This window comes from Coffea eugenioides, chromosome 5 (assembly GCF_003713205.1).
Source record: "Coffea eugenioides isolate CCC68of chromosome 5, Ceug_1.0, whole genome shotgun sequence".
Classification (NCBI taxonomy): domain Eukaryota; kingdom Viridiplantae; phylum Streptophyta; class Magnoliopsida; order Gentianales; family Rubiaceae; genus Coffea; species Coffea eugenioides.
The window spans coordinates 51910488-52193373 of record NC_040039.1 but is presented as its reverse complement, the minus strand read 5'-3'; the positions used below and the strand labels follow the sequence as shown (position 1 = coordinate 52193373).

Here is a 282886-nt window from a genome sequence, read left to right as displayed (position 1 = left end):
GTACGTACATGAAACTACTGACCTAGCATTGGCTGACGAGATTACAATGGATTGAATAATTAGTACTATGGTATTTCATGTTTGGCTGACATTTACTTACCTATAAATGATAGAACCCAGTAATTTGTTTGTTTCAAAAAACTTTATCTCATGAATACTATTTAGGTAGGAAGAATTGTGATAGTCATTGAATATGATGAATTTATGAAGTCATTATCGTCCTCAAAAGAGACAAAATTTTATCTAGTCTTACTGGTCCTTTCAAACACATGCACATGTAATAAGGCCAATTTCAAACGAAGTTTGAAGTATTGGATCATCTAATTTTAGCAAATTTGGCTATGTATCCCTTTTTTTGGCCCAAAAGAATTTCAAAAAATACTGTTACCATGGTTTCAGTCTCTGCTTGGATTGATGGACATAGGAAACGGGGAAAAAAACAGAAGAAGAATAGGAGGAATTATGCTTTCCACAACTATAGATTTTAGCCATAAGAATGTAATTCATAAAAATATATATATATAATGCTGTTAAAACCAATACAAAAATTGATAAACTTAAGCCACATTTTTGTGACTTTTCTCTTTGCAACAAAATTCCATGTCATTGGTTTTAGACGATATGTTTAGAGGAGACTAAACTATCACCAACTAGATAGATGCATACTGCATGCGCCGGATCTAAGAAAAAAGCACATGAGTGACAATTATTAGAGACAAGAAATGAATATTTGACCACCTATTCACAAAGATACTTGAGTGTCTTGTGGTGATTGAGTCGCCTAGGTGATGTGGAATGATACTTCTACGTAGTGTCTTTCAAAATGTGATGTGTTCTTGAATGTGAAAATAGGATAGTTAAGGAATTTGGATTTATTTGCAATCGCAAACAATCTTTAATGGTCGAGATTGGCCTTGCTGAATTTAAACCGATCTCGACCGTTGATTTGAAATTCATTTTCGAGATCAGTCCAAGCTCAACTACGGTTGTACCTGCAATCACAAAAAATTTGAATCCATAGTTGAGACCCCTATTCTACTTCCACCCATTATTTGGTCTCCCAAATTAGTATTAGCTTAAAAATAGCCCATTTGTACGAACGTTGCTGATACTAATCAATGTTGATAACGGGAGAGGATGAAAATGAGTGAAAAGGACTCAACCTAATTTGTGTATCACTATTTCTATACAAGTTTATTACTACTTTTTTTAATTTCATTTTCTTTTATGGTCCCGCTTAATTTCTTTTGGGATTATAGTTAAGCAGGCAAAGGAATTGATTAGAATTTGCTAAAGTGGTAAAACAACTAGATATTAAAGTTCATGTTTCACGCCTCACTGTTGTAGTTGTTGTACATTCAGTTTAGCAATATATTAATGTTGATTCTACCATATGGGTTATTGTTCGATGTAAACTGTTAGTATAGATTCAACAATTGTGAGTTTATTGTAATCTTATTCTAAAATGTCTTTAATTATTGTAAAATGGAGTAATAGATTAGTTCAGGTATTGGTTTTCTAGTTAAAAGGATTTATTGTATTAGTACTACAAAAAGAAAAGACTTTCTACCACACTTATTTGTCACGCATCCAAAACTGTTGGCAAAAATTGCTTTTTACCATGGTTTTAGAGGCTGCTATTAAAAAATATTATTTAGCACACATCCTTATATCACAGTTCCAAATATGTGATAAAAAGTGAGTTTTTGCCATGGGTGGTTTAGCACTGTGGTTATTGATTACTTTTTATTACAGTATGAAGTCCGTGGTAAATGATTTCTTATAATATACAATATTTACATTAATTTTTTTCATTCTTAACATACCTCTCTCTCTCTCTCTCTATATATATATATATATAACATATATACACATACTAATAAAAGAATTTAAAAATTGCGCTTTTGTGGTCATTCATTGGATGATCCATCATTTTTTAATTTGGATGTTCCATTTGGTTTATTTGGACAATCCATAATGACTTATATAGTTTGTTAATTCAAATTGGGTTAATTACATGAATTGGTGTGGTGAATAGTTCATTGCTAAGTTTTAATTAGTTATAGTCATTGTGCTCAATTCAAGTTGGATACGAATTATATTTTGACTTGTATATTATATATAATAGCGTAAAATCTAAGATAAAGCTGATAACTTATACATCATCTGTAGTGAAAAGATTTCTAAATGCGCAATAATGTATCCAAATATATAGACATTGTTATTTGAGCTAATCTGCATTGTGTTCTTAGATAATGCATTTCAAAGTGATAAAAATTAACAAATCATATATATATATATATATATTATATGTATAATAAAGTTGCACAACAACAAAAATGACCTTTAATGGCATTTAAAAAATGTTAGTATAGATAATCTAAACTGACAGTTTACATTTTCTCATACCTCGAATGAGTGTCGTCCCTTCTAATGTGGGGATAGGCTCGTATCATTCAAATGTGTCAGAAATATTATGCTGTGATAGCGTCCCATCTGCCAAACAAAATCCTTTTTTTGATAATCGAAAATGTCAAGATAGCTGTAGTACCACATTAGGATATTGCTTTAGAAGCTGAGCTATGCTAACACCTTTAATTGCCAGGAGTTTTTTTTTTTTTTGATATAGAAGCAATCTGCAGGTAGTGCTCCCTGCTGTACATTCCGTCAATCAGAAACCCAAAGGACTTGTAAAATTATCCCAAAGAGCAGAATGCATATAGTAATTTAAAAGTAAAAGTCAATGCTCAAATATAATTTATTGAACTAAAAGTCGGTAACAAGTACTAACATAGCAAGTACTAAAATCCCAACCAAGTACTAAAAGATTCTCATGTGCACAAACTTGAAAGACTCTCTTGTGCACAAACTAAAAGATTCTCATCCCTAACAAGTTGAAAGAACTTGCAGTAGCTTCGAAACTTTCCAATGAAATGAGAGCCTTCAGTCATAACCACAAAGTCCCCATTAATCTTCAGCTGGTTCCACCTGTGCACAAAGTTTGTGGGGATCATTAGATCATCATGGCTAGCAATAAAATTCTAGAAAAGCCACAATGTAAGACCAACACATGGTTTGGTAACTAGAGAAGAAAGCAAGCATTTTAGGACATGGTAAGGAGATACTACCTAATTTCCTAGGGAATTGAACATGGAGGACTTGCATAGACCCTTTCACAATTCAAAAGTGCATTTTCAATTTGAGAGGCATACTAAGTTGCACCCAACCAATTATGAAATATCCAAATTTTTGTCAGATCACGCAACCAAGCCCATCAATATTGTGAACAAGAACACAGATAAAAGGATCACTATCCTCCAGGTGATGTTGATCCAAAAATGCTATTAAATCATCCATTGTTCGAGTATAAATGGTTGTTGGTGCTTATGCAAACTCTTGGATGTAAACTTCTGTTGGACTTTCAATTGATAGCATAGAAGCTCAGCTAAGGTTATAACAACCTACCATGTGAAATAACAATGCTTGTATCATAAACAAAGACCATTCTACTTTCTATTTGCAGAGAAGACATTTATTATAGTAAAAGAGAAGAATTGGATCCTGCCTTTTATGGGTGAAAACCAATCTATAAAATGATCAATCCCAATATCAAAAAGAATCATATGCTAGCAAAATTTAATCTCATTTCACACAAACATAACCATAGAAGTTGTCCAAGTTCAAAGTTACAAACTCGTACATCAGATCAAGCATTTCTTCGAAATCAGATTAAGGGATCATGTAAAATCAGGTCAGAACCTCATCAAAGGCAACCACGACAAGGAGACAAATTAAAGTTTTGGCATTTCGTCTATATACTCTCTCACACGAAAAGATAACTTTTAACTGCTATCCAAACAACAAGATAAACTAGTGCTAATTGTATCACCAATTCAACATCACAGATGCATCAGAAGCTACAATCCCCATGACTCAAGCCTCTCAAATATTCATGTAAGACTTATTATTAATACACCCCTATGCAGCCAAAGCCTACCAGTACTTCTTATAACACTCAACAAACTGAATCAGTTCCCAGTGATTACCAAGCACTAAGGTAAATTATACAAGTCTACATTCGGGTAGCGAATAAAGCAAGCTATGATTTATAAAGCCTAATCATTCTACGGCTTTATCAGCAATCATCAACTTAAAACTCTGAAAATTAGCTGAAACTTCAACAAAAATCCTGCACTGAAATAGAATACAAAGCATATAGGGGTGGTGAAGTTGATGTACCTACTTGAGATTTATGGACTGAAGATAACCATTGATTACAACAACAGAATACTCAGTCAATGTAGTCGAAGCAAAATCTTCAGGCAATGTTCTTTTTGACCCAAACCCATACATCAAAAGCCTAAATCCATACTTGTTAATTATCCAGCATAATCTAAAATTAGTACCCAACATTTCTACAATGACAGTCTAAATCAATACATTCACAAAAATAATTAAAAAACACTACATATATATTTATATCCCGCAGCACCTTAACTCACAAACCCACTCTTGATATGAGCTCTTGTAACTTTTGATTAATTCATCAATTTCTTTCTCATGTTTCTGCTCAATATTGGCCAGGGCTTCCCATAGCCTATGCATTATTTAGTAAGGAAAAGGCCCAAAAAGGTAACTCCTTTTGCAGAAAACCACCAACCAAAATTTACATATAGAAAAATTGCAGAGTATAACCTGTTCATCGATGACATCGATATCTGCGAGCTTATGGCTGGATTTCTTACCGGAATTGCCTAATTCTTTTGCTAAGAAATAATTTATGGAGAATCCGAACTCGTCCTCTTCGATGTCATGTTGTTCCATTTTCTAGTTTTGACAAACCTAAACCTGATCATGAGAGGGAAGGAGTAGGGGCGACGGGACGACGGAGGTAGGGAGCAGAAGAGAGGAGAGAGAGTGGCCAAGAGAGGCGGAGGGTAAAAATTGGTAAGATCCTGCACAAAACATTATATCAGATTCAAGTAGACAACCGAGAGAAATCAATTTAGGGCAAAATTTTATCATGCAATTACATACCTTTGATGGGAAAGCAAGGGTAGTTTGATTGCAGAGAGATTCAACAGAAAAAACTCTACGGGGGAAGCAAAATTTTGGCCAAGAGTTTTGAGAGATAGTTTGCCGAGAGAGAGAGAGAGTTTGTGAGAGAGATAAGAAGAAGCAAAATTTCACTGGCAGGCAAAATGAAGTTTTGAGATTTCACTAAGTGTTTTGGCAAAGGAATCTTCCGCCAAAATCAAACGACGTCGTTTTGTGTTTTAATTTTTTTTTTTTGGTGTATCTCACATTTTCTCAAGTGTCATGATAGGGAGTCTACAGGTACATTATTATTTTTATATCAGATAAAATAAAAAAATTATAGTATATATTATTGAGTTGATAACAAGTGTCATGATAGAAGTGCTATAATGACACAAACCAACAAGTGTCCTTATAGGTATGTCAGAAAAGACCATGTGAAGACTCGTAAAAATTCTTATTTTTAAACCTCTATTTTTTTTGGCTCAATTAATTATTTATTTGGATATTTGCTCCGAATATTATTTTCTACCCATATTAGACCTAAATACATGGAATTATAGCTTCATTATATTTTTAAAGTGACTTGTTTCAAAAATTAATTTTTGGGAGCTCGTTTAATGAAAATAGTGAAAACGTGTTTGGAAATCTTAACCGATTGAGACTACAATAAGCTTGGAACTCGGGGACATGTACATTATTTCTAAAATAGGTATTTTTATGTTTAAGAGTCCAAATGTTATTTAGTTATATTATCGTTATAAGAATTTCTTGAAAGTTTCACTTTATCGCGCTTAAATTGGAAGTACGCGTTTTTACGCGCGCGATTAATTGGGAGACTTTAGACCTTCATTTTATACCTTTAAGAGTGAATAATAATATTATGAATATAAGTGCATTGGAGGTTTAGTGCACTGGTGAAATAAACTCGAGAGCAATCTAGCATGAAACGCGCGCGTATGCGCACTATTGAAGAGTTGACTTTAGAGTGAATTATAGCCACACATTAAAGCTTCTTTTGGAAGCCTCATTTAGATCAAAATTCCCTCTCTCTTCCTCCCTAAGACAGCCGGCCATTGAGCTTGCAAAACAACACCAAAGTTCTCCAAATATCTTCACAAAATCTTCATCAATCTTCATCCAATTCACATCAAATTTCATCCACACTTGGCTCATCACTTGAAGACCTCATTAAGCTACAAAAGGGGGTTGTTGTCCATGGTTTTCTTAGGCTAAGGAGGGGCCGAAAATTTCTGTCTTGTTCATCTAGCGAAGTAAGTCACGCTCAACCTCGATAATCTTGAATTATGGAAGTTCTATTGCACATCTAAACTTATGCATGCATGTGGGTAGCTTGTTTATGTTGGAGAAATGGTTGTGTAGGCTCTATGAACTCCCACATTTGATGGATGGACTGATTTGGTGAATTATGATGTTATTAATGTTAGTATGGTGCTTAAATTAGTGAAATAATGTTGGGTTGTTGATAGAAACTTAAGGATGGTGCAATAACCAAAGTGACCATTTTGCCCCTGTTATGTTCATGCACTTTGATGCAAAATTTTGAGGTTCCAATGGCTTGTTTATGTTGTTTACATGTTATAGTGAGTGTGTAAAAAGCTTCATTGAAAAATAACTTGATTTGGTCACTCAAATGTTGGAATTACGAAAGCTTAGAAAACTGGAAAATGTTCCCATCACTGCTCTGGCAGTCGTCTTGTTTCGGCTATAACTCATCGCTCCGATGTCAGAATCGAGTGCCGTTTGTGGAACTGGAAACTAGAAATTCCCAGATTTCCGTTGGTATAAAATGTACGTCCTGGTTCCACTTGAGCAAGCCAAACCATTCATTTGAAAATCACTGTCCTGTTTCGTTGTTTCCCGGAAGGCAGCACATGAGCTATAACTTGATGCTCATGAATGAGCTGGTTATGGACAGATTTTGAAAATGGTTTCTTCTGAGAAAATATAGCCTTTTGAATCTAATTTCCAATACCATTAACCATACTCAATTCCGAGTTGAATTGAGTGAGTTGTGGCTGAAATCCCAAACTGACTCGGAGATTTCAAACCCTCTTATGGCTAGTTCAAGTCTTAATCGTTATTGGGACTTCTTGTTTCGAAATTTTTGGTGTAAATCACCTACCAAACACATCTTGATTATTATTAGACCTTTTCTACACCAATGAACCATGTTAGAGGAATTTTCCTTGGCCAAATGCTTGAAAACGGAAAAACAAAAGTCCAAGGCAGATTTGCCTTGGAACTCCTTGGAACTTTAGTGGTTTTGTTAACCATCTTTCCGTGCGTATTTTTCTACGAAATTTTACAGAGAAATATCCCCTATATGATAGTATTATACTGCTAATTTTGGTACCATTTTGAGTTTGTTTCACTGCTCAACTAAACTTCCAAAGTTCATGATTTGAGTTTGGAAAACCCTTGATTAACAAGGAAATCTAAGTAACTTTGAGCTACCATGTCTTGGTGGTCAAAACTCCGAATCTTGTTCTGTTTGTTTTGTTTTAAACTTGGATTGCAACCCTAATAAAGTTCCAAATTTCAGAGGTTAGTTCGGATCAAGTGAATTTTTCCGGATTTTCAAAATTGGCCAAAAACCAACCTAAACTTGTCTTTAATGCCCCAGAACAGCAACTTTGAGCTAATTTTTGGATATCTTCTGTTTGGAATCATGGAAAATTGTCCTCTAAGAACTTTTATCACTTTCTAAGAGGTTTCCAACAGTACCAAGTTTTCCAATTTTGGACTTGTAAATAGTGAGATACGATTTTTCTAAGATCTCGTATTAAAACTGAAATTTTCAGAAATTAAGGAAATGGAGTTTTTTTCGAATTCTCCTTTTTTCCTCAATATTACTTGAACGTTTTATACTTGATTTCTCTTGTACTTTAAAACCCCACTTTTGAGTCTTAATTCGCGAGTAATTTAGGCTTATTTTAGTGAAATTTCTTACGATTGTACAAGCGTGTAATCTTTCTCGATAATTGGGGTTTATAAGTGATTGCTCACTATTAATTGCTCAGGCTCGCACAAGAACCTTCAAGAGGATCTTACGATAGACGCTTGAACTTCAAGTAACATTTCTCCTTGGTTGACTTGGTGAGTGTCAAGTGCATGATTACTTGAACTCCTGTGAATTGATACATGCATACTTGATATCTATGACTTCAGATTTTGAAAATGGAGTCGAGTGTGTACTTTATCGGATTCGTTGTCACTTGAAACAAATAACTTGCTTGATAAGAAATGAATGACCTGCTAGACATGACATGAATGCTTGAATGTATCAAATGCTTGCTTAACTTGAAATAGTATGCTATGGCTGCATACGTCGATGGAGTGAATCTTCTTGACACACATATGTACATCGGGGACGCCCAAATCTCATCAGCCGACCTCGGACTCGAGCCGGCATGGGTTTGGTCGGGAACCTTGGCGAGCCATGAGAGTCACATGATAAGCTTGATCTATTGGAAAGATCTTGCTTGGCATACTCGTTGAAGTATCACCTTATAAATGACGTTCGGGCCCGGTGGGGGTATGTACGGTGGATGGATGGAAGTAAGTGGTGATCTACGGATTGGAAATACCAACCCGGTTGGCGGAGTGTCATCACGGGAAGGTATACGAATGACCTTGGCAAAGCAAGTGGAACTTAGCTCCTGAGAGCTATCATATCCTTGAATTGTTTCTGTTTACATTTTACTGGAATTGTCAATTACTTGTACTTTATCAATTGACCTTTTATTTGGGCTTGTTACTTGGACTATGTGTTTGCATGTGTGTTCTTGGCCTCACGGGCGTTTTGCTCACCCTGTATATTTGTTTTCCTTAACAGGATGGGACATGGACTGAACTTGGAGAAACCTCTTTTGATGTACTTTTAGCTTAGGGTTTCTAATGTAATTTGGGCTAGACCTCTTATTGGTTGTACTTTTGGGAATCTAATGTATGATTTGGGTATTTGATGTACCTGGATGTTGTATATTTTGGGTATTGATGTAACTTTTGGGAACTTGATGAAAGGGTTGGATAATCGTTATATAAATTGTTAAGTTGAAAGCTTCTGCATTATTTGACTTGTTTTATCTAGTTATGATGTCTAGTGTTGTTGCATAGTATTGAATTAAGCTTGAACGAAAATTGCTTGAGTCCTGGCGAGAGTTGGGCAGGCGTTCCCCGGATACCCTTTGGTTCGCCTTAGGGAGAAGTGGGGGCGTCACAGTTGGTATCAGAGCACTAGGTTAGAGATCTATATGGGAGACATACTAGATACTCTACCCTTAAGATCTGAGGCCGGATAACTAAGTTATGCCTTAAGTAGTACTTAGGGTGAAGTAGTGACTAAGTTAGGCATGTCGTAAGTGACATCCATGCGAATGCATGATTAAGTTCCTAACTCGAAAGGTGTGATTGTTTTGCAGGGATGGATAATGGGAATGGGATTCCGACAGCTAGTGGGAATGGCCATGCTAATGGTCATATAGAGCCTCCTAGGCCTATTTACTACCGAGCTTTAGGTGGGGAGGCTCGTGTACGCTATTCACCTGCTAATAGGTACCCCCGATGTTCGTGTAGGGTGACTTTTACCTACCCGAATCACGTTGTATTAGCCTTGGACGATGAGCGTCATCAGTTAGTGGATCTTAACCGGAATTTACAGGCAGAGGTGGACGAGCTTCGACAGATGGTAGATGCTCAGGGCGAGAGGATCACTGAGCTCGAGGAGGTATTAGAGGACGAGGTGGCTACCTCTGCCGTAATTCGTGAGGAGCTCCAGAGTACTAGGGCTCGACTTACTAGCTTGAGGGAGGAGGTCTATGATAGGGCTTCCGGGATCTTGGTTGATGCTACTAGGCTAGTGGATGAGGTGATGGATGTAGTCCAAAGCCCAGAGGAGGAGGAGGATCTTGAGGAGAAGATTCCTCCTGATAGTCCTACTGCGGACTAGGTCTAGACTGATTGACTTCTCTTTTGACCCTTTTGACTGGTGTAGCTAGTATTAGCAGGGGTGACGCTAAGTGCTGAGACCATTGTATTTTGCATGACTGTGTGGCCAACTTTTGAGGCACTTGTTTGACTTTAGTCTTCTGTGACTAAAAGTATTTTTGTGGCACCTGTATGCTATATTTTTGTGATTTTTCCCTGACTTGCTAATTGTATGGATCTTGACATGTTAATGAATGTAAATTATTGTTATTTTCAATGTTTTCGTGATTGGTCCTTGTTTTAAGTATTTTCTCGCGTAATTGATTCATTTCTTGCATTAGGCATACCTAGGATAATGGAAGGACGAAGGAGTGGTCGAGGCCGTGGGCGAAGGACTGGACGAGCCCAACCTCATAGTGATGACCAGGGATCGGCAATCGAACCGATTCAGGGACAGGAAAATATTGAGGGTAATCAAGTGGTTACTGCCATTAATAGAATGACTGATATCCTAGAATGCCTAACTGAAAGGCAAGGTCCTGGACCGTTTAACCAAGTTGGGGGACAGGATAGGGGTGAGGATAGAGCCTTAGAGAGGTTCTTGAAATTTAACCCGCCTAAGTTCCTTGGTGAGCCTGATCCTGAGATAGCGGAGAATTGGTTGGAAAGGATGACCAACATACTTGCCGCTCTAGACTATACTGAGGATAGGCGAGTGAATTTTGCTGCTTTCCAATTTGAGGGAGTGGCTCGTGTTTGGTGGGACACGATAAAAGGAAAATGGGAGAGAGCTCAAACCCCTTGGACTTGGGAGAACTTCACGAGAGAATTTAATGAAAAGTTTCTTCCACCCTTGATCCAAGAAAAGAGAGAGGATGAGTTTATTAAGTTGAAACAAGGAACCCTTACTATAGCAGAGTATGAAGGAAAATTCACTAACCTTTCTAAGTATGCCCCTGAGCTGGTGGTTAATGAACGGAGGAGGATAAGACGATTTGTACAGGGGTTGAATGTGGAAATTCAGGAGGGCCTGACCGCTGCCCAAATTTCTACATTTACTGAGCCTCTAGAGAAGGCACAGAGGATTGAGAGTGCAAGTCTACAAGTGAGAGACTTTCATAATAGGAAGAGGAACTTTTCTAGTCGTACTTCTGGACAGACTAGTAAGAGTTCACAGTCTTCTAAAGTTGGAAGAGGAATGGGAGGAATAAAGACTACTGGACCTTCTAGGGGAGTTTTATCCAGAGGAGGTCGTAGTGGACCAGTTCAGGTTAGGGAAGCGCCTTCTAGTGGTTCGGCCGTGACACCTCAAGTTACTTATGGATACTGTGGTAAGTCCAACCACTCTGAGAATGATTGTTGGAGAAAGTCTGGGAAGTGTTTGGCATGTGGTAGTACCGAGCACCAACTCGCAACTTGTCCAAGTAAGATGAAGGTGGGAGGTAGCACGCAAAGACCAGAACGGTCAACCTCTAAACAGACCAGTGCTGGAGGAAGTCGACCTAAGGTGCCGGCTAGGGTTTATGCGCTGGATCATCAGCAGATACCTGATACAACTGAGGTGGTTGAAGGTACGGTTCCTGTTTTCCACCGTTTAGTTAAGATTTTAATCGATCCGGGTGCAACTCATTCTTATGACTGGAATAGACTTGAAACCAATTAAGTTACCTTATGACTTGGAAGTTAAAACGCCTACTGGGAACCAAAATCTAATTGCCAACTTGGTGTTCAAAGATTGTGAAATATGGGTTGGAGAATGGAAGTTACTGGCCGATTTGATAGGTCTAGCAATAAAAGGGTATGGGAATGGATAGGTTGGCCCGTTACAATGCCCAAATGAACTGTAAGACGAAAATAGTGGAATTGTGTATTTCGAGAGAGGCAACCTTGAAATTGGATGTAAAAGGCAGATTAGCTTTATCTGCACTTATCTCAGGAATCCGAGTTAGAAAAATGTTAAGTAAAGGAGTTCAGGGATATTTGGCCTTTCTAATCAACACTCCTAGTGATAAGGTGAAATTAGAGGACATGCCGGTAGTAAAAGAGTACCCAGATGTTTTTCCTGAAGAATTAGAGTCTTTACCCCCTGAAAAGGAGATAACTTTTAAGATTGATGTGACTCCTGGAGTAGCACCTACCTCTAAGACGCCATATAGAATGGCTCCAGTTGAACTAAAAGAGTTGAAGTTGCAATTACAGGACTTGTTGGAACGGGGCTTTATAAAAGAGAGTGATTCACCATGGGGAGCCCGGTTTTATTTGTTAAGAAGAAAGATAGAAGTTTAAAGTTGTTCATAGATTATCGAGGCTTGAATGAGGTCACTATTAAGAATAATTACCTATTGCCCCACATTGATGAATTGTTTGACCAATTGCAAGGGGCAGTAGTATTCTCCAAGTTGGATTTGAGACAGGGTTATTATCAATTGAGAATTTTGGAGAAGGATATACCCAAGACTGCTTTTAATTCAAGATATGGGCACTTTGAGTTTGCAATAATGCCATTTGGATTGATCAATGCACCTGTTGCATTCATGGATTTAATACATAGGGTTTTTAAGCCTTATCTGGACCAATTTGTGGTGGTATTTATTGACGATATTTTGGTGTATTCTAAGAATGTGGAGGACCATGAGAAGCACTTGAGGATTATTTTGCAAACTCTAAGGGAGCATCAATTGTATGCTATGTGACAGCCCCACCTCAACCTAAGGCGAACCAAAGGGTTCAGCGGACCGCCTGCCCAACTCTCGCCAGGACTACGGAGTCGAATCACACAAATCCGATATTACGCGAGATAGGACCCAAAAGAAATGAACAATTGAAGACCGCCAAGCTTAAACATGGGGAAAACGCTTTCATATATACTTGTCGCTAGGTTTACAATTCAAATGGAACCAGTGAAACGAAATACATTTAGAGATTGCTCATTCTTGAGAAGCTATACAAAAGAACAAAAGATTTTCTAACTAGTTCAACTCGCTTCTCAAAATCATGATTTCCAAAAGAGGTTCCTGTAAGGAAAACAAAGATAACGAGGAGGGGGTGAGCTTGCGCTCAATGAGGTACCAAACATATAGCAGAAAAATCATGGCATTTCACACTTAACAAATCAGATACACATGCCAGATAAAGTAAAGTAACTAATGATTCACATAGGAAGGATACAGGTGGCTCTCAGGAGCCAGCTTTCCAGCGCAGTACTTGATCCAAGCCGGTTGACTCTCCGTCAACGTATATAGAACCAACGTCCGTAGACCCCACTTTACACCGAATCCCGTTCACCAAACACCCCTTTACCGGGCCCGCTCACCGCAAACGAACAGAAATGGTAATACTCGAGTATACCGGAATCAAGGGTCTCAATACCCAAAGATCCCAAAACAGACTACCGTGGTTCGTTATCTAATCGTCCAGGCCCTTGTCGGCCCGACTCGAATAACTTAGCCACAGGATTTGAGCTCATAGGTCACAGAAATCCGAACAGATGCAGACATAGATAACAGATTCAAATTTTGCATAGTAAATTGGCATATGAACAGACAAGAGAACGAGTGTGATAAAGTACACCCTCGTCTCAAACAAATTAAACAGATTGCAGAGCAGAAATCAAGTTAAACAGCAATGGAGGGAAGTGGTACACTCACCGATTCAAGTACAGATACCTCAAAAGTTTTCACTTCGGATTGGCTTTAATCGCCAAGAAAGCCTAAAATAATCAAAATAAACCAATTGAAGGTTTCATATCCAAAATCGAGTGAACGGAATGCACAAGTGAGACTCGACTACACGTCGTACGCCTTGCCAAATAAATAGTAATGCAAGGGTGGAAAACATGATTTTCTTGGAAACGAAAAGGTAACATGAAGACCTAAGCGCAAACAACCCAAAAGCCCTTCACTCAAATCACAAGTAAATCCAACTAGCCTTTAAGTAAAATTTCGGCAGCATATCCCTTATGTTTACCTATTTTCCAGCCATCATGGCTTCATTAATTCCTCAAATCAGTCTCAACATCTCACACAAAATTCATCTCGTTTCCCAAAAGCCGTTCACTAGGCTCAAAGTAGTACAAGTACAAAAGTTAGCCAGGAAATGACCGGAATGAAAACAATCCCTAAAACATGCAAACAAATACAAGGAGACTCGATAACGAGTCATAAACCAATGCCAAATATGACCCCAATAGGGTTCCATAAACATATACAAACATTAAAGAAACCAGAAAATTCGAACATGCAATTAACTTTGGCCCTGAAAAAAAAATAGGTTTTGACTTTACTTTGCGGTAATAGCACCAAATGCACTACGATTATCGGATGAGGGTGAAAGACCCACCATTTCGAAGCTAAAAGACAGGGCTACAACTTCACAGAAGGTCACTCAACCCAGTTTTGAGTGCAAACAGGTCAAAAATGCAAGATACTTCATCAACAACGTAAAACAGATTCACCAAAACGCATTCTAGCGGAAACATCATAACTCAGGCTCTACAAGTCCAAATCCAGAAATTCCAAAACCAGCTGAAATCTAAGAAACAGGGCTAACTTTAATCAGAAGGCCTCAACAACCAATTCGGAAGCAATTCCAGCCAAAACAACCAATTACAGTCGCAAATCCCAATTTCGGGTAAAACCAGAACAGCAATAGTAATTTCGACTTTTCTCACTCTACGCTACTCCGATTGACCTGAAATTTTGTAGGCACCTCTAAAATATCATTCCTTACAACTTTCATGTTTTAAGCCAAGGCCAATTCGGCCTCTATCTAGGACCAAAAATTTCGGACAGAATGAAGAACCAAGAACCCTAATTTCCAGAATTTCTTCCAAAACAGAAATTGATTGCAATTGTCCACTTTTTCCACCTTCTAGATGCCTTATAAACCATTTCCAATCATCATATATAGCCACACAATCATGTTCATATTAAAATAGAAAAATCCCCAAAAATAATAAAAGTTCATCAATTCAACCACAACTCAAGATATAACCCATAAATTTGCATCTTATGCAACCACTAAGCATGATTTAAGCATCAAATAAGGGAGGAGGGTGGTTCTTCATGACTTACCTTTAAAACAAGAGAGAGAGAGAGCTATGGGTCACCTCAACCTTCCAAATAACTTCACCAATCACCTCAAAATCACTAAGTGAAGAGGTTTTATGGAACCAAAGTAAGACTAAGTAGTTGTTTTGATGATTTGGAACAAGATGAAATCAAGAACTTGGAGAGTTTTTTTTTCTTCTTCTTGTCAAGAGAGGTTCGGCCACAAGCTTGGAAGAAATGGAAGATTTTTAGTCAATTTTTGGGTTTATGTAATAAATGGTAAAAGGATAAATAGTAAGTCAAATTGAAGATGGAATCTCTAAGTGACACATGTCACTTTCATTAATTACTTGCCTAACTTTTGTCTCTCTCACACCAACCACTTGGTAACCTCTAAATATCTCATAACACCCGATAAAATAATTCCAGTATCCAAAACTTAACCTAGCTGGCCGAAATTTTCCGAACTTTTCGCACTAGTGGGTCCCACGTCCGGTATACGTTCTTAATTTCTCAAAATCTATTCGATACTAGAAAAATCATCTAAAAACTATATCTGCTCCTTAAAATTATATTAAAAAAAATTTTCTAATCACGAAAATGCAGAAAACAAGCCATGAAAAATTCTAAAACCTAGAAAATGAAAATTACGGGTTCTCACATGCTAAGTTTAGCAAGTGTGAGTTTTGGTTGAAAGAAGTGACATTTTTGGGGCACATAATTTCTAAGGAAGGGATTAAAGTAGACCCGGCTAAAGTTGAAGCTGTTTCAAAATGAAAACGACCGGAAAATCCTACTGAGGTCCGAAGCTTTATTGGATTAGTAGGGTATTATCGGAGATTTATCCAGGATTTTTCTAGAATTGCTGGACCCATGACCGAGTTGACCAAGAAAAGTGGAAAGTTTATATGGAGTCCTAAGTGTGAAGAAAGTTTCCAAGAGTTAAAAAGACGTTTGACAAGAGCACCTGTATTAGCTCTATCGAATGGAAAACATAGTTTTCTGGTCTACACGGATGCTTCCAAGGAAGGATTAGGATGTGTTTTAATGTAAAATGACAAAGTGGTAGCATATGCCTTTAGGAAGTTGAAACCGCATGAAGGAAATTACCCGACGCATGACTTGGAGTTAGCGACTGTGATATTTTCTTTAAAGAAATAGAGACATTACCTATACGGAATGACATTCAAGGTTTTCACTGATTACAAAAGTCTTAAGTACTTATTTTCTCAAAAGGAGCTGAATTTAAGGAAACGTAGATGGATAGAATTTCTAAAAGACTATGATTGCACGATAAAAGTATCATCCAGGAAAAGCCAATGTAGTGGCTGATACTCTGAGTCGTCAAGTACAAGTGGCCGAATTGATGATTAAGGAGTTTCACTTGTTAGAAGAAGTTAGTTATTGGAATCCTCGATTGGAGCCGAGGAAAGTAATCCTTGGGAACATTGTAGTAAATTCCACTTTGATGGGACGTATTAAAGAGTCTCAGGAAAAGGACTCTAAAATACAAAAGTGGCTGGAAAATGTCAAAAAGGGAGAGAAGTCGGATTTTAACTTTGGATCAAATGGTATTTTGAAATTTCGGAATTGGATAGTGGTTTCAAAGGATGAAGGGCTTAAGAAGGAAATTTTAGAGGAGGCACACCGATCGAAGTTTACAGTACACCCTGGAGGGAATAAAATGTACCAAGATTTGAGGAGTTTATACTGGTGGGAGAGTATGAAGAAGGAAATTTCCCAATTTGTCCAAACCTGTTTAATTTGTTAACAGGTTAAGGCCGAACATCAGAAATCATTAAGACTTTTGCAACCTTTAGAAATACCTGAGTGGAAATGGGAGAACATCACTATGGATTTTGTATCGGGATTACCAAGGACACAAAGAAGCCATGATGCTATTTGGGTAATAGTGGATAGATTGACCAAATCGACTCAGTTTCTGCCGATTAATATGAAATACCCATTGGAAAAGGTAGCTAAGTTGTACTTGGATGAGATCATCAGGTTACATGGGATACCTGTGAGCATTGTATTTGATAGGGATCTAAGATTTGTTTCGAGATTCTGGCAAAAGATGCAAGAGGTATTGGGGACTAAATTGAACTTTAATACCACTTATCATCCTCAAACCGATGGACAGTGTGAGAGGACAATTCAAACCCTTGAGGATATGTTGAGGACTTGTGTCTTGGATTTTGGAAAAAATTGGAGTAATTTTTAACACTAGTGGAATTTGCCTATAACAATAGCTTCCACTCTTCTATTCAAATGGCTCCGTATGAAGCACTTTATGGTCGGAAGTGTAGGTCTCCAATTTGTTGGGATGAAATAGGTGAAAGGAAGATCTTAGACCCGACTACAGCATCTTGGAATGAGGAAGTTAATGAAAAAGTAAAGTTAGTACGTCAGAGAATTCAAACTGCACAAAGTCGTCAAAAGAGTTATGCAGCTAACCGGAGAAAGGACTTGGAATTTGAAGTTGAAAATCTAGTATTTCTCAAAATTACACCTCTGAAAGCAAGTTTAATGTCTGGGAAGGGAAAGAAGTTACAACCAATGTTTGTAGGACCTTATAAGGTTATCCAACGTGTAGGAAAGATAGCATACAAGTTGGAATTGCCACCGAGTCTATCTCGAATCCATAATGTGTTCCATGTATCTATGCTTAAGAAGTATCATCCAGACCCTTCTCACATTTTTACAACCGAAAAGTATTGAAATTGATGAAACCTTGACCTATGAGGAGAAACCGGTGAAACTTCTGGATAGAAAGGTGAAAAAATTAAAAAATAAGCAGATACCTTTAGTAAAAGTTCTCTGGATGATTCAAGAGCTAGAGGAAGTGACCTGGGAAGTTGAAGAAGCAATTCGAGGAAAGTATCCAGACCTGTTCGCAGATCAAGGTAAATTTCGAGGACGAAATTTTCTTAAAGGGAGAGGATGTGAAGACTCATAAAAATTCTTATTTTAAACCTCTATTTTTTTTGGCTCAATTAATTATTTATTTGGATATTTGCCCCGAATATTATTTTCTACCCATATTAGACCTAAATACATGGAATTATAGTTTCATTATATTTTTAAAGTGACTTGTTTCAAAAATTAATTTTTGGGAGCTCGTTTAATGAAAATAGTGAAAACGTGTTTGGAAATCTTAACCGATTGAGAGTACAATAAGCTTGGAACTCGGGACATGTACATTATTTCTAAAATAGGTATTTTATGTTTAAGAGTCCAAATGTTATTTAGTTATATTATCGTTATAAGAATTTCTTGGAAGTTTCACTTTTTCACGCTTAAATTGGAAGTACGCGTTTTTACGCGCGCGATTAACTGGGAGACTTTAGACCATCATTTTATACCTTTAAGAGTGAATAATAATAGTATGAATATAAGTGCATTGGAGGTTTAGTGCACTGGTGAAATAAACTCAAGAGGAATCTAGCACGAAACGCGCACGTATGCGCACTATTGAAGAGTTGACTTTAGAGTGAATTATAGCCACACATTAAAGCTTCTTTTGGAAGCCTCATTTAGATCAAAATTCCCTCTCTCTTCCTTCCTAAGACAGCTGGCCATTGAGCTTGTAACACAACACCAAAGTTCTCCAAATATCTTCACAAAATCTTCATCAATCTTCATCCAATTCACATCAAATTTCATCCACACTTGGCTCATCACTTGGAGACCTCATTAAGCTACAAAAGGGGGTTGTTGTCCATGGTTTTCTTAGGCTAAGGAGGGGCCAAAAATTTCTGTCTTGTTCCTTAAGCGAAGTAAGTCACGATCAACCTCGATAATCTTGAATTATGGAAGTTCTATTGCACATCTAAGCTTATGCATGCATGTGGGTAGCTTGTTTATGTTGGAGAAATGGTTGTGTAGGCTCTATGAACTCCCACATTTGATGGATGGACTGATTTGGTGAATGATGATGTTATTAATGTTAGTTTGGTGCTTAAATTAGTGAAATAATGTTGGGTGTTGATAGAAACTTAAGGATGGTGCAATGACCAAAAGTGACCATTTTTCCCCTGTTATGTTCATGCACTTTGATGCAAAATTTTGAGGTTCCAATGGCTTGTTTATGTTGTTTACATGTTATAGTGAGTGTGTAAAAAATTTCATTAAAAATAACTTGATTTGGTCACTCAAATGTTGGAATTACGAAAGCTTAGAAAACTGGAAAATGTTCCCGTCACTGCTCTGGCAGTCGTCTTGTTTCGGCTATAACTCATCGGTCTGAGGTCAGAATCAAGTGCCGTTTGTGGAACTAGAAACTAGACATTCCCAGCTTTCCGTTGGTATAAAATGTACGTCCTGGTTCCACTTGAGCAAGCCAAACCATTCATTTGAATATCGCTGTCCTGTTTCGTTGTTTCCTGGAAGGCAGCACATGAGCTATATAACTTGATGCTCATGAATGCTCTGGTTATTGACAGATTTTGGAAACAGTTTATTCTGAGAAAATATAGCCTTATGAATCTACTTTCCAACGCCATCAACCATGCTCAATTCTGAGTTGAATTGAGTGAGTTGTGGCCGAAATCCCAAACAGACTCGGAGATTTCAAACCCTCTTATGGCTAGTTCAAGTCTTAATCGTTATTGGGACATCTTGTTTCGAAATTTTTGGTGTAAATCACTACCAAACACATCTTGGATGATTATTAGACCTTGTCTACACCAATGAACCATGTTAGAGGAATTTTCCTTGGCCAAATGCTTGAAAACGGAAAAACAGAAGTCCAAGGCAGATTTGCCTTGGAACTCCTTGGAACTTTAGTGGTTTTGTTAACCATCTTTCCGTGCGTATTTTTCTACAAAATTTTTGTAGAGAAATAGTCCCTATATGGAAGTATTATAATGCTAAATTTGGTATCATTTCGAGTCTGTTTCGCTGCTCAACTAAACTTCCAAAGTTCATAATTTGAGTTTGGAAAACCCTTGATTAACAAGGAAATCTTAGTAACTTTGAGCTACCATGTCTTGGTGTTCAAAATTCCGAATCTTGTTCCATTTATTTTGTTTTAAACTTGGATTACAACCCTAATAGAGTTCCAAATTTCAGAGGTTAGTTAGGATCAAGTGAATTTTTCCGGATTTTCAAAGTTGGCCAAAAACCAACCTGAACCTGTCTTCAATGCCCCAGAACAGCAACTTTGAGCTAATTTTTGGATATCTTCCGTTTGGAATCATGGAAAATTATCTTCTAAAAACTTTTTGTACTTTCTAATAGTTTTCCAACGGTACCAAGTTTTCCAATTTTAGACTTATAAAGAGTGAGATACGATTTTTCAAAGATCTCGTATCAAAACTAAAATTTTCATAACTTAAGGAAATGGAGTTTTTTTTGAATTCTCCTTTTTCCCTCAATATCACTTGAACGTTTTATATTTGATTTCGAAGATGAAAACCCGATTTCTCTTCTACTTTAAAACCCCACTTTTGAGCCTTAATTCGCGAATAATTTAGGCTTATTTTAGTGAAATTTCTTAGGATTGTACAAGCGTGCAATCTTTCTCAATAATTGGGGTTTATAAGTGATTGCTCACTATTAATTGCTCAGGCTCGCACAAGAACCTTCAAGAGGATCTTACAGTAGACGCTTGAACTTCAAGTAACATTTCTCCTTGGTTGACTTGGTGAGTGTCAAGTGCATGATTACTTGAACTCCTCTGAATTGATACATGCTTACTTGATATCCATGACTTGGGATTTTAAAAATGGAGCCGAGTGTGTACTTTGTCGCACTCGTTCTCACTTGAAACAAATAACTTGTTTGATAAGAAATGAATGACCTGCTAGACATGACATGAATGCTTGAATGTATCAAATGCTTGCTTGACATGAAATAGTATGCTATGGCTGCATACGTCGCTGGAGTGAATCTCCTCGACACACACATGTACATGAGGGACGCCCAAATCTCATCGGCTGATCTTGGACTCGAGCCGGCATGGGTTTGGTTGAGAACCTTAGCGAGCCATGAGAATCACATGATAAACTTGATCTATTGGAGAGATCTTGCTTGGCATACTCGTTGAAGTATCGCCTTATAAATGACGTTCGGGCCCGGTGGGGGTATGTACGGTGGATGGATGGAAGTAAGTGGTGATCTACGGATTGGAAATACCAACCCGGTTGCCGGAGTATCATCGCGGGAAGGTATACGAATGACCTTAGCAAAGCAAGTGGAACTTAGCTCCTGAAAGCTATCATATCCTTGAATTGTTTCTGTTTACATTTTACTGGAATTGTCAATTACTTGTACTTTATCAATTGACCTATTATTTGGGCTTGCTACTTGGACTATGTGCTTGCATGTGTGTTCTTGGTCTCATGGGCGTTTTGCTCACCCTGTAGATTTGTTTTCCTTAACAGGATGGGACATGAACTGAACTTGGAGAAACCCCTTTTGATGTACTTTTGGCTTAGGGTTTCTAATGTAATTTGGGCTAGACCTCTTATTGGTTGTACTTTTGGGAATCTAATATATGATTTGGGTATTTGATGTACCTGGATGTTGTATATTTTGGGTATTGATGTAACTTTTGGGAACTTGATGAAAGGGTTGGATAATCGTTATATAAATTGTTAAGTTGAAAGCTTCCGCATTATTTGACTTGTTTTATCTAGTTATGATGTCTAGTGTTGTTGTATAGTATTGCATTAAACTTGAACGAAAATTGCTTGAGTCCTAGCGAGAGCTAGGCAGGCGTTTCACGGATACCCTTTGGTTCACCTTAGGGAGAAGTGGGGGCGTCACAGACCATTTTTGTTGTATTGTTGTATTCTCATCCTTATCTCTTTATTTTGTTTCTTTCATACATGGCTTAATGACATAGCAACTAAATGCAATGTGTTCTATGAAATAACCTAATAACTTACACTCTTCCATATCTCTTTTTTCTGTTGCCTTTGTTTGTTTTTTAGATGTAATTCTAGATAATCCTTCCATAATTATCCCTTCCATTCTCTTGATTTTTCCCTCTCAATCCTAATCCTAATCTAATCTTCAAGCCAAAATTTCTTGGAATTACTATAATTTTGAATTATGTTTTTATCTCTTTCTCATCTTCAACTCAAAAGTTCGAAATATTAATTCAAATATTAGCTTAAAGGTGGAAATTAGTTTTGGCTACCTGGTGTCAAAAGACCATGATAAAAGACCATGATACATACTTTAAATATATATATAACAGTTCTTATTTATATATATATATATATCACAGTTCTTTTGTGACAAATTTGTAACTGTGGTAAATCCATGGTGACTTTTTACTACGAAGCCGAAGCCGTTGCAAAGCTTTTGTGACTGCCATTTACAAGATGCCTCTAAAACTGTAGTAAATCCGTGATAAATACTTTTTAGAACAGTTAGGAGGCATTTTATCACAAATTTAGAACATGGCAAAAAGTGATTTTTTTTTGTACTTTTCCCAAGCAACTGGACAGCATTTTGTAACCTTCTGTTCATGAGATTTCACTTAGCATTGCAGAAATGTCACTTGCATAGTGTTAGATGCTTTGTCGACCACAGTTCACTGAGTGAGGTAATTGCCAGCTCTACTGATTTGAGGAGACCGATAAATGCTTTCTCTGGTTCGCCATCATGGGTCGCGTCGTGATTGTTCCACATCTGTCACGGCATATCGATTAAATATCAGGTGATACGCAAGTCAAAGAATATAAAACTTTTAAAAATTCTAAAAATAAAAAATACTATAAGCAATACAACTATCAAATTCGGTTTGATAAAAATCTAAGTTAACATAGATACTATGTAAGTCTTTAAAAAAATGAGGCAACTCTAATTAATAAACAAAAGATGTTGAAAAAAATCCAGTTCATTTGTTGTTAACTAATCCAATTTAATATTTGTTGGACTATTCTAATGTTGTTGCTTTGGTGTTAGGGGGGTTGAAATGTTAAATGAATGGAAACGCGAATGCATTCAAAAAATAGAGGAATCGAGTTTTAGGTATCCCCCCTTTGGTCAAGAAATGTTTGTTCAGGGTGCGAAGAGAGAGAAAGTTGGAAAGGAAGTGAGATAGAATCTGGTGGGCTTTGAGCTATGATTTAGCTGTAATTTTTTCTTTTTCTTTTTTTTTGTTGGGTCTCTCTCTCTCTCTCTCTATTCTATCCCCTCACATTCTCAAATACACAACCCACAGTGCCTCCCATAATCCCTAGAAAACGTCATTCCATTCCACCGCCTCCCCCTTTTATTTCTCTCTGTCTCTCTCTCTTCTCAAGCGCCACCACCATTACTAGTTTGCCACCACCCACAAAAATCTCCAAAGCCCCGAATCCCACAAAATTTTTATAGGGGGCACTTTGTAATTAAGTGATAAGTGAATATTTAACGTATATTTTGTACAAGTTTGGCATGAACTTTTGGTATGTTTTGAGAAGATTAAAGCTATATTTGAACTATTTTGGTGATAATTGATTAAATATTGTTTAAGTGTTCAAAATTTGATAAGTAAGTGGATTAATGTGTTAATTTTGTGAAATTATGAAGGATATTGATATATGGAATTCATGCACGAGATGAAGGAATTGTAAGAATTGTCCTGAGGATAAAGTACAAGAGAAACTAGGAGCAAACATGAAGAGAAAAGAGAAGAAGTAAAAAAATTGGAAATACATCAGCACGGATCTGAGCTCGGATCCGTGTGAGTAAAGGGTGATCCGAGCCCTCGGCTGTACTTCTGGAGCAGTGTATCCGAGGTCATACAATCTGAGCTCGGATCCATCAGAGAAAGTCCTCGGATCGGTAAGATCCGAGCTCGGATCGATCTTCACTCCTCGGATTTGAGGCTCGGATCTGCCTCTCTCTTCAGCAAGTGGCACAGCCATTTTTTTCTCACTTTTCACACGACTTTCCAGCTATCTTGAGAGAGAAAATTCGGTGGCACATGCTTCTGCAACAAAAGAGAAGACTAAATGAGTTATTGACTAGTCAAAATAACATAACTTTTGACTTCCTTTACAAAATCTAAGTGGTTGGAATCATGGAGGAGAAAAAAAATGCCTTTCTACCATCTTTTATACAGAAACACAAGGGAGAAGCCAGTCATCACCATACGTAGCTAGTTTTTCTTCCTGTAACAAGTTTCTCTCTAGTGAGGAGTTCTTGGGGAAGCATTTGGAGTTTTACTTGTTATCATCTTGTCCAATAACATAGCAGAAATTGGAGGGCTTCACCATCAATTGGTTAAACTTTCTTTTATCTTTCTTGTACTTGTACTTTATGATATTTTGTATTAATAAACTTGTGAGTTTGATTGTTAAATCATTCATGAGTAGCTAAACTTCTTAATCTAAAGAGTAGATAAAACTTATGGCTAAATGAGATAAATCGAATGTGATTTACAGTTGTTATATCTTGTATTAACTTGTCTATTTGTGCATGTAGTAATTACTTGTTATTGCTTGATCACTAATAGCATGTTTATAGTTGTTATTGTTCAATGAGAATTGGTAGTAACAATGGAAACACATGAGTAGAGCTTAAGTTGTATGTTCATAAAAATAGAGATACATTTAAGTGGATTACTTAGCATTTCATGAAAGAAAATAGAGTAGTAGTAGTATTTCACCATGAAAATAGGGAAAACTGGACTATTCTAAACCATTTTATCATGAGAATGAAGTTTGGTAATATTGGAAATGAATCCCTGGTTAAACAAGAATAATAACAAGAGGTAAATCCATTTATTTGTGTTGTTTATGGCATAAGTGGAATCTACATCCCTAGATTTATCCTAGAGTGAAAATTCTCCATTTGCATTTAGCATTTGCTAAACTAGATTTGTAGATCAGATTTGTAGAAAATAGCAATATGATTTCTCTGCTCAAATTCATTCATAAGTCTAAATAATAGAGAAAATAAGGACCTAGTAATTGGTTAATTTGCTCCTTGTAGGATCGACCCGATACATACCCTACATTACAATTTTGACCTGTATACTTGCAGTTAAATGGGTATAAGATCGGATTTAAACTTGTATTGATATAAAAATCCCATCAAGTTTTTGGCGCCGTTGTCGGGGAGCGGCAATATTAGGGCCTAATCATCTCTATTAATTTAGATATTTTCATTTTTTTTATTCAAGTTGTTTATAATTGATTTTAATAATTAAAACTGTAAAATTTCTCTTGTTTTTATTTGTAGTGTATGCACCGATCAAATCGACAAGTTGCACTTTTCGATCCTGAAATTGAAAGGACACTACGGAGACAAAGGAGAAATACACCGCATCAAGAGGAACAAGAGGTTTGGCAACTAATAGAGGAAATCTTGATAGAATTACCATTTCAGGAAGAAATAGCGGAAAATGAACCAAATAGGCGAATTCTACGAGATTTTGTTTTACCGGGAACACAAGGTTCTCAAACTAGCATTGCAAGTGTGACAGCCCCAGTTTCCCTAAGGCGAACCAAAGGGGTTAGCGGACTGCCTGCCCAACTCTCGCCAGGACTAACGGTGCAGCTTAGAGCGGTCTATCGCGTTCCGGCACTTACAAACGCTCGTAAACGAGTCAAAATGGCAAAATAACCCAAAATAAAAAAAAAATGAAATTCGGAGTCGGCCATGAATAGTAACCGACCCGTCGGAACGCAACCAAATATCAAACAAACATTCACATCTTGAACATTAGCAATTACAATCCAAAGTGACATACAAAAGTTTTCAAAAGTTAATATATACACGGTTTGCCAAATTGAAAGTGAAAACGGCCCTAAAGATACATTTAGGGTTTCTCTTCATATACAATACAAAAGAGATGTACATCTAGTTCATTCGGCAACCATCTATCAAGATTCATTCCAAAAAGAGTCATATTCCTGTAAGGAAAACAAAAGGAACGGTGTGAGCTAATTGCCCAGTGAGATACTATCACTTACGCAACCAAGTGCATATAAGCATCAAGCTTTCATTCAATATGGTAAAATAAGCAAAGGTACACGTCAAATATGGTGATAAAAGGATACAGATGGCTCTCAAGACCCCTTTCCTCGTTTGCATTTCTTGATCGGACGTCATTGACTCTCCGTCAATGTTCAAAAGTAACCAACCGTAGACTCCACTTTACTCCCACTCCTTCCACCTAACATACCCCTACCGGGCCCGAAATCCAAACACTTGCACTTTGGTATTACTCGAGTATACCGGAATCGAGAGTCTCGCATACTACAAGATTCCATATAACTTTACCCAAGGTTCATTAATTGGCACGACCAAGCCCTCGCCGGCTCGATTCAATCAACTACCAATGGGGTTGAGCTCAATGATAACATTTGTAGTCGTTGGATACTCGTCCAATCAATTCACTTTCATTTCATTTCATGTAACATTTCATGTAACATTCCAATAACATGACAACAATGATATAAGGCATATAAGTGAGAGTGATAAAGTACACTTTCACTTCAATCAAGTCACATTCAATTCACTTCAAGCAATTTACATTCAAAGCCATATAGTAACATACAAGTGAGTAGTACTCACCAAGCTAGCAAATGTGGTTTCATGCACTTCCGTCAAAAGAACGTTGTGCACCACCGTCACGTCCTAAAACATGCAAACAATTACAATGAGACTCGATAACGAGTCATAAACCAAGGCCAAACATGACCCCAATAGGGTTCCATAAGCATATACAAACATTAAAGGAAACCAGAAAATTCGGAAATGCAATTAGCTTTGGCCCTGAAAAAAACAGTTTTTATCCTCATTTTGCGGTAATGGCACCAATTTCACTACGATTATCGGATGAGGGTGCAAGACCCACCATTTCGAAGCTAAAAGACAGGGCTACAACATCACAGAAGGTCACTCAACCCATTTTTGAGTGCAAACAGGTCAAAAATGCAAGATACTACATCAAAAACGTAAAACAGATTCACCAAAATGCATTCTAGCGGAAACATCATAACTCAGGCTCTCCAAGTCCAAATCCAGAAATTCCAAAACCAGCTGAAATCTAAGAAACAGGGATAAATTTCATCAGAAGGCCTCAATGACCAATTCGGAAGCAATTCCAGCAAAAACAATCAATTACAGGCGCAGTTATTACATTCGGGTAAAACCAGAACAGCAATAGTAATTTCGACTTATCTCATTCTACACTACTCCGATTGACATGAAATTTTGTAGGCACCTCTAAAATGTCATTCCATACAACTTTCATGTTTTAAGACAAGGACAATTCGGCCTCTAACTAGGACCTAAAAATTCGGGCAGAATGCTCCCTCAAGAACCCTAATTTTCTGAAATTTCTTCCAAACCAGAAATTGGTTTTCCACCTCCTAGAGTCATTATATACCATTTATAATCATCATAGATAGCCACACAATCATGCTTATATTAAAACAGAAAAATCCCCAAAAATAATAAAACTTCATCATTTCAACCACAAATCAAGAAATAATCCATAAACTTGCATCTCATACTACCACTAAGCATGATTTAAGCATCAATTAAAGGAGGAGGGTGGTTCTTCACAACTTACCTTAGAAACAAGAGAGAGAGAGCTATTGGTCACCTTAACTTTCCAAAAAACTTCACACAACAACTCACCAACACTTCCTTAAGTGGTTTTATGGAGCAAAATCAAGGTTGGATGGTTGGTTTTGGTGATTTGGAACAAGATTGAAGTGTTTTCTTCCTTGTGCTTGGAGTAAGAGAGAGAGAAAGAGAGCAAGAGAGGGCCGGCCACCTTTGAGGATTTTTTGATGATTTTTGGGTCATTTTTGGTTTATGTAAGTCAAATGGTAAGACCATGAATAGTGGTCTTAAGGTTGGACCACTCAAATGGTGACACTTGTCACCTTTTATTAAATGCTCACCTACCTTGTCTCTCTTATATCAATCCACTTAGCACCCTCTACTTATCTCTTAACACCCGGTAAATTAATTCCAGTATTCAAAACTTAACCTAGTTGACCGAATTTTTCCGAACTTTTCGCACTAGTGGGTCCCACGTCCGGTATACGCTCTTAATTTCTCAAAATCCATTTGATACTAGAAAAATCATCTAAAAACTATATCTGCTCATAAAAATTATCTAGAAAATTTTCCGGATACAAAAAGTGTAGAAAACAAGCCATTGAATATAATAAAACCCTAAAATGAAATTACGGGCTCTCACAGCAAGGCCAACGGTAAATGCTAATAATTTTGTGATTAAATCATCACTGATTCAAATGGTACAACAATTTCAATATGGAGGTAATGCTACCGAAGATCCAAATTCTCACTTGTCAATATTTCTTGAAATTTGTGATACAATTAAGTTCAATGGTGTTAGTGATGATGCAATTAAATTTTGATTGTTTCCATTTTTATTAAGGGACAAGGCCAAGGTTTGGTTACAATCTCATCCTCCAAATACTTTTACTACTTGGGCTGAATTAGTTAAGGCGTTTCTCAATAAATTCTTTCCACCTGGAAAAACTGCTAAATTCAGAATGGATATAACTAGTTTCACTCAACAGGAAGGAGAGACATTGTATGAAACTTGGGAGCGCTATCGGGAATTGCAACGAAGATGTCCTCATCATGATTTACTGGATTGGCTAGTAGTCTGAACATTTTACAATGGTCTCACCTATCCAACAAAGACGCATGTAGATGCGGCAGCGGGAGGAGTATTGATGGGAAAGACAGCCGAGGAAGCTCAACAATTGATTGAAAAAATGGCTGCTAACAACTACCAATGGGCAAACGAACGAGGTAATACAAGGAGAACAGCAGGTATGCTTGAAGTACATACCTTGAATATGTTAAGTGCAAAAATGGATAATGTGGTTAAGATGCTTAATAAGCACGTTGGTTCTAACTCGAATCAAGGAGTAGTTTTGCATGATGTACTACTTACGGCGGAGATCATGATGATTCTATGTGTTCTAGTAGCGAACAGGTTGAATATCTTAACAATTACAACCGTCCACCCCAAAACAATCCATACTCTAATACCTATAATCCAGGATGGCATAATCACCCGAATTTTGGATGGAAGGATCAAGGGAACCAACAAAGACCAGTTAATCCACCAGGTTTTCAACCGAAGCAATCACTTCCGGAGTCCAAACCAACTTGGAAATTGGCAATTGAGAAGCTAGCAAATGTATCAAATGATAAAATTAAAAAGTTAGCCAGTGCTACTGCTCAACGGTTTGAAAGAATTGAATGAAGGATGGACCAACTCACCAATATGTACAGGAATGTTGAGGTCCAATTAGGACAAATAGCAAATGCGGTTAATAATCGCAATCAAGGGGATTTACCTAACAAGACTGAGGTGAACCCAAGGGAGCATGTGAAGGTTATAACTCTCCGTAGTGGTAAGGAAGTAGGTGAGCTGCCTATAATTGAATGTGAGAGAAAATGTGAAAGAAGAGAGAACAAGCAGTTGAGTGAGTTAAGAGAGGACGACAAGAAAATCAAAGGGAAAGAAAAGTTGGAGGAAAATGCACAACAAATGGGAGATAAAACACCAATTCCTCCACCGGTGCCATTCCCTCAAAGATTGAAGCTTTCGAGAAATGACAAAGAATTGGAGAAGTTTGTCAACATTTTCAAACAATTACATATTAATATTCCTTTTGTTGATGCTATTTTGCAGATTCTTTCATATGCAAAGTTTCTCAAGAAGATAATGACTAAGAAAAGGAAGTTAGTAGATAGCGAGACAATTGCATTAACAGAAGAATGTAGTGTCATCCTACAAAATAAATTGCCACCAAAGTTGAAAGATGCGGAGAGTTTCATAGTTCCTTGCACTATTGGTAATGTAGAATTCTCTAAAGCACTTTGTGACCTTGGTGCAAGTGTTTCATTGATTCCTTTAACTGTGGCTAGGCAATTGGGGTTGAAAAAGTTAAAGCGTACTAACATTTCCTTGCAATTGGCTGACAGGTCTATTAGACATCCAATGGGCATATTGAAGAATGTGCTCATTAAAGTGCAGAAATTCATTATTCCTATTGATTTTGTTGTTTTAGACATGGAGAAAGATGTAAATATACTTATTATACTTGGTAGACCATTTCTGGCCACTGCAGGTACAATAATAGATGTCAAACGAGGTAAGTTCAAGTTTTAAATCGGTGAAGAGGAAGTGAAATTTGATTTGAGTAAAGTGGAGAAATATCCCTCTTTTATCGATCATGTTTATTCTATTGACATATGTGATAAATTGGCAATAGAAATAAGTCAAGTTAATCTTGATAATGATTCTCTTGGACTTTGTCTTAATGGTGTACGCTTACAAGAGGAACAAGTTGAAGAAATGACTGAATTTTTGCAGGCACAGGTTCCCTACAAAAGGAAAAATGCATATGAGGAGTTAGGACTGAGCAAAGGGTTCCCTCCACTATCATGTGAGCAAGCACCACAGCTTGAGTTTAAGCCACTGCCTAAATACCTCAAATATGCATTTCTTGGAGAAAAAGAGACATTTTCAGTAATTGTCAATGCAGCACTAAATGAGAAACAACTAGACAAGCTCTTATGTGTTTTGAGGAAGCATTTAAAGGCTATAGGATGGACAATTTCTGATATCAAGGGAATTAGTCCAACTATTTGTATGCACCGAATTTTATTAGAAGAAAATTCTAAGCCGGTGGTTGAAACTCAAAGAAGGTTAAATCCAAACATGAAAGAAGTGGTAAGAGTAGAGATTCTTAAATGGTTGGATGCAGGTATAATTTTTTCAATTTTTGATAATGTTTAGATTTCTCCTATTCATGTAATGCCAAAGAAAGGGGGGATAACCATAGTACGTGGTAACAATGATGAAATGATTCCATCTAGAGTTGTAGTTGGGTGGCGAGTCTGTATTGATTATAGAAAACTGAATGCAGCTATTAGAAAGGATCACTTTCCTCTACCTTTTCTTGATCAAATGATAGAAAGATTGGCCGGATATGAATTTTATTATTTTTTGGATGATTTTTCAGCATACAATTAAATAATCATTGCACCGGAAGATCAAGAGAAAACCACATTCACTTGTCCTTACTACACTTTTGCATTTCGAAGAATGCCTTTTGGACTGTGCAATGCACCGGCCACCTTCCAACGATGCATGATGGCAATTTTCTCTGAGTTTAATGAGAAAATTATGAAAATCTTCATGGATGATTTTTCTGTATTTGGATCTACTTATGATGATTGTCTTAACAATTTGGATCTAATTTTGCAGAGATGTGAAGAAACAAACCTTGTACTCAATTGGGAAAAATGTGACTTCATGGTTTATGAGGGTATTGTGCTAGGCCATAAATTTTCTTCAGAAGGTATTGAGGTAGATCAAGCCAAGATAGAGGTTATTGAGAGAGTGCCTCCACCTATCAATGTGAAAGGCATTCGTAACTTTCTTGGACACGTGGAATTTTATCGGCGGTTTATTAAGGATTTCTCCAAGATTGCTAAACCTTTATGTGAATTACTTGCAAAAGATGTTCCTTTTCACTTTAATGATGAGTGTTTACTTGCTTTTAATAGGTTGAAAAAGGAACTTGTCTCCGCACCTATAATAGCATCACCGGACTGGAGCTTACCATTCGAATTGATGTGTGATACAAGTGATTTTATAGTTGGAGCTATTCTTGGGCAAAACATGATAAACGACTTCATGTCATTTATTATGCAAGTAAAATGTTAAATGAATCCCAAGTTAACTATGCAACAACAGAGAAGGAGTTGCTAGCAGTGATATTTGCATTGGATAAGTTTAGATCGTATTTAGTAGGATCTAAAGTTATCATTTATACCGACCAAGCAGCATTCAAATATCTTTTAAATAAGAAAGATGCAAAACCTCGACTAATTCGATGGATTTTATTATTGCAAAAATTTGATTTGGAGATCAAAGATAAAAAAGGATCCGACAACTTAGTCGCTGATTATCTTTCTAGACTGGAGAACATGCCTCAAGAAAACCACTCAACCATTAAAGAAGAATTTCCAGATGAGTTTTTAATGGCAATTCATAAGTCACCATGGTATGCTGATTTAGTTAATTTTGTAGTTAGTGGAGTGATACCAAGTGATTTGAATTCTCATTAAAGGAAAAAGTTCTTAAATGATGCTAAATATTACTTTTGGGAGGAACCATTCTTTTACAAACACTGTGCAAATGGAATAATTAGAAGATGTGTTCCGGAAGATGAGGTACATAGTATTTTAATGCATTGTCATACTCTTGAAAGGGGAGGTCATTTTAGCACAACTAAAACCGTAGCAAAAATATGGCAATCAGGATTTTATTAGCCTACTATGTACCGAGATACTAGAAATTGGGTTAAAAGTTGTGATCAATGCCAAAGAACCGGTAATATCTCAAGAAAGAATGAAATGCCTCTAACTACATATTTGGAAGTTGAGTTATTTGATGTTTGGGACATTGATTTTATGGGACCATTTCCTAACTCATATAAAAATAAGTATATCCTTTTCGCAGTTGATTATGTCTCTAAATGGGTGGAGGTCATTCCTTCACAAACTAATGATGCTAAAGTTGTGCTTAAGTTCCTTAAACGGAACATATTTTGTAGGTTTGGAGTTCCAAAGGCAATAATAAGCGACGAAGGTAAGCATTTTTGTAATAAAATTATTGACACTTTGTTGCTTAAATATGGTTGTAGGCATAAAAAGTCACTCCCCTATCATCCTCAAGCCAATGATCAAGCGGAGTTGGCCAACCGGGAAATTAAAATCATTTTGGAGAAAATGGTCAACCGATCGAGAAAGGATTGGACAAACAAGCTTGAAGATGCTTTGTGGGTGTATAGAACGACATTTAAAATGGCGTTGGGAATGTCTCCATATAGTCTTGTCTATAGGAAAGCGTGTCATTTACCTGTAGAAATAGAACATAAAGCTTATTGGGCCATTAAAGCTATTATTTTGATTTTAAATCCACAGGTGAAAAGAGAATGCTCGAACTAAGCGAATTGGAGGAATCGCGGTTAACCTCGTATGAGAATGCCAAGATTTACAAAGAAAAAGTGAAATTTTGGCATGATAAACACATTCTCCCTAAGCATTTTGAAGAAGGGCAAAAGGTGTTATTATTTAACTCAAGGCTTAAATTATTCCCTGGAAAGCTTAAGTCTCGATGGTCCAGGCCATTTGAAGTGGTTCGCATGTTTCCTTATGGAGCAGTGGAAATGAAAGGAGAAAATGGTTCCCCCATTCAAAGTAAATGGTCAAAGATTGAAACCCTATTTGGCCGGAGAAAAGGTTCCTAAAGGAGTAATTTACTCCTTAGGAAACGCAATGGAGAGTTAAAGAAGCTATAGGAGAGTCGAGCTTAATGACTCTAAACAAAGCGCTTATTGGGAGGCAACCCAATAATAATATTATAGTTGTGTGTTTTTATGTGTTTCTTACATTTTGGTGTGATTTAATTGACTAATTAGATGTATTTCACTTGTTTGTAAGAGGTACCGGAGTTTCATCATCCATTTTGAAGGTACAATTGAAGAACAAGTGTAAAAAGAGAGGTTTTCTTACCGAATTGTGCTTTAAGTGTTTAGAATTACCAGTCATATATATATTGTGCATTTCAAGTATATTCAAGTGAGTTTTGATGATAACATGTTTATAAATACTCATGGACTCATTTGATGTGCATTTAATGCCCAAGAGTACCATTTTGGTGTAAAAGTGCAAAAATGATCAAAGAACCTCACCCCTCGATTTGCAATATAGATGTGTTTGATGTGCTTTGAGAGTTTGGATATTGTGTTTTTGGTATATTACACTTGCGTGGGGGGTTGGATTTGATAAAAAATTTGTCCTATGTGTAATTCTGAATTGGCCGAAAAAGGGAGAAAAAGTTTGCAAAATTGCAGTTTCTGCAATTAGTGCAGAATTATGCTGATCCGAGCTCGGATCCGAAAAACTCAAACGGATCCGACCTCGGATCCTTTGAAGATAAAAAATAAAAAATAGGGATCCGAGCTCAGATCCAACAAATTCTAGTAAGATCCGAGGACTCATCTGTGCTTCTGGCGATGCGGATCCGAGTCCCTGTCGGATCCGAGGGCGTTAAGAACCGATCCGACCTCGGATCGGTTTGCGATAAGAAAGAAACCGAGGCCTCGGTTCCTCATTTTTCCAGCTCTTCTATTCCTATTTCACCGAAACCCTAGCCCTTCTTCACCATTCTTCTATTTCATCCAATAATTATTCAACCCTTCACCATAAAAACATCTCCCAACCTGTTGTGATCATAAACCCTCAACAATTTCATTTTAAAAACATCAATTTGGGTGGTTTTGATCTTCAAAACGGGAATTTGGGCATCACTGAAATCTCGCAATTTGAGGTCGAATTTGGGATTGTTTCTTCATCACTTTTGCATCATTATCATCCTCCATCATCAATCTACACATTTGAGGTAACAATTTATAATTTTCTTTGAGATTTTATAATTCCCAATTTTACATTTTTTTTAGTTTTGGGCATATTTTGGTAATTGCTTATAAGTTGAAATTTCTTGATACAATTGTGCTACATTGTGCTTAAATAGATTGTCACAACTATTTTCATTCTTAGTTTTAAGAGAATTGTGGATTTGGTGATATTTTTGAGATTGTTTCTCAATTCTTTTTCGGGCTTTAGCATTTTGGTGATTTAGACTTATGAATTTTTGCTTTCATTGATTATATGAACTTGTTCTAAGGAGTATAGATCACTATTGTACCAATTGAAAATGATATGCGATCATTAGAGCACATTCTATTTGGTAAAAAAGTGTGTTTATTATTAAGTTAAGCATAGTGAACCTTTTTGCTTGAAATTTCTTATCTTTTTGAGATAATTTGCATTTGTTTGAAAGAATTGGAACTCATGTGTGTGCAAACTGAGTGATATATATTTCTTTGGGAAAGCTGCTAGACGTTGACTATTGTGTAAATTAAGGATGTTTTAGCAAGGCATATGAAAATGTGGCTTTACTAGAATTGGATTTGAGATGTTCTCAAGTGTTTGCAAGAATTATAGCACATTGTCGTTAATACTTCAAATTTCTTTGATATGTTCATTCTTGCAAATGGCTAAATTCTCAAGTGTTTGGACTTATTATGCATGTCATGATATCCTTATTGGTAATAGTCATTCTAAATGTGGGAATTGGATTTTAGGAAGATTACTTGCTTAAAATTGTTGATTGTTGGCAGGGAGTTTCTTCCTTTCATAAGGGGAAACTCTACCGAAATTTTCTTAAATTCCTATTTAACATATGTGAGCAAGTTTATATTGTTTCTAATGAATATTCCTCTTGTTTGTGTATAGGTACTATGGCTCGCACAAGGAGGGCTCGTATTCGTACTCCTACACCATCGTCAAGTGAGGAACACACACCCTCTTTGCATGAGGAGTCGCCTGATGAGGAATCTCCCTCTCCTGAACAGCCACCTTGCTCCAGGCGAAAGACAGCATCTACTAGCCACGAGGAGCCGCCTCCAGACTATGATACCACGCGATTCACCTCGCTAGAAAATCAACAGTGGTATGAGGCAGGCTTGGCCAAGGAGATTATTATTGAGAAGCACTTGGCACCAGAGGTGGATGATCACTATAAGGTGTCCACCGCCTATGGTCGACTGGGATGGGCCAATATTCTGAAGTTGCCTAGGCATTATTATCGCAATTTGGTCCGGGAGTTTTACACGAATGTCGAGAACAAGCAGAGCTATAGTGGAAATCTCATTGTCTCTTGGGTTTAAGGCAAGAGAGTGGCCATCCACCGGGAGAAAATAGCCCAATTTGTCAAACTCAAGGACGACAGAGAAGATGTGAAATTGACCAAGGAGTTCAAGGCATGTGATCCATGGCAAGTGGGCAAAGCCGTATCACGTCTTAAGGGTCAATACCGGGAACGAGGAAGTTCAAAGAAACTCCTCGTTTATGCCGATTCATTTGAGCCTAGGTACCACCTTATCATCTATCTCTTTGCTTTTAATGTGGTACCTAAGAGGAGTGGAAAAAGGGAAGTTCGAAATAGCGACCTTTACTTTCTGGATAAGATGATGAATGGATTAGGTCGGCAGTTGACAGGAATCCCTCTTGGCAGCAGCATTGTTAGCTATATGCGCATTACAGCCCGCATGCGAGCTGGTGAGACTTGTTTTGGGTTTCCTCGTGTCCTCACTCTTCTGTTTGAAAAGTTCAAGGTACCATTGGGTGAGGAGAGAGCCATTACTACCAAGGCAGTTGATGAGGTCAATGTTTCAGTATTACGGTCCTTAGGTATCCCTACAGATTTTGGAGCTTCTCTGGTTCGCGATGGGGGAGCAGCTTCGACCTCAGCTCAGCCTCCACCTCACACTGAACCACAAGAAGAAACTCAAGAGACGGAGGCACAATAGACTCTTCCTCCTCCCGTTCCGCGACCACCTCATCCGCCGCGCTCCAAGTGACAAGAAGTCCTTAATGCCATCTGTTGCATGGAGACGAGGGTAATGGAGCGAATCGACTAGATGGAGCGGCTGATGACGGAGCGATTGGACAGACATGATTGCCGTCTTCGGGCGATTGAGGATCATTTCAGCATCCATCGATCACCCACTCCAACGCCTCACCATGAGGAGAGGCATATTGGTACATCACATGGTCCTCATAGAGCTGAGGAGGCAGTAGAGCCTCGTTCCAAGCAGTCATGAAGATCTTTAGCTGATTACATCTTTTGTTGCTTTATTTTTCTTTTATTGTGTTCGGTTTAAACTTTGTAGTTTTCATATTGGATTATCTTGTGCTACTTATGTTTCTTCGTACCCTTTGTTTCATTTTTGGACAAAATTTGGATGTTCGTGAGGATAAGTGACTTCAAATTGCATCACCACTTCTTTTGAGGGGAGTATTAGTTTCTTTTATCTTCCTCTCAATGAGGACATTGAGAATTTTAAGTGTGGGGGAGGGATTACTTTATCTTATGGATGATTGTGTCTTGAAATGCATGATTTTAGTTGTGTATGGCTTAAAAATGATGGAATTATATTTGAAAATATTGTCATGAGGTTAATTTTCTTGAAATTGAGGTTGTTGGCAGGGAGTTTTGTCCATTTTTATGGGAAAACTCTGTCAAAATTTTTCTAAAATATTTTTCAATATTTCAAATTAATGGCCAAAATGTTCAATTTTAAATACGTAATTTTTCCACTGGATAAAATGTTATATGTATATTGGGAAAGTTTAGTCCTCATTTTTCTTGGAATGAATTATTATGCAATTAGGATTTTTACATTTTAGAAAGTATATTCGGTTAAATAAGAAAAATTATGCTTAGAATTTTGCATGTTTAATGATATTTCTCATTTTTTACTTAATTTTATAAGTAAGTGATTGATATAGTCAAGACAAGGCCAGATTCTTCCTTTAATTATGCTTAGAGGGAAAAGAAAAATTGTTAAAAAAAATGGGTATATTGATTTTATTTTTCTATTCCAATGATTCACATACTGAGTAACCAGGGGTTGGCAATTACAAATGTCGACATTCGCGTAAAAAGGTATTGGAATTAAGAGTATGCTTAGCAATTTGAATAAGTGAAATGTTGAATAACCAGGAAACTTCACCTAAAAGTGTTGATTTTCGCGTAAAAAGGCGTTTTCACTATTTAAGTAAAATGAAGTGTAAATAAGTCCCTCTCAACTGCTAAGTTTTGATGGTCATGGGATGAGGAAGGCCATAGAATTGACTATGTAATTTACTTATTTGTAGAATTATGATAGAATGAGGGATTGAGTTGAATTTGTTGAAATTAAGGCATAATTATTTTTCTCTAATTGAATATTATGAGTATTTAGTGTAAACTGAGAAATGGCACAATGATTGGTTTCTAGGCTTTGAGGAATTAAATTTGACAAAAGTATATATATGTATTGTTCATCTCTTGAATCATTGTGGTAAGTTATGTGTGAAATTGCTTGAGGACAAGCAATAATTCAAGTGTGAGAGAATTTGATAAGTGAATATTTAACGTATATTTTGTACAAGTTTGGCATGAACTTTTGGTATGTTTTGAGAAGATTAAATCTATATTTGAACTCTTTTGGTGATAATTGATTAAATATTGTTTAAGTGTTCAAAATTTGATAAGTAAGTGGATTAATGTGTTAATTTTGTGAAATTATGAAGGTTATTGATATATGGAATTCATGCACGAGATGAAGGAATTGTAAGAATTGTCCTGAGGATAAAGTACAAGAGAAACTAGGAGCAAACATGAAGAGAAAAGAGAAGAAGTAAAAAAATTGGAAATTCATCAGCACGGATCCAAGCTCGGATCCGTGTGAGTAAGAGGCGATCCGAGCCCTCATCTGTACTTCTGGAGCAGTGTATCCGAGGTCATACGATCCGAGCTCGGATCCATCAGAGAAAGTCCTCGGATCGATCTTCATCCCTCGGATCCAAGGCTCGGATCTGCCTCTCTCTTCAGCAAGTGGCACAGCCATTTTTTTCTCACTTTTCACACAACTTTCCAGCTATCTTGGGAGAGAAAATTCGGTGGCACATGGTTCTGCAACAAAAGAGAAGACCAAATGAGTTATTGACTAGTCAAAACAACATAACTTTTGACTTCTTTTATAAAATCTAAATGGTTGACATCATGGAGGAGAAAAAAAAAATGTCTTTCGACCATCTTTTTTGCAGAAACACAAGAGAGAAGCCAGTCATCACCATACGTAGCTAGTTTTTCTTCTTGCAACAAGTTTCTCTCTAGTGAGGAGTTCTTGGGGAAGCTGTCACGCCCCGGGCCCGCACGTGCCCGTCACATGATACCCACCGTACTCCCAAGTCCCACTCAGGAATACAAGGCTACATTAGCTGATTTAACTTTGACTGTATTAAATAATTTAACTAAATAAGGTGCGGTACGAATTACATATAAAAGGAAGTCTGCGAATAATCAAGACGTTCGTACATTTATTCTCCAATTAAAACAGCGGAAACAAAGGTAAATAAGACCAACAACTGGACGTAGCCAGCCTGTCAACTTCTATCCATCTAAAACTAATAAAAGTCGTCCTCAGGGTCTTCTACCAAAACCAATTCATATTCTTCAGAATCTGCAAAAATGGTAAGAAGTGGGTTGAGCAACACATCGCTCTGTAGGTAATATTTACCCCTCTATTGGACCATGCACTCTTAATTTTATAGATACATATATAAATATAAGTACAACTCAAATCGTTTGCATATCATTCACATCCGTAACTTTGAAAGTAACGTCATTTATAAAGCAATCAGCAGTAAAAAAAAAATGTCACAAATCTTTTCATATCCATCTGTAAATCAACTCATATCAGTGCATAAGTCTCATTTCAAATCAGTTCATAAATCATTCCATCAGATCAGCTCATAACAAGTACATGCAATGACCGGCTACTGAGTTTGTTTTAGGATGTTTGTTTTTTGTTTTGGTGGTTTGTATAAGGACCCTCCATAGGGTCTACCTTCTGCTGGTTGTTATTCTAATGTATTAGAGTGGTTTGACTCGATACTTTTGAAGATGTAAATAGAACTCTTTTGGCGTTAGATATATAGTGAATAGTACGCTTGTGGGTTTATCTAGTTTTATTGTTTTGAAATTTTGAGTCCTGGCGCGAGTTAGGCAGGCGTCCCGCCGATACCCTAGGGTTCGCCCTTGGGAGAAGCGGGGGCGTCACAGGTGGTATCAGAGTTTAGGATTCAGATCTCTGTAGTGTATCCAAGGCTTGAAGTTTAGGATGCCGGACTGTGGGAATTCGATTTGATTTTAAAGTTAAGCAATTGAGGGATAAAACCTAGAGCCTGCTTCGCGTGGTCTCTGTGCGGAGTGAGCATAAGCTATGAATTGTGAATGGTATAGGTCTTAAATTTTCTTGTGGTATTTGAGGACCATAGATAGGTATGTCGGGTAGGAATTTCGATTTGTAGATGGTTTACTCTTGGGACTGGCCAGCTCGAGATGTGAACTATCTTATTTCGGATTCTCGTGCCCGAGTACTCCAGAATTGAGGCGATGCAAGCTACTAGGTACTTGAGACTTGTATTTTGGAAACATGAACAGGCTTTGTCTGGCTAGAATGAGCACAAGAGGTCAATGGGTATCTAGTTTGGATAGTAAGTGACGTGAGAGACCGGACGGGGTTATTCTAACTGGGTATGGGACGATATATCCCTTTTCTTTTGATTCGCCCGTATATTGTCGCTACATGCCGTCAGTTGTGTATCTGTGTATATGAATATCTGCCTGACTTGAGACGTATTTGTATATTTGATTATTTGTTTCCTTGATATGTTTATGTGGGGTGTTATGTGTGTATATGTTTATTTAGGTATTTGACGCTCTAAATTTTAGTTACTTTAGTCACCTTATTGCGTTTAACTAAGTTTTGGCTATAATGAGACCTGAGAGCTGGAAACGAATAAATAAGGAAAATACCCTACGTTATTTGAAGTGCATGTATGAATTTCGAGGACGAAATTCTTTTAAGGAGGGGAGATTGTGACACCCCGAATATTAGGAGGTTGTTTGTAAAGAAAATACTATTTCTTTGGATTTGATTTAAAACCTTATTTTGTTTTAAAAGATTAGAAACCCTAATATTTTAATCAAAAACCCTAGTTTACTTGTGACTAACCGGATTTCTTAAATCCCTCATATTTTAATTGAAACCCTAATTTTAATCACTGGAATTGTAAAATTCCTCACGTTTTTCTTAACAATGCCCTTTATTTGGAAATTATTTATTTATTATAGCCCTACTACCCAGTCATTCCACAATAAGTGTAAATGAACCTAAAAAGTAGGGTTTCACTTTTCGATTTCAAGATTGGAGCAAATTAGGGTTTTCACATTTTTCCGTAGTGTGCCTATTCGGTACCGAGTAAGGATCAAATTTGGTAGCTAAGAGTGACTTTTGGATGAGGAAATATTATATGATTAGAAGTAATAATAATAAGTTAGTGATTAGAAGTTAAAAACTCAAGTATATGCGATTTTAGGACAAACGGCTTGGACCGACGGGTGTCGCGCGCTACCAATTGAACACACCACTTGATCCCTACTTTATTACCTTAATCTTCTTATTTTATTACAGCTAATTAACCCTCAAAATATCTCATACATCAGCCACAATTGTTGACTTTAAATACCAAGAGAGAGAAGGGAAAAAATGAATGGAATTGGTGGCGACAAGTGGCGGTATTTCATTGGATGGTTGACTAACTACTTTACACCATATTTATCACCAAAAACCAACCTATTTCCTCCATTATTTCTGCATATCAGCCGTGAGTTGAGGGAGGAAAAACAAAGAAAAGGAAACTTCAATCAATCTTGGTTTGAGCTTGAATGAGTGAAAACAAGAAAAACTAAACCGATTAAAGTGTGAGTTGTGATCTTGGGAAGCTAGGGGAAACAAAAATTCCAAGAGAAGGTGAAGTATTACTCTTGCAAGCTTCTTTTGTTGAGGTACAAGGTCTAACCCATAGCTTTGGTTCTTTTATTTTTGATTAAGATGTTATATAATTCATGTTTTGGTTAGATTAGTTGTGATACAAGTTGTTGGGATGATTTTAAGGTGATATATGTAAGTTAGGGTTTGATGATTTCTGCCTATATTTGCTATATGGATGATATATGTTGTATCTAAGCTTATATAGGAGGTTGTGGTGGTGGATTGAGGCAAGAAATGAAGAAAGTTTCATTGAATCCCAAAATTCCCAGATTTCTGGAAAATTTCAGCCTTGTTCTGTCCGGTTTTATTCCACCATCATAGAGGCCGAATTAGGCTTGGCATAAAACATGAAAGTTGTATAGAATGGTATTTTATAGGTGCCTACAAAATTTCAGCTCAATCGGAGCAACGTAGCCAGTGAAAAGACTGAAATACCCCTGCTGCCCTGTTTCTATCCGAACTTGATAATTGCTTCTGTAATTGGTTAATTTGGTTGGGAATACTTCTGATTTGGTTGTTGACGTCTTCTTAATAAATGTAACCTGGTGTCTTAGCTTTCGGTTGGCTTTGGAATCACTTGATTTGGACTGAGGTAGCCCGAGTTATAGCCAAAACACTCGCACCTGTTTTGTACCCTGGAATTGCGTACGTTCTGAATTTTGCTTCTGACCTTGCTTTATCCGTTTTGATAACGTACGAACTGGGTGTTGACCCCTTCATAAGAAATATAGATCTTGGTTTCAGCTTCGAAACGGTATAAAGTTCATCCAAATCCGAGTCCCGTAGCTCCAGTTATGACCAAAACAAGATCGGTTGTCAGAACTGCCTTCGAATTTGGACAGTTCTGACAGGAATGTTTGGACCTATTTTTCTCCATGCTCTGTATTGATTCAGCTTTTGGTCCAAACATGAAAGTTATAGCCTTATGTCCTAGCTTTCCAACGCCTTTGGAATTTCTTGATTTGGATTTGTGAGCTGTGAGTTATGGTCCAGCAAACAAACCCTGTTCGTCACCCGAACACGTAAATTTCTGGTACTGTTTTCCATAATTTCGACCTGCTTCCATTCAGATCTAGATTAAGGTGTCTTCATGAGAATTATAGCCCTTCCTCATAGCTTCGAAATGGTGTCTCGCTCACCTTGATCCGACATTCCTAGCCTAACTTTTGATCAAAACGGTTTGAGATGGCAGATTTGGCCATTTCCGTTTGCCGTTCCGCGCGCGCGCGTGCGCCCATTTTGCCGTTTCCGCACTTGCATGTGCCGATTTTGCCGTTTTGCTTGTTTTGGGAATGTTAGTGGCCGTTTGTGATAATATGTGATGCAATCTTCTATTTCAGACAGTGGTGAGTTAGGCGGAGCCGGTGGGGCCCACTACTAGCGAACACGCACGAAGTGATTTTGTTCTTGTACTACTTTTGTATTTTGAGTAAGTATTCAGGCCGTTTATGTGTATAAACTGCTTATGTGTTTTGATGTGAATAAAAGGGGAACTTAGGCGAGGGTGTACTTTATCACACTCGACCTAAACCCTAGTTTGTACCTATGTTTCTTTATGAGATGTGTATACATGAATTATTTTGGGTTTGAACCCCTTGAGCTTGTAGCTCGGGGTGACGTTTGTGAGTTTTGGGTTTGAACCCCTTGAGCTTGTAGCTCGGGGTGACGTTTGTAAGTTGGGGTTGATCTTCCGACCTAGATGGACTATTCGAGCCGGTCAGGGCTTGGTCGAAGCCAGTCCAACTTAGTCTGAGGTCACCAAGTTTGTGAATCCGGTTCACCGAGAATGTGGACCAAGTTTGTGACCCGAGCTTGTGACTCAAGCTCAAGTTTGTGATTTCGTTCGCCCGGGCAAGTTTGTGAGGTGACTGGCCAGTGAGGGTGATAAGGTGTTCGGTGGGTGTACAAGTGGAGTTCTACGGACCTTATTTATGGTCGACGGAGTGTCGACAGGAGATCACGCATGGCAAATGACTTGGCTTTGGAGCCAACCTGTATCCTTCCTTTGTATTGTTACTTTTGCACTCGACTTGACATTTTGTGGAATAGCTGTTTCTTTAAATGTGAAATTTTACACTTTTACCCTGTTTACTTACTAAGCTTCTAGCTTACCCCGTTTCCTTTGTTTTCCTTAGCAGGGGACGACGCGGGGAACTTCTTGGCACCTTCACTAGTATAGTTAGGTTTGATTGTAATAGTCGGACAGTTAGGATGTTTGTTTTTTGTTTTGGTGGTTTGTATAAGGACCCTCCATAGGGTCTACCTTCTGCTGGTTGTTATTCTAATGTATTAGAGTGGTTTGACTCGATACTTTTGAAGATGTAAATAGAACTCTTTTGGCGTTAGATATATAGTGAATAGTATGCTTGTGGGTTTATCTAGTTTTATTGTTTTGAAATTTTGAGTCCTGGCGCGAGTTAGGCAGGCGTCCCGTCGATACCCTAGGGTTCGCCCTTGGGAGAAGCGGGGGCGTCACAACCTTGTCAATCGGCTGGGCTTTATACCAGGCTACCATGACTTTGTCCATCGGTCAATCGGCTGGGTTTTATACCAGGCTACCATGACCTCGCCAATCGGCCGGACTTTATATCAGGCTACCATGGCGGTTAGACAAGACTATAGCCCCTACCGTCTATTCCATGACTGCTCTGAGCTTTACTTGTCAAAACTCATTTCATAAATCATATACATAAATCTTTGCTTCCATAAAAGATTCAGCTCATTTTGTATATAAGAACATATCAAAACATTTCAAATGAGTCACATGGTCCATTTTGTATAGTAAAATATAGCTTTCATAAATATCCAAGTAAAGCATTTAATCAAACACCTTTCGAGTCAGCACAACAAACTAGGATTGAAAACAAGAATTTCATTTTACACATTTGAAATCTCAGAAGGATAAGCACCACCAACCTTCGTTTGGCTGCTCAAGTGGAGTTACCTTAGATCTTCTAAACTGATACCGTACCTATCAAATGCATAGGTTTCCTAATTAGTCGTTATTTCCCATAAATACATAAACATACAAACTCTGAGTAGGTCGAAGGTTCATGTCTAGACCATTATATGAACCCTAACAGTATTCTCCCTATATTAGATGATTTCTATTTTCGAAAAGTTTCCTAATTTGGAATGTTTCTATTTTTAGAAAGTTTCTTAATCGGAACGGCTCTCCTTTTAGTAAAGTTTCCTAATTTAAAAGAGAATAATTACTCATAAGCATGCTTATTATCTTGACTACTATCTTACTATATCAATTTATAATTTATACTTATTCATTATTATTATTATCGCCCTTGTTGTCGCTACTTTATTTTATTATCACTTATATATATTTATTAATTAGTTATTATTACCTTTCGCTTTATTTTCACTTTTGTGCATGTGTAGGTGTTATTTATATATATATATATATATTGGTTTATTATTATAATTATTGACATAGTTTACTCCACTTGTATTTATATTTTCATTTTATTTTCGCTTTTATCTTTAATTTACTTTATCTATATCTATATTGTTATTATAATTGCGATTATTTTAAGCATTTAAAAGAAATTTAAAACCTATCTTATATTGTATAATTCAATCTAATGGTAATAGATTAAAATGTTTTAGCTTTCTACTTAAATATCTTAGTCTTAATTAAACAAATTTAACTGACGAAATCTTTTAAAATATTCCCTTCTTTTAGGTTGAGTTTTGAAATTTAGTTCCTATGTTAGTCCATGAAAAGTGGACTGTTTATACTTAAAATTTAATTATTGGAAATTCATTAAACCCACACTATATTTTGGCCCAAATATACTTGCCATTTTTTTCCCAAATTCTATTACTGTTATTATTATTATTATTCACAATCCCCCATTTTTTTTCCTTCTTCTTCTTCTTTTGGCCGACCTTTTTGGCTAGTGAAAGATGAGGGTCTGAGCTTTGTTTTTTTTTTTTTCCCTTTCCTTAGGTTGGCCTTTCGGCCAACCTTTCCTATTAGGACCATGTCGCCAGCAAATTGCTGGTGACTCCATGTTTTCTTTGGTTGGCCTTTCGGCCCACCTTTCTCCTTGGCCAAGGTCGCCAACTGGCAGCCTTTGCCTCAATTTTTTTTTTTGTTGTATTGCTGAAGCTTTGGCTTCGGCAACAAACCACAATAGCAGCGGCGGTCCTTTTTTTTTTCTTTTAAACTTTCAACAGAAAGAAGATTAAACTTTATTCTACCCCATAACTAAGATTTAACATCCTATTCCTATCAATCCAAATACAATTTTTTCTAAATTTGTCATACAAACATAATACATATCTGTAAAATCTTTAGAATAATTAATGCAATTAATAGAATTTAAACGAGGAGTTTTCACATGAATCTGGGACTTACGAGTTTAGGTGCCTAGTTGCCTGACTGATTGACAGCGATGCCTTCTTCTCATTCTCTACTCTCTGACGGCTCTCGCTCTAAGGGGAGGCAGACAATGAAAGGGAGGAATGATATTTTTTTTTGATAAGTGTGCTAACCCTAATAACCACCCACTAGTAGATGGGTTAGATAAGAGTTTTAACTGCTATGAACTTTTACCCTATCTTATCTCATTTCTATCCCTCAATAATCCTTTAACCTATCCTACAATTATTTTTTACTTTTACTCATGGTAAATATCCATTTAGTTAATTGGCAGAAATAAAATTGAGCCAAAAATCGTGGGTTTTACAGAAGCATTTGGAGTTTTACTTGTAATCATCTTGTACAATAACATAGCATAAATTGGAGGGCTTCACCATCAATTGGCTAAGCTTTCTTTTATCTTTCTTGTACTTGTACTTTATGATGTTTTGTATTAATAAACTTGTGAGTTTGATTGTTAAATCATTCATGAGTAGCTAAACTTCTTAATCTAGTGAGTAGATAAAACTTATGGCTAAATGAGATAAATTGAATGTGATTTACACTTGTTAGATCTTGTATTAACTTGTCTATTTGTGCATGTAGTAATTACTTGTTATTGCTTGATCACCAATAGCATGTTTATAGTTGTTATTGTTCAATGAGAATTGGTAGTGACAATGGAAACACATGAGTAGAGCTTAAGTTGTATGTTCATGAAAATAGAGATACACTTAAGTGGATTACTTAGCATTTCATGAAAAAAACAGAGTAGTAGTAGTAGTATTTCACCATGAAAATAGGGAAAACTGGACTACTCTAAGCCATTTTATCATGAGAATGAAGTTTGGTAATATTGAAAATGAATCCCTGGTTAAACAAGAATAATAACAAGAGGTAAATCCATTTGTTTGTATTGTTTATGCCATAAGTGGAATCTACATCCCTAGATTTATCCTAGAGTGAAAATTCTCCATTTGCATTTAGCATTTACTAAACTAGATTTGTAGATCAGATTTGTAGAAAATAGCAATATGATTTCTCTGCTCAAATTTATTCATAAGTCGAAATAATAGAGAAAACAAGGACCTAGTAATTGGTTAATTTGCTCCTTGTGGAATCGACCCGAAACATACCCTACATTACAATTTTGACCTATATATTTGCAGTTAAACGGGTATAAGATCGGATTTAAACTTGTATTGATATAAAAATCCCGTCATTAAGTCTAAAACTATCCCAGCATAAACATATCGTGTCTTCCTTTCCAATTTGCTATCGAAAAACAGTTCTCATCTTCTCTAGTCTATCGCATCTCTTCCTGCACGTCCATTGGCAATGGATTTCACTAACTCTATATTTCTATCCATCTATTATCCTCCTCCTCGAAACCCACTCTCTCCTCAATACTCCTCCAATCCATACTACTCCTATACCCCAGATTCATCTTACGTCCAAATTTGCTCCAATTTTTCTTGTTCATACTCCCAATCTGAAGATTAGGATCAATCCCAACGAAATTACGAGTCTTACAATCACAATCCTCAAGAAACCTCAACTAATTATAATGGGTTGCACTAGCAGAAGTGATGGAATGAGGATGGCAACCGGTGGGAGAAAGAAGAAATCATGTGGGTGATTTTGTTGTTTGACTCGCGAGTTGACTCGGCCAAACTCGGTGAGTTCTACTGATTTCTTATCGATTTGAGTTGACTTGGTAAATATCGGCCGAGTCAATTCGAGTCAACTCAGATTCCGGTCAAACGGCTATGGGGATGTCGGTATTGTACCGGTGGGTCCTGTTCCGGTTATGACTCGAGCGAGTCAACTCGGAATCGTCCGATTTGGCGAACCATGCACCTAAGAGGCTAGGACAATTCTACTATTATAAATATTGGCTTCCTGGCTCCTATTGTTTAAACACTAATCATTTGCAACTAGTAATTAACTAGTTAGACGTCTCAAAGAAAGGCTATGAAAGTTTCAGTAGAACAACAATCTCGGCTTCTTCCAAATGGAGCAGCAAACATTGTCATTCCGGATAAGCTTTGCAGATCAAGGGAAAACCAAAATCTTGGACGCCATATGCAAAAAGTCCCACCACGTTTACGACTGGACAAGAACTACCACCAAGACTATGATCCCTTAGTTGTTTCTTTGGGGCCTTATCACCATGGCAAAGAGGAGCTTCAATCAGGTGAGGACTTCAAACTCATAGCCCTGGAGATATTCCTTACTGACAGCGGCCATGATGCACTCTTTTTCTATTCCAAGGTACTTCAACTTGTGAATGATGCTAGAAATTGTTATTTTGAAGATTCAACTAAAAAGTACAACGATGAAATGTTTGCACAAATGATGCTTCTTGATGCCTGTTTCATTATCAACGCCATAATTTCTAGATGCAAAAGTGCCGCAAGCTTTTACACCACACGCTATTGTCTTGGTGACTTGGCATCGGCAATTGTACTTCGTGACATGTTTTTACTTGAAAATCAAATTCCCTTCTGGCTTCTTAAGCTCCTGATTTGTTTGAGATACGGGGAAGAACAAGGTGAAGAGATGCTGAACGAGTTCTTGAATGGAATTATGTTTGGGGAATATACGGAGATCAGTGGAATAGCCAGCAGACCAGCTAAGGACCTGTCCCTTCATCTTCTTGACGCTTTCTGGCAATTTCTCGTTCTGAATCACCTCAGGACGAACCAATCACTCCAAAATCAAGCGCCAGCAATGAATATGGCTGCTTCAGTCACTTCAGAAATGTTGGTAAATGCAGAAAGCTTTACAAGTATGTTTCTAATTTGCCGTGTTTTCCAGGGGGGAGAAGAAAGATCGACAATGAGCGTAGCACGACAGAGTACATTCATTGCTTTCGTCCAGCCACGGAATTGAAGGTCAAGGGAATTCACTTTAGGCCCAGCAGTGCTAATTCTTTGATGGGAATCAAGTTCATACCAGGTCACTTCTATGCAATACTTGAACTTCCAGTTTGGTTTGTTTCGATTTACACCAAAGTTTTCTTCTTGAACATGAACGCCTATGGATTGTACCCAAGAACCAATACTAACCGATCAGTGACAACAAATGTTGAGTTCATGAAGTCACTGATCGATGACCCTAAGGACGAAAAAGAACTAAGAGAAAAAAGGATATTGCTGACAACCTTGGGCAGTGATGAAGAGGTGGTGAAGGTTTACAAAGAGATGAACACTTATGGAGTTAAGAATATCACCATTTTCCATGGTGAGAAGGAGAAAATTCAGGCACAATATAACAAGAAGGCAAAAAATGGCTAGCTGAACTCTTCTACACTTATTTCAGGAGTCCCTGGACTGCGGTTGCTTTATTTGCTGCTACTTTCCTTCTTGTCTTGACTCGTCTTCAGACCTATTATACTGTAAGGCCTTCTTTATTCCTTAAAGAAAATTGGAAATGATATAGTAACGGCATTTAGAAATGAATATAGTAGAAAAAAACTTCTATGATATGATGATGCTGTACAATAAACTTGTATTGTATCGTACGTTCTTATTCGGCATTTAGTTATGTATGTTAAGTTTTTAATTTTTTAGTTTGCGGCATGTGAATCAAATTCGTATTGGGGTTGGGGCAAGTGAAGTTTTTTGAGTGGCGAAAGTCCAGTTTCACTCGGTTGATTTGACTTTCACAAAATGTGGTGTATCAATGTACACGGAAATTTAAAAAAATATATTTGGTTTAAAACTTTGTTATTGGAACATTAGGTTTTAATATGAAAGAAAGAGACGAAAAAGCAAAAGAAATTTTTTTTCAAAAAATCTCTAAAAGCACTTGTATTGGTATCTATTTTCACTAGTTATTGTAATTGCAATTTTTAATTACAACTATTTGAAACTTATGTCTACAAGTATTGAAACTCATATGTCAAAAAGAATTATATTATTCTAGATTGTCAACTCCTATTGAAGTTTTTAAAAATTGTATACAAACGGAGCATAATGTGATGATATTGATCAACCGCTGCAATATAATAAAAACGTATTCCTTGAGGTAGTCATAAAACTTTTAGCATTATAATACACCTGAAACTATGTATTTGTTTTCAAGTAAACACAAATGAGGCAGCAAACCATTTTAGCCAAGTTAAATAAAATTGCAAATGTAACAATTTAAAGCACCCTAAGAAAAGTTATTCTATATGTTTAAGAAAATAGTTTATATTTATTAGAAGGATTAATTTTTCCTACACTATTAGCGTTGGATGAATAACAACTATGCAAAATTTGAATTTGAAATTCAATTTTTGTACACATGTCATGAATCAAATGGTGATAGTGTATACACTGTCAGTATATATAAGATATACTCTTATTAGAATGGAGAAAAGTTGCTAGAAGAAAAAAAATCATAAGAAAAATAGATTAGATAGAACTGCAAAAATCATACCTGCCGTCAGAGAGAAAAATGATAGATTACATTTAGGGCGTGTGTACAGATACACACACATATACATATGTGTAGGTATATACACATGCATGCATACATATATATGTGTACATACAAAGACATATAGATATATGTGTATGTACATACATGCATACGGGACGTGAGGTTGTTCCTTTGAGGAGTAGCATCTCCTGCAATAGTTCAAATTCTAAGACACTGGCAGAAATAGAAAACTACCAGAGGCTGCACTGAAATCTACTAAAACACAAGCTTGAAATTTAGATAGAAATCAAAATACATAAAACATTCACAGCTGAAAGTAGAAAGAGTCTTTGAATCGTCGTATTATTCAGATTCAAGTGAAAGATGAGGCACGCGATATAATACAGCAGCCAAATAGAGATGGTAACTTGAGCTCTTGGACTCTTATTGCAAGAATGGCGAAGCCCTAGATTGGAACCAATACAAAGCTTTGCCGGAGAACATGGCAAACAGGGGAGGTCCCCGGTTCAACTCCAAGTACATGGAAGGCAACGCGATCATGGTTCCAGCGAGAGATATCCATATGACAGACAGCAATAGCTTCACTCTTTTCACCATCCTCTCTGCGTAGCGAAATCTTGCACACCCGATTGTCAGCCTCTTGAGAATGGCAATAAAAGATTTGAGGTTAAGCCATGGTATGACAGGATATCATCTTTGGAGTTAAAATCATTTGAGAGACTTGTAAGATTGTGATAGAATGCGTTTTTGTCATTAATTTTATGATTATTTCTCTCTTTTATTCTACTAAATATTGCATTAATTGGTGAATTCTACTTATTTTTGGTAATTATCAATGGTTGTAGGGATTCGGAGTGAAAAGACTAGACTTTTATGCAATTCGGCGAGGAGACACTTTGTATGTCCAGGAACTCGGGATTTGGCACGTAATTTTTAATCTTGAATTGGAGTTGGTTTGAAGTCATGGAAGGCAGGATCTACACTGCAAGACTAGTCTCCTATTCCTATTAGGACACTAGTATAGTTAGCTATCTTGACTTTTTGAAACAATCTTTTTTATCTAGCAGGAAGTTTATTTTATTTAAGAATCTACAAAACCGGAGTGATCGGCTAGTTTCTCAGGTGATTAGTACTTTCGAAAAGGCAACACAATAGCATCACTTTATATATTTGAGGCAAGAAACAAAAGTGGGGTGGCCTTTTCTCCTTGGAGACAATGGCCTCCTTGTTCTTTTGTTTTTGTTGTGGCCGAATGTTTTGAGAAATTATAAAAGCTTTGGCCTTGGGATTTTTCCCAACGATAAGCCACTAATCTTCTTTTTTAGTCGAAGATCAACTTGAAAACACGGTACTAAACATCTGTGAGATCGAATTATTTTCATCTATTTCTTTTATTCATTGGTATTCTTACATTTTATAGTTTAATTTCTTGTGATGTTATTTGAATGTCAAAGGCCCGATATTCGAATTAACTTAATAATCTATTGCCATATTAATTGGTTAAATCTGTAATTGTTTGATTGGTTGATATTAGCGGCGACTAGCGTGATTGGTTTCATGTTAGAGAAATGTATAATCTAATTTAAACAAACCCTCTTAGCGTGTTTGTTGGTTAGGGTTGGATTTTTCTAATTCTTAATGCAATTGAGGAATTAAATCTTACGGTCGTACCTAGTCTAATTATCGATAAAGTAAGGAAGAGTTGGCTGTTAGAGTTTGTTGATGGCTATAACTAATCTATTAATGAGTAATTGAATTATCTTTGCAACGATAATCAGTTAAATGGACCGTGTCGTTGCTAGTTTCACCTTTAGCTAGAGTCGTATCTACTGTTGATTAATTTCTATTTATTTCTGTTAGTTGTTTTATTAGTTGGTTAATTAGTTGTTTTTGTATTTTTTAAAATTTCCCCTATTCAGGACTCTATAAGAAATGAACTATCCACAATTCCTGTGTATTCGACTCTGCTCACCACTATATACAAAAATTTGTATTTTTCTTGAGTAGGTAGACACCTGTCAGATTGTATAGTTTTGCAATCTAGCTGGAGTTGATATCGTGGGCTTTTGTGTCTCCAACCCAAGATTTTGCCTGCAAATTCACCCAATGAAACTCATAGGATATGACACAAGTCTTCGTCCCTCCCTCAATCAGCTTCATCTCACACTCGAGATGTGTAATTGCCACCACCTGGGCTTTTCAAGATCCTTGAAATCGAAAAGTGTTCAAGACTGTAACGAAGTTGCTCTAATGAAAAGGGTATGGCGTCGGCTTCATCTTTAGGCAATAGGTAAGGAGAGGTCAAGGTATTATGATCTCCGTCAGGAAAATAGACTCGGAGTACTTTGCCCAACTTTAGTTTATCTAAATCGAAAACCTAGTGGTTCCTAAATTTATATGATGCATCATGTGAGATCTGTTGAGAATGATCATGCATTGACTGTCTTCAACTTCACAAAAATTACTTATTTCCTGAGGATATGGGGATCCTGCTCTGGAGTCGTCATTCATTAGTACTATCCTTGAAGTTGGGGATAAGATCACAAGTCCCCTAAACAGTTTTAGTTATGCAGTGTCGTTAGACGGTGAGAATGAGAATTAATTCCACCAAACAGAGAAACAAATTTTGGGAAAGCAATTTATCAGAACCATCTACAGGTGAAGCACCAAGAGACTCCCACAAGCAAGTTGTTTGGGATCCATCGGTGTTGTTATCCGTGAACTCTCTTTCAATGTTTTGTGATACCAGAAGTGAAACTTATCAACACACATATAGATTGTACGAAACTGTGATTGGTCAAAATATTCTTTTATCAATTTAGGATAATTACAATTTAACCCCTTGAAAGATACTTGTAGCTCACTTTGCCTCCTTTTCCATTTAAATTATTTAGATTATTTACTAAGCCTTTAATTTAAGAATATGGCCACGTTTGGGGTTGCAGTGCTTTTGGTAAAAAAATACTTTTAGGTATTAAAAGTACTTTTAAAGTATTTGGCGTATATCATCCCATGAAATTAGGAATAGAGTTTTTAGTGTTAAAAACACTTTTAGGAAAAATTGAAGTTTGGCACTTTTAGAGTAGTTTTTATGAAATTTAATCATTTTATCCAATATTCCAAACCAAATAAAGAGATAAATACTTTTAAAAATTTTAAATTACATATTATCCAATACAATAAGTACTTATTGAACTATATCTCTAAATAATATATTTAAAGGCACTTAAACAGTTACTAAGTGCTTTTATTAAAAGCTCTATTCTGGAAGTATTTTTCAATAAGCTACTGCAACCCCAAACGAAACCTAAATCTTATATACACTGATAGTGTATACCCTGTTAGAATTAGATGCATGACACATATATAAAAGTTGAATTTTAAATTCAAAATTTGCATAATTGTCATTTATTTAAGATTGACAGTATATATACTGTCAGTGTATATAAGATGAATCTTTAATTTAACTCAACTTGAAAATTATTCCATTTAAATAGAAATATTTCTTTTACTGAAATCTGCGATCCGAGGTTTCTGCAATTACTATCAAGAACTGCAAAGTGAGGTTTATAGCCTAAATTGGGCCACATCAGTTGGCTCGATCTAGGTCATACATTTCAAGTTTTGATTTTTTTTTTTGGAAACAATGATATCCTTAAGTTGGCTCAATTTGGATCATAATTATTCTCTGTGGTTGCAATTAACAATTTCATCAATTGGCTCGATACTGGAATAATTAATTCTTTTAATAACTTAAGAGTGAAGTTTAACATTTTGATTTTCTTAGCTGGTACTTCGAACGCAATTGTTGATTACAGGTACTTTGAGGCACCATTATTAACACCCTTGTGTCTAAGCATATTAGTTCACATAAAAAATAGCAGGTGGTGTGATTTTAAAAGTTAGAGGTACTCTTCAACCTCTAGATGTATCCTAATATGCATAAACTACATGCAATGTTATTAAATTCGGGTTGGATAGTGACTCAGCTAAACTACTATGTTAAGGGCCAATTGGTCAGATCAGTCGGACTGTTCTCAAAAATCCGCTAACGTCAGCATGATGTCATAATTATTTTATATTTTTCTAGGTTTCAGAAATATTGAAATTAAGTTTTTAGTTATATTCGGCCAATCATAGAACCAAAAATATTAGACTTGCAATCAAATATACACCTAATAATTATATATAAAAATGTAAGTTCATGGCTAATACCCATTCACCAAACTACTTGAAAAACTAAAATAAAACAAATTAATGCAAATTGGAATCACTGATGCTAAATTGATAAGATCATAGGGATGAAAATATCTTGATTTAGAGATTATTCAGGAAAGCGAGTGATTTTGGTACTTACACTAAGTGGGTGGCATTTTCTTATTCCTATTCATAAATGATTGTGTTACAATTTAGATAACTCAAATTATGTATGGGGAAAAGAAGAAAAGTTTAAAAATCGGGTCATTGGTTTAACCAATTTTTGACAATTTTGATTGGTTTTTAACTAAAGCGATTTTGTACTACAAATCAATTCGAAAAGAAGGCTGGTCTATGGTCGAACCGATCAAACCGATCAGTCCAGTTCGGTCTTACAACACTGACTACATGCTTAACCTCCCAAGTATTAAGGCATTCCCTGTGTTATCCTTAAATTTTAGATATGTGTATGCATTTGTAACTTTCAAAATCACATTGTCTATGATGTTATTATGATTTTCTTCTCTATTTAATTCACTTTTTTAAGAAAAAGATTTACGCTTGAGACCCCAGTTAACAAGTATTTGGGTCACTTCATGGGCAAACTCATTATAAACTACTTATTCACCCCAACATATTTTCATCTTAAAAAAAAAAAAGAAATTTTGAACAGATACTGGTACAAAAGATTAGAACCAATTAACAGATATTAAGCCCGATATATGTGCAGCAGGGTCTTTTCCTTTTGAAAGATGAGGAATTCGACATTGCCACAGTAATTGCTTACTATGCCAAAAAAAGAGGAGAGAATGTTGAACTTCAAAGAAAATTTAAAAATGAGTGGAGAATATTAATATTTGAAGAAAATTAAAAAATGTAGAAGGTCATGCAAATAAACAATAACGTCAAATATTGTAGTGTTCTATATTACATTGTCTCATACAATTAGCATTGATAATTACTTTGATGTACAATAGAAAATTTTCCTTTTTCTTAGATTCTTTTTCAACACCACAATTTTATTTGTCACAAGAAATCTGTCCTACACTTTAATTTGATAATGAAAAATCCTATATTAAGCCAACATAAACTAAAAGATGGCCCACTTTATTGATTTTAGTGATTCTTATGTTTGTATCTATCGCTTAATAATGTCGTGATTTTCAGTCTTTTTTTTGTAGGTAAACTCTTTGATAATAGGTCATATTAGAAGGGTGCATTTAGGGCTGACAAGTCCAAACTCGACTGTAAGGCCCACAGACAACCTAAGAGGGGGTGAATTAGGTTGATTAAAAATTTAATTGAGTTTATGCACTTTTTACTTAATAAAAATTTACCTTGTTTTCTAGTAGAGATCAATCAAGTAAATTTAAAGAATAGAACAATGTTGATCAGAAATAAGGATATATATAAGCAATGAGAATTTTATTAAACAAAAAGAATAAGATAGAGTATCAAACCGATTGTCTACCAAGCTTTCCTCAAACTTGAAGACCAATCACAAAGATGAGCACCTTCTCTTTGATGAACAATAATCAACTCAATGTACAATGGAGGGATCACTTCCTCCTTGCCCCAAGCCTCACTTAGTCAAGCTAGGAAGTTTTACTATCACTCAGATAACCCTCAACAAAGCTACACTATTGAAAATTTCAAACACAAGAGAAGAGCTTACAAGAACTTCACACAACTAGGAGAACAAATCTTGCTTGGGAGACTATTTTCTAGCTAAAATATCTCTTTAGATCTTGTAGTCAAAGTGTGCAAAAGTTACTTTCTCGTTCAGAGTCGTTTGTATTTGAAGGGGACTAAAAATGGGTTTCATTAATGCTTCCAACGGATAGAAGGCAGATGAAGAGTCAGCTAGCCGTTGGGGCTGTCGGACGTCCGACAGATTAATCATCGTCCGATCCCATCGTCCGAAACTCACCAAGTTGTCGTTCGGACGTCCGATGGGATTTTATCGTCCGAAAGCATCTGCGTCCGAATGTCGTCCAGAGAGTCATCAAAACTTTGCGAAATTTTTCGGACGTCCAACGCGATCGATATGCGTCCGAAGAGTGCGTCCGATCCTCCCGGACGTCCGATGCTTCCTCACGAGCGTCCGAAGGAGTTTCCTTCTTGATGTTCTTCATCCTTTCGGACGTCCGACATGAGTGCCCTCTTCTTCTTTTGGTTGATTTTCTTTCCTTGACACCTTTGTACCTGATTCTCTAAAAAGCAAAACACTTATATTTGAAGAGAATTAGATAAACATTTCAAAGTGCTTTTGTGATCATCAAAATCAAGAATAACATTCTCCCCCTTTTTGATGATGACAAAACAATGATTTGAAATGAAATTTGATGATTACAAATAGGCTCCCCCTTTCTCAGTCAATCGAAGAACAAAAATTGAAAAACTCCCACTCACTTGGCTATTTCACAGATTTATTCAATTATCCAAAAATAGTTAAGCAATTGAAAAACTCCCCCTCACATAGTTAAGCAATTTATTCACTGATTTATCCAAAAACAGTTAATCAATTGAGAAACTCCCCCTCACTTGGCTGCTTCACAGATATATCCACATATCAATTCATATCTTTTCTCCCCCTTTTTGCCATCACAAAAGTCAAAAAAAATAAAAATAAAGAGACATGTCAAGAATCAGTAACATAAAAAAGAACTAAACATTCTTAACAAAATAGCTTACGAGCATCACAAAACATTACAAGCACCATTACATCCACATATCCAGTTTTGAACATTACAAGCACCAGAATCAAAGAAAACAACAAAAAAATCCAAGACAACCATCTAACACCTAGCAAATAGAAAACAGTCAAACAGAATGCAAATGATCCTAATATGGCTAGTGATCCTAAATGGTAAACTAAGTGGATCCAGGCGTCCTTCGAGTAAGCTGATATTGAGAGAGATCCTCCTCCTCAGTGTCTTCATCATCTTCAGCATCTTCACCAACTGGTTTCTTGCCTTTATCAGATGTGGAAGGATCATGTGGTGCCACGGGAGTAGAGGTGAGGTCGATAGGAGCAGGACTCATAGAGCGAACAGCGGCTGATGAACTTGGATCATTGGAGCGTGGCTCCTTGCCAGGAGGGACTTCCTCAACCACAGGTGGGGGAAAAAGAAGACTCTTTTTATCTAGGAAGTCAGCTTGTTGCTGGGATGACATGGTGAGCATGAGACCATGTTCAAGAAGCAGAACATGTTGCTTAAGGTCTCAAAGGAGTTCAACCACCTCAGAATTTGAAGAAGAAGATGCCTTAGTGGCAGTCTTCCTAGGATGAATAGAGGTCAGTGCAACAGAGGATGGAGTGTGAAGTGGATCATGTGCAGCCTTAGATCTAGGTTCATTAGAAGTGGCCCCTTATACGCCCACAAATTATCCCTAAAGACAAGATTTTTGCGCTCAAAATAAGCCTTAGTGAAGGCAGAGGAAAATGTTTCTTTGGGACAAACACCAAGGATAGGTACTTTGTAAAATTCAAAAACCTTTTGAAGGAATTTTCCATAGGACAGTTTTCTACGAGAATCAGTGGTATAGCGAAGTAAAAACTTGCACATGACAAAGCCAAAGTCAATGCAAATTTTTTCTCGAAAACAATAAAACAAATACAGCTCCATTTTATTTGCATCTGTTCTATGACCGTCAGTAGGCACAAGCAGATTTGAAATGATTGAGAAAGCAAAAAGATTCACAGGGGCAAGGTCATTTTGTTTTGAATCAGCAGGGGCAGAAAATTTCTTTCGAAAATAGGTTAGCATTTTAGCATTATCAAAGTGATTATCAGCAGTAGGATGCTCTTCATAAGAAAAGAAATTGGCAATTTTACTTTTGCATCCTGGTTCAATAACAGTATTTAAAATGGCATTCACAGTTTCAGGATCAAATACTAAGTCTACCCCATTTACCCTGGACATAATTTCAGTGTGATCAGTGCCTTTCCTAAGATTGGCAAAGAATTGATACAGCATTTCAGGCTAATAAACGTTAGGCATGGAAATGATATGTGACCATTTCTGGAATTCAAAGAGATTAAGAATTGACTCTAAACCAATCTTGCGGAATTCAAAAAGATTTATGGTTCGTTGAGGAATGAAACCTTTCTGGGTTATCAAGGAATGTTTTTCTTTGGCAGCAGCATCAAAGAATAGGGAGACGGTGGTTGATTGGGAAGGCTGTTGAGATGGAGTTCCTTGTCCGGATTCAGGCTGAGAGGAAGGCCGAAAAGTTTGAGTCTTTACTGCTCCCCTTTTGAAGCGTTTGGATGATCTTATGACCCTAGGAGAATCCACATCTTCATCCCTGAGTGTGTGCTTGCGTCCGGCAGGGGCTTTTCCTCCTCTTAGATTCACCATTGTGTGAAATGTGTGAGATGTATGATGCAAATGATGCACACAGTGGTATGGGAGTGAATCACACAAGAATTTTGGGTTAAAGAAGCCTTGAAGATGATTGAGCAGAACGGTTATGAGAAAGTAGGGTTTTGAGGGAAATTTGGGAACTTTCGAAATGTGTTGAGATTTGGTGAAAAGATCCGAAAATTGAACTCGCAATGATCAGGAGAAGTTTTTGGTTGAGTCAATTTTGGAATGAGTGCTTCAGAAAAGCACGAATTGAGTGTGAGAAGGATAGAGGTTTCCGTTCGAGTGAGAAGAGAAGAGGAGAGTTCTGAAGCAAATGAAGAGGGAAGTCACTTTAAAAAGTGTACCGTTGCACTGTCGGATGGCCGAACGAAGTCTTGCGTCCGACAGTTTCGTCCGAACAGGTGCTTTCTGGGAAAGCAGCTGAAGAACATTATCGGACGTCCGTTCATCTTCTTTCGGACGTCCGAAGACTTTGAACAGAAAAAAAACTTTTAAGATGATTTTTCGATTAACCCTAATTTTGATCTTAGATGAATGAATTGATCCAATGGCAAAGCTTTTGTAAAAATATCAGCAATCTGATCTTTAGAACAAACATAATTCACACAAACTTCACCTTTTTGAACAAGATCGCTAATAAAGTGGTGTTTTATATCTATATGTTTTGTCCTAGAATGCTGAATTGGATTTTTTGTCAAATTGATAGGACTAGTATTATCACAGAATATAGGCATACAATCATATAACAATCCAAAGTCATTCAAGGTATGTTTCATCCATAAAAGTTGAGAACAACATGCACTAGCGGCAATATATTCCGCTTCGGTTGTAGACAAAGAGATTGCATTTTATTTTTTGCTAAACCAAGAAACTAAGCAATTACCAAGAAAGTGACAAGTTTCACTAGTACTTTTTCTGTCCACACGACAACCACCAAAATCCGCAACCGAATATCCATATAGAGCAAATTCACAAGATCTAGCATACCAAAGACCATAGTCTAATGTACCTTTCAAATACCTAAAAATCCTTTTAACAGCGTTCAAATGTGATTCTTTTGGACAAAATTGAAATCTAGCACACAAGCAAACAGCAAACATAATATCGGGTCTACTTGCAGTTAAATAGAGTAGGTTTCCAATCATACCTCTATAGTTCTTTTCATCCACATGTTTACCTTCTTCATCTTTGTCAAGTTTTGTAGAAGTGCACATTGGAGTTCCAACTTGCTTTGAGTCCTCCATGCCAAATCTTTTCAGCAATTCCTTGGTGTATTTTCCTTGATTTATAAAAATTCCCTCTAGGGCTTGATGTATTTGAAGTCCAAGGAAGAAATTTAATTCTCCCATCATACTCATTTCAAATTCACTTTGCATAATGGTGGAAAAATCCTTGCATAGATACTCATTAGTAGAACCAAAAATAATATCATCTACATATATTTGCACAATAAGAAGATCATTTAATACTTGTTTAGTAAAAAGTGTGGTGTCCACAATACCTCTTTTGAAATCATTTTCAATCAAGAAACCACTCAATCTTTCATACCAAGCTCTTGGAACCTGTTTTAAACCATATAATGCTTTTGATAGTTTAAACACATGACTTGGAAATTTTGTATTTTCAAAACCGGAGGGGTTGATCCACATATACTTCTTGATCAATAAAACCATTTAAGAAGGCACTTTTAACATCCATTTGAAACAATTTGAAACCCTTGAAGCAAGCAAAAGCAAGAAGCATTCTAATCGATTCTAATCTAGCTACGGGAGCAAATGTTTCATCAAAATCAATTCCTTCTTCTTGTGCATATCCTTTAGCAACTAATCTAGCTTTATTTCTTACAACTACACCTTTATCATCCAATTTATTTCTAAATACCCACTTCGTGCCAATGATAGGTTGATTTTGAGGTCTATCAACAAGTGTCCAAACCTTATTTCTCTCAAATTGATTAAATTCCTCTTGCATTGCCAAAATCCAGTTTTCATCCTTTAAAGCATCATTGATATTTTTGGGTTCAAAAAGAGAGACTAAAGCAAAATTGTCTATCAATTTCTTAGATGAGGAACGAGTCTTTACCTTCTCGGATGGATCACCAATTATAAGCTCTCTTGGATGATTTTGGCTAAATTTCCAAGCATTGGGAAGGTCTTTGAATGAATCATCATTCTTGTCTTCATCTTCCTTTTCTTGATCATCATGAGCTTCATCCTCCATTTCCTTTGCTTCCGGTTTAGAGTTTCCTTCATCTCCAATTGTTAGCTTTTCCATTCCTTCACGAACACCTACATCATCATCCTCACACGAACTTTTGGAATTATCATCATTAGTTTCATCAAATGTTATGTGTATAGCTTCTTCTATCACAAGAGTTCTTCTATTAAAGATTCTATATCCTCTTTTATTCTCACAGTACCCCAAAAATATTCCTTCATCAGATTTTTTGTCAAACTTACCAAGATGTTCCTTTAAATTCAAAATAAAACATTTACAACCAAAAACTTTGAAATATCCAACCGTAGGTTTCTTATCAAAAATCAGTTCATAAGATGTTTTATTCAAAATAGGTCTCAAAAAGATTCTATTCATCACATAACATGCGGTGTTTACCGCTTCAGCCCAAAGATATTTTGGCAAATTACATTCACTCAACATAGTTCTAGCAGCCTCTTGGAGTGTCCTATTTTTCCTTTCTACAACACCATTTTGCTGTGGAGTCCTTGCAATAGAAAACTCATGTGTTATGCCATTATGATCACAAAATTATGGAAAACCACAAAACTTGAATTCCGTCCCATTATCACTTCTAATCCTAACAATTTTTAAACCAAACAGATTTTGTACTTTAGCAAACAATGAAGTAAAATTCTTGAAGGCATCATCTTTATGAGTAAGGAATATCACCCAAGTATATCTAGAATAATCATCAACAATCACAAAACAATATCTCTTACCTCCCAAGCTAGTAATTTGAGTAGGACCAAATAAATCAAGATGCAAGAGTTCCAAAGGTTTAGAAGTCGATACACACTTCTTTGGTTTAAAGGAAATTTTTGTTTGCTTCCCAAATTGACATGCATCACAAATTTTGTCCTTTTCAAAACTAATTTTTGGCAAGCCTCTAATCAACTCCTTTTTCGAAATTTCCTTTAGTAATTCCATGTTAAAATGACAAAGCCTCCTATGCCACAACCAAGGATCTTCATTTGAAGCTTTAAGACATTGGAAGCTAGATGAATCAAGTTTATCAAGAACAACAATATAAATATCGTTAAACCTCTTACCTTTGAACACAACATTATATTTACAGTCAAGCACAATGCATTCATGCTTTTTGAACAACACATTTAAATCTTTATCACATAATTGACTAACACTAAACAAGTTATAACCTAAGTTATCAACTAAGAGCACATTATGAACAAAAGTTTCACCATTCTTACCAACATCAGCTATTCCAATTGTCTTAGCTTTCACGTCATCACCAAATGTCATCTTTCCACTTGATTTTGATTTTAGCTTTATGAACAACGAAGGATCACCGGTCATATGTGTGACGCCCCGAAAAGAATGACTGTGAGAACCCGGAAATTTTCTAATTTTCTAGTGTTTATTTTATTTAATCGCCCGCCTTTTCTACATTTTCTTTATTAGAAAAATTCCCCAGATAAAGTTTATGAGCAAAGATAGTTTTAAAATGATTTTTCTAGTATCGGTTAGTTTTTGAGAAATTAAAAGCGTATTTTGAACGTGGGACCCGCAAGTGCGGTAAATGCATTATATTTTTGACAACTTGTTGGGATTTTGTATTAAGTGATATTATTTTACAAGGTGTTAAGATATTTGTATTGGAGAGACAAAAAGATAAGTTTTAAAACCAAAAGGTGACATGTGTCACCTTCTTATTCAAAGTTGGACTTTGACTAATTTGCATCACATTTACTAAACCTAAAAATTGACCAATTTCTCTCCATTTTAAGCTTGTCTTGGCCGAACCTCTTGGAGCACAAATACAAGAAGAAAGCCTTCAACTTCAACTCCATTTCTTGCTCAATCTTGTGAATCAACCGTTAAACTTTCAAATTCCTCCACAAAAGTCACTTGTTTAGGAAGATTGAAGGTAGTGGTGGAGTGATTAGAGAAGGCAAAGGACTAAGCCATCAACTTTCTTGATATTTCAAGGTTCATGTCTAGCAATCCTTTCTTTGTTCTTGATTATGCTAAATCAGTGACTTGTGATGGCTAAAGAGATGGTTTGATGGATTATATCTTGAGTTGTGGTTGACTTGATGAAGTTTTATAATTTTTGGGGATTTTTCTGTTTTAATATGAACATGGTTGTCTGGTTATATATGATGATTGGAAATGATGATTAAGGACTCTATGAGGTGGAAAAAGTGGACAATTGCAATCAATTTCTGTTTTGGAAGAAATTTCAGAAAATTAGGTTTTGTGAAGGAACATTCTGCCCGAATTTTCAGCTCCTAGATAGAGGCCGAATTGGCCTTGTCTTAAAACATAAAAGTTGTAGGGAATGATATTTTAGAGGTGCCTACAAAATTTCAGGTCAATCTGAGTAGCGTAGAGTGAGCAAAGTCAAAATTACTATTGCTGTTCTGGTTTTACCCGAATGTAAGAATTGCGCCTGTAATTGGTTGTTTTGGCTGGAATTGCTTCCGAATTGGTTGTTGAGGTCTTCTGATGAAATTTATCCCTGCTTCTTAGCTTTCATCTGGTTTTGGAATTTCTGGATTTGGACATGGATATCCTGCTTTATGATGTTTCCGCTTAGACTGCGTTCTGTGACTCTGTTTTGGTATTGGTATCTTGCATTTTGACCTGGTTACACTCGAAATGGGTTGAGTGACCTTCTTAAATAATTTATCCCTGGTCTTCTTAGATTCCGAAACGGTGAGGTCTTGCACCTTTCATCCGACCATCGTAGTACCTTTGGATGCCATTACGCAAAATGAGTCAAACTGTTTTTCTGGTTGTTGAGCTTAACTTTCATTTGCCGACTTTTCCCTAGTTTGTGACTGTACTAGTACTACTTGAGCTGCTGAAGTGGCTATTGGATGACTTTTGTTGTGCTGTGTACCTTTGGGTTGGATATTGAGGAATAATGAAGCCCATGATGGCGGTTCAATGACTTTGTTTTTAGTTAGCTACTTTATGTTAAGTCGAAGCTTGCCATGGACTAATGTATTTTATGCAGATTATGTGTGAGGGTGCTCTTGATTCTTGTGTCTTAGAGAAGACTGGTTCTGTGCTTTTGGGCTGCCAATTTTTGTTAGCGATAGCAAAGAATTTGGTTCCTGTGTCTGCGAAACAGTTCAATCTGAAAGCTTCCAAGTTTTCTGTAGCAATGTTACAGAGATTGAAGATAATGTTACTCACAAGTGCCAATAGACTTGTATACCGGCTCATATACTTTTCTGTTGCATCAAAGGTTGTGGTGCTTCTTTATGTCTTCCTTATAACAACTGTATCGTGCTGTTACAATTGGTTGTTCCTGTATAAACGGGTTTCAGAGAGGGGGAAGTTTATTCTCTCTATGATGCAGCAGTCAAAAACTCATATGCAAGCTCAACGCAATTCTGCAGATCATTGTAATGGAGAACTAGATCCTCAACATGTAGCATACTCTCTGGGTTATGTAAATGCAAATGCAAATGTGAGGTCTTCAGAGCATAACATTTCAGAAGTTAAGCCTGTGCGTAATTACTCTATACAAACAGGTGAGGAATTTGCTTTTGAGTTCATGCGTGATCGGGTTAATCCCAGTAAGAAATTTGTTTCATACGTTAATGGGGATCCCCTTTGTACACCTAGTTATTTGGATCTGAAAGGCATTTTAGGCATTAGTCATACTGGATCTGAGAGTGGGCCAGATATTTCTGCGGTTGAAAAGGGGTCACAAGTGCTTGAGCCAAATAATTCTTCACCGTATGAGAACAAAAGCTACTATGTATCTGCACAATCATTTCCAAGAACTTCATCAGACTACAACAACTATCAAACACTTGCTTATACATTGTCTGGAGCATCTGATGGCTCATCAATAAAGCTGAAGATCCTCTGCAGCTTTGGGGGTAAAATCATACCCCGTCCAAGTGATGGAAAGCTCAGGTATGTTGGGGGTGAAACTCGCATGATCCGCATAAACAAGGACATTGCATGGCAGGAATTGCTGCAGAAAACAAGTGCGATTTATGACCAAACTTATTCCATTAAATACCAGCTTCCTGGGGAGGATCTTGATGCCTTAGTTTCTGTGTCTAGTGATGAGGATTTGCAGAATATGATGGAGGAATGCAAAGTACTAGAAGATGGAGAAGGATCAAATAAGCTTAGATTATTTCTCTTCTCCATTAGTGATCTGGATGATGCTCATTTTAGTATAGCGAATTCTGATGGTGGTTCTGAGTTTCAGTATGTAGTAGCTGTCAATGGCATGGACATGGGATTGAGGAAAAGCTCAACTCTGCATGGTCTGGCAAGTTGTTCCGCAAACAACATGGATGAGTTAGATGGGTCAATTGTTGAGGAGACAAATAGAGCTGCAGCTGGCTATATTGGTGCTGGTACCTTTCCTTTGGCTGACTTTGATGTATCATTATCAACCACTGAACCTTCTCAACTTGTTCTACCAAATACCTCCAATCCTTCTGCAACTGATTCGCACTTTTATCATGGACAAATGCTGCATTACAATGAAAATAGGCAGCAATCCATGCAATATAAGTTGCACCCGGATCATTTATCACCTGTTGATGGTGCTGTTCAATGGCAATTTCACGGGCATGTAGGTCAACAAAAGGGCTTTGTAGAGCAGCTGTTGGAGGGTGCAAATAAAGAGATGCAACTTAAAGAGGCGAAGCTGAAAGTTGGTGGTACTGCCTACCAAGAAGGTGAGAGTGCAAGTGATCAGTTACTAGTAAATGATCACCTTTTCTCCTCAAAACGATCTAATGATAACATAAAGGACTTTGTTCCTGTTGATGAAGCATCAATCGTGTTCCCTAACCTGGACAGAGAATCTCCTTTAATGTCATCAAAGAATGAGGAGAAGGCAAAGGATCATCCACAGGTCACGTCACTGGCAGATGCTGCTAATTCAGATCAGGTAGGTAAACCAAGTGGTGACTATTATGCTGGAAGTGGTATTGCTACTGAATCTGGTCCAATTGATTTGAGCTACTTCGAGCCTTCTGCTTCTTCACATAGTGTCTTTCGTTCTGAACGAATCCCAAGAGAGCAAGCAGAGCTACTTTACAGGTTGTCCAAGTCAGACAATTCACGTAGTTCTCAGTTTCTTATGACACATTCACATGCGGATATTCTGGAGCCGGAGTTACTTGCAGAATCAGTTCAGAGATCCCAAACTGAAAAGTCCAATATGCAGATAGAGCAAGGCATTTCTGCTGATCATCCTGGTTTTGTTGATTCTCAAACCACTGTTGATGGACAGATGACACTTTCAAAGATGAAGCAGACTGTACCTAACTCTGTTGATGCCAAAGATGATGATCACAAGAATCAGGGTCTAATTGCTGACCGTGATATGAGTCGTGTCAAGTATAATGCTCAGAATCTCCTGGTCGATGACATAGCCGAAGCTAAATCTGAAGTTAGTTTTGTGAACAGAGTGGATTCTGGAAAACACCCAGAACATCCAGTATGTAGTCTTCCTGAAGCTCATAGGGTAGACAAGGTTGTTAGTGAGACCATGACAGATAATGCGCATGGGCATTCTTCTGCTTGGATAGGGAGCTCAACAAAGGATATTAATCATGGGGAGACCTCAGATGCTTCTAGACCTGAGCAGCCAGATATTCTTATTGATATAAATGACAGATTTCCTCGTGATTTCCTTTCAGACATTTTCTCAAAGGCCATTCTTTCTAATAGCCCTGCAGACGCTGGACCACTCCAGAAGGATGGAGCTGGTATGAGTCTGAACGTTGAAAACCATGAACCTAAGCAATGGTCATTCTTCCAAAAATTGGCTGGGAATGATTTTGCACGAAAGGACGTGTCTCTAGTTGACCAAGACCATACTGGATATTTGGCTGGACTGCCAAAAGTTGACGAAGAAGCTTCTGTAGCTTATTGTTTTGATCCATTGACACAGGAGGGAATTTGTTTAGGCCATGTAGATACAGGTGGAAATTTTGGAGAAGATGACCGAAAAGAATCACCATGTACAAATGCAGCTGAAGCTGTAGTTTCTCATTCTGATTACCACCCATCTAATGTGCAAATCAGTGAAGCCATACAGTATGATGATTTGACAGATCATACAAGATTAGAAGGCTCGGAATATGAGGTGCTTTTCCCTCCGGTTTATAAACATTTATAAGGTATGTTATTTTCAGCTTATTATCTAATATCTATTTATGCCGGTAGGACGGACAAATAGACATTGGTTTGCCGAATCTCGATCCGTTTTTGGTGGATATTGATATAGACTCTCTGCAGGTGAGATGCCTTTTCATTCCATTTTCATTTTTTCTGATGATTTATGGGTGAGCTTTATTGTTTGCTACTGTTATTTCTCATAATGTGCCAGCATTGCTTGCTGGTTGGAGCTAATCGAATCAATACTCTTCCATCTTAATTCTTTGGATGTTCCTGGTGATTAAGTCAATGATGAACAATCTCATGTTGTTATCTCGTTTTTTTGTTAGAAAATTAGCAATTATTAGGCAGAGAGTTGCGACAAGGTGACCAAATGAGATAAAATTGTCTCTGTATATTTGCCGAGGATTAAACTTGGCTGCTATAAAAAATGATGCTCACTAGCAACTGAAACTTGTGCATGATCTTTCTATATTTAATCCCCTGATACCTCATAGAGGGTAAGAGTAGGTTAGTCTTTTTTGCTGCATTAGTGTTTCACTCTCTCTTTAACGGGAATGTCAACTCATTTGCTCAATGTGTTCAACTGCTTAAATATGAGTACTGCCAAAATATGAGTACTGCCAAAATAACCACATCTCCAGGACCTCCTCCCCCTTTAGAACAAGAAAAAAAAAGAAGAAAAATCACTCAAAAGAAGTCTCATTTTATGATTAATGCGTATTGTACATCTTGCTTGAAGAAATCAATTGTGTAAAGATGTCAAATACAACCGGAACTTAGGACATTCTGAGTTTAGTTGTAAATCGTAGATGCCATACTTTTAGTCGTGAAAAAGTATTTCGAGACCAGTTCACCTTTTTGTGCATGTCTCTACCTTGTCTATAATGTTTTTCTTGTTCTCTCCCATCGTAGTGCAGGCATACACTTAAAATTAGTCAAACAGAGGATAAAAAATGTACAATTTGTTGGGAAGAGGGTTATAAGAATAAAGCTACCTGTAAACATAACCTGCTTTAAATTGATTAGCACAGAAGTCTTCTTTTCTTATAGTAGTTTGTGTTTATCATGTCATTTCTTATTTGACTCTAAGCAGGGGACATTAATTAGAATTTGGTAATTTTGTTCATAGCTCATAAATAACAAAGATCTTGAGGAACTAAGGGAACTTGGTTCTGGCACATTTGGAACAGTCTGTCATGGGAAATGGAGAGGAACAGATGTTGCAATCAAAAGGATAAAGAAGAGTTGTTTCATTGGTCGATCTTCAGAGCAGGAAAGATTGGTAATGATAGCTCATTTGTAGTCTCTTACTATTTTGATGATGTCTTCCCAGCAATAAATTTCTGTTCTTATGAACCATAGTTTTTTAGCTGAAGAGACTCATTTGACGGTGGAATATGCTATTTATTATCACTGTTTGATAATTTGATATGTAGGCATACCGCACACAGGCATTCACACTCTTAGTTGTGCTCTCATGTTATGCTTCTTCTCTTGTTGTGTATACTGTTTTATAGTTACTATTTATACATATATGTATGTATGTATATTTGCAGACCATAGAGTTTTGGCGAGAAGCTGAAATTCTGTCAAAGCTTCACCACCCAAATGTGGTGGCCTTTTATGGTGTGGTGCAAGATGGGCCTGGAGGGATACTTGCTACGGTAGCAGAATATATGGTTGATGGTTCTTTAAGGCATGTTTTACTGCGAAAGGATAGGTAAAGGCTCTGCCTTCTATATTATCGTAAGGTTTGGTCCTAAAGTTCTTTCTTCGTCTTTTTGAGTATAACGAAGTGGAGCAGTCCCTAAAGCTTGAGTCTTTTGCGAATTTCACCGTCAGTATTCTGCTGTCAACCAATCTCACTCTTCATGCCCACCGTTTCTCTAGCTGCTCATAGTTTTCTTCTTTGTTGTGTTATATCTAACTTTGCAGGCATCTTGATCGTCGGAAGCGGCTTATTATTGCCATGGATGCAGCCTTTGGAATGGAATATTTGCATTCAAAGAACATTGTGCATTTTGATTTGAAATGCGATAATTTACTGGTCAATTTAAAAGATTCTTCACGACCTATATGCAAGGTACTCATTTTAGGTTTGTTTTACATGTTGCTAATGAATACAATGATTCTTCTGATGGTACCCTGGTAGGCATCCACTAGACTTTTCAAGCATAGTTCGATGTCAAGCAAGTGATATTGTATAGTGCTATGAATCAGGTTGGTGATTTTGGTCTTTCAAAAATAAAAAGGAACACTTTGGTTTCTGGTGGAGTTCGGGGATCACTTCCTTGGATGGCTCCAGAGCTTCTGAATGGTAGCAGCAATAAGGTTTCTGAAAAGGTGAGTTGCCACCATGTAAATTCCTATGAAGAAATTGTGGTAGAAGGGTTTGAGGGAAGCCTCTTTTGATGACATCTAGATCGATGGTCATATCAGCATGCAGACCTCCTGTTTTCACCTTTTTACATGCTGCACAAGTATACAACTCAAAAAGGAAGCATAAAAAGATGAGGAAACAAAGAGCTTGCTGGATGTGATACACTGATATCGAGTTGAACTTTTGTATTGTTTTAGTTGGTTTCTGTGTGTCTAGTCAACTTGTTTGTAACCTCATATCATGGATGTTTGTTCAACAGGTTGATGTTTTCTCGTTTGGTATTGTTCTGTGGGAGATTCTGACTGGTGAGGAGCCTTACGCCAACATGCATTATGGAGCAATTATAGGTGGGCTTTTTCCCTTTGATATAGCTGACATTTTACGAATTTCTTGATGTGATCATCTTATTGGTGTCACTTTTAGTTCACTATTTGAAAATACGCATCAGCAGAATCTGGAGCATAATGTTTACTTGTAGTGTAACATTAGATGAACATCAAAGACCTGTACCATGCTTTGCTACTATGTGACTCTTGTAGCATTATGCTAATGAAAATTTGGGTTTCCATGAAATGCTTCCGAGTATGATTGCAATGGACATGCCAAGTGACTTGCATGGACATGTGAAGTACTTAAAATATGCTTGTTCTATATCTCAATCATTTTCATCAGACAAGAAAACCTACATTTTGTATGAGAGAAGGGGACTGCTTGATTCCCCAAAAAGAATTGGGGAGGGGGGGGGGCGGTACAGGGCCCATTCTTAGCCCACTGCAGAGTCTAGAGGATAGATTCTCTGTGAAAGAAGTATATCCAGACAGAATCTCAGAATATCACTCTAAATTGGTCGGTCTCTGAATTGCATATATGTTAAATCAATTTGCAGAAAGGATTCTGTCCATTAATGCTCAAACTGATTTTGGAAATCCTTCTTCTCAAAATCAATTTATTTTGGTGCTTCATCAACTGTATTCTGTGATAGACTGCTTTATGTGGAATGCTTTGTTTAGTAGTAATCAATTTCACTGTGTTTTTCTCGTACAAGTAATATAAATATATGTTTAGCACTTCTCATGTGGCTGCTGCGTAGAGATGTGAATGTATAGTAACTGATCGAAGTTTTGATGTTAGCTTCCTTGCATGTTATCTTTTGGTTGAGATTTACTTGTGATCGATTTAGCATTTTTGGGATCCAGCTTTGAATTTTAATTCGACTAAAAAAGTTCTGGTTTTCCCCCCCTTGGTCTATAGGAGGTATTGTAAACAACACATTAAGGCCATCCATTCCAAGCTTCTGTGATCCTGAATGGAGAAATTTAATGGAGCAATGTTGGGCCCCCAATCCTGTTGTGAGGCCGTCTTTCACTGAAATTGCTGGTCGATTACGTGGAATGTCAGCTGCTGCCCAGGCGAGGACACCTGTTAATAGGGCGTCTAACTAACGGGCTGAAACCTTTTCTATAATTGTTTCAAAGGACAGAAAATATGCTCACAACCCTGGGGTAGTGACTAGCGAGTTGAAAACCCCTCCCCCTACCCCTGTCCAACCCCGTAAAACCAAAAGAATAAATGAAAGATAAGAGGAAAAGTAGACTAGATATAAAAATTCCTTTAGACTAGGTATAAAAATTCCTTTCACAGATTCATTTGACAATTTGTTCTCTCAATTGTTTCCGGTAAGTAAATGCACTATGAATTCTGACTGGAAGCAAATGTCCAGGAAATAGTATACATGCCTTTTTTTTTTAAGATTTTTTGGGGAGCTGGGAATACAAGACTTGATACTTTCGCAAGTGCTGTGCTATTGTAGGAAGGGGTCTTATATTTATTGTCTTTATATATGTGTGCATATATGGAGCTAAGCTGGCATAATTGGGTCATGAATATTAGTTACACATATAATTGAGTCATCAATGGTTGAGATCTTTGACAGTGAAGATGAACTCAAATCAGATTTAATGCTCATTCGCACCGGGCTTTGGTGAACTGGTCTGTTTCTTGCGCAAATGAATGGCACACAGCGGTCTTTGATCTTTACTAGCAGTTTATGCTTTGTGCGAGAGTGATCATTTTGAGGCTTGCGATCTCAGTCGCCCACGATGACTCTTGTAAAATCAGAGTATCCCTCTCATCAACATGTTTGTGTTCGTTTTGACAAAGGTGCCGTGTTAAAAGAGGGCACAAACTATGTCGGAAGAAGTATCTCGCAGGTGAGTTGCTGCTTGTCTTAAGGTACTTTGAAACTTTCAAAGCTGATTTGCCAGAGAAACATGGCTACAGGTTGACAGAGTGCTTTGATGCGAGCAAGTGGATGGATAGTGACGAGCTTAGGGGGTCGCTCATTGTTCTTGGGTACTAATGAATGGCTAAGGATTACAATCCGGGGTTAAGAGGAGATTCTATTTACTTCACTTTGTGTAGATGCTGAAGTTGAGCCCAGCACTACGTCTGGAGCCTTATGATTTGGGTGTTTTTCAGCATTACCCACTAACCTTCGTGTCAGTTTGTTTCCATTACCCACTAACTTGCATCGCAGTTTCATCATAGACGGATTAGGTGCTCTTTTAGTCCTCCACGCGTATTTTACATGGTCACTCTATTTCTCTATGCAATCTTTAGCCTTTATGATATGAGCAACTGCTTCCTTACTCATCATCTCAATCTATTATGATGTTATCAAAATCTGGAAAACTACTTAGGATATCCAAAGAAAAGAATAGCACCACAGTTGTGAGGCCTCCTTGGTTATAAACAACACAGCCAGTGGAAAAGTTATTCGAAGATGTTATGCATTACATGGAACCCTACAGTAAAACAAAGATTTTTCTGATCTCCCAGCTAAAAAAGGGTTCTTCATCATCTTTTCTCTGATTTTCCTTTTTCTGTCAATAAACTTACAACCCGGCAACATGTTTGGATTGCTAATTTTAGAAGCTTCTGTAAAAAACATGCATTGTAGTAATTTGATGCATACGAGATAAAAAAGATGATTAGAAAATGTGTTCACGAAAAACGTAAAAAATTTTCTCCGAAAACCACAATCCAAACAAGGCTGCGCAAAAGATAGCTCTTAATAGACTTAATTATGTGTGAGCACGTATAAAATTAGGGAAGATGGTGAAAGTAAGCTTTCTTAACTTCCACCAATTGATCAGATACCCCCTTCTTCCTTTTTCGCTTTTTACTACTTTTCAATAGTCCTTTCTCTGCTAGTGCCTTCAACTTCTGAGCTTTCCGTGCTTTTGCTTTCTCCTCAAATCCTTCATCCATCATCTTCATGGTTGCCACTCGTTTGGCCTTGTAAACCTGTGCAAGGAAGGATGTTGATGATATCAAGAGCATACCTTTCGCAAAACTTCCAGAAAATATTACGTGCAGCAAGTGATTAAAATATCTGATGGTATACATTCAATTTGGATAATACAACACTAAACATTATATAAAAGCTTGTACTTCAAGCAAATCAAATAGAAGAGCTTTCTGGGTTTCCTTATCTTCAGATTTTTTATTTCAAGGGAGACTCGAAACTTTCAAAGGGAAGAGCTAAAGGAAGGGCTTAAAGCTCGAACAAATGACCTCAAATACTATCTAGTCAATGTCCCTACCACTTGAACCAATTCTTAGGACCCTGCAACCAGTTTCGTTAAAAGAAAAAGAGCCAAAATTCCTCCTTAATGACCATCTAGAAAACAGAGAAGGAACAAAAAAGGATTTTTTTGGGGGGGTGGGCTGGAATAAAGGCAGAGGAGATCACTCGTATCGCAGATCAAGAGCTTGAAATTTATGAGTATCAAGAAGCAATTCTGGTGAGTTAAAAATTAAGATTCAAAGGAAACTTGCTGACATAATCAGTACGGTTTACAGTAAAATGGTTCTACCTTTGTAATTTCAGCAAGAACATCCTTTTCCTTGCACTCAAATTCCTCCAACTGTTTTCCAAGTTCAGCTTCAATTTCGTGAATAAGATCAACATCATTCTGCAAGAATAGATCATCAAGCAATCCATGAAAACTGTGGCAAAAAAAAAGCTAGGGAGTGGGAGAATACTGAGGCACAGTTGTCAAGCTTATATTCACACTTGGAGGTGCTACTTTTTGTGTTTGATTGCACATGCTGTCTCACAGACACATATGAGGTTGAGAAAAATCACATTAAACAATAGACAGAAAAAGATTAGCTCAAGTCATAGTGCTATGTTCCAGTTCAATTCATAATAAACGAGGACTATAAAAGCCATATCTAAGTTCAATTTGAGCGTTTACTGCCTCCATAATTTGAAATTGTAATAATCTCCACCCCAGCTTCCCAAACCTACGACGCCATGACACTAGAAATGCCCATGTCATTGAAGAAAGCAAAGAGGGTTGGGGGGGGGGAGCACAATACATCCCAATCCCATCCTAACCTTTTCCCGTAATAAAGCAAACATTTAAGAGAAGATGGGATCAACCAATTTTCCACCCAGGTGCTACAAGATTCAATCTGCAATCTGTTAACATATTCAGAGGTATTAAACTTCTCCAATTTCACAAGACAGCCATTGAGGCCATATCTCTTCCCGTTTCCCACTTTATCTACTGCAGATTTTTACATCAGGAAATGTTGATTTTTCTTAGGAGAAAGTTTCTAGATAACATAAAAACCCCATCTGACTTCTTACCTGGGTAATAAAACTAACAGCAAGCCCCCCTCTCCCTGCTCTTGCAGTGCGCCCTACACGATGAACATAATCGCGTGGAAACCTGAAAAGGTTTAGCACTATATGAATCAAAAGCTTCAGAAAGATAAATGAATCAGTAAAGTTTCACCAGGATTGTCACCTTGGGATGTCATAATTTATGACAAGATCAACGGTTGGGATATCTAAACCCCGACTTGCAACATCTGTTGCTAGCAATATAGGAACCTGCCCAGATTTGAATCTATGTACTGCAGAAAGCCTCAAAGACTGGGATTTGAAGGAATGCAATGCTGCAGCTTCAACATCAAGTTCTTCCAACAACAAACTTAGAAGCTGACAACTCCTGCTCAGTTACAGTAGACAAACACACGCAGACGCAGAATGCAAATCAAGAGAAATTCTAACATCCTTCTGATTGATGTAAGAAAATGACATTAAACGTAAACTAAGAAAACAAACAGAAGCTTTGTCACCGCTATAAACCAATTTTGCAGACTCTAGGAGACCTGGTATAAAGTATGTATTTATCACATAAAGGACGCCATCTACTAGTATAAACAACCACAACCAGCCTGTAGAATCTAAGGACAGTTCACCCAGATGCTTCCACTAGCATCATGAAATTTGTAGAAGCACCAATTCCATGCAAATATGCAACAGCTATTATTTGGCAGGCTTAACAAACATTTCACTAATGCAATATATGTGCGCCAATGTATAAGCAGTTCACACTTGTCAACTGTATCCAAAGGGCAGGTCTGATACAGTTGTTGCTCACAAGGTACAAAACGTAAGACAAACATTAATTTAGCATTATGCATAAGCATCAGTACAATGGAGGATGCAGGTAGACAGAAGACTTGTGCCAACAAATGTACCACACAATTAGCAATAACAGCAGTAATATTTCATTTGACACACACACACACACACACACACACACTTCCACACACCCACCTGCAGGTGGAAACAAAAATGATGGCCGAGCGAACACCCATATCTTCCAATTTGGATAGAATGTATAGGAGATAAACATCCTTCACATTTTTTGGGATAAAAACGTATTGCTGTTTAAGAGTCTCCACTGTCTTGAATCCTTCATATGCCTCGTAAAAGTATGCCTTATTTGCAGAAAGCTCCATTAGTGTTTGTAGATCACTGGTCATGGTAGCAGAGAAAAGCAGAGTTTGCCGATCCTTTGGCAAGCACTGGAAGACTACTCTGAGTTCCTCCTCGAAGCCCACATCAAGCACTCTGTCCGCTTCATCTAAAACTAAGAACTACAGCAGAATGAAAACAAGATAAAATATTCCACAGCTTAGGGATTAAAGAAAATCACTTTTTTTTTGTTTTAATTTTAGTGTGAGCACTTGCTAATATTACGACAGCCTGGCAAAAAGATGGAGGGCCTCAGACAGTTGGGGATGGTGTAAAGTCCTCCAATTAAAAAGACGTTAAGAAGCAGGTAGAATACCACAAACGAAAATGCAGCATAGGTTTGTCCTAACCATTTGAAGCCATGTGCCAATTCAGCTGATTATTGGCAGAAACACTTTACAAAAGAATCCCAGCTGTTGAGTTTATGGAAAAAATTTAATCTTTAGAGACATATCTCTGATGCAAAATGAAAACATAAAAATATCTCAATCATGTCAGTTCTCCAGAGTTCGGATGTTTCAACCAAGGTTGCTACACTTAGCACTCTGTCCGAGTAGTCATGGAAAAGATAGGATTTTGGTTTTACTAACAGTTGAGGCTTACACCAACAGTATGGACCTTAAAATTATACAACACCTAGTGTATAATAACTGTATAATAGCTTTATAGGGTTAGATTTACACTATGAACTGTAATCAGGTGCTCTACATACAACTACAATAACCTTGGATAGTGTATAACTTTTTGTTTTTGCTCGTTTTCTCCTTTTTCATAGATAGATAATGCTTCCCAAAAATTTGAATATGGAAAAAGAAAACGGGCATTAAAATTAAATTAAGAATGACTGACCAACCTTGGTATTGGAAAAAACAGCAGGGACGTCATCAGGATTCTCCTGAATGAGAACCTTAATCCTTCCGGGAGTTGCTATAACCACGTGGGGCCGCTGCATCAGCGTCTGGGCTTGGTTGATCATATCCATCCCACCTACAACCACGGCGCAGCGCAGGTGCAAGCCCGACCCCAGTGCCCGGAACTGCTCCGCCAGCTGGTAAGCCAGCTCCCGGGTGGGAGTAATCACCAGAGCGAACACCCCGTAAGGGTCCTCAGCCAGGCGGTGGAGTATGGGGAGCGCAAAAGCGGCGGTCTTGCCGCTGCCGGTTTGGGCCAGGCCCAAGACGTCCTGGCCGGCGAGGATTCGAGGGATACAGTGGCGCTGTACCGGAGTAGGTCTCTTGATTCCGAGTTCTTTGCAGGTCTGGACGGCCCATTCAGCTAGGCCCAAGTCGGAGAAGGAGATGTGGTTGGGAGTAGTGGGAATAGGGTCGTCGGAATCGGTTTCCTTCTGCAGGAGCGGTTTGAGGTCTTGCAGGGTGGTGGTGGAGGCGGCGGCGGTAACAGGTGGGGCGGGGTTAATTTGGGAGGGAGTAGCTTTGTTGGTTTTACCACGGCGGGAAAACAAGGGGAAGTTTTGATCCACTAGGATGACTTCTTCCATGGTGATCCACTAGAGAGGTGCCGGGTTTTGTCCTTTGTAGATTTGAGAGTATTTGGTTTGGTCCAGACGGGGTCGTTTCATGTATAAATAAGTAGCGTACATTCCTATCTATATCTATTATCTATATCTATATGTATTCAGGAAGGGATTTTTAGCAGAAACCCTCTCAATGCCTTCTAAACTTGTCATACTTTTTTCTAGATTTTTGTATTTATTTTAATACATAAAAAAGTAGTGGGTTATAACCTACTTTATCACCAATCAATATTCCCACTATCCCACTATCACCTTATCACCAATCAATGTTTCCACTATCTCACTCCCACTATCTTAACTCATATTTTTGTATTTATTTTAATACATAAAAAAGTAGTGGGTTATAACCCACCTTATCACCAATCAATATTCCCACTATCCCACTATCACCTTATCACCAATCAATATTCCCACTATCTCACTCCCACTATCCCACTATCTTAACTCATCCTACTCCTACAATTACTCCTACAAATTCTTCTTTTACTGATCGACTTAATTAACTTATCGAGTTAATTCCCTCACCCTCTCTCTCAGTTTCTTATTTGTTTTGGGTTCTCTATTGATTTTGTAAATGTATTGATTTTGTTTCTTTTGTGAGCAGTAGTGGAAGATATTATGTGCAGAGACTCCAGCAGAAATCAACCTTCTTGCGGCCGGCTTAATTTTCCAGGTCAGTCCCCTCTGCCTTTTAAGTATGTTTTGCTTTTGCTTTGTTTTTTGTCATGAATGATATTGCATTGATTTTCTGATCATCCATTATTTCTGAAAATTTTTTACAAAATCTTATGAACGGTTGTTTGCTTATTGTTACACTGTAAAGCAAAGATAAAAAGGTATTGCTTGCTTATATAATTGCGGATGGTATAGGTTCATGATTGAGGGTTCTACTATTTCTAACATAAATTGTATATTATAAAAATTTATTTGTTTGTATTACTGAAATTTTTTTAATTATTTTTTATTGCACATTTATCACATAAAATAGGTGTTACGATAGTTATTTTCATAATTTTATTCCAAAAATGATCGTGCATGAAATAAAAAAAAGATTTTTTGATAATTAAAAAAAATAATTAAAAATGGTTTATAATTGGAGAAAAACAATTCAGATACTACTAATAACTAAGGCACTATACGCCCATTATTAAAATTGGATTAATTTTTAATTTCGTCAGAAATCCTTTTGGCAAAATTGCATTCTAGCCTTTCTTTTCTTTATCAACAATGACAATTACAACTACGTGATTCATCTATCTAGCAACAGCACAATTCAACTCATGGAATAAATAGTTCATTGCTTAAAGTACTTAAACGAAAGGTTAGAGCCAAGTCCTACTTAACACCTGCAAGTAATATATTACAATTAGAAAAAAGAAAATGATTCAAGAGGAGCAAAAAACTCACCAAGCCCCTGACATATGTGCAATCGTCAAGGCACTTTTGAGCATTTAAAACTGCATTCCTTAGTTCAGGTAACCACTTCTCTGTAATTGTTTTCATTTGATTACAATGCAATTCTATTAAATTCTATTGATGCTATTTCTATATTAATTATTGTATTTTTTTTGTTAACAGTTCTCATACAATGTATCACTATTTACACATAAAATAAATACATAAACTATTGATTTTTAATTTAATATATATTTTATTTCTAGATCAAAGAAATGAAAAATCTAACTGTCCTCAAGATTGCCAGGCATCCACATCACCAATGATTTTGCGTGATCATGGTAAATATACAGTTTCTTATATCGTCATACTCATATTACATACACATTTTTTTGCTACACTATCTTGCTAAATCAACTATAGATACAATACAATACAATTGTATTACAATTGTTCGATTATAATACAGTTGTATTACATTCAATTGATACTATTTATAGACAACTTAGCAATTTTATAGATTAGCAATTTATTTTATTTTATAGATTACCAATTACTACATGTACCAAAATATTTTTATATAGGGATTACTTCATTAACTATGGATGCTAATAACAATTCAATTGGTGCGTATTTTTCATTTGATTACAACACAATTGTATTAAATTCTATTGATGCTATTCTATATTAACTATTGTATTTTTTTGTTAACAATTCTCATACAATGATAAAAAAAATTCTTATACAACCGAAAAAAGACGGTTCTTGAATTATATATACATTCTATTATATTTCAAACTATTGTTAAACAGATATTATATTTTAATTTGATTGGTAAAATTTTTTCACCTTTATTTGTTCACCATTTTATTTTTTTTCCAATAATGTCAGCACCGTGCATAGCACGGGTATTTCCACTAGTTTGTATGTATTCGTGGAGAAACATTCGTTTGTACAGCGGCAGCAGCAAGAGTCGTAGTAGTGGTTACATTACATATAGTTTTAGTTAGAGCAAATTATCCGGTTGGTCATTAAACTTTTGCAATCATCGAGTTTTGGTCACTCAACTATTAAAAGTCTGGTTTTGGCCACTAAACTGTATAAAAGTATGATGCGAGGTCATTCTGTTACATTTAGCCGTTAAGTAGACAAATGCTGTCTGTCCGCACGATTTCCAATACAAATGGTAGGGTCAATTTAGAAAGTTCAACATGCATCTTCTGGATGGCAGAGAGAGTCAACAACCCGTTCCCAAAAACTCCCAACCTCCCTGCCCCAAATTACACTGCCTCAATCGAAGGAATCTGCCTATGGCTCAAAGACTCAGCAAATGGGTGGCAGAGATTCAAGAGAAGAAGAAGGAAAAAATAAAAAGGCCAAAGAAGACGAAAAGGCTTTCATATCATATGCAATAGATGGTGGTGCTGAAATTTGGAGAGGAGAAGAGAAGGAGGTAACCAGAATGAAAGGCAGACTCGAGGGAGGAGATCCCAACCTCCCACCCAAAATTAAACTGCCTCAATCGAAGGAATCTCCCCATGACCCAAAGACTCAGCAAGTGGGTGGCAGAGATTCAAGAGAATGAGAAGGAAAAAATAAAAAGGCCAAAGAAGACAAGAAGGCTTTCATATCATATGCAACGGGTGGTGGTGCTGAAATTTGGAGAGTAGAGGAGAGGGAGGTAACCAGAATGAAAGACAGACTCGAGGGAGGAGATGGCTATGGATGGTCGAAGTTAAGCACAGGTCCTTCGGTTGCTTTGATAAGATATTCCCGATCTGCTATTGAAGCTGTACAAAGTAGTATCAAAAGATAAAAAGAATAATTTCAGAAACCTCAAGAGGTGTACAGGATTGTTTGTTTGCATTGAAATGAAATCATCGGCAGCAGCGTAATTGCAGGGAGGGGCAACAACCCATTCCCAAGAACTCCCAACTTCCATGCCCCAAATTACACTGGCCTTAATCTAAGGATCTTCCAGAAAATCCTCTATGGGGAAATGGAACTTGCTGGCACGGCTCTTGATGGTATTGAGCTTGGTCCTACTTCCTCTAATCCAAGCTGGGTTTCTTTCATTTCCTTCTCCCTTGTAGTTTCTCTGGCATCCTGCATTCTTTAGGTTTATGCAAGAAGAAGAAGAAGATGCATATTGAACTTCCTAAATTAACCCTTTATTTTGTCTTGAAAATTGCGCGGATAGACAGATCAGATAAAGTTAACGACTAAATCTAACAGAATGACCCTGAATCTTAACTTTATACAGTTTAGTGGCCAAAATCAAACTTTTAATAATTGAGTGACCAAAACTCAACGATTGCAAAAGTTTAGTGGCCAACCAGATAATTTGCTCTTTTAGTTAAAGGTCTTTTCGTTCCCCGGGCGGCAGAAGCACTAGCGTGCATACAACACTAGTATAAAAGGGCGCTGAGAGTTCGAGACCCCACAAAAGCAAAAGAAAGAAAAGAGCAAAGAAGGAAGTAAAGCAACAGATTCAAGAATAGTTAAAGCAAAATGGAGTCTCCTTTCAAGGGAGGTGTACTCAAAGGCAAGGTAGCCCTCTTGACTGGAGGTGCCTCCGGAATTGGGTTCGAGATCTCCCGTCAGTTCGGCATCCATGGTGCCTCTATTGCCGTCATGGGCCGTCGCAAGTCCGTCCTCGACTCCGCCGTCTCTTCTCTTCAATCCCTCGGTATTCCGGTACTAACTCCCCTTCCCCCCGTCTCTTATACTTTTGATCTTTAAGTTTGTCATTCGTCTTAAATTCTTTGGTTATTTACTTAACCCCTAGTGTGAGATAGAATTTTCAGGAGCATCTCCTCCTGCCTCCTGCTTAATTCTTTGTTTTGTTTCTTAATTTGTTTCATTCCACGTCTAAAATTTGCTGTAGAGCTCCTGTTAGGGCCTGCTTGTTGGTCGCATCAATTTTATTTATTTATGAATTCAGCTTCACTGATTTCTCTGCTCATCCACCTCCTCTGTTCTTTTTAGTTCAAGAATTGGGCTTCGATCAGTTTTGTCGTGTCACCTCATCATTTTCCATGCCTACTACTATCAATAATGTGCTATTCCTCCTCATCATAATGCATGAATTTTCAATCCGCTCTTTTGCCCTGCAATCCTTGCGGCCCAAGGATTAATATTGGTGGCCTCAAGGTTCCTGAGTATCTATGAATGTGAAAGAAAGGAGAGGATATGTGTCTCTCTGTTTTCTATCGAAAAGAACAATCATGTGTGTTAGGTTGGTGGGACCTTTTGGTTTGCCGCTCAACCTTAAACTCAATGAATCCGTATTCTTAATTGCATATCTCTTTATCTCTTTATTTCATGAGACAAACCAGGAAAAACTGGAGACTTCTATAACCTTGCATCTAGAAATGCAATGGTTCTTTCCTTTGTTTTACATCCACAGCTGAGGGTTTGAAAGTCAGATTGTTTTGTACCAAGCCTTGCCGTTTTGTTTGCATAAAAGAACAACTCTTGTCCAAATTCTTTGATACTGAGCATATATTTCTGCTAAATACATGGTGTGGCCTTTGTTTTCATGACTAGAAGTGAAGTGATGGTTCGGTTATTGTGTCCTACCAATTGCCTGTAAGAACTTGTATTGATTTTTTTTTTCTTTTAAAAGATTACAGTGTGTGTCTCTGTTGCGTAGTTATTTTTTTTTTTTTAAGAATTAGCTATATGATTTTTTAATTTGTTACTACATGTGTCATCTTATGTATGTTCACACTCCACTTAAATCATTTTCCAAGGCGGTTGGCTTCGACGGGGATGTCCGCAAGCAGGAAGATGCAAAAAGAGTTGTGGAGTCAACTGTCAAGCATTTTGGGAAGCTTGATATTCTTGTCAATGCTGCAGCTGGCAATTTTCTTGTGTCGCCTGAGGATTTATCTCCAAATGGGTTTCGAACAGGTTTTCTTTTATGAAGTTCTGGATACTTTAAGCCTCAACTCACTGGCTACTTCCTAGCATGTATTTTTTTTTTACTTGTTTGATTTTATTGGTCCTCAAGTAACACTGTTCTAAGTATCAGGAAAATGGTTGGACAACCCTTTTTTTTGTGCTATCTTTTCAGACTAGCCAACAATATTGCTTTATAATCTTAGCTGGATTGTCATTTATCTCTCCCCGTTCCCTCTCTCTTTCTCTGAAAGAATTTTTGTGTGTTAAATTGCAGTATTGGATATTGATTCAGTTGGCACATTTACTATGTGCCATGAAGCACTCAAATATCTTAAAAAAGGTGGACCTGGAAGACGCTCATCTAGTGGTGGGTTGATATTGAATATCAGTGCCACTTTACATTACACTGCATCTTGGTATCAAATCCATGTATCTGCAGCTAAGGTTTGTGACTTTTTGTATTGCTTTGTAGATGTGCTGACTTTCTTCAAAATGTTAGCCGCGATGCATTTTTCTTCTTCAGGCTGCTGTTGATTCACTCACTAGAAGTTTAGCTCTGGAGTGGGGTACGGATTATGATATCAGAGTTAATGGGATTGCTCCAGGTCCAATAAGTGATACAACTGGCATGAGTAAACTTTCACCTGAGGAGATTAGTAGCAAAGCAAGAGAGTACATGCCACTCTACAAACTTGGGGAGAAGTGGGATATTGCCATGTCTGCTCTCTACCTTGCATCAGATGCTGGTTAGTAGCCTTGCTGCTGTTTTTCGTAGTACTAAATTCCCAGTTTTGTGTCAAATAGCAGTAGTCGTTATCATAAAAGTAGACTGCAGACTTTTTCTACTCTTTGATGTCTATACAAGGATAAAAACTACCTCATGAAGATCTTGAAGATTGGCGGCTCGGTAACAGCTGTCAAATGAAGTTATATGCCTTTAATCTTCTCTCGCACCCATTTGAATGTTTTACATCTTCTGCTCGATGGGTAAATGTGAATATGTTTAACCTATTCATTGCCCTTTCTCAAACCCCCCCCCCCAACAAAAAAAAAAAAAACAAAAAACCCCACCCCCCAAAAATGTGTATGGAAATCATGTTACGAGGCCTTTTTGAAACAAGTTTTTATTGTCCACTTTAAATAATTTTTTATCTCTTTCTTAAAAATTTGCATCATAGACAGTAGTTGCTTTATTTCTGGATGATTTTCTTGATGAACTTAATTCTATAGGCTGCCCCACTGGTTGACCTCTAGTGTGACAAAAATGATATGATATCTCCATCTGTTCAACAATGGTACCTGTACATCTTTCTACGCCAGGTTTCTGGCATAATTTTAGATGATGGACACGAGTTTCTTCTGCTTTGGTGAACCTAAAAAATTATGCAAACCTTGTGAATGCTAGCAATTATTGTGTTTGCTTTGCAGTGGATGGACATTCTACTGCTAGTCCTGAATCACCATCCCCACTGTCCTTGGATCAGCACTCTTCTTTCTATGTTTCTCTGGTTTATATATTCAATACTGGGATTCGTTTTCTGTCGTTTACATGGTTCTTTTTGGAATAATTGGTCTCTGTATTTTAACTTTGAATAACTTTTTAGAAGTATATAGAAATCTACTTGCAAAACAATGAAAAGGCGGCAAAGAATAATCTCAGTAGTTAGTGAAAAATTACATTTGCTGCAGCAATGTGTCTTTGCTGCCATTTGATCCCTATTCTGCTTCTAACTTAACTAATTGAGACTTGCCTCTTTTGTGAAGGCAAGTATGTTAATGGAACAACCATTGCAGTTGATGGAGGATTATGGTTGAGCCGCCCTCGCCATATACCAAAGGATGCTGTTAAACAGCTTTCGCGTACAGTGGAGAACAGATCAAGAGCCACGCCTGTTGGGCTTCCTACCAGCAAACTGTAGCTCAAAGATAATAATTCAAGACTTAACCCCCACACTCCATGGGGAGGAAATAGAGTCGGTTATATAACAATTTGAGAAAAATCTCCAAATAAGTGAATGATTGTTTGGGTAAAATTCATTGCAGATATGTGAGGATTATCTGTTTGTCAAGCTGGACGGATTAGATGCATTGCTAGCTCCAGAACAGTGTTGCAGTGTGTTATTACCGCACAAATGTTTTGATAACTCCTCTCTGGCTTTTCAGACAATGCAACAGCACTTAGGGTGCTGTATTTCTATTTGAATTTGAGATCAGATGCACTTGCAATCATAGTGCCATTTCTTTTTGTCTAGTCTAAAGTTAGATGTTCATTTTACTCTGTTGGATCATCAGAAGAATTTTCTTGGAGGGAAAAAAAAAATTTTTTTTTTTTTGAATGAAGTAGTCTTACCACGAGAACAGGTATGTTAGTCGTACACACATACATTCATACACGAATACATGGATCTATGCATAGACTCCAAGACACCATCTTTGAAGCAATACCAAGAGTGCACGTTGACAACAGGAATCATTAATGCATGAGGCAGTCAATCAGACTTTATAAAATAAAGTAAGTGATTCATTCATGCAGCTCCAAACATATTTATTCATCAGAATAACACAAATGGGAGATACAAAAAGAACGAAAAATTAGCCAAAAAGGATAATCCTTGTTATATGTCTCAAAGCCACAGACAAGAAGAATGAAACGTAAATAATAACTCACCAATCCAGTTATCCTTGAGTGTTCAAGAAGTTCCTTTGCAATCATGTCTGGTATGTGCAAGAAGTTCTCCATTCATTTCTTCATTCTGTTTCTTCAATGCACTGCACACATGAGAAATTATATAGTTTTCACTGAATTTGCAGATATGCAATATATACAGAAGAAAATGCATTGGAAATCCTCCTCCTCATATCTGTTTTGCTTGGCAGTACAATCTGATTCCACAAAGTAAATCTATAAAAAAAAAAAATGACCATAACATCAAATGAAGTTGGCTAGGATATAAATTTTTCAACTCAATTAAACACACGTATGCCACGCTTCAAATTTCAAAACTCACTTAAAATATTGCAGATTTGAATGGAAATTTTCTCAATGCCCAATCTGACTTTTCAATGGGCCGACCTATATGATGGGCCTCTGGAACTCTGGGTCATAGTCAATCTAGGATGCGTGATTTTGGGGCAAGGAATAGGCGTTGTTTTGGATATCTTCTAGACGAACAAATTGCGAGGCCTCCATTACTGTTGTTGGAGCTGGAGTGGACCAACATCTGTTATTTTTGGTTCACCATTTTTGTCTTTCTCCTAAACTCGTGAGTCGTGAGAAAAAAAAGCTTTGGTACATCGATTACGTAAGCCTGTCCGTATGTGACGTTTTCCAAGGAGAGGAGTACTCAATGTCTGGAAATTCAAATTTGTCTTACTATAGACGGTAAACTGTCTCTCCCTCTCCTGTATGTTTCCTTACGAATTCCAGAATTTTAATTTTTGTCCTTTTTTTCGTAAATCAAATCAAGCCCTAGGAATGAGATGTGTTATACTCATTTGATAGTGTTGCCATTGTCTCAGGCAGTAGTTGCAAGAATTCATTGGCTGGCGGAATTCGTGAGTGAACTATTTTTTTAATCCTTTTTTATTACTTAATTTCATTTTAGAATTTTGGGTAATTTCTGTTTAAAGATTCTGGAGTAAAGCTACTATTTTGTGGAATTTTATTTAACAATAATTCTAATAAAATTCTAAACACTGAAAATTCTGTCATGCGCTACTTTTATCCTGGATTATTGAGTTGAGTTATGTGATTATTGAGATTTTTCGTTCTGTTTTGGGGTATATATTATTCATGTGTTATATGGATTATTACTGATATCCAAGAATATGAAGAATGAAGGTCATTATTGAATAGTTTGACGTAGATTTTGTCTTTTCTTATTTGCATTAAAAATTTGGAAATCATTATGTGTGTTTGGATAGGAGATTATTTGAAATAATTACTGTAGCACTTTTTGTGATGTGATGTATGTGAGATAAAAATGTGTATTGGATATATGTCTTTTGGCTAATTCCGGCAAAGAAAGCAGCTTGTACCACTTGGTGTAAAACCTATTAGATTACAGGTGATTGCCCTTGAATGCCTGTATGTGCTCTTGGTTGCATTGGTTGTAGGATGGGAGTTATGTTTTCTATACAATGGCTTTGTTCCTATGTGTACTGCTTGGAGTTTTTATTTTCTGCTTATACCTCTTTCCTTACCAGGATTCTTTGCCATTGCTCTTTTGAATGTCACTGAGTTTAGACTAGTGTTCTACCAGTTTCCTTATTTCATCCATTTATTTGTTTTTGCATTAGGGATTTGAACCCGAACTACAGGTAAGTGCTGCAAATTGCTAAAATAAGTCAATATAGGAAGAAAATTGCTGAATTGGGATTAGTCAATATAGGAAGAAAATTGTGATGTAAAAGGAAACTAAGCGTTGTGGCTTTGGAGTAAAATTATTGCTTTTCAAGTCCATAGAACAGAGACTTGTCTAACCTGTCTTTTGAGTAAAATTATTGTTATGTGATATACGAAGACAGATTTTTTTTTGTCTAACTCGACTTCAGATTGCCTTTCTGAACGTGTTTTGATTCAGCGCACACACTCTTTCTCTCTTGCATGATCAAAATGAGTTTTGTTTTTACTTTTCTTAGTTATTAGTCATAATTTTAGAATATACATAGGATGCTTAATGCATATTCCCTTTTGTCAGCTAAACTCGCCTGTTAACTTGCAGAGGAAAGGGAGAAACCAGAACTATTGGCAGAATCACCAGCAAGGAGAAAGTGGGTTGCACAAGATTCTGGATATTACAATTTTTCTTTTGGCTTTTCTATCTGGTTACATCTTAGCATGTTTCATATATAACTTGTCTGTCTCTTTGAATTGCATATAAACTGGTTGTGAAGAGCCTCAACGCTTGGTCGAATCAGACTTTATGGTGCATGATTATTCATCTCCAAATGTTACATTAAATTTTTTCTTTGCTAAAGTGTGACATATACGCTTTTATACTTTATTATCAATATGGTATATTGAAACTTATTTGTGTGATGTGTCATAACGTTGTGGAGTCATTTGTATCTTGGGATGGGAAGAAACCTATAACTCATCAATCAAGCTAGATTTTGTTCTTGTTGTCTTGGATTAACAGTAGTTGTACTTCTACTTCCATATTTATGCGAGTAGTTGATAAATAGACAAACTTGTCAGATGGTATGTCTTCTTGGAATATAGCTATATGTTGATCTTGTAGAAGGTGAAAACTGTATGTATTTTATGAAACCAGGGACCTAATTTACTTTGTGAATTCTTGTTTTCAAAGACTGGTACTGGTGCATCTGGAAATTCCTCATAAAAAATGTCAACATTGAAGGAGATCCTAACCCGTCGGCCGGTGGCGGCGACGATCCGCTTAACAGTTCCAGCCGGGGGAGCTCGGCCGGCACCTCCTGTGGGGCCAGCGCTGGGTCAATACAGGCTCAATCTGATGGCCTTTTGCAAGGATTTCAATGCCAGGACCCAAAAGTACAAGCCCGACACCCCCATGGCCGTCGTCATCACGGCCTTCAAGGACAACACCTTCGAGTTTACCGTCAGGTCACCGTCGGTCACGTGGTACCTGAAGAAGGCGGCAGGGTTGGAGAAGGGGAGCGGGCGCCCTGGTCACGTGATGGCTTCCTCCTTGACCTTGAAGCACGTGTACGAGATTGCCAAGGTGAAGCAGCAGGACCCCTATTGCCAGTATATGCCTCTGGAGTCCATTTGTAAGTCTATCATCGGAACCGCTAATTCCATGGGGATTAAAGTCCAGAAGGAGCTTGATTAGATTTTTTTTTTCTGGTTCTTTTTTGTTGCTGCTGCTACTTGCTGCTTCATTGTTACCTTTTTTTTTTTTGTTTTGTTAACGCTCTCTCTCCCTCTTTCCTTTGTTGTGTTTCTTCGACTGCTAGGACTATTATTATTATTTTTTTTTGGGGGTGTGTTTAAGAATTTTACTGTTGGGCTCAAATTAAGTACAGTACTACCTATAGTACCATTTCCATAGCAATTTAGTAACGGTGGATGGAGTGGGATGTTAGATTGTACTACTATAAAATTTTTCATGCTCTTTGATGGAATGGTTTTATTTATTTTTTCACTTTGGGATGTTCGAGTCTTGAAATGTCGAAGTGCAATTATTAGTTTCTAAAAGTGTGTGTTGCATTGCGTTGTGGGAAAGATTTAATTTAATGTTGCTTGCGTAAAAACAACCAATATAATGCAGCTTTTGTAGCACTATGTATTATTTGGCACAAATGAACATTTGCTTGCTCATATTATTATTAACAAACACGCATCATAATCTTTTTGTTTCCAATTTGCATCACCAAAAGACAGGTCCTAGACCCATGTTTCAACAACCAATCTATTTTGGTATTATATGTTCACCGAGTTTTTTTTCCATTACATATCTGTGATGAAACGCCAAATTTGGCTCAATCCAAATTCACCAAATTAGGCCCCTTCTATGACACAGCCACCTTGATTCTGGAAGGCACCTAGTACTTCCCTCAGGTGACTGTTAGACTTTCTTCTGATTGGGTTGAAATGGTAACAAACAAGTGCCTAACACACTCGTCCACGCAGCAACATTACCAAAAACTGATTGACTGGAAAGCACAAGAAATAAGTGTCGTAAAATTTTAAAAATAAAAAATTGTTCTGCATACAGGTCCATTCTTTGCTTTGTTTCTCAAGCCTTGGCTGCCGTAATCTCTATCAAGGAAGTCCATGTTCCGAAGATAGCAAATGCTGAACCCAGTGCTACAATTGCCACGTCCAGAGCCAAACCCCGCCACCCCAATTCTTCTTTGTGCACGATCAAGTGAAACAAAGACGGCAAAACAAAACCCAGAACGATGCACACACTGCTCCCAACTAGAGACAAGAAATCAGCAAAATTTGGCACCAGGAGAGCCACCAACGTCACTCCCAAAACCGTAACCCATCTCATCCACAAGCAATACCTGGCTTCACAGAATCTCCTCTCCGCCACCTCATAAACAGGGTTCATCATCAGTGGGAAAGTAAAGAATAGGTTAATGCACAAACCCAACTGAACAAGGCAGCTCAATAGTCCCTGCCCAAAATTGGTCGTGATTATATCTTTGGTCTCTTCGCCGAAAGCAAAATACCCCAAAACCCCAAATCCTCCAAACATTAAGGAGATGAAAGCCATTGCCCAACCCAGGATTCTCCCAAACTGTTGCTTCTCCTTCGTCTCTGACTCCAGCGGTAATACCATTCCGATCCCTTCAAAAGCATAAACTGCCACCCCAAGCCCATAAAAGAACACATTGAACCCGCCAAAGGCTTCCAAGGCAGGCCTGTTTCTAAGAAAAATCATAACATCTTCGACCATCACTACCCCCATGGCGCCCATATCAACTAAGTCAGCAAATATGCTCAAGGGGGCCAGATGGGTCAGCGTGGGAATTGAGTTCAACCCCAGTTGGAACGGAAAACAGCTCCATATGTACACAGACTTGGGCGCAAAAATTCCCAAGATCTTAGGGTTTGGGTTAGTGGGAGCGTAATTGAATATATAAGCTAAAGTATTGGCTATAAATATCAAGTAACTTACGCAGAAACCAGCTTGAGAAAGAACAATCATAGCATCGACGGCAAACCTGCCGACAGGACCACACACAACAAATCCAAGATCACCAAAAGATGAGATCTTTGGAGACTTAAGACCGGATTCAAGTTTTCTGCGCGTGTGGACTAAGAGCATCATACAGTGGTAGGTGAGGAAGGCTACCGATGAGAGCATAAGGATGCCCATCGCCCACCCTGTTCTCTTGAATGTGTAGGGTAGGCCAAGGACACCTGCTCCCACTATAGCTATGAAGACATTAGCAAAAGTCTTGCTCCGGGAAGAGAGATGATGGCCATTAGTGGCGACTAGGGGAGTATCTTCCCTAGGAACGTTCAGGACATACGAGGATGAGCTTGCTTCATCTTTCTCGAATCCCATAACAAATTTTTTTTTCTTAATTCAAGAATTTATGCTATGAATGATTTGAGTATGTGCACCAAGAAAGGAGAAAATATAGAAGACGAACCCAAGAAGAAGAAGAAGAAAAGGAGGCGCAATTGCAATCTGCAGATGGGAGGCGGGAGAGAGAATTTGGTACGCTCTTATCTTTGACGGAGCACCGATAAAATATTTCTGCTTTTGACTTTTACGGAAAGGTTTGTTCCTGGTTGGGAATCCTACGTCGCTATAATGAGTTCTTCGTGTTTTTGGCTTCATTTATTGGTTAGGGGGGACTCTGCTGTTACCGACGAGAAACAACACATATAATTAGCTCCCTTTTTTCAAAATTGTTTATTACGATTTTTGAATTTCAATAGGTGCTTCATATGCGATTATATGATACAGTGTCCCGGTTAGTGTATTCTGCAAGGCCATAGCCATAGGTAACCTTTTTAGTGCTATCATTGGACTTACGTTCTTGATCATGTTAAGTACTGTCTTCTATAATAAGTCACTTGCGTCTTTTTTTCACAGTGGTCAACTACCTTCTTCTATCCTATATATATATATATATATATATATATTTATTTATTTATCCTATATATGCTTTTTTTGTCTATGACATGCTCATCCTGCTTGCCGCTATTTTGTTAGCGTGTGATGGCTGGCTTCTTAGCTCTACACAAATTTGGTTTTGTATCTTACCCGCGCGTATCTGTGGGATGGATCAAGTTGAAGGATGGATATTTCGAGCAACCCAACTTGGGCGAAAACGACCTCCACCAGCATTCTAGTGCTAAATATAATACACCCTCCCCTCCGTCCCAATATTAGAATCAGTTTTTGGAAATTCAACTTTTTGGGAAGACATAATAATTATTATATTTAAATAATGTGGCATTGATAAATTTACATATATATTTTGAATTTAAATATATTCTCTAGATAGAATCGTATTAGAATTTTAAAAAGTTGCTTTTTCAAATGGTAAGATTGGAAAGCATATGTTAAATATGAAATGGTGGCTCTTATTTTGGGACATTAACAGAGTGAAACTATGATAATAACAATAGAATAGAAGGAATAATGCACTACTTCTTTTGTAAATCAATCGAGTCTCGGGCGGTTGGGAAAAAGTTTGACAAATGTGAAAAAAAGTGTGAAACATCGATAAGATGTGCAATATCTAATCAAGAAACAAGAAATCAAATACAAAAGCAACTCTACAACTTTAGAATGACGGGCAAGGGGGATCTACTATGCAAGTGCTGTGGGGAAGAACAAGAAACAATTGAACATGCCTTGCTTTAGTGCAGGGCAAGAGAGTGGCCATGGGCAACTTTTCCTATTTCATGGGACGGCATCAAAGCTCATAAGAGGAACTTTTGGAAATGGTGGGAATAGATGCAGGAAGCTAGATCAAGGAATGATGGGATTAAACACGTTGAAATCACAGCTAACTTCCTCTGGCAAATCTGGAAGGCAAGAAATGAGTTGTATTTTAACCAAGCACTGAAGGAAGGAGGGGCACCAAGTGTCCAAAAAAGCGGTAGAGGAATGGATGGAATATGATAAGGTAGGAAGAGATGCTAAGATGGCCAGTGAAGAGAGTTCCCGGCCAGAAAACAGACATCGCATGCTAGCTGGACTGATGGATCAGCATAGCTCTATTATGTACACGGATGCTAAGATTGAAAAGTATATGTTAAATTTAAAATGATGGCTCTTATTTTGGAACATCAATAAAGTGAAAACATAACAATAATAATGGAATGGAAGGAATAATACAAAAAAGTGTGACACATCTGTAAGATGTGCATTACCTAATCAAGAAACAAGAAATCAAATACAACAGCAACTCTACAAAATGACCTTACCAACCAACCATATAAATCAAAACCAGGCTGCTAAGTTTTGAGTTTCCCATCATACCTTGAACTCCACTTATTTCAAGAATTTTTTTTTTTTTTTGGTTTTGGTTCATATTATAGACGGATGCGTTTCATTAGAAATTATTATGGAACTAGAACCGATTGGAAACAATATGGACTGCAAAGAGCAATTCATGATAAAGAGATAGACCAATTTGACTTTGACTGGATTAGATTGCGTTCGGGATACAATTTTCAATAAAGAAAAAAAAATCTCGTGTTTTTGTACGTCATTAGTTTAGTGCCTACAACAATAAATATTTATCGTTGTTGTAATGTCTACTTTTTGCTGTACCACTGCACCATGCTGTGGCTATTCCAGAGTTTCCTTTTGATCCTTAAATTGCAGATTTCCGTGATTCTTTAGAGAGGACACTGTCACAGATGACACTCGTGAATTGTCACATGAGAGACTAGAGCCCAATGACAATGAAAGAGCATTATTATTGTCACCCAAAGAACGCTGAGGCAGTGGCGCGTCAGGCTACCTCGATGGTGCACATTTATCATTTGCCTTGAATTTAAATACGTTTACCCGTCAGTTTTGATTAATAAACTTGTAGTACCTATACTGGTCAACGAGAAGAAGGTTGAACGCCAACCAGCCAGAAAAAGAAGAGCAGCACGGGTTGAATGTGATCCGGCAGACGATGGAAAGGAAATAATAATAAAATAAAAACAAAACAGATTGCGTCGAAGCCAGGCTTTAGCCAATAACGTCTTATCCAAAAGAAAGGAACAGAAAGAGATAGCAATAGAATGACCACAAAATTGCGACAAATATGTACCCAACAAACAGCAATTTAACCGAAAATAAATACTACATAGGTCGAGATGCTACACAGAAAACGCAATCACGACTATCACTGAAAAGGCTACACAGGTAAAGACGCTAAAGAGAGATGCACCACCGTGATCACTGCCTCGGTTAGGCTCTAAGTTCATATTTCCAGGCACATAAACTAGTCCAGTACCACTCCATTTGAAATGTAACTCTTGGAATTGAACTTCAAGATACACCAAACTCACTCATGAACACCTTATATTAGCCATATAATGACGAGTTTACAGCTCATCTAGAGGCCGACGAAGCCCACTATATATTGCTCTCCGGAACAGAGGATGCACATCTTCTGTCAATACATCAGCATCTAGCTTCTCAATGAAAGACCATATCTGTAAACCACCAAACCGTTACAGCAGAATATTGGACAACATTGATTTCGAGTACATCAGCAAAAAACAACCAAAATTAGTATCGCCTTTCTAAAACAACATATCGAGTAATTGAGGGATAGAACCAGAACATGTTAAGATCAACATATTTTCTTCTCAACTTCTTAAATTTTCGTGCTAAAAATAGATTTCAAAATGAAAGTTGCACCAAATTTTAAAATGCCCTCTTTTTTCATATTGTTGAAGCGCAAAATAAAATTGTTAACATTAGTTTTTGGCTTATGCTTGAACTCTGAAAGAAACAAAAAAGCAACCTGAGGGACAAGAAATCACCTCTGATGCATATTGCCTTGTGATGGCCTTCACGTAACCCAGTGTAGACAAGCACCATTGCTCCCTTTCATCCAGGTTATAGCCGTTACCAGCCCTTCTCCCATTTGAATGACTGAAAATGTCAAAGAAGTCAGAAGAAGATGGAGGCAATCTCCAACTACAAGTTAAATAAGAAAAGAAAAGAACCTTTTCTTAGGTCTCCCATTCTCTTTGTCCAACTCCATAGCAGACGAGCTTTCAAGGTCAATGGCCATTTCATCTGCCTGGTCGGCAGGCTTCACATTTCCATCTTTGAATGCCTCACACAAGGGTTCAGCTAGAACATTAGAAAAGCTCTTGTACAATGAAAGGAACAATGCCTGCACAATTCACTTTAAATTCAACCAAGGAAAAACTGAAAAAAGCTTTTTGCTTAGGAAAAGAAAGCATTCCAACAGTATTCTCATTTGACAACTTTTAAGCATGAAATATCCTATGCTCTAAAATACATAATGAGAGTTTGTCCTTCTCCAGTACCTCATTTTCCTCAATGGCACGGGCAAGAAGAGCCACCTTGGCATCTAAAGAATCATGAACACTTATCTCCTCATCTTTTGCTCTTTCAGCATTCGATTTCAATCGCTTCATTCTCACAGGGTTTTCACCGATGACTGGTTCACCATCCATAAGAGTAAGATTTGACTCAGCTGTCTCCAACTCAGCTCTAGCTTTAGATGCAGCTTCTTCAGCCAATAAAAAACTCCTTTGTATAGATGAAATTTCTTTCCTTAGATCAGTAATCCTATTGTACGTCTTACTGACAGCATTTCTAAGAATCTACAAAAAAATTCAAATGTCAACAAAAATTCTGAAGGCCTCAGTCTAAAAGAAGCATCCAACAAACTCTCTAAAAACAGTTCATTGAAGACTACAGACAACTAAAGGCGGAAAGATAGCATCATATTCATACGGCAGAAATTAGGTAAAAAGAATCTTTTTTTCCATAGTGAACAGGGAGCTGACACCTACTTTTCAAGTTCATTAAAGTTGTTCTTGACGAAAGCTGAATGGCATAATTAAAGGATGAAAGGATGAACGGTCGACTTTGATACTGTTGACTGTTTGAGTAGAGATTGCCTCAATGGGGATTGGAGAAATATGCAAAAATACATTGACATAGAAGGAAAACAGTTTTTCATCAGGGCTTGCACATGATATGCATGAATATTAGTTTATCCACTTTATCAGGGGATCACAATGCAATAATGTAAACAAAATCTTTATGTACCAAGAGATATTGCAAGTACAAAAGTTGCCAATAGAAGAGTGGCTAACTGAAAAAAACTCGACTTCGGCAACCAAAAAAATATAGCAAGTCTCATGAATATTTTACATAATCACTTGTTACCGCTCAAAATTTTCAACTTCACAACCCAGCCAAAGTTTGTTTACACTATTTTTCGTTTTTACTTCTCTTGAGATAATAAAATAGCTCTCCTAAAATAGCTAGTATTACATATTCGTTAGTCCTACATGCAAATCTTTTTCATACATTCCAGCAAAACTTCTAGAGAAACTTTCCCATAAAGGTAAAAAAGTAAAAGATAATGAATAGAAGAGAGCAATGGAGAAAACATTCTTAACTTCAATATGAAGAAACTGTAATATCCCCATCAATACATTTTCAACAAAAACAAAATTCATATTGGGACTATTCAGTACTTACTACAGGATAAAATAGTATACCTCCCATGGACGATCAGAGATATGAAACTGATCAACATTTGATGAGGAGAAAACCCATCTCACTATAGCCAAATTAGATAAAAGGCGATATCCCATCATTCTGTCAATGGTTATAGCTGTCATTTGGCTGCTGTTCTTCCAATAAGAACTCACTTCAGCTATCAGCATGATTTGTCTATCCTGATCAGGACATATCTTTCCAATGACTTGGCCATATCTCTCCAAAACTGTTATCAAATGCGTAAAACTTTTGGATCCTATGTCAAGGAGGGTTTGGATAACCACTCTGAGCGCAAAATCTGAACCGTGAACTGGAATTACACTATCTTCAACCCAAGTGATGATTTCACGGAATGTTTGTCTACCTTTCACCAAGTTATTTAGTTCCAAAGAAAGTGCCTTTTCAGTTCGCTCACTAACATCTTCTCCACTGTATTTAAAATTTGGTCCACCTTTTGGTGGAAGCAACTCCTCCAAAGCAGGGGCATTCTCAATGCTCTACATTTTCATAATTAAACCAAAGTTATACAAGTTGTAGATGTCTAAAACTTAAGTGAAGCCAAAACACATTTTCAACAAATTTCGCCTCAATAATATCTCTATCTTTCCCAACTTCAAAAAATTCAGTTTTCAGGGAGACAAATTATATATACCCCAGCAGCTTCCCTGGAAATTACAGTCTATATTAAAGGGAAAGTGCAGAATGTATAGCACCAGGTTAGCATAAAACAATCAACAAAGCCTGTCACGTTAAGCAGCACGTACAAGCCCCTCCTTCCTGGGAAGCTTAGGTTTCATCAAGTAAGCCACATATTGAACATACATAATAATTTTGAGCCTCTTTAACATTTAGGAAAATATTTGTCGAACGTAGAAATGCTAATGATTTAACTATTATCTTGTAGGCAAAACATAAGATATCTTCAAATAGAGATGATGCCCTTTCCAAAAAAAAAAAAAAATAGAAGTGCTGCTCTGAACTTTAAGTCCAGCTACATAGGTCATCTAAACTCATTAAGAACTTCAACAAAAAGAACTGAAGAATCACACCTACCTTAGACTCCACAACAAAATGCATTATCACCAAAATTGGATATGCAGTTACCCATAACAGAGCTAATACCTGCTTAATCTTTTCCCAATATGACAAACGGATTTCTCTTTCCAGAACCTCCTGAACGAACACTCTTTGTGGTGCCCACTTTGGAAGGTCCAGGACATGAGCCCATTCTTCCCATGGCCAAATGAATTGGAAATTAGATCTGCATCCAGAAAAGCCATAAATGGAGGAAGACAAAGGAGAATTGAAATCTTAACAAGTCATCAAAACACAATAAAACTAGCAAAGTCCTGCAGAAATATTTGCAATACGAGGGAAAACCCAAATCTAGTACAAGATACTCCCTCATTACTTGAAATCTGTAAGAACTGTATGCAAAGATGGCTATTCCACACATATATCCCATAATCTTCCAGGTTGCAAATAAAAAAACCTAACCACCTTTAAAAGGCACTGGTGATAAAGCAAGTAATAATAGCAACCTGATATCAGTGGCACTTCAACATGCCAAGACCTTACACGTTCATCTAAATCAGAATATTCTAATTCAGGAAGCAACTGACAACTAGTTCCAAAATCCTAAATACTACCAAATTACTTGCAATAACAATTTACTGCGTAGGACTAACATTTCACATGCATTTGGGGACATTCTTTTCTTTTGTGTATGCATATTGCATCAAAGCCAACACAAATTCCAGTTAATGATTATGTGAAAAAATGTCAATAACTATATCTCCTACTCTTTACCAACCTTTCCTTTTATTCAAACCTACAAACAATCAGAACATAGCATAACATAATCCTCCAACAATTGTATTAAATCTACTTCTAACATTTTCATCTAACAATTGAAAGACCTATCTATTGTAGTTAGACCAAGACAGTCCAGTTTGGGTCAAAAAACAAAAGTTCCCAAAAAAAAGAAAAAATGAATTCTGCAAAAGGAAAGGATCCAGAAATGCATGAAAAGAAGAAGAATCGACCATTCCATAGTTTCTTGCATATTCACACATCTTCATGGCAAGCTACATGTCAATAAAAGCAACTTACAAATGGTGTGAGAACCAAAGAATCAGACGCGTTCTACATTCCATATCTAAATCAGCTATCCTCTCAAAAAGAGCACGAACTGCCCCGGCTATTACTGCAGGAAAGGCCCCTGGAAGAGCCTAAAATTTGAACATCTCAGTTTAGATTATTAAATATTGCCATGACAGGTTGAAATGGAGGATGATGCTATATGACAGGAAGAACTGCGCCAAAGATCAAACATAAGGCTGTTTCAAATTGGAATACATACCTTACACAAGTCAATAATAACCAATGTATAGTACATCGGCTTGAAAGGGGGCTCAGGCAACAACAGAAGCTGCAAAAACAATCAAATCGTATGGAAGAAAGGGAAAGATAAGAGGTAGACAAGCAAAAATTTCACCAGTTAAACAGAAAAGAAATAAAGATGCATGCAGAAGCTAGCTTGGTTGGACATAACTTGAGAAATGTGCATTAGCAATGTCCTCTTGGAACTTTTTGGAATATGATTTATCACATTTTCCTACGAAAGCTCAACCAGAGTTGTTTTGTCCACCCCCTCTTTCCAGTTGTCATAAATCAGGCATGGCAAAGTCCCATGATTTCTTAATCCATAAAATTGGCCAAGGTGAGAGTTTCAAGACTTACCCTAAAACAATTCCGTAGCAAAATCATTGTTTAAACCATATACTTTTGTCTCATCCCACTCAGCATCAGTACACCAGCTATTATATATGAAGTAGGGCAGATGCCATCTCATGAAACTAGTGTCTGTCTTAAAGGAAATTATGCAATACCTTGGTTTCCTTTTACCTTTCTTCTTAAATCTTAATTCAAATTCTCCAAGATCTGCAATAAACTATAATCTTATCCACATGCTCACTCATCTTGATTAGGCATGTCTTCATCAAGATTTTAGATAATATTCATCACAGGCTACTGTCCTCTTCTCCAATATTTGGGCTTATAACATGCTAAATATATCAAAAGGATTAAAATGAATCCAATAACTTCTATAGCAATCACCATATTTATCACCAAAAAGTATTCTTGCAGAAACAAAATGATTGCACGCTCTGACAACTTGAACAAAATCAGAAACCATAAGCATCATATATCTAAGCCTAAACATCCAACAATATCACTATGAACTCTTACAGCAGACACAAAGGAGAGAGAAGGAAACTTTAGTTGTAAGAACAACGAAATCCCCTTCCTTATTTTTTTAAAACTTTTCTTTTTAACTATAGTTTTTGCAGAGAAGTTCAGGGAAGTAATGTTGTTGGCATTACCTGAGAAAATATTGTTTCCGCCATAAGATATTCATATCGAAAAGGCACAGGGAGCCCAGCCATGTAAGCAGCACATTCCTTTCGACTAGCTTTGCATTAACCAAAAACAAAAGAAACAAGAAAAATAAATTTCACTAGACCAGTAAAATGCTCAAACCACGGCATAAAAGAAGATGCAATTGAAATTCATAACAAAAAAAACAGGCATATAGATACAAAGGCACCCTAGTTCAGGATTATGCCATCGCATCCCAAGCAAAACAAAACTAAAATACTCTACATTACGAAAGTTCAGATCACAAAAAGGCATGACGTCCATGTCAAAGAAGTCCTAAACAAAATCATGACAACAAGCCAAGAACTGGCAACAACTAGTTAAGATAGCAACTAAACTTTCAAGTAGGGTCAATTTCAGTTCCTATTTCCCTTCTCTCTTGTAAGTAACTCACCATAAACAATGTATTTCCACAAAAACAAGGAAAAGAATTTGAGATTAACGAGATAAAACCATAAATAGTTTAAGCAAAGGCAATCGCAGATATTTCTGATTGTGAGCTAGGTCTCAATTTATAAGATATTCTGCCTCAGAGGCAACCTGAAAATCCGTTTGTTAATGCACTATCTCTCCAAGAAAACTGGATCCCACAATTTGGACCTTATCATGCATATATGCAAGTAATTGGACATACTTTTCTTCTCATACTTCAAAAAGAAGATATATCAATTAAATGTTAACAGCCATGTGGAACACATCCAGAGCTTATAATGCAAGCAACACAAACTCGACACTGTCCAACTTTATTCAAAATAATAGGAGTACACTTTTTCCAGGTTATCCATGAAGAAGATGCAAGAGTAAAACAAAATAGAAATAAGCAAGCAAAATTAAAACATAAACTTCAGATACGAACCAGCCATTTAAGAACAATAGTACATCCAACAAGTATTCCTCCACCACAAAGCGGTCTATAGGTCGTAGATCCTGTCCTCCATAAAGAATGAAAAGAGAACATAAGCAACTACTGTGAATCAATAGTTTAAAAAAAATAAACAAAAAATAGTAACCAGACGAAGTGCCATTTCTACAAAACACAACAGGTAGCCCACCAAAGGAGGGAAAATGTGCCAAAAAGCACAAAGAAGCAGTATGCTGGTGACAAAAGAATGCTATTGCATGTAAAAGTACCCAACTTTACTAGCAAGAAATACATTAACCAATTACAACAGAGTATATGGTATAAATATCAACATAAAGTTAGTGGCTCTTATAATGCACTGACACGTACACAGCAAAGAGCACAGCAATGGACAGCACTGCAACTAAGTTACCTCAGCTTTACTAGCAGAAAATATATTAAGCCTTTGTATTCTCTGAGGGTATTTCAACTCAGCTACATTCCTTTGTCTACCACAGGAAATCCCGAAGGTTGCTGCAGAAGGATTTGGTTGTTCAGGACAGGTGATTGGACCAAAATCATGAGACTTTCCAGCAACCAGCTGAGGTTCAAAACAAAGGTGGGGTCTGGGAACTGCAAATGAAAGTAGAATCAGAACCTGGACCATAAAAGAATAATCAAGCACTAAATTTGATCTGATTGCAAGAGTCTAGCTACCAAGCAAAGTACAAGTGCTTCAGGAGAAAAATTCACCCATATAAGGGCCTAATGAAAGGGTTTAAATTTAAAAAAAAATTTCACACCAATTTTCATCAACTGTGTCTACATTACTGTGAGTTTCCGCATTTTGGTCAATCAACTTTTTCATATAACAAATTACAATATAAACAAGCTAAAATAAATGCAATTTACCACCTATGCTTCTTTTACTGAATCCGATTATACTTGCTTAACTTAATTAAAAATGGGATGAAGACCAAATAAGACATATCACACCATCGAACTATGGTTCTACAGAAAACAACTTTTAACAATGTTATTTGACTGCCACCATATATAAAGGTAGCAAGAAACAGATTTTCAGGTACAATGATTCAGCTTAAACTAACAGAGAAACTCAATCTTATTGAGTTTCACAGACCCAGAATCACAAAGAAGGCCATTCAATCATGTACGATTTCTGACATCAAATTATTACCATTTTGGGCCATGTTTTTTCATTTTCTCCTCTCAGTAGGGGTGGAAATGTTAACAGGTTGCTCACATTGTGACACATAATAAAGTATTTTGCAAGCAACAGAATACCATAATTGGAATAATAAGGACAAATTAACAATAATACCACTCTCAAGTTTCCACCCAGCACTGGATAAATCTTGAATGCGAACCCATAAATCCTCCAAGAAATCCTATCAGTGAAAAACTAGAAAGTTAATAGTAGAAAAAGTGGTCCCTGTGGCAATAACCAAATTCCAAAAAAAAAAAAAACATATTCACCATTTTGCACACCTTACAAGCAATTTAGAAGACAACTAAAGGATAGTTTCTTTCCTGTTCAATAGCAAATTCACAAAATTAAGAAACAAAAGAGTAAACATTTCAATCCATAATTTACTTTTTATCTGTCCAACATTTTGAGTACAAATATCTTGTGCTTGCTCATCATAATAACTTGCACAAAAACTCCACTTTAAGGTATGGTACTTAATTTCATATCCAGCCAGCAATTTCAAGCTATAGACGAGTGCTCAACATACAAACAATGAGCCATCTGAAATTCTCATCAATCATCACGGTCACAAAAATGTACAACATGCTACCCATGTGTCTAAACAAAAGACCTGGTAAGCTCTCACACTCCTCCTTTCTGCACTAATAGCTTGAAACATTAAATCACAGAACATAAGGTATTTCAAATACTATAAGTTGCCGGAACTGAACAATAGATAAGTATCAATGAATTGTGAGAGAGGGATCCAATCCAACAATTTGAGCATATAGCTTAAATGTTCTCACTTTAACTCAGCTGAAAAGACTCAGAAAAGCCAAATTCTAATCTAACATATAAAAAGATGGAAATACTGTCCAATTGACAAATCAAGGTATAACTTTAAACCCATGCCAGCTAACAGCTCCCTTTTGTTAAAAAATCTCATTTTACAATGAGATTTTTAAAACCCATTCCTTTTGTTAAAAAGTCTCATTTTAAGAGAAACCACATCTTATATTAGAGTTGTTCACATCTTCACGATAGAATTTATAAAGCACAGGACGTCAATATTTTTCTGCTTATAATTTACTAGATTTTAAGTTGTTATTACCTTGGTAGTCTTTCTCACACTCACATGTTAGTGAAAATTCTGACTTACTGCACAAAAGAAAAGTTTCAACCAATGGAAAAGAACAGGTTGCAAGGAAATGCACCTTTTCATCAAGAAGCTTATTGTTCTCATTAGTATCCTCAAAAACAGACAAACCAGCATTTGAAACATGTCTTCTAATGCTAAAGTAGGATTCTATGCCAACCATAACTCTATCAATCTCCTCCGGTACTTGCTGCACAAATCAACCAAAAACACATAAACCTTCAATTCAAATCTTACACATGCGAAGTCAAAAGGAAGACAGAGAAACTGAAATTCAGCTAGTTCACCATTCTTACAACTAAACTTGTATAATGCAAGTAAAATCCAACATATCAAAGTTCAAATGATTATAGGACCGATCTCTAAAACAAGTGCAAAGCTCGCAGACCACCAGAAACGAGTTTGGTTCTGGAAGTTTAGAACAAAACTAAGTATTTAAAAAGCCCACCAGTTATTGACCATTCAAACGGGTTCTGACATTATCAGAAGATATACAAAACAAAGGCAAATCCAGTACATGAAGATCCAACTACTTTTTAGTCTAGAAATAGCTATTTCAAGAGACATGATTGTACTCTCTTGCACATTACCAAATATCTGGATAGAAATGGAACATATTGGATAAGGTCCTTAACAAATAAATTTCACCTTTTCCGTATTTCTCAAAGGAAAATTCCAAAAGTTTTTCTCTCGCCAATGCAAAATAATTTCAATTTCTTTCAAGTGCCAAAACTTGCATTTCAGTAGCAATTGTATCAGTAATAAATGAATGATGATGGAACAAAGGGACGTGGACTTCAGAAAGTGTGCAATTAGAATTTGATCCTTTTCAAAAGAGAATAGCCAACATAGCCAACAATGCATGAGGAACTTCAGTGAAATTTACCTCAACAAGTTCAGCTCCTCCCCATGGAAGACATGATAGAATGCACGTGATATAAAAGTCAGCACGTGCTTGCCAAGATGGATTTCCTTTATCCTCATCAACGGTTAATGCAGCTGATGATAACAAGGTTTCAAATACAATAACTAAAGAACTAGGTTGAAGAACTTTGCTGCACATCTGTAGCACAAAAAAAAATCATAAGATTTCAACTTATAAAGGTGAATACCACATGACCTGTCTAAGGAAAAAGAATGAAGTCTCTAATTATGAAGTCTCTAATTATGATTATTACTAGTAAGCAGATAAGATAATGAGAAGGCATAATACACAAAAAGAAATGAAAAACTGGTTCCCAATATGAGCACTCAAAACATCAATTAAGATGTCAAAGGGCCCAAAACTTTAAATAGAAGAGCCAAAAAAAAAAAATGATTCAGTAGTCCCTTGTGCAAGAGAAACAGAACTGAACTGTATTTCCAAAAGCTTTTCATAGCCTATTTTATCCCTCACACTATTCACAACCTCCAAGTTCATTTGGTCCCAGTAAAACAAACTTATGTAAATGCACAATAGGTCTCTCATTCATACCCAAGTAGACTACTTTTCCTTCAAAAGTGAGCACACTACCATGTTCTCATTACAGATAAATGAGACAAGAAAATGAATGAAAGGTCACGCGCATAATTTCTAACATAAAGTCCCAATATAAGTAGGAGAAATATGTTAAAACTTTGGAACAGTTCGAAAGAAGAAGTATCAAGCATTGCATGACACCTACCAAAACAGTTAAAAAGCGCATTAATATGCGGATCCTATTGCAATTCCCAGAATCCAAAGCATCCTGTAATGGAAGGCAAGAAACAGACATAAGATAAATAGATTCACAAGATTATAATTTCTTTCTACAGATAGAGAGAGATAGAGATGTAAACCAGAAAACATGACTAGTAATTACAGTTTAAATGATGTTTTATTTCTAAAAGCATGAAATCATGACAACTGAATGGCCCAACAAGCTGAAGCTCCTCCAAGAGCAAGAAACTTAAGGAACACAGAAAGTGAACAAGAAAGGCTGAATGAATGAGAATTATTTTACCTGCAAATTGGTCTGAATTTTTTCTAGTACCTTCTTGACAAATTCCTCATTTTCCAAATTCAATAGGCCAACCTGCAAAGGGAGAAAGGACATCAAATCAGAGTAGCCAAAAGCCTTTTTGTCCACACTGAATACATAGTATAATGCATCAGAGAAAAGCTATCATAAACAACATAGAAGCTAAGAGCATTAATAACATAGGCAATTTTCAATCTAAATGTACGACAAGAGTCAAGAAGTTCAAGGTACAACAATATTTCAAATCTTGCTCCATTGTCTGTGCCTGAGAAGCGATTTCAACAAGCTCAAGAAAAAATGCCTTTTAATTTCCAAAATTCTGGGAATGGAGATGGAAAAGGGGACTTGAGAAATGAGCCTTTTTTCTTCCCATCAGAACGGCCAAAAAAAAAAATCCTCTATTTCATACATAGATATTTTGCTCCGTTGAGAGGATTGAAGAATGATTTAAGAAGGACCCTGGTAGCTTTCCTCTTCTACTTCACTTCAGCTACCTTCCTATCAATTGGCAATTTGGGTCCCTTGCAAATTTCAAGTCCTTCTTCTTCAACAACATCTCCTCCAATCCTTCCCTCACTAGACACACTTATCTTCAATTTTTTTCTCTTTAAATTAGGATCAACCAGTCAAAAGTACAATTCAATATCTTCAACACCTTAAAATTGAAAAAGCCATTCTTCAATTCCGTCCATCTGCTTGTCTATAGTACATTGCCATGCAAATGCTCATAAAAGCATTAGAGGCCTCTCAACCATCAAAATTACACAGAAAACAAACTCTCAAATAAGAAACACTACGCAGGAGTAGAATAAAACATACCAGCGTTCCATACAGAGGAATCTTGTGAGGCAATTGTTCAGAACATTCAAGTAGAAACTGCAGGACATGAAGAGTAAAATATTAGATGAAGGAGACTAAAAGCAAACGAGCATTAAGAATGCCACACCATATCATCTTCCAAGCAAATTCCTAGTCCAAAAATGAGTTCATAACAAAAATTCACACCAAAGAGTAATATACTTGATGGACACAGCATACACCTAAGTCGAAGCACATTATACAAGAGAAATCATTGAGGAACTCCTGTGACCCTTTTTTCTTGTTGTCAAGGAGTGTATTAGCGATGAAGGCAGTTAGAGCAGGTCTAATAGGACCCAGGACAACATTTTTTACATTCACCACTATCATTACAACATCTCATCTATACAACCCCCAAGCCATTGTTATTGTTTGAAACTGTGTCAGCTGAACTTCATACTGCTGCAGAATCCACAGAAAAGCATAGTTGTGACTAAAAGAATTGTTATGTATGGGAGCAAAGCATAGTTTTGTGAGGAGAGGAGACGCATTAATTTAAATAGGAAAAAGAAAAAAATTACGGCAATAATTGAATAGAAAAGCTGCAAGTACAAGAAAAGAAGGGGGGGGGGGCTAACCAGCAAAATATCATCAGCAGAGGGATCTAGTTCTCGACGAACAATGCCAAAACATGACTCCTGGATAATTCAAAAAACAATTAAGATGATAATTAGTCAGGTTCCACAACTAGTAACAAAAAAAAAAAGCCAAGGAAATTCAAATATCGTATAGAAGAAAGAAAGAAATCAAGCGATTTTAAGTTTGTAGTGGTAAAATCAGAAGAAAAGGGCTAGGGTTAGGTTAGGGTTTTAATTTAGGGAGAAGAATGAGCTAAATGAAAGGAAACTAACAATGTGGTCTTTGAAATCTGCGTTTCCGCCATACTCTGGGCATTTCTCTCCAATACGCAGTAGCAAACTCTTCCAGCTGCTCATCACAACTACTCTTTGTTTATTACTGTAGTATTTTAGTAACACCTCCTCCTCTGCTCCTAAGTACTTCTCTATTTTGCTACTGCTACTCAAATCAGTTTTCTCCCAGACAGAAAAGGAGGGGGGGTTTGGTGGTGGGGGAGCTGAGGTAAATTCAGATTACGGGAGGGGACAAGGGTTTCGCGGTTCTATTGCCTGCTCTGCTGCTACTGCTATATCCCCTATGGCCTATGGTTTAGTACCATTTATTACTACTAGTCTGCTACTACAATAACATGCATCATTCGACCCGAACCCACATCCTTGCGCACTACGCTCCAGGATCCAGGTCCGACTCCAGTAGTTAATTCCCCATTAGGTTTTTGTTTTTCTTCAATCGAGTTTTTATTTACGCCGATATCTTTCTATCACTTTTTTTTTTTTTTTACCATTTCCTATATATAAAGCATGAGACTTGCCTTTGGTGCTAAAATTATTTTATCTTTGTTTTACTCTCAAAAAATAAGTAAGGATCTATATTTATATATATAGTCAACACAAACAAACCTAGGATGATACGTATTCGATTTCAACCATTTTCTATTCCTAACTTCTTTTAGTCCAACTTCCTTTCAAATTGTTCACTAATTTCTACCTATGTTGTAAAAGGAGAGAAAGAAATCCTACCATTTTATTGTGAAAAAAAATAAAAAACATGCTATGAGATTGAGATGGTCATTTTTTTTCTTTATGAAATCATTTCTTTTTTTCTCAAGACTTTTTGTTCAGCCAAAGTAAGGTTCTCAGGCCCATAGGGATATTTTCAATTTTTATTTTGAACGGTGGAAAGAGGAAAAAGTTGTAGGAGAGTTTTATATGATTCATTATTATTGTACTACAAATCATTCCTTTGAGATTCCCTTTGTTTTTTTTTTTTTTTAATGTACTCGACATCATCGTTGGACCAAATTGTTCAACTTGGTTTTGGAGTTCAAAACCAAACACAAGCACAGACGTAAATAGAGTAGATGATGATATCAAAGAAAAGAAAAAAACAGCTTGGAAGACGTAAACTTCAGTTGCTTGTGACCACGCAAAGAATCCCTTTTTGCATTCGTGTTGTAGAAGATCACGCTAGGCAACTTCATCCAATTCACAGCATTCAACTGCAATATCACTTGAAAGAGCGTTGTTACCCGAGGAGGCTAAAACATGTTTAATATCACTCACTCTAGGTTTTAGCATAATCCGGGATCCCATCTAGTGTCGTTACTGCAAAAGTGACCCATAATACCATATGAATGAATGAATGAGTGTCTCACATTTTGAACAATAGGTTCTTCAGGCCTCTGGAGGACATCATCCCTAAAACCATACCATCAAGTTTCCTTCTGCGCCCCCACAAAAACAAGGGTCAAACCTCAAGTGCTAAGCCGTTTGCAGTCATCAAATAAGCTGTTTGCAATACAGCATCCTCAATGACTTGGCAGGATTTAAATATAGGTCAATGAAACTGTCCCAGCGAAGCCATTTTAGCTACCTAGCCAGAAGTCCGAAGACGGCAAATCCACTACTTTTACAGCAATCTAGGCTCCAACGCAGGAGCCATCATCCTCCCAGGTCACAAGCATATACATATTTGGCCTGTCCAGGTTGGAGCAAAAAGAAACCATCACCAGCTTTACCTCTTGGAGTGTATAATTACTTCACACATTAATAAGCTTTCAAAGACATCGCTTCTTCAATTATCTTGATTACTGTGCTCAGACTGCATCCCGTTTCCAAAGCCCTGATAGCCGCACGATGGGCATGCTTGTGCCATCTGAGCAGGTTATAAGATTGCAGCACCGACCACCGTGCTTGATTTGACATCTATTTATAGGTCAATGTTGAAATTCTATACCAAGGATTTAAAGAAGAAAGTAGCTTGATAAGACAACCACCTGTGCAACAGAGAGCGGTGGATCCAGAAGAACACATATACTTCTGAACAAATTTTCATCATTTTCTCCACCCTCAGCTTCTCCATAGACAAGAGCCTCAGCTGCAATCCCAGCAAAGAGAACCATGCAGTACCTGCCGATCTCAGCAAATAGCAAACCAACACTTTCAGATAAAACTATGAAAGAGTAATGAAGCACTACCAGTAATTTAAGTAGCAGAAATCAAATACACAGGTAACGGCTCAGAATCTAATCCAGGCTCTCTGTGCAAGGACTTCCTAAATTATACAAGAGACAGGAGAAAAAAGGGCCCGATCATCCTTCATTTCCAGTTCATTCCTGTGAGCAAAAGACATTCTGCCACAAACAACTGATTCATACAATACACCCAACATCCTACATATACGAGCATCTCTCATAAAAAATAATAATAAATATAATAAATAACAAACTTAAAGAGAGGAAAATACAATTTTTCCCTTTGAACAGTTGACTGGATTGGGCATGGTTACGCTACCTGTCAAAGGAAGATCCACTCAGCTGACCTTCAGCAAGCTCATTTTGCAGTCGTTCATCCCAAAACTGTGTTCCTGCCTGCAGGAAAACTAGTAATTTCCTTGCGTGATTCCTTGACGAATCATCAACTTAGATTCAGAAAAGCAATGTAAATAAAGAGTTCAGTAAAGAAGTAAATGCATTCTTAATATGCTCATCATTGGCAAGTACTACATTCCAACAAACTCCTATCCTACTATCAGGTTGGTGATAACCCCACTTAAAAAGAGGCCTTTTTTTTTGGGGGGGGGGGGGCGCATAAAAAACCTAGCACACAGATGATAAGAGCAAATGAGAAAACATTGAGGGGAACTATTGTAACTTTTGAGTCCACAAGGCCAACTTTAACCAAGCTTAGAAAACATGGGGGGATTGGAATAACAAAGATTTCATCTTCATATACGGCAGCTGGTGGTAAAGATGTAGTGTAGCAGAGTCATCTAAAATGAATGCACCAAGCGACGGACACACCAAATACAGGAGGACCACTTGCAGAGAAAAACCAGCAAGACAAGAAGTTCACATAGCAATTATCAGTCAGATGGAAAACTTTGTGTACACTATGTTAAAAGTACTTCAAAAACATTAAACTGTTTAAATAGATAAAGTTTAATGGGAGTGAAAGTTGTTAAGCACAACATAAAACATTTCTTTAAATGTTTGTGAAATCAGAATAAGCTTGACCTGTTAATCTGGGCAAACATGTTGCATACTTGACAAAGAAAATGGTCTGTAAGACGGACTTTATTTGAATTACCTGGCCTTGAATTCCCGATTGCATTGCAACAATAGGGTCCAGTATTACACCTCGAATCGGACAACCCATTAGATATGCTGCAATTTTCATGCAATAATTTGGATCAAATGTCTGTTCATGGAAGGGTTATATTGCGCCAAAATTATGTATTGGAGTATCATTAAAAGAAAAAAGCTACAGAAGGAGATTGGAGGAAGCACATCAGCTACTCATATAAAAACATCTTCGACATTCAGTGAACGGAAAAAGTATGCGTTAGAAATAATTCCCAACACAGAAGGCTAAAAATGGCTTTTAATATGCAACTATTACAGAAAAATTTCCATATAAATACACCACCTATCGTCCAACTGTGGGAAAGGATTTTTTTCCCAGAGATTAGTGGACACATTTACCTACAAGAAGATGACCAGCTTCATGGACCAAAATCCTACGCTTATACGGAGGCCAATAACTTGAGATTTGAGCCAAGCACGAGCCGCCTAAAAGAATAGCATCTAACATGGCCAGCCCCAATACTGCAGCAAGATTGGGTCTAATATCTATTCCCTGATTTAGCAAAAAGGATACTCCAGCTAGCAAAGCAATCAGAAGAACACTGGAGCTTCCGGACAGGCCCCACTTCTTTGGTGAAAGCTTTGAAACTGTAATGGGAAAGGATCTATATAAGAAAGAACAGATGGAGCAGTAAAACTAAGATGTTCAGAGTATTTGACCTCCAAATGCTGTATAGAGTATTAATTTATTTTTACAAAATGTAGCCTACTCAATGCATTAAGGAAATCACATTATGCAATATATTCCGGTACTTGTCACAAAAGGTACATGCGCATGTAAACCAGTTTTACATGGCACCTTCTAAACCAGTTGCAGACGTCAAGACATTCGGTGTAATCTCTCTTGGTCCTTCCAGAACTGCACTAAATAAGGAATCATCAGGAGAAAATCAGTTAAAATGTTTAATTTGTATCTTAAGTGATTATAACATTTGCAAGCGATAGGAAAGTGGTTCTTCAGAATGGATGGCACAATAAGCATATCAGGAAGGAATCAAGATTTACGAGATAGGAGGCATATGCAAAGGTCAAATTTCAGTGTACAATAAAAGAACTAGCTACAGGTAGAAAACTGATAGATGGATCAATGGGATCATATGCTATGAGCACAATCCTGGCTATAGATATATAACTATTATACTCTCAAATAAAAATTTAATGATTTAATGAGAATTCATAGAAAACAGAAGAGATGGGCTTGCCAGAATGGAGGGAAGAGCAAAGAAACTTCTGTGAAGTAACACAACATTTATGTAACTTAAATTTTTGGTTTTGTTTTTTCCGCATTGGCTCCTTCCCGGAAAACCACCTGTAAATATATCAAGGGGTGCATAGTGTATAGATAGTAGCTCAAGTAGGAGAAAAGAATAACGAAAAATCAAGACGTGATTACCGATATTTCGGTACTTCCCGAAATTGGGTAAGCGACCTTGGTCCTTGAGAAAGGTGTAGGCACTTGCAACGAGCCTCATATCGTCAGCATTCAAGCATGTATCCAGGACTTGCCAGTCCCCCTTCCTCTGCAAAGCTCCACCATCATTCGGCTCGATCGAAGAATTCTCCTTTAACAAGCGGAGAGCTCGAGCGAGGTCCTTGTCCTTGACAGCCTCCTCGTAATCTTGCCATTCTCTCAGAGCCCTGCCCCTGCCCGTACTCTTTCTTCTGCTGCTTCTTCCGATAAAGACTAGCGTGGTTGGCGGAGGAGACTGGAGCTGGAGAGGACGGGGACGGAATTCAGCAAGTGAGGACTGGCAATAGGAATTTGGGACATGTTCGAGGGGAAGATGAAGGGGAAGGGGCGGATGAGGAGAAGAACAAAGGAGCCTGCTCATCATCATCATCCTCCTCTTTGCATTTTTGCTGTCTTCGCTTCTGGATTTGCTGTTAGCAGACTTTTTTTTATTAGTAGTTCAGGATTGTAATCAAACTGCTCTGGAGTGGGCTCTCTACAATTGGGTGCAAAGTCTCAAATCCAAATGGAACAATGGTGGTTGGTTCACGGGCCTCCCGTCCAGCCAGCTGTTCTGTGAGCCCAGACCTTATCAAGAATTTGCTTTCACTTCAATCCATCCACAACATAATAGGTTTGCATGCCAAAGACTTCTCTAAATACTTGTAAGTGTATTATTTTCATTTTTAATATACAGAAAATAAGAGAATTCAATTTCGAGTTGGGTCTTCTTTTCTTTTCTGAAAGACTAGTTAAATTAGAGTAACTATTGCTGTCTGATAAAAATAAATAAATCCAGTCTCAAGAGTAGTGCCCCTGATAGGCTCTCACCTCATTTGTTCTTTAGACACGTATCGCATTTCATTATTTTACAACTTGATGCTAAGGAGGTTGTGATTGATTCTTTAATTAAGCATCACTTTGAAATTTAATAATAATCCTATGCAACTTGAGTTGAAATTGTGGGTCCCTCTTATCTATTTTATTTTTCTTTCCAAGGTAGAAACAAGAAAGTGGACAAGACCTCACAAATAGTTACCAGATAGATCAAATTGCACGTAATTAATCTGAATTCGATTTGATTTGAAGTACCCAAAAAAATTATTAAAAAAAAAAAAAAAGGGGCACCGTCCGTTCTTTTTTTTTTTTTTTTTTTTTTTTTTTTTGTCGACGGAGTGGGGTGTCCGGGTCAAGTCCGTAAAGGCGGCCCGACTAATCCCCACTCCGGCCCGGTCTAGCGCCCCAACCAAACCTAGCACGTTAGATGCACGGCGAACTGATGTTGCTGCGGAGGTTCGACCCCAGGACCTAACGGTCCCGAGGAAGAGGCGCCAACCACCAGCCCATTCACGTGGGGGCGGCACCGTCCGTTCGAGTTAGCACTTTCGACACTAGTAGGACCGCTTTTAACAACGAAGAATGGAATGGAAAATGAATAAATAACAGCAGGGGAAGAAACAGAGAAATGATTAGGCAAAGCAAATATGTAGAGGGGCTCTGTAGTCGTAATGAAAGGAGTAGTCAGTCGGTCGAGAGGAGGGTGTGAGTGAGAGCGTGAAAATCATCGAACGAACATCTTGGACCTCTCCTCGACGATAAGAGAAAATCCCCTGCTCAGCACCCACCCATTCCCAATCTCTGCTTCAATTTCCACGTCCACAAATACCCGCCCCCCTTTTCTGATTTCTCCCCGCAATTGGCAACGCCGGCCCCATCTTCATCAATCAACATTTCCCCAGTCCCTAAAATCCTACCAGCATAGACTAGCAGAATTGAACCGCTACTTGTTTGTTGTTTTCTTTCCTTTCCCCTCTCAAAAGCAAGTCTGTCTCTCCAGCACTGCACTGCTAGTAGAACACTCAGTCCCGTAGTTTCATTTTCCATTCTTAAAAGAGACCTCAAGAAGAAAGTGCGTGTGTGAATGGCGTCCGCAGCAGCACCGCACACTTTCCGTGGTGTTTCCCCAACCTCATCATCCTCCACCACTCGACCCTCCTCCCTCAATGTCCCCACCACCCGCTTCCTCCCCAAGACTTCCCTTCGCCGCCTAGGCTTCGCTGCTGCCGCTGCTGACCCAATTTTCACCCACCATGTTGCCACCAAGCTCCGATCCCTCAAAGCCTCTGCCAAGCCTATCAGAGGCGTTGCCTCAATGGCCAAGAAGAGTGTCGGGGACCTCACCGCCGCCGACTTGAAGGGCAAGAACGTGTTCGTCAGGGCCGATTTGAATGTCCCTCTCGATGACAACCAGAACATCACTGATGATACTAGGATTAGAGCTGCTATCCCCACTATTAAGCATTTGATTTCTAACGGAGCTAAGGTTATCCTCTCCAGTCATTTGGTGAGTCACCAGACCACCTCACTCCAAGCTTTTCACTCTCCCACCTATGCTGTATTTTTCATAATCCATATTCAAGCCACACTAATCATTATGTCGTTGGAACTGCCCGTTGTTTGAATTAGACGCCAGACTGACCTGCCATTTTGTTTTTCTGCCCTTAAATCTATCTTGGAATTCTTTGAACTCATTTTTCATTTCGCTTGTAATTAATACACAAACACACACACACATCTTATTCCTGATTCTGTCTTGCGGATTTAAATCTAAAGTTTCAAACTTGCACATTTATTTCAATCAATTGAACATTAATGTGCCCTTTGTATTAGATGTATTCAGTCATCAAGAATGGGTATGTAAGTAGTATGATGATCGTTTTGGACTGTTGAGTGAGGATGAGCCAGCTTCCCACTAGCCAAAGAGAGCTTGGCTGCTTATCTTCTCAAGGATTATTTTTAAAAAATAATAATAAATAAAGTAAAGTACGAAGTTGATATTTTCTTAATATGATCTTGCAAGTTTGATCTTACCATTTCCTTGCACATTTTGGATGGTTTGGTCATGGACATGGTTGGTTGTCTAATTCTTGCATGTATATGATCGCCTTCTCCTTTTGTTGATATCTCTTATAGCACCCATCTTGCTTTGTTTTAAAATGATAAATGCTCTCCACGCTTCCAGGGCCGACCAAAAGGTGTGACTCCAAAATTCAGCCTGGCCCCTCTTGTCCCCCGCTTATCAGAATTACTCGGTATTCAGGTATATCCTTTGAAAGTCACGCTGCAAATTGTTCAAAACAATCTTTATTCATTTTTTTTTTTTGGTTCCTGATGATACTTCCTTATGTTACCAAGGACTGACTGTCGTTTTACATGCGTTCTTTCTCCTTTACAAATGTTGAATAGGTTGTTAAGGCTGATGACTGCATTGGCCCAGAGGTTGAAAAGTTGGTGGCTTCCCTTCCTGACGGTGGTGTTCTTCTTCTTGAGAATGTGAGGTTTTATAAGGAGGAAGAGAAGAATGAACCTGAATTTGCAAAGAAGCTTGCCTCTCTAGCAGATATTTATGTTAATGATGCATTTGGTACGGCACACAGAGCGCATGCCTCCACAGAAGGGGTCACAAAATTCTTGAAACCTTCAGTTGCTGGGTTCCTCTTACAAAAGGTTTGGTGTGCTTCATCTAACCTATCATAATGTATGGAGCATTCTGCAAATAATCTTGTGCCTTTTGTATTTCCAGATTGGTTAATCCACGTTACCTGATTAATGGTGCCAGTATTTGTTGCTTCCTTATGAGGTTCTTGTAAACTAGCGGTGATTTGTTCTCCTGCTGTTATAGGAGTTGGACTATCTGGTTGGTGCGGTTTCAAACCCGAAAAGACCATTTGCTGCCATTGTGGGCGGTTCAAAGGTTTCCTCAAAGATTGGAGTGATTGAATCACTTTTGGAGAAGGTTGACATTTTGCTTTTGGGTGGAGGAATGATCTTCACATTCTACAAAGCTCAAGGTCTTTCAGTGGGTTCTTCATTGGTAGAGGAGGACAAGTTAGATCTTGCAACATCACTTCTTGAGAAGGCCAAGGCCAAAGGGGTTAGTCTGTTGCTGCCCAGTGATGTTATTATTGCGGACAAGTTTGCCCCTGATGCCAACAGCCAGGTTTGCGTCTTAAAGCTTTGCTTCTCTTGACGCATTTTATGCATTCTGTAAGAGATCAATGTCTTCATTGCTTGATCGAAATTGATGTTGATTATCAAAGATGCTAAGGTCTTCATGCATTGTTGGCAGAAATGGTGAGTTGAAAAACTGAAAGTTTGTGTTTATTATCATAGGTTGTGCCAGCGTCTGCCATTCCAGATGGCTGGATGGGACTGGATATTGGGCCGGACTCAATCAAAACATTCAGTGAGGCCTTGGAGACTACTAAAACCGTAATTTGGAATGGACCTATGGGAGTCTTTGAATTTGACAAATTTGCTGTCGGAACAGAGGTAAAAATGCTTTGACACAGAATTTGGTTTCATTTGTTTTTCAAAGAAGTTTTAACAGAAAGTGGGGTTGCAACTGTATTGTGTTGCGTAGTTGCGGGCTTTACGACTGGGCTTGCACCTTTCTTGAGGAATCCCTGACTTGTAGCACTTCCCTTGTGATCCCTGCATTAAGTATTAAAATAACTTGTGTTTTTTACCAAAGGAAGAGGATGTAGTGAAGCGAATGCGTTAAAATGTTTTTTGCAGGCCACTGCGAAGAAGCTAGCTAACCTGAGCAGGAAGGGAGTCACAACCATTATTGGAGGAGGGGATTCAGTTGCAGCTGTGGAGAAGGTGGGAGTTGCTGATGTGATGAGCCACATATCCACCGGGGGTGGTGCTAGTTTGGAGCTTTTGGAGGGCAAACAACTTCCTGGTGTCATTGCTCTAGATGAAGCTACTCCAGTTCCTGTGTAGGCAGAACCAAAGCTGATATATATATATATATATATATTTTTTCGACCTAATGCCTCTTTATGGTCTTTGGGTTTGTAAACGAGAGATGTAGGAAGCAGTGAGTTATTGTAGATGTTCACCTTTGGCTCAATGTCAAGTCTGATTTTGCCTGTCCTTTCCCAGATCATCTGAATAAAGTCACAAATTAACTACCAAAATCGTAAGCAATGACTTTTGTATGTCTAAATTTGAAGTACAATCATCTTTTTCATTTTCAGTCATCCATTCCATTCTCTTGTGAGGAGAGAAACATATATTGGTAGTTGCTTTTGGAAAATGATATTAGCACTCCTAGAAGAATCTCAAACACTCCTTTCCTTTGCATTGGATAAAGTTTAAGGAGTGTGAGATTTTTTGAGGAGTGCTAATATTATGTTCATTTCTTTCTTTTTTTTTTTGTCAGAATGGCAAATTTTCATTTCTATTACCAATGAAAGTGTTTCTATTTACATCTATTATGTCACTATGAGATCCACAGTGGGAAGCTGTGCTTCCGCTGCACATCATGTATTAAGCTTGCAGCAAAATTGGTTATATTTTTCGCTACTCTATTTTCCTCATTTGAGCAATAATAATATATCCTACATGACTGAACACGTGTGTTTCAATTGTATGATGTCCCAGCGAGTGTTTCTAACAAAATCTATATCCATAAATATATAATAGTTTTTATTATTATGTTAGGAATATTAATTTTTTTAAACATTATTTTGTCTTAAATGGTACAAAACATTAGAGTTAGCTAATGGTTTTAGGGACAAATAAACAACTTAAGCGGAAAATAATATTCGAGAATAAAGTGTAAAATGGTTATATCTTAAGGGAATTTACTATCATTAACTCTTAGGGATATCAATAGCTCTGTTTGGATCCATTAGTTTTTCAAAAATTAGTTTTTCAAATACTATAAAAAATTTTAAAAGGTACTCTGAAATGTAGTCTAAATTTTTTTTAATGTTTAAAAAATATCCTAAAATATATTCCAAAATATACTTTAAAAACTCTGCTACAGTAAAATTTTTCAAAAATACCTCCAAAAATAGCTTTGTTTTTTGCTTTGCTATTTTCATTACCCAATGTTAGAGTTAACTAATGATTTAGGAGATAAAGTGAGAAAAGAAAATAATATTAAGGGTTAAAGTGTCAAATTTGTTAAACCTTAGGAGGGATTTTTATGATGAACCCTATTTTCTTTTTAAAGAAAACTTGAAGTTTCAAAAAATAGGGCCTAATGCTCTGTTTGGACTACTATTTTTTGCTAAAAAATTTTACATTCTCTGTAAATATTTCTTTTATACATTTTTTATTATCTTTTTACCTTACGTACAGCACATCTTTAAAAAATACTACAGTAATTTTTCTCCAAAAACACTTGAAACTTTGCAATGCAGACAAAAATTGGACCTTATAACATAACAGGGATATATGAGATAAATCTTAATCCATCATGCAAAACGCATTTTTTGAGTGGGCCATCTTATTGCTAGTTTGGGAGTTTATGGTAGACAAGAAAAGAAGAGAAAATTTATTATGGAAGAAAAGAAAAGAATAGAAAACAAGAGATTAGTTTTGATGGAATTTGGGAGTTTATGAAAGAAACGAAATGATATTGAATACATAGGTCAATAAAATTTTGTTTAATAAACATTTAGGGATAAAAGTGGTATTTTAAAATTTTTTTATAAAGCTAGCTTCAACTTTTTTTTTCCTTTTTCGGGCCGAAAAAGTTTTTGCAAGTGTAGTTACCAGACTGATCCATCTAACCACCCGTTTGGTTGGAGGGTTTCTCTGCCCTCAACGAGAAACAAAGGACAATGAAAACCCGTATACTGGTACACCTCTATGGGATTTGGTTATTACACATTTTTTGGGTCTTTCCATCTCATAGATTATTGATTATACTCCAACTTACCCCATTTTAAAGTAAAAATAAATCAAATACTTCATCAAATTAAACCCTGGAAGGAAGACAGAAAATGGACATCCTCTCTCTCTCTCTCTCTCAACAATCCCTATCTCCTCTTTCATCCCCATCCCTGTCCGTCTTTCCTAAACTCTTCTCCCTCTTTTCTTCTACGTTGCTGTCCATCCTTTCCAAGTTCTTTCCCTCTCTATTTTCTTCCCTTGCTTACAGAAACGGAAATAGGTTGGAATCCAAAGAGATTGGCTTGGCCAATTTATCCACATAATTGATAGTGAATCTCTTAGGCAATTGATGATTCACAAATCTCCCCATGAAGATCTTTATCTATTGGCTTCCTAGGAGAGGGTTTAGCTAGAAATAATCCCAGGAAAAACAATTACCTTTTTTTGGGGTACGAAGGAGGGCGTCAGCCCGTTATAATTTAACTAGACGAGGAATTGCCACTCCAAAAACAATTATCTTGGATGCTAAGAAATTAGAAATTCTTGATTCTTTGGTGAAATATTCGGAATCCAAAAGGATATTGTTAGCGAGGGGATTTGATTTAAATGATTTTGTACTCTGTCAGCGCTTCGATTGAACTTCCTGCAAATAAACACAGGAAAGAAGGATAGAAAAAGAAACAAATAATTAAATAAAAAAAAAAGGAGGCATTCCCATTCATTGCGGCGGGTACTAAACATCCGTAAATGGATATCGGAATCTTGAAAAAACCCATATTATCATTGTGGGGGTTTTTTTTATAGTGATCGTAATTGCTGTTACATTACATGGTAGAAACGGAACAGGCTGCAAATCTTCCCATATTTTTCCTTTTCCTTGCTCCGCAACTTTGAAACATAAAAAAAAAAAAAAGGAAAAATCTTCTCTCACTTTCTTTTCTTTTCCCGTCAAATCTAAAGCAACCAAACTAAGCGTTACTGTTGACTAAGAAAGACCTTTTTTTGGGGTATAAAATAGAACGATTTTTTTTTTCCCCTTGTATCCTGCTGAACTATAATATGAGGCCTTGCCAAGTCTTGTAAACTCAAACGCGACACAAACGCCAATAGATTGCTCTAGACGACGTCGTGCTTGCATCTCAGCTTCCGTAACCCATAGGCGGCAAGGGGTTTTCCACTTAACCATTTCGGGTATACTAATTATTACTAAATAAACTCTCACCGCGGGGTCTGATCCCTGGAAGCTCGTAGGCAGCAACCAGCAGGCAAGGGGGTTTTCCTTGACCATCATCCAAACCGCGGACGGCAGAGGAAAGCTCTCCATCGCATCCATCATTGTATGTTGTTTGCTTGGTCGTCTTCGTCTCTTTTAAGTTTCAATTCGATTCAAGCTTTTTACTATCTCATTCCTTTTTTTTTTTTTTTTTTTTGTTGTTGGGTGTATTTTAGAAGTTGAGTCAATCAATTTATCATTTCTTTTCATTATGATTGTGGCGCAGTAATCACTGACATCATGCTAGTATTTGATTGTTGGTTCTCCCTTTGAAATTACACATACACGATCGGATTGAATAATAGTACCCCCGGTATTACGATTGGAGATATGGCGGCACAAAGGAGCATGGGATCACTCAAGGAACCTGATCTCAAGGGGAAGAGGGTTTTTGTAAGGGTGGATCTCGACGTTCCTTTGGATGACAATTTCAACATCACCGACGACGCCAGAATCCGCGCCGCCGTCCCCACCATTAATTACTTGATCGCCTACGGTGCTAAAGTTATCCTCGCTTCTCACCTCGTTCGTCTCTCTCTCTCTCTCTCTCTCTCTCTCTCTAGTATCTGTACACTTGTCTACATTACCTTCTCAACGTTTTGGAGCGTTTTCCATAGATATCCATTGCTGTAATATTTCCTGTATTAGTCCATGTTATTACTACTTATTCAGAACAGTGGGTTTGAGGTCAATGCCAATTTGATTGTAGTTGATTCTTTGTTTTTCTTCTAATGTATGATTCTGCAATTACGTCGTTCAATGTTACGCCAAAATGTGTTTTCAAATTCATGGCAATTCTATTCGCCTCAAAATTTGGCTTTTATTTGCTATTATTATTCCGATTGTTTTATTGGACATCTTATACTAGAGAAACTTTGATACTTGCAAATTATAATGATTACATACTTCACAAAAAAAAATGGTTCATTGTATGCCAAAAAAAAAAAGAAAAGAAAAAGAAAAATGGATGATCATATTTTAGTACGACAACTGTTGCACAGTTCAAACTTTACTTGTAAACGTATAACCTTTTTTGATAGAAATGAGGGGCCCTCAATGAACTTGGTTTTATTGTCTTGTCTTGGATTTTATTGAGCATTTTTCATGTAAATTACTTGGGAAACAAGTATTACATGGATAGCATAATTATTTTATCCCCTTATTTATTTTCCATTCTGGAGTTTAGAGGTCCTGCTTACGTTTTGCTTATGAATGGTGGATATATAGCTTTTGTAATTGTCAGCTTTTTGGCATGGAGCAAATCAAATGATGTATTGCCTGGATATTGATGTCAGGGATGCCCAAAAGGTGTCACCCCAAAGTACAGCTTGAAGCCCCTTGTTCCTAGACTCTCTGAACTCCTTGGGGTTGAGGTCTGTTGTTTAAGTGTACTTCCATGTTTTGTTTTTTCTTTCCTTTCCCCCCTTAATTTTGACAGGCTAAGGGGCTTTCTTTCGCAAACCTTCTATATCTTCACTCAAATAGGTCAAGATGGCAAATGATTGTATTGGTGAAGAAGTTGAGAAATTAGTGGCTTCCTTGCCAGAAGGAGGTGTTTTGCTCCTGGAGAATGTCAGGTTTTACAAAGAAGAGGATAAGAATGATCCTGAATTTGCAAAGAAGTTGGCTTCTCTTGCAGACTTGTATGTTAATGATGTTTCTGGAACTGCACATAGAGCCCATGCTTCCACCGAAGGAGTAGCCAAATATTTGAAGCCCGTTGTTTCTGGATTTCTGATGCAGAAGGTTGGTTTTTCAGTTGAGCGACTCCTTTCACTTTCTTCATGGCACATGCATTTGCAGAGTAACGTTTATCCTGTGCTTTCCTGCCTCAGGAGCTTGATTATCTCGTTGGAGCTGTGGCAAATCCCAAGAAACCATTTGCTGCAATTCTTGGTGGTTCAAAGTTCTCAACTAAGATTAGTGTGATCGAGTCGCTGTTAGATAAGGTTGACATCCTTTTACTGGGTGGTGGAATGATCTTTACATTCTATAAGGCCCAAGGGCACTCTGTTGGATCCTCACTCGTGGAGGAGGACATGCTTGATCTTGCCCTATCATTCATCGAGAAGGCTAAGGCCAAGGGAGTTTCCCTGTTGCTTCCCACTGATGTAGTTGTGGCTGACAAGTTTGCTGCTGATGCAAACAGCAAGGTTGGAAATCAAAACTCACCCCCCTCTCTCTCCGCCCACTAGGATCAAACAAATTGACACTTGTTGTCTAAATAGTTGATGCTGTATGTTATATCTCAAATCATTGATATGGGTTGAAGTAATTAATTTCTAATTCTATACTGTAAGAATTGGTTGCTTTTTATGGTTTTGAAAAGGACCCAAGCTTTTTTGCAGGTTGTTGCAGCTTCTAGAATTCCTGATGGTTGGATGGGATTGGATATAGGACCTGATGCTATCAAGTCATTTATTGAAGCTTTAGATACTACTAAAACCATTATTTGGAATGGACCAATGGGGGTTTTCGAGTTTGACAAATTTGCGACGGGAACAGAGGTATCATTTGTCTCTGATTTTGCAGTAGCGTACATCTGATGCCTTTTGCGTATGAAGTAAAATTTTGTGTTTGATGATCTTTTCATGTTCAGGCTATTGCAAAAAAATTGGCAGAGCTTAGTGGCAATGGAGTGACAACGATCATTGGAGGTGGTGACTATGTAGCTGCTATGGAAAAGGCAGGGTTTGCTGATAAGATGAGCCATATCTCAACAGGTGGAGAAGGTGGTCCTGCAAGCTTGGAATTCTTGCCCGTGAAGATGCTTGAATAGTTTTTTTGTCCTATTTTCCCAATTTGCGTACCTTACATAACTCGGCATATCTCAGCATTTTCCCTGAGTGGATTAGATTTTAAAAATTAGTTGGCCCTGTAGAGTATAAATGGAAGTTTGAATAAATTTCACTGTGGGCTTGACCTCCTGTTATGCATTGCTTAGTGCCAATGTTCTCAGTGTTTTGAAACTACTGCAGTGAATGAGGTTCTTTGTGCAATAAGTGGTTGGTATTTGGCAGGTCTGTGGTCATACATATTCTGTTTCATTTTCTGATCAAAGATTTCATTGAAATGAGGTTTTTTAATTTGGTCATTTTTTGTCTTGGATTTTGTGCTGGTGACGCCTTATTTCTGCATAGCCCAAACGTTATAATCAGACTCTATGAATTTAGACATCTTCACTACATTTTTGTGTAATTATTAATTACTCTGAAATACATTTTTTTTTGTGTGTGTTTTAATAATCCCCCCTTTTGTCACTCACAAAATTACATCTATTTTGTCTTAGGGAGAGGAAGAAAAGAAATAGAGGAGGATGAGAGACAGAGGAGGAAAAAGGGGGAAATGGCGGTGACAACTTGTAGTACTGATGGAGAGCAAAAAGTCTTAGCAGCTGCCCAACACATCCTCAAGAGCCTTAACTCTTCAGCAAACATTAACACAGATGATATGATTCTTCTTTTTTCGTCAATCGACGCCCGTTTTGCTAATCTGTCTAACATCATGCAGACATCGTCGGCTTCTGCCGCAGCTGCAGCTGCGTCGCCCTCTTCAACTTCCTCTCCTTCTGTCGTGGCTGGCGGCAGCGGTGGTGCTGGTGGGTGGGATGACAACATGTCGTCTTTTTCCCCCAACAGTCAAGCCGATTTGCAATTGGAGGCCGCTGAGGAGCTGATCCACCGGTGGGACTCAAATAGCGATGAGTTTGTCATTGATGCTTATTTTCAGGCTGTTGATTATGTTATACAGTTGATGGAGGACTTGGCTTTGGAAAGTGTGGAATTGGAGCGGGTGGAGAATGCTCTGCAGTTGGCTATGTCAAGGTTGGAAGAGGAGTTTCGTCACACCCTAATCCAGAACACGGTTCCTCTGGATGTCGAGAGGATCGATGAGTTCTTGATTCGCCTCACTTCTGACTCCTCCTCCACTCCTGCAGATGGAGTTACACAGATTCCTGATTTGGAGTCTAGCAGCAGTGGGGTTTGCAGTTTTGCTGATCATGGCGATAATGATGGAGATGGCAATGACAATGAGGGTGATGGCGACGGCATTGTCTATTGCAGATATAATCGCCATGTGACCGAGGGGAGTGTGGGGAGTGATGAATTATTTCATGATTTGGTAAACCCTGATGCTATTTTAGATCTCAAAGGAATTGCTGACCGAATGATACGTGCAGGATATGAGAAGGAGTGTTGTCAGGTGTATTCGAGCGTCCGTCGTGATGTCTTGGATGAGTGTATGTCAATTTTAGGGGTTGAGAAGCTTAGTATCGAGGATGTTCAGAGGATAGAGTGGAAGTCTTTGGATGAGAAAATGAAAAAATGGATTCACGCGCTGAAAATTGTGGTCAGGATATTGTTAACCGCTGAAAAGTGCCTCTGCGAGGAGATTTTTTCTGGTTTGGATGTTATTGAAGATGTTTGCTTTATTGAGGCCACCAAGGGATGTGTGATGCAGCTATTAAATTTCGGGGAAGCAGTGGCTATTGGTAGAAGGTCATCAGAGAAGTTGTTCAGAATTCTTGATATGTATGATGCACTTAAAGATGTTTTGCCTGATTTGAAGAAGCTTTGCAGTGATAAAGAAGCAGGTGACATGGTATACAGTGAGGCTCAGGGAGTTGTGGATGGGTTGGGTGAGGCAGCCATTGGGACTTTTGTTGAATTTCAGAATGCTGTTCAGAATGAGAGCTCGAGGAGGCCAATTCAAAATGGTGAGATTCACCCCTTGACGCGTTATGTAATGAATTATGTGAAGTTGCTCGTTGATTACAGTGATACACTTAATGCATTATTGGAAGCTGAATGTGAGGATGCAAAAGAAGCAGAAGCCAAGGACGCAAAGGTGGTTAATGATGGTGAAAAGCTGGAGGCCAAAAACATGAGTCCAATAGGACTGCGTTTGCTGTCTTTGATCTTGTCCTTGGAATTGAACCTTGACGAGAAGTCAAGCATGTATGAGGAGGAAGGGCTGAAATTTGTGTTTCTGATGAATAATATACTTTACATTGTTCAGAAGGTTAAAGATTCGGATCTTGCGAAATATTTGGGTGATGATTGGATCCGGAAACGTCGTGGTCAGATTAGAAAGCATGCAACAAGTTATCTTAGAGCATCATGGAGCAAGGTGTTGTCTTGTTTGAAGGACGAAGGGATTGGAGGGAGCTCAAGTAATGCATCGAAGGTGCTTTTGAAGGAGAGGTTTAAGAATTTCAATGCTTGTTTTGAAGATATTTATAGGATACAGACGGCTTGGAAGGTCCCTGACTTGCAACTTAGAGATGAGCTTAAGATATCTATTTCAGAGAAGTTGATTCCAGCTTATCGTTCCTTCATGGGGAGATTCGGGAGTCATCTAGAGAGTGGCAAACATGCTGGAAAGTACATAAAGTACACATCTGAGGATTTGGAGAATTACTTGTCACATCTATTTGAAGGAGTACCTCTGATTCTACACCACATGAGAAGGAAAAGCACCTAGAGAGCAGAAACGATGACGGGTACGGATCCTACTTTCAGCATGGACTAGTAGTACATTTCATGTTTGGTAATTTGTCCTTGATTTTGTTAGTTTGAATGTAATATATTTAGCTTTGCTTTGTGAAAGGTAGCCACACTTTATAACACATCCTGTAATAATTCTTTGTATGTACAATATAATCCTATTTTGTGAAATTAATTATGCTTCATGCTTTCAATGCTGCTGCTTAACTACACTACAAACTAATTTTATATAAAGTTTCAACTTGGCACAATGATTTAACAGGTTTGAATTTATTGAAAGTTTATGTGTTAGTCTTATGGATGTATTCAGTCTTCAAGGTTGTTTACATGGAGCACTACGATTATTCTTTTGGACTGTTGGGTGAGGATGAGCCAGCTTCCCACTAAGAAAAGAAATCCCGGTTTGTATCTAGATTCAAGGATTATGAATTTAAAAAAGAAAGTATGAAGCTGATATTTTCTTTGTATGATCTTGCAACTTAGAGTTATCATTTCCTTAGATATTTTGGATGATTTGGTTATGAACATGGTTGGTTGCCTAATTCTTGCATGCACATAATTGTCTTCTCTTTTGGTTCATGTCTTTCATTGCATTCATCTTGATTTGATTCACAAATGAACAAAGCTCTCCACGCTTCCAGGGCCACCCAAAATGTGACTCCAAATTTCAGTCTGGCCCCTCTTGTCGCGTGCTTATCAAAATTACTTGGTATTCAGGTATGTCCTCTCAAAGTAGGCTGCAATTCACTTAAAATAATTTTTTTTCTTTTCTTTAAAGCAAAAAGAAGTTGGTCATATGATACTTCATTTTGTTATGAAAGATTAAATCTTGCTGTACGTGCGTTCTTTCTCCTTTAGAATTGTTGAATAGGTTAACCTGAATTTTCAAAGAAGCTTGTCTCATTAAAAGATACACATGTTAATGCTACATTGGTACTGCACACAGACCGCATGCTTCCACAGAAGGTGTCACAAAATTCTTGAAACCTTCAGTTAGTGGGTTCCTCTTACAAAAGGTTTGCTTGCTTCATCTAAGCTATTATTCTACAAACAATCTTGTGCATTTAAAATGCCACATTGTGAATCCATGTTACCTGATTGATGTTGCCAGTATTTGTTGCTTGCTTCTGAGATTCCTGTCAGTTGATGTTAATTTGTTCTGCTGCTGTTAGAGGAGTTAGGTTCACTGGTTGGTGCCGTTTCAAACCCAAAAAGTCCATTTGCTGCTGGTGTGGGTGGTTCAAAGGTTTCCTCAAAGATTGGAGGGATTGAATTGCTTTTGGAGCAGGTTGACATTTTGCTTTTGGGTGGGGAAATGATCATCACATCCTACAAAGCTCAAGGTCTTTCAGTGGGATTGTCATTGGTAGAGGAGGACAAGTCATATCTTGCAACATCACTTCTTGAGGAGGCCAAGGCCAAAGGAGTTAGCCTGTTGCTGCCTAGTGATGATGTTTGTTGTAGGCAAGTTTGCCCTTGATGCCAACAGCCAGGTCTGCTTCTTAAAGCGCTGCTCCTTTGGAACTTTCTATGTGCATTCTGAAAAGATTAAAATTCTTCAATTGCGTGCACCTTATTATGCTGATTATCTCAGATGCTTTGGTCTTCGTGCATTTTTGGCCAAAATAGTGAGTCAAAAAGCTGAAAGTTTGTGTTTATTATCATAAGTCGTGCCGGCATCTGCTATTCCAGATGGCTGGATGAGACGGGATATTGGACTGGACTCTCTCAAAAGATTCAGTGAGGTCTTGGAGACTACAAAAACTGTAATATTGGATGGAGGCCTTTGAATTTGTCATCAGAACCGAGGCTTGTAAGCTTGGATATGGAATTTGGTTTCATATTTTTCATGAATGCGTTGGATAAGATTAGCCCTTGGGTTGGGGGTTGGGGAAAGAAGGCAAGATGGAAGCACTCTGGTTGGATTGTCTATTACGAGGTCAAATGAGATCAAGATACTTTTGTTATACGAAGAATTGCTAACGGAGAAAGGCGTTGCAACTGTACTATGTTGCAGGGTTGCGTGTTTTGCGATTGGGCCTGCACCTTTCTTGAGGAATACTTGACACGTAATACCGTTATTGTAACCTGCATTAACTATTATAATAACGTGTTTTTTCTCTCTTTTTTCCCCTTGTTTTGGTGTTGGGGAACGAGGAGGAGAGGAGGAGGAGGAGGAGGAGGAGGAGGAGGAGGAGGGGGTTGGTTAACGAAAGGAAGATTATGTTGTCGATAGAAATGCAAATATTTTTTGCAGGCCACTGAAAAGAAGCAAGCAGACCTGAGCGCAAGGGACTCAAACATCACTGGAGGAGATTCGATTGCAGTTGCGGAGAAGGTTGGAGTTGCTAGTGGGCCAATATCCACCGGGGATGGTGCCAGTTTGGAGCTCAAGTATGATTGCTCTTGACCAAACTACTCCAGTTCCTGCGCAGGCAAAAACCAAAACTAAAATTCTTGTTAAACCTAATGCCTTTGTTTATGGTATTTGGGGTTTGTAAAGGAGAGATGTAGGAAGAGAGGAGTTGATTTCGATGTGCGCATTTGGGTGAATGTAAGGTCTGATTTTAGCCTGCCCTTGTGAGATCATCCGAACAAACAAAGCGAAATGGTAAGCAAAGTTTTATTTTGAACCAAGAGCATTTTTATTTTATGTTTTGGGGGAAAAAGAAAAGAAGCAAAATTTTTATGTGGAGAGAATCCATAACCAGCAACAAACTTTAGGGGTTTTGATGGGGTGTCGGACTTGGGAACGTTTTGGAAGCTAGGAGTTATTTGGGAAAGAATTGAAATCGCAGTAGCTAAGCGAGCTGAATGATGAACCAACTCTCGGACATTGTAAATTATAGTTGCAAACCGGTAACTAAATAACCTTAGCTGGCTCCCCCCCCCAAACACAAACAAAAACCGAAAGATCGATAAAAAGCGTATGGAAACCAGGAACTCGCAGCAGCAAGCCATCCATTCCAACTCTTTATTCATAAAAAAACTAGATCGGAGTACTTGGAAATGGATGGACGGCCCCGGACTCCCTAATATGGACTCTCTACGGCGGAAATTGGTGGGGGAGATTGGTTCCAATGGGCCTAAACAAAACCACTGGCTAGGCGAAGACGGAACGGTTCGAAAGTTTCTTGACCCAAAAACAAAAGATGGGAGCAGAAGTTTCTAGATTCTCCTTTCCATTCTGAAATTCTAGCCAAAACTACTGGCTGGACGAAGACGGAATGGTTCGAAAGTTTCTTGACCCAGAAGACAGAAAACAAAACATTGGGTAGCAGATTCTCCTTTCCATTCTCAATACCACTCTAGTCTACCACTACTACCGTACTAGCAGTAGTATATCAGTAAGTAGTGGGTGTACGTAATTGGCGCACTCTTTTTATTAGTGAAGTTTAAAACCTCCATCACCATCACCATCACCTAAACCGCGGACGGTAGAGTGAAGCTGTTATAAGTCTCCCATCTCATCCATCAGTGTGTATGTTTGCTTTATCGTCATCGTCTCTCCCAACTCTCATTCAATTCGAGCTTCCTAGTATTCTCTTTTTCTTTTTCTTTTTTTTTCTTTGGTTTTGTTTTGGGTGTAGTTTAGAAGTTAAATAAATCAATCAACCAATCAATTTATCATTTTTTTTCCCGTTAGTTTTGGTTTACTCATGGAGTAGTAGTTACTAACATGTAATCCAATCAATTTTATTGCTGGTTCTCCCCTCCCATCCAGGTTACAGATTCAATCATCGCCCGGAATAGCAAGTAGTACTAATAGTAACTAGTATTACAGTAGGTATGGCGACGAAGAAGAGCGTGGGGTCACTCAAGGAAGCTGATCTCAAGGGGAAGAAGGTTTTTGTGAGGGTGGATCTCAACGTTCCTTTGGACGACAACTTCAACATCACCGACGACACCAGAATCCGAGCCGCTGTCCCCACCATCAACTACTTGATCGGCTGCTCCGCTAAAATCATCCTCGCTTCTCACCTGGTGCGTATATATCTTCACTCCCTTACTATTTTCTACATATTCTTTGCTGCCGCATTTCCTGTTTTAAGCCCATGTTAGATGTTACTACCATTCTTCCTGATCACTTGAAATTTTAGATCAATGAATATTTCATTTTATTCGGTCCTCTCTTTTTTCTTTTTCTTTTTTTCAATTCTAAATTTTGCTTTTATTTTATGGCTCTGCAAATATGTCTTTCTAATGCCTTTATGTTTGTTAGATCAAGTGTAGTTGCAAAAAAAGACATTAGACCCCCTTTTTTTGAGCTACGAAGCTACGGGTTAACTCCTCAACTGATGTGTCAATTCTCTTTACTCCCTCTAGCCGGCCTGAGTGAAGGGAGGGTGCCCCAACTGGCTATTGCAGTTAGGGGCAGTCAAAAATGTACTCCAGGCTGTCCCCGTGAGCCCAAAACACGTGAGGGGGAGAATAGACAAAAACAGTGAGTGAACCGGCAATTATATGATCATCTGGTCTTCTTTTTTGCATAGAATGAAGCTCTTTTTTTTTGGGGAGTAAATAATATTTGATTCAATCACTATAAGTATCCAAGTTTCTCAAGTATAAGATGTCAAATAAAACAATCGGAAACAAGAATGAACTTTTTTTATTTGATCATCCGAATGTACTTGTTCTATTGCCTCGTCTCGGGATTATCTTGAACATTCCTTACATAAATTGCTTGGGGGTGAAGTGGTGAACTCCGTGGATGCCATATTATTTGTATTCACTATGAATGGAGGTTATTTTGCTCTTGTAATTGTCAGCTTTTTGCTTCGTAGCAAATGAAATGATGTATTTGCCTGGATATTGGTGTCAGGGACGTCCAAAAGGTGTCACGCCAAAATACAGCTTGAAGCCTCTTGTTCCCAGACTCTCTGAACTCCTTGGGGTGGAGGTCTGTTGTTTAGCGTACTTCCGAATTTTGCTGTTTTTCTACATTAATTTTCACAGGTTAAGGGGGCTCTCAGCACTTACCTTCTATATCCACACTCAAGTAGGTCATTATCGCAAACGATTGTATTGGTGAAGAAGTAGAGAAATTGGTGGCTTCCTTGCCAGAAGGTGGAGTTTTGCTCCTGGAGAATGTCAGATTCCACAAAGAAGAGGAGAAGAATGATCCTGAATTTGCAAAGAAGCTGGCTTCTCTTGCAGACTTGTATGTCAATGATGCTTTTGGAACTGCACATAGAGCCCATGCTTCCACCGAAGGGGTAGCCCAGTATTTGAAGCCTGCGGTTGCTGGATTTCTGATGCAGAAGGTTTGTTTTTCACTTTTGAGTGTTACTCTCTTCGCGCACATGTGCTTGCAGTGTAACTTTTACCCTGTGCTTTCGTTCCTCAGGAGCTTGATTATCTCGTGGGAGCTGTGGCAAATCCCAAGAAACCATTTGCTGCAATCGTTGGTGGTGCAAAGGTTTCAACCAAGATTGGTGTAATCGAGTCACTGTTGGCTAAGGTTGACATCCTCTTACTGGGTGGTGGAATGATCTTTACATTCTACAAGGCCCAAGGGCACTCTGTTGGATCCTCGCTTGTGGAGGAGGACAGGCTTGATCTCGCCCTATCCCTCATTGAGAAGGCCAAGGCCAAAGGAGTTTCCCTGTTGCTTCCCACTGATGTAGTTGCGGCTGACAAGTTTGCTCCTGATGCAAACAGCAAGGTCAGAAATCAAACCCATCTTTGACTCTCTTCCCCCCTATGCCCAAACTTGTCGAAATAGTTGGCAAGATCATTGATATAGATTGAAGTAGTTAGGTTGTGACTTGTGATCGGATATAGGGTGCTTTTTATATTTTATCCTGCAGGTTGTTCCAGCTTCCGGAATTCCTGATGGTTGGATGGGATTGGATATTGGACCTGATGCTATCAAGTCATTTAGTGAAGCTTTAGATGCCACTAAAACCATTATTTGGAATGGACCAATGGGGGTTTTCGAGTATGACAAATTTGCCACAGGAACAGAGGTTTGACATAGTAGTATTTAATTGTACCTTAAAAGGTACATTGATGGCTATTGCATATATGAAAAATAAATGCTTTATTGATGTTGTTTGTATGTGTCAGGCTATTGCGAAAAAATTGGCTGAGCTTAGCGGGAATGGAGTGACAGCAATCATTGGAGGTGGTGATTCTGTTGCTGCTGTGGAGAAGGTGGGGCTTGCAGACAAGATGAGCCATATTTCAACAGGTGGCGGTGCAAGCTTGGAACTTCTTGAAGGGAAATCTCTCCCTGGAGCACTTGCCCTTGATGATGCTTAGAAGAGCTTTTTTTTTTTTTTTTTTTTGGCAATTTGCCTACCTCAGATATTCGCTGCATATCTTGCTTTGCCCCTGAGCGGATTAGATCTTGAAAAATAGCTGGCTGTGTAATACGTAGATGAGACTTGGAAATAAATTTTGCCCGTTGTTATGCATTACTTTGTGCTAATGTTGGTTGGTTCTGAAACTGCTGCGGTTTTTGAGGTTATGTATCCTGTTCGAGTTTGCGACCATAATCGAATCCTGCTCTGCGCTGCTGCTAAGCTATAAACTTCGGTGGGCGGACACAATAATGTCAATCACTTTTAAAAGATCTTTATGAGCACTGATCCAGCTCTTATTCTTATGGAAGGTGGTGGGCGTACATTATACCGGCGATTGCTAGACTGGCCGTAGTGAATGATCCGATCCGTTAGAACTGGATTTGCCTCCGTGGACAATTGACGTTGACTTCCCATCGTTTCAGGAAAAAAAAAAAAAAAGACAATGACGTTGACATGTAGATGCGGCATGGACATGGAGAAGGAAGGATTTTCAGCAGGTGAACTATTACTTATGTAACCAGCCGGTGATAGACAAAATTAATGAATGAATCCGTCAGCAAAAGTGCAAGCAATTTAGCATCCCGGAATGGGAGAGTCGCGCTCATCATGACCCTTTACGTGGAGGCGCGCGGGTTTTTTTTTTTTTTGGGAAACGAGGACGACGCTTGACCCGACCCGAGAAATGGTTGTTGTCCCGCATGCGCGACCCGCCTTGTGACTGGTGAACTATATACTAGTATATATTTTTTTTTTAAATTTAAAATTGGTTTCCGTAGGAGGTTTTAGCCTTCGCCGTGGCCGGTGCTGTAATCAGGAATCACGATTGAAGAGGATGATGATGTCTGGCCTGGCCATTCACAATATTATGATGCGTATTTGCTGCCATACTGCGACTGCTACGATTACTAGTAGTCGTCGTCATTTATTCTCCAAAAGTAGTAGTAATATCCAGTCGGCGTCGGGGTGGGGCAATCTCAAACGCTTTCTGTCTCTGCGACCGCCACCGCCACCGCCAACGCTACTGCCTCACTGCTTTTCTTCTGCTTCGTCCTTATCCTCCATCACAGATGCATCCTCAGCTGCAACCACCTCCACTCCCGCCGCTCCTGCTCTTTCAGGTAAAGGTTCTTACGTTCCCTTCTCTTATTGTTCCTTTCCAGGCTTTAGCTCCACCACTGCTTCTTCTTCCTCTTATTATTATTATTATCGTCATTAAAATATTATCTTTTCTTTAATATACGGTTTTGTGGATTAGAGGAGGACGTCATGATGGGATATGTATTTGGGAAGAAGAAGGCCACTCAAGTTGCTCACTCGTCGGTATTCCTCCCTCTTTTCTTTAGTCTTCCACTTTCTTTTTTCGCTTCGTTTTTTTTAACCTTTTTTTTAATAATTATGTTGGTTGCTCTTTCCTTGCTTTGTGCTAACCCTAGTACTCTATAGGAAATGATTGATGAGCACTCCGTTTAGTTTCTTGCTTTCCATTTCTCATGCTTCTGCTGCTGCACTTTGATTGCTCGGAAGCATCATGTTCATCTATTGAATATCTAAATGCTGATCAATGTATCCAGCTTATTCCAACTAATTACCTCTGAAGTATATCCTAAATATATTCTCCTATTGCTGTAGCTTGTGGAAGCGTGTTGTCCAAAAAGGTGACGTGGTTATTGATGCTACTTGTGGCAACGGCCATGATACCTTGGCCCTTGTCAACTTGGTTGCTGATAACACCATACATGGAGGCCGTGTTTATGCTATGGACATTCAGAAAGTTTCTTTGGAGACTACTTCACTGTTACTGGATCAGTCTCTTACTCCAGATCAGGTGACACACTGATGGATGCTTCTGGACATCAGCTGTTTAAATCTTCAGATTTTTTTTTTTTGCCCCCATCTCTGTATAGTCTGTTCAATGCTTGCCCATCGTTTGGCATTTTTATTCCTCGTCTTTATAGTTCACAAAAGTTGGCTCATGCATTTTGTACATCTGCATCGCTCTTAAATATCTTCAGATTCTACACAATGTATGAAGCCTAGAGATTTTGAAGACTACGATTGACTAAATGCATGCAATTTTGCAATTTCATTTCCGGAATTTGAGAGATCACTCTTAAGCAAAACAATTTGAAGATTTTCTAGTCCTTGCAGGCACATTAGCTGGCCAAGCACTGCATTTTACGTTTACATTTAATTCTTCAGAAATGCAACTGCGACTCTAGAATACTAGAAGCAGGTCCAGCTGTAACCATCACTTCCTACGCTTGCATTTCTTAATATGCACCCCTTTTGTTCTCTTAACCGCACGTTTTACTAAATACCTCTGAAACCCAAAACTGAGGTACATTTGTTTGGTCTGAATTTAAAGTGACTAAAATCTCTCTCTCTCTCTCTCAACGTAATTGAACCTTGTACAGACTGGCTCTCCCATTTCACATTATTTCTAAATTTTTTTTCATGCTGATAAATGCAGAGAAAGCATGTTGAGCTGTTCCTGATGTGTCATAGCAAAATGGAGGAAGTTGTTCCCAGTGATGTTGCTGTAAGGTATTACTTCAGCTAACTTATGGGGATATACAGTGTGAGCTGTTAAAGTGCAATAATAAGCGTTGTCATTCCTAGTTGCACTACCATGATTGAATTGATGCCCTTTGCTGTTGCAATCTTTTATTCGTGTCATATTCTTTTTCTGTGTCTAGTGTAGGTTAGTTGTGTTCAACTTAGGATACCTTCCAGGAGGACAAAAGGCGCTTATAACAAGGTCAGAAACAACTTTACTTGCGTTAGAGGCTGCCAAGAGAGTACTAGCACCTGGGGGCCTCATCAGCATAGTGGTTTATGTCGGCCATCCTGGCGGAAGGTGATCATTTACTTGTGTAATTTTTCTCTTCATGGATTGTTCTATGTATACATGAGATGGTGTTTTTGACATTCAGTCGCTTGAAATTGAGATAATTGCACATGGATCCCTTTGTGCTTATGATTTTTGGATGAGTAATAAGCTTGAATAAGCATTGTTCCTCCAACTGTTATGCAAAAAGCAGCATCCTAAAGGGTGAGATGATTGTTTTGCTCTGGATGACGTTAAATACTTAAAAGCCCTTTAGGAGTGCGGTGGCTTTTGGTCTAGTGCTTGTCAAATCTAGAGCTTCAAATTTTAGCTTTGCTTGGAAGTTCTTTCTAGCCTGAAAGAAGCAACTAAATCAGTACTTTTGAAATTTCATCATACAATGCACCACACTCCCACACGAGCTCTTAGTTTTTTTTGTAGAAATTGACTCCAATACATGTGTGATGGTAGTGCCTTCTATTTTTATATGATTGTTGTCAGTTGTTGCGCAACTGTTATTGATGTTTCAGACATTTGTCTCCTGTATTTGCTATAGGGAAGAGTTTGAGATGGTCCAGGCATTTGCTTCTGAATTACCAGTTCAGAATTGGGTCTGCACCAAGCTCCAAATGTTAAATAGGCCGTCGGCTCCCATGATCATTCTTCTATACAGGAGATGGTGAATAACAAAGATTAATGTAAAATCTTTGCTTTCTAATCCTTCCCAACTAACTTTTGTACTGAATATCCTGCTAAACCATTTCTGTTGGCACCATATTGAACATCTCTTAAAATCTTGTTTTGCCAGTTTAAGTATATAATGGATTGGTTTCGATGTACATCAGGTAGAAAGGAAAGAAAAGCATGAAATGGTAGCAATCCTTCTGTCGTACCAAAGAACAAAACCATGAGATGAAGTAAATGACACCAGAAATGCTAAAGATTTTTTTATTACTCTGGATGCCATGTGAACTGTATAAGAGCCTTGCCTAATTGCACATTTAAGGTGGAGTGCGAGCCAAGTAAGGCTTATCATAAACTACAGGAACAATAACCACAAAAAGAACAGAAGTGAAAACGGTGGTCTAAACCCAAATTTACAAGGGAGATTTTGTGATGATCAACCAATTCTCAACAGGAAGAAGAGCAAAGGCTAGCATCCTTAATTTTGTAACGATATAGGACTCGTTTCCTTCTAAATTGTCCGTTTTCAATGGTGATCACAACCTTCCCAGGTTCATTGCTTTTAAAAGAGTTGCGAACAGATCCTTCCTGCCACCCTATCCTCCTCTCTTTCTTGACAATGATGGTATAAGAGCTTTCATTGCTTGGAACAAATTCCTCTTTGTAATTTACCTCCCAACCTATCACAGTCAGGTCCCACACCAAAGTGCTTCCGGCCTTTGTTTCCAAGAAAAGTAGAAGCATTTTAGGTCACTGCAGCTGTGCAATGTGAAAAGACAGAAACTAAGGATGGACTAAATCCATGAGATGCTCGCTCGTTTACCTTTGGTGTAGGGATCTCGATGGTTTCAGTTGATCCTGCCTTGACGGTGACATCAGAAACACCATCGTCCGTGGAAAAATCAGGATCGTTCTCTCTCTTGAGCCCTCCATAATTGACCGGGATTTCCTCCCCAGCAATGTACCTGCAGTCAGGTCGGCCAAGCAATGCGGATATGATCATTTAATTTTGAAACCACAGACAGAGGATACAGATATAGAAAATTTTATTACTTGAGAAGGGTTTCTGTGACCCTGTTTGCACGCGCAAACACGAATTTGCTCTTAGTCCTTTGTGTCAAGAAAGGAGATAGAAGTGCGTTGAAGGCATAATACCAGAACGGGACGTTGATGAATATCTACAAAAGCAATATGTACTTTTTTAACACAGGAATGAGTTCTCAAAGGATAGCAATGAAGATAAGAAAAATTACAAAAATAGAGAAGTGAAGACAAACGCAAGTTGCTTGACTCACATTTGTGGCTACAAATTCAGGATAGTTTTCCTGAAGCAGGGCCACAGCTTGTCTGAGGGCAAGACGGAGATCCTTCCTCGATGGTCCAGGGGCATCCTTAAGATCGTTGATTTGGAGCAATGAGGAAACTCCCTCAGGCCTGAAATCGAGCTTCTGAATCTGCCTCTCCATCAACTGCAGCCTCCACCTTAAAAATTTCTCCCGGCCCTCTTGTGTTCCAAAAGTCTTATTGTACAAATCATCATTCCCAAATACTGCATAGACATTGTAACAAACCGGGTGGCCTCTACGGTCCACTCCACTCATGGAGTACATTGACTCATAATCACACCCAAAATCTTCTTCCAGAATCGAGTCAATGTTATTCTCCTTCCGATATTGAAGGGTGCTTCTCAACATTTCCCAGGCATCATTGACCTTAAACTCTCTGGCTTTCAAGAACTTCAACAGTATAACGTCTGTTCCCTTGTCTCCTCTACTTGGCATTAAAGGCACACCCCAGATGCAGAGGGACGAAACACCTGCATCGTTGCCAACACATTTAACCTCCTCTTCTTCATCTTCTACCTTAGCCTTTCCTCTGTCTGACTTTCCCTCATAAACATCATTGTGTTTCTCGTTTTCTATCGACTCTATTTGTTTTTCTTTTGGCTCGCATTTCTTGGATTCTTCCTCATTTGGATCAGGCTCTTCCTTCTGCTCCCGCTTCTTCTCCTGGAACAGTTTGTTTGCCAAAATGGCTTCTTCAACAATCGATCTAAGTTCTTCCAATGCCTTCCTTTCATTCTCCTTTAAATCAGAAAGTAGATCACTTTCGTCACTTTTCAAATAATCCCCCTTATTGGTTGCAACGGATGACGAAGTCTCTCCTGTTACATCAACTGCATCTCCCTGTTTCTCCTCTGCATTGGGTGATGAAACATCAACCTTCTCTTTTGCATCTAGATTATCTTCTGTTTTAGGGGATGAAGAAGGCTCGCCTTGGTCATTCTCTTCAACCTTCTCCTTTGTTCTGGGTGATGTCGATTCCTCACCTCTATCATTCACATCTGCCTCCTCCTCTACTTGGGCTTGCTTCTGTTTCCGTAATTCAATATCGGGCGCCCTGATACCTTCTGGTTTTGCCGCCTCTGCCATTCTTGAAATTTCTGTTGGACGTCTATTTACATGCAAGGGAAATACCGAGACCTACACACGGGCCCGAAGAACGGAAAAAGAGACGGAGAAAGCCACTGGGAGAAGTGTTTACAGATAAAGCGCACAAATCTTACACCACTCGTTGTCAGCCCATTTCGCTCCTCATTTTCCTCTCCTCCGTCTGTTTCTTTGTTTGACAACAGCGACGTGGAAAAAGAGGCGGGGGATCCCTGCACCAGGCACCTCCATGGTTAGAACGTCGTACACTTCCTTAACAAACGCGGCTGTGTTCAACAATTAGGGAGTGCACGCCACACAGCATATCATTTAATTGAAGACTTAACCGTGCTCCCGTCCGTTAGCCAGATTTCCTAGTTCCCATAAAAATTGAAGCAAAATAAATTTATAACGACATCGAATTGTGTTCTTGGATCCACCACCCCAGAAAATGAAAAAATTCAAGATACATAATCAAATTCCGTTGAATACAACTTCTTTCGTCAGAATCACTGATGACTAGTGGACCAGGGCAAAAACTTGAAATTCGTGTTTAGAAGCATTATATTATTTTTTATGCAGACTCCTCCTCAGAAGTTGAGACAGGCGTATCCGGATTCGCTCCCCACTCTGTCCACGATCCATCATATACAGCAACATCAGTCTTCCCGAGTCGATGAAGGCCCTACGTGAATTTAAGACATTATTAGATAAGGTAAAAGACACTTTGGTCTTTAAAACGAGTACGACAGGCTTCCCAATATGTACTTTCTCTTGCATGGCTGCTTATGGGGTTCTGATCAGGGAGAAGTCAAAGCCAAGAAATTTTACCAGTGCAAGAATACAAGCAGTTACACCAGTGCCACATGAAGTTATGATCGGCTCGTCCAAAGAGATGCCTGAAACAGGAGCACACGCTTAGGAAGTTGATCAAATCCTTAGCAACAGCAACACTAAACGACAGTTAATCATAGTCACAATGCAGCAAACAATTCATCAAAAGAAGCTTATAATATATCATAGGGATAAGGATAAAGTGAAAAAACAATTGGTGAGCTAACTTGTAATACCCCAACTTAATTTTATGTCTTTCCATTTGGAATTCATGATGCCAAAATCTTCAACCTACAACCAACCATCTTAGACTTTGGTAAACCTTACAAAACAAATGAAGGCAGGGTTCTGGAGTCAAAATTAACCATGTTTGCTACTTTGATCCCAACAAGTTAAAGGATTATCTCATTTTTCTTGCACTTACAACCCAAAAATACCCTAATTATTATCAACTCCAACTAGGGCATGGCAATTGTTCACCCTAAGTGTTAACCATTTTGGTAACTTTTTAACTTGTATATCAAATTGTCTCAAAGGATTTCAACTTAGTTTGTTGCCAAAACTGCCTTTTTTAATCCGTATCACCTTTAAGTTGTTTGATTTGCTTGGGGATTAGGTATGCCAAGAGTGCGTGAAAGCTTTCTTACTGTCTACATGAAAGGTGTACTTTACAGCACACAAATACAGAAGTGCTACTACAATAGTAGGCTTTTGCGCACGATCAGACAAAGAATTGCACCACTTTTTACCTCCTCCTTCAAATTTTTTCTTCAGCTCATCAGCAGACAAGAGTGACTGTGAGCCATCCAACATCTGCAAATGACCCGAGAGTGTCGTGAATCATCATAAGAAACTATCAAGTACAGACAATCATTGAAAAAGATGTAGCCACAATAGAGCTGAAATTGACTTCCAAAATTATCATGTCTGAAGTAGAAGACGGAAAAGACATAAAATCAAGAATAGCATCAACTCATTGGTGTGGCATCCAGGACTAAGCTTTTGTCCTTTCTTTTGGACGCTTGATGCCTAATGGACACCGAATGAAGCATCATAAGTTACTATAACGTACAGATAGCCTTCAAGAAAGATATACCCACAAAAGAGCCTATTTCAGCCCAAAATTCATAATGTGTGATGTGGAACACACAAAAAGTTAAAATCAAGCATAGCATGTAAACTTTTAAAATTACCAGGATCGTGAGACCTGTCAACTCTGAATACTATTTCCAGCAAGATATGTCAAGAGTGCAAATGATTCCAATTTTGAAAATGTCATAAATATACATGAAACTAAACTTTGTATCTCTTTTTGCGAACTAAAATGCCAAAATAAGCTGGAGTTAAGAAACAATTAGCTCAGCTTATCATCTCTGCATAGTATGTACACATCATTTAAAAACTGAAGTGTCACCTGAGGAAATGGAACACACTTGCTTCCAGGTACATGACCACTTCTGATTCCCTTTCGAGGCTCTGGTGCAACACCATCAAACCTGAAAGAGAATGAAAGGAAAAGACACTAAACAGACAATAGAAAAATTCTGAATAAGATCACTTGATACACATTCAAATAAAAGCATGTTGCCCTTGCTCTACAAGCTAAAAGGAAACATAATCAATTGCCCTGAAAGATCATTATAGAAAAAGCTCATTCCCCCCCAAAGTAACTGGTAAGGATGGTAACTGACTGTCAGTCCCGGCAAAATCATTCAATTTCAGAGAAAAGTCAAATCTGTTTGTCCTAAAACCTTGACAGCCTTCTATTTTGCAAATGAATTTGATCTTTCAATTTCCAAAGAGAAAAAGATGGCTTTTTTATAATTAGGAGGAGTTGCTCAATCAAGTATAGCATTTTCCGGACACAGAGACCAATTCGGAAATGCAGCAGCAAAATTTGATCATGTGGTTCTCAATTTAAGAGCTTTAAATATAATGTCATCAAGTACTTTTAAGCCAAAATAATTAACTCTAGAGGTACCTGTGAAATATAACTATCTAGTTCAAATTAGATAAACACTTCTAGGTAGAAATGCCACTATAACCAAGAAGTTTTAATTATAAGTTTCATGTGAAATTCTACTAATGAGGCAAAACAAACCACTTTATGTGTAAGTTCAGTGAATAGTTGATACGTAGGTGCAGAATGAAAAGCTACCACAAAAACACACCCTCCTCATGCATAAAACCACTAATCCTAGCATCTAAAGCAAGAAGTTGAAAACCACAAATAAATGTTATTAATGACACAGTAAACAGTAAGTTACAAATAATACCTTGGCTTTGCGCGAGCATCTATATGTTGATGTGTCTTCTCTTCAATATTCTCCCTAACCTGAAAGTTTTGTGAAAATGCATCAAAAATCCAGAACGAGAAAATGTCAACTATTCTGCTACCTGTGGTATTATCTTCTGCAATGATGTTCAAAGCCCAACCTAATGCGCAGACTCACTGCATGCCACCTTAACCAAAATTGAAGAACCCACTCTATCCTCAAACACATATACATGCATGAACATGCATGTATATTATCTTTCACTTATTTAGCGGAACTAACCAGCCAACCTCTTGAATTGTTACTGCAACTATAACTATTTCAATTAACTGTTCTTTTGGTGGCAGAGAATCAGTGTAGATAACATATTACTTCCATTCAACGTCCTGAACACTGATGCAAACAGGTTATACAAATGCAATCTGACTCACAATTCTACCAGAAACTACCTGAGAAAAAACTCAAGGTAACTACAAGTGCTAGAAAATTTTGAAAAGGAAAATTAAACAGGATACTAACTTGGTCAAGTGTCCAAACAAGATTCGGCTGAAATTTGGTTTGGAATGTGATTGGCCCAACCTGCAGATACACAACAGCTCCTGATGACATACAATGAATATACAGGAACTAGAACTGAGAGAAAAACCTATTGAATCATCATAATTAATGACAGATATATCTATCACCCAGAACTATAGATTACAGAACAATCAAATCAGTCATAGGTACTACAATGGATATCAAATATACTCCATGAAATAAATCAAAACTTACCCTCTGCCCCTGATATACTTTCTCTATTGCCTCACTGGCAGCACTAGCTTTCAAGATTGCATCTCCAGATGCACTTGATTCAACATCAAATCCTGAAGCACGCCATCTTGGTAGTCCCCCATCTAGAACCCATATTCTATCATGCCCAAAAACTCGAAACATCCTGTTTAATGCCAATGGAACGGACAGGTATCTATTGGTAAAAAACTACAAAAAGAAGGAATTACTGCAGATTAGCATATTAACTCAGAAGGAAAAGATTTAATATACTGGGGCTTACCACCAAACACGAGCTGCACTAAAAATTCCTTTACCATCATAGACGACCAACCCATCTTTATTTTCAATACCAAGCGCAGAAACAGCAGCAGCAAATGCTTCTTCTGATGGCAACATATGTGGCAACTGATACATGCAATTTGGGCAATTAAAGTTCTTTAAATCATCTATTGAAGAATAATTATGATCAAGATCTACACATTGATTATTTGAACTGCTGACAAACATTGAACAAATTTGACAAATCTTTGATAAAAGAAGACAACAAAACTGCCAGTATTGACAAGTCTTCAACAGAAGCAGCCATAAATTTTCCAATTGGTTCATCTCAGAACTACATATGATACATATGCTGACAACTAAACTATAAACATACTCACACAAGAGTTAAGAGATAATGCGCACAGAACATCAACACGTATTGTCAGCTTAGAAGCTAGAGCCATCCACGAAAAGCACATATAATTCACAAGCAGATTTGAACATCTTACATTTGTAGCTCGATCTGATATGCCATCTACGTCGAAAAAAAGTGCACCAGGAATGTGTGCAACCTGTTTGAGCAATGCCATTAAATTGTAAAATTCAACATAAGGACACTTAGTTAAAATGCCACAAGAACCTTGACAAGGGATATAGCAGAGTAGTACAAAGTAACAAGGGATACACATTAGAACAACATAAGTATCTGGCAGATATTTCTTGATTACGTAAGAGTAATCCAACAACCGCAAGGTGAAGCAAGCCAGCAATAATAAATAGAAGAAACAGGATTAAAACCTGATACTCCTGGAGTGGATTCCTCTGCTCATCCGGCATATACCAAGATGCATCCAGAACCTGAAGCGATTAAATGGTTACAATATGATTCCATTTAATCTGGCTCTACAATATTATGCATAAGATGCAGTCAAGTATAAAACCATGCAATTTTGATTAGCCCAAGATATCCATCTAAGTGACAAGGCTAGCAGGTAAAATACGGATGCATGCACACTAATACACTAAACTATGTAGGTCGTCGTTAATAATGGAGTAATAATTTTCAACATCTACGGAGGAGCTGCTCATTGCTGTTGAACTAATTGACAGAATATAAAAGTATCTAGCCATGCACACAGAAGATCAAAGGAAGATACAAAAGAAGAAGCTCAAGTGCACACCTTCATATCAGGCTCCCGAAGGTTTGCATGGAGCCAATCAACCGAAACAACAGGTTCCGTAGGATGCAGAGACATATTAGAGAATGAAACTTGTGACGCAGCCACTGATGAAACCATTCTACAGAACAGAGTTGTGGACTTGTTATAGGACCAATGGGAAGAAGCAGGATCGGAATTGAATGGTCTCTTCTGTGACAGTAAGATGGCAATTTGACATAGTTACTAACAAAGAAGAAGCACAAAACAATGTTAACATTGGAAACTGTGAGATCATTTTTGAATAAAAAGCTTTTAACAACGCAGAAATTTGTGTGGATAGAGATGAAAGGGGGATTACCAACCCATTACGTCACAAACCTAAATACAAAGGAACCAACTCCGTACAAACTGCAAAGACACAACTCATCGGAAAACCACTAAGAGCAACAGTAAAAGCTAACAGGTTTTGAGGGAAACAAAAAACATAGCAAATCATATTAAGTAGGAAACTAACCCAAATCCAATTAACCAGCAAAGGCTTATTAGGGTCAGTAGCAGCTAACGAACAGAAACTAGAGTGATAAGAATAAACAAAAGTAGTGGCGAGGGAAGGGACTTACGCTGAAGAAGGATGTGAAGAGATGGGTCTTCCGAGAAAGAGGAGAAGAAGTAGATTGAACAAGGAAGCGGTGAGAAGAGAGAACTCTGGCCAAAACGGCTGATGCCATTTTTCAATCAAGTTAAGCGAAACAATAAAGGACCATCAAAATCGTGTTGGAGAAAGAGTTTGAATTCGTGTCTGGGATTGGAATGGAAATCTTTGGATCACAACCTCCGCCCCCAACAACTCGCAAACCAGGCTGCCGCTGCCGCCTGCCGCTGCTGCTACTGCTGCTACTGATAAAACTGATACTTACCAACCAACAACTAGAAGCACCCAAGCAGAGTTGTCAAACAAACAAACGGTGGTGTTTTCTTCCCCCAAAATTTATTTCTTTTTCTTTTGTTCGATGGTAATTTTGGATTTCTCCTTTTCCCCCCACCCCTATTTTATGTGTTTCTGCAGAGGAAGGCTAAATAATGGTAGCTGTAATATTGCCAATAGCTCTCGGCCCTGGGGTGTCTAACCAGTTTTGTTAGTAAAGGACTTTAGTAAGGACAATGTGCTAGTCGTATGGCATTTCGGGGAACGAAAAATCTCTCGCACGTAATATGCGGTTGTTTTCTTAAATAAATTTTTATATATTATGAATAATTGGTATTTGAAACTTTCTCCTTTTTTTTTTAACCTTGAATGAAAGGGAGGAGAGCGAGAATTCAACATTGCTAATACCCCTACTATTTGAGTTAGGTTGGGATTGAAACTTCATTAACAAACGTTCGGATCCTTACAATTGGAGGTAGAAATAGAAAGGATGTGAAGAGCGATGAAAGAAATTTTTTTTAAAAAAAATGGTGCTTATAACTTTTGTTACTTCTCTTTTCCTCTCTCACATAAGATAGGAAAATGGATTGACAAGGTGCTTACATAGATTAGCATCCCATGGAGTCAAATCCTACATTATTCTCTAAACTAATATTATACAAGGTAAGTCCCTAATTATCATCCTAATTATCATCCTAATTGATGCTAATAATATAAGATAACATCCTAATTTGTTATTTTAATTGAAACTAATATTATTTACATTAACATCCCCTCTCAAACTCAAAATGGTTGTAAGGAAATCAACTTGAGTTTGCACACAAAATCATGAAAGCGACAGGGAGATAGTGTTTTTGTATAAAGATCAGCAATTTGATCCGATAAACGAATTGGAGATAAACTCAAAATACCACAAACAAGGTATTGTCACAAAAAATGACAATCAATTTCGATATGTTTGGTGCGCTCATAAAAATATCATTATGTGTGATCTAAATAACACTTTGGTTATCACAATGACTAGTAATAGAAGAAGAATGGACAACACCCATGTCGTTAAGTAATCAATGAAGCCAAATTAACTCCTGAGAAGTATTAGCTAAATCTCGATATTCAGCTTTAGAATTAGAGCAGGTAGTGACTAATTGTTTCTTGCTACGCCAGAAAATTAAAGAATCACAAAAAAAAAAATTCATTAGTGGAACGATGATCAATAAAATTACCAGCCCAATCAGCATCAGAATAGGTACGAAATTCAAGAAACAAATGAATCGAAAAATAAAGTCCATGAAAAGGAACGCCTTTGACATAGCGAAAAATTCTAAGAACTATAGTATAATGAGCAGAACGAGAAGTGCTCATGAATTAACTGATGATATGAACAACATAAACAATATCATGTCAGGTAACAGTCAGATAGATAAGACTACCAACTAAGCGACGATATCGCATAGGATCATCCAATAATGTTCCATCCATAGGAGTAAAATGAGTATTTGCCTCAATTGGAGTAGAGGTAATTTTGCTATCTATTATACCGGCAGAGCCTAAGAGATTAGAAGCATATTTTGCTTGAAATAAGTAGTAGCCATTGGTATTCGAAAACACCTCAAGATCTAGACAGTAATTTTAAAACTCTAGATCCTTCATTTCAATTTGTCGACTCAGATATTGTTTGAGTTGTTGAATCCCTTCCAAATCATCACCAGTAATGACCATATCACCAACATAGAGAAGTAACAAGATAGTACCAGTGGTTGTGCAGCACAGAAAAAAGGCAGAATCATAAGGACTAGCTGCAGAACTCAATTTAATAAGTGTTGAACTAAACTTAATAAATCAGACTCGAGAAACTTGCTTAAATCCATACAAGACCCGACGAAGACGACAAATTTTGTCAGAGGAATATGAAAAATCAGGAGGTGGTTTCATATAAATTTCATCAGCATGATCACCATTAAAAAATGTATTCTTCATATCTATTTGAAAGAGAGATCAACACTGACTAGCAGCAACAGTAATAAGAGTACGAACAGTTATGAGACGAGCAATTGGGGCAAAAGTTTCCTTATAATCAATACCATACTCCTCACTATAACTTTTAGCAACAAGACAATCTTTGTAACGTTCAATAGATCCATCAAAGTGAGTTTTAATTTTGTAAATTCACTTGCAACCAATAACAGTTTTGTCAAAAGGCAAATTGATCAAGTTTCAAGTATGAGTTTTGAACAAAGTATCTAACTCCTCTTACATAACTTTCTGTTATAATGGATTAGAAGAAGTTTCGTGAAAGAAAATAGACTCATGTAAAGTTGTTAAAGTAAAAAAACAGTGGTAATCATGAAGATAGACTGGTTGAGTTCTTATCCGAGAGGGATATCGTGAAAGAGAAGCAACTGATGGATCCATTCAAGAAGGCAATCAGAAGAAGTAGAGGACTATTTTGCGACTGACGAAATATAGTCATTAGAGGCACACTCAAGATTTGAAGGACACTCAAAAAATAGGTCTATAGAAGGATTAGTAAAATGTGGTGGTAGGAAAGAGAAAGACAAAGTAGTTTGAGGGATGGCAAAAAAAATTTTATGTTTCCAAAAAATTACATAGAAAAAAATATGCAACCTACGAGAAATAGAATCATAACATTTATAACATTTATGAGTAATGTCATACACAAGAAAACAACAAAGATGGGCATAATATTGTAATTTGGATCGTTCATGAGGATAAAAGCATAAAATATGTACATCCAAAAATTCTAAAATAGGAGTAAGCAGGAATGGTACCAAACAATATCTCATATAAAGATTTATTGTGAAGGATAAGATATGAAACCCTATTGATAGTGTAGACAGCAGTCTCTCCCTCAAATGGTTCACGTAAAGATGTAAAAATGAGTAAAAATCGAATTGTATCTAAAATGTGGCGATGTTTACGTTCGACTCTATCATTTTTTTTGAGAAGTGTCCAGACAAGATAAATGAGGTAAGGTGCCTTAAGAAATTATAATAGATTCAAAATCACCAGAGATATATCCACGAGTATTATCAAATCTAAAAAGTTTTATAATTTTAAAGAACTGAATTTGTACCATTACATTAAATTCATGAAAAATGGAGAGAAATTTAGAATAGAATTTTAAGAAATAGATTCATGTATATCAAAAAAATCATCAACAAAAATAATAAAATAACGAAAACTCCCATAGTGAAAACTGGAGCTGGACCCCAAACATCTGAATAGATCAAATCAAAAGGTACTAAAACATGATAATCACTCTTATTAAAAGTAAAGCAAAGATTTTAATTCAATAAGAGAGGGATGACCTAATTTGTAATACCATATAAACATAGTGGGAGTAGCAAAGGCACGAGAAGAGGAAAGACGAAGAGATGTCAATTCGAACAGTCGTCCAATCTTACGTCTGGTCCCAACAATTGTTTTCATCAATGGATTCTAAATAAGACAAGTAACACAAAAAAAAAAAAAAAAGTTGAAGATCAAGGTCACATAATTGACCAACAAAAAGAAGATTGAAGGATAATTAAGGAACAAAATAGACATTAGATAAAGAAATGTCATTAGTTGAGATGGTACCATTATGTGTAACATGTATAATAGAACCATCAGTTGTAAAAATGAAAGTAGGTTTTGAAAATAAAGATTTTGAGTAAAAAATGTCAGAGTTATAGGTCACATAGTTACAACATTCAAAATCAATGAATCATGAAGAGGTACCTGATGTGACAGAAAAAGCATTTGCAGAAAGTTGAGCAGTGTGAGCAAGAGCTTGAGAAATAATGACCTCTAAATCAGCAGTAGAAGGAGCGGAAGAAGCAATAGGAGATACAAATCCAAAAGGTGTGGTAGCAGTAGATTCAATAGGAGGGTGGGTTTTATCAGTGGCAGCCATAGTGTGAGGAAAAGAGTTTCAAGTACGTTGTCCTTGACCTCTATTTCTAAACTGAAGTTTGTGGCATTCAGAAATAAAATGAACTAATTGTTGACGATACCTACACTCAATAGTTGATTTTGAAGCAAAAGCTATAGGTGGTCGAGATGTCGAATTAGTCTGACGAACAAGGGTAAGGATCATATTAGCAGAGCGAGAAGAGGTTATATGCTTTCGAGTTTCTTCAGATATCAAGTCCTTAAGAGCAGTATCAATGGAAGGTAATAGCTTTCTATTGAGAATAGCAGTCCGAGTAGAGTCAAACTCGTCAAGTAAGACCATGCGAAACAGAATAAGGCGATAAGAATCATGGTAAGCATAGAATTTTTTTGCTTCATTGGGGTAGTTCTATCAAGGTTTTGATTCAACAATCTCATCCCAAAAATAAACCATGTCACAGTAGATATCCTAAACAGATTGACCAGACTGTTGTTTCATGGCACGCAATCGAAGAAAAAGTTGATATAGAATGAATTTAGACTAATATTATACAAGGTAAGTCTCTAATTGTGATTTTAATTTATCCTAATTGATGATCCTAATTGATGCTAATAATGCAAGATAATATCTTAATTTGTGATCCTAATTAATTCTAATATTATTTACATTAACAATTCCAGTTTCTAACTTTCTATTAGGGAGTGAATTTGTTGGATGGTTTAATTACAACAAGAAAGAAATCGCCTACAGCATTGTTCACTCCCCTGTAGTTCTTAGCCAAAAAGGACTTTGTTACATCTTTGTGCATACCTTTGGACACCTTTATGTAGGCAGACCTCTATAGATCATCTAAACATAGAATCTACGGTAAATTAGGTGGTTTGCGTATATTTCTTTTACTAGAAAAATGAGTTAGAATCAATTGTAATTCAATCAATGACAATTCAATCAATTGAATGTAAGTTGCTACCATGTTATTTTGTTTTTCTAATAAAGTCTCATTTAAATGAAAGTGTTCTTACTAAGAGTTCGTAGTAAGCAGTGTTTTGAAAATCGAATCGAATCGACTAGTTCGAACAGTCGAATTATGAACCAACCATGCATCCGTCTAGTTTAATGAGTAACTCAAAAAATCTATTGAACCGATCAAAAATCAGTAAAAATTGGGAGGTTCTACCGATTTTTATTAAATTTTTATTTTCTAAAACAAATAGTTTAGTTTTATTCAAAATTTTTAACGCTAAAATAAATTAAAAAATTTAAACTTTTGAATCGGGATTGAATCGATTGAATTGGTGAATCACAAATCGAAAAGTTTTTCAATTCACTCTCCGATCTGAGTTTAAAAACATTGGTAGTAAATAGTTGTAGTAGTAGTAGTGGAAGAGATGTTGGATTGCCAAGACAAATTGACGGGGGTGGCCATCAGACCCCTTTTGCCTGCATGCCATGTCACATTCTCACTAATGCCTGGACTCTCACCTTTTTTTCTTTCCTGACTACTGTGGACTTGAATTTTTTTTTTTACCGTTGACTTGACTTGATAACTTTTTTTTCTTTTTTGTTTTAAGTCGTTCTGTTTTGCAAGTTATTAGGTAGACGAAGCGACCAGATCGATCCCTAAACTACTTATTAGAAGCCAAAATAGTCCCTGAAATTTGATGTCTGCCCAATTTAGTCCCTCAAACTATATATTCACATAAGCCAATCTTGATTTCTCTTCTTTTTTTATTATTTTTTTGGCTAAACCACAAATGATACAAAGTTCACCACTACAAACCCGGGGAATAGAGGAAGTCAAAAGAAACCTTACACTCCAACCCACATTAAAATCATTAAAAACACTTTATCATTGGTGAAATATGAACAAATCCAAATTTATGGGAATGAAAATAGGTTTCTCAAGCAAAACCTAAACCCAAAATTTCAGATCCCATTGAATTTTACCAAACAACCCCAGGAGGACCAATATAATAGGGTTGGGAGTTCGTTACAACAAGATGATGCCGAACCAATTTATATACTATTATATAGGGTTAAAAACAAAAAAATCATCTGTGGTATACCTAATATACAAAAAAGTCCCGCATGATTTCAAAACATATAAAACGACACCTCATGTTTTGAACTAAATTGTAAACTAACAAAATTCCTTAAACTTAACGAAATCCGGTAAATTTAACGGAAAATTTAACGGAATCCGTTAAACTTAACGGTAAACTTAACGGAATCCAGTAAGTTTAACCGCAGAAACCGTCATTTTCGTTAACTTTAACGAGTTCTGTTAGTTTACAATTTAGTTCAAAACATGAAATGTCGTTTTGTATGTTTTGAAACCACGGAAGATTTTTTTGTGTATTAGGTATACCACGGGGAATTTTTTTGTTTTTAACCCTATTATATATTGTAAGTGTGGCGAGGTAACGAAGATAAGAACTTCATGAAAGAATGCCAATCTAGCACAGAGATTTCATCATTGCCAAAATTACAGAGTAGTTGTTTTGAATATTTCTCTTGCCATTGTGGTTTGCAATATAATTTGTAAAATTTTTATTGAATACAAAGTAGCTATGATTGTGGTTTCTTCAACTTAAGTAGCACAGTTCACCAATGCGTAGGAAAGCAACTACTGCCATTCACGGTTTACTGAGAAGCAAGAACATGGAGAAAGTGCACAAAACACAATTTTGGCTAAAAATAATGAAAAGCTAGCTTTTTAAAGAAGTTTAAAAGACTATGGCAAAATCAAGGCTAATGTTGGCTATTAGGCTTCTAAGTTGGGGTTTATCACTTGCTACATGGTTGAATCAACCATGCCTTATAAAAGCATATGAAATTATTTTTGCATCTAGGGATTCACAATATAAATGAAAGGTCATAGTTTTGGGGGTAGTATTGGTTTCACAAGAATGGTGGTTGTGTGAGAAAGTAGATGTACTTGGTTATAACTTGTTCCTTATGTTAAGAATTCAAATATGATAAGATGGATGTAATGTTAATTAGATTGATTATAGAAGTTTCTGATATTGTTGTCGTATTTTGAACAATAATTTTCTGAGCTTTGTGCACAAAGTTTTCTTGGAAGAATGAAATTTGGAACATAAGAACTATACATACTAGAAAATTGTTTCCTAAACATGAATTCTGTTCCTAAATAATTTTTAATGAGGCCTGGATAGTGGGGTTCTATTTTTGCCCCTCTGTTCTTCGAGTCTTTGATGAAGAATCTTGTATCATTTGACTCAGCCAAAAAAAGAATTAGATTGACTACAAATATATAGTTGAGCAACTAAATTAGCCACAACTAATGACTCAAGGCTTTTTGTTCTTCTTGACATATATTATTTTGGCACAAATTTTTTTGGTTCTTAAAAAGAAATAGTTCGAGAAAGTTCAATTGGAAGAAATGAATTTCTAAACTTGCAGTTGCTTATTTATACCTTTTTCTACGAGATGTTGGAAATTTCTTCCACTGCATTGCTAGTCATAGTGTGCAGGTTTAGAAGAATTTATCTATCAATGGCACTCTTAAGGTCAAAGCAAAACCCTTCCTTAAAACTAGTCAGCCGATCTAAGGGTGCAATTTGATCAAAGGTCCAATCCATTGGGATCGGAGCTAGAACACTCATCAATTACCTATGGTAGGGATAGTTGAGTTTTTTCTTAACTTCATTTCCAATGGTAAAGATTCGACTCTTTCTCGCTCTCTCAATCATCATACCCAACCTGCTAAAAGAATCCTCACATTCAAACTGTTCAAACGTGGGTTTGGTTGGACTTATACTTGATCGTTTGCATGCCTTTTGTTTTAGCTACATTCATTTGTTAACTTGGTAAGTTTTTGGCATATTTTTAATAGATAAGTTTCTTTTTTCAACTTTATCTACAGTAATCCTCTAGAATACTCCAAAATTTTTAAAATTAATATCAACTGATTACTAAAATTGATTATAGGTGATGTCAACTGATTACTGAAATTGGTAATTGATGAGAACTAATTACTGATGACAAAAGAGCTGAGTTTTCGAATTTTGGCAAATGACAAAGAACCTTGCTTCGTTGTATGAATGAATTGGCCAAATTTTTTTTTGGATTAGGTTTTTTTTATTATGAATTTTTGTAACCCTTGAGAATTCTATATCGTAAATTCCATGGTTTGTAAATCTAAAAATATAAATTCATAATAAATATAATGAAAATAAATAAAAAAATTAAACACTTGAATAGACTCGTCAAGCACTCGAACCTGAAGCTAAGGAGCTCGAATTCTACTTTTTTGTCCATTCGAATAGCTTGAGCTTGACTCGAGTTTGATTAACACCGAACTTCGACTGAGCTACTCGTGAATAACTCGTCACTAATAGTACTAAAGATTGGAGTTTTACAGTAATGTTTATAAAATGAAAAGGTAAAATATATTTGACACTATTGGATCACTCTTTAGTTCCCTCAACCAATTTTTTTTTTTTTTTTTTTTTAAAACCGCTCTTTAGTTTTGTCACAATTTAGTGCAACAACCTTGGCTCATTGGGCGTGTTAGCTCAAACTTAAAGTACGCATGCAGTTCCACTTTGGCTTTTTGCAGCTTAATCAATCCCGAGTTTTTCAGTCGCCCCCATTGAGTTCTGTCCCACCCTATCAAGGCCAACGAATTGTGGTCAAAGGCGGCCTTGTTCTTTGTTCAACTGATTAGAAATAGAACCCGATATTTTTGCTTGATACCGGGACACAATGCAGCACCATTGACTGGCTACCAAAGGAATACCAAGTACGCAAAATGTTATCAATAATTTGCTACCTCCAGATTGATAGGATGATTCATTGGACTACAGAACTACTACATCTGAAAGATTGGATCCAACTTTTCAAAGCTTCATTCCCTCCATTTTATAGTACAAGGTCTCCACATACTCTTAACCCCAAACTAACAGAGGGCCTTTGTCTCGGCTAGGATACCGGACATAAAAAGTTTGGGTCAAGTATATACACTGTTTGACTATACTAATCCTCCTCCTTCCCCATTCAGCTAAAACAGTTCTGTACATTATACAACCCATGTCATGTACAATATTGCCCATCCAGCAATTTAAACACATGCTCCGCAGCTGAAAAATCAATGTCAAACCCATAACTCTGCCCTCCATATTCAAAGTAGAGGTACCCTTTAGACGATGAAGGTGAAGGCAGGATCTGAGATACTTCTGGAAACTCGTTGCCCGGTGGTGAAAGAACATCTTTTTTCTTTAGCGACAAGTATATATCAGCTACTAGAAGCCAAACAAGATCGGGGTCTATGGATGCGAGACCCACAAGAGCATTTATAGCCGCGTCTCGAAGACCCATAACACCGCTACACGCTATTCCTACTACAAGACCACTAACCTTCTTCAGGACTGCCTCTAAAGCCGAAGCGCTCCTTTTATTCTTAGCTATATCAGCAATCATGTTGAGCACCGCTGCCTGAACTTTTAGGTCAGATAGCTCGGCTACACTGCCCTCAGAAGAGAAGGAAACGCTCCCATAAGGAAGCTGCAAAGGAGTTCTATCCTCTCTTGAAATGGGCTTTTTCTCATATGGGGATGAGCCTAGAAGTTTCCACAAGTGGATCCCATTGGTGTGAAAACGCCGAGAAAAGAAATCTCCTCCACAGATTTGCACCATGTTGCTAATTGTACATGAACACCTTTGGACAGCCTACGGGAATAACCAAATTGAGAAGTCAAAATCTGAGACACATGCAGAAGTGCAAATGAAGATAAAAACAATTAGTGCAAAACCAATTTGAAGGTGTCAACAAGCAACACCAACTTAACCATATCCTATGAAGACTGATCAGAGATAACCAATCGAAGAATTCTGATCTTCAAATCAACCTTAAGTCAGCCACTAAGTTGGTCTATTGCCAAATCAGGCACCTAACATCACCAGCTATAGCCAAAGGTACATGAGAACACCAAAGAAGAATCATGAGTTTTTGTTCTCATCAAAGCTTACAGCAGAAATGCCTAGTAAATGTTGATTAATGTAGGTTTACATTAATACTTTTAGAAAGAGTCTACTCATTCATACATGGATCAAGCAGATTTCCAAGAACCCAACCTCGCTCACTGAATGCTGTTTAGTGTAACAGCTATGTGGACATCTAAAATCCCTGATCACATATCTAACCTGGACATGAACACACACACTTAATTGTTGATATCATGTAAACAATCCACCATACTAGTCTGCTTGGCCACTATTGTTTAAATGCAGTATACACCACAACGTTGGCAACAACGGACTAAGAAGACTTCAAAGATAGAAAGAAGTTATATCACACTTTTGGCAACAAACCTACTGAAAGTTATGGAACACTCACCACTGGATTCTTATTTCGAACACAAGCAATCAAGAAAGGCCAAATTTTGTTCATTGCAGGAAGCAATCTGTTCTCTCCAGCTTCATCCTCAGCTGCATCTAGTGCATCTCGAAGGTTATGAAGTGAATACAAGTCGAAGATTTGATGAAGTGCTGCTTTAGCTTTCTTCTCAAGCTTGTAGGCATCTTCCACCTTGGCAAGTGTCTCAATGGCATCCTAAATAAATTTAAAAACGAAGAAGAAGGAGAAGAAGAGCAATATAAAGCGAGAACTCATAATGTTAACCAAACCTCAAAATAAATCTATTATGCTATCTATACATTTCTTATACATCATAGATACAATTGTTAAAAGTCATCCTTTCATCTGGTATTTTCAATTCAGTGGTGGTTTATTGGGCATCTAAAATGCAGCAGCTATAGATAAGACTAAAAAGGGAGATAATATTGCTCTACAATGACCCTAGCTGAGGCAACTAGATGAGAGATCATTTCAGACCAACTTAAGATGAAAGATTTCTCTAATATTAGACGATTTAAGAACAGCAATCCAGAATGTTTCCAAATTGGGTGAGTGTAATAAATCTAGTACTACAAGGGTACAATTGGAATAGGTGAATTTAATTCTAATTGAATAACTGTAAATTAGTTACACAATCCATTTGTCAGTTATATAGAGCTAGTTAAAATAGCTAGTGGGGACGAGTGGAAAGAACAAGGTGAATGTAAATGCCACTTCTCATTTCTGTCTAATACAACATTCTCTTTCTTCCTCCTTCAATCTGCTTCATCTCCTTCTTCTCTCCCTATCCACTTCTCTCTTCCTTTCTTTTCAATTCTCTCTTAACTCCCACCACCAGCTGAATCTTTACAGTGAGCTATTTCAAGAAAGTGTTGCAGGCAACTGAAAAAAAACTAATAATGCTCAAAAACCTATTAGAAAGTCTCTCTTATCTGGCACATGACAGAAAACTCATTTTACAAAACAATAAGTGCTTGGTACCATTAATACGTAGAAGAAAGATGCTAATAGTAGTATTGATCTGGAAACTGCAGAAGCAATACTCTGTCTAGCAAGTCTGCTAAGAAGGCAAAAGCAACCTCCTCGAGGTTCAAACAAAGATTTCTGATCAATGCAGTTAACGAAATACTGAGAAAATTAGATACTATAGAGAAAATTCCATACCTCAATTACATCAAGAGCTATCAAGCAAGCTGCTAGCATAGATGAAGCGAGAAGAGGAGCAGCAGCAATTAGACAAGAACCAGCAATTGATCCAACTATACTCCTACATCTTCTAGAATCATTCAATTTGAACAGAACTGATTCCCAATGCTGTATCTGTCTACTGTCATGATTGTAACAGATACCCACCTCTGTTTCCCAAAAAATATCAAGATGTCAAAATATTTAAGGGCATTCATTCTGTCATAGGTGACCATCTACATTATAAAAAAAAAGTAAGAACAGATGTCACTTACAATTTACACATGTTACAAACAAGAAGGCCATTGTTTTGTTGTAAAAAATGACATTTTGAAGAGCTACCTACTGGCACAACATAGAAATTCATCCCCCAGCAATCCTAAGAGTATCTTCCTTAGGGTTAAAAAAGAGATGAAATTACAAGTAAAGAAAAAAGGGAAAATGCATCTATTGTGTAAGCATGCTAAAATCATAAAGACACCAATTAGCAATAACGCACAGAAACAAACTTCAAAACAAAGACGATATTCATGAACTAATCACACAACTAGTTTGTCACAAGTATTTAAATCTAGAAGAATGTACAATGAGTTAATAACAGCAATTATTTTCAATTTGAAAACTCAAAAGTATATACCGTTACATACTAACCAGATCCTGGAAATGCAACTGTTCTCAGAAGTATGTATGTTTACAAATCAAGCATTTTTCACAAAACTTTCAGAGGTACTAACCAGATTCTGGGAATTCCACAGTTGCATCAACTTCAATGGATGATCTTGAAGAACAAAACTCATTCCCTTTTCTCTTCTCTAAATCTAAAATGTTGGATTTGATATCCTTGTATAATGCTTCTGCTTGATTTGGCAGAGTACAGGCCTCCTGTTTTGAAGCCTTACCTATTTCTGCCACTGCCTGAAAAAGTTTCGCAAAAGGAAAAGAAAAACAAGATCATTAAACCAATCTATTCTCCATGTAGATTAAAAAATGAAGCAATCAAACAGTCATAACAGGCTCCAGCAATTTCCATGAAAAAGCTTTGTCCTATGACCATCTATGATATGTAGAGGGAACAACAATTATGATGCTGTGTGGATGCAGAAAGTCATGGATGAGTACACAGAGATTACCTTTAAGAAGGGAACAGTCAAATCTGGGTGCTGGTGTCTGCCAAGAATTTCAAGTTCCAAAGAAACAGCGCGCATCTGTAAATTGTTCACCACGTCAGACCCTAGGTGGAGCAGTTTGAGTAATGATAACAATTGATATGGAGAGGCAGGCAAGTACTGTCAAACATTAAAAAAAAAAAAAAGCTTTTCTGCTGCAATATGTTGAAACTGGAAAAGTGAACCCATACCGGCTCCTCCAACAACGGTAGTATTTTATGAGCTACTCCGATATAGGAAAGAATTGCAGCAAGTACGTTTGGCATGTGAGGATTAAGATCCAAATGACGCAGTTGCCGGCATATTGAGTCTATTACATAGTCTGAATTTGCCAGAACTAAATGGCCCACCTACAACATATTTAAAAACTTAATGTAACTAACAACAAAATCCACCAATTCTCAAGAAATGCAACCCCTACCGTTGGGTAATCAAGTGTAGCAGCCATAATGTGTAAGACAGCATCAGATGCACTTTTAACTTCAAAATTAGAGCATATAAGATTCTCCAGCAACATAAAGAGAGAGGAGTGAAGAAACCCAGAAGAAGAAAATTCTTTCCCAAGGCACATTGTGAGGACACCAATTCCTTCAATGATAACCTGTTTAAGAAATAATAAATTCAAATCAACATTGATAATAGAGGCCCAACAACTTGTAGTGATATTGTTTAAAAAAAAAATTTAAGAAGAAGAGATATATTTCCTGGTGAAGCACAGCATTATCATTGAAGAAATGCAAAGCTAAAGCTCTGCCGCCACTATAAGACTGTATACTAGAATCTGTATGATCAAGTGGGAGAGTCCACACTTCAGGAGAAAGATATTCATGTAATACACTCCCAATACTGTGAATTAAGTTATTCCTAGCCCTGCTATGGTTACAAACATGCCAAAGGTTGTTATCTGGCACAGGTTGATCACACTTGCACGGCTGAGCATAACCATTTGCATCACATTCCTCAATCTCTTGCCATTTCAAATTGGAGTGCTGAAACATTCTTCCAAAGCTACTAATTGCTTGATCTGAAAGACCATAAATCATTTCATTTAGAATGCATACAGCAGTACTAGCCTGTCGCACCAGCTGTCCTGATCCCGTTCTATTATACCAAGACTCCCAGCTTTCCATACTGCATTCCCTAGTCCGAATCTCAGAAATCAATTTACGCAAGTAACCAAGGGGAATATCAATCGTGACAGAGAGAGATCCTTCGTTTTGGGAGTCTAGTCAAAAGAAAAGAAGATAACCAGGCTTAAGTAGAAATCACAACCAAAACAACAAAGAACAAACAAATAGTTCATGAAACAAAATCAACCTGTAAACAATGATAATCCTACAAGTCTAAGAACTGCTGCAAGCGCCTTATACAGCTTCTGACCACTTATATAAGCGAACCAAGGTGGCAAGCCTGGCAGCACATACGCATTTGACACATTTTTTGGTGGGTAAGGTACTTTGGTGGTTTCAGGGGACTCGAAACCTTCAGAACCAGCATTCCTCATAGATTTCATCTCTGCAATCGAATGCATATACCCTGCTGAAGGTGGTTTTGCTGCAACAAGCTTGTCAAGTGAGCCGGAAAATGTGGTATTCGGACTCAGGCAGAGGGCAAAAATATCCAAGAATCGAGCAGCAGTCACCTGAAAACCCATCAGAAGACAATAATGCTGACTTTTATCCATAAAATAAACAAATAAATGGAAGCCCATTGAACAATTTGCAACAGGACAAGCAAAAGTAATACATGCAATAGAACTGATGTGTTATTCCCTTTATGAACTAAAAATTAAGTTAAAAGAGGTCACAACTACGTCAAGGAATTGATGATCTGCCAATCTAAGAGACATAAAAACTCGGTTTTCTAACTCGTCTAATAGAAATGCCCATGATACAAGGGAGGTCCAAAACTAGGGCTCCATTTGGATTAGCTGTTTTTAGGGGTGTTTTTCAAAAATTTTACTGTAGCAGAGTTTTTAGAGTATATTTTGGGATATTTTTAGAAAATATTTTGGAATATTTAACAGTAGTAGAGTTTTTAAAATATATTTTGGGATATTTTTAAACATTAAAAAAAAATTTAGACTACTTTTTAGAGTACCTTTAGAGTACTTTTTAAAAATTTTATTTGAAAAACTAGTTTCTCTAACCCTTATCTGATAGAAAGGCCCTCAAGAAGTGTAAAATGAGAAAAGAAAACTGGATCCCACGTACAGAAGACTGAAGTAGGTGGATGGCCACAAATCGTGGACCTGAGAAATATATCACTACAAGTAACTTCCGGGCATGTGATAGAGCCATTGACTCATTGTTTCCCAACACTGCATGTGGAATCTTGTCAATGAGCCTGAATAGATTTCAAACCAAGTAGCATATCATATTTCCGAAAACAAGGATGCGATTTCAGAATAATTTGTTCCTCAGAAGTACAATGAACCTGCTAAAGATGGCATCAAAATCATGTTCCAGATGTTCCCTATTTGATGAAAACAAATATCCAAAGAACGCCTGTGCGGCAGAGGATACTTCCTCAGAGTCGTCACAAACAAGAACACAAATGCATTCCTGCATTATTAATAGTGAAGTGTCAGTCAAAGCCTAATGCCCACTAGTAATATATAACAAAACTCACATAAGAGCCATACCGACTAAGCTTAATTTGCTTCCAACTCACCAAAAGCAACAATCTGCTTCCTCTTAATGTGTAACTGCAACTTAATAAAAGTGTCTGCATGGCTGCTAAAATTCCCAGTCTCACCTTCTTCGATGGATGACAAGAAAGCTGAAGAATATGGAACAACTTAGTTATACAATGTGAGGGGAAAAAATTGCACCAAATCGTGACCTAAAAGATAAAATATATGTAGATTATATATATATATATATCCAAACCTACATGGGGAAAAGTTTTAGACAAGATTTTATTTATGTGAGCTGAAGCATTGATGATCCAATCCTTTGAACGTTCAACACGAAAAGCCCCTCTCGTTCCTTCAGGATTCACACTCACACTCTTTCTGATGTCAGGCATTGATGTACTCTTTTGAACAGCTTCACTCACATTGTGAACCACAACTTCACCCTGATCTTGAGTCTTTGAAGCCAGGTGACGAAGTTCATCCAGAAAGGAAACAAGGGGCTTCTCCTTGCATATGTGATGTACAATACTATCATCCGGAAATTGACTAAGACTAGGAAGATTTTGATCATCATTCAGAACAATTGAAAGAAATTCTGCCAAACTCCGGATTGCTTGGTCTAAAGCTTCAGTATTTCCTGCAGCCCCACTAACCATTGTTTTGGACATATGCAGAACTTTGCCAATCTGACTAATGACACCTGGTAAAAAGAAAGCCAATGCATCTGCATTACCAACCTGCAAGAGACCACATAAGATTGATCAATACAAGGTTGTTAAATGAGCCAATATCACTGGACGGATGCCTTTACAGAATCTCAGCTCTCAAATCATGTAAACCGAATAACCAATTTCCTAGAAGATCTCCTGAATTTTGATGTATATACCTCATGATCATACGATCTCCAGCTAATCTAATCTCAAGCTACATTTGAAAAATAAACCCATTGAGTAGCTCTGTTCAGTTAACCAGTAAAATTTTCAGGAACATTACTGAAGCCTTCCACTAAAGACAGCTAATAACAAATGCAACAGAAACCATGCAAATGCCAAAAAGTACAACAAAAGACCTTAGCAATAAGCACACGAAGTGTTTTGAAAGCTTCCACGCGAAGTGTTGCGCTGCCTCGATGCCCTCGTGCTGCCTCCACATCAGCAGCCTTGATTCCCAACAACAAAATGATTTAAAAGATACTTACATGCATATATAGTAAAACTAGTTAAAATAAGGTGAAAAAAATAGATAATAACCTTAAGAAGAAGTGATAGCCAATGTCCAACAGCAGCTGAAGCAGACTCAGATTGGAGAAATGCAAGCAAACATTGCTCTGCCTCTGAAGCAGGTTTTGAGACAGAATCCTTTCTAACTAGTTGTACAGGCAAACCAACAACTTGTTTACATTGGCACAACTCATCAATACAAGGATCCAGACAAAGTAGCAAGGCTCTGAAACATTTTATTATGCCAACACGGAATTCTTCTGGTGCTTCTGATGGAGAAAGTAATGCACCATTAGTCAGTTTCTTCAGCAAGACAACCATCTGAAAAAGTAAGTGTAGAAATCCAGATGAGGGAAATAATGTTTTAAATACAATGACTTAACAGTAAATTATTGAAGAGAAATGACTCAAAATTTGAAGGAACATGAAAAATTCTTGAACAGAAAAGAAGCACCAATAAATTGAAGAATGCACACTCACATACAGACTGCACTGCTGCATTTGCAATAATACTACCCCATAGTAAACCAGAGTAATCTTAGACGGGCTCTTTAGCATCTAATGAGTACGTGAGGTAAATATTGTACAGTCCTTTGGATAGGCTCAAATGGGGCACTACAAATCCCATCACAGAAAAGGGTAGTACAATATTGAGTGAGAGGAGAATCATTCTCTTTGGAACACAACCAGTTGTTAGCTTCATGCTTTAAAGAAGAAGAAGCCTGACCAAAAAAAAAGTACAAGGAACAAAACAGAGCACATAAATGAGGCTGCTTCTGAAATGCTACCACTCCATCAGATTATGTCATATTCAAGGAGCTAGGAAATGGGAAAAATAAGCTGAAGGGAATCATAAAGTCAATTGTTAATATCTCATTCAGAGATATGTGTAATTCAGAAGCATCCTAATTCTATCCCGTCAAAGCAGACAAACTAGCCATCATCATCAACCCCTGAGCAATCCGCAGATTAGGGTTTACAGTTTTGAAAGACACACGAAACAAATATAGAGAGATGATGAACAGCTAAGTGTAAAGCTTCGGTTTTGCTTAAATGGCATAACAAGTCACCTGATCCACAGATCCCAAAGCACATTTAGTGAGAAGTTCCTCCAGACAATCAAGCACAGTTTCAGCTACATGATCACTGACTTGGGGGGGAGCTTTGGGGGCACCGGACATGAGAGAACTTCCATCAGGATCATCACCTTTAGGCAAAGCTCGACAACCCACTGCTGCATCCAACAGAAGCAGCAAAGGAAACAATATGTAGCTGCAAACAAGAAAGATGGGTCATAAGTCAGCATGCCAAAGCAAACAAAAACCTTAAAAAGGATTGTAGTTGTACTGATTTCGGTTTTCGTACTACATTGTTAATGTAGTTTTAAAAAAAAAAAAAGATAAAAATGTTGACATTAAAATGCAGCCTAGCCCGTAGTAATTACATTAAAGATTTCTTTTTTATTTCACAGCATCTTTGCCTAGAAAGGTGTTTTTCCGTTTAAAGTGTTTTTTTTTTCTTAAAAGAAAAAACAAAATTCTGAGACTAAACTACTATTGTTTATGGAATTACATCCCACAAAGTCATAATCAACAGATGCCCAGAGAGTGATAAATTTTTCCAGCATTAAATTTGAGTAATCGCAAACAAACAGCAATGGAAGGTGGAAGGGGCAGAGAGAGAGAGAGAGAGGAAAAAGAAAAGAGTACTCGAAGAAAGGCTGGAGAGAAGATGCAGGGGAGCAACGAAGAAGCTGGAGGAGTTGACAAGGAGGCGAGGAAGAAGAAGAATTGTTCTTCCTCTGCTTGTGAGGGTTGTGGAGGAGTTCAAGCAACTGTAAGCAATAATACTTGAGTTCTGGAAATATGGTGGGAGTGCTTCCTGAATAATCTTGTCCGTTGCCGCCCAACCCGCCATTGAAATTGCTGTCTTCTTCCTCTTCTTCAATCTTTCCCATTTGCCAAATTCACTACTAGTGGTACCACCAATTTGATAATCTGAGGACCCTCCTCAAACTGCTCTTCTCTTCGTCGTGGAATCCCAGCAGCAGCTTCCAAATTCCAAATTAGTACCACTCTCTTCTCTTCCCATTAAGTATTATTTATTAACCATACTATACCTATGGCGGTGAACCTGACAAGACTCTGGTGGCAATCAGGTAGTTTGAGTTTTCATGGGCCGATTGTTCTTGGATGGTGGGATGACTGCGATACAGTTTTTTTCTGGGCCTCACATCCCAAATTACTGGTGGGCCGCGAGTAAAAATCCAAAAGACGAAATGATTGCATAGCGGGCCATGAATGATGAAAAAAGAAATGAGGCGTCCCGAAAACCCAAAAAAAAAAGACGCCTCACCTCTTTTTCTTTTTTCTGTTTTGGGCTCAAAAACCTCATTTCTTGTTTTTGCTTCTTACCAAACACACCATCATGTTACTCCACATATAGAATAAAAGTGGAAATATGACAGTAAACTATTGCCCGCCATTTCATCATTGGATTTTCTTGATTAGTCTTTTTTCTTCTTTAACTGGGAAACTATGCATACTACTAATAATTCTGTGGTTCTTTCAAGTTAAAAAGAACTGCTCCTGTGTTGTAGCTATACTCCACAGCTACCGGTCATAACATTTTAGGGATCATCAAAGAGTAAGTAGCGGTCCAGAAACAATTACTAGTAACACTGTAGCTCCTATGATTTTGCAGCCCCGCGAAAACAGAGAAATGGAAAGGCGTGCTCTTGTTCCCTGATTGACTTCTTCTGATTCGAGTTGAAGGGGTAAAAAAAAAAAAGAAAAAAAAAGAGGATATTTGTCAGCAACAAGAAGAATTGGATGATGCATGCTTTCAGAGCATTTTCAAACTGTAGAGCAGCAAAATCTGACCCCGCCCACTAATTTTTCCTCAAGATATCAACACCAACATCTAAGACTTTAGCAGCCATCTTCAATTCGTCTTTGTCCACAACGTTTTTTCCATTTTCATTGCCCATCATCACAGGGTATGGTTTCTACACGTAAATGTTTTTTCATGAAAACTAAAGATATCACTGCATCCGTCAACTTCAAGACTTGCCCGAACCTCCAGTTTCTTGGTACTATTATTTTCTAAAATGTGGGGACTGGGGAAGCTGTATTGTATAGACTATAAATTCTCCACATGCCTACGGTTACTGCTCAGTGCTGGTTAGTGAGGAATATCACCAACCCACTACTACTGGCTAGTTTCAGACTCAACACATAATGTCAATGGATACTGCATTACTGTGGTATCTCTTCGTCAGTCTTAGTCTAAGATACAATCTCTGGAGAATGACAGATACCAGATCATACATGAGAATGCCCTGTGTTTGTACTTTTTGTATGTATACCTCTGTTTCATGTGAAAGGATTCCTAGTTATTACTAATTCATTAGCTAGATAACAAAGTTTGTCAATGCTAAGTTCGGTGATCTCCACGAATCACAAGTTCCAAGTTTGACTTCAGATACCAAAGTTTTGAGGCGAAGAAGGCCACATTGAAAAGTAAGCCATAGCAGCTGGATCAAATTCTGGCCTAGACATCATCTCATCGTCTGAAGTATCTGTGACTAATTGCTGCTGCTGCTGTTCTGCGCCTGCACCCTTTTGTGGACATTCCCCATCATTGCCTCCAACGAGTCCAAGTTCATTTTCCAAGTATCTCAACCACCTCTTGTATTCATGAACTTCTTCCTGATGGTTTTCTCCCGAGTTTGAGCTCTGGGAGACCCCATATTCCTGCTGTGGTTGAGATTCAGTGGACTTATCCATAGGATCTAAACCGTCCAAAAAGTTCCAAAAATCAGCATCCGGCTCCAGTGGGATCTCCATGATATTCCCATCTTGAGCCATTTCTTTAGGTTCGTCGGTCGTGGTCTTTCGAACCTCAGGAGATGCCTTTGACTTAATGCAGCTGTCGAGCGAGCAGGTTTCTTCAGCAGGTTGGCTGAAGTTTTCCAGATTAGGTGCATTTGGATGAGTTGGCGAAGTGCACGGTTCCTGCTGCTCATCAACTTTGGAGTGTAGGCCCTCCTGATCGCCCCCAGGTCCTTTTTCCGTATTCAGGTCCCCGTAAGAGATGCAGGAACTGGAGGAAGGAGAAGGCGAAGCAGAATAACTTGTGAATGAGTTGCTAGTTTCAATTTTTTGATGACAGTTAGCATCATCATTTCCAAGAACCAGTCTTTTCTTCAAATGCGTATTCCAAACATTCTTGATCTCATTGTCAGTTCTTCCTGGTAAATGAGATGCAATTTTAGACCACCTGCCATCGGGAATGAGTTTGTCAAATAAAAAAAAAGGATCATACAGCATATAGCATATGGAGATAATGTAATAAAATTTGTCAAAAGTCAGCAAAAAGAAACTCAAAAACTGGTACTAGTATCATACTTGTTTCCCAGAGCGTTATGCAAGTTAATGATGGTTTGCTCTTCTTCAGGGGTGAAGTTGCCTCGCTTGACGTCAGGTCTTAGGTAATTAATCCACCTCAATCGACAGCTCTTTCCACATCGCAACAGCCCTGTGGCAGAGAGTAGAGTAGAGAAGAGAAGATTACTACTGTTACTAATCTACTGCTGCTGGTAATGACAGAAGTGAACATCATCATCATCATCATCATCACAATAACAAACAAAACAGTGATGAATATGGACTTTTTGTAGATTCCTGATTCTGTTTCTCCCCCACCCCCCAACCACTCTTCCTGGTCCTAGTTAACAAATACCGTAAGAGGTATTTTCACCGATTGACATACATTTCCTTGTGCACCCACCGAATATTAATTAGATGGAGATTTGGTACAGGACTGAATTATTAAGTCAGCTGTAGACCTCAGATGATTAAGTAAAAACTGGAGAATTTGAATTTTTTTTTTTGCTTTGGCAACGACTTATTCAGCTTTGAATAGACTGCCTCCACAGGAGCAGGCATTATAATATGGAGTAGCTTTTTTGTACGAAGGAAAGATTGAAATTGGACGACTAAAAATTATTCTGAAACTTAATACTTTAATAATAATAGCAGTACTCACCCGTTACCAGTTACCACTACATATCGACCAACAGTAGTAAACTGATGAGGACGGGACAGTCAAAGAGGATAAAAATTGCATTGGCAAAAAAAAAAAACCAATCTCACGAGCTGGCTGAACAGTTCCATTGAAGTCAAAATTTATTTGCAGAGGTTAAGTCTATTATTATTAACTAATTAATGAGGCATCAACAAAATCACGAAGCTACTATATACAGAAAACAAGCTGCGTAGGTTACGGATTTGTAATGCATTTCCAAAGCTTAGTTGCACCTCACAAATCATCTGAATAACGTGAAAAATAACATATTGAAAAATTAGCAATTTGAGTCGGTATAAACTCATCTCTAGTTTTGTTTGGAAGGAAAAGTCCACAACTAATTGGGGCCAGAGACAGGTGTATATTCCACCGTAAAAGCAAAGCCATTACCCTTTTTTGTTGTTGTTTTTGTTTGGGTGCCCGAGCGATAACACTCCATGAATAACCCATTTCTGCAACTACTACTAAGCATTGTGCAAATGTACAAGACAATGGCGGTGATTAAAGGGACGATACGATTCCAAAATGGTTTTGTGGAGATTTTATTTTGCATGGCAGGAAAGGACCGAAATGCAATGCAATGCAAGAGAAACAACAACTTAGCTAGCCCATGAATTCAATCTGCAGCACAACATCAACATTCCGGCGGACGCATGCGCGTAGGAAGGCCGACGACTACGCTCCTAAGCTCCTTTACTAGACACCGAGTGAAGTGCATAAGCCCAATTCAGATAGGGGACTCATGGGTCTCGAATCGAAGTGGATATACAGGTCTTAATTGAGGACTTCAAATGACGAAGGTTGAATTCCATTAATTTCCTCATCTTCTTCTTTCGCGTCGCCCGTTCCATTATGAAAATAGAACTCACAAACGACAGATGATCATCCAAAAAAAATGTGAAGAAGGGAGAGAGAGAGAGTTTGTACTTGTGCATCAATGAATGCATGGCTATTTGGTTGATGTTATACATACTTTTTTTCATTAAAAACAATTTTTTTTTTGATTAATTTGGCTGATGAGATCATGAGAGACACAAATTAAGGATGAATAAAAAAAAAAGGGGGGGAAGGGGTGGCTGATTGATTACCAGCTTGTTTTGGAAGAGCACGCCAGTTAGCATGGCCTTGCTTCTGAATGAAAGAGATGAGCCTATAATCCTCGGCAGGACTCCAAGGCCCCTTCTTGACTTTGCTCTTATCACAGCAAGGAGCCCTTCCCCTTCCCATCTGGAATCGGCTGGATTCGATGCAGTCAGCAAGAAAAGAACAGCACGTAAGTACTCCTAAAACAAAAGTGGCAGTGGATTGGCTAATTAATTAGCTGAGACAGAGAGAGATAGAGAGAGGAACGTCCTCAGTTGTCGTGGATCCTCCTCCTCAGTCTTCCCATGCTTTGTCTTTTTATCGCCGCCTAGCTGCTTCTCTCGTGCCCGCCCTTTATAGGTAGAGAGAATAATAATAATTACCAACCAGTATATGGCATGACCGACCAAACAAGGAAGTTCCCTCAAAATTATTTATTTGACATAATTATTGGATACTCAAAAAATTTCCCTTTTTTTTTTTTTACTATTTTCATATGGCAAATTTTGAAGCCTTCCTCCCATTGAAGATTTTGCCTTGCGTCTTATTTTGGTACTAAATTTTAATCATAAATATATACTTCCACCAATCCATCAAATTTGACAAAAAGGCTTTTAAACCACATTTAAATCACCTTAATTAGTCACCCCATCTCAGAGCGCCGTTGGTTTTATTTTTATTATTACTATTACTATTATTATTAATGACATCATCATTTTGTCATAAATCATTCCCTCTCTTATCCTAATTAATATCTTGCGATTCTTCCATTTCCATAATAAATCATGAAAGCCTTGCTGATTTTTATTTTTATTTTTTTTAAGATAATCAAACTTTACCTTAAAAGCTTCAAAATGTAGGACAATCAAGCTTATATACTATTCCAACCATAATTGTCATCTTCTCCACAATTATGTTGCTAGACTAAAAGGTCGACTACAGCTAGCTGTTGCCCTTGATACTTCTTCCTCAGCTTTAGCCTTTTTTTGGCTGGTATTAACTTAATAATCATGTTGGTATTTCTTTCATATGTTTTGTACATAATATTATGTTGCAAGCCTGTATATAATCGAGTCAAGATTAATTTTCATACACCTATATATATATATGTGTGTATGTATGAGTTGCAAGATGATGGAAAAAAATTGTCTTACAACTATTGCACCCGTAAATTTCTCGTCCATCTCTAGATTATTTTGTGAGTTCATTTACAAAAGGCGACTGCAAATCACATTTCTAAGCGATAGACAAACACAAACACGAAAATCCTTAAAATCAAAGAGGTGGATCGTCCTTTAGTTTATTTTTGTACCTTCAATCATATGTCGCTTAGTATAGGATTTTTCTTATTCTGTGGGTGGTATTAACTTAATTAATCGTCATATTGCGATTGTAGATGCTATTTACTTGATACTGGTTCCTGGAGCCAAGCAGTTGGTACAGGAGCTGATGAAGTCACATCACTTCCAACTTACGATCATTTCCACCAACATTAGTCCTTTTAAGGGGCCTACATTTGCATATACGAATTGTAATGCTTTCAAAAACACTTGAACATAACAACTACCGTTTACGTGGCAACACATGATGACTAATTAACTATCCTTCAGAGATATTGACTATGTGTGATCACAAGCATCACATCCACATTTGGTAGAAGAGACTTTGATATTCCCTGACGAAAGAATGCATGTACACTAATAAACAAGTGCAGTGTATTGCAGTTAAAAAGGAAGTTATGCATCCTAGGAAATTTATGCAGGCTGGTAGGGACTAAAGGACGCTTGCAGCCTTTGATACTAGCTAGTGGATTTCCATTCCAGCTCGGGCCGAAAAGGTTATCAGGTAGGCAAAAAAGCCAGTTCGTATTTATTTCTGAGTGATCCCTGCTTATTTCACCCTTATTGATATTATATTATGCGCAAAGAAGAAGATTACCAGCTTTAAAAGGCATTGTTACAGGGGGCGTAAACTTCAGAATCGAAGCCAGAGAAGAGGGCTCTTAGTTCGTGGAGAAAAAATCATTGCCATAGGACAAACTACATTAAACTCGCAGCTTAGACAAAATAATCGGCTGAAAATTTAGACGTGAAGTTTGATGCCAAGGAGGTCTTGATCTAGCGATTAAAGTTAAGGTTTCGGACATGGATTCAAATTTTTATTTTCCCCCCTCGCTTCTTAAATCCTAATCCTACCTGCTAAAATTTTTTTTGATGCATTTCTGTATCACCAAATAAAGAGAATTCTGAGATATTCGAATCCATCTGATTTGTTCTTTTTTTGATAAATTGGTGGTATTTGTTCCACAAAAGATCCCTGCCGATATGAAAAATCAAAAGCTTTTCGGGTTTTGTAGAGATTGAAAACACTTGTGTGTGTGTGTGTGTGTGTGTTAAGCACGCAAGACAAAATTCCAAATAGATATGGATCCAGTGAATTTGATCTTTCTTTGGCACGTCAAATGTCTTGACTCCTAAAAAAAGGTTACAGTTAGCACGTCGAAGAAAAGCAACCCAAAGATGTGTAATATTGGTGGAAGCAAATATTTGGCAAGAAGAAGCAATAACTAAATAGCAGAATCCACTCGAAATAAATTTCGTTCATGAGAAATATGTTAGCCCACAAAATGGATGTTCTTAAAATTCAGCAGATGAATGCCAATGTAGAACGAAGTTCATTCATGCGATGTTGTCGCGATTAGGTCAGCAATCGCGGAAGTGGGGATTTAGGTCACCGGCTCAAATTAGTGCATTTTGGACCGACCGTATTTATTTAGAGTTTAAAAAAAAGAGGCAGTAGTAGTAGCAGCAGAAAATTGCAAAAACAGAATTTGGAAAAAGTCTAACTTATGCAAAAGTCAGAGAAACATAAAAAAAAAAAATGAAATATGGTGATTAAATTAGTTACAAGTCATCCGGTTAGGAAGCCAACATTGGAAGGCTTTTACCATTCGATACCTAATTTTGACATCTTTCCTTTTGGGTAAGTAGAATATCACTAACCATGCAAAGACTTTTCACGACTAAAACTAAACAATTAGTAGTATAAAGCTGGCTAAGATGAAAGATTCATTCATCCACTACTTAGTGTATTAAGATGATGAGTTGCAGTATGCATGACGTCGGTCTTATGTGAAATAATGCAATTATGCACCCCCTTAATTTTTAGGAATATGGAATTTCTTATAGCAGTAGTAAGCAATTATTCACAACCAACACATCAGCTAATCTACTCAGTGAAGTGAAGAGTATCTCATCATCTCCTCTATACTACTTTTGGTCCTTTTTATTTATTTTTTTTTAAAAATAAAAAATAAAAAAAAAAGGATGTGCAACACAACCCGATTAGAGTCAGCCTTTGCGTCGTTCTTACCGGACATGCATGAAACAACACAGCCACACACGGAACCACCGTCGGTTATTGGTCCCGCAAGCCAAATACAGAAGCCAAATACAGAAGGTTTCCCGGATTAGAGCTGCATTGCACTTTCTTTGTTATACTTTGAAGATTTATATGGGCTGAACTTTTTAATACTACTACTACTACTACTAAGAATTAGAATCAGAAAGTGTAAAAATAAATAAATACGCGTCATATGGAGCCGGTGCTTTTTGGGTATCATACCGTTGTTGTTGTGGGATGTACAAACTACAAAGAGAGGTATCAATTGTTACATATCCCTTAGAACTCAAATTATGTCCCTTTACACGCCCAACGGAACTTGGAACACATCCATCAGTATCATTTTGAGCGAGGCTTTAGAAATTCACTTTTACACGCAACATGTACCCATTCGATTTCAAATTCTTCCTGGACGGAGGAAAAAAATACATCAAAGGGATAATCCAAGCCAGGTAGGTGTGATACGTTTTACCTAAAAAAGATGGAGGTTGGTAAGGTTAATAGCGACGGACAACAAGGGAAATGACCTGCAACCCCATTTCCGGAAGTGCAAAGAACTGCTGAATGCCGCTCTATCCCACAGACACCATAATGTAAAAACAAATTCAAATCCACCAAAACGCCGGATATTTTGACAATCAGTAGTACTGGTTCAGAACTTTGAAGCCCCAATTAGTCTCTAGTGGTACGGCCGGAATCCAACATAGCTCAACAATTTCTTCAGCCCGATGTGACTAATTAGATCTGTCACCCAATTGAATTGGTGAACACTGACCATCTCATGCAAGAAAGCCCCATACTCAACCACCATCATGGTATGGAAAAGCTTTAATAGGATAGACAACCAATTGAGTGACCAATTCCCAAGCATTCCCAATGAACCACAAAACAGCCAGGCCTTACTTTTCCACAACAAATGCAATTACACACGAGGGGGAAAAAAAAAACTTCTCTCTCCCTCGCCTTTCAAGGTTCTGACAGAACAAAAGCAGACTCTCAATCGGTTTCAGACAAGTATACCCCTTTCCAAATTTGAGCTCCAACATCACGAAACACGAATAACCTCAGAAGTAGAAAAAAACTGATCATGCCTTAGGAAAAGATAGCACAGCATCCAACATACAAAGCGAGAGATATAATTACCAGATGCCATGTAAAGCCACTATTTAGCATCTCAAAAATAAATTTCTTCATTTTTGCTGCAAGTGCACCTCAAACTCATAGTTCTACAAGAGCATATTCCCAAAGTATAAAGGTTGGACAAGTAAATTTGCAGAAAACCAACTAAGACCTAACAACCTCCACCTCTCAGAGCAAGAACAAGATGAAGAACAGAACCACCCTCAATGTTGTAGTCTTTAGCAGTTTTGTCATCCCCAAGCTGCTTGCCAGCATAGATGAGCCTGCAACAGAAAAGTACCTTAAGTAAGGATTTCAACTTTCTAACAAAATGGAATAACGATAGAAAGCTCTCAGAATATTTAAGTGTCAGTGTCCATTACAAATTCAAAAAATATACCCACAGTGACAGGTGCTTAGGAAGACGGAGCTTGTTTTGACTCAATGACATTTAGAGTTGACATTTTCAGACAATTAAACTGAAATGGTTCATTACCCATGGCATCACTAAAAGCCTAATAGAAAAGGAAGAAATCCTCCAAATCCGTGAAAGAACACTAGATTAAGCAGATACGTATTTAACTACTCAAATCACAAATAGAATCAATCAAATTACGACAAGTTCACAACAAAAATAACTTAGGAAGCAAGTAATATATGAAATTAACAAGAAGATCTCAGAAGCATCTAAACAAAATTTCTGTAAGAAATTAGAAGACTGAGATAGAAAACACTAGAACATCCACTCTATTCAGATTACAGCAATTCCAAACCTTTGCTGCACAGGGGGAATTCCTTCTTTCTCCTCCACCCGTTCCTTGATCCGATCAATTGTATCTGTTGGTTCAATGTCAATTTCAATTTCCTTTCCAGTAAGAGTCTTGACCTTGATCATTGTTCCTCCTCTTAGTCTCAAAACCAAATGAAGTGTTGATTCTTTCTGGATATTGTAATCAGCCAAAGTACGGCCATCTTCCAACTGCTTGCCAGCAAATATCAGTCTCTGCTGGTCAGGTGGAATACCTTCTTTGTCCTGATACCATAAAAATCATCTTGTTAGTCTCATTTACAAAGCATAACTTCAAAGTACCAGAAGAGAAGAACAAACTCTTAGCATTAGAAACACAGCACACCACAAAGGAAAATTAAACATATATTCACACACATAACAGAAAATTAAGTGGTCCAAGTAAAATCATTGGAAGTACCAAAAAAGAAGCATAAACTCTCAGCATTAGAAGCAAATTAACTCCCGAAAGGAAAAGTAAACATATAATAACTTATACAACAGAAAATTAAGTGGTCCAAGTTAAATCATTAGCCTCTATATTAGAATCAAAGTACTCCAGCGTACTTTTTGTGAACAGAACTACATCCCCATACAAAAGTATCCAATAGAAGGAAAGCAGCATAGCAAAGCAGAGAGGCAAGTGAAAATAACACCCTAAAGCATTTCTCTTTGTCCCAATGCACTCCAGTGGACATTCTATGATGTAACGATAGAAATTAAGTGCTCATCACCAAGAAGAAAAGTCTGCATAAGGATTTGAAAGAGGAAGCAGATATGGATAGTAAGTCGCCATCCTGATAGCACGCAAATTCATATGACAATAACACCAATATGCAACAAGTTACTCAGACTTAACTATCCCATAAAAATATGTTAAATATTGAATGCAAGACTAAGATCTAGAGTAGAGGTGTCATTCACAACTTAAATTATATTGATCCGTCCAAACCCGCCCACCAATAATACGCCCAAACTCGTCCATTAATTTTGAATGGGTCTAAATGGGTACCCAATTAAACCCATTTAACTAGTAGGTAGTGAGTTGACTCGGCTCATCCATTTATATACCCATTTAAAAATAATTATACATTTGCACCCAACTTTTAGTAAGCATTAAGCAAATAAATTTGAATTTCTTACCAATCTAATAACAATAAAACACCGTTATTTCTTTTCAAACAACATGCCAAAAAATAACAAATAAATAAATAGAATTTTAAGTGACTCATAAATGGATAATTGGGTGTATCCATACTCATTTATTAAATAGGCATAAATGGGTATCCATTCATATCCATTTATTTAAATTGATATAGATGGGTTGACCCAATTATACCTATTACCCAATTATGACTAGTCCAAACCCGTTCGAGTCGCCCATTTTGACACCTCTGATTCTCGAGGATGCCAATCATGTCGTTAGATTTCCTAAAAAAGAAATCAAATTTTGAACAGCACTGTCGATTGCTGAATTACCCAACTAAACGTTGTTGCACACATTTCATTACACTGAATGCCATCCAATACCAAAGATTTACAGCCTGTTTGTTCTTTGACGCACCAACTAGCACGAAACACTAGAAGGGAAGCTTCACTAAAACTAGTTACTCGTAGTATTGATATTAAAATGTCCAGTCTACAACCAAAGAAATGGTATAATAAATATCCAAAACCCAAAGGTAATCCGATCACAACTCCTGTGTCATCAACATGACAAATATATACCAGTCCAACAACGAAATAGAAACCATAAACAGTCAAATTTCCAAGAGTGAAACCATATAGCATCATATAGACTAAAAGCCAGTGATTTCAAGTGATCCAAGCTCATAACTATATTTATTATAGTGCATAAAAAGGATTGGGTCAGATAGCATTGGCTTTACCAAAAGAAAAGCACCTTACCAAATGGTATATAGTTCAAAGACAAATGTATATTGCATTCAATTTTGACTTGCAAAAACAAATATAAGAAGAAGAACCAGACCAATCACAGCATTTAAAGATAAAATCCAACATGCAGAATGTTATGTTGCACAAGGAGAGAACCAATTAATAAGGGCAGCCTTCATTGAAATAATAGCCTAAGTTAAAAGTACGAACCCAGTATGATTTTGTCGCTTAGAACAATGTATTTGCTACGAGTTCCCAGGTCGATAATCCATGCAGCTGAAGGAACTGATAAAACCAATTTATAAAATGAAATTGGTGTGACAACTGGTAAAATCAATCTCAAAGCGGCTTGTCCTACTAATTCTCGGTGTTGACACAATATAAACTGGTTCAAATTTAAGGTCCATTACAGTCATCCAATAAGTTAGTTTATCACTATCGAAAACCCTAGTCCAATTAAAAACAGCAGAACAGCATCTCCTTTTTTTTTATTTTAAGAAACACTAACAAAACCTTTACTCTTGACAAAATTACTTATCAGATTCCACAATAAGATGTACAAAAATCACATCCGAGTTTAACTAAGAGCAACAGTGGACACTTAAAGTAGCAAAAAAAGTGATAATATATAAGAATTTGTAGTTATAAACAAAGCAAATACTCCACTACAAAACTATTAGGTTGATAAATAAGTCGGGGATAGGAATAGGTATAGAGATTGGACCTGAATCTTGGCCTTGACATTGTCTATGGTGTCGCTGCTTTCAACTTCGAGGGTGATGGTTTTCCCGGTTAGGGTTTTCACGAAGATCTGCATGATCGATGATGATGATGTTGTTCTTGTGGTGGATGCTCTGTCCCTTTGTCTTCTCTTCTCCTCTTCTCCTCTGTTTGGAATTTGAATTTGATAGCAGCAAAATTACGCTAACGCTGCTCTGTCTTCCAATGCATCTTAATTCTTATACATACTCGATCCATTGGATTGGAGACCGTGTCCATAATTACGTTTAGACCCCTGATACTATGAAAATACGAAATTAGCGCCCCATCCCATCTCAGCAGAGCTTTTAACGAACCTTAACTGTTTGCAAAACGATTTTGATCCTGATCGTATAATAAACAAACGAATCGAATTCCACCACAATATTAGAATTAAGCCATCGTGAACCTATTCACGAACTATTTAAATAGATTCATCGACAAATATTTAATTATAAAAAGTAAGCAATACAAATATAAATATATTTAATATTATTAAATATATGTATATATACCGTGTATTTCCTTTAAAAAAAAGTAATTATACATAAAAATAGTATTATTTATTTTCTAAAACAAAGAATATAATTAAATTTATTCTAATTTGTGTATTATTTGTATAAAATCAAATTTAATCATTTTTAAACTCGAGTTCAAGACTTGTTTAGTTTAACAAGTTGAGTTCGAATTCAAACTCAAACATCTATACAAATTAACAAATCAAATATAAGCAATATTTGTAACTCGTTTAATATTAGACCCAACTCGAATCCTGTTCCTATACTATGCGAATAAGACCTAAACACTGGCTCGTTTGAATTACTATTTTTAGGAGTTTTGTTAAAAAATCTACTGTAGCGATTAAATGTATGTAAGGTAAAATGATAATTGGAAAATGTATTCACGAAAAAAGTAAGAATTTTTTTGTTATAAATCACAATCACTCTATGAAAACGAAAGGACAAATTATAACATAGTAGTTTTACTTTCATTCCTAAAAGCATAGGGAATCAAGCTACAACTTCCATCCCAAAAAAAAAAATGAAAAACATCGTACGGCTAAAGGATGTGATTGAGATTTCAACAAATGAAAAAGGAGAAAGAAAGGCAGCAGAGTGTTTAATAACCCAGCCTATAACAGTGTAGGAGACGAATTAAAAATGTAACTCACATAATATTCCGGCTATGGGCCAATGGGGATTGCGTCGGCATGCTAAAGTAAATATTGTCCAATTCAGTTGCCTATACAAATTGAAGCCAAAATTGTCAAAGTCTCGCAACGAGTGCTCCACCAAAGTCTAAACTCGCAAAGAGTAGTTGCGGTTCCCAAGGAAAACACTAGGGGCCTATTTCATAATTTTAATTAATACTAAAAATTATTTTATTCAGAACTTTTTGAATTCAACGTGTTTAATAATAGAAATGTATTTAATTTCATTATAAAAAAGTCTTACCACTTAATCTATTAAGCACTATTTAATTTGTGCAGAAAATTTTATGTGAAATTTTCGCACTAAATTTTCTGAATTGACTATACGTACTACACTTCTCACACATATAACACATTTTCGTGCATTTTTGTTCTCCTTTTGTTTGACACATATGCACGTGTGCGCGCACTCACACACACAAATACACAAACTTAATACACTACCTCTAAATTGTTTCATTGTGTTTTCTCTCCTGCACACACACATATACACATTTTTTCTCTCTCCAAATACACAAATATAGGAAATTATTTTTAAAGACAAAAACATATTGTTCGATATTTCAATTCAATATTGTAATTCAATTAGTTATCAAATATATATATAATTTAATCAATTCAACAACTTAAATTTTTCAACACTTAATTTTCAAAATTTGAATTCAAATTTCAGACTTCAGTTTATCAAATGGGTCCTAAAACCAAAAAAATCTATCCTCAAAACCACCTTATATTTCCATCAACTATTAAAAATTTGTTGTTGAAAATAACAAATATCAATGTTTTAGAATCAAGTGTATTTTTTAAAAATTAAAAAAAAACGCTGAATGACATACGAATTTTAAGCACATATTCAAAATATTTTTATTATTTATGCAGGGGAACATCACTTTGTCTATAGTTTTCGTCAAAGAAATTAAGTACAATTTTAAGAAAGCATCAAACGATATGGTACTGCGTTTGATCTATAAGGAAGTATACGGGGATTGTGATTTTTACCATGCGTATGAAATACGAATTTAAGCGTGTTTAATGACGAAAAGCGGAAGGAAAGAATGTTAGACAAAATAAAAAATCATACATATAAAAACATCAAAGTAAATGCTAGGCATACACGGTTTCCTATGTATGTATATATATATATATACATATTTAGAGAGGACATAATAGTCAAATCCATATATATTTTTTAGGCAGGGAAAAAATCAAATGCAAGTGATTAAACCAAACATTATATAACATTGCAGTGTATAGTTGAGTAGGATTTGACTATTATGTCCTCCCATATACAATCGATTTATATTCCACATGATTATCAAGCTTTTAAGTGATATTTACGCCACTCACAAGTGTAATTACAATACTCTTCGTCTTCTTCTATAATTTTTATAGTTTCAATAAAAGAGAGTCTTAATGCTAAAGATAATTGGTTTGGGAAGCTGTTAATAGTGAATATGATTAGTTCTGATTCATATTTTCAGCCCGTTACAAAATTAATTGTAGTGCTCCTGAGCTTCTTGACAATAGTGCTTGTGCTCCATGTTTTGTTATGGGCATTTGACAGGTATGCTTATTTACTTTGTCTCTTTTTTGCAGTTTTGGAAATTTAGTTGATATAATAAAAATTATGAGTTTTCTACCCCTAATATTTTATCAGTAATTATTATATGATTGTGAAAATTTCATTATGGGATACATAATATATACATACAAATATTCATAAGAATTTTCTTATATTTTCTAACTATATTTTCAAAATATGAAGTTCGTGGGCGCAATTGGTTAAACTGTGAGTAAAAATAGATTATTTGTTGACTGCAATTTCATGATTAATATAAAATCTAAATCTGACCTTATAGTCGATACATATTAATTGTTGATTGGATATGGCCATGATTGTGTTATAATGGTACAGTAACAAAGGTAACGATGTCTTTGCTATAGTTGTTGTTTTATAATGGTATGATTATTTATTACAATCATATTTCATTCGCTTATAAACTTGTTTTCCTTTATAATATTGTGGATTTGACCAATTTACTTATAATTTCATGCACTTCAATTGATTCAATTAAACCTATTACTATGCAGTTCTAAATTTACTATCTCTTTTATAATTTTATCTGAATAAATATTTCATCACACAGGTTAAAACTCTCACGCTTAGCGCGGACTTCCTCTCTAGTGTTATGTAGAAAAAACACATGTTCATATTTGTGGTCCTTATTATTATTGCTTCAATTTAACCCTATTATTTAATAAGTTCCTCTAATACACATCAACCAATTAGATGGATAAAGGGATGAGTTTGATGGTTCGAATAAGAGAGTGTAAATGAGAGATCACGTATTCAAGCCCTCCCACTTCAAAAAAATCATGATTTAGATGTTTTAACAAGTGTCTATCGAGCACTTATTATAAAAAAAAGGTAAAATACAAAAAAAAACTTATTGTGGTTTGCTAAATGTTCAATTTAACTCCCTTTGGGTTGAAAACCTACACTATAACTCCATATAATTTTAACTAAGTTGAAAATTGGACGGAAAGCATTCAATCTAACGATTGTGTGTAAAATGTCAATATTGTCCTAACTATACGTGAGATGTCTTCCATTCAATTTTTAATTTAGTCGAAACCGTAAGGAGTCATAATGTAATTTTTTAAACTAGAGGGAGTTAAATTAAACATTCGACAAACTACAGGGAGTTTAAGATGCTTTCCGTTCAAATTTTAATTTAGTAAAAATTGTAGGGAGTCATAATGTAATTTTTTAAACCTGAGGAAGTTAAATTAAATATTCGACAAACTATAGGAAGTTCATTTTTAAAGGGGCAATATTGATATTTTACACACAATCGTTAGATTTGATGTTTTCTATTCAAATTTTAATTTAATCAAAATCACAGGAAATTATAGTGTAGGTTTTAAAATTCGAGAGAGTTAAATTGAACATTTGTCAAACCACAATGAGCTGTTTGGTATTTTACACTAAAAAAAAACCATACTTTAATCTTTCATCCTAAGAAAAAAAAGGCAAAGAAGAAGACATAGAAAAAAAGGCAGAAGAAGAAGACGAATGCGATTAGAAGGAATTGGGGGATGATGTAAGACATTGGTCAGCGCAAGATGTTTCTTTCAGCGTAATAAATGCTGCATTGATTTTGCTTATGTTATGAGGTCCTGACTGATGACAAGGTGGTCTTTTGGCATTTCATCTTCATCTCAAGGGTGAAGTAAAATCACAATAATAGAAGGAAAGAGATGAGAGAATTCTCGGAAATTATTAATTTCCTTCATAGATGCGAATTGAAAGCCATTAAATATGAATCCATAAATCTTCACACTTACTTTCACTCCGCATTGGGTAGTGCACACCTGTACCGTTTGGCATTGAAGTCTTTTTACTCGATCGACAACAAGAGGCGCTATCAAAACTTCTACTTCAATGACCTGCTTTCTTTATCGTGCTTCATGCTGGGTAATATAGCAATATATATATATATATATATATATTATTAAGTTGATTTTTTTAACAAATTGGAGTCTATCATCATATTTAAAGGAATTGAATTAGATGCGGATATGAGACACTAGCACTTAAAGTCACGCTCTAACACACACGTGTGAAGTTAACAAAAAGTATATTTATCAAAATTATCTCATTAAAAAGTTTTTTTTTAATGAATTTTATTAAATTTCATTATAATGTAGATAATCAAATAGAAAAGATGAAGAAAATGAAGCAAACTACATGGAGTTGGGAGTTGGTGTGAGGAAGTTGTAGTGAATGGATAACTAAACAAATAATTATCTGCTGATTATGGACGGAGCAAATTGGGATAAATTTCTCCTTGTAATCAAGAAGGATATATAAAGAATTTCAGAAGTGACGCTGCATGGTTACATTATCCAATGACGCTTTTCCTTTATGTACTGTATAGACATTTCAATTAAAATAGTAAAAGGGAATAAGTCTTAACATTTTCAGTTAACGAATCTCCATGATCTACGCTGGACATGAGTAATAATTGACGGCGTACCTGTCAGGATTCCCGTATACAACAGGAGATTAAAAAAGTTTCAGTCGCCGCTTTCGTCCATCGGGCATGCATATAAGATAAACCTCCCAGAAAATGACTAGCAAACAACCACGTACTGCCCCGGGGTGGGGGGTATGCACCTAATGATTTCTCTGGAGTAATTTTGAGTCCCACAAAAGCAACCGATTCAACTTTTTATAGACACGATTCCCTCAAAAAAAAAAAAAAAATTTTTTTTAATATACATGGTTGACTTTTTTTGCTAGAAAAAGCGACGGAAAATATATGAGATTTCACCTACGCTTAATGGTGAAAATTTTCTATATAGTACTATGAGATATGTAACTTTCCATTCTTTATAGTGAAATTTATTACGATAAAAAAATTAATTAAAAACTAACATTGCATAATTTTTTTTTCTTGACAAACGTTAATTGTTTTATATTTACACTTCTCATGCACTGATTATCTGTATCATTAGTATCAATACTTGTAAAACGTGTTGATTTACAATAGTGGGGTATAGACTTAGCACACTCCTCGTTTATTTGTCCAAAGTTGCAGCAGTGCTACATTTTTCTTATTTATGTTTCATTTCATCTTGCACATTGTCCTTCTTATTTACATCAATTTCATATTCTATTGCTTACTATTGTGCAGGATATGGACCCAAAAATAAGGTAAAATAAAAGAAGAAGTTATGGTTACGAGATATAAAAGTGCGTTGACCACGAAACTTTGGACTTCCTTTGTACAGATTAAAATAAAAAAAGGGAAATAAAAGGCTGAGAAATTTCATTTGTAAAAGGAAAAATCGTTCAAAACGTCCCTCACATTTTGTAAAATAATTTTTTTTCATCTCTCACTTTTAAAGATGTACTTTTACAATCCCTTACAAATTCACATCGATCAAATTTGATTCATATCTAGGTTTTCAACTGATCTTTGGTTAGAATCCATCACGTGCCTTGCGCGTCATTATTTTTGAAGGGCAAAATTATCAAATCAAAATTTACATAATCCAATCCACAATCCCTCACATTTTACAAAATGAATTTTTTCATCTCTAATATTTTACAAAATAAAAATTTTCATCTCTCATTGATCACGTGTACGAATAAAAAGATTCAAAAGTTAATGAAATAGCGATGTTTCTATGCAAAAAAAAAAAAAAAGGATAGATCCGAAAATCTCAACAAATGCCATGCCACAGGGGTTGACAAGTACTGTAAATTCTCCTACTTCTAACTTCTTCACCTGGTACCGCAAAGAATAAAAAAGTAAAAGGAAAATATAGTACTATTAGTATGTACCTGGGATAAGGAGAGCAGGAGAGGGGTGCTGGAGGTGTGTGACAATCGACAATCCACGATGAACAATCAAGGATCTGATTCAAAAAAATAAAAAATAAAAAAATCAAAGATCCAACGGGCAGGGCAAGGAAGGATCCAAGTAGCAATAGGGAGACCATTTTATTTTTTATTTTTTATTTTTTGTTTGTTGGAAGAAAAGCAGTAGAGGGACTTAAAACAAGTCATTACCATCATTAATGCCGTATGATATCCATCCGGGGAAAGTGCCAAAAAGGTCCGTGTAATGTTTTAAATGCAAATGGTAGGCAGCCAAAGAGCGAGCCCATTGGCATTAAGATGGTAATGGCGTATTCTAATTCATATACTTCTATTTGTATTTTCTGTGCATGCATTAAATTACAGCTGTCCGCTAGTGTTCTCGTCGCATTTAATGCCGCCATTACTCACGGCCCCCCCTATTCCTCTCTCCTTTCCTTCTAAGGTTGAATTTTCCCTTCACCCACCGTTTAACATTTAATGCCCCCTCTTTAATACACCTCCCTATCTCCTTAAATGAATTCAAATCCTTTTTGCTACTTCCAAATAACTCCCTAATAATTCTAAATTATTGTTATTCCATAATTATCTCCTTTATTGCTTTTATTTTTTTTCCTTGTACATGCCATTCATTACATTGGCCTCGCCAAATGTTTTGGATATTTACATAACCTTCCACATACTTTTCAAAATAAAATTATTGACACCCCCTATTATTAGCATTATAATTCAATTTAGAGCCACTCCCTTTCTATATCAATCATGGAAAGCTTAGCTCCACCGCCCATTTTTTTTTTAAAAATTTTGCGACTTCTTTTTTTCAATATAAGTGAGAGGATTTGAACCTCAAAATTTCTTATTTACAACTCCTTTCATCTTACCACTTAATCTAACCCTTCCTCCGTTTACCTAAAATAATTGATATCTTAGTTGCTCACTCGTCTTGAAAGTAAGCAAGGTTATGTATTCTGTAGCTGCACATTCTTCTTTCTAGGCTCGGCAAAGTCTATCAATTTAGGAAGACTTTTTCACACACACACACATATATGTATATATATATATCATAGTATTAACAATTAAACAACTATTTTTCCCTTGGCTAATGTTTGCATAGCTGGTTTGGAATACATTTGTGGAATCAAATATGGCATAATTGCTTGGTGCTTTTGTTACCGTAGGATAAGAGTGTCAGTCTTTATTTATTGGTACTCATGTAATTTTGTGAATCAAAAGGAGAGGTGGTCTACGTAATTATAGCAAGCTTAAGGGGAGGTCACCTTGATTTAGCATTTTCTTTTCACATATTAACGGACTTGCTCCCTCTGTCTCTCGACGTGCTCTCTCTCTCTCTCTCTCTCTTTTTTTTTTTCCACCAATTTATTCATTTAAAGCACCCTCCTCCACCTCAACACACACACACACACGGGCGTTAGAGAGAGTTTATCTCTCTTTCTTTTCTCAGTTTCTCTTTGCCCAACAACGCCCCTCCCCCACATCCCCTGCCCCAATATCTCTCCTTCTATATATGCTGCTCTCTACTTTTTGCTCTGTTTGTTCTCTGCAAAAACAAGAGCAGATACGCTTATTTTATTGAGAGAAAAGTACTTGCTTGAGAGAGGGCAGCGCCGATGGCCGCAGAAGTTAGTTCGCTAATTAGGATTTTGAACGCTGCTGATTCTAACGACTCCGGTAAATCAACGGCTTTGATCACTCGTGACCTTCTTGGTGGCGGTTGCCCTCTTGATTCCAAAGAGCTGGACCTGGACATGCAAGTTCCATCTGGTTGGGAAAAGCGCCTCGACTTGAAGGTATCATCTTTATTCAGCAGTTATTCTTCCCCATCGCTTCAATTTCCCCAGAACATCCAGCCAATCCTTTTTTTTCTGAAAAAAAAAAGAAGATAAATCCCTTCTTGATTCTTTAATGGTCATGATTCTTGAAATGAGTCAACTATTCGTTTGTTATAACTTATACTACTATTTACGATTCAGTCTCTGTGGATCCTTTATGATTTTGGATTGCTATCGGGGTTTTTTGGGATTAAAAATATCGTTAACCTTTCAGTCTGATGAAAATAAGTTGGCAGTTCTCACCCCTCTAAATTAGTGTTTCATCCATTCTTATGTCTCTATCAATGATTGTTGCAATATAAAGGAGTGACCATTTACAATTTCAATGACTACTTAATGTGTTTTTGTGTGAGAAAATGGTACGCAGAAAGCCTTCTTTCTTTTTTTTTTTTTCTCCCCCCTTAATTTTGCAAAATTTCATTTGATGATTGCTTTTGTTGTGTATTAGTACTATGGAGAAGCGCTGATGAAAATCTTTTATTTCCCTTTGGTTTTGGATGGATTGATGTTCGTTGTTATGCTAATTTGATCTGAATATGAACTAGGACTACCCTTTTGTCTTGCTCGGCATTTATTTGGGGGAGGGGGGGATTGATTTGCATTGAATTGAATTTATTGCAGATGAGGTTAATAGTTCTTTTTTGGAGATTCTTTAGGCTGTACTAAATCATCACTAGTAATTACTGGAGTAACTTCACTTCTCTATTTTAAATTATGATGTGATGATCGTATTTCGTCAGAAGCTGCTAACTTTGAATGGAAGTAATGGATCCGATCGTTCGTGGATATGGTTTTGAACATACTACTAATAAATTCACTATTCACTTGCCTTGCCCAATTCTATTATTTTTTCTATTCGTGAATAAATTATTAATTATGGCTAGATACTACGTCAGTTACTTTTTTTTTTTTGTTGAGGGAATACTACGCCAGTTACACTTGTTAGCTTTTAAGCATTAAAAATGATGGCATCACTTATTTTGCAGTTGATAATAACCATTCCTGGTAATTCCATTTCCTTCCATCTCTGCCCTGCCCTGCCCTGCCCTGCCTGTTAGGAAAAGGAATAATGGTTTTTATTTTCTTTGCTTTGCTTTCCTTGTTCCTTTTTGTTTTACTTTTTGTGAGGTTGAGAGACGTGATGGGACGAAAGCTTGTAGGCACCAACGGAGATCATAGTCGCCGCAGTAATATGTAGGAGTATTTTTTAGCAAATGCGGAAGGGGACGAATTTAAGAAAACCTGTCAGTACCACCAAGCCAAGGCCTCCTTTTTAACAAAAAAAAAAAAAAAATTTAAATTTTTTTTTCCTTTGTATGGTCCTTTTACTTGTTCTATCAGATTGTACAACAATGGCAGAGGTATTGGTATTGGCATGTTCTTTATCACAAGTAGGTATTCACGTCTTTATGCATTCTGTGCGCACAGTTAGATGCTCTCGTGTAATTCCTCGTGATCATCTCATTCCTGACAACTGATGTGTACATGGAATATGGTTATTCTTGAATTGCAGTCAGGAAAAGTCTACCTCCAGAGATGTGATCCTCAGAAAGCATCTGCTTCAACATCAGATCAAAAGAAACAGAACGACCGCACGAGTTCAAAGCTTCAGGACCTTAACTTTCCACCAGCTGCAAAGCAGCCAATGGACCTGTTTGACGATGGCAGCTTAGACCTTAAGCTGGTGCCATCATCTTCAGCATCCGCATCAGCAGCGCCGTCTTCCAATTACCAAAGCGTTTGCACTCTGGACAAGGTAAAGTCAGCACTTGAGAGGGCAGAGAAAGAAACATTCAGGAAGCGGTCGATATCTATGTCAAAATCATCGTCGCCGCCTTCGAATTCTTCATCCTCAATCAAAGACGGTGAGGTTGGGGATGAGGAGAAGTCAGCAACTTCGTTTGCGGCTGGTTGTCCCAGTTGTCTGCTTTATGTGCTCATATCGACAAAAAACCCCGAGTGCCCTCGGTGCAACGCTATTGTGCCGTTGCCTTCGCCTTCGACAGTGAAAAAACCGCGTATTGATCTTAACATCTCAATATGAGCCCCTATGAGGAATCTAAGCACAATTATGTTGATTTTTTGTAAAGATAGCAGCAGATAGCTTTTGTAAGTAAAGACACAATAGCATTAGCACAAATATTTGAAGGCTTTTGGTGTTCCTTTCTTGGGACAAAATAGCAGATAAAATCCATTTTGGATTTCCATGGCCCTTATTTTTAACCCTTGTTTTTTTGGCGTAAATGGTTGTTTCCTTTCTAACCCGATTGAATGCCTAGGCGTGCATGTATTTTTTGTCTTTAATACAGGTGTCAACTGGCGGTTTCAATGCATATATCAGTTGGGGAAAGAAATTAAAGCTTAGGACAAAGAGGAAAAGATCGCTCGAGTGAATCAAGTGTTACATGCCATACAAGTTAAACGTCCCGTCACATTTCATGATTAAAACTTCAAGAAAGGCCCATCAATGGGCAAGGCCTACGGCACAGGGCGGTTACAAGCGCGGGCTTTTTCTACCACAGACTCGTATCCCAATTCGGTTTTTCTTTTTTATGAAATTGGGGGTGTTAAGAATCGAGGAGCGGTGATTGTAGTTGGTACTTCCATTTCTTGTAGGTATGTGAACTCGGGATGCTACTACTGGTTTGGATATGATTATTTGTTAAAGGTAAAAAAATTTAAAAAATTATTATTCACAAAATATGTTCTTCAATTATTTTTTAATCTCTCGTATCACACACGTCACATTACAAAAAAAAAAGAAGAAAAGTGTGTGTTACAAAACAGACAGTGCATCAACAAAACAAAATAATACGTCTTAGTTCTGATGGTATAATACAATGACAGTGCAAAGTTGAACCTTTCTCCGTTTTGGCTGTAGGACGATAAATCATGCGTCTTAGTTTTTGGAGATGGGTGTGTAAAAGACGTTTCTTGTTTTATTATATCGCCTCTTTAGAGATGAAGTTGTGTTGGCGCACAGTTGATTGACTTGGTATGCTTTGACTTTCCACCTGCTACTACTTTTTGTGCGTGGACTGTGGACTGTGAAAACTGAAAAGAGAGGGTGTTGAATAAGTACAGTACAGTCTGTTCTCTACGCCGGAAGTCCTAAAGAAGCAAGTGATCGTAGGTCAACAAAACTTTCAACTTTCGAAAGATGGATGATAAAGAATTCTCACCTTTTTGAGTTGTGCATGATACAGTAGTGGGAATTAACGGGCCAATGCTTGCTTATTGCCTCATTGATAGGACTGGAGTACCATAACATTGCGCACTAGCACAAACCAACCTAACGGAGTTTATTTACGGATCAGTTCTGAATTAATTGATGAAGTTAAAACCATACGCATACATTGTACGACTTGATCATCAATGAGACGACAATCATCCATTCCGATTCCGATTGAAATTCATGACTTGCATCCATTCGATTCAAGCAGCTTGTATGCCAGCCCCGCACGCACCCTGCAAGCATAAATGGACGACGTGAAGAGTGGAGGCGGCAGTTGTTCAAAATCACACGTAAAATTTTATTCTTTATATTTTTTGTTGAAAAAATCACCAAAAATCTATATAGGAGATAAATTTCGTACAACAACTCAATATATATATATATATAGAGGCACGTACATACAAGTGTATGTGTGAAGTATTTGTATGTGTGCGAGAGAAGAGGAATAATGCTAAAAATAATATATTAATCACACACTAAAATGACAAAACTATATATAGACTATCTATATATATGATCTGGTAGAAAAGTCTTACAACCATAATAAATTTTTTAATAAAATATGAAATCCTAAATAATAAAATCACTACTATAACTCGACTCCGATAAATTTGACTAAAACACTGCTAAATAATTATATGAAAATATCTATTTTTGATTTAACATGCCAACGATTATAAATGAAGATTTTCCTCTCCAAGCAAGTTCTATTTCTATACAAAATTTTGCCTTGAATCCATCATCGTGTGTGTGGAAAATTCAACTTGGTCTTCTACAAAACCAAAAAATAATTTTTAAAAAAAATCCATGTTCTGCGGTGCAAATTAATTTAACAAGCCTAAGCCTAAGCCTAAGCGTAAGTAGGTAGTATTAGTAATGAAAATTTCATTCCGGGACTTGGTGTACGAAGTTGGTGGGCTGTGCTGAGTTCTGCCGCTTTATATTATAATGCGGAGAGAAAGAGATACGGGACGGAGGACGAAACGAAAGAACGCATCGTGGCATAGAACATAAATGAGTGGGAAGACTGTCCACCTAAACTTCGTCAAACAGATATTGATTTTGTTTCATAAAATCAAATGCTAATTATGGCAATTCATTATACATACCTAACCTGCATTAAATATATATAGTCCATAATCAACCGAAACAACCACCATCAATTGTTTGCTCTTAATTTTTTACTTATGAACTACTACTACTACACAGTACGCACGCACGCACGCACGCTACTCTACTTTGAAGATCGATCGATTCAAGTCTCAGAATTCCTTGAGCCATCACATTTCCTCACCTGCCACTTTGGCCATAGGTTTTAGGTGGCAAAGGGTCATATGATCAGGACACAAATATAAGTATTGTATGTATGACTTTATAATATATAATAATACAACAATGATCATAGACAAACTAGGTAGGGTTGACTTTGTTATTCCTGCAGGATCAGGATGGCGGTACACCTGCCGGCTGCCCGCTTCGGCTTATTTCCATGCTAAAATTGCTGTTGTCGCATGACTTCGATCAACCACTAATCAGCACTAGTAGTAGTATTTCGTAATTACCATCTCAAATTAATTCATGACGTGATAAACTGTCCATGCTACTAATATCGATCGAGGCGTGAGATCAACCATCTCGTCATCTTCTAGGTTTGATTATTCGTGTCTATCACTCTCTCATAAAAAAACCACTAATAGTAATTCCTCCATCCCCTATGCTTTTTTTTTTCCTTCTCACGCCATCCTTGAATCATCAATTATTGATGCAGTAGCAATTTTGCCTTTTGTTATTAAGTTCGAATCGTAGGAAACTATATATGAGCATATATACGTAATTTTCTTTTGAAACTTTTACAAATTCCAAGCTTCCGAAGTAACTAGTTCGCTTTAAACTATAAAAATTTACGGCCAGAGAGTTAGAGAAAGTTTTTTTTTTGCATATAGTACTTAGTACCATGCATGCATCCTTGGGCGGTAGACAAACATTCATAAATGAGGAAAGCGAGCTCATCATCATCATCATCATATGTTTCATCACAATGAAGGAAGCGGATTCAAGTACTGGTGCTCGTCAAAGAGGCAGCTGCATTTTCAGCTAGCCCACCAGCTAGCTGGGGCCTTCTTTTTTTTTTTTGGTGTGTCATACGCAACTGTGGCTTTTATGTTTTAACTTTGGGGGAGGGGCGGGGTTTTATTGCTTTCACTGGCCTTGTATTCAATGGCCGGGCATCCACTGGCATGCCTGCAACTTAAATTAAAAACGTTATTCAAGAGAGCTAGCAGCAATTCAATGCCTGCCTGCATAAATAATTTATCTGCGCGCGATGCTTCTGGCTCTGGTTTTGGTTGTTGCCGTCATCATTCATGCAGTGAAGAGCAAATCATCAATAATACTGCTACTGTACCATCTTTTTCCTCGCATTCGTAAATTTATCATAATTCATTCATGCTCCCACAATTATCCGTCATCCCTCCTTCAACGTTACGACTCAATATTGCTCTAATAATAAGCTGCGTAGCCGCAGCAACCATAATGGAGGATAGGATTCTCACAAGTGATTATAAATATCAGTAGATATATCATTATATATAGGTCCCGTCTCGCCATCAATATTGCTCAAGTCTGCTCCTTCATAAATACATACACACACACATATACGAAATCGAATTATTAAAATGCTACGGTTGGAAGTTGTACAAATTAATCATGACAATTAATACAGATCTTGATTCTTTAGCCTATATTTTTTTACTGTATGTTATTTTTGCCTTCAAGAAGACCCACTAGTTTTAGATTAAGAGATCCCAAAGGAAAGGAAAAAGAAAGAAGAACAAAAGCTTCAGAATTTAGGAGTTCAAATAGTTATCTGAATTGACAAAAGCTTCAGTTCCGGAGCATTTTGTCTGCTTTTGGCTATTTACTTCAATTAACCACAATAACGAAATTATGGTAAAAAAAAAATTAAATAAATAAAGTACAGGAAAGGAACCCCTTTGCGAAGGTATGTGTATTTCCTTAAATTAATTAGGTGCGCGACGATGGATATGCGTGGCATGCACGCATTGGTTGATGAAAGGCTCGTCTCATTATCAAAAGCCATTCTGGAGTCTTGACTATCGACAAGGACTTTGTTTCATGAATTTAAGGTACTCGAGCAGCCAACAGCATATGCAAGGAACATTTAGAGAGAACTCGCGCGCACACACGCATCCATATATATATATATATATATATATATCGCTGTATATATATAGCTCCATCTTGAGAGGTGAATTACTAATTACGATATTATAATATTATCATAATACAATAAAAGAAAAGGCATTCTCGTTCATAATTTTGTAGACCACCCTCTGAATTAATGATGGAAAAGAGTATTTACCTAAATTTCGTCGAAAGGGATGTCCTTAGCCAAGTACAGGTAGTGGGTTCATCATCATGGCGCTAATTAAGGCATTTATGGTGACTGCTCCTTTGGTTTAATGTTTTCAAATGGATTTAAAAGTTGTTCACCCACCGCCTGGAATAAACTACTACTGCTGCTCTGCTAAAAATTAAAGCTTTGACTGAAGTCATCATGTGGTTATTTATGCTCTAACTGTCGGAAAATTAGTAATTAGTTTTTTTATTGATTTTAGTTATTTAAAATAGTAACCAAAAATTTTCCTATTCTATATAAGTCTAAAAATTAGCATTGATTTTCTGTTGTTATTTGATTTTTGATCAAATAATATTCGGTATAAGTAAGTGGGTTTGCATACTACAAAGTAACACGCAAGAGACGTCAGACGATATATAACCTTATATATAGAGATGAGAGAGAGAGTTCTTAAGAGATAAAAAATAGTATACAAGGGTTGGGTTTGCATTCAAATTATATTCTTTTATATGGTTTTTTTCTCACAATGAAGAACATATTTTTTTCTGTAGACATAAACTCAATGATGGAGTCAAACCATGTTCAATTCTTGTATCTCATTTACCTTCTCATACTTGTGGCTTATTTCTAATTAAATTGTTTTGTACTTGATATATCAATTGTTGTTTGTTCCGCGTTTGGATCTTAACAAGTTGTATCAGAATTTGATTGTGAAATTAGGCGGCTCACAGGCACTTGAATTTCAACAAATTGATATTAGAGCGGGGTGGTTAGATCCTGATTGACTATTTAGATCAAATGAGTTGGTACATGTATTAATTCAACAATTTAATAGTTGATATCCTTGTTTCAATGATTTGGCAAAAAACATTGATGGTAAATGATGGAAAGTCGGAAAGTATGAAAATACTTGACTGTGAATCTAGACAGGTGATTCAACAATTAAGAAAAAATGTGAAATTTAATGTTGATTTTGAACGTGAATCGATGAAAATCTCACATAGCAGGGCGGTTCTGAGGATAGGAAGAAATATGATGATTTTACTATTTAGTTGCCTCAATGATCAAAAATATAACTCACAAAAGGAGATTCCGAATTGCCAGGGATGGTGAGAAAAAAAAATCCTACAACGAGAGATGGTGAATTGAGACACCTTTTTGCGAGTTAACTGGAGGTTAAATTCGGGGTAATTATACATGTTAATTTGCCGATCGAATCAATTGGATGCCAGAATTGAATTGATTCGAATGTGTAGTTCGCTACCATATTATTTGGTAGTTAAAGTCAAATGGTTAGTAAAAGAAATATTCGTCAAAATGGAAATTTGTTAGGAAATTAACTTAATTTCTTTTAGAAAAATTTCTTTTTTTGAGTGGAAGTAATTAATTTTTTAATTGATTTTAATTACTTGAAATAGTAGTTAATAAATTTTTTATTCTATATAAGTTTATGAATTAGCATTGATTTCCTATTGTTATTTGATTTTTTACAAAATAATTTTTTTTTTTTATAAATAGGTGGGTTGACATACTACAAAGTGATACATAAGAGCACACAAGAGGTGAAACGTAGCCTTATACATGGGGGTTTTTGAGAGAGATTATAGATGATATATAAGGATTGCATTTGGGTTCAAATTATATTCTTGTATAGAATTTTTCTCGCATAATAAAGAATAGATTTCTCTCTATGGATGTAGGTTTAATGATGGAATCAAACCATGTTAAATTTTTATGTATCATTTATCTTTCATATTTGTGATTTATTTGTCATTAAATTGTTGTGTATCTGATATATCAATAGTTGTTTATTTCGTATTTAAATCCTAAAAAATGGTATTAGAACCTGGTTGCGAGACTGAACTGTTTACGAGCACACAAATCCCAACACTAATTACCTTACTGCTCTCTCATCATCTCACGCAAGTGGAGTAATGAAATTCTGTAGCAATTTCTATACATACGCTTTGCATCCACCCCAAGGCCTTACTCTGCTACCACATAATAACAGTACAAATTGTGTGACTCAACGTGAACGAAGAAAAGAAGTTCTACACAATCTAAGGAAGGAAAAAAACTTTTACAATTAAACAAATTCAAAAAATTACAATTTAAAATAAACTCTTGTGTTAGGGTATAAATGATAAGTAGAGTCCGTCATGGTTAATGTGGGTTCAATTTCATAGTAATAATGTTTTATGAGGAAGCTGGAAATGGGGTGTTTAAGTCAATGTTATAAGCCAAAATTGTTCGGTTAAGATAGTGATTGACTGAAAAGCAAAAAATACGTATACATATTTTAAAAAAATGTTTGCACCCCCCTCAACAGTTCCAAATAAATGCATTGTGGATCAGAAGTACTCAGCTAACTACTTTTAGAGTAGTTGGCCATTAAGAAAATTTTAAAATTTTACTTGGATGTAGGTCAAGAAATAAAATGTTTGGACTGGTAGTGGTTCATCGAGTTTTCTTTGATCTCTTTAGGTCCTCCCTCCCTCTAGCGTAGAGTATATGTACCAGATTTTCTTTCACCTCTTTAGATCTCCCTTCCCTCCAATATAAAGTAGAAGTAGTTGTAATATAAAATCTATCATAATGATAAAAAAAATATCAGAAGTACTTCATTTTCGTTAAGAATGAGAGAAAAAGAATATCATATTAAGCAAGTTGGCCCAAATCCTTAATAGAAAGGGAACAAAATGGGCCCTAAGTGGCTTAATCAGTTCACAGTGCTGTGTTGGTATCAAATAGAAGGTCCAATGCCATTTGCTGGCCTATCATGGCCCAATAAAATTAAAATAAACACACAATCCCATGATTTTTTTGGGGATAATTTCAGAAACCTCCCCTGAGGTTTTCGACAATTTCACTCGACTCTCTTGAGATTTACATAATTACAGAGACCTCATTTGTTGCGATAAAAAGATAATAATGCCATTTATTAATTGTTAACTCATTGAAAAATTCTATCAAATATTAACAATCTCTCATCTATTATTAATCAATAATTCAAACTACAGGGTCCGTTTGGATTCCTTGTTTTTTTTTTCTGTTTTTGAAAAACTGTTTTTCACATTCCAAATACTAACAGTAAATGTTTATTTCCAAAACAACTCAAAAAACACCATATCTAAACATTATATCAAAAACAACTCCATATGTATATTTCAATTATGTATATTATATATATATGTATTATATTAATATAAATTGAAATATTCAAATTAAAAATTATATATTATATAAATATTTATATACATTAATATTATACATAATATAATATAATATACATAATATGTAATATTGTATACATAAATGTATAAATATTTATACATAATATATTATGTACATTATATTATAAAATATACATTATTAATGTATAATATTATTATGTACATTATTGTGTATAATAATGTATAATAATGTTATGTATAATATATAATATACATAATATGTAATAATGTATAAATGTATTATATTATGTAAGGTATATTATATTATGTATATTATATTATATATATACAATATTATGTATATTATACAAATTGAAAATTATATATTATATATTATATAAATATTTATATAATGAAATATACAATAAATATTACAAATTGAAATATTATATAAACACCATATTTATAATATTATAATTAATATTAATGTATATTATATATATTAAATATTTATTTATACATATTATAAATATTTTATTTTATTAAAAAGTATTTTTATATATTTATAATACATTTACATAAATATTATATATAATATAATATATAACATATATTATATATATTATACATTTCTATAAATGTACATTTATACATAATATATATTTTAATGTATATTTATAATATACATTTATATTATGTATTATATATAATATAATGCATTTATAATACATTTATACATTTATATTAATATACATAATATTAATTTTACATTTATACATAATATTAATACATTAATACATTTATATTAATTATATTAATACATTTATACATAATATTAATATATATTTATAATATATTAATTTATACATTTATATAATATTCATTGATAATTTATAATTTATAATAATATACACTTATACATTTATAAATATATTTATATTATGTATTATATATAATATAATACATTTATATATTTATATATTTATATATAAATAAATTTATTTATAAATATTTATAAATGTATTATAAATGCATAAATGTATATTTATATAAAAATATAAAAATAAAAATAAAAATTATAATTTATACATTTATACATTTATATAATATTCATTTATAATTTATAAATTTATAATAATATACATTTATACATGGGATAATATATTTATATTATGTATTATATATAATATAATACATTTATAATACATTTATATATTTTTATATAAATATATAAATATATTTATTTATAAATGTATTATAAATGCATAAATGTATATAAATTTAAAAATTATAAATTATAAAATATAAAAATACTCAAAAATATGTTTTAAAAATACCTCTAAAAATAATTCAAAAAACATCTACAGTAAGTCTTTTCCATTTAACTATTTATTCTCTTTCTCATATATCTATTTTTTTTCAAACTTATTTATTTATTATTATCAACCAAATGTGTACTGTCGCTACTAATAAAATCGCCATACACATTAAACCACCAATATTTATATATCTTGGTATCTATTCCCAATTCTCGATTTTCCATTATTAGTAAATAGTTTCTTTGTGCCCATTTATGTTTCCAATTTTTGATAGGTATTATCAAATTGAAATTGTCAAATGAAAAATTGAGTGCTAATTTCATTATCAAATTAGATGGAGATGAAGATAGTGACAATGATAAAAAATAAAAATTAAAGACAAGAAGTGGAATAAGAACTAAATATAGGTTATATGTTTATGATTATTATGAAAAAAAATGTTCTTAGTATATATTTATAACTGCATTGTGTTTCTATTTTTTTATTTATAATTATTGATATTATTCCTATATAGATAATTTGATTGATTTTGAACTCTGTGTCAATGAAATATGTTGGATATTGATATTAATAGTGATGATTTAGATAATTTTGTATTAAAAAGGTGGCAGCCATGGAATTGAAATTTATGGATATTGATGAATATTGTAGTATATTAAGTAAAAACTGATATTGTTATGAAATTGTAGGTGAGTTTTGGATATATGATGTAACTTTTATAGTTGATACATTGGTATCTATCAGAAATTTTTAGGTAAAAATGAAACATTAGAACAAAGATAAGTGTTTATTTAGTAGTGATTTCGATGTTGATAAGTAGGTAATAGTGGTAGGAAATAAATATAAATGAAATAGAGACGGTAAACCATTTTTTTCTTTACATTTTTGTTGTAAATTATAACTCAATGGCATTATAGGAATTTTGGAAAAAAAAATATAGCTTTTTGGATCTAGAATGTTACTTAAATAGTGAGAATAAGGAAGGTAGGTGTAATTTGTAGAAATTGAAGGGAGTTTCCTGCAATTGTTAAAAACCTCAGGGAGGTATGTGAAATTAACCCTTTTTCAAAAAAATAAATGCTCGGCGGGATGGCAATGGGCCGTCCCGCGTGGGTAGAAATGGGGCGAGGACACCCCCACCTTAAAACGGTCCCATCCCCCGCCCCGTTTCCCGCATAAAAAAAAAAAAAAAAATATATATATATATATATATATATATACACAAAAGTAACAAAACCCCTTATTATCCCCTTCAGTTCCTCCTTCGCGGCCACCGCCGTCGCCTCCCATTCCCTCAGTTCTAATCACTACTCAGCTAAACCCATCCTCTCTGTCTAAATAATTTTACCCAACCCAGAATCCATATCGAGCTGATATCTTCGTCGGCAAGTGATCGGAGGTAAATCTTCATCTTTTTCTTGCTGATATCTTCGTCTTTGTTATCCTTGTGCGCTTAAATTGTTTGATAATTAGGAGGGAACGGGTCTGTCTCTGTTTCTGGTTCTAGGTTTTTGAGTTTCCAATCAATATTCGTTAAATCAAAGCTTTTGGGCTGGCTAATTAACTTGAATTATTGGGGTTATCGCATTTCATTTGCCTGTGGCTAGCTGCTGTGACGACTAGGAGTTGTAGGTCTTTTGTTTTTAATGCTAATATTTCTTGCTTACTGATCGTAATAGTTGCAGCAGCTTGCGCATGATTGTGTGGGTTGGAGGGGAGGGGTTGGGTATCGCAAGTGAACTGAATTTCTGGTCTAGTAGCAAGTTAGAAGAGCATTTCCGTGGAAAGCACTGATTTTCCGTCGACTTCTATTGCGCGAGGATACATTATAGTCTTTCTTACATCATTATTCCTGTGGGCTGTGGTGTAGTGGGATATTGTTTCTTATCTCTTGCCGCTCTTTCTCAGATTTTCCAGCAGCATTTTTTTTTGAAAGTAGGACTAATTATATGACCTTAAGCAAAGCTGCTGGGATTTTGATACAGTAAAATGAGGAAGAAGCAAAAGCAGAAGATAGTGTTGCCGCCTGAGCTTCCGCCGGAAGTGCCCGACGATGAAATTCAAGTCTCTGACGAGGACTTGCAGTTCGTCGACCAGAATCGAGACTATGCCGGATTTGTATCCAATTTGGACACTAAATCCATTACCAAGTGAGTTGCTTTGTTCTTTTAATTTTTTCCCTTTACCATCTATATCAATGCATTAATTAGAAAAGAAGGAATAATTGTTTTATGTTTCTCTGTACTGAAACATGGAAAAAAAGAAAAAGAAGAAACTTCATCATGTGTAGTAGGATGGAGGTTGAACTGTAATTTCTCTTTGTTTCTGCTGCCGGCTTCCGTTCCCATTTGCTAAATACTGTCTGTTTATGCATTGCTATATTTCCAAAGGATTTGATTGTCTGGCTAAGTGTTTGAGCTTCACAATTTGCGTGGATCGATAATCTCCAACGTCGAGGCCTTAGTTTCTTTCGTGGTTTCTTATCTTTTAACTACTTATTCTAGTATCTAATGCTAGCTTTTGACATACATTCATTTTACTTTTGCATAATGAGCTTGGTTTATTTTACTTCAAAGGCATGTTACTCGTGTTGCGGATGTGAAGGATGATGCTTTAGAGTCTATGTACGAGAGACGTTTAAGGAAGAAATCAGCTGATAAAGACAAGGAAGAAGATGAGGTTGAGGTCGATCCTGTTGATGCACTTCCAGTGAAGACTTTGGATGGAAAACTTTATTACCGAACTGGTATAAATTGGGTTTTGTCTTGGTTTTTGATCAATGATGGCTGATTGTTGTATGCTGAAGTGTAATTTGATTGCACCTGCTTGCTTATGTTGCAGTGCCAAGCGCAGCTAAAAAATCTGAGACTGAAGCTACTGCTGCCAGTGAAGACAATGGGACAGCAACACCCATGGTCAAGTTGACAAAAGCAGAAAAGAGGGCAAAACAGAAAAAGTTGCGGAAAGAAGCCAAGAAACAAGTTAAAGAGACAGCTCAATCAGATGAGGTGCGGCAAGCACCTCAGTCAGAAGTGTTGGTATATAGCCCATGTACATCTCAAATCTGTGTTTGGTTTGCTTATATAGATATACAGAACACATATACTTGTACGCTGGCACACCATATGTACTAATTTAAATTCCCTAATACAACTATATGGGCAACTCAAATGTATAAACGATACAAAGAATTCCGGGCACAAATGATACAGAGTGCCTTGTGTTCTACATGCTCATTAGTGTATCCTGTAGTACTTTAAAAGCTTTAACTTTCTTTCTACGCTTTTTATAGAAGAAAAAGGTATAAAAAAGAAAACTCTAACAATGAGAAAGAAGATGATTCAACCCAGTCATTCCCTTTAGATTCTTTGGATTATCTTTCATCATTTTTCTAATTTCCACTGTTTTATATCTGAAGCAGAAGTTCCTAATTGTTGCTTGTCTGCAATCTGTTATTGGCATGGCACTTTTACATATTAGGATGAGGTGAAAAAGGAGCTCACTGCTGAAGAAGCCAATGACAAGAAGAAATATAGACTTGCTGAGCTGGGAACTGCACTACTCGTGGATCCAGAATCTAACATCAAATCTCTTAGGGAGATGCTGCAGATTGCAAAAGATGGAGAACACTCTATAGTGATACTGGGGCTAAAATCTTTGTTGGCTGTTTTCAAAGACATTCTTCCTGGGTAGAAGTTTTGCTTCGGACTCTTTTAAGTTTTCTGCTTTTCTTGTTTTTCAAGATGAGTTTTATTTTCTTTTTCGAAAACATATGTATAGACGAACATACAACTGTGACAACTTTTCCGTTCTGTAATGCAGCTATCGTATCCGACTGCCCACAGAAAAGGAACAGCAAATGCTGGTTTCTAAAGCTGTTAAAAAAACTCGCTTGTACGAGTCAACCCTCTTAACTGCCTACAAGGTTTGATATGTACCTTCTGAAACAGTTTTTGCAGGCATTGAGCTTTTAAACTCAAACCTTGTGTTTTCTTCCTAGCTCAGATTTGCTGACCTATTTGGTGCTGCTTTCTGAGTTGAAAAAATGACTACCTTATCGTTGTTGACATATTTTGGACAATGCTTGGCTGATTGTGTTCATGATTTTGAATGCCTTTTGAGGGAGAGTTTTCAGGAATTGTTTTACCCTTCATTATTTTGTTGGACAGTGCTTACTTACCATGTTATCAACTTACCGTCTTTTACTATTAATTTTAGTTTTAGTTAGTAATGCTCTTGTCCTGATTGGTGTTTTAAAACTTGCATCAAACCGGTCAGTTCGAGTGGTTGGACTGGGAACTGGCTAGTTTGCCTGTCCAAGTTAATACTAAAACTAGGTAACCAGTTGGACTGAGAACTGATAAACATTGTGAAACTAATTTTTGGCTTGATATGAAATATTCTTGGTTTTTGACCAGAGTGTTGGGATAGGATCACTATTATGAACGATTAAATTTATTGCATTAGTTGATTGGAGTATATGTACATGTTATGCAGAGTTATGCTGACAACTTTGTGTTCTCTTTTGATGCATCAACAGGCATTTGTGCAGAAATTGATAACACTTGAGGAGCAGGCTGTGTATAAGTGTGTGGCGATGCGTTGTATATGCACTCTGCTTGAGGCAGTTCCACATTTTAACTTCCGAGAGAATTTGTTAGTGGCTATTGTAAAAGGCATAAGCTCCCAGGATGATGTTGTAAGGTCGGTCATATTCCTTTTTTTCAAGATACTTGTATATGTCAACTTCCATTGCATTTAGCATGTTTGAGTCATTAATTTTGGAACAGGTGAATGATTTTTCTTTTTCTGAAAATCCAGTGTGTACATTTATCCTTTAATATCTTATTTTTTAATATCTGAAAGGTCTGTTTTCTTTTGTTGTTTTGAGGATATACTTATTCAGCAAGCTCAATGGCTTCACAACATTCATGTGATTTGTGGTGAAAGTATCTAATGATGTGATTGGTGGTTGAGAACCAAAAGGTGTCAGATCCATTGCTTTATTTGTTCGCTTTGCTAAGTAAAACATCCTTAATCTTAGGTATGATAGAGCATGCTAAACTTCGAATTAAGCGCCCCAGAATAAAACATGACAATCATGCACCACAAGGATGTTGTTACATCATGCACCAACAATATGAGTCTTTGTAATATCAACAGTTCACAATCATTTGACTCATTTTTGTTTACTGGAACTGCATAGAGGGGAGGTCAAATTTCCGTCAAGTTAACTCCACATCTTGGGCTGCCAAAGTATAGCATTGGTATTCTAGATCGCCACAGTGAGTAGACACTTAATTAAGTGCAACCAACCCTTCTTCCCACCTCCAACTCAGCCAAAGAAACATATGCATGTAAGAGAAGGGAAAAATTGAAATTCAGGGAGCTTATTTCTTTGGGAAATAAAGGGCATATGTTCTTAGTGGAATGGGAGTTGTTCACCTATAGGAAAACTTATCCTTGATGTCGCCAAGAATTTTAGCTTACAAAAGGTTTGCTGTGACCAAGTTGGTTGTGATCCTATTATGCTGCGGTTACTGCTGCTTTCTGTCCATTAGACCACTCAATTCCTTCCTCAGCTATTTTGATGTTCATTTCGCATGTACACGCAAGATGTGTTTCTATGTTTCTTATTTCTTTCACTTAGTCATTTGTGTCTCAAATGATTGTTTGCTACTTCTTTACAGGAAACTCTGCTGTGCTACAGTTAAATCACTTTTTGAACATGAGGGAAAACATGGGGGTGAGGCTACGGTCGAGGCTGTTAAAATGATTGCTGAACTTGTGAAAGTTCACAACTGCCAGTTGCATCCTGATTCTATTGAAGTAAGAACTGTCCTGACTATACTTGATTATTTGAATTGTCTCTTGAACCGGGCTTCATGTTAATCATGTCTGGGTCATGTGATATCCCAGGGTCACATAGACAACCAGCAGAATTTGTTTGCTCCTCCATTTATAGCATATTAAATTGCCAAGAGTTTTGATTTGATGTATTTATTAGGGAGAAAAAATTATGTCTAGCTAGTTCGCAAAAAAATATTTTTTAGATGACTTAGTGAAGGTTTCCCAGCATATGGCCTATCTAAGGTTGAATTGTTTCTTCAAGCAATGTGCTAAGCCTAAAATGTGCAAAGCAACTGTTGTCCTCCTGGGCATGCCATTTGTTCTGGTGGTTTGTTCCCCCATAACCTTGATTTATTTCTGCTGGATGCTCAGGTTTTTATGTCTTTATCATTTGATGAGGATCTCAGGAAACCTGAAAGTTCTGAGGTGGATAACAAAACCAAAATGAAGAACTCTAAAAAGAAAAGGAAGCTTGTGGAGCCAAACAAATTGCCAGCTAGTGAGAACAAGAGAAGTAGGCGAGAAATCATATCAAAGACACGAGAGGAGGTACTTTCGTTCATATATGGGCTTCATTTTTTTAAAATAGAATTCTGTGAATCTTTCTTAAATGTTGCTGGCTGTTGTAGGTGAAAGCAGACTATAAGGCTGCATCATTTGCCCAAGATGTTGCAGAGCGGAGAAGGATGCAGTCTGATACTCTGTCAGCTGTATTTCAAACATTCTTTCGCATTTTAAAGCATGCTATGCAGTAGGTGTTTATTTCAGTCATCTAACCTTTAGTAAATGCAATTTCTGTAGATGATATGGCTTTTACAGTTGATAAAACCACTTTTCATCTGAGGAGCTCGATGGTTCCAGTGCCAACTGTTGTAATGTTGAAAAATTCAAATAAGTTTATTTGATAGATATTGTGATGTATATGAAAGTATTGGAGGAGTTTGAGTCTCTACAATTATAGTTCTAAATCAGTAGTTTAAGCACATTTTGGAACTACATGCGTAGTTACAATTATTGTCATATTTTATTTAGCAAATACTTCAGCTTTTTCTACTAATTAATTTCTGGCCTTGGTTTTCTTCCCGTGAATCAGGTGATTCGTTATCAATTTAATATACTGGTTGTAGCATGTACTTTTCGGATGGTCTTACCAGCTTGGTCACAAATTCTTCTTTCAGAGAACATCTGATCTTTTATACCTGTACCAGTCATTTAATAATTTGATGGAAATTGTAATACGAGTCTCTGAACCTTGCATTATGAAATATTCTTTGCAAACAAACTGAATAAAAAGACACTGTTTCTGTGAGTGTGGTTACCTTTTCTGTCAGTCTTCTATCATTGAAGAGATGAAGTTGTCATAGTAGGTCATTTATGTTCGTCTGTGGATTGCAGATCATTACTGAGTTCAATGGGGGAATCTTTCAGTCTTCCGCTGCTTGCTCCATGTTTGAATGGAATTGGGAAATTTTCACATTTAATTGACCTAGACTTCATGGCTGATCTGATGAATTATCTGAGAAAACTTGCTGGAGCTGGTTCCCAAAAAAATGATTCACATCATTTAACTGTATCCGAAAGACTGCAATGCTGCATTGTTGCATTCAAAGTAATGAAAAACAATTTGGAGGCCCTCAATGTTGACTTGCAGGAGTTTTTTGTCCAACTTTATGGTCTGATACTTGAGTATAGACCAGGAAGGTAAATATGCAGCTATAAAGATGATTTGCTTGAGAAAATGTTGCTTTGTGAACGTATTCAAAAGAATGATTCTTAGCTATAGTGTGGATCTTTTTAAGTATCCTTTTTTTGGTTCCCTGGATTAAATTTTGATGAAGTTTGTCAAAGGTAAAATTTGACATACCAGCACTTAAGTCATTTGTCCTTAATATGTTCGGTTTGTTCATTGTACCGGGAAGCTGGTTGGGAAAAGGAGGCAAGGATTAGGGGGTGAAACTGTTTTCTGGAGATTTGTGTTGTGCTGCACATGCTAGCTTGTTATACATTTAGTTTTTCTGGCAGGGATAAAGGTGAAGTGCTGGCTGAAGCTCTAAAAATAATGCTGTGTGATGATAGACAACATGATACGCAAAGAGCTGCAGCTTTTGTAAAACGTCTAGCCACGTTCTCTTTAAGCTTTGGTTCTGCTGAGTCCATGGCTGGTAAGTGTTGAATTCAACAAATCCAACCAAATTGGCATATTTGATGTGATGACAAAAGGTTGTGATGTTTCTTGCTTGAAATTCTTTCAGCCTTAGTTACTTTGAGGCATCTTCTGCACAAGAATGCCAAATGCCGGAATTTGCTAGAAAATGATGCCGGTGGTGGATCTGTTTCAGGTGGCATTGCGGTAATGCTCTTGTCTCTTCTGCAAGAAGATTAAGAAAAATACCAGTACAATTTGGACTTTTGTCTGGGATATAGCATCTTTCATGTGGCTTGAAAGTTCTGCAGCCACCTCAGATTACCTGTTCTGTGCAAACATGTATATGCTTGCATACTTACATGTGCATGCGCATTGATTAATTTTTCTATTTGTTTGGACAGGTTCAATGATTCGGTTATTATTTGCACTTTTGTGAACGATACTAGGATTTGCTTGCTGATGTTCATGATCACTTTAAAATTTGCAGAAATACAATCCTTATGCTACGGACCCAGGCCTAAGCGGTGCACTTGCTTCAGTCCTTTGGGAGCTCAACCTTCTGACTAAACATTACCATCCAGCTGTTTCTACAGTGGCTTCAAGCATTTCAACTATGAATACTGTGAGCAACCAGGTTTCTCATTCCAATATATCTCCTCAACAAGCTTTTGTTCAGCTGTCTCATGAACATGAATCTTTCATCCCAGCAAGCAACACTAAAAAAACAAGTAACAAGAGAAAAAAGGGATGCAGTTTGTCCTTCCCAATTAGCAGTGCATCAAAAGATGAGTTGATGACTTTAGCTGATGAAAATGCTGTTAGAAATAAACTCTCTGAGCATTTCTTGATACTGGATAACATTGTAGAAAACGAGAGATTGAGGACTGAGTTGTATTGCACAAATATGTCTCTGAAATTATGTGAACAGTACAGAAAGCAGAAAAGGAGAATCAGATAAGTTGTAAAGGATTAGCCTTGTAAGTTGTTTGCCTACTTTTGGGCCTTTCGAGACCTGGTGTTGGGTGTATAAGTTGTCCTATTCTTGAATCAATGACGGATGAGTTTTTTTATAGGTCGTCCATTTCAGTAGTTTTTATGTCCTTTTTGAGTTATTGTTTCATGAAAAGAGGGTCTTAGGTATTTTGTCAGAGTTTGCAATCTTCGCAGTTTGTTGAACCTTCTTTTTGTCAATGAAACATCAAACTTTCATTAAATCTACGGTGATGGTAGAAATTATATTACACGTACAAAATACCTAAGGTAATGAGTCGTTTAAGGTAAAATAAAAGTGATTGTTTAAGGTAATGAAGTTGGGCTGTTCTTGATGAGTGCACGGAGAGAACAAAGTCATGGTGAATTTTGGGCTCTATTTGTTTTTTGGATGGGTAAGACAAAAGTTTAGCTGTTCTTATTGGGATCAGAGTGTGGGAGGTAGAAGCATTGCTTTAAAACCCAGCCCGGATTGGGCGGTTGATCTGTTGATGGGCTGCTTTTCGGTTTGGGCAACCTTCAAAATCCAATTGTGTTAAAGGGGGAAAAAAAAAGAAAAAGAGAAGACCGGTCATTTTGAGCAAAATCAGAGAAATCGTTGATTGGTTCAAATGTCTTTCTTTAATTGAACTCAAAATTTGTTGACCGATTAACATTGCAAATTCAAACCTTACCAGCTACGGTTTCATGTAATGTAGGAAAAATTAGAATACAAAAGTTGAAAATGTTAGAAATAATTAATGCTATGCAAACATCTTTTACCTTCTACTTACAAAAGTTAAAAGGGTAAATAAGCAAATAGTTTTAATACATGAGTATTAAAACTCATGTAAACATTTGAATGTATTTAAAAGTTAAATATAATTATGACGTAATTATGAATTGTAAATGGATGAACAAGAGCTTCTAGACGGATCTAATAGTAATTGAGAAGGCAGGGAGTCGGAGATTCTGAGCAGGTAAAACTTTGGATTGGAACTGAGATGCAAAGAAGTAAAATAATAAAGCATCATTAGTTCCTAATCTCTTCTCGGAGGAGAAAAAAATGAGAGATTGACAGCGATTAATTTTTTATTTTATTCTGTTAAACAAAAAAAAAAGGTATAATTGTGAAAATGATTAGGAGGCGTTGCAAAGGGCATGTGCACCGTATCCCGTAATCCCAGCTGTCGCATGCAGTACTATTATATATTATACATTAGTAGTAGTCTACCACTTACGACGTTGTACGGCTGGAATCTATTCGATTCAGAGAAAGAATCACCAACACCAGCGAAGCAAATACTAATTAATTACTTTTAACTAGTAATATAGTACTGCTACAACAAGGAGTTGGAAAGTGCTGCTGCAGTGCAGTTACCCACCGGCCGGCGGGAGGTACTGACAGTTGAGAGCAAGAGAGAGAGAGAGAGCATGTGGGTGCTGATTGCGTGGATCGGAGGATAAGATTAACTAATCATTTGGGGTTTGTTCCAAACTGCCAAACTGCTGCTGATACAGAAACGCGTACGTACTGACATGTATCCGTGTATATATATATATAGGTGGTAATTTCTGTAGTGCATTCACAAAGGGAGAAGATACGTGTGAAAAGCAGATAATATGGCAAAGAAGCCTCCACGTTGCAGGCTGACAAGTAAACATACTGCAGCAACATCCTATATATATATATAGTAGCATTCCATTAACTAATCGAATCATTTGGGTTTGTTCCAATTTGAAAGTTCACGTTCACACACTATTGATCGGTGAACACTTCTTTTTATAGAGACACACACTACTATTGATAATTGATGGAGACGATTTCAGTTGTTCAATAATAAATATCGTGACGTCCCGGCTAATAATTATTACTCAGTGGTGTCTTGAACTTGAATCCCAGTTCACACTTGATGGGAGCAGGAGGAGGAGGAGTCAATGTTGAGGAATCGTTTCGTGTAGGTGTAGGTGTAGGTGAGTAGCTTTTCTTGGGTTGATCAGCCAAAGATTGTAATAATTATACACTGTTGCTACTGTTTGGTCTAGTACTGCAACTGCATTCAGTCGCTAAGTTGATGATGGCATTAGTGCGTTTGAATTACTAAATTATTTTAAATAATCAATTTGTTTGGATTGGGTTTTATTTCCCCCAATTTATTTGCTTATATCATCATTACAATTTCCAATACACCTTTTTTACCTTTCCAATTACCTTTTTATCTCACATACATCACATCACAAAAAGTGCTACAGTAAAAATATCTCTAATAATTCACAATCCAAACATATATTTCGTTTACATTATAAATATACATAATAATTTATTTTTTTATATTTTTAATTATTTTTACATTTCATATACATCACATCATAAAAAATATTAAAATAAATATTTCAAATAATATTTTATCCAAAATTAGCTCTTTTCGTGTACTGCATGTGTGTGTTGGTGGGTATTTATCTGTGATATAAATAATTTTCTTTGTGTGTTGTGAGCCCGATAGGACATAGTTAGTGAGTTTACTCCATTTCAGAGTCGATCCATCCAAAAAAAAAAAGAAAACTCCATTTCAGAGTCGATCCATCCAAAGAAAAAAAAGAGAGAGGTAGCATTCAGCCTAATTTTCAATCAGAATCATACCCACTTTGATTAGAAAACTCTAGATGCTTCCAAAGACGCGAGGCAGGCACTCTTTGGCCTTCAACTGTTTTGGGGGTTGGTGAACTTAAAAACATATATAATTCCAGTTTTCTAAGTACAATTTTGAAAGCAACTCAAGAATCGTAAAACTACTTTTAATTAAGTAGCTCAAAATGGTTACTTTGCATGTTCGCTCTTATTTTTAGTGGACAATAGTTTTTGCATGTATATATACTTCCCAAGAGTAAATATGCTGTAATCAAGTCTCGCCATTCTGTTAATCACGACGTAATTATTCATGTCCCATTTTACGTAGTTTGAAGAAAACTCAAATGACTCCGAAAATTTGTTCTCAAAGAATTTTTTTTTTTTAAAAAAAAAAAAGAAAGAAAAGAGGATACGAAACAGCACGGGGACACACAGTGTGTTTGGATTGTAAGTTATTTGAAATATTTTTACTGTAGCACTTTTTGTGATGTGATGTATGTGAGATAAAAAAGTAATTGGGAAGATAAAAAGGTGTATTGGAAATTGTAATGGTGATGTCAGCAAATATATTTGGCCAAATAATTGGCTGTCCAATTGATTGGATATATTGCAGAAGAAGGAAGGCCACGGGAAACAGATAGATAGATATACAGTCATTCAATAACTGATCATATATAAGGGAAAATGCCGGTTTTCATCCCCAAACTTTGGGGTAAGGACACATTTCGTCCTTCAACTTTTGGGCACGACACATTTGATGTCTGAATTAATAATTTTTGACCAATATCATCCTCAAACGGCAATTTAGCCAATTTTTAACGGAATTGGTCACGTGAAAATCACATGACCGTTGAGTAAACTTAAATCACATTTTTAACAAAACCTGCCAGTTTCCTGCATGCAATCAGTCAACTTTTGGCAATTTTGACTAAGCATCCATCAATAAACACTTGCGTCCCGTACGTAAGGGGGGAAAAAAGCTAAAAATAAGGATAAAATGAAAAATAGGCAAGCAAAGAAATAATCAGCATGAAAAATGAAAAGGGATAATTTCACAAACATCCCTTGAGATTTTTAATAGTTACAAAAGGCTCCCCTCAAAATTTAAAAATTACATATACTTTGCATGCATTTACTATTTATATAAGAGCAAATTATTTGAGTAGCCATTGAACTATTTGAATAGTAAAAATTTGGCCCTTCAATTATTCATAACATATTTTTACCCATTGAACTATTAAAAGTATAAACTTTGAGTTATTCATAACATATTTTTACCCATTGAACTATTAAAAGTATAAACTTTGAGTTATTCATAACATATTTTTACCCATTGAACTAGTATGTTTTGTATTTAACATAAATTAAATATGTAAAAGTTAAAAAAATAATAATAAATTGCCCATAACATACCAGTTCTTTATGGGAAACTGGCAGGTTTTGTAGTACGTTTGTACCAACTCTTTATGGGAAACATACCAACTCTTTATAGGAAAAATTGGTTAAATAGCGCCCAAAGAAAAACTAGTATGTTTTGTATTTAACATAAATTAAACATGTGAAAGTTAAAAAAAAATAATAAATTGCCCATAACATACCAACTCTTTATGGGAAACTAGCAGGTTTTGTAGTATGTTTTGTACCAGTTCTTTATGGGAAACATACCAACTCTTTATAGGAAAAATTGGTTAAATAGCGCCCAAAGGAAAACTAGTATGTTTTGTATTTAACATAAATTAAATATGTGAAAGTTTTAAAAAAAAATAAATTACCCATAACATACCAGCTCTTTATGGAAAACATACCAACTCTTTATAGGAAAAATTGGTTAAATAGCGCTCAAAAGAAAACTAGTATGTTTTGTATTTAATATAAATTAAATATGTGAAAGTTAAAAAAAATAATAAATTGTCCATAACATACCAGCTCTTTATGGGAAACTGGCAGGTTTTGTTAAAGATGTGATTTAAGTTTACTTAACGGTCATGTGATTTTCACGTGACCAATTCCGTTAAAAATTGGCTAAATTGCCGTTTGAGGATGACATTGGTCAAAAATTATTAATTCAGACATCAAATGTGTCGTGCCCAAAAGTTGAGGGACAAATGTGTCCTTACCCCAAAGTTTGGGGATGAAATCCGGTATTTTCCCTCATATATGATATATATATATCTGAGATAATCCATCCTCATTTCATCCAAATAACATGTGCTTCGCCGTGCTGTTTCAAAATAGAAATAGGATTGATGTAAACGGAAAATCAGGTAGTGTATGTTTTAAAGGGTTGCTTTGTAATTAATCGAACGATAAACTGCACTGATTGAGAAAAGACGACACTAGCATTTCCTCTCAAGTCATCCGAAGCAAGGCTAGTTTGAGTTAAAAATGGAATCAAGCAAGACCCAATTGTGTTAGGTGCAACGCTATAAAATGTGTTTTATTTGTTGCATATATGGCAAGCATCCAACTTGACACCGACTGCCAGTAGTTTTTTTTTTTTTTCTTCTTCTAAAAAAGATCTTTAGTTTTTATTGTTACCCCTCCACACACACACACACACACACACACAAAAAGAAACCGTACATAATCCGTACGCAGAGGGCGTGACAAGTTATTAAGCCAATCTAAGGACCGAAGAAACACCCAATTGAAGAAAGGCGGCATATGGCGCAATTTGCCCATATTACATACTAGTACTATACTTGGCATTGGTTGGTAATTGCTTAGCGGTTGGTTGGTTGGTTGGTAGGTACTCAGAGTAGCCTCTGCCCAGAAAAGAAATCATCATCAACAAAAAGGAGAGAAAATGAAATCAGTAGAGTAACTTTTGCTCTCTCTGAAAGTTCCTTTGCGCCAGCCGTCCGTTACCACATCTAACTTTTGATATCAAGGCAGGCACACAGTTTGCTTCCTGAGTATTATGAGATGACACCCCAACCAAACCACATCATCAAGTTAATAAGCAAATTGCAGTTGGTATATTTGGTTCAAAAAAAAATTTAAAACAAATAAAAAAAAAAGAAAGAAAACAAAGTGGTGATTGTACTAGTCTTTCAGCGATCGAGGAAGAGAAAAATACTACTAGTCTTCTGCTGGTGATGGCATGATATTTATGTGTGTGTTTTTTTTTTTTTTGGTGCTGGTTGATAGGGAATATTCTGTCCATTTTCCTGAATGAATCCATCATCATATCATCTTACAGGCCTAACAGCAGCTTTCACAGAAAAAAACTCCAAACTCGCTGCCATTTTTTGTCCTTTGAACGATGACACCACAGCGTATGTACACAAAACAAAACAAAAGAGAAGAAGAGAAAGTGTTGGATTATACCACACGGACGATCCATCTATATCTATGTAGATCGTCTCAGATCTGACTTCCTCCGCGCTAATTCATTCTCTATCTCACTCTCTAATTACCTGCAGCCTGCCCTAAATTAATTAATTGGAGTATATATATGATATATCTCTCCCCTTTTCTCTCTCTCGGTAATCTTCAACCAACGCCGGCTGGCTGGCTGGCTCCCTATAACTTAACCAAACAAAATATATGTACGTATATATATATATCTACTGTTGATGTACGTTTGGCTAGAGAAGGTCTTGATCGGAGAAAGAGTTGAAAAGATGTTGAAGGTGGGAGTAGTCATGGGGGGAGAGACGAAGAGCCTCGAGGACTCGCTCGAAGACGAAGACATGGCAAGGAATACGAAGCACGCCTCTGTGGTGGTAACCGTACTCCTGTGCCGATTGATTCAAGAGGTTGACGAATAGCGGGTGGTTCAACAACTCCGCGCTCACCACGAACCTTTCCATTTCCTCTCCCACGTACACCGGCAAGTGACCCTCCGGCACTCCGGCCCCACCTCGCCGCTGCTTTCTTGCTCTCGTAAACGACGACGACGATGATGATGAACAATTAGACGTGGTGGTGGTGGTCCCGGATTCCGATCTCAGTTGACAATATTGGGAGGAATCCGCCACTCGTGATAGTCTCCTTATAAGGTTCTTCATGGATAGTTTGGGTGGGTAATGGCGGAGAATGTGGGACGAGTTCAGGGGGGGAGAGAGAGAGAGATGGTATGGAGAAGAGATAGGAGGCGGAGGAGCGTTTGTTTTGGTATTGGAGGAAAAGCTGAGAGAGAGAGAGAGAGAGAGAGAGAGAGTGGAAAGGCCGTTGCAGAGGGGGCTGTATATATAGTACTAGCAGTATGGTTAATTGGCAAGGCTGTTTAAAAGAGGAAAAAGGCTTTGAGGAGTTGTACCTTTAGTAGTACTTTACGCCCCAACTCCTCCCCTAGGTTGTTATGTCCCAGTAGGTTAGAAAATGAATACAATAATCCTCCCTACCTAAGTCCCCAGTCCCTACAAAAAGAAAAGGAAAAAAGAAAAGAAAAGAAAAGATGGATGGTTGAATTCAGAATAAACAATCCGCACAAACAAAAAATAATAAAAATAATAATAATAAAGGACAAGGGGCTGACAGAGGTACGTACGGGTAGGAAGCAGTACTTGGCAGGTACAATTATTTTTGTCTCTACCCGTCATCAAATTTAATTACTACTACTAATTAAGTCATTCATTTAAGGGATAATTTCAGAAACCTCAGGGGAGGTTTCTGACATTTACACTTACCTCCCCTGTGGTTTGAACAATTACACTGACCTCCCCTGAGGTTACTAATCCTTTACAAATTCAGTCCAAATGATTAAAATATTATTTTAGAGAGTGAAATTAGAATTTTGTACCTGATTTGTCCTTTGTGCCACATGTCCAATGAATGGCAAAGTATTACAAATTAATTAACAATTAATAAACTTTAACGAGCGTAGTTTATAGACAAATACGTATTGTCTATTTAAAGTACCAGCTCTTTACGTGAATTTTATTTTCAAACATTTACTTTATCACAAATATTTATTCTCAAATACAGATTTGTATTTACTCTCAAATATTTAATTTTTGTTAAATACAAAACCTACCAGTTTTTCTTCCGTAGAAATATTAATATAACATTTTTTTCAATTTCAGTTACAAATATTTATGTATTTAATATTAATTAAATGATTCAGAATAAAATACTCATAAAGAGCTAATACTTTACCCATGTAATGGATAAAAGTCATAAAAATTAACATTTTATATGCCATTTCTTTTTTTAAAAAAAATTTAATTTATATTAAATAGATAACCTATCGATTTTCTTTTTACAAGAATATTATTGTAACACCTTTTAATTTTTAATTACAAATATTGATATATTTATTGTAAATTAAATATTTAAAAATAAAATACCTGTAAAGAGCCGGTACTTTAAATAAGTTATGCGTATTTGCCTATAAACTACACTCCTTACTTAAATCAATAAACTACACTCCTTAACTTAAATCAATAAACTATACTCCTTACTTTAAATAGTGTAGTTTATAGGCAAATACGTATATCCTATTTAAAGTATCGGCTCTTTACAGATATTTTATTTTCAAATATTTAATTTATGATAAATATATTAACATTTGTAATTAAAAATTAAAAAGTGTTAAAGTAATATTCTTGCAAAAAAAATCAGTAGGTTATCTATTTAATATAAATTAAATATTTTTTAAAAAATAAATGGCCTCATAAACTATTAATTTTTTATGACTTTCATCCATTACATGAGTAAAGTATTGGCTCTTTATAGATATTTTATCCTGAATCATTTAATTTATGTTAAATACATAAATATTTATAACTAAAATTGAAAAAGTGTTATATTAATATTTCTACGGAAGAAAAATTGGTAGGTTTTGTGTTTAACAAAAATTAAATATTTGAGAGTAAATACAAATCTGTATTTGATAATAAATATTTGTGATAAAGTAAATGTTTGAAAGTAAAATACATGTAAAGAGTTGGTACTTTAAATAGACAATACGTATTTGCCTATAAACTACGCTCGTTAAAGTTTATTAATTGTTAATTAATTTGTAATACTTTGCCATTCATTGGACATGTGGCACAAAGGACAAATCAGGTACAAAATTCTAATTTCACTCTCTAAAATAATATTTTAATCATTTGGACTGAATTTGTAAAGGATTAGTAACCTCAGGGGAGGTCAGTGTAATTGTTCAAACCACAGGGGAGGTAAGTTTAAATGTCAGAAACCTCAGGGGAGGTTTCTGAAATTATCCCTTCATTTAAAGCAAAACTTAACCAGCTGCTTTTAAGTATAGCTGAGAAATGCCCGATGAATAAATAAAAGGGTTAATCACAATTAATCCCCTTAAAGTATACCTTATTTTTTCATTTTACCCCTTAATCATTTTTTTGTTTCACTTTATCCCCCATTGGACAAAATTATCCCTCTATTATTCTAAACTCTTATTTTTCTCTTTTATTTTTTTCCTTTCCCTTTCTGTACTCTTTTATTTTCTTTGCTTCTTTCTTTAATTCTTCCTCTTTCCCACAAAAATCTTCATCTTAATGATTGGAATTAAAAAAGAGGAATTGCAGAGATCTCTCTTCTCCGTAAATGATTAAAAAAATTCAAATCACTTTCCTAAAATACAATTTTTTTAGCCTTTCAATTCTTGTAATTTTGATTTTTCCTCTTTCTTTTCTAGTTTCTCATTTTATTCTCAAGAAAATATCATAAGATGAAATTGTGACCTGATTAATAATCATCATCAATTGAAATTTGTAACACGTGGCATCATACAAAAAATCAAAATTAGTTTTTGATGCCTTTTAAACTTTCACCAAAAAATGCAATAACAAACTCAAAATAAAAATTCCCTTTGAGATAGAGTTTTCTATTGGGAAGGATGAAAGATAGAAGAAAGAGAAAAAGAAATAAAAGAAAGGAAAAAAGGTAAATGAAAAATTAAAATAATGTAAGGGTAATTTTGAGGTACAGCAGTGGTCATATACCCGTAAGATGTTGCATTGGTCATAGTTGGAATTTTCAAGGTAAAGGATGGATTAAAACACAGCTAATTAGGTACAGCAGTGGACGTTTGTTTTGCTTATTTACCCTCTGGAGACAAAATTGGCCCCCGAGTCGCGGCACTCGCATCGGGCTTTGACAATATGGTTGGTATTCTTGGCTCTATTACTACTTTATCAATTGATCGTCAGCCTCCTTTTGAAACAGAAACCTATGAACGTACGTACGTCTAAACGAGCGGCACATGCCGTGCCATGTGAAATGAGGTCCAACAAAAGCCATATATATATATGTGATATATATATATTCACATTGGTTGACGACACTCAAGATGGCCTCTTTTTCTTTTCTTTCTTTTGCGTTTGTGTGTTTTTTTCTTTTCTGTTTTTAGCTCTACTCTATAGCTTGCACAGAATCCATCATGCTTGTTTTCAACTTCTTTGCGGTTATTACTCTTGACCAGGTGATTTATTTATTTATTTTTTTGGGTATGAGTTTCATTATTTAACATTTGGAAATAGTCTAAAATTTCATCTTTTTTTTTATATATATATTAATGAGTCTAAACGTATCCATAAAATCTCTATTCAGATTTGAAAATTCACTTTTTTACATATATTTACTATATGTTGGTATTACGAAATATTTACACGGACAATATAAGAGAGATTAATTCTTAACCTTTTATGGAACTGCAGTTTTATCTTATATAAATCAAGCTTTTGAAGGAAAAAGGTATAATTGAGACAAAAAAAAAAAGGAAGAAGAGGATAGCTTTGGATGTTCAAGGTCAAAGGCAACTGGTGTGCTGATGCAAGGTGCATCTTCGGTTGAGCATCAGCACTTATAATTAAAATTATAAGTGACTATGAACACATACGTGAATGATCGATCTTGAGTTAATTGTTTAATACCTTAGGAGCATATGGAATTGAAATTCAAGCTAGCTAACAACGATGTGATTGGAATTCAATGCTGGGAGGGTCCAAATTTGGGATGTTAAATTCTGGAAGACTCTAATCAGGTATATAGTGCTGTCAATCTATTTCACTACAACTATTATATTACCAATTTCTACTAATTAAGAAGCAGCTGCTGCATGCGTATAAATATGCTCCCATGCTGTTGCAGCTGGTAGCAGCAGGCAGGGAGCGGACGTGCATTGAAGACTCCAGCCAGCAACTTTTTTAATTCACCAAACTCTCTGCATATATATCTCACCCATGCATCCTAGCTCCCTCCATCGGCCTGCCTCAGCTAGCTAGCTTGCTGCTGCACATCCATTCCCTGGACAATGAACTCGTAATATCCATCCATATCTAGCTAAAAGAAACAACTCACCTGCACCCTTTCTGATTCCTAGCTAGCTAAGATAAGAGAGATATGCATCCAGGCTCCAGCTAGCTGGATAACCCGGTCAAAATATTCATGTATATTTTGCATTCAAACTTCCCTTTAAAAAAAAAAAAAACCATCATGTACTACATGGTACAGAATTAAGAGGCAGGTATGGGTTGTGCTGCTTCACAGTAGGAGGCCTTTTATCTTGGCTAGAATAATAGGGCACCAGCGAAAGCTCTTTCACTATACAGCTTAGTTTTTACGATCTGTTGTTACCCAGCTAGCTGTTTCCTTTTCTTAATGCTCGTAGCAGAGTGTATTAGTAGTTACCTTCATGTAATTCCACGATGCATAACAGAGAATTTTCCACCTTATTCTATAGTAGAATTCCAGACATAACTGAATGGTGGCCTACTAGACATAGGCAGAGTTGGGGGGAAACCAGCCATGGATTGGTGAAAATTTTTCTTCGGCTCAAAATCAATAAATGCACCATGCTTTTGACCGATAGAAATGACAGTTTCATGTAAGACACCTTTTTTTTGGGCCCCACGGGGGGGGGGCGTCTTTGTCTGCATTAGGAAGCTGGGAGGAAATCTTGACCAATTGCAGCTCTCCTATACGAGATCGTGCATGGTTACTATCTGGCTCCGTCAGTCAGAAATTTAGTGTTAATAGAGATATCTATGCTACAGTTGTAACTGGAGAGACATCCACGAATTTGCTCTCCAGTCTCTGAGAACATAAAAAAAGTATAGATTCGGCATTGGTTGGTAATGGAAACACTAGGAAGAAGTTAATATAAACTCAGCCAGACGGTTTTTATGAACAAATAACCGCCGATATAAGTTTAGGTGTGGGGCGGAGGAGGTGAAGTCCGTAATTACTCTGATAGTACTCGCTACCAATAGTAATAGCAAGCATAATAATATTTTAGCACCGGAAGGCGGAAAGCAAAGCTGGAGTAAATTGATCACTTGCGAGAAGAATTGATAAATCCACCGTCGGCCAAAAAAAAAGGTACTTGTACGGAAAGGCCGATATGCGGAACCGTGGCAAATTCCGGGTGTGCCGTACAGTCAAGTAGTACACGGAAAGCACCGACCCCAACACCCTTCCGTATGGGCACGACACGAATGTCCACGCAAGTGGGGCCCACCGTCAACAGCTACGTACTATTTGTAGCGGCGTCAGTTTCGCTGTTTTTTTTTAAAAAAAAAAATAAAAAAAAATTAGTCCGCCAAACAGACGCAGACATGCTCATCCTCACTGCGTCTGCTCCGTTGCTTTCTTTCCGGAAAAGAATTGTGTTTGGTGGTTTTTACCGTTGTAGTATTGGGAGGGCTTGGAGTTCGCTTTATGTTTAGGATCTTAATTGTTCTCGTATAAATTTGCATTTCCATCACCAAACTAATAATAATAATAATCCCCAATTATATATATATATGTATATTACTGTGGTTAAAAATGGGATCTACTTGCCCATGTTTATATATACACACACATATATATATATAGTCTGAAAAGGGATTTGGGGTTAACATTCGGTTAATATTTATCGCCATTTTATGAATTTCTTTTTTTACTTTGATAAAAACTACGTTTACTTTAATTACTTATAATTATTCATGACTATTTTTTACTTTTAACTATTTAAATATATATATTTTCAGCATAACTACCCCTAAACATTATAATTGGCAACATAAAATTATTTTACAAAAAAAAATTAAAAGATTGAAATTTGTTTCAATAATAAAAATTTTATTTAAAATATATAATCATAAATATTATATATTTTTTGATAACACTAGTATTGAGTGTGCATTGAGCACTAGTACAGAATAGAAAGTCTTACATGCATAGCTTACTGCTTTCCTTCCAACAAGGCCATCACCATAAAATTTTGGGCCATGTAATGTCAAATCCGCTCGGTCACTTGGGTAAACAATTTCAGTCCAAACTAATTTTTTTGTTTTGGTGGCGATTCAGTTTTTCTTTGAATTTTTCATTGATTCTTTTGGATTCATTCCTTTCCCTTAACGTAGAAATAAGAGTAGGTACAAATAAAAATTATTATGTTGGCAAAAAAATTTTTTTTCCCCGCTTGCAGATTCTTGTTCCTAGATTTCATGGGGCTGGCCGCTGGCGGCTGCTATCCTCTATGTATCCGTCGTGACTTTTATGGGAAAGCAAATGGGTGTGCGGACTTTTTGACTGGATATGGTGCAAATGAGTAACATCAGTCGATGACAAAGCCTTCTCGTACGTCCCTTTATTAATTACTTGCCCTTCTATTGCTCATCGGCCTGTACGGGATCGAGACTTCAGGGGGAGGGGAGTTTCCTTTCCCTGGGACTTATTGTACCTGACGCTTCTTCCTTAATTTAGTAGGATTATCCCGGAAAAGGATAAGGCTCACGTAAACAAATGATAGGCATGGTTGATAGTATTTTAAACCGGACCATTCTGGAAAGGCCACATTGGAATAGCTCTTGCATCACATCTTGTTAGTGCCCTATTAATCACGACATCTCATGGGCATGTCACACAAACACAAGTTATTATAAAGTTAAGGCAAATTTAGGACACCGGATGTCTTATATGATGGATGATTTCGCGCGCGCGCGCACACACACTTTCTATACATATATATATATACATATATCCAATGAGATTATATGAAGAAGTCGATAGATTTTCTCAGAGAGTGAACTTGAGAAAGTAGAGTCGAAATTATTATATATATAAAAAAAAAAACTCAAAAGGTCAAAATCAATGAATGCGTTTAAGAAGAAAAAACCTTATCCGATTCATTCTTTTGTCTTTACGGTACAAATCTAGATTCTTGAAAAAACACTAATCTGTGTTTGAGTTTGAATTAAAATTATGATTCAAGTGAAAAAATAGTAAACTTATTTGTTTCTAATTCTAAGGCTGGTGGTTCTAGCTGTCAATTCAGTTCTTTCAAATTGTTTCTCATTATTTAGAAAGAGTAATAAAGATAAAATTATGATAAAACACAAATTATTTCAGAGTTCGAATCAAAGATAAAATTACGATACAATTCTGGATTAAGCACAAAACACTAATCCATGTTTGAGTAAAAAATTAAAAGTATGATCCAAGTGAAAGAAGAGTAAACCTATTTATTTCTAGTTCTAAGGTTGGTAGTTCTAGTAGCTCGTTTGGAATGCTATTTCTTTTAGAGTTTTTGTAAAAAAATAAAAAAATTGTAACGGTCTGATGTGTATACAAAAAAACATAAAAAGTTTTTGAAAACAAATGACAATCCAAACAAAAAATTTCCCCCTTGATTCTATCTTCTTGACAGGATCCATTATTTTTTACCAACTTGTTTGCAACCACTTTTTGAATGTAATAAAGCAGACGTTTGAAAAGCAAAAGGGAAGGGAAAAATGGTCGGGAATAGAACCAAGCGCAGAGAAGGAAAAGCGGTACATGAATGGAATGGCAGGAGGCCGTCATGTTTGAACGACGTTGGTATCTTTGAAAAGGCAAGGGCGATTTAGAAGAAAAAAAAAGAGAAAGAATCCAGCAAAAGTGTAGAAAAGAGGAAAAGCAGCAGGCATTGTTAGGAAAATTGAGTCAAGGGAGGAGTACTACACCGGCCAAACCAACACGTCATCACGTTCATTTGACGGAGAAAAAAGTTGTTGGTGCTCCCAAATTCCCAATTACGGGCAAACATTTCCCCACCATCGTTACCCAATTGGTCCGGTCCTCCTTTAGCCTAGTAGCTCCTACTACTACTAGCATTTAACTAACATATAGTAGTATGTATTCGTTTTGGTCATGCCGTCTTTCTCGTTGGTTAAACAAAATTATCAGGTCTCGATTTGAAACCTGGCGTATGCAGCTACTCTTGTTGGGAGACTCACCCACTACAGTTAGGTGTGAGACCCGAATCGACCAACGGATTAGTCAGGGTAAAGCCTTGAATACCGTGGCAAGCAACAAAAAAAAAAAATTATCCCTATTTTTTTTTCGTTGGAAATTTGATTTTCTATTCGCCCTCAAGCCAAGCACCATTCGTTTAGTCTTCTCTTAATATCTATACGTGTAATTGGGCCACTGGCCCTCTCTCTTTGTACCTTTAAAAAAAATTGGAAAAAAAAATAAATAAAAGAGGCAAATGCCTCATCAGCAGCCCCATCTTCTTCTAACAGCATGGCATATTCTATAAGTTCTTTGAAGAAGTCCAATGCTAGCTACGCAGGAAGCTGGAGTAATCTATCATTCTATTGGGTTGTAAATCGTAATCAAGAAAGATAAAGAATTTGTACCGGCCCTTTGTTTTATTTTTCATTTTTGGGAGCGTTGGTTTTTTTTTTTGGGGCCCGGGGGGGGGGGCGCGGCGGGATTTGTCTTTTGACAATACCGCTACAGCCAGAACACCCCATTGATCAAATGAGAAGAAGTCGCCTTTTCGCCGCCCCCACCGCATAACCTTCGCCTTTCTTTCTTTCTGTGATACTCCTAGTCCTGGCTATTAAATTGTTTTCCAACGAGTGATAATAGCAACAGGTATGCAGTTTTTGGGTCACTTGCCAAGGCGTTCAAAGTTAAATGAGGCTGGCCCGGTTACAGTCGGACCAAATCGTCAAATGCTAAAAGACAGCTTGGAAGGAAATCAATCAAAGAAATGTAGTGCTTCAGTCAGTGATGTCCACCAAGTCTCAATGCCCTAGAAGGCTTAAAACCAAAGCCCTTGAAGCGAAATTAGCCATGTAATTGGTCTTGTTGGACTCTCAAACCCACCCATTTTCCAGCCACTCTTAGGTTCCAAAATCTAGATTCCCCTTGGCCCTCCTACTCCGAGGATGATAGAGGCTACACCACTGGAATCAATGGACGTCTACAGCCCAACGACCCATGGTATTAAGTTACGACCAGCAAAAATGTTTCAATGCATCATGTAGTACTATTTAATTTACAAAATTCTAGAACCAAGTTATTGATATGACCAGCTGCTTGATATATTACACAGTGCCCTAAAGGCTGAACTTCCCAACAAGGCAACAAGGAAGGGTATTTGACAAAGAAAGAGATTTTACATAAAACATTTTTTTAATACTTCCCGTTTCTTAGGTTCTGTTTGATAAAACTGAATCTGAATTCTGAAATCTGAATACTGAAACAATTAATTTGCTGAATTTTAAGCACTGAAAAAAATATATGAATATCTGAATTTTAATGCTAAACCTATTTATACTGTTTGATAAATATTTATAACTGAATGCTTAATAAGTTTAATTTGACAATTTTGCCCTTATATCCTTTCATTAAAAAAAAAAAGAATCTATGATTTAATTAGTTTAAAATTGTTAGGTATGAAAATGACAATATTTATTTTTAAATCAAATTAATATAAAAGATTAAATATATTATATGAGGAGTATGGAGAATATGTGAAAGTCATTAAAAAGGGAGAAAAGAGAAACTAAAAATCGTTAGATAGAGAATATTATGTTGTTTAATTAGATAAGAATTATGAACATAATTAACAAACAAGGGTAGATTTGATAGATAAGATAAGATAGTTGAAGTAATTCTATTGATTCTTACCAGAATTAAGCATTCAGTTAGGATTCTTGTGCTGAAAAAAATACACACAAGTTCAGCACTGCTTAACAAGTTCAACAAATAGATTTTCATTTACCAAACATTCAAAACATCTGAATGTTTGAAAAAATTCAGATTCAGCACTTTTTTATTTTATCAAACAGACCCTTAGACGACGACATCCCCGCTAAAGCTGTTTTTTTTTTTTCCTAGCTTTTATTTGTTTGTTTGTTTGTTTTTTTTAAGTTAAGAAAGAAAATGGGGTTTTGTAATACATATTCGACATGCCTGGATACGAGATAATTTTTTTTGAAATAAATATTATAACATTTTATTAGTAATAATGTAATGTGCTTGAAATTTTTTTAAAAAAAATGATTAAAAAAATGTATTTATGCAAACAAATAAATAAATTTGTGCAAACGATGAACTATCCAATCCTTTCGCGGCCCCAAACTCGTCGTCAGCCGCCTCCCCAGTTTGCATCTGAAAATCATTTGGAAGCTGCCACTTTTAAAATCCACCACCGTAGCCTCCGCCACCTAGATTTCTCCGAAGTTTTTTTCCTTGTCCGACACACACACACACACACACACACTCTTCAATCCATTTCCCATCACTTCTTTTCTACTCTTTTGTTGATCTCATCAAATTTCATTTCTATCTTTCTAAATTTCTTCTGGGTAGTGTTTGATTGGTTTATTTATTGGGTCCGGTTCCGAATTTATTCGTATGATCCCTCTTGTATCAAAATCAGATTATAAGCAATAGAAAAGATTACACGTAGTGGTAGAAGCACTGTAAATAGGAAAGAAGAGATAGAGAGAAATGGCATCGACGAGTAGTAGTACCAATAAAAATGGGGTGGGGGTGATGAACGTGAATAATAAGATCGAGAGAGCTCATCAAATGTATAGAGAAGGTAAGTACCAGGAAGCTTTAGTTTATTACACCGAAGCGCTTTCCGCCGCCAAGTCCATACCCCAACAAATCGCTCTCCACAGCAATCGGGCCGCCTGTTTTCTCAAACTCCACAACTTCAAGAAGGTTCTCAAACTCTCCTGCTCCCGCTTCTATCCTGTTTTCATCCTTCTTGTTTTTTTTCCCCTCTTTATGATTTTAAGCTTCGATCGATTTACTTAGATTCAACAACTATTTCCTCATTATTTAAGAAATGACTTTTGCTTTATTATTCATTGCTTATGTCATCAATTTGGGTGTGGAAAAACTGGATTAGTTTATTGAGGTAAGACTGTTGGATAGAGTGATCGCCGAAAAGAAACCCAAATAAAAGAGAGGGGGGGGGGGGGGGGGAACAGTTGGAATCCAGAAAGCGTGGAATATCCACTATTTTTTATTAGAACAGGGGGAATGAACTCTTGTTAACTTCGTTCGATAGTTTTGAATGTTTCCTGGCTGTGAAACTTTAGTGAGCTAGGATCTTGGAGTGTTGGTTTAAGCTGTATAATCTTTTATCTACCCAACTTTATTTTATGTGTCGTTCAGATAAGTTTCTCTCCATGATGGAGGTTAAGAGCTGGACATTTCCATTTTGGATATTTTGTGGTCTGTGGTTTCTGTGTGGTGTTTTCTGCGGGTAATGGTTGTTCAAAAGTAGCTGGTTACGGATTTTGACGGCTTATTGGCATTCAGCTCTGGGGAGTTTTCCTCAATGGGATACATGCTTTTGGTTTTTGTCTTTGCGTCTTTACGTGTCACGTCCGTTGTTTATTTGTTTGACCAATCCATGTATGTTGCTTTCACTACTTCTCAATTGATGAAGATCAGGCTTAGATTGAATTGCACTTCCGTTTTGAAATTTGTTCTGTGTATTGATTGCATAATGTCTGCAAATTTGTATAGGCTGCTGAAGAATGCACCTGGGTGCTTGAGCTTGATCACAATCACACTGGAGCATTGATGTTGCGTGCTCAGACGTTAGTCACTCTAAAGGAGTACAACTCAGCTCTTTTTGACGTCAATAGGCTCATTGACTTGAACCCTTCTTCAGAAGTTTATCAGAATCTTCAGGCCCGATTAAAGACACAATTGGTATTCTTCCTTCTTTCTGTTATTAAATCCTTAGCTCTTATCCTTTGCGTTTGGCTCCTTTTTTTTTAATATAATTTTCTGCTCTTGTTTCCAGCTTTTATTTAGTTTATTTATTAATTTTTTTTTTACGGGTTTTGTGAACTTAGTAATTGATACATGTTTGAGTTAAGAAGATGCAGCAGAGTTTGTTATACTAATAAAGAAATGAAGTACCTGCCTTGGAATTTTTTGACATGGTTTCAGTTGTAGAAGGTTACTATTTTTGAGGATCAAAGCATTCTAAGTATGACGGATGTTAATCAGATAAATTTCATGAATGTGGAGCAATTGCATTTCATGTGGGTTGGAGAACTGAACTACATTGATGTACAAAATGTCTTCTAAATTTTGTAAAGAATTTGTACTGGACGGTTGATAGCTTTAACAGACAGAAATTAGGACTTTCAAGATACAAGATGAGCTGTCCCAGAATTACATGTTGTATACAGAAAACAATCTTGATTTTGTTTAGGATGTAAATAGTAAGTGGAGAATAACTAAATCAATTGCCAAATTACTTCTGGAATAGGAAAATGTAAATTTGCATTTGATTGGGGTGGTTAAGGGATTATTTGTAGCTGCTAAATATGACCTTTACAGGAGCATAAACTTTTTCCAGACAGCCTTCCTACGGATTTTTGTGATGCATCTTTTCTTGTACTGCGAGTCACATGGAGTCTATCATACATACAATGTGTCGAAGTACAATATGAGCAAATTCTGATGTAGTAGTTTCACATCTTTAGGCCCATGTTTGCTCACTAGTGACAAAAGATGGTTTGTTTTGTTCGAGGAAAGTCCCTTGCTCCCATCCCTGAAGATGATGCAGAGCTTGAAGAAGAAGAAGATGATACAGAACTGCAGGTGGACAAGGAGGTAAAAGAAAGAAAAGCATTGGAGGAATGTGAAGATGGAGTAGAGCAAGTTACAGAGGCGGTAGTTCCTGACGAGCAAAAGGCTGAGAGTTGTGGGGTTACTGCCAGAGGGGAAGTCGCTGCTCAGAATAGTGCCGTTGGTAAGTTATCCGAACAAGATTCCTCTGGGTGGCAAGCTATCCCAAAACCGAAAGGACACTCACAACTTGACTACTCAAGGTGGGATAGAGTTGCAGATGAATCTAGCGAAGATGATGACGACGATAGCGACAATGATTCTCAGCCCCAGTATAGATTCCGAGTGAGAACAGTTGGCGTGCGTGCGGTAAAGTAACGTCAGAAGAATTGCCCGAACAATATACTTTACTTGACTCATTTATGACTGACTCTGCAGACCAAGTCTGTAGAGGGTAACGCCGCCCATGAATGAACGGAGGTGCTGTGGTTTGTGTTTGTTTGAAGGCTGCAGTTGATGGTTCGTAAATCAAACTTCAAATGGTACGTGCAATGCTTTGCTGGTTGGCTGCAAATGATCAACACTGAAGCTGTTCTGTTCAAGGGATTTTTCTGTATCTGGAGATGTGGAATGGCAAAGGCAGTGTCTCAGGACTAGCGTTTTCTGATGGGCTTGAAAAGAAGATTGAAGGATCTTATAGAACCTTAGGCTTGCATTTACAATGTCTGATATTGAAGGGACATTTCTCTCCTGGCTTATTGCTGTGTTACGGGCAAAGGCGCAATCAAATTCCTCCTTCCTTTTCCTCGGCAGATTCAGACGGTACTGAAAATGGCACGTTTAGACAAGAAGCAGGGAATCGGCTATGGAGTAGATGTTAGCGTTGCATGATTAGAATCTTGTTCTAGCGCAGACAAATACTGGTGTCAAAGGGATCCTGACCGGTTTTGGCTTCATTCTACAGAAAAGGCTTTTTTTTTTTTTTTTTTTTCAATTATTTTTTGACAAGCAGAAAAGGCTTTTAAAAAGAAAGGAAAAAGTTTTTTGTCGATAGCAGGAAAAAGGTCCTCTGTCCTCGTGCAGATAAAAGAAAGGTTCAATTGAAATTCAGGAGAAAACAAGATCATCTCCGATTATCATTTTGTTCAAAACATTCCCAAGGTCCAAGTGTAATTCCAAAAAAGAAAATTTCTTAAAAGAAAAATAATTTCCATTATTCAGAGGTTGGAAAGGAAGAGTGGGCCTTAGCCCGCACCGGTCCCTTGAGTTGAGGCTTGAGCTCTCAACTTGTCATTTGTCCCAATCGATACTAACTAATGAATATATATGTTGTAATAAAAGAACAAAAAGAAAACGACCCCATTATTTTTTTAAAAAAAAAAAGAAAAGGACGGACAATTAATTGTATGGAGTTGGAGGGAAACCAAAAATTTAATTTCAAATCCAGACCCATTAACCCCAAATTTGGTCCATTCCACCCAAAACTCAAAGCGCAAAAGCTTTTCAAAAAGAGAAAGTATGCTACTGGTAGTGGTAGTGGTAGCAGCATTTCAAAAGGATTACTACTACTACTACTACTACTAGTATAAATTGTATAATATAGCGATAAAGAGTACTCTGTTATAGTTTGGACAATTAGTAGTGTATTATTTCCGTGGTTAAAAAAAAATAAAAGAGGGCTAATAATACCTGCTATAAAAGAGGGCTAACGAACTTGCAATTGAATTTTGAATGGTAAGAAGAGGGAGTAGTTTGTCATAAATTGTGAGTAGAGTAGTATAGTGTTATGAATTTTATTTTAGCAGTGGTACTCACAAAAGGGTGCATTTGATTTCGTTGAATCAATTAAAAGGTGGTCTTCCATCTTTTTTTTCTTTTTTTTTTTTTTGTTCCTTTTTTCCCCATAGATTTCTCCGACACCTCGTCCGCGTCCTCGTCCAGTCTTCCTTCTCCTCTCTCCCAAGAGAGAATTTCCCCCACCCCCAGCCCCCGGGGATTAAAACTAATTTCTTTTCGGGTTTGAGATGTCGAGCAGCGAGGGCGGTCGTGGGTCGCCGGACTTCTATCTACCGGACGAGATATTATCGGTCATTCCCACCGACCCCTACGACCAATTAGATCTGGCCCGCAAGATTACGTCCATGGCCATTGCCTCCCGGGTCACCAAGCTGGAGTCTGAACTGGGGAGGCTTCGCCAGAAGCTCTACGACAAGGACCGCCGGGTTGTGGACCTCGAGGATAAGCTTTCTCAGCTCCAGCACGCTTATCAGGAGACCGACTTGCGTCTCAAAATCACTCTCGACGACAATGTACACTTCTCATCTTTTCTTTCTTTCTTTGTTTTTCTTCTGGTCTGATGAATTCGTTACTTATATATATATATATATATATATAAAAAAAAAGAGGCTGTAAAGAATTAATTTTTGTTCTTCTCATTCTCATACTATTGAAGATGAAGCTGACAAAGGAGAGGGATTCCTTGGCCCTAGCCGCCAAGAAGCTGAGCCGTGACTTGGCCAAGGTATAGTTTTCTTACTTCTTTTTGTTCCCCCTTCCATCCCTGTATTATCTTCTACTAGTAATATTTGTTTCTACATGCTGATAACAACTTGTACTAGCTTTCTTTTTTGTTTTTTTGCCTAGCATTTACCTGTGTTTACTTTCTGTTAATGCATTTTTCTTTGGGTGCTAAAAACTGTACTTCAACCTTTTTACCAATGCTATCATTTATTGTTGCTGTAAACTTTTTATCCAAGTCGTTGTAAACTATGGAGCTGATATGTGAGTGCGTGTTGCCAATTGCCTGTTTTACCGCATCTTGTGCGTGTCCTGGAATTCATTAACTCATCAATTGTGTGCAAAGAGTTACAGTCTCAAACCGCCTCTACATTGAACTTGCTCGAATATGATACTCAAGTTTATTAAAATCCTCGGGCTGGTGATCTTGTTTGACAGTTGGAGACATTCAAGAGGCAGTTGATGCAGTCACTTAATGATGACAATTCATCTGTAAGTTTCCTAACTAGTCTTCCTGCTCGTATTTTCATGGTTTATTTTGTTTGCAACTTCTATATAACATTTCACGTTGTGTATTGCTACAAATTACTCTGAGCTCATCCTTATCAGCAAGCTGACACTGTTGATATTGGGACTTATGACCAATCAGTTCCAAAAGCCTGTCCTGCAAAAGGTAAACTTAGCTTTGCCCCTTTTTTTTAATTGCATTTCTCTCTGTGGAAAAAGGAAAACCCCCAATGTGTTCTTGACAAGCATTTTGGAATTTGGTTGTTTTGGTTAAAGAAAGACTTCATGGACCTAAATGTTTCAAAGTCATTCCCAAAGATATCAAGTCTCATTCTTATTGAGAAACACTAAATACAGGTCTATAATCTTTCGCGAATTGCCACCTTTTCTGGAAATGTTTTATGTCATACAATGAGAAAATGTATCCTTTCTGTTTCCCAACATTGGTTCCATTTGGCTGGGCCTACAGACAAAAGGATTCTTGCATTTGCAGATCTTTGCTTCTTCTTCTCCTCTCTCCCTCTCTCTCTCTCTCTGCATTGAAATCTGATTCGAGCCTCAGGATCTATAAGTTTATCGTTGTTCCCTCCAAATGGTGACTTTGGCATTTAGATCTATGTGCTCCTCTATTAACACGTCTACCTACTCCACCTTGCAGATGAGGAGGTGAATGGCTACACAACACAACATTATTCTTCCTCTGGAACAGATACTGCAAGCATTTCTGATGATGGTAGGGGCTATGAAATCCTTCTTCTGGATCACCTTGGATACCTGCTTAGGTTATATCACTTATCTGATTTATCTTGCTACTTTTTGTTTGGCTTGCGGTACCACAGCCTCGAAACAAAGTGGGTTGAAATTTTCTATGACACCGTATTTATCTCCACGTCTTACTCCTACTGCAACTCCAAAAATCGTCTCTGCTAGTGTGTCCCCTGGGAGGTATTCTGCTGCAGGATCCCCTCAAAAAACTTCTGGTGCTACCTCTCCAACTAAAAGCCAATATGAAGTGCGGGGTTCACTATCATCATGGTACCCATCAAGCCAGCAGTCATCAGCAGCAAACTCTCCCCCTCGTGGTCGCCCTATGCCAGGTCTGCTGAATTCTGGATATTAGATTTCATAATTGATAGCTAGTCTTAAAGGTAAAGCCTATCAATCTGCAAAATATTTTGTGATGTGGGGTTGTTCTTAGTCATATCATCATCGTTAAGGAAGGACATCTGATTGGAAGCTGTATTAATTGCTCTGTCTGGTAGCTAATGAATTCTGTGCATTTTAATATGGTTAGACAGCTTCTGATCTTTTTGCATTTTCTTTTTATGGATTTGGAACTTTTAAGCTCGCACTCCTCGAATTGATGGAAAAGAGTTCTTTCGTCAAGCAAGGTGACTACCAACTTTTTGATCTTTCTGTTACTCTAACTTGATTGCTTAATTCAAAGGGATTATAAACTTGATTGCTTCTGGACTGTTTATGTAGGAGCCGTCTATCCTATGAGCAGTTCAGTGCATTTCTGGCCAACATAAAGGAACTAAATGCGCAAAAGCAATCCCGTGAGGTATAAACCACGGAAGTTAATCTTATTTTTGTATCCTGGTTTCATGCAGCCCTGTTAACTGCACAATCTCTTTTCTTTCAAACAACCAGGAAACTTTGAGGAAAGCGGAACAGATTTTTGGTATGGATAACAAAGATCTATACCTATCTTTTCAAGGTTTGCTAAATCGAAACGTACAATAGAAGGAATTTTCTGGGAAGTGTTTGCAGAGGAGGTATAATTAAGTTCACCATCCTTCAGGTGCTTTCAAAATTGCAAATATATATATATATTTATTCAATAATTGAATATTGTGTGACTTGTCTATCTCTAGTCTGTTTGTTGTATCACAGTTTGGGGGTCAAGTCTCTGGTAACAGCTGAATTTCGCCACAAGATATTTTTCACTGCACAAATTTGTGGAAGTGCAAATGAGCAAGGACTGAACCAGTGAGGATATATATATATATATATATATTTCTAGGACTAATTGCTGAATCCCATGCACGGGTGGCATGTAATTAACTTCCATTTTTGCCCCCTTGGTGCCTGGTAGTGATACGCTGAAATTATATCAGCACTGGCTGTACGTACTATGGTATGTATTGACCCTGGTTCACATTGGACGGGATTCTCTCTTTTATATGTACGACTGTGATCCATTTAGCTGCTCGACTTCATAACTTGTGTATTAAGGCATATTTGAGGACAAAAACGAGCCTATGTATGTATTAACAAAAATCTCACTTCTGTTGCTGCTTCTAATGATGAAATGCTTGTGTTTGGGTTAATGCATGTCGACTTCTCCATTGAGGTTTGCATGCATCAAAACTCGTCTTTTTAGCTATATGAATTCGAACGTTCACCTGTTGTTGCTTGCTTGCTTGTATTTATTTAAAGCAAAAAAAAAAAAAAAAATCCTTTTACTAAAAATATATATTGATATTAGTTTATCGAAATAAGAATTTATTTGCAGAGACATAAAGCATCTATCTCGTTGTGTGAGGCTGTGGGGGAAGGGCGCTGATGCTAAATGGCTAAATGCCAGAAGAATGCCAGAAGCGTGCCTTGTTCTTGGCTAAAAATATAAAAGTCACACACTCTAGGCAATTTATAATGAAAAAAAAAAAAAAAATTTAAGTTCTGATCTTCGTTTTGACAGAAAGGATTGGGATGCCGACCTAATGGTAAACAGAGAACTGAACATGTAGATAAAAGGATTGACAAAGCTATGACTAGAGAATCTCATCTTGCTTAGGGTAACTAAGAAAGTGTACTGTCCTAAAAACCAAGGAATACTTCTAGAATCGTAGTAAATCATGAACCAAAAAAAAAAAAAAAAAGGAAAACTGGCAAAAGATCGATCTGCAGTGATCTGATGCCCTCAAATCCCGCTCGAGATTCATTCATTTTCTTTTCTTTTTTTTTTTTGGCTTGTCAGGCAACACGTTGGTGCAACATGACCTTGTTGGCACATGAATTCCATCTACTTTCAAAGCAGCGGACGGATTAAAAGAAAAGACTAAAAGAGGAGAGGAGACTAAAAGAGGAGAGGAGACTAGATGTCGAGCGATCAGAGAACAAAGCGTACCGTGTACTTAGCAACTCTCGCGTTTGGATCTTTCTTCGGAGGCGAGAGATATTTTCCTCCGCTTTTATTCCAAAGTTTGAAGATTTCCATCAAATCATTTGGAAATTTTGTCTTCTAAGATGCATTCAAAGATTGTGTGAACCACATGAAGTAACCTATAGATGCAGTAGTAGTGATGCATTAAGATAACATAGGTCCATCTCAAATTGCAAGTGTAAGCTTTCTCCTGCCTCCAATTCAGTACTCCAGACGCTTCCTTTCCCCTCACATCACATCAGTAAATGTTCATCTTTGCCGAGAACAGGCAAACTTATACCAAAAAAATGTTCATCTCCCTGCTAGTTACTCAATTTCTGTAATTGAGGAATTTTATAGCAATTTGTTTACTCTTCATCAGGCTAGGCTTCAGCCTTCAGTAGTAGTACTAGTAGCAGCGGTTTTCTTCATTCTGTGGGAATTGAAGAAATGAAAAAAGAAATATATATATATATTCGTAATCATTCTCACGAATAATAATATGACTAATTAATAAATTGTTGTGGACCAGATTCAGTTATAGATCAATTAGGCGTTGAATTGCAAGTTGTGCTGTGTAACAACTTGACAGGCAAGTTTATCAGAATGGCGGCACCATCCTTGTAGTCTGCTAAACATGAATGAATTTTCCCAGGATGTCAGATAAGGATAAACACTGAAATCAAAATTCGATGAAGTCGGAATGCATCTGGGGGCTAGTGGGCGGGTGAAAAAGGCCGAGGTTTTTTTTTTCCCCTTTAAGCTTAGCTGGATAACTTCTGTGATGATGGAATATGGAAGCCCCGCCAGAAGAGACGTAGTCGTACTACTCAGCACCTGATGCTAATCCAAAAGCAGCAGCGGCAGCAGAAGCAGGCGATATGTACATGATGATGCATCTTTGGCTGTTTTTTTTTTTTCCCCCCAAAAAAAAAAAAAAAAGAAACTCAAAAAGCTGTTTTAATCTGATTTCTTTCTCCTGCATCTTTCTGCGGCGCGGAGAATAGGGCGAAGCTTGTGTAAGAAAAATTCTACCAAGTGGAAAAGGGGAGCAGTGGCCCGCATGGAAGTGGCATTCCTAAATGCTTGCTTGATTCGTCTCGCAAAGATCGGGGACTACAGCCTCCACCTTCCTTAGCCCAATTATGAATGAATTCATTCGTTCGTTGATTCACCATTTGGCAAAAAGGAAGTTGATCATAATTAAAGCCAAAAAAAAAACACATATTTTAATTCGACATATCAGGACTCCAAAGAGGGTTGTTCCAATTGAGTTTTATTTAAGAGAACTGGAAGCTAAGCTTTTTTTTTTGAAGTCTAAAAGAAAACTTGGTAAGAGGCGGTTTGTATTGTGCTGTAGACTGTAGATTTGGCAAGTGAGCAACAGTTGAAGGAACAGGAAATGTGGAATCTCGTTCTGGGCATAATATATGTGTGGATTGTGGCGCGTTAATGCACAATCTGTGAGTAGCCCCCCCCAACCCCAATCCCAACCCCACCCCATGTGTTGGATTCGTAGCCTAAAAGGAAGGTATAGGTCACATCTTTGCAATCACCAGATAACACCCGATAACACTGCCATTCTAGTCCAAGTCTTCAAAGTTTACCGCCAGAATAACAGGACGCCTCTTATGGTTATGGAATATGGGTTTCCTTTTTTTTTTTAACCAAAAAAATAAAAAAACACCTCTTATGTTATGCATGCATCTTTTTTGCCTTTTTTTTTTTTTGAGAATTGCCTTTTGTTTGTGCACATGTTTGTGAGGTGCCCAATGATTCCTCTTGGAATTTTGTTTTAGAACCCAACCCCAGCTAGACCCCGATCGAATTTTATTCCATCGGGTAGGACTTTTGAGTTTAGTTTATTAGTTTTAGTGCATCCTTGAGGTCACTTTTTTTAAAAAAAATTTTTTTTTTTTGGTTCCATCCCTTCCGGACGGGGAAGGATTGAGAGCCTAAGGAGTATCACGTAAAACTCCCAAAACTGATACCTTAATCAACTTTGTAGACAGGATATCTGATTAGTGTGGAACTATGCATATGATTAGCAGATATATATATATATATATATATTTATTTATTTATAGGTTTGTGTTATGGCAGGGGAATATATAATACTCGATCTAATGCTTTCGTTCGTTTTCTATGACTTATTTTTCATTTTTATACAGGAGAGGTAAAAGCTACTGAGGGTTTCCCAATAGAGTCGGTGTTCCCTTTCCCCCAACTCCCTATCCCACATCGGTTGTGAGTGATGTGTGTATTCACTACTTAAGGGTCTCAGTGCTATCCAAAAGTTAGCCTTTTGGGTAGTGCTGTGGATTAGCTTTAGGTTAGTGTGTCTGAGTGTTTCTTGCTGTTGAAAGAAAAAATACAGGCATGTCGCATAGTGCTAAGTGCTAAGGTGGTGGTATTTAGCCATCTCAAAATGTTGCTACCCTGCGGCTACACTACACAGTATAGTGTCCCCAACAACTGTTATGTTATGGAGTACTTACTACACAGCGTGTCAGTGGAGTGCATAATATCGAACTAAATTTTGGTTTAAGGACTTGCTTTTACTAACATTTCAACTGTTGACTGAAAGCTCGTAACACAACAGTACTGTAGAGCAAAGAAAATGTATATATATATATATACATGCATGGTGGGTGGCACCAGGCAACAGTGGCAGGGAGAACAAGTTGCCTGCCTTAAAAAGCTTTTCGACTACATATGCTATAAATACTAAATGGGCATATAAAGCATTTGACACCACCCACCACAACACCTCCCCTGTTCTCTTCTCTTCTCTTCTCCTCTCTCAATGGCTTCCTTTTCTCAGTTTTACTACTCTGATGACTACGTGTGCTCTGATGAATTCACCACCCAGCTTCCAACCGATCACCTCATCACATCCTCCGCCATCACTGCTCCTCAACTAACCTTACCTTTCTCCTCCGACATGAATGGAGCATCAGTTAGTAGTATGGTCCCTTTTGATTCAGATATCAGCTGCTCCTCCACCTCCTCCTCCTCATCCTTGTCGTCAATAGCAGCAGCATTATCATTCCCAACAGGTGAACCGCTTGGGCCTTCGGATACAACCCATGACCCAGCATTAGTAGGGCCCTCTAGTTATGCTACATTATCAGGCAGCTTGTTTGGCATTTCCGGAAACGAAGGTTTGAGCAGTGGTGCCGCCAATTACTGCCACCAACATGATCGGGCATATGACTTTGGAGATCAAGAATGCGGCGCCCCGGCTTCGAACTTCTGGCCTCTCTATCCGCGGGCCATGACCTCCGACAATTGGGTATCCAGTTTATCTACTAGTGCTAGTACTTTTTTCTTCTTTATTAATTTATGTAGTAATTTTTTAACAATCCTTCACCACGTGCAATTAATTCACAAGCTTTTGTCATATATTTTTTTTTTTAAATTTCAAAACAAAATAGTCTTCAAACATTTTTCTTGTTCATTAACATAGCTTACAGGTTAAATTTCATCTATTAGGAAATTCAAGGCGGGGTAGCACAAAGGATGGAAGAGCCGACGTTGAAGGTCTCCCGGTATTCAGCTGAAGAGAGGAAAGACAGAATTCTCAGATATTTAAAGAAGAGAAGTCAAAGGAATTTCAACAAGACTATCAAGGTTACTTGATCAGTTACATGCGTCCTTATGTATATATAATATAATGGACCATGAATTTTTTTCCCTTCCCCCTGTATATGTACCAAAAGTTAAGGTTTCAGCATTTGATATATATAGTTCTCTTTTTTTCCTCAAATATTGTACTGCTTGTGCAGTATGCCTGTCGCAAAACCCTAGCTGACAAGAGGGTCCGTGTTCGTGGAAGATTTGCCAGGAATAATGAATGTTGCGAAGATGATCAAACGCTAGTACTGGTGAAGACAGATAGCAATCTTCAACAAGCAGATTCATGCTACAACATTCCTGTCGACGACCAGGTAACAGATTAACTATAACTGACGCGGTGCTTGATTAATTGTAAAACCATCACCGCTCGCACATCATCACTTCATGTTGATTATACTATTATCATACTCCGCGCCGGGGCCAGGTTGCTAAAAAGTAATCTTTGACCGGCCACATATACAGACTATATATATGTGCTTGTTAGTTACATTAATTAATTACTGGAACAGATCATGAAATCCTATGACGAGGAATGGCTGCAGGAGGCTATTGCCAGCCTTATGTGTTATCGTATAGCGCCGGATAATGGACTGGAGCTTCCGGACAAGTACTTGATGAACTAGCAGCATCTTTCTCCAAGCTGGGAAGCCAGCTGATTCATGCTATTTATTTTTGGTTCCCTCATGATAAATCATTGTACGTAATACTAATATATTTGGCCCGTTCATGATTTTTTTCTTGTTTCTGTGGCTTAAGCGCGATTAGTATCTCCATTCGTTGTTCATGGTTGAGATCCATATATATCCTGCTACTGAGCTTAATTAGCTGGACAACCATACGTGTGATTGCTAATTCGGATGAAACATGCTGGATACTTCCAATATACCATACATACGTAGTAGCTATTTGACCATACGTGCAAATATTTTTAATCAAAGACGGTTTGGATTCTTTAAGTTAATACGTGACTTTTCATCTTTCATGTGCGATAAACTTTTGAGGGGGGAAAAAAGTTATAGAACGAATCGTTACCGCATCTGACCTCCCAAAATTACAAACCATTTCCAGTCTTATGTTATCAGTTGGGAAGCGGGAGACAGGGAGAATATCTTCTGGGCTTCGGGTAATATTTAAACACAGGTACTACACAAATGACCAAACCCCACTTTGATTCAGTTTCGAGCTATATACAAGACCGGGAACAAGGATCAGTTGGGGTTGAAATTGGAAGTTTAAGAAACATTTAGCTTGCAATTTATTATGGAATTTCCCAGGCTTAAAACATTGAATAACTGCAGATAAGCACCCTTTTTTTTTTTCTTTTGGAACTACTATTTTATATAATGGTTGGTACGTGTGACTAGATGGTTAAGTTTTACGTGCATGGCCAACAACCAAACTGGCACACAGGAATCTATGTTTGAAACTAATGAAAGCAAATTTTGTATGAATACGAAGAAAGACAAAAAAAAAAAATTAAAGAGGAAATTTTGTTGTGGAATAGATATTGTATAATTATTTACTGATTGTCTAGCTGAGAACACATATGATGTAATGGGCAGATTACTTCTGCTGGGAGCCATTAATTCCTTGCTCTGTTCAATAAGTTGACCAGCGCCACACTAGTTGAGCTAATGCTAGTACTAATTTCAAAGCAATTAGTGATTCGAAAGCATAGTGATGTTGGCTTATGAGAAAAACTCTTTCGTGATTTGAGATAATACACTACTGTACTGAGTACTGCTGTTTAAAAACATCACTCGCACTTAGCCTGCATGATTGCGATATTTGTTTGATAGGTAAATAGTGCATTACCAAGCACCATCTTCTGTACTTATTAAAGAACAGGAATTAAGGCACAAAAAAAAAATATATTTTTTCATCTTTTCTGCAAATTTAAAGTCAAACACGAAAGTCAACAAAAAGATGCCAAGTGCGGTGGAAAGAGGCTCCCTCCTAGTTAAGTTTTCTGAAGAATTCCTCGTCAGAGAATTTGGAGAGGAGGAGGAAGGAAAAGATAGGTGGCACAAGCAGGCATTCGCCTAATCGTAAGAAGGCACTAAAGATTGTTATACTGAGGTGACTGCAACATCAACTTTCCAAATTTGTCCCCATCGCAAGATCATATACTACTGTAACCCTGCAATCCAATTTAATCATTCCAATGCCAATACTTTTTTGCTTTTTTTGGGCGGCATTATTACTCCAAACTCCAGAGAATTGGGTTGCAGTGCGATAGAACATTAGAGAACTGCATGTGATTGCAACTAAATCCACTGGCCGGGTTTCGTTGGAGATAGCAGTAATATGTTTGATCAAATCAGGCATGATGGAAACAAATACGCCAGCCCTTCCCCTGCAACTAGATGGGAAATTAATGGAAATGGTGGCGGGCTGGAGTGATGTCCTTGTCGATGCAGCAGCGCAATCATTACCGAAATCACACAAAATGAGAGGGAATACAGAAATCAGTGTGTCCGTCCTTTGGAGTTGAGGTAGGGCTAACTGGTTGTTATGTCTTGAGTGGGATGTAAAAGTCTGTGACTTGTGAGCCTACTAGATAGCTCAGCTTAGGCCTTAGCAGTAGCAGCACAGTTTATGATTCCGATCCATTTTCTACTGTTGCATGAATATTGGGGCTAGCTCCAAATTCATGTTCAAGGGTTCGATCAATCCCCAGTAGATTTGTCGGCGATAACTAGTTGGCTTGCAATCCTATTTGTGACCACAAAGCTGGGGAGTCGAAGCCACTCACCACCACAAGTACCACGTCCAGGCCCCCAACACACAGTTGATTAAAACTCAACAGCGTCTCTCTCCTATTGGTTGACCACTAACGCTCTTTAATCGCCATTCTGAGGTCAATAATCTCCAGCATAATCTTGTGAGCAATAATCACTATGCCCAATGGTCACAGTAGTGATACTGATCTCCAAAGAGATTTGTGATTGGTAACTTAAGCTAAGCTTCCTTTGGGTCATGAGGACCAATGCATGAAACAAGACTTTATTACAAATAATACACATTGATTAATGGTCAAATGACTTCCGTGACAAGACAACTAAATGTTTTACCAATTTAGTATGGGATTTTTATCTCCTTCCCAAAAAAAAAAAAAACACACACACACATTTTTTCTTTAATATTAAAAAATATCAATGCCTATCATTTCCTATATATTTAGTATACTTGATGTAATTTGCATCGTAATGGAATGCGGAAACAAGATGCTTCACTTGTGCTCTTGACTATTAACACAAAACAACTTATAAATTCCAACATGAGTACTCATCAACTCCTAGCTCCATGAAGCATAAAAATCAATTACTGTAGGTTTCTTTGATCATCGGAAGCTCCTAACCACGTGGGATTTTAACTTTCATGATCACGCATTCATTGGCTTTCTACCAAAAGGATATATATACACTAGTGTACATGTGTGGCCGTGTAAAGAACTAAATTATTAGTACAGAATGGTTGTTAAACCAATGAATCCATGAATAACGTCCAAATAATTACTTACTGTAGTACAATTATTATAATAAAAAGGGTACCGGGGAAATGACATACAGAAGATTCGAGCAGCGCGCAGCTTTCTTTCAGGTGATCATTTCCGCATTTTCTGAAGTTGAAAAGTTTTGGCCGTTGGAATCTTCTCATTCGATTTAGGGACTGATTTGACTACTCATAGATTTTGCAAAATGCACATGAGGTTTTTGTAGAGAAAAAAAAAAAAAAGAAGAAGAAGAAGGCGAAAGGAAAAAGAAAAATGAGAGGCCATGAAGGTGAATTGGACAGTGACCTGTGCTTTGACTCCAAACACTAGTGCGTAAGCTGGTCCCCTCAGAAGCTAGTAGCTACACCGATTAGTTGAACAACATATTTTTGCAGACGAGGATTCTCTATTTCAGATTGCTATCATAATTATAGGTCGATTAGTGGGATGTAAAAGGTCCATTGCGCTTGAACAAGATTGGAAGTAGTAACAGTACCTGTGAAGTAACATTTTGCAATCTATTATAGTTTTGTGCTTGGCCAAAAAAACCCGTCTCTAATCAGAATGGAAACTTCTAAACGGAGATAAGTATAACGGAATGTTGACAGACAAAAAAAAAAAAGCCTTTGTATAGACTAGTAGTAGTAGGTTTATTGGAGCAGTACGTACATGATAATTATATGGCTGCATGCACGCGACGCGCGGGTAAACAATAAATTCGTAATGATTCTTCTTAGTACGAGTGATTAGCTTTTCTCGGGCGCGGCTATCCAATAAATTTGTTAGAGTGATAGCTTCGATGGCCCATGCAGTATCCTATAACAATGTGTTTTGGCCCATTAAACAATGCGGGTTTAAATCATACTAACTACAAACAGGCCCAGCTAGTCCTGCAGTTTTGAAATTCACGCGCGTGCTTCTTCCGATGGTCACGCCTTAAAAGTAACTCACCGGCACAGACCAAAACGCCTGATATCTCTTTTTTTTTTTTTTTTTTAAATTTATTGTCACCATTTACACTTACTTCTACTCAGAGTCCTATATCATCTACACCTATACTAAGGGGAGGGCTGCGGGGAACTAACGAGACTGAACTATTCTCGGACTATTTTTTTTTATCTTTTATCATTATTTACACTTACTCCTACTTTTAGTCCTACACCATCTACACCTATATTAAGGGAAGGGCCATGGGGAACTAATGAGACTGAACTACCATCAGACTATACATGGATGCGCTAAACACCCATATGAATTTAAGAAAAATCATATTAAGTGGCAATTTTAAAGGGAGGCAAGGTTTAAACCCTTATCTCTCGTTCCACCCCACAAGAGATAGGTACAAGTGTATATACTATGGCATGCGTGGTTAGTGATTGGTATATCAAATTAATTTAAACAAACTCACGAGTCAGGTAGGTAAAGGATTCAGAAAGTGAGCAATTAAACTCCCAAAAACAAAAACAAAAAAAAAAAAAAGAAGAGGGACAGGGCAGTCAATCCATAGTAGTATAGTAGTAGTACATGGAAATGTATACAGCTACAGGAATTAGCTAGGGATGTGGGTATATGACATGTATATGCAATATTATGCTAGTACGACCACAAGGAATCCCCAATATTGCCCTCATCCAGCATCATGGGCGGCGTATCGGTGTTGAAATGGGACGAGATGGGCTCAAGATGGCGATGATCCCTGGACGCGGTGGGAGAGTGATTCTGATGATGATGATCAGGTGGCGCAGAGTTGTGATCAGTGGGCACAGTGGTACTGTTATAGTACTGATCCTGGGACATAGATATCAGCGAGGAGGAGGATTGGGTGGAGGAGATTCGCATTTGGAGAACTTGAGCCTGTGCAAGTGCCAACTGAGACTGCAGGAGGTCAACCTGGTTTTGTAGAGAAGATATAGCACTCACGCACCCGTACACTGGATCCCTCATCCTCGCGTTTGCCTCGTACACCATCGCACTCACTGCATCCCCTCGCTGATGCTCTGGCAGCTCCTGCATTATTAAGTTAATGTTAAATTTCGGGGATGAAGGAAAACGGGATTTCAATAATTACTTGAATCAATCGAAGGCACTGCGCTGCTGCCTCTTTAACTAATTAGCAAATACCAGTACATATACATCAGCATCATTTTAGTATAGCTAGCTAACTGCAAAGTGCAAACTTAATCTTCTTTTTTGTTTTTTGGGGGGAGGGGGGGTTTGGGGGTACAAAGAGGGAAAGGGAATTGAAAAAAGGGATTCATGATTAAACCTGAAGCATCTTGTTTACATTGCTGGCACCAAACACCCTATGGACGCTGGCAAACTTGTGCGGCTCATCAGCTGGAAAGTAGGGAGCAAATACGCATTCCTGAGAACATCTCCTCCTTAGAAGCTTGCATGCTGCGCAAGGGGAACCCCCAGCCACCACACCTACTTGTTTTCTACCGCTCTCCTTCATTTTAATTTTTCATTCTTGTTAATTTATTATATTTACTTAATCTTCCGCTCTCCTTCAAGTTAAGCAGCTTTCTTGTTCACTTGGGGAATATTGGACTAGTCTGAGGCTCCAGGAAAGGATTGGTTAATCAGGTTTTATATACTAGTACTTAGTAATGCTAGCTAGTAGAATAGATATACACTAGCCCGTGCCGTGCCATGCCATGGATTGATGGCAGGTGGTCATGAGGGCCGGAGATCTTGACTGGGTCCTACTAACAAGCAAGACAGCTTTAACAATGGTGGCTAATTAATTAAGATCTTAATTACCTCACGACATTAATTCTCTCTTTAACTAAGCCGCTCTCTCCTCCCGATTGAAAGTTTACGGCCTATCTTTGTCACAGACACACACACGCGGCCTTGCAGTTACAACCCTATTCTATTGCAACTCTATGGAATTGGAGCTCCTCCAAGAATACCAGTGTGTGTTTGGCTATTACACTACACATTTAATGTATATTACACTACACATTTAATATTGACAAAATAATTATTATCTGCTTGCATTACAAACGTAACATGTTGTTTAACTAATCTTTTTTTTTATCTTCTCAATTATCTTTTTTTATTTCATTTCACTGTCGTATCATCATAAAAAGCTGTATAATAATTATTTCAAGGAACATCTCATCAAATAATCTTACATTCAAATACACCCAACTAGCTAACTAACACGATAGTTGTTGAGCCAAATATGGCAGTGAACAAATCTTCTAAGGGTATCGATCCAACTTATGATTGATTGATTTTGAATTACGTACGATTGAGAAGCATAGGCATGTTTGTGTCCAAGCACCACGTCGAGCAGGGGTGATCTGATGGCTCTACCTGGCCTACATACTGAGGAAATCTTCCTTAATTAGTCTCCGATATTCTTTGATGCTTGATCCATCGAAACGAAAAGTTTGATGCAAATTCAACGTAGCGGGCCGCAACTGCTGTTGGCGTCTCTACCACCACTTTGTCTGGTGCTGAGCTTTGTGATTGCATCCTTGTCAACGCGTCTCTCTAATTGAGCTTGAAAGTTTGTCCATTGACGTTTGTCCAGAGCTGGAGACACTGCTATTGTTCATTACACGTAGCACCCATAGATCATTCAAAATCTTGGAGAGTAGATCAGCTATCAAATCCGTCCTCATACGAGAAATTCGGGCTTTGTTAATTCTTCCAAGTTCTAATGGAAAAGCTTTCACGAAGTCACCACTTTTCTACCTTGCATGGGACCTCAATTGCCCCGTAGTGCCCATTTTCGTCTTCCTCTTCCATGAAAGGGGTTTTAACTACTTTTTCCAAACACAAAGCAGCAAACATGGCCAACATCAGCATCAAACTCCCTCACGCCATCGCCATGTAAAAAAAAAAAAAGTTTGCTTACTTCCAAAGTAATTTAAGGAATATATTTTTTTGGCGTAGGAGTGCGACTTCTCTGCTTTATCTTAATCCTAAGACATGGGGGCATGCTTTCTTTGACAAGCTTTTGATCCTTATTTCGCGTTTTTGCATCTATTACGGACCTCCCCAGTCCTCAGTCCTCACCTCACCTCACCTATATGTCATACGAATCGCCTTTTTTTTTTTTGATTTTATGGAAAAGCAAGTCCACTACTTCAACAAATCAATTATCTGTGCCATGGGTCGGCGATATAATTAAGAGATATTCCTTTCATTGACTTTGGCATGGCTTCACCAAGCTAATCATGATCGTTTATCCATGCATGGTTTCCGGATCCCAAAAAAAAAAAAAATTTTTTTACTATGATACTATATTCAAATTCTCTTTTTAGAGAGAGAGAGAGTGTGTGTGTATGTGTGTGAAGGTGTGTTCTTGGAAGTCAAATTTGAATCTTACAGTAAAATGTCTCTACTAATTGAATTGGATCTTTAAAATATATAGTGCTTGTCCATTATCCGTGCAGCTACTTAAGTTTTTTTTTGTTTTTTAATCATGTTTTGTCTTATTAATTACCTTTTTCACTCCTACGTACATCAAACACTATGAGATTACCAGAAATACCCACGACACCCATGACTAAGAAAGAAATTTCACTGTCTACTAACCTACCTTCCTAATTTTAAGCACGCACGCGATAGTGCCCCTTAGCCACTACTATATATGTATTAACTCCATTTTACATTTATTTAGACTATTTCTTATTATAATTTATTGTTTTGAAAAAATTAATACTTAAAGACAAACCCTCTTTGTGTTTTGAATGATGTCCTCTTTGAGTTTGGAATGTATAGGCCAACTGTGGACGCTTGTCAAAGAAAATTGCACTGGCAATTAGGGATGTAAGCGAGCCGAACTACTCGCGAGTAGTTTGGTCAATGGCTTGGCTTGAACTCGGTCAAACGAAGTTCGAGCCGAGTCTCGAGCTACTCGAGTACACATTCGAGTCGAGTTCGAGTCAGAATTTTGCAGCTCGTGGTTCGACGAGCCATATAATTTAAATAATATATATGTATTATAATTATAAATTGACCGTTATGGGTATAATTTATACTGAATTTACAAGTAAGGTATCGAGTCAAAAAGCTTGATTACTCGACTCGATAAGATTTGACTAAAGGTCGAGCCTTATCGAGTTGAGCCTTATCGAGTCGAGTCTCGAGCTTTTAAAGATTTCCTCGAGTCAAGCTCGAGTTTGAGATTTTTCGACTCGATCGAGCTCGAGCCAAGTTATTTATAGGTCGAGTCAAGCTCGAGTATAGCAATACTCGAGCTCGACTCGGCTTGATTACATACCTACTGGCAATGCCCTTCTCCCTTTATATGGATGTTTGCTTGGATAATTTCGACGGCCTATTCATTCTCTCTACGTGTTCCAAAAGGAAAAGACTAGAGGATTTTGTTTTGACGTCAGAATGATCAAGATAAGATTTGCGTGCCGATGTAAGACAGAAATTTGTTTTTCTTTTTATTTATTTCTTTTAAAGAGAGCATAAAGGTCCTAGGTTTAAACTTTAAGCAAATGTAAGCAATTGTAAGTTTTAAGAAAATCTTATTTGCTACACAAATGCCAATTGGAAGCATCCACCGAGTTTTAAGTACTCTTACATCAGGTTATATATATATGGTGATAATAACAGCAACCAGCATCTTACATTGTGGGGAAGTGATGCATGTCATTGGCGGTTGCTGAATTTAATTAAATGACCCTTGGAAAAAAAAATAATTTTTCGTCATAATAACGTCTTATGGGTGATTTTCAAGAGTCCTGCTCAAAGTAAGGCATTTTCCTGCTGCAAATTAGCTTCAAATGGTACCGGTACTAATTCTAATGATCATTTCAGGAATCTACACATATGTTCACAATATTTTGGCATATTGCTTATGGTTATTTTAGGTGAAAATGCGATCAAAATTGATTTTTGGGAGGAAAATGCTGTATTCCGTGTATGTATGGGACCAAACCCATAATTTTAAAAGTGAAAGGACTAAAAAAACGCATCATTATTTTAAAAAGTAAGAGACTCAAAAGGTGCAAAGCTCCAATGTGAATGCGAGGGACTATTTCTGCGATTCAAGTCCTTTTTCTTTTTCTTTCTTGAGCTTCCTCCAAGTCATCAGAAACTCGTGTTGCGAAAAAGGAAAAGACACAGTAACTCCGACATGAAAAGTCAACGGACCATCATCAAAACACAAAACTCTTCGTTTGAGCATCTGAGGATCATCGTGATCATAGACCTTCGTTTCTTGGTCCTTTTTATCCTTTGTTTAATTTCTATTTTACTTTAAAAAAAAAAAAAAAAAAGGAAGAACGGGCCTGAGCAAATTGAAGAGAGCCTCCGCATCCGCTTTTAATAGGCATACTATCGTGTGAAGTCTATCATTAGCAATATTAGCATCATCGAATTTAATTCTTTTTTTAAACTGATCTGAAAATGCAGTGTTCTAATGATTTGAGTAAACCGCATGTAAAATAAATCTTGTCATTTAAGCATGTCCCCTGAAGAGAAGTTGAAGTGACAGAGTACTGAAATGATTCTGTTGCCAACAACCAAAGTGGAGCACTTCACTTTGCATAGATTGCCCATTTTAAGGCTAATTCCTTATATTATAGCTGAAAAAAAAATCGGCGATTTGTTACTCTGGCAAAGTTATGTTTTTATATTATACCTGTCGTATTTTGTCAGTACGGTATTTTTTTATTTTTTTTTTCGAAACGATAGATGTCCTATAACCTAATCTAGCCTAGTCTAAGGGGAAGGGGAGGGGGTTCGATGTGAGTACAGACTCCATCGATGAAGGTCAATTAAGACCGCCACAAATTGTGGCAAATTTGTGGGAGGCAGGGATTGAACCCCTGACCTCCAGCATCACCTTTAATGGTGATGACCACTGGACCAAATGGCCAGTGGCTGTCAGTACGGTATGGGCAACCATTTTTTTTTTTTTTAAGGCAAAAGCTGCTGTGCTGACTATAATTAGCCACCAGGGGCTGCTGTGCTTAGTGTCATGCTTACTAACCACGGCCGCCAACAAATTTATTTTTTTTTTTTGCATGTACTTTCAAAATCAACACTTCTGTTAGTTTTCGTCCTGTCTTCTGCATATAAGTTCCATCAAAACTACCCCTTACGTCTTTCTAAATTACTATTGTGAATAGGATTTTGTCTCGTTTAACAATACTTGTTGAAGCGCTGTGGAAGCTATAATGCACTCGGAGAAGGAAATGATTATGAGTAGGTCATAAAGAAGTCTACCAATGAACTTCTACATACAGTTTGAAGATAATTTTGTGTATATTATCTCGTTGTAACTGGTTAATCAGCTCTAACATTTGTTTGTTTTAACTATTGAATTAAATCATATTAGTTCGAGCTCTGATTTTGCTGTTTCATCAAAATATACAAAAAAAAAAAAAAAATGACATTCTCTCATCACATCTTCATTAAAGTTGAGAACATTTTTTGCCTTCTACGTTATGTATGTACACTCTGAGAGGATTTTTTGGTTTTGTCATTACTTAGTTTCGTTAATAACACCTAAGATGTTATTTGATTCCACCAATTGGGGAAATTATGCAATTAATTGCTCCACCATACCATTAATCTCAGACAAGAAGATTGTTTGAGGTAAATGTGTCAATTCTCACGGGTCACCAGTGTACGTGTATGACATGCCTATTTGTCAAAGGGACAAGTAAAATTCTATGGAGTGGGGTATAGATAGCCTAAATATGATCAAGGCATAAAACTGTGATGCAAATTAGAAACTAATTTTTAAGAACAATTGATTAAACCAGAGATAAAAAAAAAAAAAAAACAATTGTTGGCTGCCATGCTTAGCAAGCATGACACGGCAGCCCTTGGTGGCTTAATTATCGGCTATCGCGCCGTCTAAGTACAATAGCCTTTGCCTTTTAAAAAAAAAAATCGATTACCCTGTTACGATTCGTCAGCACAGCAAATATAGTACGAGAACATAACAACAATTCATCGACTTTTTTTTTCGACTATAATCTAAGAAATTTGCCCCATTTTAAGTGTTGTGAAATCGAGGTAATTGTTACCTGGGGACTTTTGGAGGATGTGGCCCAGTAGTGTAGCTGGGAGGTGAATTGGCTCTTTTTTGTCCTTATGATAACTGGAAATATCATCTAAAGCTCATACTTAAAGAAATAAGAAGTGAAATTGTGGGATAACCAATAAATTTTTTTTTTTTTAAAAAAAAGCCTATGTGCTGACCCTCGGGCAAAATAAGAGAATGTCATTTTTTTCCATTTCCCGTGCCACGGAGGGAAGGGTTTTAAGCTTTACTTCTTCCTTGATAGCTAATTGCTCGATGCAGTGTGCCATCATTCTTCCTGAGAACGAATAATTGCGGGTGACTTTAGTGCTTAAGAAATGGTCAGCAAACAAATGGAATCAGCAACTTTATGTCCGCAATCACATCCTTCCTTCCATGAAGAACAAATTAGGTGTTTTTTTTTTTTTGTTTTTTGGGAGATAAATGGTACTTTCAATTGAAGCCATGGAGATAGTACAAATAATTGAAAGGTCTAATATTTCACTTCTTTAGATCTTGTCCATTCACTACGCATATCAAGAAATCTTTGATCTTTATGCTATACGTATGTATAATGTACAATGGCGGCTCACAATTTGCATCCCACGTGCACTTGAAGAGGATTATCCGCGTTGATTTGTCGATAGCAACAAGCTGCAGGATTCTTCGGCCTAAGGAAGGAGTAGGAGTATTTCTGTATTTCCGTATTTTGTTTGAGGGAGAAAACTGAGCCACTGCAGATATATTGAAGGCCAAGGAGACAGAACCAAAGTCAACATATTGACCGACTGTTTTGACATATTGGCTTTAGTTCTATCACCACCCAATCGTAAGCTGACACCAATATTTTCTTGTACTCAAAACATAGACAGACATATTTATTACTAACTAAACCCGCATTCTGTCTGTTAGCTAGTGTGTGACGGTGCCGTTGCGTGTAAACTAGGGCTGTAATCGAGTCGAATCGAGCTCGAGCACGATACTCGAGCTCGACTCGACATACAGATAGGGGTGCTCGAGCTCGAGCGAGTAGTATTATTGAAGCTCGAGCTCGAGCTCGAAACTTGCTCGCAATACTCGAGCTCGACTCGTATGGGCTCGAGTCCATTCTAGTCTTATCGAGCTCGAGTTATTAAATTTCATTTTTTTGATAATTTTTGAGCGAAAAGACATTATTACCCTTTTAAAAATTTTTTATGACTTGAAACATTTCGTAAATTCGACAATTCTTTTGGGTATAAGGGTAATTTTATAATAATAATATATTAAATAATTAAAATTAAAATATTAAATAATTAAAATTAAAACATTAAATAATTAAAATTAAAATACTCGATAAGGCTCGTCGATCCTTCGAGCATCACTTCTGGATGCTCGAACTCGACTCGATAACTTTATCGAGCTGCTCGAAACTCGACTCGAACTTGGTTTGACCGAGTTCGAGTCAATCTCTTGACCGAGCTCGAGTGCAGTTCGATTCGATTACTTCCCTAGTGTAAACCGCAGCCCCTCCAACAACAAAATCCATCTTTTTTTTTTTTTTAAATTTTGTTTATTTATCGTTTGCTTCAGATGTTAGCCCAGATACTTGACTACTGCCATAAATAAAGTTCCTTATCATCATTAGCATGCAGCAGGAGTTTCTTTTTTTTGTGATTCTTCTGAAACATAAACCACGTAACACAATTTTTGTCGACTGATCCGATCATCTTTATCGCCGCCGCGCAAATGAATTGTCACGTAGCGTAAGTCACAGCAGGAGGCAAATTCCCGTTTGTTGTCACGTAGCGGCTGCCCTTTAATGAGTAATCATTCTCTAATGGGCCTCCAGAACCACCCAATTGGCAAAGCATCAGGGGCCAACCTCGGGAGGCTGTGGCTCATTTTTAGTCCAGACTCGAGCAGATGAAATGCTGCTCGTGCTCGCATTCTGATGCACGACGGCTTTTCAAGTCTAATGGGCTCAAATTTACTTTTCAAGTCTGTTCTAGACTTCTAGTAGTAGCAGTATGTGATATTGGTTTGGCGTCTTGCTGCTAGCACCCAGCAAAAAGGAAGAGAATGGAATGGGCTCTTAGCTCCATAATAATGAGAATGGAATGGGCACTCTCACCGGTAAATGTTGACAACAAATTTTTGTTTGGATTAACTATTTTTGGAATATTTTAAAATTTTTTTACTGTAACAGAGTTTTTAAAGTATATTTTAGGATATTTTTAGAAAATATTTTGAAATATTTAAGAGTAGTAGAGTTTTTAAAATATATTTTGAGATATTTTTTAAACATTAAAAAAAATTTAGAGTATTTTTTAAAAATTAGTTTTTCAAGTAGGTAATCTAAAAATTAGTTTCTCGAAATATATTTTAGAACCTCTTCTACTCTTAAATATCCCAAAATATTTTTTAAAAATATCTCCTAAAAACTCTGCTACAACAAATTTTTTCAAAAAAACAATTAATCCAAACGAAAACATTTGAAAAACTAATTTTTGAAAAACTGAAGAATCAAGCTTCGCGCCTTGTAGAAACGTAACGGAATCCGCTCCGGATTTTAAAAAAAATATAAATATATGTAGTATATTATAAAAAAACTCTGATGGTGGAACTCGTGCCTGTACTTACCACTAATAAATGAATAAGAAAGTTCAACAGTTGACCAATTAGAGGTCATTAGTTTCAATTGTTACTTTGCTTGCCAATCTTCTTCAAATTTCCGGCAGCCGAACTGAGAATTCAATATACATTTGGCAGTTTGACACACGCTGCGATCTTTTTTATCTTCTTCTTGTTGTAGAGTATTATCAATTAGTAGTCTTCGCCTTGCTTTAGTTTTTTTTTAGTGCATCTGTTTAAACCAGTCAGTCGCTTCTCTTTGGGTGGAAAGTGAAAGATAAAATAATTGTGTTGCCGGAATGAAGAATAGCGAGGACGAGCAGAAGGAAGAATTCCTGAGGGAGTTTGGTGATGATTACGGCTATAAAAGTGCCCCCAAAAACATTGATCAACTCCGAGCTACAGAATTCAAGCGATTGGCCGGTCACATCTCTCTCTCTCTCTCTATCTCGCTTCTTTTTTTTTTTTTTTTTTTTTCTTTTTTGGTTAGCAGTAATACTTAAATCGGAAAAGCAATTGACTCTATTGGAAAACTTTTCAGTAGTTGCAAATGGGTACTTTGAGCTGATAATTTTTAGGAATGAACGCGGTATTAGTATTAGTAGAAGGATGAAGAGGTTGAATATATGTGCAGGGGTGGTGTACCTGGATCATGCTGGGGCGACTTTGTACTCCGAGGCACAGTTGGAATCAGTCTTCAAGGACCTGAATTCCAATCTCTATGCAAATCCACGTATCCTTCCTTCCTCCTTCGGCTCCTCAGTTTTTTTTTTTTTTTTGCTTCCTTCCTTTTTTCTTTTTTTAATCAACATAATCGTTAGGTACTCTAATAATAATTTAAAAAGAAAGCATTTTGGTTTTTAATTTTAAACTGCTTCAATGCATACTACTGCTACTACTTGTATTAAAAAAATGTTGTGTTCCTCATTTGCTACGAGGCTTTGAGTCTGTAAAACACGTACTACTGGTCGAAAACGTGTAATTTCTTTTGTCTATGTGCTTCATGTCCAGCAGTTTTTTAGAGGATTCCCTTTTTTATTGGCCTCCTTCTTCTTCTGTTCCTCTAGTATACACATACTGCTATTTTGCTTTATCCATACGTGCAGAAATTGGCATTATTTCCATATTTCATAACCTTTTTCTTATATTTCATAATCTAGCAGCTCTCTTCTGTGTCTTGTGTGACATGGGGTAGTTGCTTCTACATACTAGTATTATTACAGTTTGCTTCTGGATATTGCATTCCTTCTATACACTGGTATATTCCGAAAGGCCTCTAGACCGTTGATTTCAGATTGATATGTATACTTCCACCAACTTGTTTTTCTGCTTTCACTGTTTCACTTTGCGCATTGTCGCCTATTTAAGCGTACTCCATTTCCTTAATCTTTATAAGAAGGCCCATCTTTTGAGAAGACAAAAAACATTGCTCTCTTGTGCTAATCCTAATGGACTGCACAAGCAAGGATTTTTTTTTTTAACTTCCAACTTGTATTCTAGATAGCCAGAGCAGCTGCAGCTTGAATACCAGTGACAGAGTTGGGGAAGCGCGCACACAGGTGACAATTTTGTGCTGGGCACACTTCCTTTCTTGTTTCTCTGTATCCACCTGCATATAAGCATATGTTTTGGACTGTGATTGTGTGGCAACTAGTTTCAGAAATCACTGGCTGAATTTTATGTTTTACCAAAAGCATAGCTTGTCTGATAGCATTAATGAACTGTCACATTTCGTCAATTTGTATTGGGTTCGTGCATATTAACTTTCTTTTCTTTTGTTTTTCATTGAATTTTGATTTTTTTTTAGGTCCTTGATTATTTCAATGCATCTTCTAGAGAGTACAGCGTCATATTCACTTCTGGGGCAACAGCAGCCTTAAAGCTTGTCGGGGAGAGCTTTCCATGGAGCAGTCAGAGTTGTTTTATGTATTCGATGGAGAATCATAACAGTGTGCTTGGGATAAGGGAGTATCCTTTATCACCTTTATCAAGCAAATATGAAGAAAATTAACAGACTACCTGCTATAAATAGGTGAAGCTTGGGTGCGGACTTAAGCAGGGTGAATAAAGATGGTTAACAAAATTCTCAGATTCTTTTTGTTGTTAGTGGAAGATTTTCTATCTCGAAGTTTCTTTATCTCTAATAGGGCATCTGACTCCTGACATTGCGTTTGAGATTACTAACTTGCTGCAGCTTTGTGATATACATTTATGGCTTACTTTTACAAGTGACGTTACTTGATCTTTGTGATTGACCTTGACCAGTGCATTTTGAACGAACATTTTTACTATCAGGTGAGGCAACACCCTGGAGAACTTTGGGTGGTTGGAACATAAAGGTATTCTGTTGGCCAGTGCTACACATGTGAATGTGCAGGATTTGCTGTTAGTTGCATACGTACAAGCTTACCCTTTTACTAATTTTCCTGGGATGCGAAGCTTTACCTTAAGAAGTAGAAAATAAGGTCATAATGTGCACCAATATTTTCTCCTTGTGGAAACAAAACCAAAATTCATCCTATGGATCCTAATTATTGTCTTGGTCATTTTTTCTTGGACGTCTTTCCTTAACAATCTCAAGATATGCACTCAACCAAGGGGCTGCCGCTCTTGCTGTGGATGTTGAAGAGACTGCTGATTATCGCAATTCTAGAGGCGCTAACTCGGCCATTCGACTTTTTCGGCACCATGAACTACGGAGAAGTGAAAGAGGACTAAGTAAAGAAGATCCTACTGGTAATGCTTATTTTAGCCAAGCCCCTATAGCAATGCACTAATGTCTATAAAAAAGTTTTTTGTATTACTTTTTTGCAAATTAGAAAATAAAATCAATGCGCCCATCTATTCTTTGCAAAGCCTATTTATGTTCCTGGGTTGTCAATTTCCATTCTTTGCAAATCCTATTTGATGTGATGATTGTATAAGTTTCTTTCTCAGTGACAAATAGAAAGTTCGTTGGCTTCACTATTCCAATTAGAGAACAACATATCAAAAACTGGTAGAAAACAGTATTCATACCTTGTGGTACTCTCACATATAATAAGTGCCTCTTCTTTTATTGCTCTTGGTTTTTTTAAATATCCCCACATTAATGTCTACCCTCAGTGTAATGATGCTTCTTCTGCTTCCAATTAGAAATCTACAATTATCACTTCACTTAATTTTTTTACTTTTCTATTTTTATTTCAGGTAATGTCTACAACTTATTCGCATTCCCTTCAGAATGCAACTTTTCAGGTACCAGATTCAACCTCGATCTGGTGAAGCTCATCAAGGAAGATTCACATAATGCGTTGGAAGGTTCCACCTATTCACGGTAAGCTGGTTTCCATTTACTTCTGCTCCATTCTTCATGAATAGAACCTTCTTTTAAAGTCTTTACTAACAGACTATCACTCTGTTGAAATTTATTAAATTTGGACTTGCTGAAGTATGCAAGATGTACAATCAAAATCAATATGTAATATTTGATTGAAAGTTCAGCATCAAGACTTCATGTTATGCACTTCTGTGTACCACTGTAGGTATATCAGTCTTCTGTGGGATGGAGTGCTATTTTCCGTGTTTGTTTCTTTGTGTAACAAAGGTGCTGTGGCATGTCTGTGAAAAATTTATTGGCTCATCTTTTGAAAACAGTGGATGCTGGATGGTTTTGATTGATGCTGCGAAGGGGGGTGCCACAGAACCACCAGATCTATCTAAGCATAAAGCTGACTTTGTTGTGATCTCATTTTATAAGGTATCCAGCTTGACATCTTTGGTATACCTATGCACGTGTTATATGAACTTAACGTCTGTTGTTTTATGTCTTGTATAGATATTTGGCTATCCAACTGGCCTCGGCGCGCTCATTGTTCGAAATGGTAACTTACGGTGGTTCATTTTATTAAATTTCTCGCATTCTATTTTATAATACATTCATTGTTAAGTTGGACAAGTAAGTTTTACACATGTTGAAGGAGGATGTAGAAAAGCAATTTTTGTTGCGGAAACTTTCAATCTTATGTGTTATGAACTTATAACACGTCTGACTTTCTTATATCAAAGGAAATTTTGCTGACCTCTCTGTCTCTCTTCCCTTCCCTTCCCTCCATCCACTGAATTGCAACAGAAACTGCTAAGTTATTGAAGAAGACATACTTCAGTGGAGGTTCGCATTAAATCTGCTTCTGACATTTTTTTTTTTGGTTTTGTTTTTGAATGTCATTAAAATTTCTTCAAATGATTAATTGTATTAGGCACAGTGGCTGCATCTGTTGCTGACATTGATTTTGTCAAAAGAAGAGCTGGTGTTGAAGAAATTTTTGAGGACGGCACTATTTCTTATTTGAGCATTGCATCAATTCTCCATGGATTCAGAATACTTAACACTTTAACCATGTCTGCTATATCCCGGTACATTAAAAGTTACTATTTCTTTTGGTGAAATGTTTATTGTGTCAGTAACAGATAAATATTGGCAGTCTCAGACGCTCGCATACATGATCACTCATGACCTTCATAATCCCAACATCAGCAACATGATGTGGTCATTTAGAATTTGCATCTTTTAAAATTATCTTCATATCTAGCTGACTCAAAATAGTTACTGTAACTTCCCTTATTATTTTATCTATTTGGTCATTTATATTAGGCAATCACGGAAACTTAATAGATTTCACTACTCAGTTGGGTGATGTATGTAACTACTGATGACAGTTCCATTGGAACATTGTCTGTCAATGCATCTCAATGGAAGGATATTTGAGTTTTTAATTGATGATCACTACATTCAAATGCAAATTATTGGGTTTAATTTCTCTGCCATAATATTTAGCATTCATATTGATTTCTGAAAAATGTGTGTACTTATGAAAAGCATCATTGCAGTGGTGTTGTCATTATGTTTCTTTTTTTTATTAAAAACCTTTGCGTTCAATCTCTCTCTTAAGGAAGGGTAAGGGAAGAGATGAATTTGTATTTGTTTCTTACTGCTTACATTGTTTAAGAAGTTATTGTCCTCTTTGATGCCCCCCCCCCCCCCCCCCTGGGGAGTTGAAATTTAGACCAGACATCATATATTTGAGCAATAAGTCAAAGTTGTTTTTACTTTCAAGGCACACAACATCTCTTGCAACTTTTGTGAGGAAAACACTTTCAGCTATGAAGCATGAAAATGGAACTCATGTTTGCACACTTTATGGGGCAAATTCTTCGAAGGTTTGTATGTATGTTATTCTTAATTATCGATCATATAGTGAGATTTCTAGGAGTTTTTTTCTTTTTTCTTTTTTTTTTTTAACTTTTTGAGAAGTTGTCTGCTTTATTTATTGTGGTTGCATGGCTTTTGCTCATGGATAAGGTCTTGATGGCATGTTGAGAACTGTATTGCTTATGCAATCGTTCTAGGGGCCAAACGGAAAGCGAGTACATCACTTTTGATGAAATAGCTTATGAAAAGATAGTACATGCGTATTGTTTCAGTTAAATTTTATGTATGCCGGAACTCATGATTAATGGCAATTTCCAAGTTCCTCCTGTGTAATGTAGCACTTCACTAAGAAAGAAGTGCATATGGTGAAGAAAAAAGAGCAGCAATTGAAAACACTATTTCAAGTAATTGATAAATCATAGTCTTCCTAACATTAGCATGGCTTGAAAACTATAGAAGTATTTTATTGGTTAGAATCCAAAATAGTAGCCTTGAAAAGCTGAACTAACTTTCCTATCCAGCAAGTAACATGGAAAAAGTTCCTAGCCACATTCCATTATTTAAAATTAACACCTTAGCTCTCCTTTATGTAGAAATTCCAAATAGTCTTTAGTATCTTTAATCTGATTGTAGATTTCAGTACTATCAAACCAAGCTAATTTTTGTATCTATGAGTAATTATTTTAATTCTGTTCTCCTACTCACTGTGCCCCATAACCTTTTGTTACTATTGATATTGAAGCATCCTGTGGACTCAAAATAAGCTTCTTCTTTCCCTGTATGGAATTTATTGACTACTTTTTAGTCCTGAAAAGATAGAAATCATTGTGGACCTTTTGCTCTTCAAAGTAGTTAATTATCAATACTTGGTTGCTTTAATGTGGAATTCTGTTGTTCTCTACTATTAACTTTGTTAGAGCTTATTACATGCATGAAGCCCCTGAGATACTCCTGATTACTTCTGAATCTCTGTATTTGTCAGGTGCTATTTGAAGGAATGGGTCCTATAGTTTCATTTAACTTGAGAAGGCCAGATGGGTCATGGTTTGGCTACCGTGAGGTGGAAAAACTTGCATCTCTAGCAGGGATTCAGTTACGGGTAAGAGTGGAGAGAAGAAATTGAATTTTCTCAAGGTGCTTGGTACTTGTATACTAGCATAAATGTGCTGATGATCTGTGATATGAATTTCGATTCTACCGTTTAAAACCTTGAGATCTTGTAAAAAGTATGTATAGGATGTTGAATTTTCATTGGCTAAGCTTATGCATATGATGTTAAGGCTGGAGAAATTGCAACTTGTTATCATGAGAGTTGAAATTCATTATCTTTGGCTGTTTTTGAAAGTATACTTTAACATTCATTATATATCTATTTTAGATGGGATGTTTTTGCAATCCTGGTGCATGTGCCAAATATCTTGGTTTGTCTCACTCGGATCTTCTTTCCAACTTTGAGGTAAATGTCATTCCCTTGCTATGCCCATTAGCTTTGGCTCAAATAATGTGATATATACCTCACATATGTTCCTTTCCTTCTTGTCTAGGCTGGGCATGTTTGCTGGGATGATCATGATGTGTTACGTGGAAAGCCAACTGGGGCTGTTAGAGCATCCTTTGGTTATATGTCAACATTTGAAGATGCCAGTGTATGCAGCTACTTATTTTTGTTGATTTTACTTGTACTTCTCTTGTCGATTCACTCTGGTCGTCGGTTTTCTATTCTTCACCCACTGCTAGTGAATTGAGGAGGAAGGCAGGAGTGCAGTAGGTGCTGGTGATTATCGGATTCCCAAACTCACCCAAAAAAAAAATTGTAAACAAGTAAAAGAAGAAGTGTTGAGATTTAGTCAATCAATTATCCATTTTCCTCATCTTTTGCTAATACACTTGTGCCGTCTGACATGAACTCTTGGAATAATTTCTTCACCTATACCATCTCTGCATGTGTTTGTCTTCAGGATTTGTTGGAAACTCCAGAAAATTTAGTTCTAAACAGCTACTGGTTGTTGGATTGTTCTTAAAGTGTTAAATGGGGGAAGTCTATTCAGTAGGATTCTTTCAACACATCAATTGCTTTATTTTAGATCAAGCTAACACCTTACAATTTTATATAGCTCTTCATTTGTTGCCTTATGTTATAGAACCTGCCATGCAGAATTTTGTGAACTTCATAAAGGCTTCCTTTGTGTCATTACCTTCTCGAACTCCCGGTGTTAATACATTAAGAGGAACAACTATTTCTCCTGCCATTGAAGGTTTGTTTAGTTTCTGTTTTTTATAGCGATGTTTAGGGGCTCTGTTTTGGTTCTAAACATATAATCTACAGACAATAATCTCCTACATTCACTGACCTCATGCAACTATCCTTTTTGCTCCTCTTATTCTGCTAAACTTCTTTTCCATTTTTAATATTGTAGGAATTGGGAGAGCTAATCCAAGGCTCAAATCTATTTCCATATATCCTATTAAGTCATGCTTGGGCTTTAGTGTCAACAGTTGGCCCCTTACCACTACCGGTAGTTTCTGTAAGCTGCAAACTGAATTAATTATTGGACATTATCTCTATGCTATTGTATTTATAAAGTTACCATTCTTGATTTCTCATCTATCAAGAATAAATGTTGGAGAAAATGATTAGGCAACTTGATCTTTAACAGAGCATATTTAGAAATTTTTTCTTGACTTTTAATTGTACTGTGTTAGATTGAAGAACCTAGAATAGTTTTGACCGTTGATTCTACATTTACTGCATTGGATCTTGCTTCTCTTTTATTCTAGCTGGCTTCAGGTTGTATGGTAAATGATCCTATGAAGCAATAAAATTTCTGTTATGAAGGCACCTCCATTGTTTGTTCAAATTCTTATTACCAGGATTGTGGGATTTATTGTCATTAACTTATGGACGGCATGTCCATAAGGATTTTTCAGATAAAAGAGCTTACGGCCTTTTGTTATTTTCAGGACTGCTACATGATCGAGAGTGGCTTCTCAGGAGCACTAGCGGTGAAATCTTAACACAAAAGAAGGTTCTTTCTCTACTTTGAGATTTGTTCTATCATGCAAATATATATGAATTAGGTGTTCGATTCCCTGGCCTAGGCTTAGATAAGGGTGCCTTGTTTCCTGTACTGAAAGCTCACCAACAATCAATGGCTGATTTAGGGCTAGAAAGACAGTCTTCTTCATTTGAATCCTACCTGGGATCTTCTTTCAAAACTTTCTAAACGCACAAAAGATGCAAAATGAGAATGGGAACAAAGAGAGATAATAGACATAGAAGAGTACAAGAAATGTCTCCTTGCCTACTGAAAACCCTGTTTAAGCTAGTTAGGTAGTAAAGGATTAAGAACTCAACAGCAATTGCAGAAAAGAAAAATTGGTTTTACTAGCAAGTGCGTTTTGTTTGATTTGGTCCCTTGAGATGTCTACTCCACAAAGAAGCCCATTCCATGGGTAAAGTCGAAATCCACTTACACTGTAGGTTTGTTTGGATTGGGCTTTATTTCCCCAAATTTATTTGCTTACATCATCATTACAATTTCCAATACACCTTTTTACCTTCCCAATTACCTTTTTATCTCACATACATCACATCACAAAAAGTGCTACAGTAAAAATATCTCTAATAATTCACAATCCAAACAGACCCTGACAAACATAGAACAATTAGTCAGGGATTGGTGAGCAATAACAACCAAGTAATTGTGTGAGCAATGGCCATGTGTTGTGGTTGCTAGTGACTTCCCCCTGTTTGGAACCTTGTTATCTAACTTGGGCTGAAGCCTTGTGGATGAAAGCTATCTTCCTTGTAACCTGCAAAGTTTACATGATATTCTTTATTATGCACAAGGCGTCCCAAGTTTTCCATGTTTGGATTGTAGGTTCCAGATATGTGCCATGTTACCACGCTTATCGACCTTGATTTGGGAATACTGTTTGTGGAGTCACCCCGCTGTAAAGAGAAGCTGCAGATCAAACTTAAATCAGATTTTCCTGTAGGAAAAGATGAAGTGAACATTCATCCTCAGAGGTTAGTTTATACTCTTAGCAGTTTTCGAAATTTAGGCATCATTATGTTAAGAACTTGATGGGACTTTTAAGCACAAGAAAGGCTTATCTTAGACACCGAGTGCATTCAAATTGTTAAATGCATCATTCAGAGTTGTGGTATTATTGAGTATTTTCATGTGGACATGGATCTCAGGGGTTAACATTGCATTAGAAATCAAGATGCCTTCTTTTCTGATGTTTTATTGGGATTTCAGAGAATAAGAAGTTATGAGTAATTTCTATTGGTTCTAGAGGATAAGCTGAACCTGATAGTTTTTCTGAATCAAAATTGCTTTTGATTTTTTAAAATATTTCCATGCACTTAAATGGTCAAACATGCTCTTGTATGTTTCCCCCTCTTTTTGGTATTTTTATGATGAAATCGCTTAAGTGAGGTACTTTAGGTCCCAATTGCTGTCTCTGATTTGAGCAACATGTACCGGAAATTTTATAATGTTGATCAACTAAAACAAGACCTCTATTGAGTTTTTGCTTTTACACGAAAAATGTATTAAACCATGCGCCAGGGAAGCCCATTTTTATCTTATTTTGCAGTTTCTTGTTATATGCTTTGGTCGTCAGATGTCTTCAGTCTACATGAATTGTATGGTTTTCTAGCGGTTTAGACAATGATTTGTGATTCTGAAACATGGTTGTTTTAATAGGTACGAAGTGGAGGTTTATCACGATGAGATTGACATCTGGTTTAGTGATGCTGTTGGTCGACCTTGTACTTTACTAAGGTGCTCAGGTCAACAGGGTTATGCTTGCTCAAACAGGAACAGGATTTCAAGGCTGTGTAGAGATCTTGAGACCAAAATGAATTTTGTGAATGAAGCACAGTTTTTGCTGGTATCTGAGGAAAGTGTCAATGACCTAAATGCTAGGTTGAGATCAAGTATGTTGAGTAACATAATGAACACCAATCTTTATTTCTGGAGTTTAGTTGCTTAGCCGCGCTTGTACATGTCATGGATGTATACTAAATCCATTTCTAGTATAGAAAAATTGTTAAAATGCTTTGTTTGTTTGAGCAAATAATCCCAGAATACTTTTTCTGTCATATAATAAACTAGAGAAGATTATAACCACCAAATAAAGTTTTCAGTATTCTGCTAGTTCTGAGTTATGGACACGAGTAACTTGTATTTCCACAGCTATAGTCACATGCACCTTAGTTACACAATATCTCTATGCTCCATGCATGCTTCGAGGCATTCTTAGCATTAATACACAACCAACTTGACCTTGTACAATGCTCTTGAAAATGAAAGAGGTGCATTAAACAGTTGCGTAAATTTGTAATTGTTTAAATTATCGCCAAAATTTCTCTTGACCCATGTTGCTGGTATCAGATGTGCAGCACCAGTTCGATGGAGAGTTAATTCAAGTGAGTACATCAAGGTTTCGACCCAACCTGGTAGTGTGTGGTGGGGAAGCATATGCAGAAGATGGATGGAGAAGCCTTAGAATTGGAAAGACAGAATTCATTGTAAGTTGCAGCTCTGACTTCTCTTGACTTGTGAGCAGTCAAAATGCTTAACTGCACTGCTTTTCTGACCTTGTTAATGGGTGAGTCTGCAATGTTGAGAAGTGATATTTTAGAAGGTGTTATCCAATAGATATTTGTTTTTCAGGTTATACTTATAATTCAATCTCCTTTTTGCCTTTTCCCCTGCATGTTAGACTGGTGATGGTTCATTTCCTGGGTTTTGGTTATAAATTTGCAGTTAATGTTCACCCGATAGACAGAATATACAATGTGATCATCTACCACCTCACATTAGTTTTGCACCAAGTTTCTTTTTTGTGCAATTTGTAATGTCTATGAATTGTTGGGAGTTGATATTTAGCTATTCTGGAATTTTGCAGTCATTGGGTGGTTGCAATCGTTGCCAAATGATCAATTTGAGTTTTCAAGGCGGGAAGGTGCAAAGGTCAAATGAACCATTGGCTACTTTAGCAGAGTATAGGAGAACGAAGGTTTGTTAAACTATCTTTCATTAGAAACAGAGCACTTGATTGGCCAGTTACAGATTTGATCTCTCTGTGTACTTGTCTACGGGAACAGGGGAAAATAACTTTTGGCATATTGCTGAGGCATGACGATAGCACTGGAAAGCACTCAGATGCATGGCTTCATGTAGGAGAAGAAATCCGTGCGAGTTTAGCTTGATTCTGGTAAATTTTTTTTGGAACCAAGTGATAAAGGAATGCAAGTCAAAGTAGAGAAACACTTGTCAGAGGAGATGTGGGCGTACAAGGGTGCTAACATTTATTGGACCATGCGAGAAAGAAGGCAGCTGGTCCTCCTGTGATGAAAATTTTTATGAACAATGGGGGTGGTGGATCAGTTAAGAGCGTACTACTACTCTTTTTAGTGTGCCTTGAAGAATGAAGAAAATGGTGATTTTCGTTGGTAATTTGATTATTTTCTGTTTTTTGGGGAAAATAACAAAAAGGAAATTCCCTTCTTCTGGTAGTCTCAGGTTACTCCTAATTCTGAATTAGCAAGCTAATGCTAAGGCTTTGGGAATTAATAATAATGATATTTCTCCTTCGTGTGTTTAATAATCCTATCATCATGTCGTCAGTCTCCCTTGGGAGTTGTTTTCTGTTCTTTTGGTACATAAAGGAGAGAAGTAGAGAAACCTCGAGGCTTTAAACATGTAGTAGCATTCATTACACTACTGTTGCGTTCAACATGTTGTAACTTGTTGACCGCTCTGCTCTACTGGAGAATGGAGGGATACGGAGAACGCTCAAGCTGGCCCATAATTGGCAACATGCGGAGTCCTTTTGGCCAACAAAAAAACACGCTCAAGTTCCAGTTACAAGAATTGGTTGATGCGATCTCATTTTTTTATTTTTATTTTTATTTTTATTTTAAAATGGCCCTTCACCGTACGAAGAAGCTTCCAAAACGGCGGCGGGTTGATACGGTGTCAAACTCCGTGGATCTTTCAGTCATAAACAGAAATTTTGAAACAGAAATTTAAAAGCCAGTATTTCGACCGGTTGAGGATAATGATGTGCTTGTAGATTTTTAATGTTATAAGTATTTTTTTTTTTTTTTGTCAAAGAAAAATTTTAAAATCTGAATTAGGAGGCCTGTCATCTTGACCAAAGACTTTGACCTCGTCTGTTATAGACTTTTTGGTGTCGTTCTTGGTACTTGGCTTCTTTTTGTTCAGGTCTTCTAGTCGTGGATAAATTGAGTTGCTAAATGCCTAACAAAAGTCTTAACACGAGAGATTGCTTCTGCTTGCGTGTCCCCAGGGATGATTATGATAGTCTTCGATCCTCTTTTTTCTTTTCTTTTTACTAACAATTTTGTTGTCGTCCAAATAATTAGCCACACTAAACATGTGGTAATGCACCGCAACAATAAGTTAATTTCGACTTTTCTGCTTCAGGAATGAGGCAGAGGAGGGTTGGAATCAATTTCCATGTCGTAACGTAAGCATGGATGGATGGTTCCACATGATCGTTACCTTACTGTACACACAAAATAGTCTTCGAGCTTTATACTTTTTGTGCATTATTATTATTCTTTGTATACTTTTTATGCATTGTATTTTTGGTAACATGTGAGATGTATCTTGCATTTTTAAAGGAATTAATCCTTCATATAATAATGTCAATGTGTATACTAACAAGTCGTCGTCGAGATGTACATCACATATGCAAAATTTGTATTTTAAATTTAAATTTATATTACGTGACAAGCACCGTTAAAACTCGTTAGCGCATACGTGAATAGTATATATAAAAGATTAATCCATTTTTTTTTTCTTTTATAAAAGATTGTCCCTTGTTAAAAAACAAAAAACACACACAACTATTCTTGGTACTCAGTTTGGACCTTAATCCAACACTCACTTTACACGGTCCAGGATATATATTAAAAGATAGAAAAGAAGGGTTTCATTTTTTTTAACATTTTGAAACTTTGTTGCCGGGTAAAACAACGAAAAAGGAAGAAAGATACCTTTGCTGCTGTGCTTATTATTAGGAGTGGTTATTACATCTATGAATGCATGTTAAACAATCTGATTTCTAGAATACGTGGCGGAGTCTAAAACTGGCTTACTTTACTTGGTAATCATCCTATGATATCTCTCTGTTTACTTGGTAATATTGATCAAAGCATTGACAAGATATTGAGAGAGAACGGTGTCGCTTTCGGTTGGATTAAAAATCCAATTAAAACCCAAGCCCGACTGGTCCGGTGGTGGTTCTGTCCCCATCTGTCTCTCATAGATCCAGTTGGGTCTCCCCGTAATTAGATTAGGATAGAGTAGGAGCAGGGATGACGATTGACAAAAAAAAAAAAAAAAAAAAAAGACTATGGCATCATATTTAAATATATTGTATATATATAATTAATGATAGCCATTAAACTCAAAACTAAACGGAGAAAAACAAAACTGAAAAAGACTCAAAACGAGCTCCTTTAACAGAGATTACAGTCAAAAATAACCGCCAAGTCCAGCCAAGGTTGTTTCGCAGCTTCAGGGAATCAGTTGCATTGCCAACGGTGCCATCGTCGAATAAACAAATCCCAAGTTTTTTCCAATCCCTTTTGATCATCGGCTTACTTCACTTGTCTGAACACGAAATCCATAGTACATTTTATGACGCAGCAGTCCGTCATTTCCTTTTCTTATTCTAGAAGCAATCATTATCCAGTGTTGGTTTTAATTTTATACAAGCATGTTACGAGTTGAAACCAAGTCATAGAATGCACACGTCTTCAAATCAAACCCAAAAAAAAAAAAAAAAAAGAAGGGTTATGTTTGCTCGGTCAATTTGACCATTTGAATTTGAAGTAAACCAAGCAAAAGGGGAAAAATATATGTAAGAAGAAGTCCATTTTGTGAATCTTTCCTTAGCGAAATCTACGCACCGCCGCCCATTTTATATATCTCTTAATCCATCTTCCAGAAAAGGTATACTCCATATTCAAAACCAGAACTTTCTTCTTCTTTTTTTTTTTTTCTTCGCTATAGCGTATCCCTCGCCATCTGCTGCTAGTGACTAATTGACTTAATTGGCTTATTCCTTACAATATGCTTCATTAAATATTAAGGATCTGGAAATGTAAACTCTTTTTAAAAAGAGTGTCAGGTGCATTTAACTGGTGCCGTGCAGCAAAGACTTAATCTGCCTTGTCCATTCGTAAAACTTCAATTGAAAAATTTTAATACAAAAAAAAAAAAAATTGCAAATACAACGGGGCCATCTGGAAAACGTACGTACTCTCTGGCAGGCTGCCCATTTGCGATTGAGATTCTGAAGAAAAAATGAGAAATTATTAGTGGCATGGAAATTGTTCAAAGTTGAGAATGGATTGGCAAGTAAAGTGATAGACCAAGGAGTGAGTTGATTTGCCAATTGACGACGATTATTTGGACCCAGTGAGCCACCCAGCCAAATCGGGTCCCATTCTTGTTGAATTCTTGAAGCTTGTTGCCTCCTGTAAGGGCCGCAATCAGCCATTTTTAGCCCAACGGTTGAATTTTCCCTCTAGTGTCAATTAAAATGAGTGGCTGTTCAAAACTTGTAAGGGACATCAACAGCATGACTTAATTTGCTTGCCTCTTGCTTTGGCTAAATTCGCCTAGTTTACTCATAAAGTGATTGTTAATCACATCCGGTTTTACCCTTTCGCGGGCAACTTTTTTTTTTTGTACTTCGAAGATCAATAGTAGCAATACTTTAAAGCATAGTTATTAAATCCTACTCGACAAGGAACCCGACAAAAAGACTGGGTCAATGGATTAATGGTTCAATCAGTGGGTCATTAGTTGAACCAGCGAGTATAATTTAATATTTATAAACATAAAATAGTAATTTTAATACACATAAAATATATAATAAAGTGCTTTTAGACACTAATTATTGTACTTAGAAAAATATATAATGAATATATATATTAATAGACTATTTTATTTTATTTTATCATACTTTTACATAAATAAATTAATATAGTCAAGTATAAAACAAAATTATATAACTCGTTTTAAAAAATATAGCATTAGTTTTCATTATTTTATTTTTTTTTGTTTAAAAACATAGTAATTTTCTTACTACTCAAATATTGTTAATTTAAATATACAAATCTTATCAAAAGCATATATACACTTTGCTTCAAAAACAAAGACTCACAATTGTTATAAAAAAAGAAAAGAAAGTAAATCGGGTTAATTGGAAAACCAGATGGATTTTGGGTTGACCCACTAGATCAAATAGATTTGATCGAGTCAATTCCTTGTCCAACCAAATTGGAGACCTAGTCCGGTTTGATGCTCGAGTTACCGAGCCGACCGATTCAATCACTGGATTGGATCGAGTTTAATAACTATGCTTTGAAGGGGGGGTAATGTTGGTTTACATAAAATAGGCACTAGTAGTACTCTTGGTCTTCATCTCTAGCTAGCCCCGGAGGCAGAGTTCAAAGGTTACAAGAGTGGTCATGGAGACTTTCCAGTCTCTTCTTTGTTTCTCTTTGAGGGTGGGGAGGGCGTAACCGGCCGGCGACGGAACGGAAGGGATGATTAATTAACTCCTGCATTGGAAACAAATGATCGAAAGGTGAGGAGGTAATAATAATTTGTACGGAGGACAAAGCTACCAATAATTAACCAATGCACGTAAAAAGTTGTCGATTTGCATGCAGGCATGCTAGCTAGATGAGGTAGTTTCTACTACTCTTCCACAATCCAGAAATTGGTTCCAACAAAGTTGCGGTTTTCTCGCATGCACAGCTTGACTCGATCGCACAATGACTTGAAAATTGCTCAGCCTATATAATGAAAATTAAAATTCGTGGTGTCCTTTGAACATTCTCAGTCTGCCGAGACCAAAAGAAGAAAAATGTGCAGCCTTTACCATTATGTTTCAAAAGAGTAGAATTTTGGAACCAAGTGGGCTTTCGAGTCGTCCCCAAACACCCTCCCCCGTCTCCCCCGGGGGCCCTCCTATTTTTTTATTGACTCGTTGCACTCGATGTGACATTATGTATTAATCTTGTATGCACTGTCATCATTTGATGTATAAGAATTAAATTTTACATATATGTATTATGCATATAATGATGATAATGAGAGTGTTTGGACAGTAGATTATTTGACATAATTTTTTTGAAAAAAAAATACCATAACACATTTTTTAATGTGATGTACGCAAGATACTTAAATGGTCGGAAAATATGTTGATGATGTAATGGATAAAATTTTGCAAATAATTTACAATCGAAACCAATCAGGTCCTAGATGAAACCAAACTCGTTGGCCCATGATTTAAAAAAAAAAAAAGAAAAGAATTGTAGTAGTAGTATTTAACCAAAACTTGGATAGATTCAATTTTCAAAGACCTAATAACCTAAATTATGACGTATCATAGTATGACACGATTGAATTTTTGAAGATCCGGTCTTTCCAAATGTGAATGGTCGTAGCATTGAACTTACTTTACTGACCTAGAACTAGAAGACATATTGGGCAGCAGCAGAAGAGTCAAGGGGGACGTGGGCCACTGTCGGGCCCAAGGGTTCCACGGCCACCCAACTAGACATGCTCCATAACACTAACAATTAGGGCACTCCTCATATCTCATCATCTCATTTAAAATAGAAACAAGACCCCTACAAAAGTATATGCTTCTCTTCTTTTAGGCAACCTTTGCCCTTCAAAAAGACAAAGGTTGGAAGTATGTGAAAACGTCTAACATTCCATCCATGTGAATCTATACATGGTTCTCTCCATCTGGTGGTTTCACAAGTTAGCATAGATGATAGATGGCGTGTCGATTCACTATTGAATTCAAATTCACACATGGGATGATTTGTTTAGTATATTTAATGAGTGAATTTACATGGAAACATATTTTTAAACAAATGAACTGAATTTTTAAAAGAAAAAAAAAAGAGGAAGTAATATTTTGAAGTGCTGGAATAATTAGTAGAGTTGCAGGCTATTGCGGACTAAATTGACAATAATGAATCCTTTACTGGAGCGCATGAGATGCACGCTCCATGAAAACCATCAGCCAGTCAAGACTCAACACGTCAAACATGTGGTTCACAAATCAACATCATGAGATCGTCTTTTTGACTCCTTCTGTTCTTCATCCTCCTCCCCCCCCCCCCCCCTCTGTATAGCAGTATCGGTATACCAATGTCACCAACATTATTCTCTTGCCCGCAGCCACCGCTCTTACTGCTAAGTGCAAGTAATTCCTACTGCAAGCTTATTCTACTCCATAAGAAGATACTTAGGAAGTATAATTTCATTGTATTACTACTTTATTCTGTTCTGTCTATGTGAAAGAGGGTTGGATTAGATAGTAAGATAGGAGGAATTGTAAGTAAGAGATTTTCGTTCAGATTCTTTCACTTGCAAAAAAAAAAAAAAAACTCCTTAATTCTACTAATACATATATAGATAGTAGTATACTTTTTACTAGATCAATCTTTTAAATATGTTTGAGACAGGAATTCTAGAAATTTCAACGCCAAGATGAACGTATTCATTTGTAATATTAAGTCATAATTAAGACAGAATGATAGAATATATAAATATGGTGATCCAAAAAGACAAAGAGCGCATGTCAAAGAAGACATGTATTATTGAATTCGGGGGAGGAATAAAGAAGAAAAAGGATTAATGACCTTAGACCAACTCCAGGAAAGGAAGCTCTGTTCCTTCCTTCCCCTCCTTGGGTCAAAATATCGCGCGCTTCTGGAAGGCATCGGCCTGTCTATATCTATATCATCTACTAGAGCAGTGGCATGTATATATATATATATACTATATGTACAGTAAGGCCTTAGCTAAGCAATAGAAATTCCGAATGCAGCTGGGAACTTTCGAAGACCATACTGGTAATGGTCTGACAATACATATACAAATCAATTTTGTCGCCTGATCAAAGAAAAGACCGACTCCATCCATCCATCCATCCATCCATCCATCCATCTGTGAGAACTTGAAACTCTAATGAGAATCCAAAGACAGCAATCAACTCTTCACTGTGCTGACTTTTTACGGCAAAAAAGAAGAAAGGTCCTCAGCGACCTCGTCGTATCCCATTCCCACCACGCATTTTGACCTCTGGTTTCTGCTCTTGGCTCTTGCTTGCACCTATCCAATTCCCAACTTCATTATATTTAACCCTTTTTCATAGCAATTTACATCAAAGAGAGACCCTCTTTTATATCCTTCACCAAAAAATTAAACAAATAAATTAAATTATAACCGAGATTTAAAAAAAAAAAAAGAAAAAAGAAAAAGAAAGAAGGAGATAAGAAATTAATGTACCTGATCGAGAGTTATAATTCAAGAGATCATTAATATTGACACTGGAATGGCATGCTACTGATCTTCTTCTCTCCATCTGGCCAGATAATTAATGCATCTAATTAATTGCACTAGTTTGATCAAAGTGTTTAGTTTAGAAAACCTTCCGAGTACGCATAGTATGGCTCCTGAATGCTGCATGCCACGGAAATATTCCCGTCCGCATAGTAGATTTATAAATGCACGGAACTGCCATTATCACTTGCATGCAAAATATTTTTGAGCTGTTCCATCATACGCACGTTTTAATGATCAATTTTAACCTTCCAACCGGAGTCACCAGTAGTTGTTGGGCCTGCTGACAAAACATTACCCGCCATAAGACTATAACTTCATCTTCTTCAAATTAAGTACGTACACAAATTTCAAAATCTTGGACTTCAATTTTAAGTTAAATTAACTACCAAATCTGAGTAATTTTTGAAACTCCGGAAATTATGCGTCATTCCATCTCATCTTTCAAGTATGGTGTCAAAACTGGTGATACTACGGAGAAATACATGGTGGGTAATGGTCATCACCACCTCGAATTTGAGAGAGCAGCTCAGCCGACAATAACTTAAAACCACAAGAGTAAGAGTGCGAGTGCGAGTATCCGGGGTCAAGCAGCAAATTTGTACTTCTACTCATTTGACCAGAATATGTGTGATCTCAGTTATTTTTAACTCCGATCTGATCATTTCTGTTTTTTTCCTTTCCTTTTTTCTTTTTGATTAGATTTGTATTGCTACATATTTTCAAGTCTTCACAATGATGGATAACTTGTGGTTTAGCACATCGTAGACTGAAGACTTCTTCAAGGAAGTAATATCACCTCCTTTCTTTCTTTGGAACAAACAAGTCAAACTCAAGACTTGACCGAGCACAGCACACCATCTGAAAAACTCTTTACGAGTTACATCACCCTTTTCTTTTCTTTGCATCTATTATATACACAACAAGAACAAGAATGTTCTTCCAATTTCCAACTTCCAACGTCAAAAGTTAACCAGCACATATAAAGTCAATACAGACAGAGGGATCAATCAAAGGAGAGCATCATATCTCTTTACTATTAATTAAAAAGGAGACCAAATTTGTAAAGAATCCATGGAAATGGAAACCATGAGCAGCATAGTGACAACAAATAGCAAAGATGAAGATGATGATGTTCCGCTTCCAGGGTTTAGGTTTCATCCTACCGATGAAGAACTTGTAGGGTTCTATCTCCGAAGGAAAGTTGGGAAGAAACCTATCAGTATTGAACTCATTAAACAGATCGACATCTACAAGTATGATCCATGGGATCTTCCAAGTAAGTCATACCACAGCTACCTACAAGATTATTTTCATATCCTTCACTTTTTCTATATATGGTATCAATAATAGTAGCTTAGGTTTTTAATTTGTTTTGGGTCTTAATTTTTCTCTTTTTTCCGGGGGTGGGGGGAGGGGGAACTTTCCGTGATCTGTATAATTTTATGCAGTTTCATAGTAGAATAATTGCCCAGCAAAACTAATAAAACTTGGCTACCTTTTGAGAAATGAAAACATAGCCGGTATTCATGCGATTATAGTATGATTTAGCTTGTAAAAGATAGTGCTTTTTTTTTTTCCTGCTATTTTCAATATTTTCTTTCCTGTAGTATGCTTCAAAACAAATCAAGATCCAGAAGATAAATCAAAGACTGCAAGAGAATAAGGTCTTTTCAACGACCAGTTTGGTGATATCACAACTTTCGAGAGTAAAGATACATTCTCTGTAAAATGATCCCTAAAAATGAGAAGTGATCGATCACACACAAGGTAGCTCGATGTATTTGTACAGGCCAACAAGAAATGACCTCCAATAATGAGAATACATCAGATACGAAGTAGCTTGATATATTTGCACCGGCCACAAGAAATTCAAATGCCTTTTTCTTTCTTCATAATTTTTGCTTTACCTTTCGGTTTCGCCATAAAGATTGCAAAGGCTTTCACTTTGACTTAATCGACGTAGAATAATTCACTAGAGCAGAAGAAGATTGGTTTTATTTAGTCTGAGCCTCCGAGGCTCCAAGCTAGCTATTGATTTTCTCAACCGCCGTTTGTTGAAGTTTCTTCTCTCTTAGTGGCAGTTCTTTAAAAATCACCAATGTCAAACAATCTTCCATTCATAGTTGAAGCTCTTGTTTTGTAGCGCTCTAGAACTTAGAAGTAGATTGTGGAAACTAAGTAGTTTGTGGAAACAATCTTCCATTCTTGTTTTGTATCCAGTTGATTCCACCGCATGCACATGCACATGCATATTCTTTCTTTCTTTATGATCCCTTGATCTTGTGCTGCTAATTAATTTACGGATAATTGTTAACTATTAAATTTTCAGAAGCGAGTAATGTGGGAGACAAGGAATGGTACTTCTTTTGCAAGAGAGGAAGAAAGTATAGGAACAGCATCAGACCGAATAGAGTGACGGGGTCCGGATTTTGGAAGGCCACTGGAATAGACAGACCTATTTACTCCGCCGGTGGAGAAGGTCGTGACTGTATTGGTCTCAAGAAGTCGCTGGTCTACTATCGTGGAAGTGCAGGAAAAGGCACCAAAACTGATTGGATGATGCATGAGTTTCGCCTTCCAGCTGAACATGACAATATCAAAAGCACCAAGCACATTGATGCTAAAAACATTGCTCAAGAAGCTGTAAGAACCTACCTGGCTTGCTTGCTACTGATCATGATCTCATTACAACTAATGGAATTTCATCATACTAGTACTAATAAATTCACTTTAGTTGCATTTTTATCTATACAGTGTTGTGTTCGTTGTAATATATACTAATATCATGGGATTTAAAAACTATGCAGGAAGTATGGACCTTGTGTCGAATATTCAAGCGCAATGTTTCGTATAGGAAGTGCACGCCCGACTGGAAAGAAATATCCGGCAAGCGACTGAACAATGCAGTCGATGCAAGCTCCAAAACATGCAGCATGGAGTTTGATAATGTTAGGCAAAGTTACATTAGCTTCAGTGCTAACGTTGCTCCAGCAATTACAAGACAGAATGACAAGAAACCCTTGATCAATAATAATAATAATAGTGTTCACGGGCTTGGCCACGTTGATATTACAAATCAGCTGCTGATGAGCCAGTTAAGCTCATTTTCTCAAGCTCCATCCTCAACTACTGCATCTTATGCAAGCTTTGCCAGTTCAGACGCGACGGATTTCTTGAAACATGGCGACTGGGATGAGCTGAGGTCAATGGTGGAATTTGGTGCCGGTCCAACGTTTTTCTAATTGCTATTCGCTTTGAAGATTAGTAACAGTACCCTAAATTGCCTTGTGACCTAAACTAAAAGTAATATAATAATGCTCGGCATTTATATATATGTTATGTAGAAATTAATTAATGTTTGAGTCTATAATCCCCCCCCCCCCTAGCTACTTTGATGTACAAATACTGATCTATTTAACCTTGATGGTATCCCGGCCCCTTCAGTTTTAGAACTTGATTAGCAGCCTCAAGTTATGTTTTATGTCCTTTTCTTTTCTGTGGATTTTGTGTGGTTGGTTTCATTTTAATTTTTAACTAATGTATGTCAGAAATGAGCCGGCAAAAGTATTGGTGTGCCTGGCTTGAATTGGTTTCTGGATACTTGTCCAACTCTCAACCTGACCTTTCCTTTCCTTGGACTTCTTCAAGCCTGCGTACGTTACTAGAACATTTATTGGCGTTATGAACTTAAATCCAAACCGAGTCTACAAATCATTCACTATAATACACCTTCTACACAAGTATCAATCCAATGATTTCTCTTGCATAATAATTTATTTATGAACTGAAAGCGGTAATGAACAATTTCTCTATAAAAGCAAGGATGGTTGTCACTATATAGAACTCTCCCTCTTTTGATACTTAATTAGTACAAAAAGAAATTTGCCAGAGCATGATACAAAAACTAGTTAACTGAATTTGGGTGCATTTATTGATTGCACGCATCAACTACCAAAAAGAATTAATGGCACATATCAATTACAACTTTTATTGGAAAATAAATTGTGTATGCAGACGTTCATATTCAATATTTGGACGTACGGGTTCAAAATAATGTGATGATATGATCTGCGCATGCTATGAGCCTTCAAAATCGATCATCTGTCTACGAGACTGGTCTGTCTTAAAATTCTCCATATATACATGCTTGACTTACATGAACGCTTGAAGCTTTGTTTTCATTTTATACCCAATTAATTAAGGTCGTTGTGATCAGTACGTATTTACAATTACAGAGATAAAGAAGTCAGTTATTAATAGAACACGACAAGTCATGTTCAGAATATATATGTGCAAGTAGATGAAGAGCATAGTATCTAGAAAGGAGGGCTAAATCAAATCGAACCCTTCACATGTATTAAGTCCATATCTTTGATGCATGCATTGATCTCTTGTGCTGTTAGTACTGTTGATGACTTTGCAGCTTTAGGTTGAAACTTATACAACGTTTGAAATTAGCTAGTACCGTTTGACTGTCTAATGTAACGTGTTTGGATAGAGTAGTATTATTTGAAAAAATATGCTTTATTTATAGGGTTAATCACATTTTATCCCCTTAAAGAATACCCCATTTCTCAGTTGACCCCCTAACCTTTAATTTTGCTCACTTAACCCCCTTTAGGACAAAATTGCCCTTGTATTACTTTGACTTTTTATTTATCTTGTTTTCCTTTCTTTTGTTTCTTTTTCTCTTTCTTCTTTATTTAATTCTTCCTCTTTCCTACAAAAAATTTCACCTTAATGATTGAAATTAAAAAAGAGGAATTGCAAAGATCTATTTTCTTCTTAAATGATTAAAAAAATATTCAAATCACTTTCCTAAAATACAATTTTTTTAGCCTTTCAATTCTTTTAATTTTGGATTTTCCTCCTTCCTTTCTAGTTTCTCATTTTATTTCCAAGAAAATATCATAAGATGAAATTGTTTTTCTTTCTTTTATTTCTTTTTCTTTTTCTCTTTCTTCTCTCTTTCATCCTTCCCAATAGAAATTCCATTTCAACGAAAATTTTTGTTTTGAGTTTATAATTGCATATTTCTGGGTGAAGGTTTAAAAGACATCAAAAACTAATTTTGATTTTTTGTATGATGCCACGTGTCACAAATTTCAATTGATGATTATTAATCAGGTCACAATTTCATCTTAAGATATTTTCTTGAGAATAAAATAAGAAACTATAAAGGAAAGAGGAAAATCCAAAATTAAAAGAATTGAAAGGCTAAAAAAATTATATTTTAGGAAAGTGATTTGAATATTTTTTTTAATTTTTTAAGGAGAAGATAGATCTCTACAATTCCTCTTTTTTAATTTCAATCATTAAGGTAAGATTTTTGTGGAAAAGAGGAAGAATTAAATAAAGAAGAAAGAGAAAAAGAAATAAAAGAAAGGAAAACAAGGTAAATGAAAAGTCAAAATAATGCAAGGGCAATTTTGTCTTAAAGGGGGTTAAGTGAGTAAAATTAAAGGTTAGGGGGTAAACTGAGAAATGGGGTATCTTTTAAGGGGATAAAATGTGATTAACCCTTATTTATATCATAAATATATTTTCAAATCGACTTTTTATTTTTGTAACTACATTTTAATGTTAATTACTTGCATCACATCAAAAAGTATTATAGTATTAATTTAACAAATTAATTTAAATAATATTCAATCCAAATAGTGGATTTAGTTGGAGTTTGTATATATTGCAATCGAGCTAGTGAGATATTGGTCTAGAAAACTACATATGAATTTCTTCCAAGTATATCGCGGGTTCCTTGTAATTTTATAAAAACAAAAAAAAATTGCATGTCACTTTTAAAAACTGGTATTTTGTATTTCTTTTCAAACTCTGGACTCCATATATTTAATTTTTAGCTATAATTAACTTTTACTTTCAAAGGTTTACAAACTTAAATACTAGAATCAAAGTTGCAATTTTCAGATTCCAAAGTGTGAATTTGGACTTGGGGCTTATTATCTTGAATAATTTTTCTTTCTTAACTAAATATGTAAACTGATAGTTTCTTCCTGCTAATCTCCGGTTCTAACCACTCAAAGAGAAAAAAGAACGAATACAGTCTAACTAGGTTTAATGAGAGAGAGAGATGGTTTCTTTAGAGTTTATAGGTGAAGTTTCGCATTATATCATCTCTTCTTTGATCATTGGAAATTGACTGGACCCTTGTCTCGTTAGTCAAAATATTTGAAATCCATAGCTTTGTTATGCTGCATGTGGATTGAGGGTTTTGATGAAAGATTTGAAATCTTTTTGAATTTTTTGAAGTTTTTTTGTGCCTTTAGGTTGTTTAGAGCTATTCAGGTTTGTAATGCAATTATTATTTGAACTTACTTTGAACACTACAATAATTAGTGATTTACAAATCTAAATACTTTTCGAATAATCTACACAATCAAGAATTTCAAATACTTCGTCAAATCTCTGAATCTGAACACAACTACAACTTTCTCTTTTTGCTTCACGTGTTTCAATTTTTTGAACTTTGTAATGGTACTTCAATTATTGTAATAACACTCTAGCTCTATTCTATTTATTTTTTGCAAAAATACATGAAAGATATGGAGTTACATTATTATTAAAAATGGCAGCGCCTATAATATTGTGCTACTTTGTTTACTACTAATTATCCATTTGAAATTGCAGTAGGTTATTAAAAAATAATTTACTCAATAGTACTTTGAATAAAAGTACTTAGTGAGTGTTTAAGTGTGTTGTTTGGATGCATGCATATGAGTGCTTATTGCATTGGCTAATGTGAACTTATAAATCTTGTAAACATATTAACGTATTTATAGGACAAAATGATTAGATATTATGTTTTATTCTTTAAAACGCAGAAACTATTCTAAAACACCAAATTTAATTTTTTTTTGGTTAAAAGTGCTTTTTAACACTAAAAGAAATTTATGGGATAATATTTTTACTTCTATCATTCAGAAGTATTTGTTTTAACAAAATCACCACGCTCCCAAACAGGATCATAATACATTTGCGCCGGTTTAAATTTGGGCCACTATTTGTCGTTAACTCCTAGTATTGGATGTGATAGGTTGGTTTTTAAAACCAATACAGTAACACGGCCCATATCTCCGTCCATACCCGTTTTCAAAATTTTTATTTTTCCCGTTAAAATTTTGCACAAGGCACACCAGCAGAGTAATCGTTGGATGCTGGTTCGGCTTTCTGTTTTCTGGTGCCTGCATTTATCGTCGAAAGGTAATCTTTGACACCCATATCTATGTCCGGCGGTCTATTTTAGCATTTTTTACCGTCTGGGCTTCTCTCAAAATTGAATCCTTCCTATGGAAAATCTTCAGATTAAATTTTTTGGGCTTCTCTCAGATGAAGTGGCCCTTACTGGGATAGTTTTGGTTCATAAGATTGATATTGTATTAAATATTCGCATCTCAGTTTGTAGAAATTATTAAATTTGTCGAAGTTAGGTTATACGGAAAAGTTATCAACTTTCTTGATCTGTCGGCTGTGGCGGATTTGAGGAAACTTCTGCTAGATGCCAATTCTAGGAATTCCCAAAAAAAGGGGAAAATCAAATAAAAGAAAAGGAAAAAGCTTCTGCTTACTTCCTTTTAGGGTAGCAATATAATAATGTTGATTCTCTAAATCTCTTCCCGGGGCCTATATGTAAATTGCTGTTCGTTCTTGGAGAATTATAATAGTATCTGTACGAGCATAGAAGATAAGACTAATGTGGATGGTAGAACGGATCCGTGATTTTTATTTATATGTTGTAAGCAGAGTGTATTAATAGCCGACCTCTTTCTTTCTCTCTGCAACAACAGTTATCTAGACAGGTCATTATGGTTGTATTGGTAGTTTTGCAGCATTACTATAATCAAATATATATTGGAGGTGGATAAGGGTTGCACTATAGGAAAAATACCTCTAACATAAAAGCCTTGTGATTATTAGCTGGAACTAAAGGCCCTTGGATTAGTTTTGGGAAGTAAAGTAAATTCATGAAGATGGTGAAGTATGGTATGGATGACAGTCGGCCTGACAGTTCTTTCCTTGGTGAGCTGGTTAAGAGATTGGGTATGTGTCATGTTGAAGAGGATATGAGCTGAAGCCAAATGTAATAGGGATGCTTGAGCTTTCTTTGCTGTTTTTGTGAATGTAATAAGGATAGTAGTTGTTTGAATATCTAAATTGAAGAACCCAATAAGCATTGATTGAATAGCACTATAGGTTGGAATTGAGCTCCCAAATGTGAGAAATTAGAAAAATGATCCAGAACCTGAAAATTTTTGAAAGTATTAAGAAAGCAAACTTAGTTGCTGTGCATGCTATTAGCATTACATTTAAGTAAGATTATAAAATTGGGACCTTCACAATGAAGCTTCTTAGCATCGATATAAGTTAGTTCATCTTGTAAAGTGTGTACTACTGATCCACTATTTCAGTTTTGGGTATAGCTTGAAAATAATTAAACTATGCAACAAGTTGGCAAGATTATGTATGTTTGTCCTATTTCATGCCTTTCAATCTTGCTTGTCTGTGGTTTTTTCTTTTCAATAGACTTAGAGTTGTGTGGATGAGGACGGGAAGCACAATTGACTTTAAAAGTGGCATGACTTTTTTAAGGTTCTATGCCTTTTTGCTGCGTTTAGGTGTTTTGACCTTTGAAATGAGGCATTGGAAGAGACCAGTATTCTAAAATTTTCAAGATAATTGGATACTTGAATTTGTTTTGATAGATGGGCTTAATAGGATATTGATAATGTCTTTTGTGCATTTTAACTTGTTTTTCTTTCTTCTTCTGTGTAAGACACTTCCAATAAGCCACAATTGTAAACTCTCTTTGCTATATTTGTGCTCTCATGCATGCTACATGGATGAGCTTTATAGATGGCTCCTATAGTTACGTCATTTTGTTCATTAACTGAAATATGACTGGAGTGAATAACAGAAATTATCTAGGGAATCTCTACATACTGTTAAATTTCAGCTTTAAACATCTTTTAATTTGTCTGAATTTTGTCCCATCTCCTGTGTTCATATTAGAATTACTTCCTGACTTGGAGTAGTCTCTGAATCAGATGGTGGATCCTCGGTGGATCACCTTCATTATAGTGCTTCCTTGTCTTGTGGGAGTACTTGATGCTAGTGCTGGTGATGCTGACCCCTTATACAGGTAATCTTTCCCCATTTCTTTATTATCGCTATGAAAATTTACATCACATAAATTTTCTTTTTTTTTCTTTGATCTAAAACATCACTCCTTGCAGCTGAAGTCCTTCGAAGAGAAGTCTTTGATATCACTTTAGTTCAAAGAAAAGTAATACCAAAAAACCCTTATCCTTGAATCCTAATTTAGAAGATAGATGTGCAGGACACTTTTTGAAAATTTTTGAAGAGTAACCTACTCTTTTCATTAATTATTCATCCATATAATACAATTCGTTGCAAGTGTTTATGGTTCTGAAGTTGATTGAAGTGATGAAAAAAATGGTTCCATGTCATTAGTATTTTTGCGTTTTGTCCAGTTTCTTACTGGAATTAAATTTTATTGTGCTTCTTTCGTCATATGGGCTTTTTTCATGTATGTCATTCACAAGCTTTGAGATGCTACAAGTTTCTGGCATGGTAGCATGTACAATGCAGTTAAAATAGGACACTGCTTTGTGTTATTATATGCATTTTCTATCTCTTTTGTTTTACCAATAAGTTAAGTCCAGTTATTTAGAAAGATGAGTGTTATTTTGTCATGCTTCCTCACGGATGGTGTGAGTTTCTCTGAGCACTTGCTAGCCTTGTCATGCTGGACTACTTTCTGCAAAATTAGAAGAATGTAGGAAATGCAATTGAAATACATATATTGAATTTCTTGAGGTGCGTTTGTTTTGAGGGATTCAGGGATTGTGTCAGAGAATGTGAAACTACAGGATGTGTCAGAGAAAGATGTTTTACAAATTGTAAATTCCTGTTGAATGGTTCTTCAATTGATGGCCCATGGTATATGCAAGAACCTCTTTTCTTGCATTGGAGACAATGGGATTGCCAAAGTGATTGCCGCTACCACTGCATGGTTGAGAGAGAAAAAGAAAGAGCAGCAGTTAATCAAGGGCCTGTCAAATATCATGGTAAATGGCCCTTCCGACGTCTCTATGGGTTTCAGGTTTGTAATATTTTGTACTTTAAGACCTAATACAACAAAAAAATCTGGAGATGGAAGGAAACTTAATTATCTTCTATATTAAATTTTGCATTTTTTAGAACATGCAATCTGCCCTCCTGAAGTGTAGTTGCTTCTTGCATTTCTCTGTGAAACTGTTAATTCTACTGAATCGTTCCATTTAAGTATTGAATTGTAAGAGTTAACAGCCATATCTAAATTGCATTCAGGTACTTGATGAAATCAGTGGGACTCTTTATAAATTAATTTACAATTTTTACCCTGTTAACATTAGATGACAGTTATTAATCCTCGGTAGTTACAGGTATGCTTAGTGCAGAACTAACCAATTTCTGAAAGCAAGTCCTGTGGTTTGTATGGATGTTTTTTAGCGACAACTTAATCTTTTCATTAATCGTGTTCCACAGCATTAGTAATTTTGAGGTTTCATAGATTTCAAGGGGGCGAGTAAATGCAATTGATTGTTCACGATGTGGATGGGAAATGAAAATATTGTTCAGAGGGAAGCTGCCTGTGACCCTTGTTTTTCTTTTTGCATCTGAATAAGTGTCTTTTGTGGTTCAGGAGCCTGTTTCTGTAGCCTTTTCTGCCCTCAACCTTGCAATGCATTTCCATGGTTGGTTGTCCTTCTTCATCCTTCTTCACTACAAGCTGCCGCTAAAGCAAGACAAGCAACCATATTATGATTTTACTGGCCTTTGGCACATCTATGCATTATTATCCATGAACTCATGGTTCTGGAGTGCTGTTTTCCACAGTCGGTGAGTGACTACTTGGGGCAGAGAGTGCATTCTCCTATTACGCATCTTAATCTCTTCATTTTCATTGGGCTGTTTGTGTCACTGACCACTGATCCTGTACAAGTTGCGCAGGAGTATTTGGTTAGCAGATACCACAGCTTTTATTGCACCAACAATTTAACTATACATGTTGACCTGTTTATGCACAGGGATGTGGTGTTAACAGAAAGGCTGGACTACTCATCAGCAGTGGCCTTACTTGGATACTCTCTTATTTTGGCCATATTAAGAAGTTTCAACGTTAGGGATGAGGCTGGCAGAGTCATGGTTGCTGCACCTCTTCTTGCCTTCATAACCACCCATATATTGTACCTCAACAACTACAAAATGGACTATGGTATGAACCACCCGGTTTTGGTTTCCCTACCAAGTTCACCTGCATTTTGTTGCTATCAGTTTCTCTGGCTTGAAACGATTATAACTTATGTTTTTTTTTTACCTTTTCAGGTTGGAACATGCAAGTATGCGTTGTAATGGCTGTCACTCAGCTTGTTGTTTGGGCAGTGTGGGCTGGCATGACTCATCATCCTTCGCGCTGGAAGTTGTGGATTGTGGTTGTAGGAGGTGGTCTGGCAATGCTTCTGGAGATATATGATTTCCCTCCATACAAAGGATATGTTGATGCACATGCTCTTTGGCATGCCGCAACTGTCCCTCTTACCTTCATTTGGTGGAGTTTCATCAGGGATGATGCTGAATTCCGAACATCTAACCTCATCAAGAAGGTCAAATAAGTAGAGTAGGTTTTGCAATCTGGTGTCCTTCCGAGTCATGTGAATTGTGACAGCTTGATGAGGCTTAGCTTGGATCGGTGGAACAGCATTATTCTTTCTCTGAATTCTTTTCAATTAATGTCCCTTCCACAACATGGATGGGATGCTTCGTTTCTGGATGAATATCTTGTTGCCAACTTTGTCATATATAGCAAACGGGAAGGCTGGTTGCATCTTTGTCAGTTTTGTTGGAGATGCATTACAGACTTGAAAAGCAAAAATGTTGCGTTCAATTGCCTGCCTTGGGTTTGAACCACAGTTAACTTATAGTCTTTGGCGGCCCTCTTGGTCTTGACAAAACTTGCTCTTGACAAAACTTGCATGTCAAGGTCTCTATCGTATAGAGCATGTCATAGATGCTGCTGCCAAATTGAGCCTTGTTTTACTACGTGACAAAAATAATAGTATGATTCACGTGGAGTGAGGGCACGAAAATACTATAGAGAGAATTGCTTTTCGGGTCTTGCAAGAAGGTATACGTAAAAGATTCAACGTAAAGGGTGGCGGTATAGCTATGCGAAACAGAGTGAAAGAAAAATAGGAGGCGTAGGTAGGATTTAGAGCCGGATGCTTGTTTGACCAGACCAGAATTTCTCAAGCTTGGAGCGCAAGTTATACAGCCGCCGCCACCTTTTGTTCCTTGGGGTTGGCAAAATGGTACTATATGGATAATAATATTCGAATTTGTTGAGGATGTTTGACACAAGACAAGAATTCGCGGTGCTTGGAGCCCAAGGAAAAGATTCCAGCCCAAGTAAGACCAGAATTTCTCTACACCACCACGTTCCTATGCCCTTCAACTGGAGTGAAAAATTATACTGCTACTACTGCTTAATAAGAAAAAGAAGAAGATTTTCCACCTGCTTAATAAGACAGTAGTACTAGTCTGTCTGTTTTTAATGATAATTATCATTAATACTTCGTCAGTAGATGCCACAAAAAAGATCATTCAACAAATCATTTGTTGGAACGTGCACGCTTGTCTTTTTTTTTTGGGGGGGTTTTTTCCTTTCAATATTCACTGCGGGTTCAAGCAAAATCGTGTCAAATTACTATACAACATTCTCTTCAATTTTTGGTAAGAAAACTCACTGCCACCTTTCTTCTGATTACCTAATGGATCCATTGACCAATGTCATCGTTCGTTCTGTCCCCCCAAAATAAAAAGCCAAAAAAAAAAAAATTAATAATAAAGAAGAGTTCATTGACCAGATTATTTTCACCGGAATTAGTTAGTAACTAGGCTTTGACCTGAAACAAAAAGGAGGAGGAAATCCGATGCAACGCAAGCTATTATTTGTCTTCCTTTTTACAAGTATTTGATTCTACTGACAACAACAATACCGGTGGGGAAATACTTGTAGAATCATCTAAACCCTTTATATAGTAGTAGCTCCAGTACTAGGACCAGGGCTTTAAGAGCTGAGAGTGGTGAGGATTAGTGGTCTCAACCGCCAAAGCCAACCGAGAGCCGCCGCCGGCGTCGTCTTCTTCTTCGTCTTCTCTTTCTTGTGTAAGTCTTTTCGATCGTCTACGTTCTCTTTTTTATACTTTTGAGCCGTTTCTCTTTCGCTGAAACATTGCAGCTGTTTATGTAGTTTTACGTTTTACCTCTCTCTGTTCCCCATGGCGATTTAGTAGGAGATTTTGGATAACTTTATTTGGTTATTGACCTAAGCATCTTAGATTTCATCATGTATTTACCGGTAAAATTTGGATGATAATTATTTTTTGCGTTCTGAAACTTGATTGTACACGTCCGATAGTTGACAACATGCTTGCTTCTCATCAGATCAATGTTTTTCTTTTTTCTTTTTTTTTTTTCGATCGTTGAGCTGTCTGTTCGCTGATACGTGAATGAAAACGTGCTATTTTAGTTTAATTTAGTTTCGGAGCTGTAACCTTTTTCTTTTTTTTTCCCTTTTCCCGTTTAATTAGCTAAATTATGATGCTGTGTTTGGGGACTACTTTCTCTTAGTTAGAAATCACTATAGTTGAACGTTACGTACTTCTAAATTCTAATTTTATTTATCTAATTTATCTATTGTAATTATCGACTAATTTATTTTTAGTATTATATTATTGACGCCTTGACAGCAGTCCTTGTTAACTTAGAATATTTAGCTCAAGGACCAGATTCTTTCATCCGATTTTTATGCTAATTCCTACGACTTTTTCACATTAAATTGGTGTTGCAGTACTTACCGGGCAGACCACATGAGAAAAGTCTGCAATCTGGCTTTCGTCTTCTGTTGGAAGTGTTTACAGTAGTATTTGATTGTCTGTAGTCTTCAAGATTTGTTTGAGTTCACAACTTTTGCTATTTTATCGATTTTTTATTTTTTTTGAGATTGCCAGCTTATTTAGGTCTAATAATTTGTCATTGATGTCCTAATTTCTGATACTTATTATCGACTGTTAGGCATTTGGAGGATCACAGGGACAAATAAAAACGTGTCAAAATGGTAAGTGTGCCACTTATTTCAATCCCCTAACAGCCTTGTAGGTTGCTTAAACATTTTTGTGACGAGAAACAATGTTTGAAATTTGCAGGTGAAGTTCACAGCTGAAGAGCTTCGTAAGATTATGGACTTGAAGCATAACATTCGTAACATGTCTGTTATTGCTCATGTCGACCATGGTATGAAGTTCTTCTCAGAGTTTTGTTCATCTGTTTGTTGTAATTGTTTTATGATTAAAGCTTTTCATGAACTTGCTCTCAAAGATTGTTGCTACATATATATACATTGGTAGATATAATAGTCTTTTTCCTTTTTTCCTAATTTCATGTTGATGCTCAATTTGTTGCCTGGACCTACTGTTAAATTTTGGTTCCTTGTAGGGAAATCTACTCTTACGGACTCCCTTGTTGCTGCTGCTGGTATCATTGCCCAAGAAGTTGCTGGTGATGTTAGAATGACAGATACTCGTGCTGATGAAGCTGAGCGAGGTATTACCATCAAGTCCACTGGTATCTCACTGTACTACGAGATGTCTGATGAGGCTCTGAAGAACTACAAGGGAGAACGACAAGGGAATGAGTACCTGATCAATCTTATTGATTCTCCCGGCCACGTTGACTTCTCGTCTGAAGTCACGGCTGCTCTTCGTATCACTGATGGAGCACTTGTTGTGGTTGATTGTGTCGAAGGTGTGTGTGTTCAAACAGAAACTGTCCTGAGGCAAGCACTAGGTGAAAGGATTCGACCAGTCTTGACGGTAAATAAGATGGATAGGTGTCTCCTTGAGCTCCAGGTTGATGGAGAAGAAGCTTACCAGACATTCCAAAGAGTCATTGAGAATGCAAATGTTATCATGGCTACATACGAAGATCCCCTCCTGGGTGATGTCCAGGTCTACCCGGAGAAAGGTACAGTTGCTTTTTCTGCTGGGTTGCATGGTTGGGCTTTTACTCTTACCAACTTTGCCAAGATGTATGCCTCCAAATTTGGTGTTGATGAGTCCAAGATGATGGAAAGGCTCTGGGGGGAGAATTTCTTTGACCCTGCAACCAGAAGATGGACCACCAAAAATACTGGCTCCCCCACCTGCAAGCGTGGTTTTGTTCAGTTCTGTTATGAACCTATCAAACAGATAATTAACACCTGCATGAATGATCAGAAAGATAAGCTGTGGCCTATGTTGCAGAAGTTGGGTGTCACCATGAAGTCTGAAGAGAGAGAGTTGATGGGGAAGGCCCTGATGAAGCGAGTAATGCAGACCTGGCTTCCTGCCAGTAATGCTCTTCTGGAAATGATGATCTTCCATCTCCCATCTCCTTCTAAAGCTCAAAGGTATCGCGTTGAGAACTTATATGAAGGACCTCTTGATGATCCTTACGCTAATGCTATAAGAAATTGTGATCCTGAGGGACCTCTTATGCTCTATGTTTCCAAGATGATTCCAGCATCTGATAAGGGTAGATTTTTTGCTTTTGGTCGTGTATTCTCTGGCAAGGTCTCAACTGGTTTGAAGGTAAGAATTATGGGTCCCAACTATGTCCCTGGAGAGAGAAAGGACTTGTATGTTAAGAATGTACAGAGAACTGTTATTTGGATGGGTAAGAAGCAGGAAACTGTCGAGGATGTGCCATGTGGGAATACTGTAGCTATGGTAGGTTTGGATCAATTTATCACCAAGAATGCCACTTTGACCAATGAGAAGGAAGTTGATGCTCATCCTATCAGAGCAATGAAGTTCTCTGTGTCACCTGTTGTGCGCGTGGCCGTGCAGTGCAAGGTTGCATCAGACCTTCCCAAGCTGGTTGAAGGTTTAAAACGTTTGGCAAAATCCGACCCTATGGTTGTATGTACTATTGAGGAGTCTGGGGAACATATTATTGCTGGTGCAGGAGAGCTTCACCTTGAAATATGTTTGAAGGATTTGCAAGAAGATTTCATGGGTGGTGCTGAAATTTCAAAGTCTGATCCAGTTGTGTCCTTCCGTGAGACTGTACTAGAAAAATCTTGCCGTGTTGTTATGAGCAAGTCACCCAACAAGCACAATCGCCTTTACATGGAAGCCAGGCCCATGGAGGATGGTCTTGCTGAGGCCATTGATGATGGGCGTATTGGTACAAGAGACGATCCAAAGAATCGCGCTAAGATTTTGTCTGAAGAGTTCGGGTGGGACAAGGACCTTGCGAAGAAAATTTGGTGCTTTGGTCCTGAGACTACTGGCCCCAACATGGTGGTTGATATGTGTAAGGGAGTACAATACCTGAATGAAATTAAAGATTCTGTTGTTGCTGGATTCCAGTGGGCTTCCAGGGAAGGTGCATTGGCTGAAGAAAACATGAGGGGCATATGCTTTGAAATTCGTGATGTTGTCCTTCATGCTGATGCAATTCACAGAGGTGGAGGTCAGGTTATTCCCACCGCTAGAAGGGTTATATATGCTTCCCAGCTTACTGCGAAGCCGCGGCTTTTGGAACCTGTTTATTTGGTAGAGATCCAAGCTCCTGAGCAAGCTCTTGGTGGCATTTACAGTGTTCTGAACCAGAAACGGGGACATGTGTTTGAGGAATTGCAGAGGCCCGGTACACCACTTTACAACATTAAGGCATATCTTCCCGTCATTGAGTCGTTTGGGTTCTCAAGTAGCTTGAGAGCTGCTACTTCAGGCCAGGCTTTCCCACAAAGTGTGTTTGATCACTGGGACATGATACCATCTGATCCATTGGAATCTGGAACCCAAGCAGCTCAGCACGTTGCTGTTATTCGCAAGAGAAAGGGTTTGAAGGAGCAGATCACCCCACTCTCTGACTATGAGGATAAACTGTAAGGTGATTTGGAAGCGAGTATAGTAGCATGTCAACTCGGAGACTATACTTTTATTTTGTTTTAACAATTTGCACTTATCCTGAAGTCCTGCAGGTTGCTTTACTTTTACATGCCTATAGCGACAAGAGAGTCTTTTGATTTTAAAATTTTTGTTCCTTGAATTAGCATCAATTATAGCGATTTATGCTAAGTGGTGGTTGTGTATCAATTATGGGTAAAATTGTTAAAAAGTTTGGATCATGAAAGATGTGGACCTATCTCGGCCTAGATTATTTATTAGTGAGTGCATTCTGGCCTGTGGCCATCCAATCCGCCCTCCGGTTGCAAAACTACCGCCAAACCTGAGAGCTAAGCGGAATCCTGCTATTTACACCATGCATTAAATTGACTATTGGCATTAAATTGACTATTGGTTTTAAAACAGGCAAAGACGTGAGGATCAAAAATCAGACTTACTATGTTTGCCAGGTAAAACATGTAACAGCAGAGGTTCCTTCATTTTCTTTCACAAGATTGACACTACTACGTTCACCTAAAAAAATACAAATTCCAGCAAATCAAAATTTAAGGAGAACGAGCTACAAGTCAGTGATATAGAGATCACTTCGGTCAGCATTGACTTTCTATATAGTAGTTGGACGGCGACATAAATTCAGGTCCAAGACTCGTCAATCTCTGTGTTCAGATTTTTTTTTCGCCGATAGCTTGCCAACAGCTGCAATGTAGGCCTGAGGATCAATCTTTTCTGCATGCTTTTTCTTCCCAAACTCCTTCACCTTTTTCTGCATCACAACCAAGGTCAGATAATGAATGACGCTTGTGTGGTGAAGTCATCCAGTCCAGGAGAAATGTTGATGCAGTCAAATAAAAGCATTACCTTCAAAGACAAGGCAATGGCGGACACATCATCATGCCTGTCGGCATTGGGAGAATGCGAGCCATGTTTCTTCACTTCCTGTCAATATGAGCACATAGCAATATGTGAGAATTCTCACATTTAGAATGCAGAGGTTAACCTAAACTAAGTGATAAGCAGCATATGCCACTACGAAAACCTCCGGTGGAATGAATGCTTCTTCACGCCGTCTTTTATTTTCAGCTGTCTTCTCTGCCTGTTTTTCCTGCTTTTCTTGCCACTTCCTTGCCAATTTCTTCTTATCAGTCAAAAAGTATTCACCACTTTCCAGCTGTAGATCAATCTGAAAAAATTGAAAAACAAAACATAAAATGGATAGTTGGGTACACGTGAATCACCTTAAGCAGGGAATGAAAGTGAAGATCTACAATGAAATTAATCAAATTAGACTGCAGGAAAATCGTCTTAGCATTGGCTTTTCTCTGCAGTGGATGTGCATCATGTGCCCCAGAGTCGATAAACACTGCAGACAGTTGCTTTATAACCATTTGCAGCTTATCATTCATCACCGAGACTATAAGTATGCAACTATCATTTTACTCATCATTTATCTCAAACAGGTATATGGTACTGAGCAAACATAAAAGAGGGGGGTTCAGCGGACTCGATGCACACTAAAATTCATTGAACCAATAGTGTTCTATCAACAAAACCAAAAAGAAATCTCTTTATAGAAGCAAAATCAAGTCTTCACAAAATGTCTATCCATGTAGGTTCTTGCTTTAACAACTCAACTCACCTTACTGGATTGCTGTGGTGGAGGGAATGGAGTATATGGCTTCTTCTCTTTTGATTTAACTTTCTTTTGTTTAACATTCTTCCTAAAAATGACATTGAGGAAAAATACCATAATAAATCAAATCTGAGATTGAGTAACAAGAGAACAAGCTGACATGAATAAATCATTGCTTACTTTTTAAATGTTGGAAGAAATCTATCCCAATTCTCATTTGCAAGTGCTGGATCTTTTGCAAGCTCGCACTTCAGCATGAGGATCTATCACGAATGAAGGTTGGACAGGAAGTACATAATGAGATTCTCAAGTACAAACCAACAAAGAACAACCAAGAAATTCAGCAAATTCACCTTGATAAACTGTTCAGGAGTCAAACCTTGATATGATATAGTGGATGCATTTTGTTGAGAATACAGTCCTCCACAATCCTCCTAACTTGTTTCAGACCTTTAAACGAGCCCATAGCAGCAACAGTGTTCCCCTACACATTTCAAAGATTCAAAGCTTTGAACT

At 36.9% G+C, this 282886-nt stretch overlaps 28 protein-coding genes, 1 non-coding gene and 4 pseudogenes across 43 annotated transcripts in view; 18 read left to right on the top strand and 15 right to left on the bottom strand.

Annotated features, from left to right (window-relative positions):
• Positions 1–28510: 28510 nt before the first annotated feature.
• LOC113772723 lies at positions 28511–28617 on the bottom strand. The gene has a single exon (XR_003468680.1). It is a non-coding gene; the product is annotated as a small nucleolar RNA R71 (small nucleolar RNA).
• A 19244-nt stretch (positions 28618–47861) lies between these two features.
• Positions 47862–49326, top strand: LOC113772003 (annotated as a pseudogene).
• Positions 49327–50763: 1437 nt separating this feature from the next.
• On the bottom strand, positions 50764–53021 carry LOC113772002 (annotated as a pseudogene).
• An 11283-nt stretch (positions 53022–64304) lies between these two features.
• LOC113772280 lies at positions 64305–71428 on the top strand. Its single transcript, XM_027316867.1, has 8 exons — positions 64305–67220; positions 67301–67372; positions 68385–68537; positions 68812–68975; positions 69191–69338; positions 69476–69598; positions 69895–69982; positions 70887–71428. Exons 1-8 carry the CDS (start codon positions 64446–64448, stop codon positions 71075–71077), a joined length of 3714 nt encoding a protein of 1237 aa, XP_027172668.1. The 5' UTR covers positions 64305–64445; the 3' UTR covers positions 71078–71428.
• A 1192-nt stretch (positions 71429–72620) lies between these two features.
• On the bottom strand, positions 72621–77055 carry LOC113772565 (DEAD-box ATP-dependent RNA helicase 36). Its single transcript, XM_027317190.1, has 6 exons — positions 76328–77055; positions 75274–75596; positions 74456–74659; positions 74296–74377; positions 73514–73612; positions 72621–72941 (listed from the first exon to the last, which is right to left on the bottom strand). The coding sequence occupies exons 1-6, from the start codon at positions 76970–76972 to the stop codon at positions 72741–72743; spliced, it is 1554 nt and encodes a 517-aa protein (XP_027172991.1). The 5' UTR covers positions 76973–77055; the 3' UTR covers positions 72621–72740.
• Positions 77056–80831: 3776 nt separating this feature from the next.
• On the top strand, positions 80832–84560 carry LOC113770203 (peroxisomal 2,4-dienoyl-CoA reductase). Its single transcript, XM_027314599.1, has 5 exons — positions 80832–81100; positions 82159–82318; positions 82584–82753; positions 82833–83055; positions 84074–84560. The coding sequence occupies exons 1-5, from the start codon at positions 80915–80917 to the stop codon at positions 84226–84228; spliced, it is 894 nt and encodes a 297-aa protein (XP_027170400.1). The 5' UTR covers positions 80832–80914; the 3' UTR covers positions 84229–84560.
• Positions 84561–85529: 969 nt separating this feature from the next.
• LOC113770670 (54S ribosomal protein L19, mitochondrial-like) lies at positions 85530–88437 on the top strand. 4 transcript variants are annotated; one of them, XM_027315202.1, is made up of 4 exons: positions 85530–85691; positions 85829–85864; positions 87034–87082; positions 87622–88437. In XM_027315202.1, exon 4 carries the CDS (start codon positions 87658–87660, stop codon positions 88123–88125), a length of 468 nt encoding a protein of 155 aa, XP_027171003.1. In that variant the 5' UTR covers positions 85530–85691; positions 85829–85864; positions 87034–87082; positions 87622–87657; the 3' UTR covers positions 88126–88437. The 4 variants fall into 4 exon arrangements, with proteins under 4 accessions (XP_027171003.1, XP_027171005.1, XP_027171002.1 ...); XM_027315204.1 differs by having other exon boundaries at positions 87586–88437; XM_027315201.1 differs by having other exon boundaries at positions 87010–87082.
• Positions 88438–88690: 253 nt separating this feature from the next.
• On the bottom strand, positions 88691–90626 carry LOC113772194 (amino acid transporter AVT3B-like). Its single transcript, XM_027316779.1, has one exon. It carries the CDS (start codon positions 90313–90315, stop codon positions 89032–89034), a length of 1284 nt encoding a protein of 427 aa, XP_027172580.1. The 5' UTR covers positions 90316–90626; the 3' UTR covers positions 88691–89031.
• A 2311-nt stretch (positions 90627–92937) lies between these two features.
• Positions 92938–106120, bottom strand: LOC113770540 (nuclear cap-binding protein subunit 1). Its single transcript, XM_027315022.1, has 19 exons — positions 105842–106120; positions 105569–105628; positions 104952–105008; positions 104115–104186; positions 103797–103859; positions 103019–103195; positions 102191–102322; positions 101109–101175; positions 100200–100399; positions 99782–99852; positions 98871–98955; positions 97847–97915; positions 97597–97715; positions 96607–96745; positions 95484–95981; positions 94275–94574; positions 93945–94117; positions 93759–93870; positions 92938–93425 (listed from the first exon to the last, which is right to left on the bottom strand). Exons 1-19 carry the CDS (start codon positions 105923–105925, stop codon positions 93315–93317), a joined length of 2589 nt encoding a protein of 862 aa, XP_027170823.1. The 5' UTR covers positions 105926–106120; the 3' UTR covers positions 92938–93314.
• Positions 106121–107044: 924 nt separating this feature from the next.
• LOC113770964 lies at positions 107045–111272 on the bottom strand. 3 transcript variants are annotated; one of them, XM_027315595.1, is made up of 7 exons: positions 110606–111272; positions 110012–110071; positions 109552–109800; positions 109157–109233; positions 108362–108438; positions 107845–107977; positions 107045–107773 (listed from the first exon to the last, which is right to left on the bottom strand). In XM_027315595.1, the coding sequence occupies exons 1-7, from the start codon at positions 111051–111053 to the stop codon at positions 107615–107617; spliced, it is 1203 nt and encodes a 400-aa protein (XP_027171396.1). In that variant the 5' UTR covers positions 111054–111272; the 3' UTR covers positions 107045–107614. The 3 variants fall into 3 exon arrangements, with proteins under 3 accessions (XP_027171396.1, XP_027171397.1, XP_027171399.1); XM_027315596.1 differs by having other exon boundaries at positions 107045–107760; XM_027315598.1 differs by having other exon boundaries at positions 107045–107545.
• A 931-nt stretch (positions 111273–112203) lies between these two features.
• LOC113770583 (phosphoglycerate kinase, chloroplastic) lies at positions 112204–115710 on the top strand. The gene is made up of 6 exons (XM_027315090.1): positions 112204–113006; positions 113685–113762; positions 113909–114169; positions 114345–114662; positions 114836–114994; positions 115241–115710. The coding sequence occupies exons 1-6, from the start codon at positions 112584–112586 to the stop codon at positions 115448–115450; spliced, it is 1449 nt and encodes a 482-aa protein (XP_027170891.1). The 5' UTR covers positions 112204–112583; the 3' UTR covers positions 115451–115710.
• Positions 115711–118539: 2829 nt separating this feature from the next.
• LOC113770130 (exocyst complex component EXO70B1-like) lies at positions 118540–124342 on the top strand. The gene is made up of 8 exons (XM_027314500.1): positions 118540–118692; positions 118876–119153; positions 119924–120001; positions 120114–120374; positions 120464–120781; positions 120977–121135; positions 121228–121360; positions 121918–124342. Exons 2-8 carry the CDS (start codon positions 118959–118961, stop codon positions 124110–124112), a joined length of 3339 nt encoding a protein of 1112 aa, XP_027170301.1. The 5' UTR covers positions 118540–118692; positions 118876–118958; the 3' UTR covers positions 124113–124342.
• LOC113772001 lies at positions 124125–126257 on the top strand (annotated as a pseudogene).
• Positions 126258–127189: 932 nt separating this feature from the next.
• On the top strand, positions 127190–130586 carry LOC113770500 (phosphoglycerate kinase, cytosolic-like). Of its 3 annotated transcripts, none has more exons than XM_027314971.1 (7): positions 127190–127482; positions 127860–128119; positions 128958–129035; positions 129139–129399; positions 129483–129800; positions 129946–130104; positions 130205–130586. In XM_027314971.1, exons 2-7 carry the CDS (start codon positions 127925–127927, stop codon positions 130397–130399), a joined length of 1206 nt encoding a protein of 401 aa, XP_027170772.1. In that variant the 5' UTR covers positions 127190–127482; positions 127860–127924; the 3' UTR covers positions 130400–130586. The 3 variants fall into 3 exon arrangements, with proteins under 3 accessions (XP_027170772.1, XP_027170770.1, XP_027170771.1); XM_027314969.1 differs by having other exon boundaries at positions 127190–127616; XM_027314970.1 differs by having other exon boundaries at positions 127190–127673.
• A 299-nt stretch (positions 130587–130885) lies between these two features.
• LOC113772000 (putative rRNA methylase YtqB) lies at positions 130886–134054 on the top strand. Its single transcript, XM_027316542.1, has 7 exons — positions 130886–130940; positions 131220–131561; positions 131699–131759; positions 132073–132268; positions 132914–132987; positions 133145–133300; positions 133827–134054. The coding sequence occupies exons 1-7, from the start codon at positions 130886–130888 to the stop codon at positions 133951–133953; spliced, it is 1011 nt and encodes a 336-aa protein (XP_027172343.1). The 3' UTR covers positions 133954–134054.
• A 131-nt stretch (positions 134055–134185) lies between these two features.
• LOC113770267 (patellin-4-like) lies at positions 134186–136673 on the bottom strand. Its single transcript, XM_027314686.1, has 4 exons — positions 135250–136673; positions 135008–135132; positions 134778–134919; positions 134186–134671 (listed from the first exon to the last, which is right to left on the bottom strand). Exons 1-4 carry the CDS (start codon positions 136384–136386, stop codon positions 134402–134404), a joined length of 1674 nt encoding a protein of 557 aa, XP_027170487.1. The 5' UTR covers positions 136387–136673; the 3' UTR covers positions 134186–134401.
• A 100-nt stretch (positions 136674–136773) lies between these two features.
• LOC113770268 (thiosulfate/3-mercaptopyruvate sulfurtransferase 2-like) lies at positions 136774–142789 on the bottom strand. Of its 2 annotated transcripts, none has more exons than XM_027314687.1 (12): positions 142309–142789; positions 141710–141898; positions 141327–141386; positions 141038–141100; positions 140548–140672; positions 140268–140430; positions 140013–140072; positions 139494–139552; positions 138632–138713; positions 137967–138030; positions 137215–137282; positions 136774–137068 (listed from the first exon to the last, which is right to left on the bottom strand). In XM_027314687.1, the coding sequence occupies exons 1-12, from the start codon at positions 142414–142416 to the stop codon at positions 136958–136960; spliced, it is 1152 nt and encodes a 383-aa protein (XP_027170488.1). In that variant the 5' UTR covers positions 142417–142789; the 3' UTR covers positions 136774–136957. The 2 variants fall into 2 exon arrangements, with proteins under 2 accessions (XP_027170488.1, XP_027170489.1); XM_027314688.1 differs by having other exon boundaries at positions 141710–141895.
• Positions 142790–143540: 751 nt separating this feature from the next.
• LOC113771999 lies at positions 143541–146529 on the bottom strand (annotated as a pseudogene).
• A 4757-nt stretch (positions 146530–151286) lies between these two features.
• On the bottom strand, positions 151287–161155 carry LOC113770606. The gene is made up of 17 exons (XM_027315120.1): positions 160809–161155; positions 160170–160371; positions 159130–159420; positions 158949–159038; positions 158137–158616; positions 157915–158022; positions 157678–157805; positions 157455–157587; positions 156559–156883; positions 155946–156466; positions 155663–155842; positions 155433–155591; positions 155206–155280; positions 154810–154990; positions 154055–154245; positions 152870–153085; positions 151287–152202 (listed from the first exon to the last, which is right to left on the bottom strand). The coding sequence occupies exons 1-17, from the start codon at positions 161054–161056 to the stop codon at positions 151567–151569; spliced, it is 4164 nt and encodes a 1387-aa protein (XP_027170921.1). The 5' UTR covers positions 161057–161155; the 3' UTR covers positions 151287–151566.
• A 1214-nt stretch (positions 161156–162369) lies between these two features.
• LOC113772337 (transcription factor MYB58-like) lies at positions 162370–165414 on the bottom strand. The gene is made up of 3 exons (XM_027316930.1): positions 165276–165414; positions 163509–163638; positions 162370–163380 (listed from the first exon to the last, which is right to left on the bottom strand). Exons 1-3 carry the CDS (start codon positions 165412–165414, stop codon positions 162579–162581), a joined length of 1071 nt encoding a protein of 356 aa, XP_027172731.1. The 3' UTR covers positions 162370–162578.
• A 4329-nt stretch (positions 165415–169743) lies between these two features.
• Positions 169744–173504, bottom strand: LOC113770310 (ubiquitin-NEDD8-like protein RUB2). Its single transcript, XM_027314729.1, has 3 exons — positions 173199–173504; positions 170565–170824; positions 169744–170075 (listed from the first exon to the last, which is right to left on the bottom strand). Exons 1-3 carry the CDS (start codon positions 173289–173291, stop codon positions 169964–169966), a joined length of 465 nt encoding a protein of 154 aa, XP_027170530.1. The 5' UTR covers positions 173292–173504; the 3' UTR covers positions 169744–169963.
• A 7762-nt stretch (positions 173505–181266) lies between these two features.
• On the top strand, positions 181267–183885 carry LOC113770570. Its single transcript, XM_027315072.1, has 2 exons — positions 181267–181640; positions 183196–183885. The coding sequence occupies exons 1-2, from the start codon at positions 181461–181463 to the stop codon at positions 183724–183726; spliced, it is 711 nt and encodes a 236-aa protein (XP_027170873.1). The 5' UTR covers positions 181267–181460; the 3' UTR covers positions 183727–183885.
• A 10148-nt stretch (positions 183886–194033) lies between these two features.
• Positions 194034–201856, top strand: LOC113770397 (nucleolar complex protein 3 homolog). Of its 2 annotated transcripts, XM_027314836.1 has the most exons (14): positions 194034–194187; positions 194774–194938; positions 195365–195534; positions 195630–195826; positions 196269–196477; positions 196611–196713; positions 197329–197492; positions 198479–198617; positions 199011–199187; positions 199268–199389; positions 200034–200339; positions 200661–200800; positions 200891–200988; positions 201272–201856. In XM_027314836.1, the coding sequence occupies exons 2-14, from the start codon at positions 194778–194780 to the stop codon at positions 201740–201742; spliced, it is 2457 nt and encodes an 818-aa protein (XP_027170637.1). In that variant the 5' UTR covers positions 194034–194187; positions 194774–194777; the 3' UTR covers positions 201743–201856. The 2 variants fall into 2 exon arrangements, with proteins under 2 accessions (XP_027170637.1, XP_027170638.1); XM_027314837.1 differs by lacking the exons at positions 194034–194187; positions 194774–194938; positions 195365–195534 and having other exon boundaries at positions 195704–195839.
• A 5752-nt stretch (positions 201857–207608) lies between these two features.
• LOC113770399 (auxin-responsive protein SAUR71-like) lies at positions 207609–208509 on the bottom strand. Its single transcript, XM_027314838.1, has one exon. The coding sequence runs from the start codon at positions 208393–208395 to the stop codon at positions 207973–207975; it is 423 nt and encodes a 140-aa protein (XP_027170639.1). The 5' UTR covers positions 208396–208509; the 3' UTR covers positions 207609–207972.
• Positions 208510–218680: 10171 nt separating this feature from the next.
• Positions 218681–222141, top strand: LOC113770768 (protein unc-45 homolog A). Its single transcript, XM_027315345.1, has 3 exons — positions 218681–219286; positions 220103–220291; positions 221129–222141. Exons 1-3 carry the CDS (start codon positions 219068–219070, stop codon positions 221537–221539), a joined length of 819 nt encoding a protein of 272 aa, XP_027171146.1. The 5' UTR covers positions 218681–219067; the 3' UTR covers positions 221540–222141.
• A 945-nt stretch (positions 222142–223086) lies between these two features.
• On the top strand, positions 223087–226492 carry LOC113770385 (uncharacterized protein At4g15545). Of its 4 annotated transcripts, none has more exons than XR_003468405.1 (10): positions 223087–223470; positions 223614–223682; positions 224117–224170; positions 224288–224351; positions 224844–224918; positions 225025–225282; positions 225531–225576; positions 225671–225749; positions 225839–225989; positions 226082–226492. XR_003468405.1 is itself a non-coding variant. In XM_027314822.1 (10 exons), the coding sequence occupies exons 1-9, from the start codon at positions 223186–223188 to the stop codon at positions 225929–225931; spliced, it is 1023 nt and encodes a 340-aa protein (XP_027170623.1). In that variant the 5' UTR covers positions 223087–223185; the 3' UTR covers positions 225932–225963; positions 226082–226492. The 4 variants fall into 4 exon arrangements, 2 of the variants coding, with proteins under 2 accessions (XP_027170623.1, XP_027170622.1); XR_003468406.1 differs by having other exon boundaries at positions 226063–226492; XM_027314822.1 differs by having other exon boundaries at positions 225839–225963.
• Positions 226493–230139: 3647 nt separating this feature from the next.
• LOC113771998 (zinc finger protein CONSTANS-LIKE 15) lies at positions 230140–231635 on the top strand. The gene is made up of 4 exons (XM_027316540.1): positions 230140–230628; positions 230829–230966; positions 231122–231283; positions 231482–231635. Exons 1-4 carry the CDS (start codon positions 230140–230142, stop codon positions 231593–231595), a joined length of 903 nt encoding a protein of 300 aa, XP_027172341.1. The 3' UTR covers positions 231596–231635.
• Positions 231636–235943: 4308 nt separating this feature from the next.
• On the bottom strand, positions 235944–236954 carry LOC113772324 (LOB domain-containing protein 4). The gene is made up of 2 exons (XM_027316917.1): positions 236735–236954; positions 235944–236475 (listed from the first exon to the last, which is right to left on the bottom strand). Exons 1-2 carry the CDS (start codon positions 236921–236923, stop codon positions 236062–236064), a joined length of 603 nt encoding a protein of 200 aa, XP_027172718.1. The 5' UTR covers positions 236924–236954; the 3' UTR covers positions 235944–236061.
• Positions 236955–245188: 8234 nt separating this feature from the next.
• On the top strand, positions 245189–256890 carry LOC113772445 (molybdenum cofactor sulfurase). Its single transcript, XM_027317038.1, has 22 exons — positions 245189–245512; positions 245724–245822; positions 246590–246648; positions 246897–247057; positions 247671–247825; positions 248279–248405; positions 248726–248828; positions 248907–248952; positions 249201–249239; positions 249328–249484; positions 250186–250288; positions 251263–251379; positions 251659–251736; positions 251825–251926; positions 252436–252535; positions 252698–252796; positions 253242–253306; positions 254162–254310; positions 254996–255228; positions 255686–255822; positions 256203–256313; positions 256402–256890. The coding sequence occupies exons 1-22, from the start codon at positions 245389–245391 to the stop codon at positions 256504–256506; spliced, it is 2469 nt and encodes an 822-aa protein (XP_027172839.1). The 5' UTR covers positions 245189–245388; the 3' UTR covers positions 256507–256890.
• Positions 256891–264743: 7853 nt separating this feature from the next.
• LOC113772180 (transcription factor JUNGBRUNNEN 1) lies at positions 264744–267165 on the top strand. The gene is made up of 3 exons (XM_027316751.1): positions 264744–264986; positions 266040–266353; positions 266518–267165. The coding sequence occupies exons 1-3, from the start codon at positions 264782–264784 to the stop codon at positions 266950–266952; spliced, it is 954 nt and encodes a 317-aa protein (XP_027172552.1). The 5' UTR covers positions 264744–264781; the 3' UTR covers positions 266953–267165.
• Positions 267166–270764: 3599 nt separating this feature from the next.
• LOC113770444 (post-GPI attachment to proteins factor 3) lies at positions 270765–275672 on the top strand. Of its 3 annotated transcripts, none has more exons than XM_027314895.1 (6): positions 270765–270928; positions 272770–272864; positions 273587–273848; positions 274431–274627; positions 274816–275003; positions 275114–275672. In XM_027314895.1, the coding sequence occupies exons 2-6, from the start codon at positions 272770–272772 to the stop codon at positions 275398–275400; spliced, it is 1029 nt and encodes a 342-aa protein (XP_027170696.1). In that variant the 5' UTR covers positions 270765–270928; the 3' UTR covers positions 275401–275672. The 3 variants fall into 3 exon arrangements, with proteins under 3 accessions (XP_027170696.1, XP_027170698.1, XP_027170697.1); XM_027314897.1 differs by having other exon boundaries at positions 272758–272864; XM_027314896.1 differs by having other exon boundaries at positions 272735–272864.
• A 1124-nt stretch (positions 275673–276796) lies between these two features.
• Positions 276797–280867, top strand: LOC113769951 (elongation factor 2). The gene is made up of 4 exons (XM_027314296.1): positions 276797–276952; positions 277862–277904; positions 277993–278080; positions 278282–280867. Exons 2-4 carry the CDS (start codon positions 277902–277904, stop codon positions 280720–280722), a joined length of 2532 nt encoding a protein of 843 aa, XP_027170097.1. The 5' UTR covers positions 276797–276952; positions 277862–277901; the 3' UTR covers positions 280723–280867.
• A 287-nt stretch (positions 280868–281154) lies between these two features.
• The window catches only part of LOC113770384 (KRR1 small subunit processome component homolog), a 3493-nt gene continuing 1761 nt past the window's right edge, over positions 281155–282886 (bottom strand). The window contains exons 7-12 of the mRNA XM_027314820.1: positions 282750–282854; positions 282551–282633; positions 282377–282458; positions 281777–281920; positions 281599–281676; positions 281155–281503 (exon numbers count right to left, since the gene is read on the bottom strand). Coding sequence (XP_027170621.1) covers positions 281390–281503; positions 281599–281676; positions 281777–281920; positions 282377–282458; positions 282551–282633; positions 282750–282854 — 606 coding nt within the window. The 3' untranslated portion in view covers positions 281155–281389. The remainder of the gene's footprint in view (positions 281504–281598; positions 281677–281776; positions 281921–282376; positions 282459–282550; positions 282634–282749; positions 282855–282886) is intronic.

Coding starts and splice junctions, on each gene's coding strand:
- LOC113772280 (XM_027316867.1), top strand. CDS start 64,446: ATGATGCAGCAGTCAAAAACTCATATGCAAGCTCAACGCAATTCTGCA. Junction 68,976..69,190: donor GTTTTACTGCGAAAGGATAG/GTAAAGGCTCTG, acceptor CTAACTTTGCAG/GCATCTTGATCGTCGGAAGC. Junction 69,339..69,475: donor CTTCACGACCTATATGCAAG/GTACTCATTTTA, acceptor GCTATGAATCAG/GTTGGTGATTTTGGTCTTTC.
- LOC113772565 (XM_027317190.1), bottom strand. CDS start 76,972: ATGGAAGAAGTCATCCTAGTGGATCAAAACTTCCCCTTGTTTTCCCGC. Junction 74,378..74,455: donor ATAAATTATGACATCCCAAG/GTGACAATCCTG, acceptor AAACCTTTTCAG/GTTTCCACGCGATTATGTTC. Junction 72,942..73,513: donor TTCTTGCTGAAATTACAAAG/GTAGAACCATTT, acceptor TTCCTTGCACAG/GTTTACAAGGCCAAACGAGT.
- LOC113770203 (XM_027314599.1), top strand. CDS start 80,915: ATGGAGTCTCCTTTCAAGGGAGGTGTACTCAAAGGCAAGGTAGCCCTC. Junction 82,319..82,583: donor TCCAAATGGGTTTCGAACAG/GTTTTCTTTTAT, acceptor GTTAAATTGCAG/TATTGGATATTGATTCAGTT. Junction 83,056..84,073: donor CTACCTTGCATCAGATGCTG/GTTAGTAGCCTT, acceptor TCTTTTGTGAAG/GCAAGTATGTTAATGGAACA.
- LOC113770670 (XM_027315202.1), top strand. CDS start 87,658: ATGTCAACATTGAAGGAGATCCTAACCCGTCGGCCGGTGGCGGCGACG.
- LOC113772194 (XM_027316779.1), bottom strand. CDS start 90,315: ATGGGATTCGAGAAAGATGAAGCAAGCTCATCCTCGTATGTCCTGAAC.
- LOC113770540 (XM_027315022.1), bottom strand. CDS start 105,925: ATGAGCAGCTGGAAGAGTTTGCTACTGCGTATTGGAGAGAAATGCCCA. Junction 102,323..103,018: donor GAGGAGCTGAACTTGTTGAG/GTAAATTTCACT, acceptor TGATTTGTGCAG/CAAGTACCGGAGGAGATTGA. Junction 99,853..100,199: donor TTTCTGCTAGTAAAGCTGAG/GTAACTTAGTTG, acceptor TATGGAGGACAG/GATCTACGACCTATAGACCG.
- LOC113770964 (XM_027315595.1), bottom strand. CDS start 111,053: ATGATGATGATGAGCAGGCTCCTTTGTTCTTCTCCTCATCCGCCCCTT. Junction 110,072..110,605: donor CGGGAAGTACCGAAATATCG/GTAATCACGTCT, acceptor TATTTAGTGCAG/TTCTGGAAGGACCAAGAGAG. Junction 108,439..109,156: donor AATCGGGAATTCAAGGCCAG/GTAATTCAAATA, acceptor GTTTTCCTGCAG/GCAGGAACACAGTTTTGGGA.
- LOC113770583 (XM_027315090.1), top strand. CDS start 112,584: ATGGCGTCCGCAGCAGCACCGCACACTTTCCGTGGTGTTTCCCCAACC. Junction 114,170..114,344: donor CTGGGTTCCTCTTACAAAAG/GTTTGGTGTGCT, acceptor CTGCTGTTATAG/GAGTTGGACTATCTGGTTGG. Junction 114,995..115,240: donor AATTTGCTGTCGGAACAGAG/GTAAAAATGCTT, acceptor TGTTTTTTGCAG/GCCACTGCGAAGAAGCTAGC.
- LOC113770130 (XM_027314500.1), top strand. CDS start 118,959: ATGGCGGCACAAAGGAGCATGGGATCACTCAAGGAACCTGATCTCAAG. Junction 120,375..120,463: donor CTGGATTTCTGATGCAGAAG/GTTGGTTTTTCA, acceptor TTCCTGCCTCAG/GAGCTTGATTATCTCGTTGG. Junction 121,136..121,227: donor AATTTGCGACGGGAACAGAG/GTATCATTTGTC, acceptor TTTCATGTTCAG/GCTATTGCAAAAAAATTGGC.
- LOC113770500 (XM_027314971.1), top strand. CDS start 127,925: ATGGCGACGAAGAAGAGCGTGGGGTCACTCAAGGAAGCTGATCTCAAG. Junction 129,400..129,482: donor CTGGATTTCTGATGCAGAAG/GTTTGTTTTTCA, acceptor TTCGTTCCTCAG/GAGCTTGATTATCTCGTGGG. Junction 129,801..129,945: donor CTCCTGATGCAAACAGCAAG/GTCAGAAATCAA, acceptor TTTATCCTGCAG/GTTGTTCCAGCTTCCGGAAT.
- LOC113772000 (XM_027316542.1), top strand. CDS start 130,886: ATGACGTTGACATGTAGATGCGGCATGGACATGGAGAAGGAAGGATTT. Junction 130,941..131,219: donor GAAGGAAGGATTTTCAGCAG/GTGAACTATTAC, acceptor TGGTTTCCGTAG/GAGGTTTTAGCCTTCGCCGT. Junction 132,269..132,913: donor AGTCTCTTACTCCAGATCAG/GTGACACACTGA, acceptor TGATAAATGCAG/AGAAAGCATGTTGAGCTGTT.
- LOC113770267 (XM_027314686.1), bottom strand. CDS start 136,386: ATGGCAGAGGCGGCAAAACCAGAAGGTATCAGGGCGCCCGATATTGAA. Junction 134,920..135,007: donor GTCACAGAAACCCTTCTCAA/GTAATAAAATTT, acceptor ACCTGACTGCAG/GTACATTGCTGGGGAGGAAA. Junction 134,672..134,777: donor TCGAGATCCCTACACCAAAG/GTAAACGAGCGA, acceptor TTGGAAACAAAG/GCCGGAAGCACTTTGGTGTG.
- LOC113770268 (XM_027314687.1), bottom strand. CDS start 142,416: ATGGCATCAGCCGTTTTGGCCAGAGTTCTCTCTTCTCACCGCTTCCTT. Junction 141,101..141,326: donor ATCCACTCCAGGAGTATCAG/GTTTTAATCCTG, acceptor TTGCTCAAACAG/GTTGCACACATTCCTGGTGC. Junction 138,714..139,493: donor GATGCTCGCGCAAAGCCAAG/GTATTATTTGTA, acceptor ATTCTCTTTCAG/GTTTGATGGTGTTGCACCAG.
- LOC113770606 (XM_027315120.1), bottom strand. CDS start 161,056: ATGGGAAAGATTGAAGAAGAGGAAGAAGACAGCAATTTCAATGGCGGG. Junction 159,039..159,129: donor GGCTATCACTTCTTCTTAAG/GTTATTATCTAT, acceptor TTGGGAATCAAG/GCTGCTGATGTGGAGGCAGC. Junction 156,884..157,454: donor TCCACCTACTTCAGTCTTCT/GTACGTGGGATC, acceptor ATGGGTTTTCAG/GTGACTGCTGCTCGATTCTT.
- LOC113772337 (XM_027316930.1), bottom strand. CDS start 165,414: ATGGGAAGGGGAAGGGCTCCTTGCTGTGATAAGAGCAAAGTCAAGAAG. Junction 163,639..165,275: donor TGCTCTTCCAAAACAAGCTG/GTAATCAATCAG, acceptor TCTCTGCCACAG/GGCTGTTGCGATGTGGAAAG. Junction 163,381..163,508: donor CATAACGCTCTGGGAAACAA/GTATGATACTAG, acceptor TCCCGATGGCAG/GTGGTCTAAAATTGCATCTC.
- LOC113770310 (XM_027314729.1), bottom strand. CDS start 173,291: ATGCAGATCTTCGTGAAAACCCTAACCGGGAAAACCATCACCCTCGAA. Junction 170,825..173,198: donor ATGTCAAGGCCAAGATTCAG/GTCCAATCTCTA, acceptor TTATGGTATCAG/GACAAAGAAGGTATTCCACC. Junction 170,076..170,564: donor ATTCCCCCTGTGCAGCAAAG/GTTTGGAATTGC, acceptor TTTCTGTTGCAG/GCTCATCTATGCTGGCAAGC.
- LOC113770570 (XM_027315072.1), top strand. CDS start 181,461: ATGGCCGCAGAAGTTAGTTCGCTAATTAGGATTTTGAACGCTGCTGAT. Junction 181,641..183,195: donor AAAAGCGCCTCGACTTGAAG/GTATCATCTTTA, acceptor CTTGAATTGCAG/TCAGGAAAAGTCTACCTCCA.
- LOC113770397 (XM_027314836.1), top strand. CDS start 194,778: ATGAGGAAGAAGCAAAAGCAGAAGATAGTGTTGCCGCCTGAGCTTCCG. Junction 197,493..198,478: donor TCCCAGGATGATGTTGTAAG/GTCGGTCATATT, acceptor ACTTCTTTACAG/GAAACTCTGCTGTGCTACAG. Junction 200,340..200,660: donor CTTGAGTATAGACCAGGAAG/GTAAATATGCAG, acceptor TTTTTCTGGCAG/GGATAAAGGTGAAGTGCTGG.
- LOC113770399 (XM_027314838.1), bottom strand. CDS start 208,395: ATGAAGAACCTTATAAGGAGACTATCACGAGTGGCGGATTCCTCCCAA.
- LOC113770768 (XM_027315345.1), top strand. CDS start 219,068: ATGGCATCGACGAGTAGTAGTACCAATAAAAATGGGGTGGGGGTGATG. Junction 219,287..220,102: donor AACTCCACAACTTCAAGAAG/GTTCTCAAACTC, acceptor AAATTTGTATAG/GCTGCTGAAGAATGCACCTG. Junction 220,292..221,128: donor CCCGATTAAAGACACAATTG/GTATTCTTCCTT, acceptor GTTCGAGGAAAG/TCCCTTGCTCCCATCCCTGA.
- LOC113770385 (XM_027314822.1), top strand. CDS start 223,186: ATGTCGAGCAGCGAGGGCGGTCGTGGGTCGCCGGACTTCTATCTACCG. Junction 223,683..224,116: donor TGAGCCGTGACTTGGCCAAG/GTATAGTTTTCT, acceptor CTTGTTTGACAG/TTGGAGACATTCAAGAGGCA. Junction 225,750..225,838: donor CGCAAAAGCAATCCCGTGAG/GTATAAACCACG, acceptor TCAAACAACCAG/GAAACTTTGAGGAAAGCGGA.
- LOC113771998 (XM_027316540.1), top strand. CDS start 230,140: ATGGCTTCCTTTTCTCAGTTTTACTACTCTGATGACTACGTGTGCTCT. Junction 230,629..230,828: donor CCATGACCTCCGACAATTGG/GTATCCAGTTTA, acceptor TTCATCTATTAG/GAAATTCAAGGCGGGGTAGC. Junction 231,284..231,481: donor ACATTCCTGTCGACGACCAG/GTAACAGATTAA, acceptor TTACTGGAACAG/ATCATGAAATCCTATGACGA.
- LOC113772324 (XM_027316917.1), bottom strand. CDS start 236,923: ATGAAGGAGAGCGGTAGAAAACAAGTAGGTGTGGTGGCTGGGGGTTCC. Junction 236,476..236,734: donor ATGTAAACAAGATGCTTCAG/GTTTAATCATGA, acceptor TTAATAATGCAG/GAGCTGCCAGAGCATCAGCG.
- LOC113772445 (XM_027317038.1), top strand. CDS start 245,389: ATGAAGAATAGCGAGGACGAGCAGAAGGAAGAATTCCTGAGGGAGTTT. Junction 247,826..248,278: donor AAGTAAAGAAGATCCTACTG/GTAATGCTTATT, acceptor TTTTTATTTCAG/GTAATGTCTACAACTTATTC. Junction 252,797..253,241: donor TTGGCCCCTTACCACTACCG/GTAGTTTCTGTA, acceptor TGTTATTTTCAG/GACTGCTACATGATCGAGAG.
- LOC113772180 (XM_027316751.1), top strand. CDS start 264,782: ATGGAAATGGAAACCATGAGCAGCATAGTGACAACAAATAGCAAAGAT. Junction 264,987..266,039: donor TGATCCATGGGATCTTCCAA/GTAAGTCATACC, acceptor TTAAATTTTCAG/AAGCGAGTAATGTGGGAGAC. Junction 266,354..266,517: donor AAAACATTGCTCAAGAAGCT/GTAAGAACCTAC, acceptor AAAACTATGCAG/GAAGTATGGACCTTGTGTCG.
- LOC113770444 (XM_027314895.1), top strand. CDS start 272,770: ATGGTGGATCCTCGGTGGATCACCTTCATTATAGTGCTTCCTTGTCTT. Junction 274,628..274,815: donor AGTGCTGTTTTCCACAGTCG/GTGAGTGACTAC, acceptor GTTTATGCACAG/GGATGTGGTGTTAACAGAAA. Junction 275,004..275,113: donor CAACTACAAAATGGACTATG/GTATGAACCACC, acceptor TTACCTTTTCAG/GTTGGAACATGCAAGTATGC.
- LOC113769951 (XM_027314296.1), top strand. Junction 278,081..278,281: donor TATTGCTCATGTCGACCATG/GTATGAAGTTCT, acceptor GGTTCCTTGTAG/GGAAATCTACTCTTACGGAC.